At 38.2% G+C, this 246,629-nt stretch overlaps 10 protein-coding genes and 4 long non-coding RNA genes across 34 annotated transcripts; 8 read left to right on the top strand and 6 right to left on the bottom strand.

Annotated features, from left to right (window-relative positions):
* The first annotated feature begins 2,436 nt into the window (after positions 1-2,436).
* Positions 2,437-3,511, top strand: LOC135795061 (uncharacterized). Its single transcript, XR_010549019.1, has 2 exons — positions 2,437-2,750; positions 2,808-3,511. It is a non-coding gene; the product is annotated as an uncharacterized lncRNA (long non-coding RNA).
* Positions 3,512-4,670: 1,159 nt separating this feature from the next.
* Positions 4,671-5,924, bottom strand: LOC135795062 (uncharacterized). The gene is made up of 2 exons (XR_010549020.1): positions 5,426-5,924; positions 4,671-5,294 (listed from the first exon to the last, which is right to left on the bottom strand). It is a non-coding gene; the product is annotated as an uncharacterized lncRNA (long non-coding RNA).
* A 47-nt stretch (positions 5,925-5,971) lies between these two features.
* Positions 5,972-16,975, top strand: MESK2 (misexpression suppressor of KSR 2). Of its 13 annotated transcripts, XR_010549018.1 has the most exons (10): positions 7,439-7,612; positions 8,552-8,913; positions 10,552-10,626; positions 10,943-11,142; positions 11,202-11,322; positions 11,393-11,681; positions 11,862-12,131; positions 12,200-12,284; positions 14,563-14,682; positions 15,138-15,382. XR_010549018.1 is itself a non-coding variant. In XM_065306623.1 (9 exons), the coding sequence occupies exons 2-9, from the start codon at positions 8,687-8,689 to the stop codon at positions 13,378-13,380; spliced, it is 1,278 nt and encodes a 425-aa protein (XP_065162695.1). In that variant the 5' UTR covers positions 7,435-7,612; positions 8,552-8,686; the 3' UTR covers positions 13,381-14,186. The 13 variants fall into 13 exon arrangements, 12 of the variants coding, with proteins under 12 accessions (XP_065162691.1, XP_065162695.1, XP_065162692.1 ...); XM_065306623.1 differs by lacking the exons at positions 14,563-14,682; positions 15,138-15,382 and adding an exon at positions 13,370-14,186 and having other exon boundaries at positions 7,435-7,612; XM_065306618.1 differs by lacking the exon at positions 14,563-14,682 and having other exon boundaries at positions 7,437-7,612; positions 8,682-8,913; positions 15,138-16,975.
* Positions 16,976-18,338: 1,363 nt separating this feature from the next.
* On the top strand, positions 18,339-52,102 carry Egfr (epidermal growth factor receptor). Of its 3 annotated transcripts, XM_065304277.1 has the most exons (5): positions 41,031-41,308; positions 45,233-45,590; positions 47,270-48,806; positions 48,872-50,678; positions 50,738-52,102. In XM_065304277.1, exons 2-5 carry the CDS (start codon positions 45,320-45,322, stop codon positions 51,458-51,460), a joined length of 4,338 nt encoding a protein of 1,445 aa, XP_065160349.1. In that variant the 5' UTR covers positions 41,031-41,308; positions 45,233-45,319; the 3' UTR covers positions 51,461-52,102. The 3 variants fall into 3 exon arrangements, with proteins under 3 accessions (XP_065160351.1, XP_065160350.1, XP_065160349.1); XM_065304279.1 differs by lacking the exons at positions 41,031-41,308; positions 45,233-45,590 and adding an exon at positions 18,339-18,745; XM_065304278.1 differs by lacking the exons at positions 41,031-41,308; positions 45,233-45,590 and adding an exon at positions 38,838-39,250.
* Positions 26,361-27,844, bottom strand: LOC135793895 (uncharacterized). Its single transcript, XR_010548742.1, has 2 exons — positions 27,529-27,844; positions 26,361-26,671 (listed from the first exon to the last, which is right to left on the bottom strand). It is a non-coding gene; the product is annotated as an uncharacterized lncRNA (long non-coding RNA).
* Positions 52,103-55,092: 2,990 nt separating the features above from the next.
* LOC135793984 (LON peptidase N-terminal domain and RING finger protein 3) lies at positions 55,093-67,604 on the top strand. The gene is made up of 5 exons (XM_065305108.1): positions 55,093-56,171; positions 64,727-64,839; positions 64,901-65,006; positions 65,091-65,923; positions 65,977-67,604. Exons 1-5 carry the CDS (start codon positions 55,787-55,789, stop codon positions 66,133-66,135), a joined length of 1,596 nt encoding a protein of 531 aa, XP_065161180.1. The 5' UTR covers positions 55,093-55,786; the 3' UTR covers positions 66,136-67,604.
* LOC135793985 (uncharacterized) lies at positions 62,642-63,125 on the top strand. Its single transcript, XR_010548764.1, has 2 exons — positions 62,642-62,867; positions 62,940-63,125. It is a non-coding gene; the product is annotated as an uncharacterized lncRNA (long non-coding RNA).
* A 4,384-nt stretch (positions 67,605-71,988) lies between the features above and the next one.
* Clk (circadian locomoter output cycles kaput protein Clock) lies at positions 71,989-75,541 on the top strand. Of its 3 annotated transcripts, none has more exons than XM_065306392.1 (11): positions 71,989-72,375; positions 73,050-73,091; positions 73,177-73,325; positions 73,383-73,564; positions 73,630-73,819; positions 73,872-73,944; positions 74,007-74,393; positions 74,446-74,632; positions 74,687-74,842; positions 74,897-75,040; positions 75,115-75,541. In XM_065306392.1, the coding sequence occupies exons 1-11, from the start codon at positions 72,338-72,340 to the stop codon at positions 75,310-75,312; spliced, it is 1,746 nt and encodes a 581-aa protein (XP_065162464.1). In that variant the 5' UTR covers positions 71,989-72,337; the 3' UTR covers positions 75,313-75,541. The 3 variants fall into 3 exon arrangements, with proteins under 3 accessions (XP_065162464.1, XP_065162463.1, XP_065162465.1); XM_065306391.1 differs by having other exon boundaries at positions 73,374-73,564; XM_065306393.1 differs by lacking the exon at positions 73,050-73,091 and having other exon boundaries at positions 73,374-73,564.
* On the bottom strand, positions 75,527-78,224 carry Hn (phenylalanine hydroxylase). 2 transcript variants are annotated; one of them, XM_065306394.1, is made up of 7 exons: positions 78,082-78,224; positions 77,510-77,606; positions 76,853-77,156; positions 76,433-76,792; positions 76,110-76,372; positions 75,816-76,045; positions 75,527-75,753 (listed from the first exon to the last, which is right to left on the bottom strand). In XM_065306394.1, exons 2-7 carry the CDS (start codon positions 77,552-77,554, stop codon positions 75,597-75,599), a joined length of 1,359 nt encoding a protein of 452 aa, XP_065162466.1. In that variant the 5' UTR covers positions 77,555-77,606; positions 78,082-78,224; the 3' UTR covers positions 75,527-75,596. The 2 variants fall into 2 exon arrangements, with proteins under 2 accessions (XP_065162466.1, XP_065162467.1); XM_065306395.1 differs by lacking the exons at positions 77,510-77,606; positions 78,082-78,224 and adding an exon at positions 77,222-77,394.
* A 117-nt stretch (positions 78,225-78,341) lies between these two features.
* LOC135794730 (uncharacterized) lies at positions 78,342-82,260 on the bottom strand. The gene is made up of 12 exons (XM_065306114.1): positions 81,533-82,260; positions 81,258-81,471; positions 81,104-81,203; positions 80,936-81,040; positions 80,704-80,859; positions 80,599-80,641; positions 79,365-80,027; positions 79,106-79,310; positions 78,953-79,052; positions 78,795-78,893; positions 78,583-78,738; positions 78,342-78,529 (listed from the first exon to the last, which is right to left on the bottom strand). Exons 1-12 carry the CDS (start codon positions 82,185-82,187, stop codon positions 78,473-78,475), a joined length of 2,553 nt encoding a protein of 850 aa, XP_065162186.1. The 5' UTR covers positions 82,188-82,260; the 3' UTR covers positions 78,342-78,472.
* Positions 82,261-82,597: 337 nt separating this feature from the next.
* On the bottom strand, positions 82,598-85,078 carry LOC135794910 (MAPK regulated corepressor interacting protein 2). Its single transcript, XM_065306397.1, has 5 exons — positions 84,636-85,078; positions 84,270-84,381; positions 84,081-84,211; positions 83,952-84,020; positions 82,598-83,760 (listed from the first exon to the last, which is right to left on the bottom strand). Exons 1-5 carry the CDS (start codon positions 84,682-84,684, stop codon positions 83,627-83,629), a joined length of 495 nt encoding a protein of 164 aa, XP_065162469.1. The 5' UTR covers positions 84,685-85,078; the 3' UTR covers positions 82,598-83,626.
* A 580-nt stretch (positions 85,079-85,658) lies between these two features.
* On the top strand, positions 85,659-87,052 carry LOC135794909 (leucine-rich repeat-containing protein 59). Its single transcript, XM_065306396.1, has 3 exons — positions 85,659-85,948; positions 86,015-86,074; positions 86,142-87,052. The coding sequence occupies exons 1-3, from the start codon at positions 85,850-85,852 to the stop codon at positions 86,958-86,960; spliced, it is 978 nt and encodes a 325-aa protein (XP_065162468.1). The 5' UTR covers positions 85,659-85,849; the 3' UTR covers positions 86,961-87,052.
* An 11,227-nt stretch (positions 87,053-98,279) lies between these two features.
* Positions 98,280-241,731, top strand: LOC135793685 (cysteine-rich motor neuron 1 protein-like). Of its 4 annotated transcripts, XM_065304746.1 has the most exons (9): positions 98,280-98,337; positions 101,007-101,071; positions 109,592-109,749; positions 121,641-121,665; positions 143,028-143,075; positions 145,213-145,599; positions 170,281-170,330; positions 239,270-240,322; positions 240,380-241,731. In XM_065304746.1, exons 8-9 carry the CDS (start codon positions 239,464-239,466, stop codon positions 240,712-240,714), a joined length of 1,194 nt encoding a protein of 397 aa, XP_065160818.1. In that variant the 5' UTR covers positions 98,280-98,337; positions 101,007-101,071; positions 109,592-109,749; positions 121,641-121,665; positions 143,028-143,075; positions 145,213-145,599; positions 170,281-170,330; positions 239,270-239,463; the 3' UTR covers positions 240,715-241,731. The 4 variants fall into 4 exon arrangements, with proteins under 4 accessions (XP_065160818.1, XP_065160817.1, XP_065160816.1 ...); XM_065304745.1 differs by lacking the exons at positions 98,280-98,337; positions 101,007-101,071; positions 109,592-109,749; ... (2 more) ...; positions 145,213-145,599; positions 170,281-170,330 and adding an exon at positions 173,412-173,812 and having other exon boundaries at positions 240,380-240,460; positions 240,527-241,731; XM_065304744.1 differs by lacking the exons at positions 98,280-98,337; positions 101,007-101,071; positions 109,592-109,749; ... (2 more) ...; positions 145,213-145,599; positions 170,281-170,330 and adding an exon at positions 173,412-173,812 and having other exon boundaries at positions 240,380-240,472; positions 240,527-241,731.
* LOC135793686 (ninjurin-1-like) lies at positions 120,976-122,280 on the bottom strand. Its single transcript, XM_065304747.1, has 3 exons — positions 121,984-122,280; positions 121,693-121,917; positions 120,976-121,600 (listed from the first exon to the last, which is right to left on the bottom strand). Exons 1-3 carry the CDS (start codon positions 121,997-121,999, stop codon positions 121,287-121,289), a joined length of 555 nt encoding a protein of 184 aa, XP_065160819.1. The 5' UTR covers positions 122,000-122,280; the 3' UTR covers positions 120,976-121,286.
* Positions 241,732-246,629: the final 4,898 nt, after the last annotated feature.

The raw sequence follows: 246,629 nt of genomic DNA, 5'->3' as shown, positions 1-246,629 counted from the left end.
TGTGTTGGATTTTTGACTGTGGACTATAAAATTCAACTTTTACTTTCTTTTTTCTTCGGGAAATCGTATTTATAGCTTTAGTAAATTGACCGCTTATTCATTATGAATATTGTGACCTTAACCGAATAACAAAGAAAGCCATCATAAGTATTATTAGTAATTCCTGTCAAAATCCAAGAAATATTTTGTCATCTATCATGACATTTGCCTAAATGACTTTCACTTTCGAAGATGATAATCAAAGTGCTGTTTTAATGACTTTTCATAAGTAAATTTATTGTTCCTGCGAAAACTAGGCAAATATTCTGCGAATATTCAAACATAGCGCAAGTGAAAAGAAAGAAAGTTATTTCCAAATCAATTTTGATTTATCTTTCGTGAAAGTGAGAGCGCTACATCACCACAAAACCACAAACGTCATATATATCAATCTAGGCATGACCATACCCATCAACTTACTCAAGGAGCAACTTATACTTTAATCATATGAAAATTTCTCTTCAAAAATTAAACCGGAACTATTTACTCCAGCATCTCGGCGTCATACAGATTACCAACCATTACTTCATCATTTTATAATTTTATAATGATACCTCTTGGTGATTGACGTCAATCATCACGTCAAATGAAATTTTCGCTCATCTTTTTTTGAAATGTTGTGATGTTTTGTAATTTATCACAAATTTTACCTTTTACGCATATATTGTTAAAATGATTACCGAAACTTTCTCTAATTTTTGTTGCATGAACGCTGAGTTGTTATATTCCGTGGATTGCGTGGCTGTGGATTGTAGGTTGTGAGCGAAAAAGTCGTTTTTAAATAGTTAATGAAGCAAGCTTGCGAGGGTGTGCCACCATAAATCAGGCCAATATTTCGATCCACGTTAACTGCACGTACGTGGCTGGGTACTTCCGATCGCGCGCCGATCTTTCTATCTTTCGATACTTGCGGGTGGATGATCCCGAACATCATCGGTATTCAACGCAGGTGCCTACCGGCGCAAAAAGAACGAAACTCGACTACGCGAACTCCACTCGGACATAATTCACTAATCTGTTTTATAAATTTTCCAACGCACGCCGGATGACTCTCCATCATTATGTTCACTGGGTGCCTGCGTTCGGGAAACTGGAGAGAAAACCCGTAATGATTTTCCAGCGTAGATAATTTACAATAAATATAATAATACCTACAAAAAATATAGAATCAATAAATAAAAATTGACAGATTAAAATATTATAAAGTCGCATGTGAGATGAGAAGATTAATGATGTGAATAGGATGAAGAATTCAAGTCCTGATTGAACTTGAACGCTTGAAGGTATGCAGATGAAGCTGCGTGAAGGAAAACTGGAAAGAGAGCTTTGCGGTTGCTTAAATCTTTGATATTATGCAAAAACTAAAGCCAAAGACTAAAGTCGAAAGATCACCGGATGTTAAGGCCTTATACGCTCATAATACTCTCTTGATGTCTTCATGTTCTTCTTCCCCAATAGTACGCTACTTTAATACACCAGCACGGTGTATGGGTGAGTGCAGGAGTGCATTTTCAATAATTCACGGCGCTCACCTTTTTAACTCGACGCTTTCCCATACATAATTAACGCACTCAAGAGTGGAAAATTCAATTTGTTCACATTAGAACCGCACTGCCTACTGGTACATTAAACTTTTCGACTTTTATTTATTCACACACGGAAATGCAAAATACAATCGTTCATTATTTATTTATATAGGCTATAATTAAAATGCAAGTTTCGTGCGCGTCAATTTAATTTCACCAATTGTGGGTGCTTGGGCGAACGCACAATCGATAAACAGAGTGTAAATTTAATTTCGTAACGCGGGTCAATGCTGAGGCCAGTACAGCGCGCTTTGCTTTTAATCAACAATAAATAATCATGTTCCGCGTAATCGTAAACAAACGGATTTATCAATGCGCCCAATGTGTCCGCACGACGTGTCGCGATGCTTTGTTATTGCAGCCGTGGACGGAGGGGCGATGACAACATAATTTCGGCAGATTGCGTCGACTTTATGACTTTATGTTTTGTTAGCTTCGCGAATATCGAACTAATTATAATCGAAAATTTTAGAGCGCGCCGGCCGTGTTTATCGGCAGAGCCACAATAACAATATGATTATCAATCACGATGCAATTGTACAAGCGATGAATTTGCTTTGCATTAAAATCATTAATTGGAGGCATAACTAGGGAGTTATCTTGAAACACATAAATATTAATGCTTAATGAGTGCATGTTATGCCACTAATTTGATAAATATGTTATAGACTATGATGTAATACGAAAATATCATCAAGTGCTTTAAAATGATTATTTTTATAACATTTTGTAAATATTTCTTCAAAAATAAACTGTTATAAATCCGATTCTGGCAATACATTATCAAACTTATCATTAATATTATCTTATCTTATCTTAAAATAAACACAGTTTGCAAGCGATAATCAACAATTTTTCATTCGGATGCTCAGTCCTCCTGAAATTGCAACTAAACTTACACAAACCGTTGTTGAGCATTGTGTAAAGGCTGTAAACCATCGAGAGCATAATCAACATGAGTGAATTAATGGACACAACACCAATTGAACAAGTCTCGACAAACGCTTCCCAACTCAATTCCAATAACATGCGAATGATGGAAACGGCACAATCAAATTCATCGCCTAAAAGCGCATCATCATCATTAGCAGCGAATCACCCAAATGTAACATTTCGTGACAAAAAGTAGGTTTTAAAATAAATACTCTACTGTATTTTAACAAAATATTACGTTACTTATAGAAATATAGCACAATTAAGTTGCGTGGAAAGAAAACGACGCTCCCGACATAGACTTTCAAGCGGACAAAGTAAAACCATGTTTCACAGCCAAGACGACCTGGATAAAATGCTTCAGAACGAAAATTGATGCACAGTGCAAATAACATTCGCCATTATCTACTAGTCAACGCAATCATTCAATAAACAGTATTGTAATTTTCACCGGTCGTGCAACGCATTGCATCTGTAGTTGACACGATGACACATGGTGAACACATTACACACGCATAAATTCGACAATTTAATAGAAAACAATATTAATTATATATTCGAGTGCGCATATCATGGCACGTTCATTAATTTTCGTAGTTTATTATTACACATGCAACGAGTAAACAGGTGTGCACGTGTCATATCCACGAATTTATGTTTAAATAAATCGGATGAAGTGTACGCCGATTCGTTTGGGTTTTAGTTTTCCACAATTGGGTAATTTTGTGAGATAATACGCAACGTGCTGGCGTATTTGCAGCGGCATGCTATACAAATCATTTCGAATTGAATAATGAATGCGTGTGACGGGTGTGTGCGATGGTTCAACGTGTGTCTCAATATATGAAACGCAAATTAAACTAAACACAAGTTGAGGTTACAATGGTTACAATGAAATGACACATAACTGTAGTGAGATAATGTTAATTATAAATACAAACAAATAAATTACAGCATTGTTAGTTAATTTTAAACAGATTGGAATGTTTTATTAGTTCGTTATTTTAAATTTATAATCCAGCGATTGTCGATATCGTGAATTGTTTACTTATCTGTAACTGGAAAGTTTCAGATGTCATGCTAATTTATGCAATTATATTGGATGAAATGAAGTATTGTGCATAAAACCGAAACAAAAATTGGCTTTTTAAAATTTACGTTTATTGAACACAAAATATTTTGTAACTCACGCACTTTCGGCAATTAAATAGTGTTGCAATTTTATTTGCAACGTTGCATGTAATTAACATACATTTCCTAAAAAGAAATTTTTTCATTCCGTCTCCTCTAATACTAAAAAAAAGTCATCGTGCATTATTAAAATAATAATATACCAAATTACCTACCTAAGTATCCTTTATTTTCGTGTTTTCCTCAAACAATATACTTACAAAGCAAATATCATAGATTATGATTGTATTTCCATCACATTATTTCACACATGTATCTTAAGCGGAGACGGCAACGAAGATATAAGCAATACAAAGAAATTTACACCGACAGGCAAGTGTAAAAAACCGCAATGCATAAATATTAAATATAAACACAAGCGGCGTCGGCGGCATGAGGAACAACAGTCTCGTAGGGTTCGCAGGGCATCGCGGAAAAAGCGCGGGCTATACGTGCGGCGCGGAAATACTCAGGAGCCCCTTCTGCTTCAACATCATTTCGCCTTTGTGTGTGTGTCGGAGTGTCGCATCCGTGTTGTTCTTATTTCGGCGCGCTGTTCCAACTTGCGGTTCACTTATGCTCGCGCCCTCGGAATCGCAGAATGTGTACGCAAATGCGCTTGATTTATTGCGGCACGCTTAGATTATTTTCGCCCTGTTTCCACGCTTTTATTTTTCTTACCTTATGCGGACCTTACACTGCTTATATTTATCCTTACTGCTACTCTAGGGTTTGGTTTTGAGCTTTGCGCCTGCCGCTCGTGGACTGCTTCCGGAATGAGACACGCTTCAGCGGACTTCTTTCAGGTTTAGCGGTTTTTACCTTAAACGTAAATTATTATTATTGTGTGTTTCGCTAAAGCTGCGAAAATCCACTTATAACTTTAAACCTGCACAAAAAGGGAAGGTTACCTACAAATTGAAGCAATATCTACAAGATAAGTACCATAATCAATATACATTTAATATAATTTGTATTTTAACATATAAAATGTGTCAAAACGCAAATATTACTCACTTTAATTCACATAACAGTTAAGGAGTGCTTGCCATAAAAGAAAAATCAATGGATTCACAATGTAAACATTTTCAATGCACAATAAAACATTCAAACGTTTTAATCCTGTTGTGATGCAGTTAGAATTAAATTGATTGCCGCCTCTGAACTCGATTTGAAAGTATTTACTCTGTCAACATTCATAGTGTTCGCACAAGTTCAGAGACGCACGCACGCATCCAAACATTGCATTCACCACTTGTCGTTTATGGAAATTGCGTCGCGCCGTGAAAGGTGTTGAAGAAGTTTAAGGTAAGCAAGCACCAGTTCTCCAAGACAGTCCATAATCTTTGAGTAAACACACAAGAATTCCTCCTTTTTTGGGTTCATCACAAAATTTTCTTTTCGTCATATTTGCAGCGGATGAAAACCTTCAATCGTCAATTAAAACATGCGCTACATTATCATACCTTATAGTTCAGTGAAGTTCTCAGTCGAAAGCACATCATTCATCATTCAGTGAACACTTCGAGAATATTTTAATCAGCACACTTCGAATGTCATTCACAACTGCAACATTGTACGGTAGAATAGACTATTAGATACATAAATTCTCGTCTATTTGCATTCGAATGTGATATTAAAATCAGCATCAACGTCATACGTTAATGCAGTTTCTTCAAGGATTAAAAATAACTCACTATGTTTATTGCTAATTGAACGCGCACATATTCAAAGGAAATTTCAATGTGAACTACTTACTCGGCTTTGTAAGACTAAGAATGTACAGCAGTTGTTAAAATCGAACCTCATACGAATGTCACTCTTTACTGAACTTTGGTGTAATATTCTCGTGCGTAAAACAACGATGATAAAGTTCGTTTATACCGACTGAAGCAATAACCGCGCATATTCACTGTGAAGCGTAGATAATGCCGAAATGTATGAAATAATTGTCGGTTTCGTAATTATTTAAATAATGTCGGTTTTAAAATTGTGCAAAAAAAGGTTTTCGTCGCCAATTACGGATTAATTGATTTGGAGTGAAGTTGATACCAAAATCACCCGTGCATAAACTTCAAAATGTTGGTGTTAAATCCCAACACTTTATTGAAGAACGCTTACTGGTAAGTTTTACTGCCTTTTTTGTTATCTGCAGTGTGGGCAGTAATTTTTTTTTTATTATTTGTAGTAGTGATAACAGTAGAGTTAATTCAGTAGACTCGGAAGTCACTCAAACTGAAGTTGAAAACAGGACGTACCATGGGACAATACCACTGGAAAAACAAAGTGCTGCTAAATCTGTATTGCCAACGAATGTGGCAAGAGTTGTATGGCCGAGACGTGATTTGGGTCATGTGAATTTGGCGTTTGTCGCATGTGATGGGTAAGTGCAATCTCGACTTTTTAATGATTGAATGTGAATTGTTTGTGTGTGAGATTGTAACATACGACTTCAAATTTTTGTATGATACGCCATGTAAGTGTAACTTTTATGTATTTTCGTCTGGTGATCTTCCGCAAGTATAAAATTCTAAAGTAATGAAACTTGCTAAAAATTGGATAGTCATACTCGTACGCGTTCGTTTCGATTACACCTTCGTTTTTACGTTCGTGGATGCTCAGGCATTCTGGGCGAAATAAATCTGGGGTGATCTACTATTTGCCACTATGAACCAGGAAGGTAAGTGCAACCGTGTGCAGCCACGTCGAGAACGCGAAATGTTCGAAAACGCCGAAGAAATGGGCCCCAAATGCACAGTTTTCTCCAACTTTATTACTCTCTCACCACTCGGCAGTCCAAGTGAGTCCAACGTTGGAGCTGATCTTCAGTTATGCATCGAAAGCAATATGTACGCGTTGCAAATCGATTTCCGCTTTTTAATAGGTATGATTTATTTTATTTCATGCAATTATCATTAATTTACCAATTAAATAATACGGTAGGAGGAATATACGACCCAAAGACTCTTTTTTGGCAAGATTATGCATTGTTTAATTTTTGGGAAATATAATACTCTAATTCCCAAAGTAAACACAAAATTAAATCGATTCCAAAAAATTTGGATTATCTAAAAATTAACTACTGCAATACAATGTTGCTAAGCTTTATTTTAACGTTATTGTTTTAAATTTTAGTAATAAAATTAGGAATCTCTAAATTACCGCATTGTTGGTTGTGTTTTTAGTTTTTTTGCATTTTTGTCTACATTGTAATATCAACATTACTAGATCATTTAGCTACTTCCAAATAATATTAATATTTTGCATTTTCGAGTAATTATTAGCAATAAGCAACTACAAAGTTCCATAGAATAAATATTGTACTGCGGAGATTAATACATGCAGCGCCACGTACCAGTGAAACGTAAAAGTAGTACATTCATAACTTGTTGGCGCCTACTAAATATAGATGGCAGAACAATCACCGATCAATACTCAGAGTCAACTCGTTACAACAAAAAGAAATACTTATAGCAACAATTTAAAGACGATTTACACAAAATACTAATTACTTAACTATTCTAGTTTGAATTAAATCTATAAAAAATTTATATACTTCCCAAAAAGTACAATAATTTAATAATTCTAACCAGCATCTTTAAGTGCACGCCCCTGTGGAAACCACCTATATTTCACCACGTGACTACATCTTGACCAATCAAATGCTCAAAAGTATTACAACATTCAGTAGCTCGGGCCTCACGACCGTCGACGATAGCAGGTCCCAGTGACAGGAGGCAGACGTCATTCTGTGCCTTCGGCAGCGAGAGTGTCAGATCGTGCTCGTTGCGTCGTGCGAACATTTTTATCGCGCAGCAATTCTATCAACCAGCGTCGGGGGATAACGCATATCGCAGCACGGATTTACTGGACCGCACGAGACGGTGAGTCAGTTATATTTATTCAGTGTCACACGACCTGCTAAACACACACACGGTCACGCGAAAGTGCAGTGAGCGGCTAAAGGGTGGTGGCGTGAAAGGGTGACGGGGTAGCATACACAGGGAGGTACAAAGCCGCGGCTCGCTTAGACTCCCGCTAGAGACACACAACACACACGAAATGTTACGTTAGAAACGCAGAGGCTATTAGTGGAAACCGCGGAAAAATCAATATCTCGGACCACCGAGTTGCAAAGCCAGCAGGAAACAAATCAATTTCTGTCCGGTTTTTATTCGCTTCGGCAAGGCGCAGGAAAGGTGCGACACGTCTTGGACGTGATAGCAGTAGCAGGATAGCATAGATTCAGGAGAAATTCGTAGGCGGATAAAAAGAGAACATCCTATTCGTAAATTGAACAATTGACACAATTAGGGTCGATTAGAAAAACGCATTTCGTGGATTGCGATCCTAGTCGGACGTCTCTCTAGCAAGTTCTCGCTTTGAGGGAATTTGGGTCAGAATAGGTGCAATCTCTCTCGCATACCGTGACGTAATACGCTTTCCGGGTTTTCCTCCACCTTACACAATTGAAATTGCTTTCTTACTTACAATATCAAACACGAATTCACGAAAATCCATTCGATGATAATTTGCATTAATTAACTTCAAATACTTGACAGCTCCGCACACTGATGTTAGGGCTAAAATAAATTGCATATTATGCAAGCGCATGTGCATGTTAATAGTTGATAACTATTTTAGGTCACAAGTGACACATTTCCTTAATGTTTAGACTCTAAAAATGCTTCCATTTTGAAATTGCATGCATCGCTCCATTTCCGAGTAACCGCTAGTAATTTTGCGTGTGGTATCGATGTTCTTTCGTTTTATTCTGACTTGATTGCAACCTATCCAGCATTTTTTTTGTTTTACATTCCTAGTTGCTTTCTTAGACAACTCGTAACACGCAAATACAAAAAGGGACTTTAAGACACACAGACAAGGCCGGATGTCTCGAGTCCGGTTTCTGTTAATTTGGCAACGCCTGTGTTAAACCGGAAGTCGCTTTAGGCAAAATGCCGGGGAGCATTGGCGGCTCGTACCGGTCGCTGGGCGGCTCTGGATCTGATATTTACCGGTCTACAACAACCGCTGCAAATGGTTCTAATGGCTCTACCACGATGATGGACACGGTGAAGAAGGCTTTCAGCTTTGTCACGGCTACAAATGGCGGCAACGGTTTTCCAAGTGAGCCGCTAATCGCCGAAGACGATGTCAAACAACCGGTCATCATTGCATCCAGGTACTGTACCCGCTTTGTATTTTTTATTTCGTATTATTTTTATCATTCTTATATTAAATTATTACTAAATCGAAATATGCATATCGCAAAAGAATTGTATTGAGAGCAACTTTTTTCGTAAATCACCACAAAAGTCAAAACGGATTGTTTCACAGTTTTGATGCGTTTGTTTTTGTTTGCAAAATTAATTGAGGCACTCGTTTGAATATGGTCTGACTGGTTGTGAATAATTGATTCATGCCCAAAGGTAAGATATGCATGACATAGCATGGACGCACTTTGCATTTGAATCTTTGCAACTAAAGTGCTCTACTTCCATTGCATTTTGTTTACCAAACGTTTATTGTTTCATCTGATTAATTATAATTATAATAAAATACGACACTTTCTTTCTATTTATAAACTAAACGCTGTACACAACAATAAACTGACAAGTGCGTTGTAAAAATGAGCCCTGCAAATACAAATGGGCGACTTTCATTGGATAAACTATGTTTAATTAAGCTAACAACGGAGATGAGGAGTCGGACGCGAGAGACAGTCGACGAAAACGCTGATAAACAAACGAATTAACTGGTTTCGCAAGCGAAAACCAAAACAAAACAATGATACGGAATGTTTAACTCATCAGAATGCAAAAACATAAATAAAAACATTGAAATTAATTGCAATTCTTAGGTCATTGATACAGGAAATTTTATAATATGAAACTAAATGACTAATTTATTATAGTAATTATGAATTGATAAGATTCTAGTTTTCCACTTCATGTTAAACAATCTGTATATTTGTACGAACGCAGTCTGATAATGAAACTTTCAAGAAGCTTATAAAAGGTAACGCGAGTCAAGCGGATCGTGTCAATCCAGTCACAACTGGATCTTTCTGGCGGTAGCTGCACGCGATTATGCGTTTCTTGTCTTACATTGTAATTCAACATATCGGCGAACGAAAATAACTATCAATTTTCAATCGAAGCTGATGTCTCATGTGCAAAACTGTCAACTTTAACTACTTTTATTATGATTGATTCGAATGTTGCGCATTTCGCTTATTGATATCGATTGTTTTCCATTCGTAATTGCGCACACGATACGAACATGGGACATGGTACATATTCGTCGATCGACCGCGCCAATGTCAACGGAGCGCTGTGCATGTGTAAAAATAGTTTTCGTCCGTTTGTGCTTCTTAATGATTTATGCGATTATGACATGCAAAGCAATGATGTGGACAAGAGGACGCATGCGCCGATTGGCCAACGATCGTCAATTTGCTAAATTTTCATTACCGCGCATATTTGAAGCGAATGAATATGGGGCTTGTGGTTTTTAATCGACTGAAAGCCATTTCCAGCTGAATTGCGCATTGGCGATTTGCAAACGTTATTGAAACGTCTCTAAGTTAACACGCAATATTTTGCACACCCGGGCGAAACTTAATAGTGTTTGCGCATCAACAACTCAGAAACTGCATCAGTTTGAAATACATCGCAAGCATATAAGTACGCAGATTATTTACTTTAGAAAAAGTTAGCATTTAAACGTAAGATGTAAGGAATTTTGTTTGATTTTTGTTGTTTTCTTGTGCTCTAGATCTAACAGCAGTTTTTCAGTTATTCGGTTTTGTTTGTTTTAGGACTGACAGTGCTAACACTAACACAATTAGAAAAATGCCTACATCAGGTGTAGCTGAAGAAGCAGCCCTTTTGGGGTAAGCAAAACCGCACACATCACTCTAGGCGACGACGATCACCGGCCGACAAAATGGCACACACATCATCAGCATTTCGTATTATTACCACATTCTCCATTTAGCATACATTTATACACACCGTGCATACACCCGACATTTTTTTGGTGTTATATTTAGTCCATTTTATAATTGTATGTTCCCCATTTCTTGCTAAAATTTTTGAAGTCGTATGGTTGTATGTATGTAGGAATGTGAATGATTAGAATCTAAGAATTTTCTTTTTTCTTAGGCTATTGCCTAAATTGTGTCTAAGTGTCGTAATGAATATTTTTAGCACGATGCCATCGGACAGTATGGACGACATCGAATTGAAGAATATTCAGCTGCAGTTCCCTTCGACCCGGTCGCTCTCGCGGGACGATTCGTCCGCTTGCGAAGAGACGGTTGAAACGGATCGCGGACCGCTTGTTGTTGCTATTCAGGGTTCGCGCAACAAGCCCGCGATTTTGACGTATCACGACTTGGGTCTTAACTGTAAGCCTATTTTTACCTATTTTACCTTTTCATGTCTATAATTATTGTATTTCTTTCAGATATTTCGAATTTTCAAGCTTTCTTTAACTACATTGACATGCGCGCTCTTTTGGAGAACTTTTGCGTGTACCACGTGAACGCACCCGGACAAGAGGAAGGCGCGCAAACACTTCCCGAGGAGTACGCAATATTTCTATATACCTATGATTATTATTATTATGGCTATGTATTTATGTGTGCGATTTTGCAGTTATATTTATCCGACAATCGATGAGCTCGCATCACAACTAACGTTTGTGCTGTCGCACTTTGGGCTGAAGCAGTTCATCGGCTTCGGTGTTGGCGCTGGCGCTAACATCCTTTCGCGTTTCGCCCTTGTCAATCCACACAAGGTGGCGGCGCTTTGTCTCATCAACTGTGTCAGCACGCAGGCTGGCTGGATCGAATGGGGCTACCAGAAGCTAAACGCACGCTACTTGCGCTCGAAAGGCATGACCCAAGGTGTGTTGGATTACCTCATGTGGCATCACTTTGGACGGGTACGTACAAGCCGAAAATACAAATATGACGAAAATTGGATTCGGTGTGGCCTTGTACCTGTTTATTTACTTTCCATTCAGTCCGCCGACGTATCATGTTAAATTTAGTAGCGTTTTTATGAAGTAGATCGATATAATTTGGTGAAGGACGTCGTTGTTTTATTTTGACGGTCATTTTAGAACACCGAGGAGCGAAATCATGACCTGGTCCAGGTGTACAAGTCGTACTTCGAGCGCAATGTAAACGCGACCAATCTGGCGTTGTTTATCGATTCGTACATCAAACGAACCGACCTGAACATTCAACGCGAGATGGATCCCACCAAAAAGAAGGAGGGTATGACGCTGGGCATGCCTGTGATTAACATCACTGGTTCGCACAGTCCGCATATGGACGATACAGTCACGTTGAATGGACGTTTGGATCCCACGAATTCAACATGGATGAAGGTGGGCTTGTATGCAAATTATGTTGAATTCAATGTTAAGTCTTGTTTTTTGTTTTTTATTTCTTATAGATATCTGACTGTGGCATGGTATTGGAGGAGCAGCCAGGGAAGGTGAGCGAAGCGTTCCGTCTCTTCCTGCAGGGCGAAGGCTACGGTAAGTCACCCAAACTTAGCGAATAGACGTTGCTAGCTCCTTAGAAACAGATACCGATTCTCAAAGCAAAATTTTCAACTAAAGAATGTGATGTTGAGAAAGCGGAGCATTAACTGAAGCGACCAGCAAGTGTCGTCTGATCGATGGCTGCTAGTGTGCGATGCAGCCACCTTCGAACACGACACGAAACGCCAACCGCCTAATTGCAAACGCAAATTGTTTGTGCCGGTTCAAAAACGGCCGCCTAAACTGAAGTGATATTTAATGGAAAAAGCGATGTGTAGTGTGTTTCAAAAGTTGTTCTATCTTTCTACGTACATAAATTGGCATTGCGAAAGGGAAACAGTTATGCAAAAAAAAACCTAAATGTCGGTCGCCTGTTAGTAAATGATTCATAAATGTAACATGTGCGTAGTTGTAGATGGAAGTTACGATTAATGAAATTTTACGATTAAGTACAACATCAGACATTGAACACTTACCAAACACAGCAGCAATACCGCAATCGCAGAATGCAACAAACACGCTGACAACATTCGCTGACACACCACGGCTTTCTTCTCGTTTGTTTGGTTATGGCTTTTGTGTTTCCAATAGGTTGGGTGTTTTTCGTTTTCTCGTCACGTGATACAATTTCGTTCGTTTTCCGTTTTCACTTTGATTTTGGGAAAACGAGTAATATGACACTAAGACTTGTTGTTTATTTGTTTCACATTTCTCTCTTCTCTTCTACTTCTCACAACCACCAACACTTAATGGCTACCTCTCGGACTGGTACGTATGCAACCCGCCAATCATCACGCCATGGCTGCCAACCGACGAAACAAAAAATCATTGCGAACACTCAATCGATTCATAAACAATCATCATCAATACAAAACGAATGAAAACGGGCGTTGTTAAATTGTACTAAGCAGCCAGTTCGGTGAAATGCGCGCCGAAGTGCGAACCGGTGCTCGAGAAATACTAATTGCACTTCGATTGAATTTCGAAGAGATTTTTTGAACTTTTCAATTATGTGTATCTTTGCTGTGTGTGTGTATGCTCGTCACACATTTTCACAACGTTCTCTTTCTTGTTTACAGTGCACATTTAAACGAAATGCAAAGCTAATTATTTGATCACCGTTTTCACTCATTGCCATCAGGTCATTTAATTACACGTGCACGCCACGCGCGATCTGCATCCCATCAATCGTTTTTCACATACATAGAGATATAAAATACTAAAAACGAATCGAAAAATCATAACGATGACTACAGAACTCTGCAACACGACCGTTTGTATTTTACTTCCACGGGTAACTTTTGTCAATGTAAATTCTACATGAATTGTTAGTTATCGAATTTCGTTGAAGATATTTTTACAATTTTTACAAAACTTATGTACAATTAATCGAAGGGTTAGTGCTTGCTTGTGTAGTGAACAAGCTTTTAACGAAAGTGACAACAAACGATTCTTATATGTTCAATCATTGAATTACCTTCATGCTCTTACTTTGAATACTCATTTGAATAATATTGGGATGTGATCATTGTTAACTTTTCTCGTTTCGATCTATTTTGTCTATATTTATATTTAATTATGAAATATTTAAGCTATTGACTTAACAAGTAAACAAATGTACGATTAGTGTATAATCAAAGAAAGTGCTTTCTACCATTTGAACGAAAGGCGTAAAAAAGAATATTGAACGAAGTACAGAGTAGGAAGGATTTAGCAGAGCGTCAGAAATTTGCAGCTTGCCTTTATTAAATACAAGTGGGTGTAACTGATTCAATAACAACAATAAGTAAGAAATTATTATTGGAACTTGTTACCGCATATTTAATTGATTGATAAGACGATGATGATAAAGAAGATGATAAACAGAAATAAATTTTATGTTGAAAAGAAAGCAAACATGTTCATAATTGTTATTTAACAACAACTTGAGTTGATACCCAGTTTGAATTGGTTTTGAGTTTATTATTAGCACTGTGTTCGGTTTATTTTCGTTTTCGCATCGCTTTTATCATTACTTTCTTTTATTTATAGTGCTGGATAACAGTTTTACAGTTATTTATAGTTTGTTTGTGTTGTTGACGTTGTAATGTTTTGATTGATCACATTTTTCTCTATTTTTAATTTATTGAGAATCGAATACTATTAATAACATCGTGATATTTGAACGATGCTGGCACCGTTTTAGTTGTATGACAATTATTGTTTGACGTTTTACTTTATTTTTTGTTTTTACTGCACAATTATCACCATTTTGGTCATCCTATTGTTTTAGCAATCCGCGTGGGCCGACGAGCAAGTAGCCTTGCCTCAGTGGAAGGTAAATTGATTAAATAATCTATTGATCAAGCAAGGGCCCTTATTACTATTTTTTTTACCAATACCACAATGCCATGTAAGTTTATTTTTGTAAACATTATTTGTAATCCTGACGAATGTAACTAACAAATCTACTAATTTTATACTGTCTGTATTTGTCGATGGACTGATGCCTCTTAAAACTAACATTTCATGTTAGGATATACATGCCTGCCATATTTTGGTTTCATTGTGCATCTAACATCTTTTGTTTAACGCGCCATTTTGTACCCATACTAATCATGCATTTTCAGCTACCTAGCGAATGGCTTTCACCATAGTTAACTACCCTCACACAATCACACATCTTACTAATATTACTAACAGTATTTATTGCTTCCCCTCAAGGAATTTAACAATCAATTTTTTATTTAGCATAATACCAATGACTTTTAATTTTTTAATTATTCATTTTTAACTTTAATATATTTGTGACAATTGATGATTGTTGATGCTGGCATTGGTGCTTGATGAGTGTGGCGTGTTTTGCAGTGGCACCATTGTCGCCTACTAAGATGGCGGACTTCCGCAAGGCGTCGTTTGAAGAGCTGCTTAAAGCGAAGTACGGCAACTGCGCCGACCACAGCAGCCCCATGCTTGCGCGTAACATCCACATCACTGAAAATCCGATATCGGCCGTCGTCTGCTAATCGCCGGCCGATTATCCGACAAGTCACCCGACGCCCGAAAATAGTCTCGACGAGAGTGCGAAACAACGCTGCTTTACTATAACCAAACATATATACAAAAAAAGGAAACACGTTGGATATCACCACAGGAGTTTGCAACATATTTCACCGACTCACGCGCGTCTCACGTACGTATCGCCTGGCTGTATTGAAATTTACACTAGTAGATGAAACTAGGGAGAAAATAATATAGAGGTGGTGATTAAATGTGTTTAAGAGTTCAATAGATGGAGCTTGAAAGCTTGCGGTGCTTGCTGCTTGCGAGCGAACACAAATTCTAAAGTAGGCCACTATCGTGCATATCATTTTAATTCGACGCGAGGGGAGAAAATGGCGGCTCAAGGTGGCGCCACTTGTAGGGACAAGATGGCGACCGCCGTAAATTTCAATACAGCTGTATCCTACGTAGGTAATAATTTGAAACTGCGTTGGATTTCAATTTTCGGCCACTGCCCTAAGATTATTACATTAGTGTCGCTTCAATGTTTGATATCATTTTCGACATTGTTTCGACCCCCCAACGAATTGCACATATCGTTTCAAAGTCATACCCATAATCACCACACATGATTGGTTTACAGGCGCGGGCACGCTGGCTGTGTTGTTAGCGCAAGCGTATTTGTGGGCAAAACATTAAAAATGAAGCTGAGATAACAAAAGAGACAGATTTTAGTCTAGGAATATTGTTACGAGGGCTTTAGTGCTTTTTCGGTGCAATGATGGACACACAAAAAGTACACTGCAAAGAACTAATAAGGGCCTAATTTACATATTTTACCTTTGTTAACTTAGATTTTACAATAATCTAGAAAAGTATTAATTATTTTCGAATGTTTTAAACGTTTACAAGTTTTACGAAGTGATAGACACGTACGTTCTCGATAGCTTTGTTCCATCTTTGGAAATGCATTCATGTGGACCAAATTTGGAACAAACTAGTTTTATATTGATTGTCGTATTATGAGATGCATTTTATAAGTTTTATTTTTTTGATTAACGCCTGTTGCATAGAGTATTATGTTGCACATTGTTTACCATGTCAATTGGCAGGATATGATAGCAACAATTTTCTCCATAGAATTGTTACAAGCGCAAGGCGGTAGATCGCGAGAAGTGTACGAACACAATATTAACGATTACGATTACCGAAGAAACACCACACTAGTCTCTTAGTTGTAGCTGAAAATTACATTATTATTCATTAGCGTGATATAACAGTACATTTCTTATTGATTGTTGTTGACGGTTACTAACAAAGTGCTGATTTATTCGAGACCTTCGAATTTGTTGTGCATCTATTTAGTGCAGTGCGAAAATACGTAGCTGAAAATAAAAGCAAAAAAGATAAATAAATGCTGTTAAACAAAGCACTTTATTGTATCATCTATTGACGAAATGGTGTTGCTGTGCTTTTTGTCGATGAATTGCGAACGCGCAGTTAGCCATCGATGCACTGTTATAACAATTGATAGGTTGACGAAAAGCAGGCAAGCATCGAGGCATGCACTGATTTTGAGCATGGAGTCTTAAGTATGTGGGAAATGATAACTATATACATAATGAATATATTAATATATTGTGCCTGACTTTGTTAATTTTATGTTTAGCACACTATAATTTTAATAAAAAAGTAAAACGTTACTTCTGTCATTTCAGTCCTAAATTATACAAACTTTCCTTAAAAAACTTTCAAAAAATTAAAAAATCAAATTAAAATATTTGAAGCTGCGTGTCGAAAACAAAACCCCTTTCGGCTATTGTAATCACGTAAATTGTAGCACGCAGCAATTTGGAAATTAACTCACGGCGTCCTCGCCATGATTCAACAAGACGAAGATTCGACAAAGATCTGATGTGTTGCAAATAACCGACATGTGAACACGAACGTGATACATGCTGTAGGAGTACTCAGAACATCATCAACGACGAGATCAACACACGCGCACACGGCACGAAGCTAACATTCGAGCTAATGAATGAAAACAAGAAACAAGATGAGCTGGCCAAGGTAACCGCTCATTTGCTTGTACGATGGACGCTCAAGAAATTCACTTCGAGCGATCCACGCGATGTGGTTTGATCTTGATTGGGCAGCAGGGTTCGACCCGGAGCTGCTACCATGTTACGTAAGGAATTTGAACATTCAAGCACTCTGTGAAACGCGAAGCGAAGCAATGGACCAAATGAATTTATGATGTTGATGCGAGAATTTGATGGATGGAATCAGGGTCCTCCTTAATTTCATCCACAGCATGATTTACCAGTTCAAGATATTATAGGTGTTTCCAATTTATGAAGCAGACATAATATAATAAAGTCCTTAGAGACGATCGAATGCCGATGGAATTCCTGATGTAACAACTTTCAGAATTGCAGAAAATAAACTGATTTGTAGTAACATCTAGTGAGGTTGCAGATACAACTCGAGAAAACGACTTCTATTATATGTACATACTTATACTTATGTAAAATAGAAACTCGCGTTTCCGATGAATCTTGGAATCGCTCATGAAAAAAAAAAGAACTCGTTTACTATGGTGCCGCAGCAAGAAGAAGCTGACGATTTCTATCTTTGTCGCAAACGTGGACGGTCCAGTCATCCTCTACCGTCCATTCTTCGATTTCTTCTGCTTCTGCTTTATACTTATACCCGACGCTCGTGTTTCAAACCGAGCTCTCGATGCTCGGGGCGACGTTCCGTCGCTTTCAATGTGGTTCTGCTTCAGGGTCACAACGTTACTCAAGTTAAGCCGAGTCCTGAGTTACCTGCGTTTCTGCGCCAGCGCTGAGTTGACCGCTCAGTACATTCGTGTGCCTTCGGGCGTGCTCGCCTTTTGTTGACTTCTTATCCTTGTTTTGTACGCTGGCCCAGCATTTGTCTCTCGTTGTCGCATCGTGTTTGAGCATGTTTCATTGCCTACTGTTTGAACATTGAATACGTCCGAGCAGCAAGAACTTTGAGGCGCGCTTCAGCACATAGCTCAGCGAGAAACTGTCGCTCGTCATTCTGTTTAGTGCGCTGGTTGCGTGCGGAGCTCGCTGCGAACTTGCGTGTGTGATTTTTTAATTTCTTACTTCGCGCCTTTTAAAATAGTGCAAAACGAAGTGAAACAATTACCGTGCATGCTTATCAGATAAGGATTATATCATCTATTGTGCATATTTGGATATTATAAAATTTAATCTTTTTGTTCTGACTGTGCAAGTAGGATCTTGCAAATTAGTGCGAGATTTCTCATTGTTTACGCGTATAAACAACGAAAATGAAGTGACGAAATTGAACCAATAGTGTATTTTTATGCTTTCATAAGCAATCAGCAGCCATGGATAACAACGCTTTCATGCGCTTATCACTCTTGATTGTGCTTTGCACATTGTTTGGATCTTCCCTGGCCGTGATTGAAGAACGAGGTGAGTGGCTCATATAAATATGAAATATTTTATTTATTTTTAATGCGTGGTACATAACTATCATTATTAATTAGGACAGAAATATTTATTTATCATTGGCGTTGATGATATCTATTTTGATAACATCATTTATTGCTGATATCAAATTTAAAAATACTTTTTAATTTATTTATTTGGTGATTCAAGTCAGATATATATACTGAGGGGTCATAAAGTGAGTTTTGGTAAGCCTTGGCTGATTTACAACCCTCAATAAAACTGTATTTCATCAAGCCGACATTTCTTCCTAGATAAGATATCTTGACATTTGAAAGATGAAGTGGAGGGTAAAAGTATGTTAATTGTACCTGTGTATATTTTTATATAAATATACGGTATACAATTTGTTTTCATATGTGACATTTTAAATTGGGAAAATGTCGCTAGGTTGAAGCGTGTCACATTACAAAAACAAATTGTAACACCACGCGCTATTAAATGGAAATAAAATTTCAATGCAAAATCTGCATCTGCATTCCTCGAGCCAATAAGCAATCAAGACATGCAACAACACAATAATATAATCAAGAGCGCAACAAAGGTACTCGCCGTACCGTTTGCACAGTTGCGACTTTCAATTAATAAAATTGCTGTTTTCTCGATATCTGCTTACAGCATTGGCAAATACAAAGTGCAACATTAATTACAACCTTAGATTTTTCACGCCACTAAATAAGGAAACGAATTAATTGCTTTACCTTGCTCATAACCTCAATTCTTAACTATTTTATTTGTATCTACGAATAAGTTTTCTACATGAACTTCATTTTTGAGTAAAGTAAAGTGCTGAATATTTTAATACCCTGTGTGATTATTAACCATGCACGAAGCGTGTTCGTAAGAAATTGTTGTTTTTCAAATGAATGATCATTATCCTAGGCTGGTACCGAACAACCTTGTGGCACGAAAGTCACATGCAAACGTCCATCGCGTCGCGCATACGATTTTTCACTTCGTTTGCATATAATTCCGATTCGATTCGATGCCAGTCAGCAGTGAAGAGCACAAAGATCTCGACTTGGTTTTGCGCTTCTTTGGAAATCTCATTGTGCCTGCAGAATATTGTTATTATTCCGATGTATAATTCAGTCAAATTGTGAGAATCTTACGTTCGCACACTGCCTTTCTTGATTTTATTGCACATTTTGCTTAAAACGGATAAAAACGTTTTTGCACGGATTAGGCATTTTTCTACGGTTGCTTTTTTAGCTTAGCCGTTATGTGTATCATTGAGCGCAGTGCGTGTTTCACATGAGACTTCGACGTTAATTTCGAATGGAACCTTTTCAACTTGGTAGACTTTAGATTGGCCGAGTATAAGTTCTGTTTCTGTGCGTTCGTGTGCGCCTTCCTTGCTTGGCATTAATGTGCAATGAGCGTGAAATACATTTTTTTAAATTTCGACTTGTTGCGTGCGTTACGTGTGTGTACTCGCGGCCCGTGCAACTGCTAACAGTATAACGTTCAATCTTCGCTGCTGAGTCAATCTACGGCGCACATTACTGACATGCATTCAAGCAACGAGCATTCAATGCTAATGCCATGTGAACCACGGCGAGATTCGAGGCATGTGTGAAAAAATATTACGAAATATACAAAAAACGAACAGAAGCAGAGTCACGTGAAAATATGTTCATGTTGTAAGCGAAGGTGAAGTTCATTTCGGAGCAGGCAGCAAGTTCAGGTGTGGTAGGCTTGCAGATCCTCAGGTTGCTTTTGAGGGTGGATGTGGAATAGATTTTTCTCGAGCAGGTAGCAGTGGAGGGCCCAGGCACTGATTTCCAATCTTGCTTTCTTTCTTTCCGTACCTTTCAGAACGCACCCCATTTAAGTTGCACCATGCGTTCGATGCGTGGTGAATAAGACTGGTTGGCATTCTGCACTTGACAATACGCGCCAGGCATACCCGAGGCATGTGTGCCTGGATTCCATTCTCCCAAGACGCTATTGATGAGAAGCGGTCGAATAGGTCGGCCCGTCATGCATGTGAAAGATTGTGGACATGGATATGGATGGGTAGGTGTGGATTCAATAAGGGATGCTGCAACAAAACGCGGTTACCTAACATATTTTGGTTGAAAGACTTATTTTTACCAAAAATTTAAAAAACGACTCGCCGATACGAAATGCAGTTACGGAACATTAAATTTAGGGTGTGCATGCACGGTGTCTAAAGCCTACTACTAACTTGTAATCTTCGAAATTGATGATGGGTCTTAATAGGGCCACGTTAAGTACCAGTGGTCGTAATGAGTCGCGTCTTTAATTAAACTTCATCGGAGCGAGCGACTTTTTTATGGTTTTACCGAAGACGCCGCTTACTTTCGATGCAGGGCTTGTGGGTAAAGAGGGAATCAACGGGCGAATGTTAAATGCGTGCGCGCCTCGTCGCGACACATGTCACAAACCATGCGTGCATATTAAAAATAACAAGACGACTCCGTCTGTCGTTAAACATAAGAAAACACTCGTATCGTAAATGAAACATTGTTATTCTATTGGCATTTTCAATTAAATTCGCTTCTACCTGCTGTGCTGAAGATTCACAACATGTTAAAGTCGTGTTGATTTTGAACGTTTGTTTAATTCAATAAGCGAATTAAAAAATTTTACAACAAACGATAAGCGCATATCATTTGATACGCGATAAAACGGCACGCCAACCGCAAACAATGATGATTCAGTATTTATCGCTGTTACTATCGCAGAGGGTTTTCTGTTACACCCGATTAAAATTGCTTATGTTATGCCATTTTATGTTTTGTTGCTATTTTCGCCGCAGTGCAAGTGCATTTTTATTACAAACAACAACGCAATTTGATACTTTTGCGCCAAGCAGAATATAAAGAGCCGTCGACGAATATTTCCACATGCGGACATACACACACACAATTAATTAGAATAAATAATGTGTAAGCTTAAATGTTTAAAATTATTGAAATGCGTGAGTTGGGAATTTTGATAGCAAATAAACGCAATTTAAATACTTTCGAAATGACCAAATCTGCATATATTAAAATTAGTTTTGCCTTATCTTCCGCCAGATCTCAGCTGTGAGTGTTTCTTCGGCTTGGGCATTATTGATATGAATTTCTTTCGTGTTCTGATACTTGCTAGTGTGCCGTATCGTTCCCACGGTGGAACGTCTGGGCAATCTGGGCACCGGCAACAAGTTGTTCGCCAGCAATATGTAAGATGTGGAAGCCGAGAGAGGAGCAGATGTCCAAAGCTTCGAGAGCCTGGAACAAATATACGAACCTTAAGCGGCATGGCAAAAGTACAAGTAAACTAAATTACGAATTATAATATTTATATGAAGTGGCTCATCAAACAACTCGGGGAACTGCTTTCGAGCAAGGAAAACAAATAGACTTTTGTTGCTATTCATGTGTACACATCCACGTCTACAATATTGATAGTTATTAAATGTTGTAACAACATTCCGACGCTGCATCCGTCGAAATTTATGTTTTCGTTCATCATTATTTACAGTTGTTCGTTTTTGTTGGTTTTACTCTAATTTAGGTGCACGTTACGCGTGATGTTTCGTTCAAGTGTAATTGCCGTGTGTATTTTTGTGATACGTCTAATGCACATCGACCAATGAGTAGCATGGCGGAGTGACCAGCATGTCTGTCTAAATAGGTTAACAATTATTGACCCTGCATTCCCGAGCCCGTGCCCGTGCCGGAGAGTCGCCGATGTCGCCGTTGGTTTGGCCCATCTGTGGCGCGCGTAATCACAATACAATGTGGAGACATCAACTAAAAGAGCGAATTGTCCACAAAATTATATACTACGTCGATTCAATTAGCCGTCTACACGACACACATGAACAATATCACATTGAGGGATATGCGACATTTAAATATGAAACCTGCAGTTGAATGTCGTCTTACGTGTTTGATTCGTTGATGATTAAAATTTCAATAAAAACATGTGTTGCGCTTGTCTCGACACTGCGCGCTGATCCGATTTGAATATGCGCCACGTGAATGGTTAAACGTAAAAAACGAGATGGGAGCCTGCTTCACTTCCGTTCTACCTTTCGTGTCTCGGTGTATCCTGTCGCGCTTGATGCTGGAACGCCCGCCGCCTTCATCTCATCTTCGACAGGGCTCCGCACGCTACCTAATCCAACACATGTGCGCAGATTACGACTTCCTGAGTGAAGTAGAGTTCACTCGGATATCGGCACCTTGTGATACCGGATGAAAACAGGCACGCACAATGTGGAAATGTGGCTTGGATCAAATGAAATCCACACAGATAATTATCTATGCAAGAAGGCGAGGACAGATGCAAACAAGTTGGCGATTGCGATTCGCAATCGATGCAAATATTATTTCGTCATTAGGTGACCTGCCATTAAACGTCCTATGATGCAAGAGTTGCTCGTGAGTCTTTGGTTTAATAGAGTTTTCTGCGTCGCAGATATGCAACAGGTTCTTGCAGTGCAGAAAACGCGTATCGACTTGAAAACAAAGATGCAACTCATGCATTTCGCATTGCATCACATCTCGGCGAAGATATTGCATTACTTCGTATACGCTGTACATTGTGTGCGGACGGTGCGTAGTTAGCATCGAGGATCCACACAAGAGGCACAAACAGGTTCGAAGTTAATTCAAGCAGAATGCGTGCGAATCCGAGCAAAACGCTGCGACGTAGAAGATGCGTTGCATGCACGATGCATGCGCTCGCATGCAGCAAATAAGAAAAGGAAGCTTATCGGACGTAATCTACGCAACGTACGGCGACGCAGATTTGCTCTAAGCGGGCGCACACGAAGAGAAACGCAAAAAAGTTAAGAGGGTCTTGGCTGTAACCGTAAGTGATACTTGATACCCAAGGCCCAGAGAGATCCGAAGACCAAACGAGCCTACAAGGCGCGTCTTTTTCTAGACTTTGAATTTTCGTTTTGGTTACGCCCGAAATCGCCTTTTACTTAGGTTGGGGCTGAGCGAAATCACGTGCTCGATGCTGAGCTTCGTAGGTAAGCACTTTCTGTGGCGACTATTGTGCCTTCAGCCCGGATAATGTCTAGTCTCTTTCAGTTTCTGTTTTATTATCTCCTAACAATGGGCTGCTAAATGTCAGGTCAAGGGACGGAGCGGGTGGTTGGACCCACTTCACAATAACTTTTAATAACACCACTCGAGTGGGCAATTCTTGTAATGGACGGACAGGTAGAATCCGGCATCTTAAAAAAAATTACCATTTTTTGCAAGAAATATTTTCGAAATTATTTTATGACTGTCTAGTAAAAGTCGAAGAAGTGCCCTCACTTCCTTAAAAGCAATTTTGAGTGTCGCCAAACGATTTTCCGCACTTGTCGTCTTGACAATAATTTATCTGATGGTTCAAACTACAGTTTCCTATACATTGTTTAGGAAAAATGTCGTTATCTTATGGTGAAATTATAGTTTCTCATAAATTGTTTAGGTAAAATGTATATATACATGGCGTTGGTTTTTGGTCATTCACTTAACGTAAAATCGTGTGGGTTGACTTGCTCATTAATAAGGCTTATGCCGTCCGCTAAAATTAATTAATTACAACTAATGAATAAACTGACGGTCATTCTGGCGGATGTGCTCGAGGTGTGCCTGGCGATATCTGTCTTCTCGAGTCAGATATTTTGTTTTATACCTTCGTTACCAGCGTCGGGCTGGTATTACGAACGTTGTTACCTTGACCATCATCATCATCATCATCATCCTCGACGTCGACAACGCAGAGCATGTTCTTTTTCCTTGGCGTTATTGCGCGCGCTCTCGAATGCGAGGATTTGTTGTTCTTGTAGCGGTGACTTGTTCGGCCAGTCTTCGGAGGTTCTTACACCTTCCCATACATATAAACCTGCAGTTTACATTCACGAATCGGACTGAACGAAATGGGAATCTCAACGTTTTTATGAATGAAATTCTTTCGATTCGAATTGGACCAAATGAAATTCTCTTTAATATTGAGCTATCTTAATCATTTGTACATTTATGTATTTATTCTTTTTTCATGTTGCTTGCAAAGTTTATTTTTATGAGGGATGCAGACTACCACGTTTAAATAAACGTTTTTGACGAGACAGGCTTAGGGTAATATGAGATTGTTTAGACATTTCCGAAATTTTCGGAATGTACCCGTCAGATACCTACCATTCCAAAGCATGTCGGTGGAAATAATATGCAATGGTTGCAATCCCATCCGGATCCGGTCTGGTTCTGCCTTTCGTTGGCAGCAAAAAAATAAAAACGAAAATCTGAAGAGCGCCGCATGGGTGTTTGGATGGCGGGCACCGTTCTTTGGACTTCCGGCCACCACTGCCAACCGCTCTCTTCTGCATATCATTAAAACATAAGCGAACGCGTTTACAAGAAGAGCGAAAAAAACCTAAAAAAGTGTCGCAAGCATTCGATGTATTTATACGACGTGCACGCTGCACGCACACCAAGATGGCGGTGTTAGAAAGGCAGCGATTGCATTAAAAACGAGATTAAAAACTAGTATCTCTTGGTGAGATGACGAAGGTCGCTTAGTACGACGACGGGAGCATAAATTGCATATTTAATGCCAAGCCAGTTATATGCACACACACGGCACAGGAAATTTAGTTCTTCTATTAATAACAAACAAGTTGGGCATCGCTGGCAAATAAGAGCAGCGGAATGTCTGCGCGCTCGAGCTTCTGGCTGAGCGCGACAGCAGTGAGAGTAAAAAGAGACTTATATAAGCAGTAAAATTGGAAAATTATATTTAAGTTTGATTGCAACGTTATAGTACACTAGAATATTTATTGCAAACCTTGTATCGAGCATATAATTATTTGGGTACGTCTAGGAATGTGCTGCAACTTGAAAGGAGGCACGTAAGTGCATGGCGCACCCGAACTTGTTCAATGGAACGTGAAATTTTTACCGTATGCACTCCAAGGCATAGGTTTCTTGCGTTCTTCCCTATTACTTCACATGAAGTATTTTATAAGTACGTTACTGTGGCCAATGCTACCATTGCCATGCTCCACAAGTCAGTAGTCGACATGCCACACTACACTGCGAGACAAAGAATTGTCGTTTCGTCCGTTTTCTAATGGTTTCCAAGTGTCCACCGACGAACGCACTTACGTAAAACGTAAATAAACAACGTCATGCGACGAAGGTATGCGACGCACGCATGATGATACAGATAGTGGCAAAAGTTGTACGATGAAGTTCACTTCCAGGTTGTGGGATGGATGTGTATGGAGGTACTCCGTCATACTATGCCAAAATGAACGTATGTATTGACATTGGTACTGGGTATATCATCGCGTCTAGAATCGTGCGGCCACAGGCGTAATGATACTTGCCCGACAGACCGTGACAATTATTTTAATGCGTCCGTCGAACCATAATTCGAAATTTCACAACATTTTACCATTACGTACATCTCGACGTGTATTGCGTTTTACACGTTTTTGCTCGTTATGATATTTATTTTAGAGCAAACGACTTCATTTCGATGACATAGTGACAATTCCATTTCGATTCAAACCACTAGAAATAATATTCTGGGAAAAGGAATAAAAATAACAGGTGAATGTAATTGAATAAGAATAAACTAGTTTATTATATTGTCATTTGTGTATAGGACGGTGTGAACTTAATTTTTAAATGCATTATCTCCGGTGGTTGAAAATGGGAGGGAAAATATCAAATTTCATTCGTTTTTCATTTGAAATTTCTCACAAGCGATGCCTAGTTTGCACACGCACTGACTTGTTCCCATATCCTCGTATGATATTTATCGGTTCGCTTCCAAGAGCGGATGGCAGATGTTGTACGGATCCGAAGTTTTTTGACATTTTTTCCTGACGGCCGTTCAAAAAAGAGGAAGAGGAGGAGCAAGTGACTAGAAAAAATTAAATTATATGCAACAACAGAAATATAAAATAGAAAAACTTTTTTCTATGCGTGTTTAAAAAATTAATTTACGACGGTGATTAACTTAGTATATAGTCAAAGCTTTTAAAATTTTAAATTACATCTCAGATATGTAAATTTATTTGTTTCGGCCAGAATTTTGTCGCAATATGTACAGCATCCAAAGAATTAACGAGGTAATCGGGAGCAATTTACGATCGATAGTTTAATACGCCAAGATGTTGTTAAAAATTTCCGATACAGTTGAAATTATAGCTTTTCTAAGATGGAATCGTGCGGGACTTCCGTCAGGCGATGGTGGGACGGATGTCCGCTTGTTTTAATACTCTACTATGTTTTAATTAATAGAACATGGAAATTCGTGTTGAACTTATGTTCGAATCTGGATTAAGATATTAAAAATACTCCGTTATAGTGAAGAGTGCATGTACGTGCCGATAACAATGAATTGAGATTTCAATCGAGAGGGAAGATAATGAACCAGCAGGAAATTGATAATCTAGGGGTGCTTCAATATATTATGACGATAAAAGATTGGTAACTCGAGTGTCTCGTGAATTAATTGTATGTGACAAAGGTTAATGCAGTTATAAAAAGGATTTTCTGATTATTCACGCATTTGGTCAATGTGTAAGGTGTACAAAGGTGTGGGTCTGTTACTCATTTCAGTTTGTGTTAATTTCCGATCACACACTTGCTATTTTAGGTCATTTTATGACTTTTAAGACATAAAAGCAAATATGAGGCATGAAAGGGTCAGGTCAGTGTAAAGTACATTGACTCATCAGTAACAAATTCAAAACGTGAAACGTGAAATAATTTTACCTATCAATTCTATTAGATTAGGTCGTAATTACCCCCAGGTTGAAACCGTTGTTTGCAATGTGTGTTGCTTCTTTATGAGATACCATTACACCGTGTGCCAATTCTCAGGAAGCAATATCTTTTCTTTCCGTTGATTACTCTGCAATTACAACGCGCAAACAATAGTTGCTAAAAGTGGTACGCAAACTGCTCCGCGGCATGATCATGAGTTTGTTGGTCAGTGTTCGTGATGTAATAATTGTTTCCAGATGTAACTACTTTTTATTACTAGCCGAATTAATCTGACGTTCGCGCGGAATTTGTCATGATATGCGCCGGCGACTCAGCGCGCGATGATAATAATTCGACGCGTGTGACGTTCGATTCCTAGAGCGAGCGGTCGAAGACGATGCGGCACGGTCAGTGTTCAATTAACGCTCATTCGCGATCGTCTCAGTTTAATAATTTCTGACTCATTTCTCGGCGCTTTATTGATGAACAGTGGCAACACACTTCTGACTACTCGACGCGTTCGCAGTGGTCGACTCGCGTGCCCTATACATGAAATGATTCATTGCTGAGAATCACAAGCATACTTGATATAAATCAAGGCATTTATTTTGTTTTAACAAAAATTTCTGTAAAATGAAACAAAAAAATCCCTTGTTATTCGCTGTTAAACTGGATAAACATAATTTCCCACGAACTATACGCCTTCGAACGATATTTGAAGGATAGCGACATATTATTTATGTGCGTTCCTCTGACGTAAACTCGGAGAATCACAAGAAACGTCCTAATGGCCCACATCACACAGGTTGAAGAAAGATCGCGAAGAAAAACTGTGCGCACCGAGCCCACTGAAGGAAATATGATGAAGCGAGAAAAAGAAGAGAAGCAGTCTATTCAACGCCCTTATGACATTATGATATTCTTCTCACTGGCTGCGTCTCATGTGTTGTTGTACCGAGACCGTTTTTTGGGCACTTTTTGTTTCTTGAGAATATGCACATCGCATATGAATGAGAATAAAATGAGAACAAGAATGACGCTCGCAATGCAAGACGACCTTTTCATGATCATGAGAGAATTCGAGGTCTTCAGATGAAGTTTTTGTACTTTTTTTTTGTTTCTTAGACAGACAGAACAAACGCAAATTATCTTGTGGCAGTAACGTTATGTTGTTTCCAATAATATTTAATTATATTTCTTATCTCAGACATTGCGTGTTTTCCGCTAATTTTGTTCGTTAAAATATTTGCCAATAATAATTAAAGCGTTTGTTGAAATATTTATCGAGTAAATATTTAATAACGAGGCCATCGCATGACAAAATGACGGATGTCAAAAGCCTTTTGCTAGACTCGTAAAACTTTACACTACGAGCAAATTTGTCTTTATTAACATTTTATGTAGCGAGCATAGATATATTCGTTTCTTCTGGTATGAAAATGATCCACATTAGTTCTTGTGAGCGTTTTGGTGTTCAGAAACATGTCGCTTCGAGCTTCTTGCATGCGTTGGCCTTAGATTACGAATCTTCGAAGCATGACGGCCTTTCTTTCATCCGACTTTGTGAGCGATACGTACACTTACGGTGTACGTACGGTGCATGACCATTGTTTGCTTTCATTAATCCATGCATCTTGTCGTCTATTGTCATCCATCTTCTTCGCTCTTAGGCGGAAATCTTGCGCTGTGTTTCAAGCATTCCTGCTTCGAAATGGACATTATACTGCAAAATTATTATATCTTTCTTTAATAACTCAATATGTCAGCCATCAAAATGGTATAGAAATGTTAATGTGATCGTTAAACGTTTGAACGCTGAGTGGAAATGGCGGAAAATTAAAAGTCTTTGTTTTGTTTTGTTTTCAAACGCGCCTCTGTGCCAAAGTGCAGTTAGAGGCAGTAGACGGACATTTAACCAGAAGCCTTTACCGCAGGTGCACGCGCGCATTAATTCCAAAGTGTTACAATTAATTGCGCGTAAAGTTCTTCTGGTAATTTTGTTGTAACTGTTGTTTTGTTCTTGCATCGTATACGAGACCAAAGGATATATCCAATACCCGTACATCATGCGCCATCTAGTGGAAGAAGCTTGGAAGCCATTTGCTACTAAGCTACCTCTGAGTAGTGAGGAGTGGTTGCCCTCAAAAAGCATAGATGGCGCGAACAGTTACTAACTGACTTAAGCAAGAGTATTGCATGTTACTTAGGTGGTTTTACTATGCGATGGTAGTGAAATACGCGAATTTTTATGTCAGTTACAATAATTAAACGCAAATTAAAGATATAATTAATTATAAAATTGTTAATAGGCATATTTGCACATAATTTTCCTAAAATGCATTATTTTATTTATTTTTCCATATCAAGGAATGGTACAAATATAGTTTTAACTAGTTTTTGAAGTTTGTGACTTTGGTGACTTGAAATCGTGGTTATCGAGCCAAAAATGCATTTTTTTTCTTGGTGTTGCATTCCGTTCTTTTGTTTTGAGCGTGTTTTATGGTCATCGTGCACTGGTGCACTTATTCGATCGGTAATGTCGAGATAACGAAGGAAAATCGTGCGTCGGGCCGCGCATCGTCCATCGCCAATCCGCGCGATCAGAGAAGGGAATCTCGCGCGCTCTTCGGGGAGGCGGTCGTCGAGAGACAAAGGCCGGGCGCGTGATGCACGCTCGGCGTGTGCACAACAATGAACATCTTTGCACCGTGCCGCCGGACACAATTAAAACGCAAAGTAAGCGGCGGAGCCGGCGCGGTTCGGCCACAAATCTCGAACTCTTCGATTCCAGCGCGGTCGCGCGCGCGGACCACTCGCAGCGCCTTCATTAGCGCATACTTTCGAGAATTAACGAACGCGGATTGGTGTCTCGACTCCGTGAGTTCGCTTCGCAGCGGTGCTGGCATGAAAATTATAAAGTGGCCGCCAAGCTGGGCAGCGGGCACCAAGCGGCGGTGATTTCATATTTACATGGAATTCACACACCGGCATTACATAATTAAAGCAGCGCGCGCGCGCGCGCCATATTTGCACTCGCGCGCACATTAAATTTCGCTAACGATCGACGTAAATAAGATTTCTCGTGTCTTGTGAGTTTCACATTGTATTGTCACCTCTCTGGCGAGAGAGGTGTGCTGGTGTGGAAATATTCGCGGGTTGCCACTAGACATATAAAGCGTTTGTTTGGCGCTATGCGGGAATGCTAATAAAACGCGCAATTTAAAAACCTTTAGCAAATCTTTTCCCGAATAACATCGTTTTACACTTGTATAATAAATGATTTAATGGTCGGCAATAAGTCCCGAGTGGCTGAGTGTTTCTTGCCCGTAAAGCACCTCGTGCCGTCTTTTTTCCTATCGCTGCGCCCAGACTTGACGTCGTCTTTGTTGGCCGAGGACAAGGCGGAGTGGCGCGTGTGTGCCTATCGACATGAACATCTCGAACTCGAAAAAGCATATAAACGACTACAAAATGCTTCGATGTAGCCAACCGATGTACCGGTCGCGCTCTCCGCGCCACAAGGTAGAAGAAGCAAAGCAAAGGTAAAAGCGAAGGCACCTAATGGCCGGTATGGCAGCATCGAACGGCCCGACCGTCCGTGACCTTCCTGCTTTGCTCAGCGCGAGCGGCCGGCCATCGCGGCGTGCTGGAGAGGCTGGAGATGATGATGCGTTCGTTCTGCCTAGTCGTGCGCGCCGCGCGCAGCACGAGCGCACGAGATGAAGTCCAAAGGTTGTCGTTTCTTCACGCGTACCTTTTACCTTAGAAGAAAATTGAGGCTCTCCTCTAGCCACTCAGCATGCCACTGAGGAGCGCATAACAGATAGATGGATTTCCAAGCGCGGAGTGCGCTCCGCTTACTTTTAATTCCTGGTTGGTGCCCATCAAATTGATGTGCGATGAGTCAAGAGATTTCTGTTCTCGAACGTTTTATGATATGTTAGGGATGATGTTGTGAGCCTTTGCTCTTCAGACAACCCGATTCTTCTAACTTATTATTTCTTTCGGAAAGAAGAACTGAGCCAAAGATTCTACTAAGTCTTTATTTACAAAATATTGACCAAGAGGCGAATTACAAACTCTACTTCTGGCTCATAAGGCTGACCGAACTCCACCGAGGTTGAGCTAAGACTAAATAATTTTAGCACTAATAATCTTAAACTAAACTTATCGTAAAATACACTAGAAAGAAGGACCAAGGGTAGCCGCTCGGGTCATTGACCCTTATAATGTTTATGCTAATGTGCGGTAGGTCTGTACAAACCGTACCCTTCGGCCGGGAAATTTCAATAAAATAATAAATGGTAATAGAATATAAAACTAAAACTAAATACACAATATTTCTAACTCAAAAATCCAAGTAATGTGCAATAAACATAAATAAACCATAAATGATACGCTCATAACATCACTCCATCCTCCCCGGAAAAAAAAATGTATATATATATATATATATATATATATTTTTTTTTTTACGAAACTTAATTTAATCTTAAGCGCTATGGTTCTAAGTTAATCCATTAAACTTCTATTCTTATTATTGTTTCTAGTTTCACTTCCTATTCACATTCTTGTTCATTTTAAAAATTCTGTCCGATCGACACTGCACTATTCGCTTTTGTATTTGTAGTTATCACGAATGCTCCGTTATCTTCTGTTGGGGGTGACGTGTGGATCATTTCCATGTTGTCCGAAGATATGCGTACCTGGCACCAAAGGTCATCTGCTCTAATTGTTCTCCTTCTTCTCCTTTGCTTTATCTTTCGAATGATTTTGAAAATCGTAAAGATTAACATTATAGCAACTATTGTGTAGCCACTGATGGACCATGGATGTTCAAATTTCGAAGGCTTCTTCTGGTTTAATATTTTGTCTAATTCCTCCAGCTTGTGAGATTGTACGTTGAGGTCCTCGATGTGATGGTTGATGCTCGGATCTCGTCAGTAATATCGAATGTTGGTACAAAAGTCTCGGGTAGTGATCCTCCATCGATGTCTTGCCTTGTATTCAAAATAAATAGCCCACCATATGCTTTACATTTCTCATCAATCGTAACTATACCCGAATTTCTTAATTTAATATCTATTGGATTTTTATGTGTGCAAGTTAAAGTTAAGGTTCTTGTTTCGGTATTAAAAATAGCCAAGCATTTTTATTTGTTAGTTGAATAAAGATACTTTCTTCTACTTCTATAAGCCTTTTGTCACAATTATCGGGAATTTTATCATCGTTCTTATTAAATAATGCGATTTCACAATTATTATGATTGTGTGTAAATAGAATGGGATTTGATTGTCTGCAAATTCTGTGAAATTTGGTTGTTTCTATGCACATTGCTAGATCTTCAGCATTAATGTTTAAATATTGTTGTTTAGTGTCATCTATGCGCTGATGGTAATGAATTCCAGAACCGTTATTATTAAAATTGTTAATCTGCAACCTTTGATTTATCTTATATAGTTATCTCATATATAGTCTAAAGGATCTTATATTATTATTATTATTATTATTATTACTATTATTTTTATTATTAGTTTGATATATACTAATTGTTTTTTTTTTCTAGATTCTATACATTTTCAGTCTATTTGCATGCACTTTTTGTGTCCTTTTTCCAACTCGGATCGTGTAGTTTACATCAGAATGTTTTGTCACAATGGTGTACGGCCCATTCCACAATGGATGTAACTTTCTACATAAACCTTGTTTTATTGCCTCAGTTTTCATAAGTACCTGGTCTCCGACACAAAATACTTTGACGTTACTATGTCTGTCATAATTCTGTTTGGCTTTAATTTTAGATTTTCCTATGTTTGATTTTGCAAATTCTCTAATTTCTTGCATTTTTGAACGCAAATTTAGGACATAATCATCATAATTATAAAGAGGTTGGGGTTTCCTCGTTATAGCCGAAGGCAATTTAGCTTCATAACCAAATAGTAAGTTAAATGGTGTGTGTCCCGTTGCTGTGTGTGGGGTGGTATTATACGTAAACATGGCTGTTTGCACAAATTCGTCCCAATCTGTTTGATTTTTTGTACAGAAATGTCTTAAATACTCCGCTAATGTTCGATGTGATCTCTCTAATGCTCCATTTGTCTGCGGGTGGTATGCCGTTGTTTGTAATTTATGTATGTTCAAAAGTTTGCATAATTCTTTAAATAATTTGCTCAAAAAGTTAGTACCTTGATCGGTTAAAACAAAATCTGGAATTCCATATTTACATATTATATTGTTTACTAGTTGCTTTGCAATTGTCTTTGCTTCCTGGTCGGGTATAGTCATTGCTATTGAATACTTTGTTAGATCGTCTTGTGCCGTTAAAATGTATTTATTTCCTGATTGACTACATGTTAATGGTCCTACAATATCCAAATAAATCTTTTCGAATGGCTGCGAAGATGTACTGGTGATTACTAACGGCATCTTGATCGGCTTTGTAGTTATTTTGTTTCTTTGGCAACTATCACATTTCTTGATATATTTTTGGATATCTTCTTTCATGTTTTTCCAACTGTATTTTTGCTTCATGCGTTTATAGGTTCTACTTGCACCTTGGTGTCCTCCAGTGGGTGAATCATGATACTCATGTATTAATTCTAATTTCTGTTCTTCGGTAATACTGTCGGATTCTTCAATTATCGTGTCATAATTTACTACTTTCACATTTTTGATTAAGTATCTAAGAACTGGTCTAATTTTTTCCCATTTGAAATTTCTATTATTCTTTATTGTCATTAAGTTTATTTCTTTTAAATTCATTTCTTGTAAAACGTTTACCAATTTGTTTAATACTATCCATAGTTCTTCGTAATCGTCGGTGTCAACTTCGTATTCCTTGTATATAAGGCATATTAGTTTGTTTTTATATTTACTGCTTATATTATTCAAAACAAGTATGTCATTTAAACTGGGATTCTTTTGTTCGATTTCAAAAAATAAGTTGAATTTTCTGTCTAAAATTTGTAATTCGTTGCTGTTAATGTTCGGTTTCCTAGGTATAAAAATAACGTTTGCATTTCTATCTAATTCATTTTCTGTTATAAGTGCTTGCTCAATTATGTTTGGATTAGTTATGATTTTGTATTTCGTATAATTTTCAAATTCTAGGTAACCGTCTATTTCTCTGGTTTGAGTTGCATAAATTCTGCTTAGTGCATCTGCATTGGTGTTTGCTTTACCTTCTTTGTAAACTATCGTGCAGTCATATTCGGCTAACCTTAATCGGTATTTTAAGAGTCTGGCTCCTGGATCCTTTACTCTGAATACTTGTGATAGAGGCTTATGATCAGTCACAATTGTAAATTTGGTTCCATATATGTATGGCCTAAAATGATTGATTCCGAATAAAATTGCCTTCATCTCTCTTTCAGTAGTAGAGTAATTTATTTCAGCCGTATTTAGTGATCTACTTGCAAATGCTATCGGTTTATCACTTCCAATTTCGCCTTGTGATAATATTACTCCTAGCCCTTTTTTGCTCGCGTCACATGTTATAATAAATGGTTTATCGAATTGTGGATAGATTAAGATTGGCTCTGTAGTTACTGCCTGTTTTAATTCGTTAAATCCTATTTCACATTCAGGGTCCAAACAAATTTGACATTCTTTTTAACAGTGAGTTCAAGGGATACGCTATTTTTGAAAAATTGTTAATAAACTTCCTATAATATCCTACAAGACCAAGGAATGATTTTACGTCTTTAGGCGTTTGTGGTGTTTTAAAGTTTATCACCGCTTTTATTTTATTTGGATCCGGCTTAATGCCATTTTCCGTAATAACATGACCTAAAAATACACATTCCTTCTGCAAGAATTTACATTTTTCTATGTTAATCTTTAATTTACTTTCTCTAAATCTTTGTAGCACTTCTATAATTTTCTTTTCATGATCTACCAGTGTATTTGCATATACAACAATATCATCTACATAAACGAAACACTTTATTCCAATTAAACCTGATAGTATTGAGTTCATTAATCTTTGAAATGTTGCACTCGAGTTCTTAAGTCCTTGTGGCATTCTTTTGTACTGAAAATGTCCTGAGTCGGTACTGAACGCTGTCTTTTCTCTATCATCTACGTGCAAAGGTACTTGATGATATCCGCTTGGTAAATCTAGAGTCGTAAAATATTTTGAACGTCCCAATTGATCCAAAATGTCTGTAATATTCGGTAATGGATAAACATCTGTTGTTGTTTTATCGTTAAGCTTTCTAAAGTCTATCACTACTCTGTATTGAATTTCTCCTGTTTTATTGGACTTCTTTGGTATTAGTAGTAGTGGCGCATTATATGGCGATTGACTGTGTTCTATAATATCGTCATTGAGCATTTCGGTAATTTTGTTATTTATAATTTGCTTTTGCGTATGTGGCAGTCTGTAGGGTTTCACAAATATTGGTGCGTTATCACTTGTTGTTATTCTGTGATTCGTTGCGTCCGTGTGACTGAGCTTGTCACCTGGCAAATGTACTATATCTTCATATTCTATGATTGATTTATAAATAGATTCGATTTCTTCTGAATTTAGTTTGGAAACATCAATAGAATTCTTTATCTGCTCAACTCTTTGTAACACGTTTACCTCGCTATAATTAAAAATATTTAAATTTGTTTCCGTTTCGTCAATATTTACTGGTTCAAATTCAATAGATGGATTTTCTATCATATATTCCTTTTCTGATAAGTTTATGATTGCAATTTTAAATTCATTGTTTTTTATATTTGTCAAACATTCACTGGTTATTACTTCCTCATTAAATCTGAATTTGGGGCAATAAATTGTTTGATCTTGAGAAATACACTTAATTTTAGTTATTATTTCACATCTAGGTGGCACGCAAATCAAATTAGAAGCATCGACTGTATGTAATTTAAATATGTAATCATTTAATTTAAATGTTTGGTCTTGGTATGATATTACACCATTGTATTGTGAGATAATATCCCTTCCAATAATTCCATCAAAGGGAATATTAATTTCGTCTGGAACAACTTGGAACTTAAATGAAAAATTCGTGGAATCTATCTTTGGTGTTAAACAATACGAACCCAGTGTTCTTATTTGAACATTTGCTACTCCTACAATATTAGTTTGCTCTTCTTGCGTTATATTTTGTTTGTCAACTATTTGATTATGTTCCCAATATTATCATTTAAAATACTATCACCCTCAATCTGTGTACTGCCTTTTAATACAGGGTTTATTGGTTGTTCTCCGAACTGACCTGCACAGTTGGAGAGTCCTCGTTTCCCGGATTTGTCAAGCGATTTATTCTGTTGTTTGATGTATTTTGGAGATTCCTTTGATTACTTCCCTGATTATTGTTTTGTCCGACGGTTTGATAATTTCTCTGATAATTATTGTTGTTACTTTGACTGAAGTTGTTTTGGTGTCTAAACGTATTTTGTCTATTTCCATAATTATTTTGGTTACTTGGCCCTTGTCCATAATTAATACTTTGTGTAAAACTTTGATGGTTTCTATTAAACCTACATTGATGGGTTTGGTGGTTATTTCTATTACAAATTTCGCATTTTATGTGATTTCTCTGAAACCTGCATTGGTTTGTACTATGATTATTTCTCCCACAAATATTACAATTTAATTTATTAAAATAATTAATTCTTCCACCTTGTGTAAGACCAATCTCGCAATAAATACAAAATACAAAACGCATTGCTGGTTTTGTATTTTAAAATTTAATAGCCCTCTTTTAAACCCATTTACACAAATCGTTTCTATTGTTTGATCACCTCTTTCGGCAATTCTCAGAAATTGAGTTCTTAGGGATTTTATTCTGCTTGCATACGCGTCAATATTTTCATTACTACGTTGTTTGCAGTTTGATATTTCGTTTATTAGTGTAGGAATTGATTTTGTCACTTGTTTAAAATTTTGAGTCAATTTTAATACTAATTCGTCCCATGTATCAAACTCGAAGGTTCTGACTCTTTCTAATGCGTCGCCTGTGATTTTAAAACCAATTATTATATCGATGAAATTACTTCTTCTATCTTCTGCTAACAAGTTTAAGGCAATATTCACTTGATTAATAAATGTGTCTAATTTTGAGACATCTTTCCCGTCAAATGCATCGATATATCCTAATAAATCTTTTTCACTAAATGCGTTATTGGCCATTTTTGATATTTATTTATTTACTCTTTGATTTTATTATTATTATTATTATTATTATTATTATTATTTTTATTATTATTATATTCGGGGTAGTTCGAATCGATAGAGAAACTCAAACAATGTGAACCACTTACATGAACATTTTAACAACCATCGACCGTTGAACGCTGGATTGAATGGAATTGAAGAGACTTCGTTTCCTCGCTTCAGCTGTTCTTCTTGATTTCTTCTTATGATGATGATACCCTCCGTCAAATGGCTGTTGAATTCGCATGCGTTGTTGTATGCACACGAGATCCGCCGCCGCTGTCACCAAAATGTTAGGGATGATGTTGTGAGCCTTTGCTCTTCAGACAACCCGATTCTTCTAACTTATTATTTCTTTCGGAAAGAAGAACTGAGCCAAAGATTCTACTAAGTCTTTATTTACAAAATATTGACCAAGAGGCGAATTACAAACTCTACTTCTGGCTCATAAGGCTGACCGAACTCCACCGAGGTTGAGCTAAGACTAAATAATTTTAGCACTAATAATCTTAAACTAAACTTATCGTAAAATACACTAGAAAGAAGGACCAAGGGTAGCCGCTCGGGTCATTGACCCTTATAATGTTTATGCTAATGTGCGGTAGGTCTGTACAAACCGTACCCTTCGGCCGGGAAATTTCAATAAAATAATAAATGGTAATAGAATATAAAACTAAAACTAAATACACAATATTTCTAACTCAAAAATCCAAGTAATGTGCAATAAACATAAATAAACCATAAATGATACGCTCATAACACCCTGCGCATAAATTCAAGATCAAACAGGTTCTTATCAATACCAGTCGATAATATCGATCATGTTTAAATATTCAATTCGTCTCGATGCAAACTGAAAGATTGTACAGCGTGTTTCAAATATACAAACAACAAGTAAAAGTGTGCATATTAAAATTGTTAACAATTTTGTGGCCTCAAAAACGACGGAGATGCGCGCATATAATGCGTAAAAAGCAGAAATAAGAAATGTTACTGCTTCTGAATCCATCTTGTTTGTATATTTGAGACACGCTGTAGGTATTACGCACAATATGAGGGATTACAATATGCGTGTGTATTTTTCTTTCCTGAATTTTTGCGATAACATTGTGTATTCATACCGATGAATATCGTTAATATTCTCGATTTTCCTTAAGATGAAGACTCGGCGTTGACAATACCCAGTCGTCTCTTGCATGCTAGCCCTGCAGGTGACTTAACCACGACGGTAAAATATCAACGATTTACAACTTTGCTTTCGGCATGCTGTAATCGTGTCCATCGCCTTGTAAACTCGTCGTTCGAAGCTGAAATTTTCAACTTTGTGAAGATTTTCATGCGTGATAAGTGTAGGCCCGGCGATCGGTTGGGTCATAGCCCGAAACGTTTCAGAAACGTATGAAACTCATGAAGATATTCGCCGTTATCGTCGGTGCCGATCTGTGAGGAGAAAAATGCCTTCGCCGACGGGTGCGTTTGTTTACGTCGTGCTGTTGCTATGGATGGTCGACCACTGCATAGGCACCGAGGTGAAAACCGCCCCGAAACATGTAAGCAAATGTAAGCAAATCATTTCAAAAGTTTAATAGTCATGTAAAAAAAATATTTTCCTGCAATATGCAGTCGAGCATAACTTTCCAGTGGGAACGCAAAGGGTCGTGACTAGGGTTACCAGGTTTAAAATATGATAAATGGGAAGATATTAAGTAAATGTTTTCAGTCTGGCAACCCTAGTCATGCGTATCCTGCAGTAATGGACGGTTGATATGAGCCGATATTGTTAATTGTAAATAACTTTCGAAATATTTTAACGACGCGGACAAAGCGCTGCTTTTTTCTCGACTCGCGGCGCGGTTATCAGACAACGAAAAAAGGGGGAATATTCTGGCAATGTTTGTTATCTTTCCGCGCCGCGCTCGTCGACCAACCGGTCGTATGTCCAAAACTATGCGAGAACCACATTTTTATTATATCTCGCGCTCGTACGGCTGGTCGCCGCGACTCCGGCTTCTTTTTATATTTAATTATACGAAAAATACCTCGTTGACAATTTGACAAAATTATTACATGAATGCGAGGCCCCTGCCGGCACAGACTCCGAAAAGCACGCCGCAGCCGGAGATGAAACGGCCGCGAGAGGATGGAAAAAAACGAACTGACGGGCGAAAAAAAGCGCGAGGAAACGACAAAGAGTAATGTCCATCGCGCGCGCGTTTCCAACGAGCCGGCAACACTCGGTAACAGGGCCGTTAAGTGCGCGACGGTTGCGCATTGCGGCTGAATTCGCGTCGTCCTTATCGCTCGCGTGGACGAGGACCAATGTGGGAGATTGCGTGCGCGTCCTTCGAGCCGGTTCTCCAAAGAAAAGAGCACTTTGGACGCGCGTCGTAAGTAACTGTATGGGGGTTCGGTGGAGAGTTAAAACACGCGCAGCGCGAGCCAGCAACGCGCTCGTATTTTATCGGTGCATTATTGCCATTATTATTTGCGATATGCGCATAAAATGTACATCGCGAACACGCATCCACTATCATAAGTTCGCGTTTATTATAATGTAAAAAGGAATGCTTCTAAGCTTAGCGGGCGTTCGTGACGTGCTCCGTAAAAGATGCTGATGTGTGTTATAGTTACAGTTTTTAGTTACGATATTTCGTGCCTCAGATTCCAAACACAACGACCGTTGGTTGAATGCATGTAATTTCCACACGAAAACCAAACGTGTTATCAGTCACCACATTTATACGCCGCAGTCGCAGCTCCATGCGAAAAACAAATATTAAGTAAGAGAAGTACATATAGTTTTATTCCCTCGCTCAGCGTTTATACGACTTGATACTTGTTGGGACGCGAGATTTTTTCTTGCGCAGCGCTTGGTAAACAAAAACGTTTGTCGTCAAATAGCGTGTTGTTGGAAATTACATTAATTGGAATCGACGAAACAGTAAAAACAAAAGCGGTTAATTAATCGACAAAGGATCATGTGATTCGGATGCGTGCGGAATTCGCGTCGAGCCATACCTCGGATGTGCTTCCTCATAAAATTCCGTTGCTGCCGAAATTGTGCGCGAGCAAGAAGTAGGCCATGATTGTTGTTATTACATTAGACTTGTGGCTTTTGCTTATCCCAGCTCTAACTTTACTCGACTCTCAGTTCGGAGCGTGCGGAGTTTGGAGAGATATTTGACTTTAGTTCTTAGGTTTCTTCGGGCTTGCACACACACACAATCCCGCGCGAGAGTATCTTAAGTCTGTTGTTTATCGTGTGGTTGTAGTGGTGTATCGTGAGCAAGAGAGCCCAGCTCTCCGACGGCGAGTTACCTGCTACGACTCTCCGCGCGGCCAAATGCGCGACGCTGACTTTAGTTACCTGGCTAAAGTCGCATCGCCAAGACGTGTGTGCATGCGCGCTGTGTGCTTGTTTGTTGCCTACACACACTGAGTTGTAAACTCGCGCCATCGCCCTAGCAAACAACTAGTTTTAAAATCAGCGTGCGCATACGCTGTGTGTTTGTGGAATTTGTTGCATCTGTGCATAATATAAATGAAGTGACAGTTCAGGATTTAAAGGATACGCGCGGATATTATCTTTGCAGCTTGCTTGACAGAGGGGAACAGTTGGTATGTGAATGTTTTGAATACAAGTAGAACACTGTTCAGTTCAATATTATCCACATTCTTGTTGTTGATAATAACAATCATGGGAGAAACATATTTCTAAGTGCGAAAACAAAACCGAAATCAGAAGTCATCCATATCCGTGCGAGAGTTCTTCGACTCGCGCGAATCGAGAGAGTTGTTGACGCTTTGAGGCTTGTTGTTGTCTTTGCTTTGGCGAAAAGCAAAAAGGAAGGAACGAATCCCAATGCGACTACTTTCTATTCGCGACCGGCGCTCGAACACTCGGCGGCTCAAACGATAATAATGTGTAATCAAGAAAGAGTTTATAATTGCAGCCTCGATTGTGTTCCCCGCGCACGACTTGCTTGGTGCAATTGAGAATTTCCGTTTTTACGAAACATTTGCTCCAACAACACGCCGCAAAGGCAGACGGTTTACACCAGTTGTTGTTGTTGTTGTTGTTCGCCAGTTGGTCGAAGGTTTCATTCAAAACATCTAACGTCAAATCAAATCAAGTACGTCCAGAGAATGAACGTACGTGGGATAGCTTGTGTGTGCGTTGTTGCTGCACGTAAACTTCCTACAGATTTTTCATTCTTTCTTTCGTTTTTTTGTAGCTCTGCGCTAGCGCTAGATTCATAGAATGGTAATCGTGCGGCGATCACAAGCTCACTCACACGCTTGCATCTCGGACGTGCACTCCCACGTTTGTTTCTGTTTCTCGGTGGTTTTTCTGAGTGCACAGAGAGATGTGTGAGCCGGCGTTGTTTGCTGGAAACAAAACTAGGTGCTGCGCTGCACAATGTTGTTCATGCGCGCGCGTATGTTGCTGAGTAATTATGATTACGCTATTGCTTGTACATCTGTTCGCACAATGCCACCGCACGGATTCAAAACTGCGCAAAAATGTGTGCCACTGTGACTTGACGGAGACTTCAATGCGTGTGTTACTCATCTGAGAACTAAAATTTTCGAATTTTTAACTTTTACGCCGAAAAAAACACAAGATACCTATAATTAAATACTGAACACGCTAAACAAGTGTTTTAGTCGAAAAGGGGGTCGAACACAAATTTACCTGCTTTAACCTGTGAATATACTGAGAGTTTAATGTGGTGTAGGATATATTTGATGAGGGTTTTACGTATACACTTGGTGTTAGGCACCCCTCCCGTTTTTATGATTAGTTGAAGGTCGAGAAGTCAGCATGATTTAAATGGCCGGGCTAACCATGGGTATTGTTGCGCTTTGCCCGTAGTTGGAAGGTAGGAAAAAGGTGCAAGATGTATAATTTGAGCCGAAAGGTGCTCGGAGCAAGCGCCCGGTATGGTCGGACACCACGGGGGTGTACCAGTACGTCAAGGCGATTTAATTGCCAGGTATTGAAAAGTGACTGCAACGCATGGCGCGCGCTTGTCGGCACAATTCACGTGTGTTTACCGATATATGCAAGAAATGCGCGTTCTGAATTTATGCGCACAATAACAATGGACATCCGCACAAATCGCGAGTTCTAGTTTCGATCGTTAAATACGAAAAGAAGTCGCCTTGTTTCGGTTCTTTGTTTCAAAGCGCGTCGCACGGGGTCGCGGAATGCCCGTTGCATTTCTCGAATATTCCTGCGTTCGACCGCTTCGATTTGCGACTCGAAAGCGACGATTATTTATTTTGTTCCTTCGCGGCGCGTATTGCGATCTCGAAGCGCTGGACAATATAATAGCACCGGTATGCCGCGGGTCTTTGTTGAATTCCTTCGGCGCGAAATAGTCAGGAATGTCCCGCATGTCCCGATGTCCTCTCGCTTCCAACAACAACAACAAACGAAGAGATGCAAGCGATAAGCGTTGAACATTACCACGAATCGCAATTTGCGCATTGTTTCGTGCTGCTTCTTCTTTGCCAATGTCCAGCAGGATAATTTGATTATCATGAGTATTCCCTCATTATAAACAGCGTATTTTTCTACTGCAACATTCGCTACTGTCTCAGCCTGGATTATAATTTGACGTTAGTCTTGCGTACGTGCGGCAATTTCGAGCTAAATTAGTACGAATTTAATCGTTGACAACAAAATCATCGTTTTCCGTCCGTGCGACTGCAATTTTCGTACCATGTGCGACGTGTATGCATTCAAATGATTCCAGAACTATCTTGTTGCGGCTGCGCGCGCAGCTGAGTCAAATGGCGTTTCGTCTATTATTTGAGCGGTAATGCAGTAAGAGTAACTCTAGCTGTTTGTCGTGTGGTACCTACTTCTTGCAAGAGAACGTGTAGGTTTGGATAGTAGGAGCGCTAGCGGTGAAATCTACACCTACCACGTTTTGCTTTCTTGCGTCACATACGGACGCGACCAATACACACTTAAGTCACATGCGGCCAACGCGCAAATGCAACGACATAAAAAGAAATTGTAAACAACTCAGTTTTTTGCTTATCCGAAAATTTAAACTCTTATTTTTTATTTTCTGCGACTTCAATTTGGTTGTTTGTTGTTGCTAGGTACCTATGTCTGGAGAGTGTGTTGTGTAGAGTTACATCTTCCAAAGGCGCGGTCCTTCAACCTCAGCGCACGCTCGAGCTCTTCGCTGACTCGACTTTTAACTCTTGGCTAGCTGGCCAGCAGCGTGCTGCTCCACCGTGTTATTACGGCCAGATAATAATGCCGATTCTGTACTTCTCTGCTTGCGCACTGCACGTAGCTCGTGACTCGTGATTATAGATTAAAGTTTGATAATGCGCCTCCGATGTGCTTTGATTCTCCTTGTTCGAGCTCGTGTTCGATTCTCTCTTTCTACATTCTCTACATTGGCGGCCATGTTTTATTTTTAACATTTTGACTCGGGGCATTTTTGGATATAGGTAAGATTAAAAAAATGCAAAATATTGATAAAAAGAAGTTAAAATATAGTTTGATGAGCGGTCAGGAGAGGAGCCCTCCCGAGGTGTGCCCTCTTGCTGGGACGCAAATTACACCGTTCGATATATCTCGATGGGCTGTTTTGTTCCACGTGAAGAGGGTTTTATGCTATCGCTGTTGTGGCCAGAACCACCCTATTCTTTTGACGCCAGCCGCAGCATACCTTCGAACGTCAATCATCTCCGAGTCTGAGAAAAGGTACACACGGCGTCATCCTCCCGACCAATAGGTGTATCCTACATAGTTTTCTTTTTAAAAGCTCTTTTGTTGCAAACGCTCTTGTATCGTCGATAGTAACTTGTGAAGTTAAGTGATGTTTGACTTTTGACACTTCTGCCTTCTGCTTTTTTGATGTTTATTATTGTCCTGAGTGAAAAGCTGAAAAAGTTCGAATATACGAAATTTTCGCGAGTTAGTCGCTTGTGATCGCGTTGAAATTACTCAAGGCATTGTCTTGGCCAATGGCTCGTTTGTTTCCATCACGAGCGGTGTCGTGATCTTCGTGCGCGCCGAGTTCGTGAGCACGCCGCCATTGCGCTGCCATCATTCCGCGGCTCTGCACGACGCACACGCACAGCGTGATAGCGCGCGCTCCGGCTCGTTTTACTTCGCCAGGAATTCTCGGATGAATGCTTCGTGCGGCGAGATTTCGTTATCGCCGGCCCGCAGTAGTTTGAAAACAGAAAATAAAAATAAAAAATAACCGCCAAAGTATCGAATTCTTCGTTACACAGAAAACGCAAAGTGTTTTTTCACCAACGAATAACTTATCACTAAGTTATGGTTGATGTTTTCAACAAGGCCACATTGCTTAGCTCTTAAGAGCACGTATACAACACATTCGATGACGATATGTACGTGCACGAAACGTACACAACTTATGTTGATTTCTATTCGCTTTTGTTTTGTCGCACATGAAAAGAAAAACTCCCAAAATATTTACTGAACAGTGTAACTTGATTCTCTTGGTGTGGATGGTGTGAAAATAAGTCGTAAATAACTTTCAGCACTTACGCAACGCCTAAGAAGACATTATTATTGTTTAAATGACAATATGGCGATCATGTGACGAGAGGCGGCTGTAAATAGTCGCCATGTTGCTGATATGCAACAAAGGTGGACTGTGGGGTTGCTGGGTGGTTATTTTGCTTGTTGTAACGTTGCAAGATGGCGTTGATGCAGCAGGCAAAGGGCGCAAGCCTAATAAACTCGGCCATTCCCATGGCGGCAGAAGTGCGTTGGGTGATACAGCCGCCGCCTTCTACAAACCGCACGGCAATTCATCTCAACTCCAGCTGTATCACAAGGCGGACTCCAAAAATCGAAAAACAAATCATTTGGATGCTGAGTTTATCAGCGGAAAAAGTAAGTGCAAACACAGACAGTACGGAGAAGAATCAACTGCAAACATCGAATATTGATTGTTTAAACAATTAACACAAACACACAAGAAACAAGTTTGACATGGCTTGAAGTTGGGATTTTACCGGCTTCTCAGAATCATGCAACGCTTAAAAAATAACTTAAGCTGTATTAATATTAGAACAAGAGGAGTTTAAATTCTTGAATTTTTGGGCATCCAAAAAGTCGTGTTGGAATTTTAAAACCTAGCAAATTATTCAAAATATTTGATTATCAAAAATATGTATAACTGTGAAGTTTAACTAAGTGACTAAGTTTTGCATACATTACCGCACAACTTGTTAGCGACCAAGGTGTTCTTCGCGGAACACTCAGCGGCGTCATCGCCGAAACAAACAAGTAAAAACCGAACATAAATTAACATAAAAAGTAGTGCCAACTCTCGACAGAGATGAATTTATGTTAATTTATGTTGCGGTCTTCGGAGCGTCTTCGAAAGCATCGCTGGAACGCGTGCGTTCGACAAGAAGTGCCGCAAGTGTTTTTCGTGTGTACCGTTCAACTTCGGGTGTTCGTGAAATTCCTGCAAAGCCGCGCGCGCGCTCAAAACATAGCGTACGCCGTGTGCGCACGCGCGATCTGCTTAGGCAATGTTTAACGCGTTCTCGCTCGTTCTAGAAACGACCGCATGCCGCAATAACATTTCCGAGAACAACTATACCATAAAAGGCGTCATAATATTTGCGATTATTATATTTTTGCAAAGCGTCGGTAAGGTGGTACCAGGTGGTTCGCCTTGAATACCATACCTACGCGTCGCACTTTCGGTTGCCTACGAAATCGGGTATGGCGCGCGCGCAATGTTTAATTCGAGCAGGACTGATGCAAATATGCCAAACAAATATGTACCTGCACTTGTGTACACGAAACGCACATATATATTTCCTCGTCAAGCGGAAAAAAGAAGTAAAATGTGCGTCTTGTTTGTTGTGTTATCGCTAGTTCTCCGGTTGGTGGTACTCTGCTAGGAGTTAAGTGCTTTGGGCACAGCGCGTTTCCAACGAATTAGATTTTAATCCATTACATCGACCTTCCAACGTTTATTCGTTTTATGACGCGTGCTTGGTAATGCTTAGAAACAAAAAGCGATGTCGGTGTAGCTCTCGGAAAGGTACCCAATAAACGTTTACACACTTGTACGCTCTCCGTGTGGTGAACGCGCGCGCGCGCGACACTCGCAGGAGATGCTGTGCGCAAGCAGGATGGTAAATGTAGAAACTCTGATGGAATTCGTCGCCGGCAGCGTGCACGGTGTGCCTGGCATAGGTAGGCTCTTTGGAGATCGCAGAATGTGACCCGACTTTGCTCTCGCTCGCGCTCTCGCCGCGCGCAACAACGAGAGGATTAATAAACGTTATTAGTGAGCGGCCCCGCGAGAGCGCACGGCAAGAGCAAAAGTCGTAAAACAGGATTTCGGCCCGAGGCGCCGTTGTTCATATGCCGTGCCGCACGTATGGTGTACGTGAACATAACGCCGCCATGACATGTATTTTTAGTTTTTCGTATGAAATTTTTAAAAAGAGGTTTTTGCCTGTTTATAATAATGATAGTTATGCGCCGGATTGTTTTTCTTTTGTTCCTGCTATGCAAAACAATGCTCATGTGTGTATTCAACGTTTCAGTATGCATTGGTACGAATGGTCGCATGTCGGTACCCTCCAATCGGGACCACCACTATCGCAACATGAAGGAGCGCTTTACGAACTGCACCTACGTCGACGGCAATCTGGAATTGACATGGCTGCAGGATGAGGATCTCGATCTTAGTTTTCTGCAATATATTCGGGAAGTCACCGGTTATGTCCTCATTTCACACGTGGACATTCGTAAAATTGTACTTCCGCGACTTCAGATCATCCGCGGTCGGACTTTATTCAAGTTACATGTTCATGATAAAGAATTTTCACTGCTTGTGACTCTATCCAAAATGTTTACGTTGGAACTACCCGCATTGAGAGACGTTCTGAGTGGTAGTATTGGCCTCTTCAACAACTACAACTTATGTCACATAAAGACAATTAATTGGGATGAGATCATCAGTGATCCAGCTGGTTCCTACGTATACGTTTACAATTTCACTTCTCCGGAGAGAGAATGCAGTCCGTGTCACAGTGATTGCTCTGTAGGATGTTGGGGTGATGGTCCTGAAAACTGCCAGAAATTCTCAAAGGAGTATTGTAGTCCGCAGTGTTACCAGGGGAGATGTTTTGGATCCGAGCCGCGTCAATGCTGTCATCTCTTCTGTGCTGGTGGATGCACTGGACCTAAACAGAGTGATTGTCTTGCCTGCAAAAACTTCTATGACGAAGGTGTTTGTACGCAGGAATGCCCCCCGATGCAGATTTACAATCCTACCACGTACTCATGGGAGCCGAATCCCAACGGGAAGTATGCCTATGGTGCAACGTGTGTGAAAAAGTGTCCGGAACATTTACTTAAAGACAGTGGCGCTTGTGTACGGACGTGTCCGCCGAACAAAAAGGCGACCAACGGCGAGTGCGTTCCTTGTGACGGGCCCTGTCCGAAAACTTGTCCGATTGTGGGTGATGGCACCATTCATGCACTTAATATTGAATCATTCCGCGGGTGTACAGTCATTGACGGATCCATTCAAATTTTGGATAATTCTTTCTATGGCTATCAGCATATCTTTGCGAACTACACTTTCGGAGACCGCATTCCGGCAATGCATCCCGATCAACTGGAGGTGTTCAGTACGTTAAAAGAAGTGACTGGTTTTATTAATATTCAGGGAAATCATTCCGCCTTCAAAAATTTGTCATATTTTCGCAATTTGGAAATTATAGGCGGGCGACATCTGCACGAATATTTTTCATCATTATTCATAGTAAAGACCTCATTAGAATCTCTAGAACTGAAATCTCTGAGAAGTATTAACTCTGGTACTGTGATTATCTTGGAGAACATGAACTTATGCTACGCGGTGAACATTAACTGGAAGAAAATTGTGCGCTTGAATGATCATGTTTCAATGATCAAGAACAACAAGCAAGATGAAAGTTGCTCTCGGGAAGGTCTTGTTTGCGATAAGGAGTGTAGTTCAGATGGATGCTGGGGTCCTGGACCGACTCAGTGTCTCGCTTGTAAAAATTTCAAATACGGAAGCACCTGTATTCAGAATTGCCATTCTTTGCCAGGGTATGTATAAAACACACACTTTCTCTTAAAAGTGATTTAACTAATGTTTCATTTTGTTCGTGTAGAATCTATAAGGATGAAAACAATATCTGCAAGAAATGTCACGAACAGTGCGGATTTTCATGTACTGGACCAGGCGCTGACAACTGTACTACTTGTAAACACTACAAGGACGGTCCATACTGCGTTTCATCATGCCCGGCCACCAAATATGCTGACGGGGGAGTTTGTCGTCCATGTCACAAAAACTGCGTCGATGGCTGTACTGGTCCCAGCAATGCTCTGGGAACCGGCGGTTGCAAGTCTTGCGATAGAGCAATCATGAATGGGACCACTGTATGTCTTCAACGGGACGAATCTTGCCCAGATGGTTACTATTATGAGACGGTACAGCGTTCTCAACAGAACAGCATGAAAGTCGCTACAATATGTAGAAAGTGTCACCCTCGTTGTAAGAAGTGTAGCGGATACGGTTTCCACGAGTTGGTTTGCCAGGAATGCACAAATTACAAACGTGGTGAACAGTGCGAAGATGATTGTCCGCAAGATCACTATGCCGACGACGAAACGCATATGTGTGTTGAATGTGACAAGGAATGTCGAGGATGTACCGGTCCGGGGCCGGATCACTGCGTAGCATGTCAAACTCTAAAGATATATCCCGATGGTCAGCCGTCCAATACATCCTCGTTTACTTGCGCTGATAAATGCCCACCAAATTTTCCATCCAGAAGTTTCTTGCCTGATCAACTTACCCATTACTGTTCTGCGGAAGAAACTGCCCTCAGAAGCGCGCTAGCCGTTAACAGACTTCCATGGTTCATGGTAGTAGCAGGTTTCATTATAATTCTTGCAAGTTGTGTCGCTATTGGTTATGGTTGTTACTGCTATAAGAAGAATAAAGTAAAGGAAGAAACCATGAAGATTACTATGGCTATGACTGGAATTGAAGATGATTGCTCAAAACCAAGCAATGTTCGTCCAAATTTAGCGCGTTTAAGAATCATCAAAGAGGCAGAAATTCGTCGTGCTGGCATTCTTGGATATGGCGCATTTGGTACTGTGTACAAGGGCGTTTGGGTGCCGGAAGAAGAAAGTAACAAGATCCCAGTTGCTATTAAAGTTCTCCGTGAGAACACTGGTGCCAACTCCAGTAAGGAGCTCCTGGATGAAGCTTACATTATGGCAACCGTCGAACATCCAAATTTGTTGAAATTATTGGCGGTATGCATGACCTCACAGATGATGCTCATTACGCAATTGATGCCTTTGGGCTGCCTACTCGACTTTGTTCGCAAACATAGGGAAAAAGTCGGATCCAAACTACTTTTGTCATATTGCACACAAATTGCAAGAGGCATGGCCTATCTTGAAGATAAACGCCTTGTTCATCGTGATCTTGCCGCAAGAAACGTATTAGTTCAAGCTCCAACAGTGGTTAAAATTACTGATTTCGGACTTGCGAAATTGTTAGACATCAATGAGGAAGAGTACAAAGCAGCAGGAGGCAAGATGCCCATTAAATGGCTTGCATTAGAATGCATTCAACACAGAATATTCACTCACAAGTCAGACGTGTGGGCGTTCGGTGTAACTGTCTGGGAGTTGCTTACTTTCGGTGACAAACCTTATGATAGTGTCCCTGCTAGAGATGTTCCTGACCTTCTTGAAAACGGAGAACGGTTGCCCCAACCCGCCATTTGTAGTATAGATGTGTACATGATTATGATTAAGTGTTGGATGCTGGACGCCGAAAGTAGACCTTGCTTTAGAGAATTGGAGGATGATTTTTCGAGGATGGCGCGCGATCCCCCCCGATATTTGGCCATTGATGGTGATGTTTACCTAGGACGTGGACATGTAGCCCATCAGGTAATTCTATTCCAATCTTGTGATTGTTAACGTATATTAACTTTGATTTTATTTTATAGGATCAACCTGATAGCATATCCAAAACTCTTTCATCGATTTCTAATAATGGGACCTTAGACTATCACGAGAACCAGCCTAAGTCGAGGGCTCCATTCCAGGCTTTGTCATTTTCACCTCCACCCACCCCAGTGAAATGGCCGAATGGCTCACAAACCTCTGATGGCAGCTGTGCGCCACAAAACCAACACAATTGGAATCAAGAACGTTTGAGGTTTGCTCAAGCGATGAGCGTTGCATCAACAATCAAACGGGATACCTCTGATGATTCCAGTATATTATACAGTGGTGACGGTTTGGGATCTTATGAATACGATTCAGCTTCACGCGCCCAAGCGCAAGTTGGCAATGTGAAAGTGGATCTTCCGGTCGACGAGGATGATTATCTCGTGCCTTCTCCACAGCAAGCTCAGCTGCCTTACGTTGAGCTCAAACCTGATTTAAAAGGAGATTCAACCAGTGGTGCCAGCGGAGGTGTGTACTTCAGTACGACAAACATCGACAATCCCGAGTACATTTTCAGCAATGATACCCCATTGGATACGCGCCCTTGTCAAACGTTAGGAATTCCTACGCTATCGGAGTTTGTTGACTCGAATCCTGAAGTGACGAATCCAACACGTGGCTCAGAAGAAGAGTCTGATCACGAGTATTACAACGATTTCGATCGTTTAACGCGAGAACTTCAACCGCTGCAACGAAAGGGTGGTGAAACGACAGTGTGACACGGTGACAATATACAAAACAGACTGAGAACTCGTCTCCTAGTTTTCCTTGCGGAAGCAAAAGCACAGCGCGTGTATCTTAATTAAGTGCCATTTGAACATAAAGTGGCTTTCCAATGTTGTACATAATTAGCAACGTAAGTGGACGTAATGGAGGATGAGGAGGAAAGAACTACGAAGGGCACAACTGCGTACAATATTCTTGCCCGACGCATCTATCTGTGATAAGTTAATGAGCAAATAATTTTTTAAGCCGAGCGTAAGAATACCAAACGGCGCAAGCACAAAATGTATCTTAATTTTTTTGTTAGATGATTGTTTATATTATTTTTCGTGTTTTAAATCGATGTTTATTGAAAATGAAACAAACAAACAAACAAACTTATATGGCGTGATGTTTGCCACAAAATAGAAGATGAAGCGCATCTTTATGGACCGGCAGACGAATGTACTAAACTTGTGTGCCATACGAGTACATACATGAAAATTTAAAAAAGAATATGATGAAAATTGCAGCGGAGGATCAAATAATTTTGTATAGAAATGAACCTTTTATATACTGTCTATATTTGTATATTTATATGATGTTATTACTATTACTGAGCGCCTTAAAATACATACGAATAAAATATTTAAATACAATTTGTAGAGTATTTACAATAAATCGCAGCGTTAAATTTTAATGTGTAATTTAAGCTCAAGGTTGAATGGGAAATGTTTGGGCAACGATTCACCACCAATGGCTGCGCATCAGCGACGATTAATATGGAAATTAATGACATCATAGCGGTATGTATGCGAGCTTAGATATATCTATTAAATTTATCAAGTTATTACATAATTGGTGCTTACTCTCTTACTCGCGCAATAAATCAATCCTTCAAATTATAGAATAACGGCTTCCAGTAACAAAGGGTTCCAGCGGCAATAATTTTACATAATACGCGCGCGAATAACGTGATTTGTATTAGAATTCCAATCATAGTTACTTAATGCACCTAAGTAATCGTGATAAACGCTACAAACACTGTGGCAGGATTAGTTGTACATTTGCTATTACTATACGGTTATGAGTAATTGCATTGTTTCAAGATTAACGATTGAATAATCTCGTAAATAATGCTAATCGTGACTGCTTTTTATTATATGGGGACGGAACATGTGGCTCGCGGTCTTGTGAACAGCAAATGGCCGCTATTTTACAAAATCTAATTTTATTAGATATACCGGTAATAAACCAGAATATTTACGTGTTATTACGATCCCGGATTGCCAAAAAATGACCTTTATGCATAATGGCGTACGCAGCCATTAATAAAATGGCGGCGGAGCAATTTGGTGTGTTTGAAGACCGCTGACGAAAGCCATGCTTGCTGAGTCGTTACAACCGCGAGAAAAAGACGCGGTGAAGAAAGAAATAAATAAAGAAAAACGAGTTGTGCCCGCGCGCGGCCGTGAACTATAATCGTTATGTAACAATGCGCGAGAGTGTGCGCTCAAGACTGCTGAGCAAGTTAAGTACTTCGTACACGAAGCTTGCTTTGCCTGTTGCCTCTTTTAGCTTGAACCAGTGCACCACACTGGTTATTGCACTTACTCAATTCCAGTAAATATAGAAATTATTCTAAATGCAAGTTTTTAGTTAGCTGAACAAAACTGAAATCAATTTATGCGTTTTGTTGAGCAGAACTAAAGTTTTTGTATGTACGTGTGCAATATGATTCTGCAATAGGCTTAATTATTGCAAAACTGAAATCTAAATATGGCCGCATTTCACTGTGAACTCAAAATCTTTCTGTTTCTAGACTTTAATATAAAATTTATTACATTAATTTCGCACCATGGATCTAAACTTCTACACAGATTGTAGCAACACATATTGAGCAAGGCGCCGAAACGTATTGAGAAATGCACATTTACAACATTTGCAAATTGCAAAAAAATTGAAACTTGCAACACACGCGGCGAATAATTGGAGTAAGGAACGGCGCTCGCACAGGCGCAGCTCTACTATTTACAATGTGCCACAATCACTAATTGATTGGTTGAAATTTTGAAATTTCAGACTAATTAAGCAAACAACCAGCCCGCGGGGCAAGTAAGCAGGACAAGAACGTTTGACCTGAACTAACAATCTACTCGGCGTCCGAACGCGTTGTCGTCGATTACCCAACGCGCTGCGGTCGTGTTTTATTGGTTCGAACTACTTCTTAATTCGAAAGAGACGTTCTCTTGCTGCCGAGAGACTTACGTCGCGGATCGTCATTTAAGACGCACGATAATTGTGTTAATTGAGTCTAATCAAGCGATTAATGCACAATAAGCTGTGATGGAAATGTCATGTGACGTATTGCAAGCTTGCATAAACGTGCTTGATAACATAATGTTAACTTTTTCGACAAAAGCATACGTTCCTCATCTTCTGAGGTATGCTCTTCTACAAGAAACAAACACACACACACACACAGAAACACTCATGAACCGTTGCGCAATTCCGTGTCATACATTTAAGCTTTTATACGAGATTGTAGGTTTACGCACGCAGGCTGGGCATTGCGCGGAAAGACGAACGCTCACTAGGAACGTATGTAATACCCTAGTTAATCCAAATACAAAGTGGGCAAGATGGCAAAAACGCCATTCAATTACATTATTTGTACCGGTGCATTGCGAGTGCACTCCGCGCCTTGCTGGCGATTGTGCTACGCAAAGTTACGAAGTTGACGATTGATTTCGAAATTACCATCGGGACACAAATCTCAATTCTCAAACATATATGCCTAAAAGTCTCTTTAACTCTTTACGACTTGGTTACATTTGCTTTTGCTAAAGCAACAGCGAATAGAACGGCGCTGCGTTGAGAAGTTGTTGTCTTAGGTCAAGCCTAATTACGTCGTCGTCGTCGACGACGTTTACACACTCTGCCTCTCGATTATGAAAACTCTTCGATTGCGCCTTCCATAACTTCCATTAAAGTTACAAATTACACTGTTGGGCAATAACTGCGCGCGCGCACCAACAGTGCAAGGTATTGCGATCTCGTTACGTCCTACAAATTTTCATACGCGCGTAATACGAGTACCGCAACTCATTATTAACTCTCGTTTCAGCTGGGAGTTGTGGTGTCATTTATGTTCGTAACATGTTGCAGACGCCTACGACAAATATCTACAAACGATGCAATCGCGAAATTATGAATGCGTGAAATGTTATTCATTTATTCACGCACAGATAATTTGAATAGATAAAGACAATATTAAGATTAGTTTCAATTACATTTTAGTCACATACACTCACATTTTGTTGATAAAATATCATTCCGATAAATTCAAGTACCATGATTTATTTGTTTATTGTTGATTTGGGGCCACAAATCGCATGAAAACAAAGAAAAATTATATTTTATCGTGATATAAGTTATAAAATACACGATTGTATCGATTATAACTTATATTTGCAACAATAGAACTTATTTTGCAATGTTTTCGCGATAATTTTAAATAAATACCAAATTCTGCACATAGAGGGCGCTACGGATGGTTTTGCTTGGTTTACTTCAGCAGGACTGCAGGCTGGTTGCTGCATGAAGCATCAGTTCAGAAGTTCAGCACGTAGTACGTCGGTTTGTAGACTCGAAACCGATTGAACCGTTGGCAACGTGCAGTACAGTGAGTGTTCACAGCGTTTGGCGCTTCGCATGAGGGAGAGTGCGCGTTCGTGGGTTCGCGCACGTTGTGCCGGCACGCTACGAGTCGTGAGTCGCCGCGGTAGTCGTCGGGCGTCCCGCGATCCGTTCGTTCAGCAGCGCGTCTCCGGGCAGTCGCCGCTGTTTTACTCGCGACGCGGGCGAGTCGATACACGTGCGTCCCGAAGTTATTGTTTACGTAACGTCGTACGCGATCACTACGAACGCGCATCGCCACCTGTTATGTAACCGCACGACGCTCGTACTATACGCAGCCCTAAAACAAAGCCGACAGCAACGTGAATCGAACGCACGTCGCAGGACCACCACCAGGAGCGGGTAAACAAAGCCGCGCACGCTTTGCGCCCCCCACAACGAAGATAAAACGCAAGTGCCGCGCAAGTTACACGGGCGCGACATAACTCGATTACATAATTTCCCGCCCTGTGATTTACCGAAATTCGACGCATTTGCGGTGAGTGTTTCCGGAATGTTGGCTGGACGTGGTGCAAACAGACAATGAGCTTGTTACACAATATACACGCGTGGTGCGCGAGTTTACGGGATGAAACGACCGCAGGAACACGTTGATCTGATCCAGTGAGTGCGCATCTGGAGCGCATCGTTGAGCTTACACAACTATGGAATCACACTGTGATAAATTACATAACGCTTCGGCGTTCCCGACGCCGCGGCCCATCCGGACGCGGAGCAAATCTCGCAGGAGTAAAACGAAAGCAACGGATTCTTCAGCAGCAGCCAAGGCGTTCGCCAATTTTGGGCGGGCATTGCACGAAGTGATTGAAAATCGCCGCGCTTTGTTCACCTGCCCAATGTGCAGGCGTATCCTGTCGGTGCCGGTGACGGGCGAATGTGGCCACACGTTTTGCGCCGCCTGCGTCGAAACCACCAGCAGGTGCACGACGTGCAACCACGAAGACACTGCGGAGGCTTCGAGTCGCAGGGTCAACGTGCTCGTGCAGGATATTTGCAACAAATGGAGGGAAACGCATCCGAAGCAATTAGGTTGGTATACATTTATTTAAAATATGATCATCTCTTGATCTCGCCTATTATTTATAATTTATAACTGCGTGACTTCTATTAAGGCGCGACGATACAAAAGTGTCGCGGTGCGTACGTGCGCGGAATGAATAATAAATGAATTATGATTGTATGAGTCAGACGCGGGTACGCGCATTGCAGCCAAGTAAAAATGGCCTAAATTTGCACTCCTGGCGCGTATTCCGTTTGGGTTCCTCCGTCATTGTTGTTATATAAACATCCGAATGAGCGATATATGAGACACGCGTTTGATAACAACTTCCGAGAAGCGATAACACCGAGCATAAGTGCCTACGTATAGGAATTCATTTGCATTAATATGTGGTTCATACTAATTTACACCGAATCTTATCAGTTGTAATGGACCCTCTGAGGGATAGCTAAATTAACTAGATTTTTAGCAATAAATAACCAAATAATCAAGGTCAAATTATTTAAATTAAAACAAAACAACATATTGATTTTTGAAGTGTTTGTATATAAATTATGCGAATTATGCTCATATCGAAATAGTTAATTATTTATATGTATACTATATACCGGTGTTTATTAATTCATTGCAACACTTTTTGATTATGCGCCGCCGCAATGCGTTCACCGCGGATTTAAATGCGCGATATTCATGTCAAGGTGTACACGAAAAGCGTGAATTCGCACGTAAACTTTAAACTCAGTTATAGACGTTCACCTTTCGTTTCGTACTCTTTTACTCTTTTTACACACGATCATGTTCTTTGCTGTAAAGGAACACTTGCAACAAGAGCAAGTTTTATATCATTACAATCATAACACGCTCATTAAAGCGTTAGTTTATTGATATTAATTACAATATATCACGATACCATGAAAGGAAATGATAATTGTTTACTACGTTTGTCTTTTGACATTGTGACGACAATACTTATACTATACGAGGCATATTTAAACGGAAAATTTAACATGAGACGCAATAGTAAACGAAATCCGCAGCGAGCTCGTGACGAAACTGCATTCATTGTTCTCTTTGTAAAAGTATAACGATATTTCGTATTTGGGTCAGCAACGTGCCATACGATGCTAATAAATAAATAGAACGAACGCGAAATATTACCCCGGGAGTGTTCTGGTTAATTATTTCTGAAAGCGAGATGATCAAACGGTTTTATTTAATCAATGAAATTAATTGCAATGAATTAAAATCAAAACAGGCAGCTATCAATCAAAGCTCATTCATGTAATCTCTTATAGTTATACCTAAGTATAGATTTACGCGTGTGTTACATGTGTATCTTTGCTTTGATGTGGTTTGTTGTTTAACGCTACATGCTACATGCAATGTGTGCGAACGGTCAAAAGAAGTTAAGAGCAAGGCACCCGAAGAGCGAAAAGAGCGAGCGATGAAATAATAATAATGCCGTAATACGTTTAACGTTCGAGCTGCGCCGCGCGTTACATCATTGTCTTATGTGCCGTGGCATTACGGCTTTTGCAGACATTACTCTATAACTGTGAATAATATATAATATGAGATTATTAAATGTATGCCTTTGTGTGTGTGTGTATGCGTGCGTGTATGTTGTGATATTCGTTGGTTGCTATCGCTTGGTGTCTCATAGAAAACATAAAATCGATAATTGTTTATTTCGCATTATTAACAAGAAAATCATTCTCACCGGAATGTTTTCTCGCCCATCGCCCACTGCTGCTGCTATCAAGTGCTTTCCTGTCGATTATGACATAAGCCAAGTTGGCAACATTCGTAATCTATGTCAAGGAGACGCGAATTACATAAATTAGACAACAATGAAACTCGTTTTATTTCGTTTGATTGGCATTACATTTATTTTAATAAATTTATCGATCGCTCACTGGTGTACACGATACTCTCAGTGCTTCATGTGTTTCATCATCATTTTTTTTACGCAGACCGCTTAACATTTAAATTCACACATAAGTTACTTGTTTGTACACGTTGAATTTTTACGTAACGATATTTTTTTTTGTCCCGCAGTGTGTGTCTGTAGGTATTTTTCAATACGACCGGCGATTGCATCGATTGTTTACACAATTAGCAAATATCTTTAGAAATATTGCGCGCGCGCGCCGAAAAAACACCGACAAAATGTTAACATTTTAACTTTCAAGGACGGTCTCCAATCATGACACACATATATCGACACAATAAATGCGGCTACTGTCTTATAAGCCTCAGATCCACATATTGGCGACCAGTTAGAAGTAAATCCGAGTTATGTAAACTTTTTACATGTGTTGACGTCGTGCGGGTTGTCTACTAGATGCGTATGTGTGGTGTATTCGCGTAAGTATTGGGGACTCGCGTTATTTAATCAAATAAATAAGCACAAAGGTATCGGCCACGAACAACCACGGTTCGACAGTGAGCGATAATCCATGTTTGAGCGTGATAACCTCGTGTAATTGTTACGTGACGACCCGTTACCTACGTAGACCCGCTGAAAACACACGCGACACGCGCGCACTGCGCGAAAAACAACTGGGAAAATATGTAATAAATAAAAACATCGTATTTTCCGGACGCTTTTCTTGATCTAACCTTTTAGATTTGAATTGGGTGATGGATGGGCAGCATTACGATTACTTCGTAATGCGGATCCGCGAGCGAGCGTTACGTAAAACCGGAATCGCTTAAAATAAGTTTATTATCAGCAATACCAGAGCGGCGAGCGCGCAAGTTGACTGACTTGTGCGTTCGCGTATGTGATTCAAGTGTACACATCCTCTATTTACACTTGCAGTATGCGGCGTTGGTATTGTCGCCTGTGGTAGAGACAACGTTTTCCATCTGTTATATCATCACATGATGATTGTTTTTGCGTTTGATTCTTAATTAACATTTAATTATATTATTTTGTGTTTAGTATGTGTAAGTGGAAACTATGTAAATTGCATTTGAGGTTAATTTTAAAAGAAATTTCTCATTTGTTTAAAATGACAATACTAATGATGCATCATTAACAATAGTTGCATTCTCTCACAAATTATGCCAATTTCTGGCGAATTTTTTATGTATAGTCAGTTCTAGGAAAGTTTAATTTACAGAAATATTTTAGTTTAAATGCAAAAATTAAAATTTATGACATCACTATATGCTTGTAAGATTTCAATTGTTTGAGTCATCAGAAGCTCCATCATCAGTAAATTTTCGTGGACTTTACTATATTATTATCATGTCGTGCATGTTTGCGCGGCCGTTAAAAATAGATCAAACGTTCGCGGGCGGCGGGCGCCCGTCGCATTGTTTTCAAAACACGAGTGTAAACTGTTAGCGCGTACGTGCGCTACAATTTTACTCCTTGGAGCTTTTTCGACGCGTAATGATTTAACCGTCTGCGCACCGCTTCCTTGTGTGCGTATCATCACGTTTATTGTTCCCCGCCGCATCAGACCACCGCACGCTAATCGTGTTCTTTTTTAGTTGTAAGTTTGAAATTTATTAACGCCCGGTCTGATTCCTGGGCGAGCAGAGAATGAGCAGATGCCACATGTCACATCGGGTCGCCCCGTCGCCCGCATTTATGTAATGAATCCTTCGACCGTTTATTGTCTCGCGTGTGCGCGCCTCCTCTCGAAATCGCCGCGCGCGCGCGAGATCGACGCCGTTACACAACCGAAAATTACTAACGCGCCGCATTACGAACACAATGCGTTACAAAAACACATTATTACACATTTTACACAATCGAGAGATATGTTTACTTTAATTCCCGGCTTCTTTGTCAGGGAGGGACCTAGGTAATCGATGTGGCGGCTAAGCGTGACATGTTTAAATTTGGAAGGTACAGTTTTTTTCTTTTCAGAAGGTAACGCGCCGAAATTTATGGCAAGCTTTTTGTTTTCAGACACTTGGGAACAAATGTGTTATTTTTTTTCTCTCTCGCTTGAAATTATACCAACAAAACTATCAACATAAAAAAGTTTCGCATGTAAAAAACGGCGAGCAGGAAGTTTACGATGTTACTTTTTTTTTTTTGGGGACAAGATCAACGAACTAAATCATGTTATTGCGCGGTGTGCCATTAAAACGGCGGCCGCCTCTTATAATATTTTATATAAATATTTTGAATACTGTCTGTATCATATCGCAAATATAAAAATTACATTCAGTTTATTTTTATTTTTATCGCAGACACGAGTGACACTAATATAATTAAGCGAGGAATGTTTTTCAAACAATTTGATTCGTGATATTGGACTTTCCGACAATACCAATGACAATGGCATGATTAAATTAGTTTTGTAGATTTATAAAATTCAACACTGAATACATAATATGTGGTTGTGTGTTGTGCGTTATTAAGAGCAAGAGCATACGTAAGAATATCATTGTATTACGCTTTGTTAACCGGTGTAACGCACTCTGCAACGCAGAGGTGTAATCATGGCAGGTGTCGCAATCCGGATTAACTTATATTTTCGACAAGTGTTGATTCATACCTTTTAGCTCTCGACATGAATTACTCACTCACATCTCAAATTTGTAAGAAGCACAATTATTTAGTGTTAATGTTGTGGTATATTCCAATGTGTATGAAATTGATCATTTTTATTTTCAAAGTGTTTATGGCTGGTAAACTTAACTTTTACGCAATGTAACGACATAATACACGACATAAAAAGAGCCAGCCATAGTAAAACAAAGAAATATTATGAGTGCGTCATCCACTTCGCATTGCATTGAGTCGCTCATCATAATGACCCCGCAACAAATAAAAAATGTGGTAAACAAGAGTGGAGGTCTGGCGATGACACTCGTATGGTGTTTCAGCGACTAACCTATCCAATAGAACTTCGAATATAAAGCGTTTTATTCGCTGAGTCGAGGGAAAGGATGATGATTCATTTGAAAAGGTCTGTCTCTTCTCTTAGGGACGATGACGTGGACGCATGCAAACGCGAGGAATTGCGCACGCCACATGAGACATGAACGAACGCCGGTCGTCGTCGTCATTAATGTTCAATTCTTGTAATACAATAACGCGCGGTGCGACCAGCCGTGCGCTCGCCTCTCTGTTATGCCATCAGATTGCGATTACGTTTTCAGACGTTTTGTAATATCTTGGCAATACACGTTTGCAGCAACCCGACCCGTGCACCACAGACAACAAGAGCTTCTCGCTCGCGAGGTGAGCTAAGGCGTTTCTGTAATCGAATGTGTTTATTGTACAATACCAGTACATTACTCAAATATTTGTAAGAGCACACTAGCATTAAAGAAGTACATACAAGTGTTGCTCAATGAAATATGAAGTAATGAAATATCAATAGCACTTTGCAATATTCAAACACAACGCGATCGTTACCTCAATTCGCTTCTAATGCCGGGGAGTAATTTGTGTAGAAACAATTATATAAAACCGTGAGTGGAGTAAACATAAACATCTTATGCATCATCGGTACGAATAGTTTACAGGCTTCAGTACAATATATCAACAAGACTGAAAGCTTCGCGTAAATTTCCAGGGAACTATTTGTGTGACATTTTGCAAAATTACTAATTCAGGACAAAGATTACAAAAGATTTGTCATTATGCAAGATGTATTACACATAGACTTGAAATATTAGTCAACTATGTTTACCTATAACAAATAATCAATTTTTGAAGTTTCGTAATAATTAAATTACATTCGCGATACATAATAAACTTGCTTGGCATTGTTGGAAGCTGATAAAGGCGACGTAACTTTTTGCGAAGTTAATGCATATTGCATTCATGTGTGCTGAAGTCGTATGGAATTCAGTCTGCATCGATTATAAAAGAATTGCGTAACGACCGGCTGCAGCTTTACTACACACCAGCGAAGTGACGTTGCGCGAGATGCAAGTTTCGCGCGCACAGCTCACACCGGTCCTTGTGCACGTGCAAATCCACGTTCTGACATTAATGTGCGCATTGCACACGCGCAAAAACGAAAACATGCTATAAAATATTGTTTATTACCCGAATGTTTATGTACTGAATCATGGTACATAATGATTTAATTCTTCTTATGTTTTTCAAATTAAGTCGTAGGTATGCACCTAGTCAATGAGTGCCACGCTATGATTTTTATTTTACGAGTTCTTAACAGTTTGTGTATTACAAGTGCAGATAACTTTGTAATTACGAGTATAGACCGTTGTCGTGGATCATAATGAATAATTATAATCGCAATAATATTTATTACGCGAAGCGCATTTGTGAGGTGGATATAATTTGTTATGATGTTTATGTAATTGCAACGCAACGTAATATTGAAGTGTGCGACATAATGTCTGTGAGATGTTCTCCATGAGAAGACAAATTGGAAAAATAGTCTAAAAATAAATTCTACGTTTATGAATGCATCAAAAATATTCTGTGCGCATTGGGAAAATCCGGTCGAATCAGTTTTTGGCCTTTACAATTCGCTTTTCTATGCTTACAAACTTACGTACTGTGTGAATCACTTATATATGTGCCTTGTGTTCGATTTATAGCGATTGGATTGTTACGAAACGACAAATTTGATTGACGCATACAGCGAAAATAACTATAAGTGATCGTTATTCTATAGAAAATTCGATGTCGTCGTAAGTTCCAGAAATAAGTCATCCTTTCAAAATGTCCAGCGGAGAGCTTATTTTAGCTGCATTTTTCGTCACTTTTTCAGCGTAAAGTGAGCCATCATACATTTATAAATAGCGAGCTTAAAATCTACTCTGACAGAATGAAAACAATCCATTTACAGCTGTAAACAAGTTTGGATTTGGTGAGCTGAGCGATGCAAGTGGTTTGCTTTGGCAAATTAATTTCCAACGCTTTTGGCGCGTGGCGCGCTTTTTCTGGAACGTCTCACTCTCAATACGGCGCAAACAGGACGAATCGATTTACTCACAATATTTATTAATAAAACCCCATGTGTGTTTACACCACATCGACCGAGTTGGAAGTTGGTTTTTGTTTCTCGTTTTTCGTGTGCTTCGATGTTTCAAATCGCGAACCTGCCGGCTCGGGAAACTTGGCGCGCTGTCAATTTCTACGATTTCACGCTGTCAATCGTGCCCAATCGATTGACGATTAAGCTTTTTTCCTTCACGCCCGCTTACGTTCTTCACCCGTCAGGCCAGAAATGATTTTTCAATTTACTGATGCGCTGGTTAGTAATTTGCAGGAAAGAATCGAACGCTAGAGGTCACTGCGTGATACACGTGAAGCGATTGCATGACGCGCACAAGTTTCAAAAGCGAGCAAGAATTATATGAAAAGTGTTATGTAATATGTATCAAGTGTGGTGGCGAGTAATAAGAATCGTACAAAAAGTTCAATTGGTCTCTCGGTCGCGGCGCGAGAGACGAGCGCGCCAGCAAGCGGTCGTCAAAGGCTGTCGGAGCCATCGAGCACAGTCGCGCACAGATTGCATTCAATTATTATAATAATTAAGGCGACTCCGCGGTGAACTGGAATTGAATGCGTGTCGCTTGCACGGCGAATGCATGCGAACGCAGTGTGATATGGCGACGCGACATTTAGAACAAATTATATAACACCTTGCGTCGTGCTCGATGCTGTACAATTGCTGTTTGGTGTATTTATTGTAGGATTCGGGAGTTCCCTTATATAGTATCATTTTTTTTATATCTATCCCAACATTTTTTTTATTTTCTCGAAATAAAATAATGGTTTTCATGAACAACAAATGCCTTTTTATTCTAAAAGTTTAACTCTCTGCACTTTGTGTTCATTGCAAAGATCCGCTTTTCGCTGAGGTTTGATTAGGTTGATGACACCGAGAACGAATAAAAACGGTGCACAAAGATCTCTGAACAGCACCACAGTTAGCGCGCCCGCGAGCTAATAGCAATGAGCGTCCGCCGCCCGGCTGTGAATGCCCCACGTTAACGTGGGAATGACCTGATGACATTGAATTGCGGCCTGCTGCTTCGCGCTCGCCGCGAATCACAATCGCTTCGATGAGTGTGTTTGCACTCGTTTGCTTGCAAGCGTCACTACGAGCGGCGAAACTTGCCAGACGCCGGCGCGTAGCGTCTGGGTGTACTGCTTTCACGATACGCGTCGCGACACTTGCGATCGCAAAAAATGCCTTCACCTTTCGGGGGCCAGTCCAGACCGGCAACAAACAAACAGTCAACAGTCTCAATCGATAAACACATACACTTGAGACCGTAAATCAGTCGAGAACGCCAGGACGTCTCGCGAGAATGATATTTGCACGTGAAAAAAAAGTGCAAATATCGCACTCGAATTATTTATGTTATGTTGCGATGCCACTGTGTCTGGTGACGTTCCAGAACTAACAGTAAACAAAATAATTTATTTTTGTTTGGTTGCTATCTTCTGCGCTTATACCGGCGATGATTGGATCGTTGGGGCGGTTGTTTATCGGGCGAATGCAGTTTCTGTTGCCATCCGTCGCCACTGCTTTGTTTATCTTTTTATTTTTACATTTATTGACTTCATGTCTGGGTTTTCGCATAATAAAACCGAGTTTTACGTGTATTTTTATTTACTTTTCAGATTGCAGTAATTCTTCGGCGGATATCTTGGGCTTTGAACCGCGTTACACGCTGCGGTCTCGCCAGGTTGGCCTTCTTGCACGAAACAAAAATCAGGACGCTATCGTAACGCGGGTAAGTGCACTCATCTGGTCGGATTACCGTTGGGTATTTACGATTTTTATTTCCATTTCAGACTGTCAGACTGCTGCTCACCAAGAGCATCAGTGAACGGCGAAGAGACAAACGGATTTCTGAACGTGAACTAGATAGAATCTTACATTGCGTGAACCTGACCAAAGGTAAACCATCAATTTCGGTTTAAGATCGATACTTTTATTCGTAATAAAATCCTAATAGTTTTTTATATTTGTTTTAAATTGTAGAAAGGCATTTAAAAGAATCCTGGAAACATCTAGAAGTCGCAGATCTCGAATGTGTCCTGTGCAGTCGTGTTTTTCACGAACCAGTGACAACCAACTGCGGGCATACTTTCTGTAAATGTTGCCTTGCACGTGTCATTGACCATGGTCTTGGCTGCCCACTGTGCATGTCTCCACTCAACCCTTTCGAGGAATCCAACGGCATTACTAAATGCATCGACGATGCTGTGCGCTTTCTTTATCCGAGAGCGTATGCTGAACGCGTGCGCGCCATGCACAGAGAACTTAAGGCGACCAACTCCCTGCCGGTCTTTGTGTGCACCAACGCTTTCCCGGGCGTTGCTTGTCCTCTCTATGTTTACGAACCTCGCTATCGTCTTTTAGCACGACGTTGTCTGCAAAGTAAGCAGCGACGATTTGCCATGGTGGCACGCATGGAAAACACTCCTGAAAAATTTGCGCCCTATGGAACTATTCTTGAAGTTAAGGATGCCGTTCATTTGCATAATGGCACCTCCATTTTGACCACCATTGGGGTAAGAAGATTCAAAGTCACTTCCAAGGGTGAACAAGACGGCTATGACACCGCAAGGGTTCAATACATTGAAGATATAAAGGTTTCATCAGAGAAGTTGCCTGAAATTTTAGAGTTACATGAAAAAGTATATCAAAAAGCAGCAAGGTGGGTCAAGTCATTGACGCCTAGAGTACTTGCTGAGGTGGAAAACTGTATTGGAGAGATGCCACCTTTAGAACAACAGTGGTTTAATATACCAGATGGTCCAGCTTGGGCGTGGTGGCTTATGCCAATATTACCTCTATCTTCAAAGCTACAAGTAAGATATATAAAAAACTTAAACTTATTACGTACTAATATTTTCTATTGTAGATTGGTTTCCTATGCACTACCAGTTTGGAGAAGCGTCTTCGCGCCATCGACAAGCTCCTGGAACACATGAAGATAAAAATGCGGGCTTTAAAACGAAATACGTTGAAGTGCACTGACACTGTCGAGAACTCAGACTCTTGTCGAATGTGGTTGGTTTGAAGTGTGAATATATACACATGCTTCCACTACCAACAGCAAACTCAATTAAACACAAAAGGATAAATGCCTTAACTTTACCGACAGATAGAAGAGGAAGCTTATGATTCTATTAAAGACTAAAAACGTTAGCCTTACCTGTACACTCTATCGCTCATATTTGTAATCCTACATTCTGTGACTCCGAACAATCATGTAGTTTAGTTTATATGTTGAGCTAGAGTAGTCCTTGTAGTATCTAGCTGAAATGTAGCTTAGTCTTTTCTACTTCTTCAATAGCTACATAAGGGATAACGAAACTTTGACCACTTTTTCACGTTAGATTTCTCGAATCGTAGATTACAGTCGCGTAAATTTGAAAGGTTTGTACGTCAAGATTGGTGGCTTTGCAAAAATTATGCGAAAATAGGATATTGTTTATATACGCATATACATATTCCGCGCCAGACTGACAACACATATTATTTCTATATTAGTGTGTAGTGATCTATTTCCAGAGTGTAATTGTGGGCAAAATGGTAACGGCGACAATCTACTACCAAGCCAAAAACATCATTCTTTTTGCTCACCAGTACCCGGCGATGTTGTAACAACTTCATATCATTCACAAACGTAAAACGTAAACGATGCAAATTACTAAATTGAACTGTTTATAGTTCCACTAGGGTACTGGTTTGTTTTGTATTTAATAATGTTGATATTGTTTGCTTTTCTGATATAATTGCATGTTATTGAGCGACAGCCATCGACATCATAATAAAGCAATAAATTACGAAACAACATCTCAACATATGCAGTGTGTAAATCTACGTAAATGTATTCACTGCACAGTCTAGTAAACAATGAAGCGCGTCGAGTGCGTCGTAATAACCTTTCTACAAATTATTTAAAACAATGTATGGCCGCCAATGTTGACCTGATAATTTACTAATGATGACCAATAACTTTATACTTAATGCAGATACTCATTTTTTTACTTTTTCGAGTATGTTTAAGAATGAAGTTAGAATACAAGTAGCCAAGAAAACGAATTCATTTTTAATATGGGATGATATTTATTTTTTAACTATTTGTATATTGCTATTAAGTGAAACAAAACGGATGGAATCGTAGATTTAGTTTACATATGTAGTAAATTATTTTTATTTATTTGTCAGCCGTTAAGTTAGAATTAACTTTTGTTTTAAATTTATAGATGTATTTGTTTCAAGATGATTTGTTTCACATTCAAGATATTCGAAGGAACACTAAAACGCGGAATGAATATATGTAATGGCGACCTTGAATTTTATCTGCTAATTAACATTTAATTCCTAAAAGCATATAGAAGTATTTACATATGTGTTATTTATTGCAAGAAGGAGTTAGTAAGAGTTAAGACGGCAAACGAGAAGAGTTGAATTTCATATGTTCTTCGATGCTCTTAAGAATCTTGTCATTCCTATGTAAACTTAATAAAACATTAATTTTTATTCATGCCTTGTATGAACAATATAAATCACCTTGCGGAGAAAATCTTGTATGTAAATATTATTTGTTTATGTCACGTTTAATTAGTTACTGACATGATTCGCCGTTTTATTGATATTTATCGCATTTGTTCAAGGTGTTCGCAACATAATGTGCAGCTTGAATTCAATTGGCGTCATAATATAAATGTTTTATTATATTTTTGTGCGCGTGAATTCAAGCTCGACCATTAATCGACGAAACCTTGTTATGTTTTCCCTGACCAGCGTCCATTGACGTTTTTGCAAACTCTGCAAAAGGTGCGATAAAATATGTTTGTGTTGGCAGAAGGTGCGCGAATGTTAAGCCGTGAACATTGCATTTGATATCAGACTGCTGATCAACATTGCTCTACATAGTTTTCGAAAAGACATAAATTAAAAATTGTACACAAGATCACCGTGCGTGGTCCGACCTGTGGAATTAACGTATGTAACACCTTACTTTCATAATTGCGGCGTCTCGCGCACTCAAAGCGCATAACAAACGAAAACGTGTTGCGAAATTTAAATACATACATTAAAAGATTTTCGATCTTTCGGACAGCCACACCAGTGGCTTTACATAACGATTTTAAGGCGCTTTTATGTCACCATGTGATACGCGCGAGTTGTTGACAAAGCACTTTGCTCTTGCAATCGTCAAAGCCAATCGTATATTTCATTCGCGAGCGGGTGATCGTCTGATTGTTTTTTTTTACAGACTTATTAGTCTCGTGCGTCTGTCCTCGCGAGTGCAAAAGGCGCTGTAGGCTTAGCGTTCGCTGAGTGGAAAGTTCAATTCTTTTCGTACGCGAAGTGCAATCTCAGGCCTTGTTTACAGATAGCGAGTGTGTCGTCATTCAGTTGCAGTGCGAATGCAGTGCATGAGCTCTGCTCACTCTGGTAAGCACAAAATTCCTTGATTCTTTCATTGTACAAATGTATTTACTATTCTGAATCAAACAGTAAATAAGCTAATATCAATATTAATATTTGGACAATTTTATGGCAGTCTAACTTGAGCGATTTGAGCAAGTTTGCTCAACATTCACTTAATTAATGTTTAGCAAGAAAGTCACATACGCGTTGCGTGCAACAAATTTAAATATTTTCCTGTCATTATAATCAAGATAACGTCATATTCGACGCTTGCAACAGAAATTAAATTGTTCCCATATTTTTTTACTTTGTTTTTACACTTGAGTGCTATTTTTACCCAATTCTTTCATGGCCGACAGGGACGGTTTGATTTTGCAATTGTATTCGCGAGCGCGAGCACCCAATCGCGACTATTACGGCCTTACCATTTCCAACGAAAACGTAAGTGTAAAATGAATGGAAGTTATTGGAGCAGATAGTATAACAGGTATCATTTCTAGGTGGTACTAAACATATGGAATATCACGCACGGGCCGCACGTATTTCCGAAGAAACAAACGTGTTCGTTAGAGGATCTTCAGATAGCAAAGACGCTCGTGAGTGAAATTCATCGTCTCTTCGGTGCACACGTTGCGGATTATTGTCTTGCACTGGGACGTGGAGATGCGCGCCTTCATTGTTTGCCGACGAAAATATTCTTGAAGATTTTACGTTATTTGTCCGGAAACGATATTCTGAATTTAGGACAAACGTCAAAAATATTTTTTGAGGTATGTGTAATAAGTTGGCATTATGGCCATGGCGTATACTAATTTTTTAAACAAATCTACTTTTACTGTTTATTTAGCTCTGTAATCGCAATGATGTCTGGGGAGTAATCTTCAATAAACGTAACAAAGGCAAAGTGTCACGCGACGAAGTGAAAGCAGCCAACCAGAAAGGTTGGAAGGTTGTACTGAGGAATAAACTTGTTTGGAATGACGGTGTAACTCGCAATCAAAATCAAAAACAATCTACAATAAAATCAAAAACGGATGTTCCTAAATCGACCGTGACTGCGCCTGAAACTACATTGAAGAAACCGGAAGTGAAGGCAAAAGTTGTACCTCAAAAATCCATTAAAGTCCAAAATATATCGAAAGGTGGTTCTTCAGAAACTGCACACGATGTTAAACCAAAAATAATTAATGTTACGAACAAATTGAATGAAATCATTGATATTGATAAAGATGACTTGCCAACTATACCAACGATAGAACCAAAAGGAATTCTTAAGAAAACCGGTAAACCTTTGATTTCCAAAACAACAGCCAAGTTATTAAACTTTTCGGAAAAATTAGAAAAAATACCAGAGTCAAATTTATTGACAACAGTAGAATATAAACCCACCACAACTGACGAGCTTAATTCGATTAGTGGGAAAACTACAAAACTATCTCTTAATTCTTTGTTAAATGGGTTTGTAACGAAAGACATAAAGAGACATGAAAAGGATGCAAAAGATAGACATTTAGATAGATTTCTTGCCGAATTAGACGAAAAAATTGCGAAGAATCCATTTAATTTAGACAAAGAGGTAAAAGACGTTTCTCACAATTTACCAAAAGAAATTGGGGCAACTGTACAACCCCCAAAATATACGAAGGAAGCAAAAATCAATAAAGCATTTGCAAAACTTGAAAGTCAGCCAAAAATATCAGACATTTGTGCAAGTATCTCCTCTTCAAATGAACAAATATCGTCCACTAAGAAGATGACATCGAAGATTGAAAATAATTCCTCACCGTTTAAAGGAAAATCTGTTCATGCGGCAGCTGAATTATCTAAGAAACCACCACCATCAAAAATGGCTAAAACAGCCTTGATTCCAAACATTAGTGAACTAACGCGTTCCATCAATCAAATCCGAGGCAGTTTTTATAATAGTGACAAGCTCAAAATAAAGATCGGTACAAATTTAAACAATTCTAAAGTGGCTAATCGAAATGGCTGTTCGCAACAGCTCAACAACAAATTGAACAATATTGTTCCTTCATCCGCGAGCACTCCAGCATTGGAATTGAAGAAAAACGCGTTGAAATTACACGTTAAATCCGCCATAAGTAACTCAGCATTAACAAAAGTGAAAAATACTAATTGTTCGGCAAACATTCAACATACAGTGAAACCTAAAAGTGCGCTGACGACGAAAAGGACAAACGTGAATGTAAGAAATAAATAAATTGGTGATGATTGTGTAATATATACTACTACTACTAATAATAATTATACAAAATAACGGATTAGCAGGTATGGCTGCAGAGTTTAAAACTAAATAAATATTTGAAATTGAAATGAGTTTGTTCAACTTTGTGGTACATTTATATGCTGATTAAGTTAAATATCATAAACTTTCAAACTTTGGTTGCGCGTCGAAGTCCTAAAAAGTGAAAGAATATTACTAAATGTTCAATCAACAAATTAGGTACTAAAATTTTAGAATGTGTCAGCGAGTAATATGTAATTCGAAATAGTGAAAGAAAGTGTATTTGAACAAAATGGCAATTCTGCTATTATTTTGGATTAATTTGGATTTCACACTACGGAAGTATATTTTATTTTTCATTCACAGTTTGGCTGTGTTTTTATTCAAAAAATTGAAAAGATTGACAAAGTAAGCATTTTTGAAACTCGTGGTTTCTATCTGTTGGTTTAGAAGGCTAAGAAATTATATATTGTAGAAGCCCAACTGATTTTAATTGAATTGAGTATTATGTAAATATTAACTTTTTCCCTCAATGCCATCTATTATCACGCTCATTCGTATTTAAATTATAATTTGCGTTACAAGTTTTTGCAGCTGTATGGTTTTGTAAATCAATATTTACATACGCAGTGGCATGCTAGAAAATTTCGTTTGTTTAGAGCGGAAGAATGAAGCCTACAAAACGTAACTATGTAACATGATTTATTAAGTGAATTAAACACATAATAATAACAACAGGAAATTTGGCAGCGATATTACAGACGTGTGCCTATATGTTTGATTGGGGTGTTTCTCCCCTTATAAATACGGCGCTACTAGGAACAGAGTCAACAAGATACCTGTGCGGCTGCAGTGTGGAGAGTGGAGTGCGATGATGATATTATTACCTCTGCACAGACCACTTCGTTATGGGATACGATTGATTTGTAGTTGTATCTTGGTTGTACAGGGCAACCGATGCTGAAATTCATACTGAGGGGTACATTTTCATATGTTGTTCAAAATGATTGACACATCAAATAAACTCTATCTCGCATTTTTAGCACGCAAAACTGAGCATTTTGACCTATTTAGTGGCGCAAAAATAGAGTAAGAATTGAAATAATCTGGAACATTCTGTAGATCGGTTATCCCCAATCGGAAATGTACTTGGAGCGCAAAATTGATGAAAATGCGCATGCACAACACGCCGTCGGGCATTCGGCGAATGCGTTCTTCTTTGTGGTGCGCTCTCTCAGCGCTCCTTCGCGCCGTCCTGCTGCTCGCTCGCGGCTGCCATCCATTAGCGCACCTGGTTACAAGTTACAAGCTAATTTACCTTCGATCCTGACGCGCGCGCGTGTCCTGCATCTCGTAATTACCCCGTTCGGATGACGCGAATAGATTTTAACTGAAACGTGAACATGTGCGGAGTAAAATCTTAAATTTGATGCCGGGGATAAAGATGGAAGTTTTTCGTGGCGTCCTGCGAGTGCGTACCAAAGTGTCGAGTGGAAAGTTTCGCAATACAATGGAGCTAACTTAGACAGCGTTTTAGTGTGTTTAATTCAGAGACATATTTCTTGCCCACAAGGACTGTGTGAAGGGCACGATGTCGCATATTAAACGGGGTTCGACCAGGTATTCGGAGTAAGTGAATTCTTCCTCAAGCGCATCAAATTTCCTGTCAAAAATGGCAATGTCACATCCTCGTACCCTCACATATGTGTAAATCAAGTGCTCTAATTATTTGCCCTTTAACGAGATTATCTTTATCACATTAACTTCTTCTTGCCTCATAAAAAATTAAAATCGATCTTAGTTTTTATCCAGTCATAGACAATATGAAATGACAATTGCAATGCAATGCAAACAAGCTCATTACAATCATTAGTCCATGCCCATAACAGTACTTTTATTTATTTATTTCTTAACGGTATTCTTAGCAGTGACCGCAGTTAGTAAATTGCAAAGTGCAGTATAATGTTCGTGCCGCGCATGTTGACGTTTTTACCGTCTACTACCACCTTGATTTCTCATTCATTGTAACTATGCTAGTGTTTAATTAGTTTATTTGCTTTGCGCTTGCGGTTCTAGTCAGTAATACTCATAACCGCTTCAACTATTATTTAATGCGAATATGTGAATGCAAATCAGGCTCATTACAATGCAATATTATGCAAACAAGTTGCGTGACCGTTATTACTGTGCATCGTGCATGGGCGTTCATTTCTTCGTCATTGCTGACCGTTATCACTTGCATTTTCTTCTTTGCTGCTGAACACCTTTAACATGACCATGACCTTGACCAATCGTTGTTCTAGTGATATTCTGGATAATGATTCTGATGATAAAGATTCGAAAAGGTAATTTTATTTTGATGTCATATTATTCGATGTCGTAACTTTTTAATATTACAAATTTAATTTAATTTGGTTTTGTATTTTGTAGGAAATCGCGGAATTTAAGTGAAAAAAAGCGCAGAGATCAGTTTAATCTGCTCGTCAATGAGTTAAGTGTTATGGTGTCAACTGGATCAAGAAAAATGGACAAATCGACCGTACTCAAAGCAACTATTGCTTTTCTTAAGAATCACAACGGTTTGTTTGAATATGCATTAACATTCTATTAGTTATAACTATTTCCAGATGTTTTAGAAGTAGCGGTGAGATCTCGAATTCATGAAATTCAAGAAGATTGGAAGCCTACATTTTTGTCGAACGAAGAATTTACTCATCTTATCCTGGAAGCTGTTGATGGTTTTATACTAGTCTTCAGCACAACAGGTCAAATATTCTACGCTTCAGAGAATATGACTTCTCTGTTGGGACACTTGCCAGTAATTTGCTGTAATAAATAATGTTTGATCGGTGCTTTAATTGATTTATACTTGGTTTGTTTAAGAATGATGTTCTGGGGATGACAATTTACGAATTGACCAGTGAGGAAGAACAAAATGATTTATACAACATTTTATTACGAGGACCAAACAACGATGAAGGACAGTTGTCTTTTTCGTGTCATTTACGGCGAGGCACGTCGGATGCATTGCAAACGCCAGACTACGAATTAGTGCATTTTGCAGGATATTTTAGTAAGTTTTATTTTAATATTTATAAAAACTCTAAAACATTTAATGTTTTTAGGGTCAGATTCAGATACAATTCAAACTGATAGTTCTAAATATTCAGGATACTCAGAAACAGAACCAGAAGCAAGGTAATTGATGAATAAAATTTAAAAAATGCAGAATAGTAATTATAATATTATTGTGGTCACAGATTATTATTTGTTGGGACTGGTCGTCTGCAAACCCCACAGCTAATACGAGAAATGCCCTTGGTAGAGTCTTACAAAAGCGAATTTACCTCACGACACAGTCTTGAGTGGAAATTTCTATTTCTCGACCATAGAGCTCCTCCCATCATTGGGTATTTGCCCTTTGAGTTGCTAGGTACCTCTGGCTATGACTATTATCATATTGATGACCTGGAACGTGTACTTGATTGTCACGAAGCTCTTATGAAAAAAGGCGAAGGGACATCTTGCTACTATCGTTTCTTAACGAAAGGTCAACAGTGGATCTGGTTGCAGACACGATTTTATATTACGTATCATCAGTGGAATAGCAAACCTGAATTTGTAGTGTGCACTCATCGACTTATAAAGTAATCTGATACATTAATTAAATTTCAAAGATTGTTAACCTTCTTTTTGTAGCTACGTGGACGTAATGCGACAAGGCATGAAAGAGGAAAGTATTGAGTTTATGGGTGAATCGGTAGATAACAATTCTTCTGTGCCATGGAGTTCACGCAGTAGGATGGAGCCGCCATCTTCAGATTGTACTTCAATGTCAGCAGACTCGCCAACGTCTAGACATTCAGTCATGACTCAACATTCAATGGCAAGATCAAGTTAATAGTTTAATTGATTTGCATGCTTAATAATTGCTTTGTAGAAGTCGAAAGCTAGTGTTAAAAGCAAAAATCTCCCTACGCAATCGTCGCAAATGGCGCTGACGACATTTTTGGAGCCTCCTCAATACGTGGCAGCCATTCCGGTGCAACCTGTTCTTGCAGGTATACCACCCCCTGCTGTGTTATCACCACATCCGGTATGTGATTTGTTAAGAAGTGAAAGTGATTCGTAATAAAACCATTTTTTATAGTCACAAGTTGATTGGCAACGGAAACACGCCGAACTGCAAGCTATTATTGGTCAACAACAAGCTGAGCTGCGACGAGTCTCAGAACAATTACTAATTGCCCGGCATGGAATAATACCCGCGCATGCAGTGCATTCGCAAGCTAATGTAAGAAATTGTGTACAATACATTCTACATAGAGATTTAATAGCTTTTTACTTATTATATACTGAATATTGTAGGACTCATCTCCATATAATTCTGGAGCTGTTAGCAGCACTACAATGCTGACAGGTTTAGCTGGCGGAGTTGTAACCGGCGCCCCTTCGGTTATTGTTCCAGCCGTAACCATGCCAATTACAATACCTATCAGCCAAACCGCCATTACACCTATGGGCGGGGGTTATACGAACACAACGACAACTACGCCAGAACAATAATAATCTCTACAATGGTCAAGCAACCAAATATTACGACAAATTATCATGTGATAATAAATACAAGCTAGGTTCTAGAAGCTAGATGTGTCTATATCTTAATGTAAATATGTATTTCAATTGTTCTCGTTTTAATTTTCTTCTTGGAAATGATGTGATGTATTGTAACGCGATGCTAATTTCAAACCAAATTGATCAAAAAAACAAAAGACCAATAAAAAGTTAGGAAAAATTTATTGTGATCACGTTTTGATGATTGGATGTAATCCAGATTTGACAAGCGTTGTTTATAATTTACGCAGGGCATCTTGCAAAATGCTCATTTCTTGATTCAGATTCGTGATCATAGCGTAGAGTTGCTCCTTGGAATCCAAAACTTCAATGTTCTGCGTGTAAGCATTATAGCGGACTGCAAATGGCCTTGGAATTGTTGCCGCAAATTTACTACAATAATAAAATGTATGTACAGTTATATAATATAGTTACACGATAATATTAACACTTACATCATTTTATTTTTCGCGTCTTCGAAACTCTCAGCAACGAAATAAACTGGTTGATATTCTGTGATTGGATATTTCTGTATAGCCGTTGTGGCGGGATCAAATGGCCTCACTTCCGGTTTATCAGACAGGCAGTACTGTAACTCGCCGAAAGACGAAAGTAGACCAGCTCCAAAAGCCTTCAATGCACCATCTTCACGACACAAACCAAACTCCACAGTGAACCAGAAGCACTAAATCATCCAAATATAAGTAAGAATGTTTAAATTGTTAACTAGCATAAGTTTGATACTCTACCGTTGCAAGTTTCTCAATAAAATCATCTGGGGCACCAAGCGACGCTAATCCAATCTCTTGGGAAAACCGTGCAAACTCTGGATCTGCAAAGAGTGGCACGTGACCAAGGACTTCATGACATACATCCGGTTCCGGAGTGTAGAGTGGGCGACTCGAATGACGAATATACTGCGTACTGTGGAAAACTCTAAACGCCAGACCAGCCAAAAAGTCACGAGATGACAATAAACCAGCAACTGGTCTGAGTGTGAATCCAGTGCAATCTATATACAAGCAAGGTTGGTAAGATTTAATAGTTACAAATTGCAATAATATTTCTTTACCTTTTAAAAAGTTAGAGATGTCTTCAAGTTGTGGAATGTTATCAGCGCGATAACCACAGTTTTCCACCAAAAGTGGAAACACGTGCTTGTGCTCCTTACAGGCATGAGTTGGATACAGTTTAGTTAATTGATTGAAAACTTGTCCCCAAGTTTCAATTTCTTCCTTGCTATATTCCACTCGCGGCAGCGGCTGCCCGTGTTTGTAGTTGTATGCAATATCAGCGAAATATTTTCGGCGTGCACGATAAGCTGGATCTGTAAATCCCGGGTGATCCGAGTCCAGTTCTGCACCGTACGATAAAATTTGGTTTGCAAAGCGATCCAAATCCTTGATGTTACTTGGAAACCATGGGACTGAATCTAATTAATACGAAAGTAGAAATTAATAGCTGTTGATTTTCTAACTTGTTTCATCATTACCTTTATTGTCAGTGTGATTACGTGAAATTATGTTGAAATATTCACTGTTCTTTTTGATTTCATCAATGGCGGCTTGTAAATTTTTTGCATCATCCGTATCGCACTCTACAACGAATTGATACTTGCCCGGAAATCTTTTAGATGGCCGAGACTCAATATACAATAAATTTATTTTGTGACTTTCAAAGATTTTTAAACTGCGAGCCAATGCACCGACCTCTTCTGCATACGGTGAAAAAATCATAAAAGTACTCTTTGAAGAGTTGGACGGTTTGATGTATTGCCCACCGGGCATAAGTGTGGGCTAAAAATGAAATAATAACATATAATAATATTCAAATATTCTTACTATTAATTCTTACAACTTACATCAATAGTTTTCATCATTTTAATTTAAAAGCAAGTTAAATAAATAATACTACAATGACTGATCTGAACTGATCCACCTTAAGATCTTATTTGAGACGTGACATTGACGGCCGCGAATATATAAGTTCCGAACTATGCAATTATATCCCCAACTTATAATGAACTATTAACTGTAGAATTAAAAGTTATATCAAATAATTGACCTAGTTAAGTACCCACCGATGTTTTCGCAAAGTTTGGTAATCTAAATTTTTGTCTAATCTAATAATACAAACAATAATCGCTCACCCCGTTGACGTCTTTGTTTGTTTGCGCATGCTGTGGTCCCATCATCTTGAATTTCCCAAAAATGATTTCACTCGATGATGAAACAATCTCTGGAACACTGAATAAAAATGACCGCAATGATCGTTTTTAACCATCTGACTAAATCTATATTAATATTTTAATCAACTCATAGCTCTTACAAAGAGGGGTCAATTTACTATCGCCACCCATGTGGAAGTTGCGCAATTTCATGGAAATCATGCGACTTGCCAGATTCAATTTGCGCTAACTTCAATCAGAGAAAACAGATGATAATACTTCGTTGTGTGTGTCATAATAAACGATGACCCATGCTAAAGTTAGCATTATTGTGATAAGATATGAGTATTTTTGTTGTCGTATTGATAGTTATTTATTTAATCTTCATTTAGCTTTATTAATGTGACATGTGTTTATAGAGTATTAATCAACTCCAGTTAGTTAAGTTAGTTAGTTAATATTTAAAGTTACTTGTCATGTTGTTGAGAATTTCATTTGTAATTTATTAATGTTTACTCACTATAACTTTTTTAATTGATTTTTTTTGTACTTACGTGTTACTTGTTCTATTAAAGTTTAAAAAATATCAACACATTTCAATCGTCACAGAAATACTGTAATTGCGCGTAATTATAACTAAGTCTACAGCACAAATGCGCAAATACCAAGATGATTATTATTTCTGCGCTCAATCGATCAATGCGCAGCAGATCTAAATTGAAAACAAAATCATATTACTCGTAATTCAAGTCTCCATGTTCCTTGCACCTTGCAAGTGCAAGACGCATTTTACATTAAGTAAAAAAACAAGAAACTGGTTTATCAACATTTTTCCCAAGTCTAAAATTACTCCATATATCTACTTAGTAGTGTTGGTAAACTTTAATCATAACAAGTCAACATCTAAGTATGTAGACATGAGTGAAGATAAATAAAGTAGCTTGTTTAACCAATCGCATCGCTTTTTAAGACAGTGAAGAAACTGTACGCAATACGTGACATCTGCAACAATTCCAAATGAACACAGAGCGTTAGAAAATAATTCAAATGCACACAGATAAAAATGTTGTGAAGGTCAGCGGCGTAAACTTTCCAATAGTCATGTAAATCGGACGCTGCATGCGAATCATTGTGATAAGCATCGATTTTTTAAAACCCGCATTGCTTGATAGCCAATCCCCATCGTAGATACTTGTTGTTATGGCATTACTCTAAAAGTTTATCATTTTAGATGAATACGAGTCGGTATTTTGATAAATATACTAACACTTTCGGTAATTGAGTTTCCAAACCAGCAATACATCAATAACTCAAAGCTAGTTGATATTAAATATGTTAATTCTGCCCCCATGCTTGCATCTAACGACTATAAACAATCAAACATTAATTTACGTTGTAATTAATTATAAATTATTAATATCTTACGCCTGAAAGCAGGTACAAACAGAAACACATCTCAAATAATGAAATCATGGTTTGGAAACATGTTTGAATGTTGTAAATATCTTCAACTTTACTTGATACCCTAAAATTTTATATAATACAATGCCAATTGCAATGGCACCTGATGCAACTTACAATAAAAGCATGTCAAGATGTTTAACACATTTTTTCATTTCCTTCTGCATTTCTTCTTCGAGTTCAGGTGTGTCATGCAAATGTTCTTTTATTGGCATTTGCAAACGCTCCATACATCTAGGACGGATTGTTTTAATGGCTTGCGAAAGAATATCCAAATGTGCACTTATACAACTCACTAAACTCGTAAACATTCCATCTAAACCTGCGGCAATTTATGGTTATTCAATTGTTGTAAACATTTAATTGAATTCTTTACCAACAATCATCCACGCATGTATATCTAATGCAATAATCTCAAAAATAAAGTGAAACATAAATCCAGTTCTGGTGTGTTGCGAAAACGGTGTAATCAAAAGCACAGCTAAAGGTTGATCGTAAATTTTATTTCCGTCCTCGTCAATACGATATTGTTGCCCTGCTTCGAATATAAATATGTATACAATCATCAAAGTCATATTGAAGCAAATCGAATTAACAAAGCCTAAGAATAGCAGCATCCAGCGATCCGCTTCTTTCTTGTTTTTCAAAACAATGGCGTCTACATCGAAGTAATTTTCCACCTGTTCGTAGTTATACTTTGGATCTTGCATTGTTTTTATTAGACCTAGAATAGTTTTTCGATGACGAAACCATACGTACATTTTATAAATGCAACTGAAATGGTTGAATTGATCTCGGAGACTTCGTAGAAAGGTGTCTAGATCAGGAGCCGCAAACATTACGGACGTTTCAGCTGGCTGATATAAAGAAAGATATGATAATATAAGAAAACTGTAGCCATAGCGAAAAAATTTGCGCCAAAATGATTCGTGGTCCAGGGGAAGCCATAAACCACACGTTTTAAAAATCCATATGTTCTTATTAAAGTATTTTTCAAAAGGCTGGTATACAACTACTTGCGACTCCATTTTGTGGTGTCAACATTCAACAAACAAATCGAGCTAAGCCATGTTTGAGATTTTATAAACTTTTGACTGAGATTTGGGCATTCGCTATTCATGTAAAGCAAGGTTTAGTATAGAAACTAATTGCAGTTTATAGACTATAATTTGAAACGATGTAAATTCGAAATGGTGAAGAAATGTGGAAATCACCGTTATTACATAGGTATAAGGTGTTACTACAAGATAAATGGTAATGTCAGGATGATGAAACATAAACTAGATATTATTCTATACATATAACCAGGTGTTTGTATTTTATTTATTTTTATTAAGAAAAGAAATTGTTTAACAATGTTGCACATTTGATAAATTATTTTGTTACGCACTACATTTCAGAAAAGTTGCTTTAATATTAACACAACAAATGTTTGAAGCACATAAATAGATAATTTGAAATACCAATAGAGTATAGGTATAGGTATTTCTAGGAATTTGAATATTTGATATTGATACACATATGCACGTATATTGACATAAATAATAAGTTAAGCGTGTCTCTTTCCTCCCATTTAGCACCGCCACACCAACCGAATTACAGTTATTTACTTTGTTTCAAGAAAGTGAAATATGAATACGATCCTTTCACGATCTGCAATTGTTCATACATAATAATTTTATGAATCTAGAATAGAAGACAAATCAAATGCATACCGATACAAATGTAGATAAAGTCAAAACGGCAAATTTTCCTGTTGTGAATTGAATTGGAACTTGCAGACGCAACATATTTATGAGCATCGTTCGTTTTTCACCTTGCGAAAAATAATACCATTTTGATTCGTATATTCCACCAGCCACAGCACCGCTCTAAACAAATTATTATTTAGTTTTAATATAAGTGTAGTATGAACACTCATATCTCAAATCTCGTTAGACCACTTACAGATTCAGTCATTTCGTTGCCAAAGACGCAATAAACGAATAGTTGTATCATGCCAGCTCCTACATACTCTGCTTCAGCAATAAAGACTGGACTCATAAAGGGTTCCTAGGATATGTAAAACAATAACTTATTAAAGATATAATTTTGTGTTGACTTCACGTTACATACTTCCGAAATCATGTATAAACAGGACACTATTAAAAACATTGATGTCAAGGTTTGGCAAAGTGTTAAAACGTTAACTACATCCTCAAATGTATTGCACACACTAAAATAGCAAAGAGTATGAAGTAACAAACGCTTATAGTGTGGAGTAGTTTACTCAATCATAGTTTGAAGATGTATAGTCATCCGCCTCATTTCCAACTTGATTTCTCTCTGCAATGCAGGATTCTCCTCGACATGCAAAACATCGTAATCTTCAGGCAATCCTAGTCTAGCTGTACACCTTTCTGTAACAGTTAGAAAGGCTCCTCGTAAGTTTACAAAATGTCCCCGAAAAGCGATACAGTAGCATCCAAAAGCACAATCTCCGCCTGAAATATACTGGCATAAAAATGTCCACACACCAACTTCCCTGATTTATTTTAAACTTACTGATAACTGAGTAGACATACCAAATCATTGGAATAGTTTGCAACAAAAACGCTAATTGACATCTTCGTGTAGTTTCAATATAAAATGGGAAATAGCTAAAATATGGTAACATATCTTGACACGTGTAATTTCCAGCGTCAACCATATCTCCTTCGTGGATAAACTTCAATAAACTATCAAACTGTTTACTGACCGGTACCAGAGTTCCAATCCAGAAAAACATAATACAAATATAATTCGAATACTTTCTGCATTGCGCCATTGTTTCTCCAGGTTTGTAATCGCCACTATCTTCATACTTGAACTCTTCTCGATCTAGAATATCAATAACTCCACGCAATTTCTTATAATTATAGAATATAATGTAGTATTTAATAACACCCATCATGTGCGTCGCAATCATGCCCACATGTTCAACCAGCAGATTCAAATCTCTCATTGTATAAGGAATCATAGCAAACTCAGCAGGTTGGTACAAGCAGTGAAGTAAAACAATCATTGATATATTGAAAAGCCACCAGAAGATTTTCGCGTACCAGCGGTCTGTTTTTTCAGGGTGGTAAAGTCCACCCATTTTGAAAATAACAAACATGCCATCGAAGAACTTTTTTGGGTATTTATCAGAACGAGCAACTTGTATAACTTCCGCAGTCATTTTTGGATGCGGAAATTTGTAACAGAAGGAAACGGTTCACAACAAAATATTCCAAGATAAAAGTGCGAAAGAAAAGCAAGTGAAGATGCTTATAATACTTTCGATTTCTAATTATTTATTAGAATGTGTTATTCATAAAAGCATTAGCTGTGATAAATATTGTGGAAATCACAAAGCACAAGCAATATTCATATGTATGCATCAATATTCAATTGGACACCTTATTAATTTTTCTGGATCAAAGCTTTAACAGAATGACTAATATATGTTGTCTAGAATCCTTGGAGTGCATTTAGTAAACACATAATTCAACTAAAGCTAGGCATTTGTTGTAGACAATCCAAAACACATGGAATAGAGATAAACATTTTGAACTGTAAATTAAGATCACAATAAATATTTAGATACCATAAGTAATAATTATATATTTTGTAATTTGTACTTTTCTCATATAAAAACAATCGAAAGCACATAACAAAAATCAATCAATATTAATCATATATACATCAACAATGATATGCAAACATTTAACAAATAACATCCTGTAAGAATAATCATCTTCGCACATGCATACACATTCATACCTCCTATCACTTAATCACAGCAGTAATACACTTCTCAATATGTCTTACACCGTGCGTCAGCCTAATAAGGAAGCGCTCAATTTACATTTGTACTCAATAAACAGTAGATACTATTCGTAAACATACGAACTATAATCTATACGCGCAGAATTAATAAATTAACTTATCCAGCGCGTACAAATGAATTAAAAAATACATGTGCTTTTGTCAAAGAAATACAATAAAAGCACATGCTTCTTAATTGAAAGTATTTCTATGTCTAACATGTTCAAATGAACATACATACTGTTATTTATGCAGATCAACTTTGCAAAACAATCGCTATTCTGTGTGCGAGAGAAATTGTTATAAATAACATAAAAATGGTTCATAAGCAATTTTACAACAATTTGATTGCTTGCAGCTACTTATCTGCTTGTTAACTTATTGTGTTCTCTCTTTTATAGAGAAGTTATTACAGTATAGTTTTTATACAAAGTTATCAGTTGAGATAATATGGCATGTCACGTTAAACACAGCAAGTTGTGTCCAACGAAAGTACTTTACCTAAATCCATCATTTAATTATGTCCAATCACAGTTACGTTTCTCTTTGCTTTGAAGTTATCAAAATAGTTAACTCACTGTATGTTCATTATTCATTTACATTGGCAAAAGTATTGTGCAATAATTACTTAATATTGAAGTCAGCCTTTCGTTCTATTCTACAACATAACAAAAACGGTAATAAATGAAAGAAGTGTTATAGACAAAAGGTAAGAACCAAAAATTGTAATTTTTAAAATATGGGTGGGTGGAATTAAATTTAGACGTTATTTTTCTTGTGATGCTTCTTCAATTGAAGTTTGAGCGACTTTCAACTGGTTGTTGTGTTCACTGAATTCGTGATGTAGGTGTACAGTCGTTTGCCCCACCATGATTCCAAATCGAATGGTTTGAAGTCTGATAGATTTACTTGATCATCTTCATAGTAATACACTGAATTATCGCCTAAAAAATAACATTCCACGATTAGATAAAAATATAACAATGTTTTAAACTCACGACTGATTATTACGTGAAAACATTAAAAATACTCTACTATTTTTGAATGTCACAGGACGATAATAATTATCATAAGACTATGACTCAATTTTTTGGAATTCAGCCAAAATAAACAACTTTTTGAAATAAATACATACTGCGAGGGCTTGAGCTGCCATCGGAAGAATTCGCGTGAAGATCTAGCTCTGAACAAACACAATTCCATGCTAAAACAAAGAATTTATCAATTAACAACCAATTTTTCTCTTTACAATGCAATAACATACAATTGCTAACATAATTTACAATTTCTTCATGCTGCGGCGTCACAACTTGCTGTTCGTCATAGTCGTGATGATGGTGGTACCCATTCTGATGCAATTTCTTATTTACATTTTGAAACACTGGTTTAGGTCCCCTGTAATACCACAATACTTTACAATTATCAGTGGATAACACCTCTAGCTATAACTTACTTTACCATAATTTCTTCATTGTTGTTATTAAGGACGTTGTCGTTGTTATTATTGACGATGTGTCCGTTACTATTTGATTTCTTGTTTTTTACTTCAATATTTTGTACCAGTCCTATAAAAACAAATAAGTACCAATATTAAAATGATACCATAATAACTCTATAATAATAAATAATGTATGTAACATGTAAAACCAACTCAAGCAACTAAAGTAATTTAGTTTGCATGCAACAATGATAATAACAATGCAAATTTTAGAACAATTCAATGACAATTTTGAAAAGCCAGTATTACACAATGAAATCATTTACTTCAAATTGGAAATATTTAAAAATTTCTCTATAAATGATGCTTTTTCAAACTTACCCCTTCGCGTTTTTGCTACAATTTTGCTTGGTCCTTTAACGTTATACATTTTGATCAACAAAATGGTACACCGACAATGATTACACAATGAATAACTTGCAAGACTATGGAGCTGAACAGTATTGCGGATTTGCACAGCTTCCAAACAAAAATTTACGAATGTTTTGCTGTTGTGTAATCATTTAACTCGGCGCACTGTTCAGTCGGCACCATGGATTACCGCACACACATGTGGACTGACATTTCGAACGTCACGAGAACGCGGAGAGAACAGAAATGCGGCTCGCATTCGAATATGTGCTCTGTCTTGACTGTCGCTCCTGACGACACTGTCTATAATCTACATTTCATTTTAGTTTGCCGAGTAGCAACTAGACCAACGCATTGAGCGTTTACAACCAGATATTGGTTGGGAAAGCATGTGACGGGTATTACAGGCGTGACCGGCAACGTCGTTTTGGAATCGAAACCGAAGTTTGGTAAAACAGGATGGAATGTTATCAAATAGATAACAAGGAATTTACAAGGGCAAACAGAAAGGACAAAATAATTCAGAAGTTTGAATGCATGTATCGGATTTTAAAATATTTGCATAAACAGTTAATTTTGAAATGGGTACCATTTTTGGTACAGTATCATTTGGTCACTTTTCTAACCTATAAAACATGAAAAGAAATCTGTCTTTTAATTTTTATAGGATTTCTAAAGAAACTAAGATGTTATACTTATCCCAAAGGTTTTTACAATGTTTTACATTACAATTGGAACTTATTCAATTATTAGTTAAAAATATTATATATTATAAATTTGAAAGTTTGGGAACATTTACTCTAGATTTATAGCAAATAACGTAGAGTATTATTCTGTATATTTAACAATCATTTTAGATAAAAATACAGATTTTAATTATTTTAAAATTGTAATCAGCAAACAAAGAATTCAATGTTAATCATTCGATAATTTTACTGGATCCGTAAAGTATCCATGATCCGGTCCCCACCAAATTTTCAAAACGTCCAACTACAAACAGCTGCGCCTGTTGTGACGTGTCGCCCGTGTTTGTTTTGATCGGTCGCCAAGCCGGCAAACTTTTGTCAATTATTTGAAACAAAAACTGAGTTGCTCTTTAAAGAAAATCAGAGTTTGCTCTCATCGAATGATTTGTCAAAATTGATTGTTATTTGCTCACCGAAATACGAAATAAATCCCGAAGAATGGCGCCGACAACGAAAATCAATCTTGCCGATAAAGTGGACGATGGCGAAATGGACCTCAGCATGTGCGATTTGCAAGAAGTACCTGTGAAGGAAATTGTCAGTATACATTATTATAAAATCCTCCTATAGAATAATTTATCTTGCACTTTACTGCTTTAATAGGCTGCCTATCGGAAGGTCTGGAGTTTGGATCTTTCGAACAACCATCTCACACAATTATCTGTAAGAACTCCTCATTTATATGAAATTTCTGCTGCAAATATTTAATTGTTGTCTTCTTCTGATGTAGAAAGCATTCCCTACTTTGACAAATCTCACAAAATTAGACTTGAGTAAGAACAAGTTGAAGAAATTGCCAGATAACTTTGGTGATCTTCATCGTCTAAAGCATTTGGACCTGTACAAGAATGAGTTACAACATTTGCCATTAAGTTTTGGTCAACTGAAGAGTTTAAAATGGCTTGACTTGAAGGACAATCCTCTGGTGCCTGCAATTCAGGAAGCAGCTGGAGATTGTTTAGACACTGCACAATGTCAGGTTTGTGCATCTAATATCATCTACTTTTTCACAAAACTGCGTGAAAAAGTTGATGAAGAAAGAGAAATTAGAGAAAAACAACGACAAAAAGAAAAGGAGCGTCAGAACGAATTGACAGCTCAGAAGTCCAAGTCAAATATTCCAGAAAAGAAGAAGAAAAAGGAACCTAAACTGAGTACATCACAGACTAAAGTGAAATGTGAAGCAACTACAAGTGATGTACAAGTATCCAAAGGTGAACCCCAGGCACAGAAACCAATCAAGCAGAGCAAACGCTCATTTTTCTTCATTTTTATCACGTCATTGCTGCTAATTCTTAGCACTCTATTTGTACTCACTGCATGTGGCTTTGATATGACTATGTTTATCGAAGATGCAGTGGCAACAACATGGTCGAAATCAATTTCGCATTGTCCACAGGCAGTTCAAAATGTCGGCGAAACATTCGCGGATTATTTTCTGTTTGTGCATCGTAAAGTGGGTTATTATTTAGCGAAATCGGAAAACAAGAGCTACCTGAGCATCTTGAATGAGAAAGTCCATGAAATGTACAGTACATTGATACGTTAAATGTATCTGCTCTAAATTTGAAGGTCGAACTATTTTTCTTACTTTCTGTAAATTTGTATCGCTGCATGAATAAATGAAATTCAATGTTTAAATTTGTATTGTTTTCCTAAAGAAGGTTAATATTGTGGAACAATAAAAACTGATTACATCATAATCACGAAGAATTTAACACAAGCCAAAAAAAATTGCACACGATATTGGTCCTATTGTTCTCGAAACAGAGATCAGAGTTGACCGTTTGTCTGACTAGCGTAGAAGGCGCTAAACTCTTGTTCCGTTGGATAAAGCGGCTGTTGTAGGTTCTCTTGTCTGTTCAAGCTGTTGTATGATGATGGACTTCCAGGTGTGGGGTGTCCACTAGGGGGATATACCGGCATGCATCCCAATGTGTTATTACTTTCCTTGGCTGGACAATTTTGATTCTCACGCCACTGAGGAACCTGCTGCTGATGTTGTGACCAACTTGGTGGGTAAACGATGCCGTTGCCTCCTCCACTCATGTTTCGTCCAACACTGTAATTGGAAGGTTGATTGTAACCATTGCCGCCGCCGTCATTGTATCCTCCATATTGAGATGAGGGACGATTGCATACATAGGATTGCGGATACTGATGAGCTTCGTTCGTGCAACCGCGTTGGTATCTGGGATTGAAATCCATTTTGAACAATTATGAATCAATCTTAAGCTATTAAAACTTGCTGGCTCTAAAATGTTCACGGAGAAATGTACAAAAATTTAGATTTGAGTCAAACTAATAGACAAAAAATTTGATATGTCAATTTGAAACTATTCTTCAAACATTCATGGCAATCTAAGTTTTTGCCATAAGTTGTTCTCATGTTTGTCGTAAAGGATGTTACATAGATCGCTTATTTCTTGGGTAAACGTTTATGGCGCAAACAAGTATCCGCGCCTCTATTCAAAAGGGACATAACTGCTTTCGAAATTGCTCGTTAAAGTGAATTTAAAAGCGACAAACGTGCAAATAAATTAAAATACCACATTTTTAGATAAAAAGTTGTTTAAGAACTGAAATTTAAAATTAAATAATAGAAATTCATTAATAAAGTATGTAATTTTAAAACTCGTTCAGTTCAGTTCAGTTTTAGTGTATTTTTAAATGCATACATTTTAAAAAGTTATATTAGTTATTTGGACTGCCTACCTTCAATGCGTGGTGTGAACGTTGTGAACTAAAAATGTTGTTGACGCCAAAGTTATCGCCACACGTAAAAACATCAAAACAAGTTAGTGTTGTGTTCTTGAAGCGAACTTGATCACAAGATAAGACGTGATAAAATCCAGATATACAACAGACACTTTACATTAAAACGTGCGTTAGTTTCGCGTTCGCGTTGGTCGAAGAATGTGTCGAAATCACATTCTACTCATAAGACTCCATATTGTTGTGAATATTAGTGGACCTGAGAAGTGACTTTTAATTACAGTGCATCGTGTCCATCTTTAAATCGTGCCGAATCTCGTCACCAACAATTGCTGGTAAGAATAACTAAAACCTTACATTAAAATTGTTGCGAACCAAGAGCATTCAGGGCATTTAATTGATTAAATCATACTGAAATGTGTAATCGCGTAAACTCGAATCGAAATTAAATGCCCCGGGGTAATTTGCTGTCGAGACCTACCCCAACCGATTGGACCGCAAGCAAACGCGAGTTTTTCAATAACAACGTTGCGGAAGTTGGGAGCGAACGTCGTGCGATTATACGGCTACCTGAGGAAATATAAAACAATGCGACGCAAGCGCTCATTTCCAGCGCGTTCGCGGGCGCACAAGAGCACGCAGGCGGCGAACGAGCCGCCTCGTTCGCCTCGACCGCCGCCACACTCAGTTCCACCTATATTCTACCCCGAAGCGGACGGATACGCATTCGCGCTCCATCCCTCGACCCTACGAGCTCGACGCGTGCGTGTGCAGTCGCGTGCTCCACCACCACCACTCTCTTCCTGCCCCCGGCATTCAGTGAAACTCAACTAAAGTCTCCGGCACGATTTTGCACTGTTTTGTGCGTGTGAATAAATAAATTACACTAATTTAGGAGTACCTAACTTTCTCTGGTAGTTTGTCTAGTTTTTGATGTGTTTGAAACAATACCCAGCAACGTAAACATTCATAAAATGTTTGTGTAATTTTAAATCATACAATACAAACTAAACCTCCGAATTGCTTGGATTATTCACGACGGTGATGTACGACTTACCACCAGAGGGTAAATTGTATTACCGGTAAACATTTGCGCGGCAGCAATTCGTAACGCTAATTCGGAGTTATTGGCGCTTTGCGATCAAATCGTTAATTGGCGATTTGTCTTCGGGGTGTGTGTCGTTGGTGTCTTCGGAGCGCGCTATCGTGATGTAATTTTCGGCTGATATGAGCGCGTAATGTGATTTGCCCAAGTTTGTGGCGGTGAACAAAATGAGAGGTGCTTTAGTGTTGGCTCTCGTTGCATTCATCGCGTTTTGTGGCGGCTTCACAGCGCCTACTTGCATCTGCGACAAACGTGAATGTGAAATTATCAACGAGGTAGACTGTCCAGGTCTTGGAGTCATCGTTTGGGATCCTTGCGAGTAAGTGAAAAGAAAAAAAACGCGGTATTTTTTCTTTTTATTTGATACAAATACGTTTAATTTAACTTTTATGTGAGCAACGGTTACAAGCTAGGCAGGAGCTCTTATTAACTTTTCATAAGTATTAAACTGTTTGAGCATAGTCATATTGATGTGTTGTTGGCCTACGAGTAAGATAAACCCGCCAATCAAACCAGGATCAACTTGTTCCACAGTTTCAGCTGTTTTGCCTGGTAGAAATTTGGTTAAAATCTGCATCAGTTTTTCTTTCTGTGCGGGTTTCATAGGCCTTGCTGATATGATCGCACACTTTACCACACCTCGATGCACCGTGATCATCTCAATGTATGCAGAAATCACAGCTGGCAATAGTTTTAGACGTTTGTTTTCTGTCATTGTTACCAGAAAATTATAACTTATATCGTTTATTCCTAACTGTTTAAATGCTCCTATTGCTTCCATTTTTAAAGACATCTTTGTATTTGGTGCAAGTAGAAATTCACGCAGTTTGGTATCATTTGCAAATGTATCTCGAATCTTGATCAAATCTTGCTCTACTACTTCCAATTTATTTTGTTTACTGGCAGCCGAATATAAGGCTCCCGCGTAGGCGCCCTTCATGCCTCCGAATTGAATTGGTGGTCTCACCAAAGGAGAAACTGGTGCACCACCAGTGGGTCCTCCCATATCTGGTGGAACAGATGATCCTCCAGGAGCAGCCGGTGGTGTTCCTCCTCCGGTTGGTGGGGGAGCCACTGTTCCCGAAGAGCCTCCTCCTCCAGCTGCTGGGGGTACTCCGGTTGTTCCTGATGAATCCGCGGATTTGTTACCCCCGGTAGTGAATTTTGCCAGATTTGGCGCAATAGGTGATCCTCCTGGGGGTATTGGCGGTTTGTCTCCTCCGGATGATCCTGATGAGTCTCCGGGTTTGTCGTCCGCGGCAGCACGTCTGACAATAATGCGTCTAGCGGCCACAGGGCCGACAATATTCCATTGCTGTCTATCTCGATGCCATTCAAAACTGCTTGGTGGCCAGTATCGAGCAATTCCTGCATAAGTTCGTCTAGGATTGAGAGGAGCTCCTCTAGAATATTCACCGCTGTTGCCGTTGTGGAGTATTGGTATGATGGTTCTAGAAAAGTTTCCATTTGACGTTCTGCGCAATGGCACCTGTCTGTTTGAAATGGCGACAATTTTAACTGTCTGTCTGGATGTTGTTCTGCACCCAAACGTTGTTACTGTAGGTAAACACACACTGGAAGTTGTGGGGCACGCCTGATCTGATGGTGAGGTGGATATTTTGAGGAATTTTAATCCGGTGTAGAAATCACCAGTTGTAATTGATCGTGAAAGGAACAGGCTAATTCGCGTAGTGCATGCCATAACTCTTAAACATATTTTGTTACCGTGTTGATGAGAACGAATGAAATTTTTAAAATTACCTATTCTTGTGACAGAACAATCGATTGTTTCCAAGGTTATATAGAGTTGTTTAGTTAGGTATTATATCGTATAATAAACAAACAAAAGCGTTTGCTGCTTTAATCTAGTAGGCAGAATTTCTAACGTAGTAATGTATGTAGTGAGGGTTCTGCATCTTTTTAAATTGCTTGTAAATAAGGCGCTCGATTTGAACAAACATTAAAATATGTAATTTAATTGCCAATATTTTGCTCAGGATATGAACTAACAACACAAGCACGATCAGCCGTACTCGAGTTCTATACTTTAATGAAATATTGCTCTCGTAAATTGTGTACATGTTGGAGGAATATCACCTTTACACTCGATAGTGCACTTTACAGTACACGAAATATTCGATAGATCACCGCTAAAGTCTCCCTAGATGCCTACCATTATTCGCATTATCAGCAATTTCTAACAAACTTCAGAAGTTAATAAATAGCTATATATTCCTCCATATTTAACTAATATAAACATACTTTAAGTACACCAAATGATAAAAACAAAGATATACATTAAAAATCAATAAAATGAATTTATATTTTTAATATTGCATTTTATTGTTTTAGTGGAAAAGTTTTAAGTATTTAATCGTAATTTTAGCGAGGATAATTGAAAAGTTAAACCAACATTTAAACTTTTATTTAGTAAATATTAAAAACAAATACAAATGTTACAGTTCACATCGTGAAAATTCCGGGTAAAAAATACACATGGGTTTTTACACTCTTGTTATACTTATGTTTTTTGATCGACATTTTAAATATTAAAAGTTAATTGAATTTATATGCGGTTGTTAACTTCATGTACTAAACTAGCTTAAAATAGTAACTCTGTGCTATTAGATTTATTAATTGAATTTGCATATAAAAATAATTTGTAATTATTCGTTTCGAGCTTTTTTGCTAATGCAATTGTAATCTGTCCATTTCCAAAATTGCATATGTTCGTAATCACATTTAAAATTACATTATCTATGAATACACGCGTGATGTTTTCAAAATACTATATAGTATACTCCACTATCAAAATGCAGTGTGAAAACAAGCACAAAATGAATTTTCCGCGTTCGCCGCACGCCCTGCAACCATGCTAATCGCTTGATCCTTTTGTAAATACCGATCTAAATGCATGCGGAGGCGCTGCCGGTACCGCGGCTGCGAACGGCGGCAGATAATAAGTACAGGATTATTAAAGAATATTGCCGAGGTGCACGTGAAATATCTCAACCACCATTAGTGGCGAACGATGCATAGAGTGCAATATCTAATACCGGAATCAAGACTGTCTCAGGTTTCTGTGTTCTGAAAGATGAAGAGTAGAAATGAGCAAACAAGCAAGGTAGACAAAATGTTTTTGATATTGATGTTAAGCTGTTTGTGTGTACCTATCATTATGGTTAGGAGAGTAAGTGCTATTCAAAGTTTAAAATAGTAAAAAACGTTTGTTTACTGTTGTTATGACAACGTTAACCAAACATACTCCCCCTTTTGGTAAAACGTAGTTTTATTACATTAGGATACCATTTATAACTTCAAAAGTAATACTAAAAATTTTAAGAGATGGCGCTTGCATAGAGAAATGAATATAACGCATAATTGAACGCATAAATAACATCCCCACATTTATGTAGTATTTCCACACACACTTTTACGTTGCAGAAATTGATTGATTCTACCCTCTATCAAATTTCCAATCTCTCATCTTCCATCATTGCATCCATTGCAGCAACGTACGATGGAGGTTGTCGTGTAGCGCGGGTGCAAAATGTATTTTGCCCCGGACACAACATCATACCGATGATGCAGTGTGAGTAAAATGCAATATCCGTGCAACGAACATGAATCGAACCCGTTCATAATCATCACCACTCAATATCTCGCACACATCCACGTCGCATTCACATTCAACGTTTTTTTTTTTGGTAGCACCGAAACAAATTGCATGTTTTTCATCCTAATAATAGAACTTTTGTATGTATTCAAGAAGGTTTTATTTTTGTTTACCAACTGTTAATGTCATTTTAGCCAAATTTTATTAGCGCATTGAATTTCGTCCTACTTTCAAGTTTGTGAGACCTGCGAGTTTGCTTGCCTCCCGACTGTCTCTTTCAATTTAACCTCTTGTCAAACCCTTGCGTGCACCGACTTGTTTCTTCAAGAGTATTGTCTGACATAAACTTGTATCTACTGCTACACCTACCTTTTTTTTTATATAACTCCAAGCGACAGGCAAACATTAAATTTAATTTGAAATGTTTTCACTCGATATGCTGTTTCCGTACGGAAGAAAACAAAAAATGAATAATTATTATTATTAAAGCAAGAGATGATGTAATATAAAATAACATCGCATAATTGTACTGTTCCAGGTTGTTAGAATTTGTTTCACGAGAAGACGGAAATGCTAGGAGAATTATTACGCCGTCGAGCGATCATTGTCCGATGCATTTTTAATAATAAAAATGTTTCTTGCGAGTTTCTGCTTTCTGCTACGTGCAACGAGCTTTGCCATGTGTTATGGCAATGGCGACGAGCCAGAACGAGAGTGTAATATGAGAATTGACTTGGAATATCGCGCGCACGTCGACAACGTTGGATTTTTTTTCATTTTCCTCTTGTAGTTTTGCATTTCATTTCAATCTTGAAATAACTTTTTATATATTCATTGAAATTATCTTTAAAGCATCTAATTGCAATGTCGGACTAATTAAAAGTTAGGAAAAAAAATTATAATGAACATTTTGCTAAAATTATGTGCCTTCCGGCAGTCTTGGCGTAAAACACAAAATTAACGAGTTTTCATTGTGATATTTTGTGGTCATTTGTTGGCATTTTCATTGTTGCTTGCCTCTGTTGTCACATTTAACCAAATATGAAACTGACAGGCTTTAAACCTACGTGGGTCAAGGTTATGTTGATGTATGATACAAAGAACATGTTCAAAAAGAAAGATTAAAAGATGGAGGCTATGTGAAATGTTATTTTTTTATTTATGAGGTTGACATTTATGTAGAGAGGTTGATAAAATTGATTGATATATTATTTTTATAATTTAAGAAAAGCAAACAACATTATTCTTGGGGTTTATAAAATTATTTTCGGCAATATACATTATATAAACCGCAATCTTGATATGCTCATCATCGTTAACAACATCATCTGCACAACTTTGCATTACCAGCGTAAAATACTCAGGTGGATGGTGGTTTGTGGGTGGTTGCTTGAGAGATCATCACTGCCGCCTCCATCGCTACGAGACGCTCCTGAGAGATATGTCAGCAAACTCGATCGGGTTTTGTGTTTATAACGGAAATGATTAATCACTCTCCGCAAATCTTTGCTCGCTACAAACCAAACACCGCCTCACTGCTTACTTGCAATGATTGAGTAGAAAACTTATAAATATTTAATGGTGATTTCGGCATTCTTAAATATTTTAAAGCAATTTAAAACTTTGTCAACTGTTGATTATGCTCAGTTAAGTTTTACCAGCTTAGTTAGTTAGGTGTCTAACACTGCTTGTGAATCAATAAGCGTATGATTGGTCTGGTGTTTGATATAATCTGCTTATTACTTCCCCTTCTTCGGCTAGTCACCTGAGTGCGTACGTCTTTCCACCCCCCTTTCACTTACCCCACGAAATTTTCCCGCGTCTACACGTCAATCCGGTGCGGCCGTGAAACATCAATTTTCGGCGACGACAGCGTGTCGTTTTGGCGAAGAGGGTAAATGTTCCTCTCTGCTGATGCTGGCGAAAGCTGCCTGAGCCCGCACGTACGACTTAATTAATTTCTAATGCGCCTATTGGAGACGAAATCTCATTAATAATGTGAAAACTAGTTTTTCATCGAACGACGACATAAACGCGCAGACGATATCTGTCCGTGGAGATACATTTTGCATATTTATTACCCGGTTTATGCGCGCAATTCATTCTTAATGGGAGTTTATTTATTTATTGCACCTGAAAGCGTGTTACATTATTCAACCGAGTGCAAAATAACAACAATGTAACCTAATTCTGTGTGCTTATTAACTTGGAATTAAATCGCAGCTGTTTACCTCCCCTTTTAATTTACTTTAGTAATCTTTAAGAAATGTAGTAAAAATTTTAATCTTGGCTTGGAAAGCAAGTTTTTTGGTGTTGTTTTTTTGTTGAAACCTTCTGGAGCAGACTTCTGTTTTTATTTTAACATTTTTATGGTTGTGGGATTCGGTATCCAAGTATAACGTTTTCTTTAATTTTTTTTTTAATTTTGAAAAATAATGGTCAAACAATAATAATTTATTTTATGATAAAAACTAGATTTGCTATCAATTTTTGAGGTTACATTCAAATTTTAAATTAAAATACCGCAAATTTGTTTTCAAATATGTAAAAGCAATATGATTTTTGAAATGCTTGCGGTTCCTCGTATTATAATAAATAATAAATAAATAATTGCTTTTTATTTATTGAGGTTAAATTGTATTTTCCAGTGAAAAAAAAACGGAATTAAAACATTTATATTAAATTCTATTAATTTAATTAACATGTTTACTTAATTTATCATATTTCTATTTTAAACATCAAAAGGTTTTTTTACCTTTGTTATCATTTTATTTATTAAACATTCCATTAAATCCGGCTGCTGAGTTCTATATTAAAAAATACCCTTTTTTCTACACAATGCAATTCTAAAGATATGACTCTGGTTTTATTGAATATTTCAAAGCAAATTTAGCATATTTATTATTTACTTAGAAAATGAGGTTTATTAAAGGTATGTGTGCGTCTATTCATTTCTTGGCGAGTATACGCTGAGAGCGAAAATAAAGGCGCACATAAAGATGAAATTGGAGTGTATTATTCCAAGATGCAAAACGGGAAAATTTCACCCGCCTTTCGCTGGGGTGTGTTCTGCTTGAGCGGCGTTTACATTAACAACCATGAAGGCACACAGATAGGTACATATATATTAAAATTGCAAATGTTACGTTTTAAGTACGTCATACATTTGGTCTGTCGCGCAAACGCACATCGCACATGGCATATTATTATGCCGGTGTTATAACGAATGCAAATTTACTGTAGATTTTAGAGTACTCGTAGTGCTTATTTTATACGTAAATATCTTTGAGAATTATTAATAACAAGAAATATCAAGTTTTTTAGTGTGGCATCACATTTTTCTGTCATTTATTTATTTTTGACTTAATTAAACATTTTATTGTATTTATTCAATTACTATGTAAATTGTTTTTATTCTCTATGCTTTGAAACTAAAACATCATTATCACGAGTTAATTATCAGGTTGTTAATTACAGCCACAACAATGCAGTTCAATTACAAATGGTGCAGTTTTGCGCAAATGAACACTGAATATCACATCATTTTATTTCAATTTATTTGAGCGCACATATTAAATATTATGCATTTTATATTACGTAAATATCAATTTTAATTTGCATAGTTCATCGCCCTTTGAGTTGAGTAAATTGCATATTTGATAGTCGAAACAATATCCGCTAATTCTCTGGACGCGGAAACGCGACGAACGGTGCAGAAAATAGTGTCGAACAAAAAGTGCTGTCGTAATTGACATTTAATGGACTAAAAATCAATTTTGTCTAATGCACTAACTACGAAACAAAATATAAAAAAAATATTTTATATAAATTTATATTTTGTACTAAAAATATTAAATCGTTTATTATTTTAATGGAATTAGTTTAGATTGAAACTTTCCAGACATACCTATTTATTTTATTAAAATATACATAATGTATGATTCATATTATCTCCACATTTACTACTCAGCGTAATGCAAAACAAGACAAATTGCATTTTAATTCTCGTTTCACCTTCATTACACTAGTATTACGCACACGCCCTCACGCTGCGCTCTCGTGCAATTGCATACTGCATACTGGTTATTATTTCACGTACATTTTCAAAACTATGCGCGTTTGTCGTGCTTTTATTGCTATTATTTCCTCATTTTCCGACTATTAAGAAACATACGCCGCGCGTAACGATGCGCCGCATGCTATGAATGATAAAGAGGTCTTAAAGTGGAGCAGAAGCACTACTATAACCTTTTTTAAACCTTAAAGTAGAAAGAAATTTTCCTGAACCATTAGAAATTAGTTTAGAAAAATAAATTGAATATGCAGACAGCTTACATAAAATGTATGGCACCAAAAAATATAAAATACAAAACGCATTTATTTTAACATAACTAAAACCGGCTTTTCATATGTTTTAATAATTTTCTAGGCTATATTAAGCACGGCGTTTATTAACTTTTCATTTTAACAGTGCAGCCGTTCTATTTTGCAATGGGTTATGATAATCTCTATATAGTATTTGAATATATAAATACAAAGCAAGACTTTCGTGGTTTAATATTTTCCAGAAGGTGAGCTTTACTCGTACATTACATGATATTAAATATACACCCAACTCCAAACCAAAAATAAATATATGCTCGCAATAATTCAGCTATTAACAAGCAGCTAATTTCGAATTTTGCAAAATATATTTGTGTATCTTGAACTTGGATTAAGCATTTATGTAGTGTACAGTAATGTAGTTATTGTGGACTGTTTGTCACGTTCTGTGAAAAGGCGAGGTTTCGTGATTCGAATTGTGCCCGCCGGTGAGACCGTCGGCGAACGATTGAGAAATATCGTGCGGCCATGCTTATGTTCGCTATATCGCAAAACCCTACCAACCTATATACCTAGCATTTACCCTCGAAAGCTTTGCGTTTGCTTGCGTTGTCGATACTCGCATACATTCATTGGCTTTTCGGCTACAGGCAAGCCACACTGTTCTTTGCATACAACGAACGCACCGGTTGGAAATGAGAAAATCTATAGCTGAAAACAAGGTCACGAGACGTTTAGACATTAATCCCATTAAACTTGTTCGAAGAAATATCGCAGCAAATACTAAGTCAGGAAGGCAATAACTTTATTTGTCATTAACATAATAGGAACATTTATTGTTGACACAAAAAGCTCAAGTATTCAGGTCGCTGTTGTTATGGTTGAATTTATATTTTGATGTTGTTACAGATGTTGCCAAGAATGCGCTAGAACGGAGGGCGAGCCGTGTGGCGGCGAGCAAGGATTCAGTGGGACCTGTGAACCAGGATTGTCCTGTCAGCAGCCGGGGCCTACGCCCTCTGAGGGCATCTGCAGGCCTATCAACCTCGACGACTTTCCCGACGACACGTGAAACTTACCGATCGCACTCGCTGCCATCGTTGCACGGTCGCCACGCTTTTGAACCAAGCCAAATAATGAGCGTGCGCGGCCAAAGAACCTCGACAAGTAAGTAAAGCAGGCTTAAGATTAACATAAACATAATCCATCATTGTGTACCGTCATACCGCCAAGTCATCTGCTGTCAATTTCAGGTTGTATGTACAAAATTTACGCTGTTTTTACATGCGCGCATATTTATATTCAAAATTCTAACTTGAAAAGTTTTTTGGAACACTTTTGATACATCAATCATATTTTCCGCTTCAGTTTTGTGTAGCTGCGTAGTGTACTTTTAGATATATTTGCTCTCGGCTTGCCTAAACACATACAAATTGCTTTGAATATTGTACTTTGGGTATTTGCAAACAATATGCGAACACATTGCCGAAATCGTAAAATATTCACAGTCGAGTTTCACTTAAATAAATTTGAATTTGTCGGCTGATACGTCCATTGGGTGGGTTACATGCGTGCTAGGCGAAGACCGAGGAAAAATGGGAATATCAGCGAATTGAATTTGTATCGACAAACATTCATCGTGTTTTTTTCCTGCATGCGACGCGTGTGTTTTGTAAATTTTTCGATTGAATTGAGGGAGGCTGCATTTTGATACGCAATGTGTAGATTGAGGATTACATTATAACAACGTGGATGCTTTTCAAATGCAATTATCTATCCTGTATTCAATTTGATTGAATTTGTATATGTGCTGAGAAATTTTGGTTTCTCAATTTTACATCGTGAATGTATTAAAGATATTCCACATAGCACACATGTTACATATAACTTTTTAACTTTTTATTTAAATAATACTACGGTGGTCTTCAACTTCTTCTTCAAAATTTACTTATATAACTTTCAAATATTAATTTATCACCTGCGACTATGAATATCTACGTTATTTTAAAATTGCACAATCTAAAGTTGAACAAAAAGTAATTTTTTATTTACTTGGAAACCGATATTCAATTAACATTGAAAGCATTCAGCTACCGTCACTAAACTGCTAATAATTGATGAAATTCAGATATCTAGACGTGGTTGTGGTGAAAACTTCAGAGTTCTCGTCGTTCTCACACTCACTGCAATATTTAGCTTTCATTTTCGAAAAGCTCTACATTCAAATTCCACCGATGTTCACCTAAAAAGCCCTTTCAGCGATATTCTAACTGAAATTGTATTCATATTTGATTAAATCGAATTGAATTGATCATTGCAATAAAATGGAATATTATTTAATGAATATTGTGAATATATTCTGTCAATAACCCTTTAAAATTAAGCGTAAAAGCTCTGCTTTTAGTTTCAAATTGATCATTATACCAAGCATTATGAAAGTTGGTATTACAAAGTCGGCAGTGCGTTGATTTACCGAAGATATCTTGATTGTAATTTGTACGAGCTTGTGCATGGTTAGTTCATGACATCGGGTGCAGGTGCATGAGCAAGTGGCAATAATTAATCCATTGTTCTGCCAGTAAACTGCCAAGTTATTCCATATACATGCAACTCAACTTACCATTTACTCATAGATACTAAGTGCTACCTATTACATGCATAAACGTAACATTAATAGCGATATTATTCAAAGAACTCCTTATTTCACTTTGTATACTTGTCTTTGTTTGAAACTTGTCTTCACAAGTGCCCTCTTAAGGCCACACCCTTGCTTTATTTACGATCTGATTAAATAGTAAACATTTAGAAGATACATTAGAAGTGTCTGCGAGATAGTTTCGCAGCGGGCACTCTACGCGTTGGGTCAGGTTATTAACAACTCTATTAGTATCAGATAATATTAGTTAATGGCTGTTTAGGCTTGTATCTACTGCCAACAGATAGAATATATAAATGCACCTCGGTAGTGCCTTGTCTCGCCGTGCTTCGTCGTGCCTACACACACCATGCATTAGATATACTTGCGTTACGACAAACTGCCGCTAGCTAGTCTAATGGCATAATTCTAATGGTTTCGTTGCTGCGAGGGTTCAAGTTGCAAAGGTAGCTCACACTATCACAATCTCACACTCTGGGAAATATAGTATAGGCGCTACGTGCTTGATGCAAGCGGCAGTTTATGCAAATTTCATTCGATACTAATCAACTGTTAATTTATTTGCATATTGATTTTCGGCTATGTTGCGATGGTAATAACCCACGTAGATTATGGGGGTAATCATATATAAATATATTTATATTTAATTTAAATTGTACATAAATTAAATCGTTGATACATTATTGCTAAATGAAACAAAAAATGCTATAAGAAGTTAATAACGTTAACTTTTTTCCAAGTAGAATAAAAATACCACAATAATAATAAATAATAATAGATTCGTTTAATGAGATTTTTAACACGCACGAAACTAATTTGCTCATTTTTTCTGTATTCTGGCGTTTGTATTAAGCTGCACATTGTTGCTCTGATTTTTTTTATTATTAATCGTTCTAGTGGTAAATATGCTTTTAGTCGGTTACAACTCGAATCTAGGGGAGTTATTTGCCTCGTTTCATGACGAATTTGAAACGAATAACTTATACGAATATATAATTTGTAACATTTATATTAACATAATTATTATTTTGATAATCACATAGCTTAAAATTTATTGGCTTTTGTAACAACTAAATTTCGAGTAGTTTCAAATATATTATTATTTTAAACCTGATTAATTGTTAGGAAGAATTATTTTTAAAGATTAAAATTGTTTAATCAATATTTTTGTTTGTTTCAGAATGGGTTCCACAACTTGTATCTATAAATGCTGTAATATATGAACGCTTTTATGCTTTAATCAAAGTAAGTACTATTTTATAATTATTTACGTAGTTAACACAATCAATTAATATATTTTCGAAACATAAAAACAGATAATGCTATGAGTTGTCGTACATAGGGCAAACATACGATATTCATAAAAACTGCAACATTTACGTTGTTTAATGTTGTCATAGTAAACAAACTCATAACACATCATTAATATCTGTTTTCCTACTTACTTAACTACTGATAGTACTGATAACATCGATTAATTGAAGAGAGTTAAAAGCTCATCATCATTTTATGCTCCAACTCAGTTACTTCACTATTAAAACTATTTGGTTGCGTAAAAGATAAGTAGTTTGTTCAACGAGCGTAAACCCTTTTGATCTGTAAACAACCCTTAGTAAATACGAGTAACATAACTTATTAAATAAATATAATACCTACTCGTATCCGAAAACATACGCCAACAATTCTCATTTGGAATCTGAAACATGTCGGCCCTGTCGAGTTCAGCGCGCAATTGTTATAATATGCTTGTGTCTGCATTGTGTATATCATAAAGTAGGATGCGCGTGAATGGCATGTGTGTGCGGCGTCCCGCTCATAATAAAGTCGCGAGCTGAGAGTGCTCGCCCTGCAGCGATCACTTTGTACCGAAACCGGTAAAATTATACAGTGAAACATTATGCGAATAGGAGGAATACAAGGCTTTCTTTAAACTAATGCGTGGGTGCTTCCTACAATAACAAGAGCAGTTAATTAGGTACTTAATCAATATAACGGTAAATTTGTACCAAAATTAAAATTTTGCAATTACGGTTATAATTTATTGTAATTTAGAATAGTTTTGTTACATCCGGTATTATTTTAATGCTTGAAGTAGAAATGTGAAACAAACACTCGAGTGAAACCGATGTAAACGAAGGGGTTCAAAATTTTATAATCATATAACACATCCATCAAGCGACTGCTTTTGTTGTATCTTCATAGGTTGTTGAAATTCGTTTATTACGTTTAGTTGCAATTGAAATTTATAATTTACATTTATATACCATTTAAAATAACGTGAGTTTATATTATGTGGAGGTGCCGGGCTATGTAGATAAAAATGAATATAAGTAGTGAAAAGTGAAGGTTACATTTTATGACTTACAATGCGTCGACAACAATTCTTCTTTTTATAATATTGTCATGCGTTCTTGTATGAAATCGAAGCACACCTAACGGAAGAAGGTTTCATCTCCGGAGTATTGTGTCGCGCATGCAGATGTTGGTGCTGACGTAACCAACCTGGCAACCTGCCGCCTTCAAAAGACGTTGTCGATGGCAGAGAGAGTGGGGTTGGAACAACCCTTCGGCACTGAATTGCGCACAGTGGCGCGTCTTGTGCTTTCCTTTCGTCCTTTCGTCGGGTGCCATCAACCGCGCGCACGCCGTAAGAGATATCTTCTTCTGCTCTGCTTCGGAAAAGCAAGCGAACATGGAATGGGACATCATTATGTCGTTTATTTATGTTTCGGAATGCTGCAGAGAGGCAGCCGGCTAGCCCGCAGCGGATAACACATGGCGGGCATTAAACGATCCTTTGATCGGAACGCCTGAATGAATGAAGGACGCAGAGCAAACGGCAGCGCTAGGCCACACGATCGAGTACATTATCAAAGGAAAGTTAAACAGAGCTGGCCCCAGGACGAAGGAGCCAGGTGTGCATCGCATGACTACGAACAGTATTCCATGATTTTTCGAGCTTTATTCGAATTGTAAAAACACGGAAAATTAGCAATTTATATAAAATCACCGAGGGAAACGTAATTTATAAATGGATGACTTTATATAAAATTCAGATTGAACTACTCGTATGCAAATGGGCGAGCGTTATATTTCGTTTAACTTGACTACTCGCACGTTATCCTTCGTCGATTTAATTTGACATCATTGCTGCAATTTCAGCGACATGGCGCAACGGATTGGAATGAAGGCACTGCTGGGAAATATGTGAAAATATTGCTATTCTTCGTATGCAGAATACTATTCGATTTAATTCAAACTTATTGTAGTGGAATATCTGCAGTTATATTGAAAGTTTACAATACGGATATATGAAAAATTAAAATTGCTCAAAATGCAAGTATTTTTAATATGAGGTATATAAAAGATATGCAAGACTTTTTAATATTCTGCACGCAATAACGTCTAGAGAGCAAGAGAGCTGCGACTGGACTGCTGGACGCGACTGAGCTCGTGGCGTGCTGTGCGCTGGCCTTTTATACCTGTGGATGACCAGCAAAGAGTGGTGGGGGAAGAATGTAGCCTACTTTAGTAGTACCAGCAGCTTGTATGTTTGCTCGTGACTCACCTTCCCCCTCTACTATTTGCCGGTCGTCCGCAGGTAAAAAAGGGCTTGGTCGTCCAGCAGTCCAGAAGCAGGGCTCTAGACTCCTCTTCTGCCTCATTGCGTGTCCTGATTAACTCTTGTTTTACCGCCTATATTTAAATAAATGAAGTAATATAAACGTAGTGAAATACAGCAAGACGTTCATCAACTTCAATTACGCGCGTGTAATAAAGTTTTTGCGTTAGCATTATTAACCAATAATCGTTTATTTAATTACTTAATGTTTTCCGCCCGGGCTCAGCTCTGAGGAGCGCGCGTTGAGAGTTTTGGATGAAATTTTCTGCGTGAGTGCATGCAACATTTACGCTTGTACGGGGGTGGTGATGCTGTGAGTTTATGATCTGAGTATACAAACAGTTTAAAACTCGGTGTTTATCAAAGTTAAAATTATAACTCACTAGCTATAAGTAAATAAGATTCACTAACATCTTAAACAACGGCATGAAAATATTAATTAATTATTGATCCGATAATTAGTTTAGTTTGTTATGATAGAAAATTAGTTACTTAGAACTGTTGGTATGTGACAAAGGAACGTTGACTGCCGCGAAGGTAGCGGCACTTTCGGCTCGATTGCAAATTAGGTTTTCCCTCTCGGATGGATATACGAGGACCAGGACCAGGACGGTACGCCGTACGTCGCGCGTTAAGAGCGCGGGAAAGCGGCCGACTAGCTCGAATCGATATTTAATGATAGGGATATTAAGCCTCCACCAGAGTACCAAAGGCTGCGTCGCGACGCGCACGTCGAGTGTGGGGCAGTGAGTTTTAGTTGAGTAGGGCAAGGTAATCATCAACGGTTTGCACGTCTAGGGGGAAAAGCAACGCTGGTTTTGGTCTGGAAAGTTTTTTCGTTTCGTTTTTGCTATTTTTATTTGCCTCGGCATATCAGCGCACGCTTTCTCGGCAGTAACGCGGGCGAACTAAATCTCGTAAAAACACATTTACTGAGTCATCAGAAATGCTAGATTAAAGATTTTTCATGTGCGAAGCGTGTTCCAACGCTCAAAATGGGAACGTAAAAATGTACTCTGCAGTTAATCGAGTTATTGCTATTTTTGGAATGTTTTCAAAATTGGACAAATTTCGTTTTTGCAATAAACGCGTTTTATAAATTTAAATACATTGAGTACCATTATGATTACAAAGTATAACTCATACTTATATTTTCTGAGCACAAGATGTGTCTAAGACGCAACAAAACCTTTTTTCTTACCTAAAAATATAACAAAAACGAAATATTATTATGGTAACGCAGTAACGAAAAATAAATTAAGAGCTCGACGCCGTTGTCGTAGGGAACGTTCGTTCATCAATTCGTTTTTCTTCGCGTCGTTGCTTCTTTGCGCTTCTTTTTCACGGCGAACGTGAAGCGCGAAGGACATAAAAGCGTCGCTGTCTGGAAAGCCCTTTCGCCATTCTTCTTCATCGCGCGCTGCGGCGCCAACATTAGGACACTTGGAGATACACCGGGAGAGCAATAATAGAAGAAAAAATATCTAATCAAAGTAACTCGCCGCGTCCATGCACTAGAGACGCGCTCGCAGTGAGTTAGCGCAAGAAACGCTCGCGTGAAAATGAAAAGAAAGACGTGAAGGTGACGCGCGACGATGAGAAGCCACGAGGCGATGCTTCACGCTTCGTGCTCGAAATGTTTATTGTGTTTTATTTATTTTTTTCGTCTGCGAATGTTGGTTTTTCGTTTCGTTTCATTTTTGTTTTTGTCAGCGACACAATTCATTCATTTGAAGCTACATCATCGACCTTATCGTCGTTTACTCGCTTATCATTTTTCCATTCAATTAGTACAAAGCACCTGACTTGCGTTTGAAATATAAATTTTCCAATTCACTTCGTCTTTGTCGCTTTGTACCGTCACATGCACACTCCACAAAGGATGCGTCAATTTCCACACAAGTTGAGGTATCACTTTACTCTCGCAAGAAGACCTCGCAATCTTGTTAGGTCTAATTGTTTATTGCATTTCCTTTAGCCGGAGAGTTGATATCGCGGTCGTGCATGGAACGTGCTCATCTAAAGCGGCAACTTTGTGTCGCAGAAGGGATTTTCCTCGCACGCTTTAAACTACTACGAGGAGCACCACATTCGGTTTGATGCAGCTTCGTGAGCACGAAGAGAGGAGTTGGATCTCGCGGTATGGAGTGTGCTCGACAATTCTGGTCTGTCGTCGGTGTGCATCGCGTTTAATGTGTAGTCCATATATTTTATATGGTCTACGCGCACTAGGCGGCTATATTTGCATACCTTTGACACCCTCGAGTGAATATGTTTATAACTTTGTTGTCAGCGACTTTACGCGAGTTTAACATGTCCCGTTGTCTATTTGGCTTTCAAATATGCATAGTGTTCAAAGCACGCCCAAATTATTTGCGAAACTTCTATTTCAAGTTATTAAAATTAATTTATATGAAAATATCTTTAGTTTATAAAGAATATTTTGGCATGTCCTGTATTCTGGAATTTTGAGTAAAACCGTAAACGCGTCACATTACGTACTCACACGGCCGGTGCGGCTGCGGTGTGGCAATGGTCTTGGTACTTTTGAATCGCACCCTGGCGTACACGCCGTCGTCCACAAATCCCATCAAGGCTAACCCGAGGTGTGTATCCCCTCGTCTGGTCGGCGGGGATATTCATGTATACACAAGCAATAAACACGCCGGTTAACAATGTATGCGCAGTACACGTAAAACCCACGCCTTGTTATTTCCACCCGACGATGACGAATGTATGCTTGTAATCGTTGTGCTTTGTGTAAATTAAAGGACAAGCCGTGGAGAAGATGTGGGAGTATCGGGATTAGAAGATTTGAATCGTAGTACAAAGCTTTGGTGGGATAGAATAAATTTGTGAAAATTGTTTGTTTTATCTCTAGTAAACATTACACACTAATATTGTTCTTTTTTAGTGGTTGTTATTATTATTGCAAACATTTGCAATTTTAATAATTATAAATATTAATTAAAAATAATGAATATCGACATGGTAATATGAGGATTTGCTTCATTTCATATTTCAACGTCATAATAAATAATTTTCACGTGAATAACCGAAAATTTGTGCGCTACTTCCGCGGTTCTACCCTAGCGTATTCAGAATTTAGTAAATCCAGCGTACGTGTGTCCTCGATGCGCACTGGCAACATTTTCACGACCTTGTATTTTTATTTCGCCTGCAAAATATTCCAAACACACCTTCGGTCAAATTATGGGCGAAAGCAAGATATATACGTCCGATCCTTACTGTCTGGGTCGTGCTACACGTTTATGCTTTTACTCGTAGCTAAAACCAACCGGTGGTTATCTACGAAGGGTTTGACCTCCTGAACCCCTGCATCCTCTTCCTGCTGGAAACGTCTGCATTAATATTACTTTTGAATAATTGCTTTTATTATTCATTTTTTCTTTTAAAGTTTAAATACTGCAGAAAGCCTATTGAATGCTTGGAATCGTGCAAATTGCTTGCTTTTTACGCGTCATCTATATTCATGTGGTTGTTGCTTCCGGGAAACAGGAAATTCAAACCAAATTAAAAACAACAACAGAGTTGGAAGTAAAATCATCGCATGTTTATACTTATTTCATTTTGGGTCAGAATTTTTATTTAATCTGCGCGTTGTTTGTGCAATGTGTGAAAACAAACAACAGCGAATTTAGGCAGCCAACACATCGGCTCGGATTACATTCGCATTCACCGTTGTCATAAATCACTTTAGAGCTTCTTGTTTTCGATAACGCGATGAGAAGTGCGACCGCACTACTGGGTTTGATATATTAGTTGCTAGCGCATGGGCGACTTGAAATAGGATCAAAATTTCATCTACCGACATCCGATGTGTACTCTTCCGCTCACCAAACGGCGTTTGAGATCCGCAAACAATACTGGTGTGTGCAGAATGTATATGCATAGCATATAAGGGAAGTTTTCGGACATCTCATTACGTTTTACGTTCATATCCTGTCAGCTCAAAATAAACGTCGGTAGCGGGCGCAACCGCGTGTCCGCCGCAAACATTTATAGCATCGGATTTGGCTCTCGTGGATATTACGAAATATTCCCATCTGGGCGGAGAATACCCAGGACGTAGGTGGATGCAATTCGTCCCTTCTCACATCTCTTCTCACATCAGCATCAACCTGGCTTCTATATTGAACCTATTCAGACCGGCGTAGTGTTCAACAGCTCGGCACCTCAATTCACTTTTATCGTGTTATTACCCTATGCTGAATTGGTCTGCTGGATACCCATAGACCGGGAGATAGTAAAACTAGATAATTGGATACTCTCGATGTTCATCACTTTCTTTTTAAATCGAAATATTTTTCTACACTCGGTATTGATACAAAGAAAAGGTCTAGCCAAATGATATTGCAAATCATTCTTTTTTTGTGCCTTTCATTGTACGCATGTTTCCTTTCAATGGCAAGTTTTTGCAAGAGATGAAAACAGAAAAGCTTTTATACATTAGGCAATTTTACAGCGTCTACCTGAGGACCGCAAAAATGGATGAAATGAAAACATATTCGTTAATTAAAAAGTAATACGCAATGGCGAATCCCTTGGGGTGACTCTCGGAATGGCACTCTTTTTTCGGCAATGAACAAAGTTCACGCATTTTGTGCCTTAATTTTCTTCCAGGTCCTAAATCTCTGCTATGAGCGCAATTAAACCAATAGGTTTAATTGTTTTAATTTATGGCCAAATTAGAATTGCCGCATAGGAAACACGCAGGATAATTTATATCTATAAAATGAAAGTGACAAGAAAAAAACTAAAAAAATGACTCAATTAAGCAATGTTCTAGGACAAAAAAATCTGCCTCTGTGCTTTTGAATTTTTATAATGTGTGTTATGCAAGTTTTAAGTTTCTTACTATGTAATTTATCTTTAGAGATTCTGAAGGAATGTACCAAACAATGCGAATCATAGAATGACGATTCGTGGCAAAAGATTTTTCCCCGGTTGGGTTGTCATTTTGTACAATCCGCGCTCGTTGCGCTAAACTAAAGCGAACTACTCATACCCTGCTGTTCTGACTTGGTTCACTTTTGCCGTCGTCCTCGCCGCTGCCGCCAAACATACTTGACAGACAGTCTATCAGTCTATTTCCTCGTGCTTCGAGATTCTCACCGTTCGCGCTGCGCATATTATACTCTACGTTATGAGTAAACCATATTTACATTTATTCCAACTAGGACAAGTGCGAGCTTGAGCTTGAGACGACGAGGGTACTAGATGATAGCGCACAAACAGAATGTTTCGCAAATTTGATGCAAACATTTTCAATAACGATCCAATATTAATATTGGTGTTTGATATCGTCGAGCAAACTGCAATATAGAACATTCTACGTGATTCAAACACATGTATACTAACTACACCGTATGTAATTTGTAGCGATGCAATTAAATTGAAAATTAAAACACTACTGTCGTCAATGTTGCCGCTGCTGTTCTTGTTGACGTCGTTGCGTTAGAGTCCTGCCATCGGTAAACAACCGCCGGCGTCTCCACAAACACTCGCTGCGCACACATTTGACGTTCGATGTACTCCGGTACACTTCCAAGCGTAATAAGATGAAAAGTTTTCTTTAGTCGACTGTTTGCGAGCATGGTGGCGGAATGAGGCATGCGGGATGCGCAGGAAGAATAACTTTTCGCCCTACGAGTTCATTTCGGCGTGGCGTCTGTTTGTATATGCATAAACTCCCGCCTCGACGACGAATTATGCAAATATAATTTGATAAATATACACAATGTACATGGTCGCTAGTCGCACTCTGTGGAATGGATTATACAAATCGAAATTATACGAGAAAGCTATAAATAATTCACTAGTTGCACTATAATGTTAATTCCAATTAATGGCTGATGCTTGACTTGATTTGCGCACACGAATTTAATTATTTCTTGATTATTAACCCAAATTTAGCAAATTTTATGTTTTTATGCTTTCAAAATGTACTGTCATTATGAACCATACTAATACCTTTTCCGTCTATTGTTTTAATCATCCCTTTTGTTGTGGTGTCTTTCTTCTTGGCGAGGATAGCATTCAACAATTGCTCCCTGTCCGAAAGTGTTCGAATATTATGAAATATCGTGACGTGGTGCGCTACAAATTGCTATTGTTTGCAGATTTACGTGTGCGTGTATTGTCGTCGTCGTTGTCCACCGTATCGTCGTTTTTGTTCGTCGATGATTAACAATTCCCGAGCTAGAAATACAGCTGAAGCAGAGGCTGTTCAAGTTTGCAACTAATCAAAAGAAGAGGCTCGGCACAAAGGCGACAACAGGTAGGAATTTAAATTCTGTTTTTCGTATTTTTGGCCTAATTAATTGTTACGCAAGCATGAAAGAATTCGTGGATGGTAATTAATTTATATGCTTTAATGGAACGTGTAGAACGCGGGCTATAAAAAATACGATCGATACATGTTTGCTCAGAAGCGGCAATATTTTCTGTTCTTAAATAAGGATTTAAATATTAATTTACTAAAAAGCGTGTTGATAAATGATTTATTCCATTTTTTTATTTTTGTGCATTATGAACAAAAATAGATAGAGTTTTTTTTTGAATGATTAATTTGTAAGTTGGCAACAACTTGAGATTAATTAAGCGTAAACTGGCAACATCTATATTATTTCCCATTGTGCCATTTTTTATTGTTGTTTATGCTATTCACCGTATAAAACGAGCGCTGTTGCAGAGCCAAACTTTCCACCCCAAAACTTTTCTAAATAATAGCTTATAACACTTAAAAAAAGTATAAAAGTAAAAACGCCTTGACAAATTGCCAAACGAAATTTATATGAAAGCTCAATGGCTCGGAAGAAACTGGAAAATAATAATAGCCGCGCGAAGGAAGCAGCGACGACGACTGAGGTCAATTTACCCCACGCTGTTATAACCCGAATTAAAATGCTCAATTCCTGGGCTCTGAGCGCGCCCAAAAAGAAATTTCGTTACATTGGAGCGAATTATCTCGAAGGTCGCCTGCCGCGTTATTTCTTCGGGGACTTGGCTAGCATCATATCTGCAGATTTTTCTCTCTGTATGTGTCAAGCGCTTGTATGTATTGGGAAGTTGCAAACTTGTGCCTCAACTGGCATTCCAAGGCTTGTTTTTAAATCGATAATCCTAATAAATTTCAACACAAAAATTTAATCAATCAGTTTTATCGGAGCGAACAGCGGCTTATTAGCTCGTTTCGTGTTGTATTACATAAAATCGGGGTAGAGTTTGGATACTCGGTCGTATGCTGCATTTTTAATCTAGAACGCAACAAGAAAAAGTATATATAAAACTCTCGTAAAATAATAAAGAACAAGTCGAAGTATAAATATTCTTGTTATCAATTTTGCTCAGCGATTTTATATTGAAAAATAAAACGTGCATGTAATAAAATTACGTGCGTTATTTTAAAGAATAATATTGGTTCTAATTAATTCCGTAAAAAAAGCATACAATTTTATATTATCGGCCGTTAAAGTGCCCACATTAGAGTACTGGTAACTACCAGTAGAAGCACGCCATTAAATTATGATCGTGCGATTTCAGTTCCTTGCCCTTTTTACTCTTTTGCTTCGCGTTTCGCCTGACCGCCAATAAAGTGCTCAGCGAAAAACGTACCAACGACGATTTATTAATACGTCCTCGATCAATTAGTTACGAGTCCGATAAAGCGTGAAAAATACCTGCCGTGATGGTGCAGAAAGGAAAATTTCTTATACTGGTGCTCGTGGGGCACTGGTCGCTTTTTCTGCTTTTGTTGCACGATCATTATTTCCTCGGCGCTTTTTGCTGTGCGCGCGTTCATGTTCATTACACTTTGCGTTCCATTCTGCTTGCCCGTATTTATGCATACAACAATCACCCACCGGCCGGGTATTATTGTGCACAATTATCAAAGGCCGCACCCAACAACGCCGACGAATACTGTTTTTTAAAGGTGGAGGAGAGAAAAAAAAACATAAATCGCAGTTTTGCACGCGAATTCGTAAATGCTAGCGATACATTAATCGCGAAGGACGAGGCACGAATTGTATTTTTTTTGCACATCTGCGTGGAAAATTAACTTTTCAGTTCCTTTCTCTAACTGAGTGAACAAAAAGTGGTTGAAACTTTCAGAAACAAATATAGCATTCATGTAACTATTTATTTTATTCACGTGTTTTATTTTTGTGTTTTATTGGATGAGTGAAGTTTTCTTCTCTGTGCGAGACTGCGACTCTTTTCAGTTATTCATTTGCTCAATGGTAGCTTTGTGCTTTGGTGCTCACAGAGTGCTCATGTCGTGCAACGCGAAGGTATATCATGTTTGTTTATGAGCGTCTGTTTGTGCTCACAGCCGGCAGGTCCCAATTAAACGAAAAAAGTCGCCGAACGCGTCACGACAAGGACGCTCTTCCCGGAGCAGAGCTGAATTGCTGGCGGCGAACGCGCGCGCGTTCAGTCCAATCACGACGGTGTGGAGGCGCCGGGCGCTCATCTACTTTTTATCCTTTCTTTAATTATACATTGCCACTAAAAGAGGCGGTAGCCGCGGAACAAGAAAGGGAAAACTTGTGGCAAACGCAGTGTTTTTTTTAGGGTGTGACTTAACTCGCTATATATCTAATACAGGGTGTTACAATGTCTTAATACCTAATTTACATTAAATTAGTGGTAATTTTTATTTAAAACGCCCTGTGAAAGTTGAGTACATATAAAAAAAACTTGGAGCAAATAGGAAAACTTTTCATCGTCGCCTTCGTTCTATAAATGAAGACATTCCGCTCATTACTTATTAATTTTCACATGTTCTTTCTTTTACTTTGAACGCACAGGTAGAAAAAAGTTCTTTGAGAATTTCTGTGCAACGCCTGGAAAAATTCGTAATTAACAAAGATCTTCGTCGCAGGTTTCCTTCGAATTCTTGCTGCGTTGTAGGTACATTTGTTACATTTATATAAAAAAGTTTCGCCCTCATTTCCTATGATGACCATTCCGCTGTTAAATGTCTCAAAACGCGCGTGTTTATTTTGTCGTGGCACATAAATTTCCTGTTTTTTTTTTCGTTACTCTGTCAGGATTGTGTGTGTTTGTTCTACTGAAGTCTTGGGGTCCTGGTGTGTTCTTTGTTGTTGTTTTCGTGGAATATAAAAAACTGGTAGTGACGCCAGGTCCCTGATACTCATGAAAACTTCAGCACTGCGTTCGAGTGAGTGGAAGAAGTCGCCCGTCGATGTGCGCGTTATGAATTCATGAGACTTCTCGTAAATGCCCATGTAATATTAATATAATGCCGGTGGTTAGTTTATACGAGGAGATAGAATTTTCCATTGCACTGCAAATTTGTATCCAAGGTTTTCTACGCGCTCTGTCGACCAGCTGGAGCAGTTCCCGACGGTGTTCACATTCGCACATCCGTCCCAAGTGGGCGGCGGCGGCGGTGGCAAAGAAAGGCGACCTCCTGCGTGCCAAATGCGTTTACTCGTACATTTATTCGGCTTCGCTTCCGTGGTCGCTAAACGCAATTTGCGCGCTTGTCGTGACCGTCTTAATGGAACTCTTGTTACGTCTCGGTGCGTGCCTTGTGAATTCCTATATAGGGATACATGTGGGTGGTTGACGCAATCGCAAACTAGAGTCTTGGTTAGCTTCCATATCACGGTGTAACGTGGTGCGGACGAACTGTTAGACTTCAATTACACACTGCGTCGCGGCATGCGCGTATCCGTGAAATTTCCCATTGCGCTATTTGTTCTCATCCGCAGCAGCTACGATTTACAAAACTAACAATACCAGATGTTGGAAGCAACCAACGCGAAATAATTGCCAATTAATTGCACTGAACAAAGATTAATCTTAGTCTTCTTTTTCTAAAAAATAACAACTTCTATAATTAATTGAAACAATAGAGATTTAATAAAAACACGTTTATTTTATTCGTTTTAAGTTTTGTTTTTAAATGGAATAATATTTAATTATTTATAACAAGCGGTATGTGGGGCCTGGTACGTAGTGCTCTGGACCCAAGTTCGATGTTGGTTTCGCGAAAATGGCAACGACTATCGCACATTTAATTCCCGAAAGGTTCGCCTGCCGACGCGCCGTCCCCAATGTAGCGGTTCCGGCGCTTTGCTGCTGCCAGCCAACTGCGGGAACTGGGTTGAAGGCGAATATCCGCAACGATGGGAAATTACCTTTATGCGGTGTGGTCTATGGCGATTTTTATTGTAAACGTGGCGACGCGTGCCGCACCATTGTCGGGCCAAACAAGATTTTATTTTTTTCTTGTTAATAGGCATCCGGGTTAACGACAACCCACACTTCGCCAAACGACCAATGCCGGAAATTAGACGTCATAACAGTTTGTGTTTATTAATTAAAGCCCAATACCGTAAATGCTTGCTACGGTTAGTATTGAAACATGCTTTTCTGATTTTTATTTTTATTTTTTTATCCCTGGAGGGTAAATCTGAAACGTGGCTCAAGGTCTTATCTTATGAACGTCAAGTTAGGTTTGCTCTAAGCAGGCACCTGAAAATACACTAAAATATACCTTATAGTTTTGCATGAAGCGAAGAGAAGAGGAGAGGAGCGGAGAACCCTCTGAACTTTCATTTCAATCTGCATTTGCATCAACTTCCATTTCGGCGCGCACCTCACCGAGATTGTAACTACGGTCGGGAACGGTTTCCGCTTCAGATTTTCATTTTCCTCATTTCATACCAACCCATACTCTGTACCTATCTCATATAGCTATAGCCGCAATAATATGCACACGATCCTCTTCAACCGCTGCTGTCTCTCTAGTCTCCCTTAAACTCAAACAGTATGTAGTAGGCAGATGTTACTGTGTTGTCCTAATGTAAGTCGTCATGTGGCCATCGTACCCATTGCAGGATGACAGTTGCATCAAATTTACATATTCACATGTTTCGCGTTTTTGGCCGAACGCAAATATATATACGGAAGTCCACGCCGGTGAAATTCCGAATACACTTTCGAAATCCAAATATCGCCGGTATCTATTGCTGGATATGAAATACCGGATTTACATAATTTTATTCGTATGCGCGGCCATGCGTGGCCGCTCTTGGATTGCTTCTATTGAAGTTTCGCACAATTGTTGGGAATGTGTCGTCTTGGTATACGATACTCGCATTCAAAGTATTGGTTTCGTTTTTTTGTTTCGCTTACTTTTTGTGAGTTCTGATATATGGAGCAGTAGAACAATCGAGCGTATGGGGGCGTTGAATATTGCCGCATAAGTTATTGCCGTTGAAAGTGGCAAGGGTCGAAAATAAAAATGTCCCACAAACCTGCAAATGGAACAGCAGAGGCTTTCTGACAAATTATAATCGGGGAAACTTTTAGATGGTGGGCGGACAAGCGTGGGATATGTCGAAACTTTCCGTGTGAAATGTGGCTGAATTCAATTATGAATTATGCTTATTAATTCAAATGGCGAAATGTCAATTAGGCCTCGGCAGTGTGCATATGCAATTAGAAATTAAGTAGTGCAGCTTCAAATGTGTCATACCTACTAGATATACTTCAGATCAATATTTGATTTGAATAATGGATTTTTTACTGTTTTTATTAGTTTACTGGAAATTGGTGTCAAATTTATAACTAATTTGATAAAAATTGGAAAAACAATTTGCCGATGAGTTTTTTTATATTTTTTGCATTTAATTGCATTACATTGAAACCGAAATTTTGTTGTTTTTGCGCGCAGATAGATAACTGTTTTTTGCTCTGGTTTATTTATTACCTATTATGTTTCATGTCTTTAATACACGTTAACCACCGTTGTGCATTGAACGAGAACAAGCTCGACGATGTTAATAATTAGCTAGTCAACGGCACGTAGCACTCCCCCCTTTTTGTGCGCATTCCGACGCCGAGAATTAATTATGTACAATAATTATATCGATCACTTAAAGTCTGGTAAGTTAACAAACCGACGAAATTGGGTGCCGACTCTCTGTTTGTACGCCCTGCGAGGGGCAAGTTATAACGCTCTCGGTCGCCTTGTATTATCTTTTGCCCTGAATCAGTCTGGAAGCTAAATTGAATGCGGATGGGGGGAATTAAGTTCAACTTTAACCGAGCCTGAATTTTCCAGAATCATAAGCGTAAGCGAGAGAATGGCATCAATTATATTAAATAGCACGATTCTCTAAATTATTTAAATTTCGAAAATTATGCATGCAAATGTTAGTTAATATTTGAGCGAGTACAACTGTAAAAAGTTTATTTGTCGGAGCGTATCAAGTAACATGCTGCTTAGTTTCCAGTTACATTAAGGCGATGCCAGTTGTACAAGGTTTAGATGTTTTTGTGCTGAATATCTTACAATTATATTCATTTGGGAGCTATATCAAGTCTAGCCAATGTTGTGGTTAGTTTTAGTTTGTATGGAACTAGTTGTTACTTATTCACAGTGGGGTTACGCATTGTCAAGGTCGCAGGGTCATTAAGTTAAGAAACAGTAATGAATTTCGCAGAGTTTTTGATGTGTTAGATGCGAACTCATAAGAATGGATAGCAGGTGTCGGTTGTAAATTATCGTCGGCAGTCGTCCGAGAGCGGCTTGGCAAAGAATCCCACTAAGGTTATTCCTGATTCAGGTCACCGAAAATTCCGCCCGCTTCCTGCGGCAAGCGACGCTCGCTCGCGCATCCGACCGATGCGGTGTGCCCGCGTTTATCGTTTCGCAGGATTCGCAACCGAATCATAATATCGTCGACATAGCCCTCGGATGCGGACGCGTTCGAGACTTGAATGCCTCTCGGCCTAAGCCACCCACTAGAAGCCGACCCCAGCTAACATCGTACGACGCTCATCGTCGTAGATTCTAAACCTTGGGGCTGTTCTACCTAGCTTAGATATATGTTGGTGGATACCTACAAGGAATCTCAAAGATTTCAAACGCTTGAAAAAGTTTTATTTATCTTTGTTGACTATACCTCGAGTGTATGAAAGGATTTTATGCAAGGTTATCATATGATACGTTTTAGATAAGTTTAGATTACAGTGTAATTAGTTATAATAACACTTTCGGAAGATTGTTTGTATTCACTTGGTATATTCAGCGGAATTCATTTCATTCCGGGTCTATTATTAGACGCTCCGACCACGTCACCGGGACCTTGTCCGACAAGCAAAACACCTAGGGGCAAATTATCTATTCCTATCCTGGTCGTAGATTAACATTATGGATGCGCATCTCGGAAGTAAGAATCAAAATGTTGTAACAAACAAAAAATTAAATTGTTATTATATTTAATTCATAGATAATGTCAGAAATAAATTAGGTTTAATTATTTCTTAAATTTCGCTTTGTGCAGATCTTTTAACGTCAGATTTATCGCTTGATTATAAAGGATTTTCCGAAAATTGAATTCCAACTCGATGATGTACGAGATTTTCGACTGGTCGGAGAATTTTTGGAACTTGCACGAGCGGCTGTACGGACAATTAAAGATAATTTAAATGCGAAAAACTGTTTTTGGCCCGGCGTATAAACGCGCCGTCGGTAAGAGAATTGCAAATCCCAGCAGGATTACAAAACGGCAACGCGAACGAATGAGCAAAGCGCGCGACGACGTTTTTCGCCCTGCCACGCAATGCGAGACTTCGGCACGACGCGCGCCGGCTCTACGAAAGCAGCGGAAAAATCTGAATTTTCATTATGAAACTTGGACGAACACTTTCGCTGGGCTTGAGATAAAAAAAAGTACATCCGACGATTCAATTCGCTTGCCTTTCTGCGTTTCCGCGTGCGGGATGGTTAAGCGCATGCAATCAGTGAAAGCAGAAACACGATAGACGCGAATGGCATAAAAGTAAGTCACCTAAGTGTCCATTTCAAACAGTAGAGTAAATTGTTTTAGTCTAAAACAGGGTTTTTTGGAGTGTATTCTACAAAATAGGAAGTTTTTTTTATAAAACTTGTAACAGTATCTGCCAACAATCAAAAAACTTACATATAAAAAAAACAATCGAAGTTTCTTAATTTCGTTTGGATCCACAATAGTCATATACTCGCTGAATTGAGTTTCTGGGTTGTCATTGCGTAAGTAATAAATTAAACTTTACTTCCGGATTTGTAAAATAATCTATTAATTTACATGTCTATAACTGTTGACACGATTGAAAAAATTACAAACTTGTTGTTAGCAAAAATTTGGTCATAAGAGAGACAAAATGCGGGGCGATAAATCTTATCGCCGTTTTTCATTGCGCTGCTATAACGCGCGCCGTGGACGAACAGTGTGGGTAATTAATTAAACAACAAACTCGCAAAGCACCAGCACAACCGATAAGCATCTACAGCATTAACACGTACGTCCGCCTTGGCTTTACGCTTAAACGATGTTTCGATTAAATCAAGCGGTACATTATAACATCCTACTTGGGAATATATGCACAGCACAGCACATGAATAAATGACAATAAGTCCTTTTTTACTCGCGAAGCTTAATAATATCAAATATATAAACAGGTCAACACTTCTTGTAGTGTTAACTGAATCACAACACCACCATATTGCAAATGAAGCTAATAACCACTTTACTGAAACATTGTGCTCGAAAATAACAAAAATAAGAATAATAATAACAACTAAAGTCGTTTAGAAGCGGTTTACAAAGAACAGTTGAAAAAGTATTTCCTTCGTAAGTAGCCATCAAGTAAACGAGGCAAGTATTTCTGTGCCGAGAAAATCATTACGCCAACTTTGCATATAATACACGCGCATACACAGCGTGAAAAGAAGAGAAAAACCCTCTCCACTAACTTCTTAACTCCTCAATAGGTTTGTTGAAAGTGTATGAATGGAAAAGTTTGGCCCCGTCCAAGCTTGAGATGCGAGATAAACCGACGCGACTGGGACTTTTGCGCATCCATTATCTCGAACCATTTATTTCCATTGTTTTTGTGACGCGGGTCGCTCGGACACGCGCCACGTCGCGACGATAACCATGCCATATTGTCCCCGGAGTTGATATGCGGACATGCGGTCCGAGCGCAAAACTGGAAAGTACTTTACTCATAGCTTCTTATATTATTCGAGTGCGTTTGACGGTCTTCTTGGGGTAGACTTTTATACGCGTCAAAGTGGATTGTGTGTGTCGTTGCCTTTCAGGGGATCTTCTTTTGTCGGTGCCACTCTTGGGTGTAGTTAGTTTCAATCTGCGTGGATGCTTCAAATGAATGCCTGGACCATTTTATATTGATTACTATTATGTGTCGCAGCGCTGTCGCTCTTAATACACTCGCTAAGGAGCAACGCCGACATTCTCTCCCTCTGAAACGACGCGGGCGCTCCAAGTAATAAATTATCCACAACGTTTTATTTTGGCGCTCGTTTTCTTTCTCGTTTAGCTGGCACGAAAGTTGTGCGCTAAGTTTTAAATAAATTTTGCGTGATTTTTCACTATTCCAAGTGGACAATGCGGGTGAATTATTTCGCAATGTTGGTTATGGAAATTGAGAAGACAGAAACGCGAATTCACCGGATAGAAAAAGTTCAGTTTACAAAGAATTGTAATTATGCTTTGTAAGCCTCGAGAATTAATATAAGATAAACACGAAAGAAGCGCACTTTGCATTTTATCGCTTCGAGAAGAAACTTCAAACGAATATTCCGCAACAGCGCTGCAATATCTGATTGTAACTTTGTATCTTTGCGTGTTTCTACACAAAAATTACTAATAACAAGTAATTAATTGAATTCTTCGCTTTTTAGCACAGTTTCGTTTGCTTTATTTCCGCAGTATTTTAATTAAATAGACACTTTCAATTTGATTTTGTCTAATTAGACGAAACGTAAATAAGCGGACGTAAATTAATTATTTCGAGGTGTAGAAAATGCAGGAATTCAAATGGAAATAATTGTAAGCAAATTATCTCTTTGTTTCTTTTCTGTGCTCACTTGCACCACCGGCGCAGGAGAGCCGGGCGAATCCTGATGAGAAAACACACAAAGCTGTGCTCGGCTCCTCTCCTACGAGGACCGTTTCGTTGAAGCAAAGCCAGGAAAAGGAACTATTAGGTTGCACAATTTTGTCTTTTGCTATCCGAAGATCAGTTGTTTCAGCTTGCTCTGTAATATTGTATTCCTTTGTTTCTTTGAGAATACTTGACTTGTTCGCTTTTTCTTTAACCCCGATATGAATTTTGTAGCACTTCCAATTTCTTGCGCAATGTAAAATGTGCAAAACTACATAGTTTGCTTAACTCGTTTTTTCCTTCGTGCAAATATTAATATTCTATGACTTTGAACAGTTTCTTCGTCGTATGTATATGTTTATTTTACGTTAAATTGTTCTTCTTTGCGTTAGCCTCGTTAGTAATAGTTTTGCGCAGTTGGAAGTTGTGTGTAGCTTGCCGTTTTTGGTCAGATAATTTAATAAGAAGAAATTTCGGTGTTCAAAGCGAACAAAACTAGCGTTCTAGCGTTCAAAGCGCTGCTCGTCAAGAGATCCGTTTCGGATAGCGCGTGGTTTCGTAATTAGTATTCTGTTATAATTAATTAAGAAAGTTATACGTCGCTCATTGTTGAACATTTGCCAGCGCTTTGGTTTCTATTTCTCTGACACGGATATTAAATATCTACATGTGGCTATACTCGAAAAATAGAACATCCCCAATTTGATGTTAAGCAGATTATTAGATAAAAAAAAGTATACGTTCATCCAAATTAACAAATTACTACGTCTTCCACCATTCAACTCTTCCGCACTGTTACATCTCACCCAAATTGAATAGCTGTTGAGCAATTGAGAATTTATGGCATCCGGAAATCTAGAAACTTGACAGCCGCTTGAAAACTCGCCACCGTTCGCTACTTTGTTTTCGTTCTTTTGTTTCTTATCGCAATCGCACGCCGGCTGCATTGCAGGAATGAGGCTGGCGAAAACCACTCGAAGGTCTGAAACATTGCTTGCTGCTAACGAAGGCGGAGACGACCGAGATGTGGCAATGGCATCGAGAATAATTATCAAATTGGAATTACGCCCGGAATTATAAATCATTTAAGCGAACGCAGAGCGCAGGAAGATGCGGAACGTATTCCGTAGCATTCGGTCTCAATTAGCCGAAACGAGGCGCGACGTTGGGAGCTTGAAGCGTTGCAAGCTGGTTTCCATCCCAGAAGGCAGAGACATTCTCGGTCATGTTAGATGTCTTCAAGGATTCCGGCTAGTTTTATTAACAGCGCCCACTAAGTGTTGCATTTCATTAGAAAAGTATATTTCACATCTGCGAAGAGTGTTTTCAAAAGACGCCCTGTATTTATTTGGAGACATCTCTTGAATGCGGTCGCTAGTCAAATAATCTATCATGATAATATGATTAATTCCAACCAAACTTAATCTACGTTTAAAAGATTGCTAGTAATAAAATTGCTCCAATTTTGTAACACACATTAAACTAAGCTAGAAAAAGTCCTAGAAAGCAAAAATCAAATTGCGAACGATGTGAAAGGTGAATGAATGTTTTTACTATGTGCACCAATAGTCTATTTGTTTTTTGCTTAGATTTTATTTGCGTTTTATGTGAAATAAAAGAGGAAACGCGTTTGGCGAAAATATTGAGAACGGTCTTAACGGGTCTTTTGGTTTTATGGGTCGTTTGCGAAAGAAATTGACCGTTTTGCTTTATGTAAAAACTTGCGGAGATTCCGTCGGACATCGTATAACTCAAATTTAATGTCCGCTTTATTCCTATGTTTAAATGTTTTCAAATCGCAACTATGAGATTATGTCCTACATTACATTTAAAGGACATTTTGTGCACGTGTGGTGATCGTCGGCAATTTGTTTCCAATTAATATCACCCTTGCACATTGTGACCGTTAATTGGGAACGTCGCGATGAAAACGTTGATCACCGTGATGAAGAACACGGCAACGAGCACGAATTTATTGCACAGGTCCGTGTATGGATGCTGCGCGTGGTGATCTTCGATGTGATCGTGATAACCTCTCTTGCCGATCCATATTAGGCTAATGCCGACGATTAGTTGCAGTAGAATCGATATCATTATCATCGCAAAGACAAAGTGATACGTCTTCGAGTTGCTGTTGAACTCGATGATGTATCGTAGTTGATTAGCGTTTGCTGTTATCAGTGCAACATCCATCATTCCTAATAATATAATATTAAACGTTTTTTTTATTTGTTTCAGGTGTCTGAATTTGCTTGTCGAATGGGTGAGTGTTTTTTATTTAATTATTTACCTTGAACTAGTGTTTTCTTGAAAGCAAACGCGTTTTCATTATTATTGCCGTCAACATTATCATCGTCTGATTCGTAATTTGATAAAACATCCATATTGCTTCCCATTTGTGATGGTAGAGCTTGACTATTTCTTGTCACTCGCTTCATCTCAGTGACGTCTATATGAGACACTCTGTGTCCTTCAGTTTCGATACTGTTTGCAGATGCTTCAACACCAATCTCGGCTGTAAAATAAAAAATATGGCTCAATTCTCAAAAGGTTCTTGAACATATTTTCCAAAAACACTCACCGGGAATGCTATCCATGTTGCTTGTACACACCTAGACGACGTCTCAATTGAATTTCAGATAAGCTTGTCTCGATTTTCGCGACTTTTCTAAAGTTTCTAATATATTTTGTTTGTTGGGTTGTTTGTTGTTCGGGTGCTGCACTCCCTCTAGGGATAGAAAGCAACCGTTTGTACATGCAGACGCGAATGAGAATCGAATTCAAATGCGAACTACTTTCTTTCGGATGGAAAACTCCAAAGGCTTGGCTGCGGCTTCCTTTTCCGAATCAGCTGTGTGTGCGTAGATGTTGTTGCTCGTCGATGTTTCGGTAAATATTTACTATGGTTTTACCCTTGGCTTGCTGACAAGCCCGACGATATAAAAAGATAGACGCAACCGCAGATACATTTCGAATACATTTCGATAGGCGTGTTGTACGAGTGCGTTTGGCAATATGTGGTGAAAATCGAGCGGTGGTGAGCAGATAGAACATATCGGCATGGCATGTTTTTGCGGAAGGCGATAAACCATCTGTGGTCCCGTTTCAGTGCGATTTTATCGCCAGAAATATACTGATTGCGACAATATTACAGAAATGCAAAAAAAGTTAAATTAGTATCAAACCTACAAGTGACACAAAACAATGGCTAGTAATGTGAGCAACTTCAAGTGATACATACACGTTAAACTTTAGAAAAAGTAGACGTGGAAACTTGTTATTTCAACATCTTGTATAATGCAATATATTTCTATAGTCATTTTGCTTCTCAAAATGCATTTTAACAAAACAATTGTACTTTTGCCACAGGAAACATTCAACATGATAGTACAACATTTCTATTTGAGTCAATTTAGTACCCGTAAATGTTAATATTGTTTGAGATCTTTAACCAAACGTTTCATCAATTGTTTTTCTTCTTATTTATACTTGAACTTTTAAAATTGAATAATATATTTTTACACTGCATTCAAGGATAAGAATTATCCTTGGCCGTACGTTGATTTAGATTAGTTCAAATAATTCTGAGTTTATAGTTATGGCTCGCGGTCTGTAGTAAAACCCAACTCATCTCGCTGCTGCTCAGATGCTTCGTAAAATGCACTCACTCACTTTCCGCGTCTAGGATACGGATAACGCCGTGGTTGGAATGATAGCACCGCGGGCATACTAAATGCTAATGCATAACCATGCCCTACTAACGAGAGACGGATGGTAAAAAAATAATCGAGGACGCAAAAAAGTGCATAAAGAAGCGAGAAAACACTTGTATTCATTCCTGCTACTTTCGTCGCCGTGTCTTCTTTCATCTCGGCCCGGAAGTGTCACCACGGCACGAAAAAAAGAAAACAGAATGCTCGGAAAAAGTCTCCGGCGAATGGCCGGGGATTTATTAGGGTTAATAAAGAACTTTTGAGCGGGCGCTAGCGTCCCATGCGCAGCACTAGTATAATGAATGTTTCAGGAAGTTTAATAGAAAATAGGAAACATAAAAGCGTCAACCTAGGAAAGTTTAAAATTTTTATAGCGTATAGTTAAATGAATAATATTCCAAGTTTGCAAACTATTATTAAATTATAATTAATACAAACTGTGGCAATTAATGTTGTTGGACAAGATCGTCACTAAGCGTAAATATGAATAACACTTTTTATTGTTTCCGGTATAAATTGAAACGACGACAGGACTAATTTATATAACCGGGATATTTATAAAGATTATGCACTCGTACCGCAATCTTGCAAAAATTTATTTAGCGGAACATAATTTATTAGGGTGTTTTTCATTTTTTCATTTGTATTTATTTTTATACATTACATAAATGTATCTAAAAATATTCTGCAGATTCTTGCAAAATTATTGACCTTTTCGAAGAAATTTGTTGATTTAACAGTAAAATAAGTGATGAGCTTTTCATATTCATCATTAAATGATTAATTAAATTTTGTGTTCCTGCTTTATTTCGTTATGAATGAAAATTAAACTAATATACACGTACGTTTCTCATTACTTCTGTATAATATTAAATTTAGCCGAATTTATTCAACCATGCGAGCACAATGCTTTTCATGCTTAATTACATTCGTTTATCATCTTACATTTGCTCATCGTGATTTTCGTGAATTTGCTTCAACACCAGTAAAAGTTAATTGAAAATTTTTAAAGCTGTTTAGCATGGCATGTTCTTAGCTGCTTATGTACGAGTATTGACGCTGTACGTACTCGTACGAGCGACTCTGACGTGACAAACTAATAGGTCATTTTGTTTAATACCACTTAATTCCGTCTAAATACGACTTAATAAATTTCATTAAAACTTGCCGCCAGTTTTGCGGTTGCGCTTGCGACGCGTTCGCACTTCTATTCTTTGCGTTTCGTCCGGGAAATTTACGTAGACGTCGACGTCGATGTCACCCGAGTTTCCGGCGCGGCAGTCAAGTCGAGTCGTGTTTGAGGTCGGGCCAGTTAAGCGAGTTTAGCTTCGACGTGTATATCCCGGTCGCAGTCGATATGCAAAGAAGTTTGATGTAGTCGCAGATGAAAATGAACGAACAGAGGGGCGCGTCACGGTGGAAAATTCGGGATTCCCAAGCGCGCTCGTTCGCAAAAATTGAGTTCCGAACAACTCCAGTCAGCCAGTTCTTATTCTTGCACGTAGTGTGCCCGAGCTGGGGTCTAACCGGTCGCTAAAGACGATTGAACAACTTTGCTACGTAAAGTGTGATGCAATGCACCAAGCCAAGATGATGGTAGGAGGTTAGAGGGAGAGCTAGTTGTCTGGAAGGATGAACATTGAAGGAGTTGAAGCCGTAGTTAATAATTATGCAAACTGGATAGGGTACGTGCAGCGTACAGACGGAAACAAAACCGTACTAGCAAAATATACAATAGTACAACTTTCTTTTCGGTAAAAATTGCTTAAAATTAAAATTATCTTTATTGATTTTAACAATTTAATTTTTATACTTTTCTGTAGTAAGTACAAAATCTACTTTAAAATTTTAACTCATTTCTTCAAACTTCTCGCAAAACTTTCATTATAATCCTGTGGATACTTCATTCATCGGTTAACCCAGCGCTAATTCAATGGTGATTTTGCTTCGATGGGATTGCGGCGTTTCTCCTTTCTGTATGGAAATTTAAAATATGTAAAATCCCTTTCGCTATTCCCGAATAGAGTAAAAATGTTTCGTCCGAGGATTCCACTTTAAAGTTTCGTCTTACATTTGCACCCAGTTTCATGCTCCTCCCGTTCCATGAACCTTTTACCACGAAACTTTTCGCATAATACCGCCCGAAGTCATATTCATGTTCATTCGTTGTTTTTAGAATAATTAGACCGTTCGCAAAGCTCGGACGGAACTAGATTTTCACCCTAAAATCAACTTACAACCTAACATGCATAATTCGCATGCTGGAGAGTGAAGAGTAAACATTGGAAATTTTGTTTGTAAATTTCCAACTCACGTACTTGATAAATATTAGCCGGTAGTAGCTCCACACACGCGTAGTTGGCGGAAACTGAAGATCGACCTCTGCGTGGGGCCGCGGGTTAAAATGAGTTTTGTATCGTTTAGCGATGCTTCGGCGTCATTGTTTAATGACGGAATTGTTTTTGACGTTAATTGGGGTCCCTTTAGTCCATTGCCGTGTTCCGGTTTTGCGGTTAGCTTATCACATTCGAAATTTACATAAACGCGTTCGGGCGTCCAGCATATCGCGGTAACTTTATTGCGTGCGCATGAAACACGAACGAAAGTGGTGGTTGAACGGCCGAAGCCGTGCGCTTTTTGCATTTTTCCACGGCGAGTTTCAGCGATTGCAAAGGGTGGCAAAAAGGGCGAGCACAACTTTGGGAAACTTCACTTCTGGCATCGGCGGTTTTTTTTGTGACCTCGACGATCGCGCTGGCGAAAAAATACGTCATATGATTATGAATTATGGCGCAAAGTTTTAAACGATTCTAAACGCTTTTTGGAAGTATTAAGTTGCGCATTTTTGCATGCGATTCATTAGCATTGAAATATTAAGTGCGCATTCAGGATTTATTTATTCAGTTAGGAAATGCTCGGAAAATAAAGAAATTAAAGTTGGATTTCTATAAAAGAAAAAAATCGAGTTTTTTGTTTGTTGTAAAAACCAATTCTCGTGATATTAATCTATTTTTTAACATCTGCAATGTATATAACAGGAAACAGACATTTTTGTAAATTAAAACTGTTTGAAACGTTCGTGTCAAAAGTTGTTCGTTTCGAAATTGCTATCATGCGCAACGTCAATAATCGAAAAATAACCGTATTCACTAAAATGGCTTTCCACACCATTTTTTTTGTGCATTTTGACGGCGGCAATTTTGCAAAATACCATGCGCAATTTGCCTATTGATAAACACAACTACACGTATAGATACGAACGATTACCTCGTTTATAGATACAGGTCAACGAATTACAAACATTGCGCACAGCAATCTACCGTTAGGGTGGCACGAAAAAAACAAACAGCAACAACGTTAAACACAGCCCAAACCCTTTCCATGCCTCGTAATCCATTAAATTGCTCTTTTGTCTTCATCGCACGCAAAAAAGCGCAGCGTTTCCGCGCTGCCACTGCGACATAGATACGAATGGGTGTTCATGGCGTCGTTTATATGGTGATTTGCTTTTTTGGTCGGTGCACGCTTGCGATCATCGCGTATTGTTGTAACGAATTTGCGCCCGCCATCCGAATATTGGCAAGCATCGCTCTTTCGGAATGCTGCGACGGTGGCGGTGGGATTTACGACGGATCTGATCTCGATACGTTTTTACATTTTTTTCGGCGCAGTGTTCACGTTTCACAATTTATTTATAAAACACATACGAGCGCTTACACGCATCTAACTCAAAGGCGAAACGAGTGCCGATTCCTTTGTGCCTTTTTTTCGGTACGTACAACAAATGAAAATTTGTGTTTGATCTTTACATGCATGTGCGTGCGGGGTTTTGGCATTTTAAATTGTATTTTTATTGATACTTCACAACTTTGAATCGAAATTAATTTGAAGCCTGGCACTTGCCATTTATTATTTAATTTTTTTGGAGATTTAAAACACTTTGTATATTTATATTCAGTATATGTCTTTTTTCTATAGCGGATATCTTTTTTATAAAGATGAGTATCATATACCAGGAAAAAATGTCTTGAATAAAAGTGATACTTGGCAGGATCAGAATACTTTAGGAAAAAAAAGTTTTTTTTAAGGGAGACATAATATTTTATCAATATTGTGTTTTTTTCTGGATTATAGAAAATATAGTTAGAGAAAAATGATCTGGTTTTGTAATTAGACAATCCATTAAAGCAGAAAAGTAAACAATGCAGAAATTGCTAATATTGAATTGATGTTCGTTGATTTTCCAATTCCATGCGGGTCAGTTTGCATTTAGGAATAACCCCAGAGGTGTCCGTTTGCGCCTATTTCACTACTTTACACTCACACATGCTATTTGTGCAGTTGTTGCAGCCGTCGTGTTTTATGCACATGTGCGAGAACAACCGCTCTGACCGTTCACCGCATCGCATTATGAAATCCCTGCATTCTCCACTATTTGTTGCACACTTTCGTCCCATGAACGTGCATTATGTACTTGTGGCCATGTGCATGGCATCGCGCTTTCGAATTCGGATGTTGGCCCCCGGATGCCGGTCCCGGTCCCATTCGGTGCAAAGCCTGCGCGAATATGCATGACATTAAATTTTACCGAATGCCTAACGGACCGCGTCTGCTACAGTGGCAACGTATGGCACAATAGCACAGGCAGCAATAGTAAACCGTGGAAAAGCTCTATAAAGTGGAGTAGTCGTCCTCGGGAAGGTTCACGGCCGAAATGCGCAACGAATGCATCGCGTTCAGAATCGTTGAGTGTGGCAGGCGGCACCAGAATCCGTACCTACTGCCGCTAGTCGAGAGAAAATAGAAACGTTGTGCTTGACTGGCGCGTGGAACCAAGCGGGGACCAACCACTGGGACGTAGCGAACGTGTCGGGTGTACATGTCGACAAAAGGAGTTTTCTCCGCTGTCGTTGGCGTATTATTTATCTTCAGTGCATGCAAAATCCATTTCGGTTTAAATCCACAGTTTTCTTAATGTGGTTGCGTTACGATGAAAAATTTTATAGTCGAAACCCCATTTGGAACATTTAGTTCAACTTGAACGCAATGTGGTCAGCGATATTTTGTTTTCCCTTTGGAATTCTCATAGTTGTTTGGAAGCAGCCCGCTGCTTGCGGTAGGTCGACGTCCGTGTTGATCCCGGTTTTCGTCGAAGGCTCAAGAAGCGTCCCACCGCCGACCAGCCGTACGCTTCACACGATGCCATTTATATACAAGGCGAAATCCTTGTTTTCACTTAATTTAAAATATACCGCCCGCTTGCCTGGTCACCGCTTCCACTGCTTCTGCTGTTTCTGCTTCGATCCCCCACATCTTGCGTGCGAGATGCTTTCGAACATGGCGACCGAGCTTGCGGTGCGTGCGTGCACCACGTGCGGATAACCCACTTTATATTCCGATTGAATTATTTCGCGTCTGTTGGCTTTGGAGTTTTGGATTATTTGCTCTGCGGATATGTACATTTATCTATCACACACAGCAGTGCTAACGAAAATTTATGTATCTCAATCAGGTGAATACACACGGCACATTTGTAAACTTTTTATCATCGCATTTATTATTAAATTTTAATTTGGTTATATAACAGTATTCATTTAATGCAGCGAGTATAATATAATATTTTGATATATTTAAATTATTCTTTAATTTTTAATGTAAATTATTTACATCAAACATTTATTAATATATAAATGATTTGACGTGATTTGTAGTTGTTGGTTTGCAGTGCAAACATAAATTGACTATTTCATTGCGAGAAACTGCAAATAATATTTTTACGACCCAGCGGCACGTAACGCAAATTATTACAACTAACAACTACGCCCTTTCGAACTACGTGTTTGCGTAACAATGCCATTAAATGCGAGTTTTCATGCACCAATACACCGAATACCACATACGAGAGTGCATAAATTATTTCGAGAACTTAATTATAAATAAAGCATGTGTTTTTTATATAAATGTTTACATAATCTAAATATATACAAACAAGAACATTTCTTAGAATTCAAGAGCTACTTAAATATGCAGTTTTGTCTCCTAGATGTCTCAAATGTAAAGTCAAACGCAATTTGCAAAGGTGCGTGTTTGATATTCAGGTAAAAAGGGTCTGCATGTATGCGTATACGCCGTAGAGGTTGTCGTGATCAACATGGCGGTCCCCCCAAGCGAGGCAGGGTAGATCTGACCCTTGCGATTACCCCTAATGTGGATAACTCGGACGCACAATTTTTGGCAGTCTCCACTGCGTACTCAGTGGCCCGGTTTGTAATTATCCAAACAAGACAGGGCATACATTTACGTAGCAATTCATTTGAGTTAGTATAACCTGCTATGTTGATATAGACTGTCTGACAGTTTTCAGTGTTTTATCCATTACCAAGATGAGTATTTAAATAACAGCATGCGATTTGTCGCTTTAGTGGTAAAGTAAATCTCGAGTAATGGAAATTTATGTTTCGTCATGAAAACGTATGTTGTACTATGTTTGCTGCAATTTATGCAACCTGTACGCGTACACGTTGGTGAAATTCAGGCCGGGCAATAAATTCCAACACTTTTCATTTTTCCGCGCAAGAGTATTCGGCACTATGAATGCAATAAAACGCATTACACCGTGAAGGCATCGTTTCATCCCGTCGCCTTAATATCCTTCCCTTCGCTGTTGCGGCGCGTGGGTATCATCATGCGACGAGAGGTGGTAAACGTGCGAGTGGCGCTAAACATGAGAAAAAACGCCAGCGCGACGCGCAGAGAGTGCATTTTTCATCGTGATTTAAATTCAACGTGACGTGTCTCTTTCCCTACGCGCCCGCGTATAACATCGACGCCCACATGCAAATGCATAATGTGTTTGTATATTTGAAGTTATCATCATGATACGGTTATTCGAGCACTCGGCGCATTTTCGCGTTTGTGCGATGGCTGCCAACGAATGTGACGCGTTCATATCGGCACCGCCGGTAAATGTTACCAGATTTGCTAAATTATGCGCGGCAGCACCGTCAAACTTTCGGCTCGGGGCGTAAATTTCCCCCAGGGAGTATTTATGAGCGTGGGGCAACGTGTGACGCTCGGATTTGTTCCGCTTGCATAATGACGATTTTATTGTCCAACATTTTCTTATCTGCGGGCATCGCCACATTATGACCATTCGTTTGGAAACAACTCGAGTGACATTTATGTTATCTATGTATTTAATAAATCATGTCTTAACGAGGAATAATGAACAAAAAATCGTTGTGATATTTTATTCTAATTTTCGTCAGTCACTGTCAAACAAGTTGAGATTACATACTAAATTGAACAAGCTTGCCAACCGTCTAACTGCGGCTTACTGCTGTATGCTTGAGACGTCTACATTGTGATTCCCTATGCTCATTGTTCGTTAATTCACCACTTCAAACATTCTAACTACACGCACTTCCACTTAATTGCCGCCTTTTCGTCACTTGTTCAATGTTCTTCCAGCAGAACGATATGCAAACACTCGCGCTGCTACCGAACTGCTTTTTGAGGTATTGTTTGCAATTCTACCACGTGGAATTACTTCTAAGTTCATTTAATACTAGGGAAAGTCATATATTTCTGCTTGCTTGAGATCTATTTATAGAACAAGTGATGTAAATATGTAATTTGTTTCTTATTTAATTTTTCATACAATTATTTACATTTTTTTGCTTTTAATGATTCGAAGAAGAGTTGAAACTTTTGTCTATTGTTCTTGCTATAAGAAACCAGCATGCCAAAAACGGATGTGCTCGATGCTGGTGGAATTCCGCTTCAAAACTTCTTAATTAAAGATTCGGCGCTCATTGTTTATTTAAATTTTATTTCGAAAAAGCTGCGAAATGAAAGGAAGGCGTGCGATTCATTTGCGCGCGTCCAAACTAACGCCACAGTTTGCGCTGCTTGGATGCAAACTTTACGGTCATTCAGTGCACAAAATTAGTTTTTAAAAGTTTATTTCTTTCTTGTGCACAAAGAATACGACGAATAAAACTCAAACAGCATTAAGGCTGTATATTGCAAATGACTTTTCAGCTTTTAAGCGAATGTAATCGCCAATATTTGAAAATTTGTTGTGATTTTGATGTATACCGGAATTATTTTATTTGCGTCTTCCTTTCAAAGTAGTCATCCGGCACGCTCGACGCAGCCGTCCCTTCCGGTTTTATACGACGCGGAGAATCCTTCTCCGCTCGCACATCGACGTCGTTTTCGTCCTCGACGTCATCGTCAACGGTTGTGGCGCACTCGTGGCCGTCGCGTTATCTTTATGGACATTAAGATAAAGCCGCGCGCCGACTGTCTTTATGTAAAACTGAAGCATTCCGGATATAAAACATAACGCCGCGCACATCTTGCGCCGCGGGCTGGCTGGCGATGACGCTTTTCCCTAACTCTGCTTCCTTTCCTCTTCGGTCGTTTCCTTCGGTGCGGCAGCGAAGGCTTCGCGTTTTGCAGGAAATGTCCGCTCGCAGCTTGTGCAGCCCTAAAATGCGAACCCTTTTCGACACGGCATCGGGAAGCATTTTCAGCCGGGTGTCCTGATGTGATTGCCGCTGGTATATCTGGATATCTTGGAATATTATACTAAGTGTTGGACAAATTTCGCTTTGTTAAACTGATAACCATGTTTTTACGATGCACTACGTCATTATTATTGGCAACCAAAACCATAAAATAGTTTTCTTTGCTTGTAGATATTTCTGCGCTTTTATGTTATTTTAGGAGTAAAAAAATTAAAAATTACGTTCAATATAAGCGTTTTACATCTCTTTGAAATGAATACAGGTTTCGTTTTATGTTTTATGCAATTTCTACTGCTTCCAATAATGCTTCAGCATTCTGTTTCCTGGTAGCAGCAGTACGTAGAGGTATACCGAAATGGAAAACAGAAAAGGGTCGAAAAAAAGGAACGAATTTACTTAATCCCGTTTCATCACTGCTCTTTGACGATGCACACCCTTCTGCTGGGCTTTGCTGGTGTTTTGTTTTCCTTTCACGAACCTTATTTATATTTTGCTCTGACTTTTTGATTGCATTTGAATTTCATCGTAATTTGCTTCTATAGAGAAAAAAATCTTACAATTTGCCGCAAATTTTATAAACTTATTTGATAAATCTCAAAAACATATTTAATAATAATTGTAAAAAGAGATTTAAAATCATAATACAACCACCAATTGTCGGGTTTGTTAGAAAACAAATGGTTTAGTGGAGAAAACTAAACAGAAGGGTATGTAAACCTGTTAAGCTCCTTTTGATCCTACCAGGACCCTCGAGGATTCGAGTGTTTCAATCGAACAAATAAAACAATGTTCCACCGTCTTAATCCGGGCGACCTGTTTTTGTATGCATATTTGGGGCTGGACTCACGAACGTGCAGAGAGGAAACAAACCAGAATGGAAACAAAACACAAATAAGTCGGAGTTGCCCTCGTGGGATTCGCAACCGGCACGAGAATGGAATATTTAAAAATTTAAATTTCTACGCAAAATATGCAGCAACATTTTATGTCTGCAAGCGGTTCAAAAAGTTTGACGCAGAAATTGAATTTACATTAAACAACGCACACAACAACTTAATATTTGCGATCGAAGCAATTTCGGATGGTGAATGCGCCGGGCGCTCAAGTTCAATTTTGTAATTGAAACTCTTTCAAAACTTATTTCATTTGGAGAAAATTTTTTCTAATTTTTATGGAAAACAAAATGATTTATCGTAAGAAATTTCGTCATTTTGTATGTCAACATTTCTATAAATCCATCAATCCTTTTCGAACATTGCAACAACGAAAATGAATGAAAATACAAATAAATGGAATGGATGATTAATGCGGCGCGCGTTGAAATGAACAAGTTCACGTCTGCAACATGTAATGTTTGACAAGCAAACAAGAAGGCGACAATTATCGGAAACGAATTCGAACTGTTCAAACTTTCCGAACGGCAGCGCCCACGCGAGCAAAAAGCAAACAGCATCGCATCATGTTAAAAAGTAAAACGCACCCAACTTGAATGCGCTTGCCACTAGACAGTTTGGTAATACAGCCGAAAAATAAATATGAAAAAATCCACAACGTAACGGAGTGCGCCGCGCGTCGACAAAAAAAATGAATAAATTTCCGATTTCGTTTCTTGCGCGTTGGTTGTTTGCATTTTGTATTTGACATGCATTTGAGTTTGCGTTTGGGTGAGGGATTTATTTCGATAAATCTGCACGTCTGTCAACGGCCGGTCTGACGAATTTATGACTGACGGAATAATTTTAAAAATTTCAAATAAAGAATGTCCGCACAGCAAGAGAGAAACAATGCATTTTTGATTAAAAAAGTATATTCATATAACCACATGTTTTTAAATCGTAAATCGTAATGGCATTTACGAGAGGTGGCATTGTGTCAAGTGGGTAAATTAAAACAATAAATATTTTGTTAGCGTAATTAAAAGTCGAAAACAGGAAAATCGGATAACCAACAAAACGCAAATATAATCCAATTAATCCTGACGGTGGTTTCCGTATTTTTTTCTCTCTTCTGGCTCTTTTCAACTTTAATTTACCCACGCCTTGGTTATTATTAATTTGCATATAAAATACTTTCGCAGCAATAATTTGAAGTCGTCGTTTTAATCATTGCGCTTCTTTATTACATCTCGTTTTAATTTTTATTCCATTACAACGAAAAAAGGGATTCTTATATCTTTTCCGCGCTGTTTTTTGCTTTCGTTTGATTTTTATCGCGCTACCAATTAAGAAAAGTTCGTGCGGACCGATATGAAACAGCATTGCAAAAAAAACACGCGCCTGGTGAGTTTTCCACGCTCGCGTAGCGCAAAAGCGCAAAAGGTGGGCGGCGACCAAGCGTGGCGCAGGGTAAAAAAAGGGAAAATGTAATGCATAGCATCCAATTTGAAATTAAATTGCAACCCTCATGCCCGACGCGCTCTTTATAGATGCGCTTTTGTGCGAGCTACGGTTTACACCCATCGGTGACTCGCCCGGGCAGCCAAGTCGGAAGTGGACGAGGAAAAGAAGGGCGGAAAAGGTGTTACATTAATTGAGAGATAAAACGGGTTGTAAAAGTTGAACTAATTACAATGGTTAAAACAGTTTCGTTTTACTCTTGTGGGAGAACTTCAGCTTGTACTTTAGCAATGGGTGAATGCCTTCCAAGAGAAATTAGTAAATGTTGGAGCGGAATGAAGACGTCTTAAAGGTTTCTGTTTATAAATATCAACATAAACTTCCTAAGTGCATTGAGAGTGATAAATACGATCATCTAAAAACTTTTTTCTGCTAATTTCGAACTTTATTTAACAAAATTCACTTTTTTTAGAAAAATCATAAAACAAATATTAAAAAAAATTGTTTTTATATAATACTAGCGGCCCGATCGAACGTTGTCCCGACTTATCTTTCACGAATATTTTCGAAATTTCTGAAAGACTTTTTTAGCTATGTGTGCCACATCCATTATTAAAACTCACAGTTTCCATTTCTAAATTTACAAATTCATTCACTTTTATAATTATTGTCAAAATGAGTTTCTATCTGTCAACTAATAATAATAACCGTCGAAAGGTATCGACATCAGTTAAAATCATTTGGAGTTAACAGATAATTGTGACTGTCAAATAATAACAGACAAATAATTAGCAATAAATTAAAATTGCGACTATAATTTGAGATTTAAACTATCCTATCTCTCAAGTTGGATCGAACTGCACATGGTGTGCGAATTTTATTATAATCGGTTAAGTGGTTTAGGAGTCCATTGAGGACAAACATTGTGACACGAGATTTATATATATATTAAGATTATCAATTTTTTTATTAACAATTTAAGGTCGCTTTAACATCTAGGTCATTAGCGACCGCTCGACTCAATTACATACATAATTTTATAATTTATATATTGTTTTTAACATTATCAAATTATTATTCTTGAAATAACATTTTCAATAGATTTTCTGACATTTTACTCGTATAAGCGGATTGCGTGAGTCCTTTACAGTCGCTTTGAGTAACTTTAATGTGCCATTTTCATATGCGCATTTTTCTCAGCGCTTTTAAACAAATTGCTCAAGGCGTTGGTTTCATTCTACACGCTATAACACACGTCCGCCCCACGCACGCATTCCACCTTTTTGCATAAACATTTATTAAAATAAAAATATGCAAAAAGAAAACATAGAAACGCTCAGCGTACATTCTCAAAACCACGTGTATTTTTCGGCACTGGCATGTCACAGTGTACGTATTTACCAAACTGGAGCTCCAGTATAAAATGGTTCGGTAAGTTTTCCCTTATCATCATCCCGAACTGGCTTGCATTGCGCTTCGGTGTCCTTTTACCAAGCAGACAGTAAACACACACTCGAATTTAAAATGCTCGCGCGCGCGAAAGATAAAAAGAGTGAAAAACGTAGCAATTTTAGGAGAGAAAAGAGAAAAGTGCGCGCGCGGTGGAGAAAAGCCAAAGCCAAGAAAAATGTTAAAAAAACACACTCGTCGTGCGAGCACGACATAACCGCAGCGCGTTTGTAGCGAGTTGTGCTTGCGCCCCGCAAGTCGTTTTGGGTTTTTTTAATATGTTTGCATAAATAAAAGCGTTGCCGAAACGATGCGGGAAGCGCGGTTGGATGTAACCCTAACCGGACGAGCTCGAGACATGAAAATAATAAAAATGTATATTAAAAATTCAAGGTTTTTAATGAAAACATAAAAATACGAAAATGCAAAAATATCTGTGGGCCAAATTTTTATTTTTATTAACTCTAGGTAAAATATAACATTACTTTATCATTTTTTTTTATTCTCTTTATTGTATTGAATCAGGAAGCGTACGAAAAACGAAAACTTCATTTTCGTTGCTGTTGTCTTCTTGCGTGGTCGGACTGCTGCTGCAGAGGAGACAGCGTTTTCAAATTAAATTGCAGATTGAATCGTCGACAATCTAGGGCGTTTTGTAGCGTAATGGAACAACATACGTCAGTAACACCCCTTTGTAGAATTCAATGCCCGACATAGACAGTCACGACACGTACAGGCGCGACGCTGCAACGCGCCACTTTGTGCACCCGACGAAATATCAATTGCTGCATAAATAGAGAGAAGGCAAACGATGGCGACGTGCCGGAGCTGGATGCACGTGCAGGATGCATCCAGGCCGCCTCGATCTGAACACAAATCGTCACGATATCGTGTGCAACCTGCGAACTAGATGCCTCGCGCACGCTGCATGGATAATGAACGCAAAGCGGTACGCCACGTGCGTTCTATGTGTTGTGGTCCTGGCAGCAGGACGACCGGACATGAATTTACTACTAAATAACTAAATTTACTTAGTTCCGAAAGGCAATAATAGAAATATTTTAACTTGGACTTTATTCAATTTAATTTGCACACTTGAAGAACTCTTCTCATTAAGATAAATAAATTTAAAACAAAAAGCCGCATAAATTGCGCTCATTAAATTAAAGAATAAATAATACAGATACTAATCATTAATTAAAACTCGACCACAAAGAGTTGGCAAAGTTGGCCGCTTCTAAAACTGGAACTTGGGGACATTCTCCCCCATTTTTCTCGTTGATCTGTGTCTTCGTTTTCCTTCCAAGCCCTTACGACTGCTTCGCCTTCTTATACAAATTGCGCTCTTTCTGCTCGGCGCCCGCCCACGCGCTTTTTTCATCGCACAGCCACTGATGAATGAATAAAAAAGAAGATAAGTGATGATGAAGGCGATATACGTGCGAAAGAAGAATATTACGCACCGTGGGCGCTGCGCGTGTGCGTTTATCGCGCCAAGTGGATTTGCCACTAAAGCTGTGAGAAAGTTTTCCACTATATATGCGGAAGACGAAAAAATCCCAGCGCCATCGTCATCATCTCGCGTTATCATTATTATTATTACGATTATCGTGGGTACCTGAATACTGTGCCAAGAAACAACTGAAAAAGTTTTACATGTGATGTTCTCTGTACTCAGTTCTTATATTTCAGGCACGTTGTCTTGCTAAGTTGAGCTAATAACAGTAATCTCAAATTTTTTTCTTCTTAAAGCGATTTCCGCATTGTGTTTGTTATTCAGATCCTATACGGTTTCGTGCATTCGCCCAGAATGATTGTAAATTTGCGCTAAAGTTTGAACCTTGAAAGTTTGCATCATTTTCTCCACATCTCAGATTTCTTCAGGGCTTTCGAATTCGTTCGCAAATCGTATATTCGAATGCTCTTTCCAATGCGGTTGCGTAAAGTTTTCGAATGAATTATTTCAACGATTTTTCTCTCTGCATAATTGTTCATCTTTTTACGGCTTGCCCTGCAGACAAAACTTTACCAGACCATGAAGGAGCCCAATCATCTCCAGCGTCAAACTTTTTCTTTAAACTCTAGACTATGCCATTCTGAGTAACTGCTCATTATCCTAGCTGGCGAGTTTGACTTCTAGAAGTAAATAATAGAAGCAAAAAAGAGTCTTGTAGATTATTAATTTGATCATCGCAAAGCATGAAGCATTCAAGTTTGTATCTCGTCCCGTGCTTTTTTTCGTTCTATTTTTCTTCTGTTATTACGCGCTCGAATAAGAAGGGAGAAATTCTGAGTCAAACTTGAAGGTAAACAATGAAAACAGCACGCGGTTGAAAAAAGACGACTGTAGAATAGTTGTTGAACAAAGCGCAAAGTTTAAAGTTTTTGTTGAAATACAGCTTTGATCTGAAGTAATATTAAAATATATTCAAAATAAGTTTTACAAGTAATGCCAATATCTAAAGTAGATTTATTGCAACATCATAATTTGTATTTACTTTTGAACGCAAAGTAACATCTGCTTGAAGTTCTCACTGCATTCATTGTACTTGGTAATCCCAACTGCCACTACTAACTGTACATCAATGTGCCAACCGCAGGACTCGCTGCATTCGGATGGTTTTCTCGGCGAGTGTTAGACCAAACTAGAATGTAATAAAACCACCAAAAACTAGAATACTACCAGCTGTGAAATGCAAACGTAAAACCAGTGTACAAATGGCGTTTAAAACTATTCAAAACTTCTAACTCTAGCGTTCCAGCAAGTGCATAATACTCTGATGCAAATTATTTCGATGTTGTCCATGCTCTACAATTGCAGTAGAGTGGTTTTATGTATACAAGAGTGGCAAACACTTAAGTTTCAAGAGTCAAAACTTTAACCTACAAATATATTTTAAACTAAACTCATAAGTTTATTACGTTATGCATATTCTAAATTCAAATTATGTTAAAACGACAAATTTGAAATTACTAGAAATAAAATGAAGCTATTTATGAAGTTTAGGTAATTAAATATAATAATTACTTGAATAAATTATAAAAGCCTTTTTTGTCGTGTATTTGAATCAATCCAGGAATGAAATTTGTATTTATATGTTTAATAATATCTAACAACAGTCATGTCCGTAGTCCGTTGATACACACAACAAGCACCGAGCTCAAATCTCTGTTTCTGACGTTTTAATTAAAACTTTGCCGTGTATTAATATCGTATTGTTAGATTTGCGAAACGTTATCACCAAAACGCAATATCTTCTACGTCTCGCTTTTGACCTCAACTCATAACAACAATTCAGTAATAATTTAAAAAGTAAAACGACGCGGAAAACAATCTTGGAGTAATTTCATCTCTCGTGCATTTGGAATTTCTAATTATAGGAGCATGGAATCAAGGCTTGCATGCGCTATTAATACAACGTAATTTTAATAATCAAAAGTCGGTTAGAACTTTAATGTGTTTGTTTATCTTCGCGGCTGCGAATCGAATCGAATTGCGAAATGCAGACACGAAATCTGTGATTTACGAGCGACCTTTCAACGTCAACGTTGCACATCCTGCACTTTGCAGCACATCTGCACACAAATTCGCTTTTGGGTTTATAAATTGATTTCGGCAATTTGTTAATTAGTTGTTCCAGCATGTACTTCTACAACGTCGGCGGGGTGATAACTTTGCTTCGGGATTTGATTAAAATTCGATTTCGTTGCAAATTCCTTGTCGCACATTCGGTTTTGAATAAATAAATTACCAACTATGCTAAATAGATTTAACGACAAATGTTACTTTAATTACGTTTTGCAACACAATAAAAGCATTGTTTTATTTAGTTCTCAAAATTATTTTATTTTAAAAGGTTAAAATTTATAAATACATTTTTAATTGATTATATTTCATAAATCAATTTACGAGTTCGTAGTCCGAAACGTGCGGTTGAATAAAAATGATTTTAATTGTTACACATAGCAATAAATGATTAATACTGCCAATAATTTTATGCAAAAAGGTAATTTCCGCCGGAAAATGATGTAGCGCACTAAACCCAGCACATTTCTTCTTAAACCACATGTAAACACAATATACAAACATATCAATCATAATCGAACGCAATTTTCAACCGTGGGCGGCAACAATTAATCACGTCGAGTGGCGCGGTGCTGTGTTCGTCAGCGTTCGTTATTAGCAACGCGTAACGCATACCCATTAGCCCATTAGGGGTAGTAACATGCACACACTCGGGGCTGATTCAAGAGCTGTACGCACGCTTACCGCCGATTACCGGGACGAATAAATTAATGATTAATTTAATTGCACTTTAGTGGCCATCGTACTTGCAGCGCGCATCACAACGACTATGTCTTTATTACCAATCAAACACCATAATGTTCATAATTTATCAGGACGATAAACTTTATGACATTTCAATCTAATGGAATAATTATTTAGGACAGATGAATTATATATTATTAGATCTAGAATATAAAATGGATAAATTGCGTTTTACGGAATTTAATTGAATAAATTAATGTTTTTCTATCGTTTGTTTCATTGATTGCACAATACGTTATGTATACACACATCAAATTTTGAACAAACACGGTTTATGCCGTGCACACATACTCGGCTGATTATACAGTGCGCTTGTTTGTTTTTTGCCAATTTGTGTACTGACCGACTTTTTTCAATTTTTTCAAAACAGAGTAAACAAAAACACTATAACATTTTTTCATCGTAAATGAAATTGATTTTAAAGTTCACTGTTATTAGCGGATGTTGTTGGAGTATATACTCATTTTTATACTTCCACAAAATAGCCGCCATGATTATAATTCGTTTAAAACTTTAGTTATTATCATTAAGTGCAACCAAAGTGAAAAATAGCCCGGCGGGCCCAAAATAAACATTAAAATAAAGTGGAGAGTAATTTTGCGTGCTGGAAATTAAAGATCGATAAAATTGAGGGCTGTCGAGCTGGGCTGGGCGGTTGAGGGGCGGCAAACACAGTTGTTGAGTTGCAGCTTACAGCATCAACTGGCGTTGGTGGGTGGAGGTGGTTGCGCTCGCGCGTATTTCGGCTTGTTACATGCCTCTCGGTGCGTTACGGTTAATGAATGTATAATTAGGGGAAAATAGCGTTTCTTGGCGAGGGAGTTTTGCGTTTATTATTAATTTACGAAATGGATATTGTTTGTGTTTACGTTATGGCCGAGAGTTTATTGTGAAATTTCCATGAACATACTGTTTGCTTCTCCGCGAAGGGATACATTCATAAATAACAACCGAAGGGATTTTGCAATTTTGTTTCAAACATGCATTACCTATTGTTTACACGTGTTTTTGTATGTTTTTACAAGTTTTAATTATTTTTTTATATTAAATTAAATCATTTACGAAAACAAACAAAAAAAGCACAAATATTGTATAAGATTACTGAATATGAGAATATAAAAATGAGTGTTTAACTCTCAGATGACCGAAATTTACAGAAATATGACCGCTACTAGGAGCATAGGTAATTCAGCGTTATGAGCTCAACATCTGCTATTTGATATCTTTGCGAGCACTACAAAAGTACTCAACACGTATTCCTGTATTTAATGCATGTGGCAAAATTAAGTTTTCACATTTCCATTTTATGACCATTATTATATTAACGCACCACGACCCAGATCTCTACGTGCCACTGAGAATCGACATTCAGCCACTATTGGCAATAACCCCGTCGGTTGCAGTGACGCCATAACTCAAGAAAGTTTGCAACCAACCGCTGTGCATCTGTGCATCGCCTATTATAGTATGTGATGATACAGATGCATTGCTCGTATAAGCAGCGTTAAATAAATTTATGGCCGGTCGCATTTTACGAGCATTTTTGTGGTTTTCTAACGGACGTGTGCGAAAATATGCGCTCATACCATGCAAGCCCCTTCATCCGGTAGCAAAGAACGCTGAGCATTTTTTCGCAATGGAAAATTCAGCTCTATGTATCCGGTATGCAAGAAAAATCACGCCTGGTTTTGTGTGCCAAACGAGCCGAAGTACAAAAGTTCGATGCACTTACGAATTTATGCCAGTCGGTTGGTCGTAAATTACTTAACGTCCTGAAACATATGCAACGAACGAAATGCTCCGGGTTTTACGCAGATACGCGAACGTTTGCGTAAATTTATGCGCGCCGCAGCGAAAAACTGAAATTCACTTTTTTTAGTAGCGTTTGCAAGTTTCACGCGTGCGACACGGATTTACTAGCTGAAGTAGCAGCAATACGACCAAACCAACCGCATTTAACCCCCTTTTTTGATTATCAAGCCGCCATCGATTGCTACAACCCATAAATTTCGCGCATACCTATGTCTGTTTACGCGTATGCTACATACGACTTCCACTTAATGGGGTGAGCACGCATATTCAAATTCGGTGTTGCCAAATCTGCAGGGGAAATAGAAAAAAGCGAAACGAAAAAGAAAATGGAAATGTGTACATCGGGGGCAATATTTTGTGATGCGAACATATTTGTCTCGGGTTGATGTGCGGGAAAATTATTGCTATAGCAAGGGTTTTTGCAAAAAAAAAACTATACGGGTGCGACAACACCGCGACGGGCGATAAATTGCCCGCTTTCGAACATCTATTTCTGACACAGACTTACTATGAATCTGTCACAATATGTTTCAAACCCGTATAAAAAACATAATTAAATTTTACAAATCAATTGCGCCTCCACCATACCGGCGCCTCCACCATTATTTCAATTTTATAAACTTTTCAATAAAAATAGACATACACGTCTATAAATAAATTATTCTTTTTATTTTCAAACAAGTTTTGTACATTAGTGCAATATGAATATTAAGTCACTCAACTCGAAGAAAATAAATCGAAGCACAGTAATGATTTCAATCGAAGCTCACAACAACAGGCGGAGCGTATGGAAAAAAACAATGAAACATAAAAACATAATGATTTATGACTTTTCGATGCTTTTTGCTTTGTTTTCTGTGCAATCCACCGACGTCGATCAGTGAAAACTTCTATTTTAGTACTAGCGTAATGCGTCAATAACGTCAATGCGATAGAGTGCATTAGGCAATCAATGTGTCAACGTAAATGGATAAAAAATAGGTAGTGATCTACGATATGCCTATAATAATAGATACATTCATTGTAAATTAATTGTGTAAAAAGATATTTATAGAGGCGGTCTTTTGTTTTAATATTACGGGAATATTTAAAAAATGTCGCCATTTTCATTCGTTTGAGAATATAATATTTAGGTCATAGATAGGACTCGAGTGTTTATTGTATTTTAAAAGTATAGCTTTCGAGATAAGAAGTTCGGCGCGTAAGAGCTAACTTTGTCACTTTGTTATGATTACTAAAAGTTTCCGAACGAAGCAATGTGGAAGTAATGTCCAATGGCGAATGGAAAGTTCAAAACCGTAAAAATACAAACGCCGAAATGATATTTACTTTATCGCGATGGGTGAATTTCATTTATCTTCATTTACATTCATATTTACGCATCTCGACCATCACAAGTATATGATAAATTAAAAATAATAAATATATTAAATATTATTTCTTTGTTGCAGGATGTTTGTTTGCACGGCATAATTTTGGACGCTGGCAACTAAAACACGGTGAGTTATTTTATATTATTCAAACTAATTAAACCGCATTGCAATTGGCGATCGTGAAATTTATTGCAATTATCGGCACACGGGGAGGACGCATTGCGACTATTTTATTAAACGGACATAATTTTCGACTTTGCGAGACGTCGAAATGCGCAATTAAAATAAATTCGCTTCGATTAATATATTCACGCGCGCAATTCAAGCTGTCTGGCGTTATTAATGTTGCTTTTTGTGCGCTGTTTGTGTACACGGAATACCAACAACGAACAGCAGAGCGCCTAAACCGAATAAACCAACATGACAACTTGAAAAATGTTCAATTATTACTATTGTTTGATTATTGTATTAATGCAAATTATTGGCGCTTCAAAAATAATATTTAGTATTCGCGAAATGCCGGAATTTATATGTTTGGATAGTTTTACGATGTGTTGGTAGGTTTTGCAGACGAGTAGAGGCATATTGCTTGCTTGGCTTGTTATTACGTAATAAAATGCATTAATTTTTATGCCAACACATAAAATATTATATTTTATTACATTATTTTATAATATCTTATTTATAATTTTAAAAAAAGTCGTAAATTCACGAGATTTTAATATTCTTTGCATCCATTCCGTTGAATTCAGTGGAACATGACACACATCACCTCTGCCTGCTCTGACTGCTCCACAAATACATTCACACACATACACTTACACAACATGCAATCAAATAAACCAGGGAGTTGTTCTCTTCGCCCGCACCAGAGATATGTGAACCATGGTCGGTAGCGCACGCGAAGGTATTTGATGCTCAGCAGGCGTGTACTCGTACGCCACCGACCTCAAGACAGTGGCTAGCAGGATCTAATTTGCTCTGTGGTATGTCTATTCTGCCGACAATATATGTGGCTTGGAGGCGGGGAATGCTGGAGCGGAAGCAAACGCCAGCATTGGAGACGCAGAGCGACCACGTCGAGCGTGTAGGACTGCGGAGATTAGAGTGGAGCACAGGCAGAGGGTTCAGGAGTTATGAAACGAGGCTGACGTCGTGTTCGCTGAAGAAGACCTTGAGAGGTCGAGGAATTTTTATATTACTGTTATTTAATGTAGTGGTAGTGCGGGCTGTGCGAAACCGGAACACAATGGAGCCGAGAACACGTGTAGGAATTCTATTGTTAGGGATGTACACGCTTTTGTTAGTCAAAGTAATTATGCAAATTAAATGGATAGATAACGACAACGTTATAGTGGCTAGACATTAAACAAGACATTTATTCGCTTTATAAAAATTTGTTTTTGTAAACAAAAAGTTCATGTGTGTTCCACCTACTTACGATCAAATCATAATATTTTGTATCGTTCAAAATGTTTGGTACATTTATTTTACAAGTAAGCAAGTTTAAATAATAACTGAAGTTTTAAATGCTCGAATACAAAACACATTAGCTTCGGCAGTCAGGTTCTTTTGAAATCGATGTTTAAAAGTTTGGCGTATGGAAGTTAATCGAACTTTTCACTCCGCTGGAAAATACACACCAAAAATGTGCACATAAGCGACCAGAAGTTTCCGACAGCCGGAAAATGTTGTGAAAAGCCTTGAGACTTAATATTTATTATTTATTATCGTCTCGTAGAACGGAAGCCATCTGAATTTTTAAACTCGTGATAAGTTATTTATTAATGGCGAAAATATCTTAATACTAAAAAATAAAAGTTTGTATTATTTGGTTAATATAGTATGCATCCAGTGTGAAAAATATTATTTTTATAACTTGAGTTTATTGAACTCTGAATACTATTTTACGCGTATCTTTAATACAAGACTTTGGATAAATGAAAAAGATGAAAAAAATATATATAAATCCTATAGTATGATTAGAAAATTGGTAAATATTTAAGGTGTGCAAAGTAAATTTGCAGAGTGTTATTAACGAAGTTCCGAGATTAAAAAAGTTAATGCTAGATTTACAACTTTGAACATTTGGGCAGCGAGAAAGTTACGCTGCGATTAAAAAGTATTTGCGCGCTGATCGTTGGTGAAACAAAGTTTCACGACACTGAATGTAAACATAAATTAATCACATTACTGCCAACATTAGCGAATCAGTTTATCCGATGTTTACATGTTGCACTAATTACGTTTTGTTTGCTTGCAGGGAGTGAAGAGACACTGTATAAATAGTGCAACAAGCGCGCGATCGTCGCGTACAATATTGTAATGCCGTTTTGTCGCCGCCGTCGCCGCCAAGTCCTCGACGTTCGCGCTGCCTTTGCCTCCTCTCGCTATTGACGCCGACGGAAACGTCTCAACGCCGCCGCCTTTGCCGTCGCTTGTGCATTTAATTCTATTAGCCAGTGTAACGCGTGTGCGATGTAAATAGTTCGGGATAATCCGGCTTAGCTCATTTATGACATTGAACACTTTGAACGTCACAATTGGCCGACCAATGATGGATGTACAGGATGGTAATAATTCATTGTCTGCTGTCCGTGGACGGGGAGAAGAAGGCGTCTCTGATGTTTGTTGATGGCGGCGTAAAAAGGTGAGTGGAATATTATATTTTTGCCTGACGGTTCTCGCAATGGGCACTTAACACGTTAGACAAGAGGAGGGATGTAGAAAATGCTTGATGGACTCGCTCGCCTCTCAAAGATGCTCGATTTTTTGCTAGAAACACGCGATATGAGACAACGGAAAGATGAAAACGACACGCGCATAATACGTTGGGTGCGCGCCGCCGCGGCCGAGGGGTGTTTTATGACGGTTATATATTCGCAGCGCACAATCCCCTCGGTAACTGCCTCGTATAATTCGGCGGCGGGCCGTACGTCAAGCTCTACATCCTGAATAAAAATACCGTGCGCGCCATACGCGGCGATGTAAAAGTGTTGAAAGTACGAGCGAATCGGGGGTTCCTGCATGTCCCGCTCGCGCCCACTCATCTGTTAGGACGTGTGTCGAAATTTTCCTTACGGCTTCGCTTTTTTTATTCGCCGGATGAAGCGGACACGTTTCTTATCTCGATGAGCTGCGGACCGGCGTAGTTATAGCCATCCTTCCAATCACATCTGCAGGATACGAAAACGCTTCCAAAGTCGTCTATTCACTCATTGCCACTGATAATAAACTTTAACAGACAAATCCATTCAAGAGAAAGCTTTGAAAAGGTCAGAATTATTATTTGCTACATTTGGTCGGTTTGAAAATCATGATTTATTTATAGAATCAATTTTGGTCGTGACAATGTTTATTCTTGAAGCTTAATCATGTTATGCGTACAATAAGCTCCAAATGGCGTTTTATTGGTCGTTTGCTCGTTTCAGTAGTTCACATGGTGTAATGATTACGCCAAACATTCGGCCTTTTACGGTCGGATAATGCGCGATTCTCTCTTCTCAGTCAATTTTACGACGCCACTTTAACGCTAAACATTAAAAGGACCGCGTTAGTCGCACACGCAGCGTGGCTCGTAATTCCGACGTTAAATATTCAATTTTAGTGTATGATTTAATCAAATATGCCAATTTGCTGAGGTATTTGTATTCGTATTCAAGTTTCAAGTATTGATTGAACAAGTGAGCAGTCGTTTGTGTCACAAATTTCTGCAAGCTGCGCGCGTTTTAATACGGTTTCCTCAGAGGTGTTTCCATTGCGCTGAAATGTACTTTACGTTGATTATTAAAACCGGTATGAAATGGTTGCTGTCGGGTATAAAACATTTTATTAAATGAAAAATGTATTTTTCCAAACATTTGCACACTGCATCTACAAGTGTTGTACGAAAACAGAGCGTGGATTTCCTCGAATCGGAAATCGAAATTGCGCCTGTGAAGCAAGTAATGGTTATGGCGGCGCGGCGTTTAGTAAAAAGCAAAGTAAATCGCTTTTAAATTCGCGCCGATAAAATCTTTCCGTCGTTTCGCCAGCCGAGGCGCTAGTTATAGGAGAACAGAGACACCAGAGTGGAAAACTAGTTGAGAACGGATCAAACGCGCACATAGATGCGTCCTGGCAATGGAAAACCGCACCCGAAAGAAAAACAACAAAAAAGAATTGCAACCCAACCGCTTCGACCGCGTCTCGTTGGTTTTTTCGTTTTTTTCTTTGCAATGCGGAACTATGTGACGCTGGAGAGCAGAACGAGTGTGGGAAATGTGGTAAGTTAGAACCGGAGAAGGTAACGAAAAGGGGAAGAAAATTGTAGGATCTCGATTCGTTTCCAATGACGCTTATTTCGCTATCTAAATTTGATTAAGCAAGAATTTTATACGATCTAATCTAATAAACTTTACGTTTCGAGGTTTCACCTAAAATTCTGTTAGATCATAGCAAAAAAAGTTAATATTTGGTCACCAAAAGATCGTTAAGTAAAGATTAGTGTTAATGTGAGAAGTTATTAAAAGTTTAACGCCTGAATGTGCAATGAAACAAAAATAATTGCTCGAAAAGTGTAGTTAGACTCTCTGGCAACAAGGAAATAACTTAATATTGTTCTACGGTTCTTAATTTACTTAAGAAACGACGCTAAAACATTAACGAGAGCGCACGCCAGACGGCAACTTGCTTGTCGCACTAAATTACAGCCAAGAATTCACCCGGAATTTTCCAAGAAACTTATGCGAAATTTTCCGGTGGTACACTATATGAAAATGTGTAACTTTAAACGCAAGGTAGAGTAAATTAAACAGGAATATTTCGTGCTTTGTGCGTTTTCTGTCATCAATTCTACCACCGACAGTGAAGCGAGTAGTAAGGTGAATAAACGGCAAGAAGAAGTGGTCAATAACTCTCGACCCGAACGAGGAAATTGCGATCGTCGCGGCGATTCTCGAATATTTTTCATTGCCGTGACCTGTGCCCATCATCGGACGCGGGCCGGCGGTTTATCCGCGCCGAGCGGGGATAATTTATGTGCCTCGCATGACATCCTGCGAAAGACCGCCGAAATACCTTTTTCGGGCCAGGACGACGACTTGTTGTCGTTATGACATTATCTCGAAGGGGACGTGTTTGGGTTTTGTGATTTTTCTTATATTCGTTTCGATGGGCTACTTGGGTTTCGGGGTGGTGCTATTTCTGAGTGTGACTTGCAAAATTTCTACATCGGTTCGAACTCGAATTGTTATGGAACTAATATGTTTGCCAAAAGTTTGTTATATGATAAATTGATGGAATAGTTTTGAAAGCTGAAATTTTGGGAATATTTAGTTTCATTATGTGTATTATTTGCAAATTCTTTGAAAGAAAATCAGCTGTTGGTGATTTTATTAATTTTTTGAATTATATTTGTATTGTTTTCTTCGTTTTCTTAAAATATTCAACTTCTGTTGACTAACTTTTCTTTGGAAATGGTAGAAAGTGGAAACTTGGACTGTATTCATTGCGCAAATTCATTTTCGATTTTCATTATGTATATTTATGAACGACTGCGGGTAGACCATTTTTATTTATGCGGAAAATTGGGTCAATTTGATATAAATTTGTTGCCGGGAATCGATAGCGATAGCGTTGAGGCGTGGAAAAAAATAAAAAAAAGCGAAAGGAAAACAGGGTCAACATTTTTTTGACATTTCCAATCGACATTCAGACACCACAGAGCAAAATGTGATGATTTATGCTGGATTGTGTAGGATAGTAGATTTCTGTATTTATTTACTCACTTTAGAATGACAATAAGATTCTACCTTCTGAAAACTAGTAAAATTACATTCTATGCATTGTAATAATAATATATTGATAGAAATAATAGTAGTATTTAGGTAAACCATAATAATACTACAATATAAGTAATCATAACACATATTTTTCCGTACATAGTACTACTAGGTCATATATCGCATAAAATATCTAAATTACTATTATCAATCATTTCTAGGAAGTAGATGATTATTATTCTTCGGTATATGCAGAAAATATTAAATAAATTTTCAAGTGTTTGTTTCCCCTAATCGTGTATTATCCATGGAGACGCACATTCTAATTGATTAACTGCAATTTGATTAGGTTTGCTTCGGTTACACCGCAACGTGTTATCGGAATTGTGTACGCTGTAATCTGAAACGTTGCGGATGTGATTTCAACCCCAATATATTCAAAGCGTAAAGCCATTCTCACGCGTGCGCTTGATGAACACTTCAGGTTGATTACCGAACAATAATTTAGCATTAAACGCATTAGACACATCCTTTAATCATCGCTTCCTTATGAAACTACATATTAATATACTAAAATGTGTTATAAATACTAATAAATTAAATATTTCACGATTATATTGCCCAATGCGGCAATGGGCGACATTTTGGACTTTTATCGATGACATTTGGAACATAAATTACAATCAATTATCTGCACGCACTGACGGGTGCACAATGTGTGCACCGCTTCGAATATCTTGGACGCGTTTGAAATCTAACGGTGAGCGTCATTGGACACAAATGCACGCATGGCGGGTGCAACTGAACCAGCAGCCCGGTCGCAGCCCGACTCGGCTGGCTGATCAATTAGCAATTATCGAACGAACGGCGGACGTATAGTCTGCACCCAGCGCCCAGTGAGCGCACAATGTTTAATCACGTTATATACGATGGATACGACGACGATTGCATTAGCGTCGATGATGTGGCACATAATTGATGGTCGCTTCCAATACCTTACGTGTGAAAATTTCTACTGCATGCCTGCCGAACAAAAAACGATCGAACAGGTTGTTAATTAAATATCGCTGCACAAAGCGGTTTTTTTTCGCTTTATTCTCTTTAATCTCGTCAAGATTTATTAATGTTTACCATTTTATTTCATTATGCTTTGAAGATTTTTTGTTTTTCGATTAATTAAAATGAAATGTGTGTTTATCTATCGACCAAGATGTGATAGCAGGGTAATTTCACATGCATCACTTGTCTAGCTCGAGGTAAATTGACCGACATGGCCATTACATGCACTGGTCATGTCTCGACTAACGTGCGTGATTCACCCTGTACTCATGCGAGCACATCACCGCACAACATCGTTGATGTTGTGAGGGATTATCTATGATTTATTATGTACCGCGTCAGATAGTGTGCGCGACAGTGGATATTCGGTGTGTAGACTTTGCAGACATCCTCGTCCTCGTGTTTCCTTTTTGCGCGCTGTAACTAGACAGATTTACGGGCCATCGAGTTATTTGTTATACCAATACATGAGCGCAAATTATTAACTTCAATTCGTGTAGCATGAATCAATAAAACAACGATTTTCTTTTATTTTTTTGGAAAATTCACGTATAACCTCAATTCCAAATTGAAAATATTTGTTTCTTTTTATAATTGGTAGTGGATGTTGGTTATTTTTGTTTAGTTGTTCATAACTTTTTGGATTTTAAATATTTAGTTTTTTGTAAGTCGATGATGGATCTTACACCATGAACCCGTGTGATATAAAATGATATATCACCAAGAAGTCTGTAAATTTAGGAACAACAAAGCTCCTGAATATCGCAGGAAATATTGAGTTCAGCTCGCGCGCCAACACAATACGAAACTTGATGATTTACGGTGAAAATTTGTCTGTTCGAAATTTATACGGCCCGCGCTTGCTCGCCACCGCTGCCGCATGAAAGACCTATAATATTTTTCAATATTCGATTCATTCCTTCCTGCTTCTTTATTCCCACCGCATGAACCGCAATAAGTTAATACAATAAACAGCATCCGAGCATTCGCGAACAAAAGCGCTCTACGAGTCACCGCAGGAAACTTGTGCACAACTGGTGGTGTTTCATTCACACTGTTAGAAATATATAGAAAAATTAAGAAACAGAACAGGTGTCGGGGACGTGTTAACGTATTCATGCATAGCATAACATAGCATGTTGGTTCGTTTAGTATTTGGAGGTTTGTCGAATGTTTTTATTTATTGTAGAAGGCAACGTCTGGCCGGTGTTGGGGGATGAGAAATCGGTACTTGTAGATTCGCAGCGTACACAAACCGGCTGGCCTGCGGAGGCGGCAGATGGGCGAAAATGTGTAAGGAAATATTTACTCTCCGGGCAAAAAATTTCGTTTTTCCACTCTCTTGAAAACTAACACTAAGATTGCTGCTGGTTCTCATCTGGATATCTGGCGGATATCAGAGTGTATAAAACGCTGTATATGTTGTGTTTATTTCTATTTGTTTGTCGAAGGGGTTGGGGAGTAGGCTATGTTTGTTTTGTTATTCCGGAACCAGTACTACCAAGCTGACATGATTTTCGATCGGATTCGATTCATTGTGGTTGTGATTGTAGTTGTACTCGAATGTTCGATATTGGAAAGAAATAATATAGACCTAGATTCAATGCAAATAAAAAAACATATTACAGAAACAACAAATAAATACGGCTTTATTAATCTTTGTTATAGCGAAATGGATTAAATCTATAAAATAAAACGGCAACAGTAAAAACATTGCTTATTTATTTAGATTTTTACTCGCATGATATTTAAAATAAAATTTATTAGATAATAAATTATTTGTTGTTTTAAATTGCAGAACATTTGCACTAGCAAAACACAGCAGCAGGCTGTTAGCGGAAATATCATATTCTGTATTAATTTCAATGAATTTGCATAGATATCGGTTTTGTGTGATTTATTCGCTCGCTTTGCATAGTTTACATTACTATTAAATTTCCGTAATTGCATAAAGATAAACGGAAATATTTGCCCGATATTGTTATTGGTTCCCATTCGCATTGCAATTCCCGGATGCTTTCGATCGTCACGCTGCCTGCTGTGGTAGTGGTCGCGTTTGCGCCGGCTACGCAAACCAAAATTCAAAGGGCGCTTCACTCAATAATGGCCGCTTGTTTATTTGTCCTTTTAATGGAGGAGGTTCAAATGCCTCTAGACCCCGCCGACGTCTCTCGATTGCTATTATATTAGAGTCCGTTCCGATGTTCCGGCATGTCAATAAGGTAATTTGTGTTATTGTTATGCCGTCCGCAAATACCCCGGCGACAACAAAACGGATTCACCGCAGGGCGCAGGCGGAATGTTTGAGCAGGACCCGGGGCCTGTCGCGTGAATTTATAAACGAGATAAGTGCAATCATTTTTGGAAAAAATGAACAAATGTCTAACGCCAACAAATAATTTTTTTCCTAATATTATTTTAGGACCTGTGAAAACGTTTTTTGTACAAATTTCCTTAAAATGTATTTCTGATTTTTTTCTTGTGTCGAAAACAATCGAAAACCTGAGTTTGCAATTTAGAATTTAACTATTTACTATTACAAGTGACATTTGGGTCAAAGCTATCATCATCCGCTTAGATGTCAATTGCATTACACTGTTATCCTGTTAGAATCCTGTGTTGCTCCTTCTGCATTGCTCCAATATTTCCAATTGCTCTCCACAAATCCACTCGGTTCCGCCTGTCTCTTCAACTGCAAGTTTACGTTAATACATTTTATATTTCCTCCATTCCTCGACCAACCTCGTTGCTACAACTGCGATTTTGCTAGTCTGACGATTGCATAGCTTCAATTGCAGTCATGGACGTTGACGTCTTCTTGTATACCTACTCGTTCAACAAAAGTACGAGTACTCAGTACTGATGCCACCTTAGCGCGCAAAATAAAATAGTTTTGTTAGACTAGAGTGGCTTGGAATGCGCATGAAATGTACTTTACCATCACCTGACTCTTGGAGCTGTTTTCTTGCGCGTGGCTTATTTTCCTTCAGGCAATAGTTTCGGAGAGCTGTGCGCGCTTTGCAAGACTTTAGCAGAGATGTGACACCAGTGCCGGAGGAGCACAACGGAACGAAAGAATAAACGACGCCGGCGACTGTACAAGAAGAAGTCTTGATAAATCCCATCGTAATTTATTATTTAGATACAGGTCGCATTTTCTTGGCGCTTACATAAATGCATAGCAAATGAGTAAACCATGAGTAAACCATTTCCGGAACTTGAGTAGGTAGCTTCTTCCGAATGTGCAACTATAACATTGAAATACGTTAATTTACATAGGGGTAAAATATGACTCGGTTTAAGGAGATTTTATTATCATGTGGAAATGTTTCTTGGGATTTATAAGAGACCATTTGAAAAATGTAAAAATTTCTCATGCCAAAGTTTTTTGTAGATAGATCGGAAACTATAACTTTATAGAACATGAATTTTATGTTTATATTTTATTTATTTTACTTTTATCGCTTTTATAATGGAAGTTTTTTTGGAATTCCAAGTTACTGCATTTTTATGTAAGAAGTAAAGCGGATAAAACTAAAAAATATATATAGTTATTTGTCTTAATTTGCAATACTTCAGCGTGCAACAAAATTTTATTAAGACTTTTAGTGTTTGCTTACCCTACCGTACATAACCTACTTTATCATCTCTTTTATGAAAGTTAATAAACTGGATTGCGTTATAGTTCAGAGTCAAGCGGAAATTGCGAATAAAAGCCAGTCCAGAAGTGTAAAAGTTTCGTTGGAAAGTGATAAAATTTAGCTCAACGACAAATAATAACCAATTTAATAACCCTTCAAATTTTTAATGTATTATTTCGATTATTTTATATTCTGTGGGTTGGTTTTTCTTTAACTAATTAGGGCCGCGTCTGCGGCTTGAGTTGTAGAAGTCCGAAATGAAATCTCAGACGATCCTTAACCGCACACTCTCTAACCCGGCGTCTGAATTCTAATCGATTTTGCTAATTACTCTCTCGATATCCCAACAAAATCACGTATTCTCACTCCCGGCCTCGCTGACGCTTGATGCGGTAGCCTAGCGTAAAATCGAAAACGGGTCAACCGCAGAGTGAATTAACCCGTCCCGCCACCCACCCGGGGCGCTTCGTTTCGCATTCCTCTTTTCTGCAAACCGTCAAATTCCCACCGTATAATGCGCTAATGCGCGCACGTGGACGACGTTTTTGCGCTGCCAAAAAAATCAAATGAAATTTGCGCGTTTCTCTCGATTTATTCTAAGCTCCACCACAGCAGCGAGCGATGATGGTAGACGGCAGACGCAAATTACCAATTTGCAATGAAAATTCGAAATTTGATTGATAAATCGCGCGCGCCAAGTCGAGTGCGAATCCAATAAACATGTTAATAACTCAATCAATATGCTGACAAGGCCGAGATTGAGAGAAGAATGAATTATAGGTGACTTTTTAACGGATGCTACATACCTATGTCGCGCCTGCGAAGAATTCGATATTGATGACTCGCGTTGTGTTAATAAACAATTTCCTTTTGTATTTTGAACATGCTGCGGTATCTATTATACAGGCACTTTAAAATAAGCTTTTAAAAGAAGCACGCAATTATTTTTTATTGTTTATTCGTAATTCTGGCGTAGTTTTACACATGTTTTTATATTTTGCCAAAATTAAAAGGAAAAAAGATTTTTTGCCCTTTGTTTGGGTCTAGAACAATAGAAAACAATACCGCCGGTGGTTGTTTACGGAGGTGACGCAAACAAAAAGAAAATGGAAGCGAAAGGAGCAAAAAAAAAGGTGAAATAAACGGCTACATCCATTACGAATGACGGCAGGAAATTGTGACTCTCTATCAAGCACACGTTCATCTCATAAACAAAACGATGGTGCGATGCGACGTGCAACTAGACAACACCCGCGCCAGAGACAGCTGCGAAAGAAGCGCGGCACAGACGAGGCGCAAAAAAATGCGAAGCAATCGTTTTGTCGTCTCGTTTCGCCAATTCCTTTCTTGATACGCGATGAAAAATCGCTCGCGGTCGAACCTTCAACATTTGAACGTTGAACTTTGCGTTGCATCGTATTGTCGTTCATTGCAAACGTTGGAAGGAACAATTTCAAGCGCATTAAAAGTATTTACGATACACGTAATGCCATTACCTCTTAGAAGTGCGTTATTACCAGCGGGAAATAAAGTGGAATGTGCTTACATTGTATTTTCATTGATACAGTGCAGCCAGATTTATTTTAAAATTGTAAATTACGAGTATACTTTATTATTATTTCATTTGTATTGTTTGTCTTATGGTGTAAGTTTCCATCACGTTATTTTATATTCTAGGAAAATATTTCAAAAATCTTTATATTTAATTAAAATATTTCACTTTGAAGTTCTCTTTTATGTGTGTGGTGTATCGTTTTGCGCGAATAGCGAATGAATTGATTGCAGGCAACGTCTCGCATATGACTCCTCTTTTTTACCGCCATTCGCCGTGTTCTTGTTCTCTTTAAAACTTTTTCTAGTTCCGCTTAAACGAAACATCCCGACTCGAATTTCCCAAGGCAGCTTTCGATTACGCTCGATCGGTTGCAATATTTTTTGCAACACATCAAACTCACAACTTGCGCTTTGCTGTTGGCGTGGAAACAAAAAAACACACCGAAAATAAAAAGAATAAAAAAATCATTCGAGTATCCATAGTTGATCATATATATTTAAATATTTAAATATTTATATTGGCAGTGAGTGATATTTTCGAATTCCGATCGCATTTTATTCGGGCGCGCTGGAAAAATTGATAGCAAAAAACGTCGAAAGCAGTGAGAGAGTAGCCAATAAAAATAAAAAAACGCCATATTCATAATGAATTATTAATTAAAACGCAGCGAAAACATTTTTCTGATATAGTATTTATCAATTTTCAATTTTTAATTGAAAAGATCTTCAGTCTTTAATTATTTAATGCAAATATTTATAAATTTAGTTTATTTCTAAAATTTCGTTGGATATTTTAATAATTTTGGTTTACCGTCACTCACAGCAGCTTTATTTATAACCGGTAGTAGATTTTAATATATTTTGATATCTATTTACGGATTAATTAAGTTTTAAACAAGCGCAAATAAATGACTACGACTACGAAAGAGGTATAAACACTGCTTGGTGTTTATTCAAAACCACACAAGTTGTTTACTAATAAATTCCACGAAAACATCAATAAACAACACTAATTAATAATCCTGCTTTAATCATTGTTGTTATAATTAAATATTACTAGCGTTAATTCACAAAATTTAATTGTGCCTGGTTGTCTGCGAACTTCATGTTATAATGTATTCCCAGTAATACTGTACTGTGCATGCTAATTGCATTTTTGGTAATAAAATTAGAATAAAGTTGGTCTCGCCTTTCTCGCGGCGTAGGGATATCCTGCGTGTTCGCAGGAAGCGAACATGTCGGTCTCGTGCACGACGTGTCGGGGCGATGCTGCCTCCAGGCTATCCACGAAGGATAAAATTTGCATATTCATATGTGAGCACGAGGATCGCACACGACGTTTTGTACGGTTTCGGGTCGTCGAGTGGCGTTAGCCGCCGGTGGCGGCGGTGGCGGTCAGTGCGGATTGGCACTCGGTTAGATTCATTAGCTATTCCATGCATATGCGTGTTGTAAATAAACTAGGAGCAGCTATATTAAAAAGTTTAAATGTATTCGAGCATGTTTTGCGTGCTGTGTTGGATTCCCAACTGTTCTGAGTGAAGAGAAGTGGTTTTCGGATTGTTGAAGGTGCAAACCGAAGTGCTGTTTAATATTTTCTATCCTGGAGAAGTTTAGAAATTCAAATAATAGTTATTTATGCATTAACTCCACTGGCTTAACATTAAAATGCAATTTCATGACAAATGTGTCCAATTTTCTTTTCAATTGAAAAAGTTAATTATTTTCGTTGTTTTGAATCTGACAAATCGAATTTATGCTGCAATATTTATTTACTACTTTTATTTTTGTGCAACAAATAAAGTCGATAAATTCAGTGGTGTTTGCGGTTGAAACATTGTTTTCGTTTTGAATCGAAAATCAAATGTGTAAATTGAATTTATTGTAATATTCTCATATTTGTACTGATTTTTCGCAACCAAACACAATAATTTGTTAGCACACAAAAAAGGCGTCGTACTTAAATACAGAATCTCCGGGCGTGAGGCCAAAGGATGGCGAAGAAAAATAGAAAAAGTTTTCCATGAATAGGAAATAATGAAAAGGATTTGCTCTTCCCGCAGGACGCGCCGGAATGACAATGAATACGCGTCTATATTCATTAGAAAACCCTCCGGGGCAGTGTCTCTATACGGACCCTTGACAGTGCGCCAGCACATTCGCGTTCCTGTTGTCGTTTGCCGTTCCAATTCCCGTTTGAGCATTCTTTTCGCATTTCGAATGTCGCCCGGATGTTGCGAGTTGCGACTACCAACCCGCACTTATTCCAGACGACGATGGCTTTATTTGTGCCCTCAACCCTGCCAAATCGACGTAGGTACTTCAAAAACAAATGAAACATTCATTTTAATTGTTGGTTTTATTAAAATTAGTACACATATTAAGTACTTGATATTATCGATTGTGTAGCGTCGCGAATTTTTGCGCGAGTGTTAATCATGTAAACATTGGAATGAATACATCTTAGCAAACATGTAGCCTTCCATCTTACTATTTATGTGACGTCCATGCCTTTTTATATATTTATTTTATTATTATTATTTTTTATATTTTAGGTGAGTGAAAACTGTAAGTTGTTTGGAAGTGAAGCTGTGCAACATTAATTTGACGCCAACATCACATTTTCGGTGAGTTTTTCTACTTGAATACAAATGGTACTCCCGAAGGAGCTTTTGACACATTAACAACGTTGATTTTTCGAGAGGCAGCGGGGTCGCGCGCGTAATATTACCGAATGGTACGTTGGTTTTTCTTGCGCGAGGAGCGTTGGCACTCGACGCGACCGCATTTGCTGGCACTCGGATGCGGCTACAGCGCACACCGCTCTCTATCATTTGTCATAGTAAGTGCGAGCTGAAGTGTAAGTACTTCGGCTGTTCATGTGCGGAAACCAAAACGTGCTGCGTCGGAATTCGCACATTTTCCAAGCGCGCAAACACTGCCAACAATGTCGTGCAATGGATACTTTACTCATCGAAAACTTTAGCGCTTCTGATAAACTCGTAAAATTACGTAATTATAAACAGGAAATGTTGATTCAATCTAGCAAACTTTTTTTTTACATCAACAACTTTTAGGGTTAGCGAACTTTGTAATCATTTTGCAAGTTTTCTATCACTCAGTTAAATGTGGCCTGTGCGGTTGGATGCAGATTTGTACGTTGACATTTTGTGCTACATTTACTACCTTTGCATACAACGGAAAAGAGGATCCGCGGCGATGAGGCTGACTGTGCGGAATTTATGAGCTTGCGTTCTATGCCGTTTTCATAGATTCATACAGTTCATTTCGCCCGAGATGGATCACAGAGGACAAAGCGGTCGATGCGCTCCATTCATGCGCTTTATTCTTTTCGCGGTTTCCGTGCGTGCAGTTCCGCTAAATGGCGAAATGTTTGCCTTGCAGAAAGAACTCTTACAAACTACGCCTGGTTACATAAAAAGGTATTACATATATTGAAGTGCATACAATCATGACCTATTTACCTACCGGCAACCATAATAAACAGTTTTTCCTCTCAATAAAATTGAGTAACGTAATAGTTTAAACATGAGTATTTAAAAGCAAATAATAAAACTTTTGTTCCATAAGTAAAACGTGCGCCGTCGCTACCACCGCTACGTGGAATTTATGAGCATTAAAAGTTTGTTTGTAGGAATTGAATTGAGTTTTAAAATAGACGATAAATTGAAAGCGACGAGTTCGTTCAAAGCATAATTTTTTCTCCGTGCACGCCCAGGATAATAGATGAGAGGGAAATTGAGAATGAAAAGAAAATAAAACGCGCCCTTAATGCTGTTTCAAACTTTAACGTCGCGCACGCCAAATAACGCGATTTGCTTCAATCCGACAATCGAACAATTCCGTAACTCATGTGATTGTTTCAAATGTTAAATTGTCTCTAAAATTTTTTACTGTCACGATCAAAATCAAAGCTCCGAATTTTATGCACCATTCGCGTAATTAAATCTTGTTTCCTTTCCTTTACACTTTACACTTGTATGGGGAGTATTCTATTTATTAAATGGTTTTACTGTTTGCGAAAGTGCAACGATGAGTTATTTCGTAATTTGGATCTACAAGTGTGCAACATGTAGTGAAATCAAATAAATTGGAGACTTGGAAGCAACATATAGTCAAGTGGTATGCATACGAATGCGTTGACAAACGAAAGCGGTCTCTTTAATGAACACCCCTGCGCATCCAACTACTCGCTCGTGATGGTAGAGGGCTGGCAACGCTGAGGCGGCTGCTCATTAATTAAACTGGTTGGTGACTTTGTCACCCTCCCGGTCGTAAACTTCCACCATTTAGTATCTTGTTTTAGTAAGCAAAAAACAAATAAATGTGTGTGTATGCTTTCTAGATAACCACACCGTTTAATTTTTTTATTATTATTAATTGAAACGAAAAAGTGAAACTTTTTCTTGATTTTTAAATTTTTTTCTTTCAATTTTGACTTGAAATTTTTATGTGTACGTTTTATTTGAACAATATCTACTCAAGTTGAAGATTCTGGTAGAAAATATAGCAATAGCATGTTGCTGGTTTATATAGATTACATTTTTTGCCTCTTTCATTCTATTTCCGGTTCACATAAAATGTTTATTTAGAACGTTCGGATGGTGTTGTTGCACATCTGCCGTGCGGCGGTAATTTGGCGAACCCTAGAGGAAAATTACTCATTGTGCGCGGCTCCCAATCCACCGGCTCCACCACCGCAGCGCTATACTGTTCCGTCTCACACCACCGAACCAACCAACCTGAGCGCGAACTTCTTCACGTTGTTGCTTGCGCTCGGATGCGCCACGCCGCCTGCTAGCGCTGAAAAGCTTTCTAAAACGCAACCTAGAGAAAAGTATAAAATATAAGGTGAAGTAATAGCGAGTGCATTGTAAACAAGAATCTAGGATGCCTTTCAATGGTTTTTCCAAACGAAAAACTTTGCCCGCGCGCGTCGACGTACGAAATTGTTACGCCCGGCGAGCCTAGGAAGCCGAGGAAAGCGCCAAGTGGTACACTTATATGTATTCCGAACGTGTTTCATCTTCACTTCTCGCACATCTCGCACATAGCGGCGGTGGATAGATGCTAGATACAACACAATCTTGCGTTAAGACACCCTGGCGCGCGGACCTGCTCATCAGTCCGCGCACAATGGGGTCGCTCATAACAAAAAGCCAGCTGAAGTAGCTGCCCGTCTTCAATTTTGAGTGGCGGAGTAATGAAATACCTCATTCCTTTAGCAACAGAAAGAAACAAAACTTTCGGAACTTATGTTTTCTAAGCATATCGCACATCGACTGACAACAGAAAATAAATGTATCGGAAAATCAGCAATAAATCAATCAATATCGGGATTAGATATTTAGTAGCTGCGATCATAAAAGTTTTAACTAGGCTTATTATTTTCTGAGAGCGTAGACAGGGTAAAACTTCACCATTCAGCTATAAAATTCATTCGAATAAAAAACACAAGCGGAAGTATTAAAGTCTCCCAGAAGCGTGAATTATGACAACGGGGTGGGGAGTTCTCTTTTTTTTTTTTCAAACAGTGCGTGGCGCGCTTTTTACGACCGAACACACTCGAGCATCCCCATTTATGGCATCTTAGGCGCGTAATAATTTCATGGTAAACGATAACACCCCACTCTCATGCGAAGCGGTAATATAGTCTTTTACGGCCCGACAATAATGGACATAAATAAAACTGGAACGATATTCAAATAAAACATTAAAAAAATACGGGGGGTACAGACGTTATATTAACTTGGATTTATGGGTCTGCGCCAAGGTGGGATTATGTTCACATTTATATTTTATCACTCAAAATTGACCGGTGTTAAAATACGCTTTGGGATTTATTAAGTAAAATGGAAATTTAATCAATTTTCAGGCATTAATGTTTAATCGGTTTTTACAAATGGACTATCATTATAGGTAGTAAAATGCGATTTAAACTCAGTTTTATCAAATCTAAAAATTTATTTCTGTGCGAAAATAATAGAGAAAAAGCTTGCCAAGTTTACAGAAAAATATAAATTATACTAACAAAATAATTGATTACCGTATCATCCCATTCGTGTTTCATTTATCACAGCATTACTAACAACTCATTTAATTTGTTCCGCACGCACTTCCACGCGTGGTTTTTGGGTAACATCTAAAAATAAAGCCATCGATTTAAGCGATTGTGTTTTCGTGATGTTTCATTAGTCCGCTGCCAAAATTCTGGGCTCTACGACTCCGCCGCAGCGCGTAGCTTTTTTAATATTCGACGTAATTAATGAACGGCCTTATCCTTTGCCGTCAGGCCTCATTGTTCCATTCCTCACCTGTCAGATCACACGTAATAATCACGGCGAACACGCCAGCCATGCTTCTGGCACCTGAACGAAGGCAGAAAGGATTTGCGTACATTTATTTTAAATGTCTCCTTGATAAGTAGTCATTTGTACGCGGATTTTTACCGGCGCTTACAACAAACAAACGCATTTTGACTACAACGGAAGGATGGTAGGGAACGGGGCTGGGATTAATTCACGATCGAAATAATCCTGCTACGCCAGCCACCAAACAGAAACAAGGTGAAGGAAATTCAAGTCGAGGGGCAAATGGTGGAGGCGCTGGCAGAAGCTGAGAAAATGCTAAACAATTCGGGGACAAAACGATTATGGAAGCAGAGGCTCGATTACATTGCGAATTGTGACTTTTCCTATTATACCCTCTAACAAAACCTGGTGTTTTCTTGGGTTAGTATAACATAAAGAAAATCACAATAAAAAAACACGCGATTTGCACAGTCAAAAACTGTATAAACCTGATTTTATTAGGATAAACATTTAAATTTAAATCAGCTGTTACGATGACAACCTGTACAATATAAATTTGAATGTAAGCACATGAAGTTCGAAAGGGCAAGCTTGGATGTTCGGATATGCGCATATTCGTTGTATTGGGCTGGTGCGGAAGGATGTGAATATAATAGGCGAGCGGGGCAAACAGACGTGTGTACAAATGGCGAAGGAGCCGGGCGTGCGCGCGCGGCGCGTATTAATTACCGAATAGTTTCCAGCATGTCATAATTAATTGCGCGCCCTTAAGGGATTGCTTCAATTCAGCGCGCTAAATGTGCGCGCTCCTTCGGGGCAAACGAATGAATGCGCCGGCATGCCACGCACACATTGTTATCGTCGATTCGCGGCCTTCTCCGAAATGAATCTTATGGCTGATAGTTTGGGAGTATCATACTCGTATTATGTACTTGACTCGTACACTAGCGGGTAGATTAAAGCGTAAACTAAATATGTTGCGATAAGTAAATATTTATCAGATTTATCTTGAAATTCTACTGTTTTAATTAAATGTTTATATTATAAATTATTTAGAAATACTTAAAATCTTTTTGATGGTTTAGTTTTAGTTTTCAATTAGAATATTAAATATTAGTCGTAGTGGAATTGAATATTTTCCAACTTTCTACATAATAATAGAACGTTAATACTATAGGACAGTTCAGTGTTGGTTGTGTGTCATGATTTCATTCATTTTCCGACTAGCCGGGTCATAGGTTGAATCCATATAGTTTTAAACTACGCCGCACTGGAACTCGAACGAGAGTTTGAAATACATGATTTTCGTTTTGCCAAAATCCAGTCTAGCAGTCCGCGAAGTTTGGCACACGGTCGCGCCTGCTCTCGAATCCTATTTGATCCTGAATGGTGGCGTGTAATTTAGCGACTTTGCGCATTAGCATATCTATTGTCTTGCGGAATAATATAGAAAGCTATTACAAGCGAGGAAGCTGGGTGGCAGGGCATGGGCGGCATGCAGGCGTACAAGCATAGGTCCGGCCACAATTATTTATTTTGTGGTTTTGCACCGACACCGGCAAGCTTTACGAGTTTGGGGAATTGTAGAGGTCTGGAGTTGTGGAGAGTTGTATGCGCGCGTTGCGGTGAGTTTTCGTAAAATTTTCGCACTCTCCGTGTACGCTCGTCAAGTGGCTGAGTGGCCGGTTTTAGTGGATTCAGCGGAAGGTGTGTTTGCTACGCTGCAGAATGCGGTGTCTGGATGGCCAAAGCGGTGTCGCGGTTGAAAGTTCTGCTCGATTTAGGAGTAGGTGTTAAGCGTAAGACACCTAGTTTTAGCTGATTGTGGTTTACAGAATGAATGTAAGTACATTTTAAAGTACTCACTTCAGAATACAAGATAAAACACAGATTTAACAACATTCTGTATTTCTAAAACATGCGTATATTTTTAAGATATAGGAATGAAGGAAAAATTTTGATAGGAAGTTTTTTTATTAAATATATTTTTTGGAAAGATTCTGCGACCATCTACTGTAGTAAATTTAACATTTTACAACAGATAGTTTCATTACATTCTCCACTATCTAAAATAACATTTTCTATCCGTGTATTCTGATTCAATTTATTTAAAATAATGCAAATACAAAAATCTAAATGTAAATTTTTTGATTATGTTCACTTTTTTTTACTTTGTGTAACAAGACGGTACTTTCTTATCCTTAATGAGTAATTAATCACAAAAAGTACCCTCAACCTAACACAATTCTTAGCAGATAATGTTCTTGCAGATTCATGAGAGATACTCCCCCTTCTTTTTTTGTGCGTAATTAAAAACGTTTACATTTAGGCGGTCTTCATAAAAAAACACCATTAAAATCACTCTTAAATGAAAAGAGAAAATAAAAAAGAAACACATTGTACGCAAACTCTGCGCCTAAAGTGCAAACAGTTTTAATCCACTATAAATTATTTCAAGTGCGCTCGCCCATCGCTTAATTATTATTTTAATGAAATGCATGAAAATACTTGAGGAAAATTGTAGGGAAATATTTCGAGCCTGGAGAGTGATTTTGAAAATATGCAGGGGCGTAGATGTATTGCGGATGCTGCTGCTGTTGAAGGGATGTGCGGATGCAAATGAACGCCATGGAAGAAAAATCCCATTTCCCATTTGCATTAGGTCTTTATGAATTTATTGGACCGTGATGTAAATAAATTATGCGAGGGACTGCGTCTTCCTAGCGCATCTAGTATATTTTAGCGGCAACATCTTTTGATATATTTGTTCGAAGCATCTTTCCATTTGTCAGTAATTTACTCTACTGTGGTGAGTTTTTGCATGGTTTGCTCAACAAAAGAGAAGTGAAATGCTAATGTGAAGAGCATAAAACAATAGAATTTATGGATGAAAACAATAAATTCGCTAAGAAACTGGCAAAAACTGTTAAAGAGAATTTTATGTTAATTGGAAAAATATTGCTTTGATATTCGATTCGTATAGTTTTGCACAGCAAAAAAAATTGCAATTACATTTTTCAATTATGCGCAAAGCTTACACATTGCAAACGGATCAATCGAGCAAAAAACACTTCTAAAGAGAAAACGTGCATATAGAAAAAGTAAATAATTTTGTTTCATGCCATTGCAGCGCATGCAAAATACGCTGACACAGCTAGTTGCAACCGCAAGGGCGTTTTTTAATTAAATTTTATTTCGTAATTGAAATATTTCAAAAAGCGCGGATAATGAAATCGCGCAGGAACGCGTGTTTGTGTATGCACGCGCGCGGAAAACCAACGAGGCCGTCGCGTCGGTTTTACCTTTGCCACAGCCGCCCTGACTCTCTCTGCACACAGGTGTATACAATATTTTCTCGCGCCTGCACCTTTCGACCATTGCAATGCCTTTTCAGGCGGCAGTGATAATACACTTGAAATGCGCGCATACTGACAAGCGGCATAACTAGATTCATGTAAATGCGCGGCCTACAAAGAGTCGTACGTGGAAATTTCGTGTGGAATAAAGTGCTGTATGCATAACTACGCCGGCGCATTTTACGCAAAAATTAACGCAAATACGATTTTCCCTTTCGCGTCGTTTGATAAAAGCATTAAGGCGCGCGCGCAAATGTTTTACGTTTTTATCTCCAGTACGCGTTATCATCCGCGGCGATTTCCGGAAATGTTGTGTGCATGCTCTTGGCTTGCCGCTCGGGCACACCGGACGCACGCCGGTGAAGAAGTAAAAGAGGGAAAGTTAAATTAAGTACTTTTGAATTTGTTGTTTTTGGCAAAGGCGGTGCTTAAAATAATAATCTGGAAACGAATCAAACTTTTGATCGAATTTTCAGGCGTGTGCGTAATCATTTCAATGTTTGCGATACGCGTAATCAAAGCTGAGAGACTAAAGAAGAGATCGCGAGACAACATTTTGCGAAAATCTCAACACGTTTTTGCCCACGCAGAACACAAAATTTTGGTTTGGAAATTGGGCTGGGCGGCAAAGTGGGTGAAAATTTGCATACAAATTACACTTTCAGCAAAAAACAAATAAAATTGTTGTCTATTTCATGCACAGCATATTTATTTATTCGCACCATATTGATATTTCAGCAAAAATTGCAATTATTGGCATTTCTTAAATAAATATTTGCGTAATGCATCTGTTGCAATATTAACGATTTTGCAAACATAAATTGATTTTCCGGACGAGTGCAGAAGTGTTGTTTATAATTCGTATCAGGAATGATATTAGTTTTTTTTAATACATGTGCTTCAATTAATTAATTTAGTAAACGAAAAAATTGTTGTTATTAATAGATGCGTAGGAGGTAATTAGAGCAAATGTAATTTTATACATTAAACCGGCAAATTTATAAAATTAGTCTTGCATTGTAATTATCTAATCGATTTTAATTACTTAATTATCAAACTTCGTACGGTCTCAGGATCGGCGTGGGGCGTCACGGTGACTTCGGGTTCCATTTTCTTTAATGGGATATCTAGTAATAGAATAGATACATTAAATTTACTAATAACGTAATTATCGTTGACGTTTCGATCGACTTTCCGTGTAACGGGATTTTCGATTTCAGTCGGGAATGCTATTAGTTGGGATCGAAGGGTTTTCCCATTAAACTAATAAAATTGAATTATCTATTCCATTAAAATTGGACATATTATCTTATCTCGTTAGATATTCCCTTTCTACTAACTTGTCGTTTAAGACAATTTGTTTTCTGTCTTTGTGTGCTATTAAAACGCAATTAAATGCCTTTAAAAAATATATTTAGAGATATTACTGATGATATATTACATGTACATCCAAATGCATTGTGGTTAGGAGACATCTGCTGCAACACATACAAATAGATCATGGCGAAGAACTTGGGTTCAGTAATTCCATAGCACTTTTAGATTAAATTGCGTTTTCTCTGTATAAACTCGTGTAGTAGTTCTGCGCATCGCCAAGTAGTATTTCAGAGAGCACTTTACAAGGCGCCAAACCGATGCCCGCAAACCCGCAAGCGACCCAAAATGTAAATGACATGTAACATGGCGAGCATGCCGTCGCATCGACGATAATTTGTCGACGACAAAGGCGGCTGGAAGTAAATCATTCCCAATAACAAATGTGTTACTACTTCTCACTCATGAGTTCACTACTAGAGGCTCTAAATGGTCCTAAGTGTCCCTAATTGGTTGATATTAATAATCCCGACCACTATCAAATCAATAACAAAATTTTGTTATCATAGGTGGTAAGCTTTATGATTCTCGGCTATGGCAACACGCCGTCTATCTATCTCGGTTCTTTCTTTCTGCGGCAAAGGTTGTCCTTGGAAGTGCTACTACCCTGCCGGTCTTGTTTGGTGGTGCAAGTGTCTAATGTAATTTCCTCGGGACGTGCTCACGTCCGCTTCCTTCGCGCCGCGTCCGCCGATCCGCTCCTCTGCGCGCACGTCCGTGCTGCTTTTCTCGGCCCGGCTGCGCCGCTCACGGCCCTCAAAGAAAACCGCCACGCCGCCAAGATCAACTATATTACATCTTTAAAAGGGGCGACGCACAACTTTACAATTATTAGTTGGAAACGGCGGCTGAGCACCACTCAAATGCTCGTTTGGCGATACGTGCGTCCTTAGACCACTTCGCAAAGCAAATGCAGGCTAACCGGACGGGGTGCATACGCTTTCAAAGTGCTTTGAAGTGTCCGGTGGTGATTTTGGAATAGGAATGCTCAAACGCTGACGGCGAACTGTAATTAAGTGTTCTAATGGTCCTTTACTGGAAGTCCAGTGACATTGACAAGCGTTTAAATAACTGTCCTTTTTAAAAAATTACTGATTAATCAATATTTTCGTCACGGTATTCCCGTGCAGCAACCTGCTATAATTAGACGTGATGTTGTTTGATAATAATTATAAAATTAAATAGCTTTGCGAGGCGCGAGTTGTACGTCCGGGATGACTTTTAATTAGTGAGATGTCTTAATGAAAACAGGAAAGGTCTATAATTAGCTCATTCTGCATCATTCTCGCGTCCTTTTGGCGCCTCCACCAATGGTTTATTCAGTTTATTCACTTTGATGAAGTTTTAAACACAACGAATGTAATTAACATGCAAATATGATACGAAATTAATTCCTGCAATAAAAAATAAACTGGTGGTTCTGTGTAAAATATATTTTTAATTAAAAAAAACATAGCATTGACCTCGTCATATTTTATTTTGTTCGGTTAATATTTTTTAATTTCCTACCCGCCAAGCTAGGTATTACCTTAAGTGCGGCTTGATGAATGTGCCACTATTTGTCTTCGCATGGCCGATGTAGTTTTTGCATGCAATTCACGCCGAAAACGATTTATCAAATTCGATTGCATTCGCAACGCGCGCGCATAGATCCCAGGCAAGGCTCTGCCTTTGCGATTCGAAAGGCGCAAAGATGACCTAGTGCGATCAAGAAAGTCAAGCGACGGTCCGCGGTTCTCGATTGTGCTCTCTCGCCGCAACTTCGGGCCTCATTATTCCCCAACGGCCCCAAACGCACGGATCACACACACCCAGGCGTGATCTTGAGGTTAAACGAAATTAATCTTCATATCTCATGTCGGCTTTAATCGACACACACGCATGCGAACCCGAAAACAAAGTCGCGCGTAATTTATGGGCCAATAATGTGCGCATTTGTGTTTGAGAGTCTATAGAGAGTACACCGTGCGTGGCACTAATAATATATTGGGAAAAATTCGATTTTGATTTGCACGACGCGAGAATAATCCGACGGACAATTTTATTATTGTGCCGGGATTGAAATATAAATCAGCGTGTTTCAATTTGCTCTGATTTTAAAGCGATTTTTCATGTGGAAGCTATTGACGCAATTTGGCATTTAACTTTTGAAATATGCATTTTATATCGGAACATATCATTGCGGCATTGATGTATGTGTTAATCAATATGCAAAAAGAGTAAATTGCTTGCGCTGTATTAATACTTAATATTTAGTTACGTTGGAAATAACAGGCCGTCGTGCTTAGTAATTTCCAACACCAAGTACCTACTTGAAATAGAAAATATGCAATAAACATAAACATTTTACACTTGAATAAAATACAATACAATATTAAATCCTACTTCTCTATAACTTACTTAAGATAATGATAAGGAATAACGCAAAATGAAACAGTAAACTTCAACAATAGATATAAGTTTGATTTAACCTTTGAAGTCGTATGTAGTTGAAAGTACCGGTGATGCTGACAATGCCGTCGCCATAAATAGACAAGTCTGAAGTGCATTAAGTTTAATGAAACTATCGCACTCGAAACTCGCCGCCTTTTGTGATTCTCGCGCAGTACACGCGCGCGCCTCCACCTTTTATTTCCTGCCATTTGCTGCCACTGGCTATACACTCAGACGTCAGTCTGTCTATTGGCGCACGCTGGTGTCTTTGCGGAAAAGCACAGATAGAAAAGATCGACACCGAGATTTATATCAAAATCACGCTTGACCTGCGCCAAGACCTGCGCTAAAGTGCGTTCATTGCTCCATTGGTGGATTGGATCACAGATTCTACGACGGGGAAATGTTCCACAATGAGCGTAAACGAAGTACGAAGTTACGAAGCACATACACTCTAGGTGTACGGGCGTGTACGGAGTTTCAAGTTGCTTATCACCAGACAGACGAGCTACTCACACTTGTGTTTAGCTTGACGTGAATGTGGACAGACCATCGGCATCGGCTTCGCCTCGAGAGACGAAAGCTATGCGCCATGTGTCTGCGAAAACCGTTCGGATTCGACGAGGCACATCGAGACGTGGTTAGTTATTGCAAATAATAAATATAATTTGTTCGTGCGAGCAGTTTAACACTGTCAATATTATCTTAATGAATACTCCGCTGAGAGTAATAATACGTGAGCCTGGTGTAATTTTCCACGTGTAGTTTGAAATGTGATGTAAGAAACTATTTTTGTAGGTATTCAAATATTATTAATAATGTTTACGTAAACTAGGAGAGCTTAAAAATAAATTGTGTTTTTGTTCCGGATTATAAGCATTCTAAGCATCAGTTTTGCCATTTACTGGATGAAAAAAAGATCATTATTAGACATTTTCTACTATGCTGCACAGTTGAGTGTTTGCAGGAACGGAAGGACGAACGCTGCTTCTCGCAGCTTGAGAATGATGATGCTTTCCTTTCCATAACCCGTAGAGATATAATAATACTCCACCTTATTATATACGTTCATAGATATGAAGTGGATTTTGAGAAAGTCGCCCTGCCTGCGTGCATTAGTACATTAGCAGCTGAGCGAGACAACGTAATCAAGCTCTGGTCTTCTGGGCACGTTGATTAAGTTTTTTTCTCAGCGAACCGTGCAGTGGAAGCCGTAAAAAGGCGGAAAATATGGAAAAACGTTTTTGCAACATGTGTATACTAACATTATTTTTTTAATAAACACAACAGGAATAATTTTATAGAATTAATATTTCTTTGGTGTTTATGTTGTGGGAATAAAATAATATCTAATTGTTTGAAACAATTAATTGTTCAAATATCATTAATACTTTATCAATTAACCGCTTGAATAAATTGCTGAACATTAAACGAGCATTGACCACTCGAATGAAATTCATTTTAGAATACAATTTGACATTTACAATTTTATTTTTCGCATTGCAAATTGCATTAATGTCAATCACGTCGCTCGATGAGTTTGATGGAACTCGTCCGTTCTATCAGTCAATGTGGCGTATCACTAATCCAGTACATGCCACCATGATGATTGCTATTTTCATGCTGCACTAATTCAGCAGTTAGATTGATTTGCAATTACATTTTAATAATAGACTATATGATCGATGCATCAGTGATAAATGAATCCTTGCAAATAATTTGATATATTTTTACAAATCGTCATTACATTATTGCTATTGTTTTCACTAATAAAAAGTTGATGTAATAATTGTTTATTAAAATAAATAATTTTGTTGCAGCAACTTTGGCTGAACATCAAGGAATGGCATCGCCTGCAAATTTAATTAAGGTAAGATTAATTCTTATGTAATTAAAATATCTAACAGTAAACTTTATCGGAAAAAATGCGCATTATTAATCCTTCGAACATTTTTTCAACGCTTTTCTTGTCTCTAGAGTCTCTAGAGTTTCCGCTCTTGGTGCGGGTAAAGTTTCATCTGCAACTTTTGGTGGAAACCCTAGAAAACTTCGGTGCAATGTCGGCGTAGCTCTCGATTTTAATCAGTTCCGGCGCGTTTTTCTACAAATTGCATTCATTACGGGAACGACCACCGCAATGACTCTTTTAATTCGTATAACGACGCGGTTTGTGACCACACGGCGTCGTTACGTCGCGCCCGATTTTTATCCGACCTGTTGTTGCCAGTTGGAAATTTTAGCGCCATCGCCTCTACCGTTGCGAGCTTAATCGCATTTTTACCCATTTGTTCCCATTGTATTTGCATCTACCGTTTTTTTGCGTTCTTAATGAAGTCCTCGCGGAAAAATAGTTCTGATAAGATTGCAAAGCTAAATACACGTGACGCCATTATTCTATTAATTGCACTGCCTTAACTGTGTATATTTAACAGAGTTATTTAAAAATCCTTTTAATTACACACATTGTTTACATTGAAATGCAAGTTATGACTAAACAACTATTTTTAGTATGTATAACTTTTAGGACTAATTGTATTTTGGTAAACGTTTCCGTAAACATGAAGTTTTTATTCAATCTGAAACAATTTATGATATTTTAAACAATCGATACGATTCTCTATTTAAAAGTAAAGTGTAAGCCGCAATCGGTTGACTTCTTGCTTTCGTTTCCTGCACTCGGTGATAACTTCACCCGCGCGCCTACAAAAACACCTATAAATAAGACGTTTAAGTAGAAAGTGCATGAAAAAGAATCCTGGAATGAGATTCGAGCTAATTTAAGACTTCGATCCATGGCCAAGAAAAACACGTGGTTACATTGTCGTACACATTTACGTTTTCACCATTTCGACTCGGTTGAATAAGAAAACATTTCAAAATTGTTTTTTGTACAAACTGCATAAAATTAAAAATAACGTAGTACATTTTAATTGGTGCTCGTAAACATTCACAAAATATATTTTCCCCAATATTACCAAACAAACGTTTTAATATTAGTTTTAATTGTTCGCACTCAGTAATATAAAAAAAAACAGTATGCACTTTGAGAGCCGCAATTATTAAATAATATTAAATTTCATGCTTTTATCAATAAACTTTTAACAATTTTGTTATTTTATTGCCATCGTTATTACAAAACGTGCTTTATCATTGTGTAAGTATAAAAAAATGACTCTTTAAATTTTAGTAGTAGATACCAGGGTGTATATGTGCCATTATGCGAATGTAAATAGGTACTTACCTAAATGTTTTTTATGAGTAATTACAAAATGTAATTATTGAGAAATGGCTTCTCATACCGCGGGCCGCGGGTGTTGTTAATTTTTGCGAATAACGTTCCATCCTTACTCACGATAACACATGCGTTACCAATTTCGCGAATAACGGTTCTTTGAATTTTCCGCCGGCTGTCGCGCCGCATAATTACAATGCGCATGTATAATGCCGCCTGCACAAAAGTATTTCCTTATTCAAAGATAAATCCATCACGTTAGTTAAGTGCGAGTACTTCGAGTAAGTCTCAACTCGGATATTGGCACTTGCACAAATAGTAAAATTGACTTCACGCGCTCGCAACCACATTGAAAAAAATATGCAGGGGAATGTGAGTTTGCGTTTGATTATAATTTATGATTCATTTGCATAATTCAGTCGTGAACGTTAATTTATTACACACGGCAAATGAGCAAGAAGGCGATAACATTTTTCCGCCAAACATAAATTAGTTTTAATTAAAAGTTTGCTGCGTTCGGCGTTGAGTGGAGTGGAGCAATGTCGAGATTCATGAGTTTGGCAATTACCGGAGCCATGGCTGCAAATTTAATGTTAGTTTTGTTTTCGCGCAACAAGTCTTAGTTGACAGATATAATCTAAGAATGCGTAATGGTAAAATTTAGATTAAAACTTAATTTTTCATAAATTTGATTAATCAAGCGAAGTACTCCCAAAAATTAACAATTAAGAAATAAGTAACTAATTTTTTAGGTGCAAGTTAAATTATTGCCTTTGAGAAAAATAAATGGAATCCTTAATTTGGATAAAATTGTAAGATAATAAAGGTGGCTCAACATTATAATTCAATTTAATTCAAGCATGGTGCGCTAATAAATCTCCAAATCCGGTAAGATCGGCGAAGATCAGTAATAGTGCTAAAGCCTCGATACCAAGACAAATGGAAATCGCTAACATTCGTTTTGGAATTCACGCGCACAGTATAATTTCCGTGTGCTTCTTTTCGGCGGGACGCTTTTCCAACCGCTCGCTCGCGTTTTCTTTATTGCTTTTTCACGACTATTTTAATTTGAATATAAAAATCGCTGCCGTAAATTTCCGGAAACCACTAATTTTTATTGCGCGTTTACGTGTGCCGAATGTGAAAATGGCCTCCGCTTGCGCAAGGTTAGAAAATCCTTTACTCATGCAACGCGCTGCGCCAGTTTTATCGTGGGTAAGGTCGGATTGCATGAGCTTGTGATATATGCTGCAATGGTAAACACCGCCGGAGGAAATTTGATACAGAGAGTCTAAAATAAAGAAGTTAATAATAGTTAATAAATTAGTATGATAGAATATATTTGATCAATAATAACGTTGAGCAATCACTTGATTAGCTGCTAGGGACAATATTTACTTAACAAACTATCGAATCCAGCTAAAATGTGAATTTTCGATGCTTGTACTGCGATAATTTGATTGATTACCACATCGCAATTACATCCCCAAACTGCAGTGAACACTCAACTGGATTAAAAACATAAATTATATCATCTTTCGTGTTAGCACAACATTACACCGGTCAGGAATATTCGAGAAACTTGATGATGATGATGATTGAGAGTATAAAACCATAGGCAACCTATACACCATCGATAAGCGCATCGTTGCGCGCCTGCGTGTTGGTATAACGCGCTTGCTATAAGTCGCCTTAGCGCGCAAAACGTGCGAGGTGCGTTCAGTCAGTTCATGCTTCGGCTTGGCGCTGTGCGGACGTGTTTTTAAGTCACCCGAGTTAATTCCGGATCACACGTGCGATCACATTCGGTTCGCGAATTGTTCAGTCGTTTTCGGGTTTTCTCTTATCAAATAACCGGCGCTAGTAATTAATTAGACGCTAGAAACTATGAAACACCATCGTGAGGTAATATACCGGTTGCTTCCCAGTTGAAATATTAAGAGTAAAACGCGTCGAAGTAAAAATATTTCAGCGATATCAGGCTGTGATTGTGAAGATAACAAACAATAACAACAAACTGGTTCGCGTTCGCTTGCGCTATCACCTGTGACATTGCTTCAAAGTCAACATGGAATTGCGACTTCTTCTCGTTGTTGTCGCCTCGTTGCCGATAATAACAGGTGAGTGCCGCACGCGGAACCGACAGAATGCAAATTTATAGTCAATAATTTGTTAAGTCATAATGCGCTGTAATTCGCTCTGGCGCTCGTTGTTAATTGCGAGTTAAAAGTGCAAAGCGGGGCATTTTTTACGATTATGGTGTAATCGGAATGCGCGGTGCTGTATTCTATTCCCGAGTGTTGAGATGCAACTTGCACTTAAGTTTTTTATTCTTGAGCCTACGTGCGCATACAGCAGCAAAGCAAGCAGTTCAAAGTTCGTTTTTATTTCATGGCGGCGTTTTGATGATTCACACTGTTTATAAATACCTACATTTGTTCAGTGACACGTTAAATTTACGAGGTATTGTTTTGTTTTATCATAATTACTTTGTAATTTATTCATTTCTGGAAATAGATCGGTGTGCAGTTTTAATATATCATATGTTACGTTCTTAGGAATTATGCGCAAACCAATTAATACAGCAAACGATGCAGTTTAACGTTATATTACATAATAGTCCATAAAATATTATAATTTTTGAAAATGCATGTGATGCTACCATGTTTTATGTGTAATGAGGAAATTAACACACCCGGCAGGCATTATCACAGCCAAAATATGACTGTATAATTCGCCGCGACACATTTATTGATTTAACTGAACCCAAAATGACTATTAATTAAAACAAAACAAAGCAACTAAACTGATTGAAATATTAATTAACGTCGCATAATTATTATCCGTTTGGCGCATAATGGACTATAGAATTATCACAAAACGAGTTATTAGCTGTTAGTGTTATGGTTTTATTTGTTATTGTACTCAGTCACTGAATGTGAATGTTGACGCCATCCTAGAATAGCGAGTTTTCCAAACCGTTCAAAAAATAGGTAGTAAAATTTTACACAAACTGGAATCTCAGGAATGTGGAGATAACGTAAGCAGAAAAAATAACAATATTACGGAGAAACATGTACAATCTCGACTTTGTAATTATTTTGCAATGGAGCACTATAGTTCTCTACTTTTATATTTACCGTTTGATAAGAAATTTTATTACGATAACATTTTTTACAGACCATTAATCGAAGTAATTGTTCACCTCGTGCGTAAGTTTCTCAGGTATTTGTCATTCTCAGCTCAAAAAAACTTGTACTCATTTATCTCAATGATTTCTTATTTTTTATTCCTGGTTTTGCAGCGAAGTCTATTTTTAGCGTGTTATATAGCAATGCTAATATTAATAAGCTTGAATAAACATGTTTGTGGTGTGTCTAGTTAGTAAAGAATTATCCCAGCTTCGCAAGCCGAAAGAGAGTAATTGACGGTCTTTAAAGCTAATTGTCGTAAATTTTAATGAATTAATTTGCGGGCGACTACAAAGGCATTCTACCCGTATATGGGATTCAACTCATTGAGCGGCGCGCGCGCGTGTAACGTGCATGACCTTTACCACGTTGATGCGTGTTCGCGAACGATATGTCATCTGTCACGCGCCATGTGCGAGAATCGGTTATAAATATGGAGCATATTTAGAAATATCGTACGCATGTTATACATATTATATCAAGTACAAGCAGCTTTGTGCAGAAAAGCATATGTGCAATTATTGCGTGGATGGCGGATGTATTTATTGAGTTGACATTGACATTGACAGATATCGTACTTCCGATTGCATAATTCATATCAGCTAATATATATTATATTATACTCGTATATTTTTTATTACATTACATTTAATTTTTACCCAATTCAAATCTTATCTACACATTTTTTAATTGCATTTATCTCTAGTCCTAGAAGCCAACAATGTGTTGCTGTTCTGATACTATATTTAATTTGCGTACGAAAATATTTAAACACGGGCGTCATTTAGGAATGCAATGTTAATAACCTGTGTGAGATAATGAAAAATTTGTTGCGTACGCATTTTATAACTTTTGTTTGCGATACCCAACATAGAAGCATCAGTTTGCCTGGTATTTGAGTTCATACCGGTTCATAGAAGTATAAACTACATAAAAATGTTATCGACATTGCTAGTATAAGTTTAATAAAAAAGATTTACTCATCGTTAATCACTGGAATATTTGATTCATAATGAATTATTTATATTCCCGTTGTATTTTGTAAGCAGTCTAAACATTTCATAACATCAGCTTGGGCCATTTCGTATAATATTAGCATCCATTACAATTTATTATGATTTGATTTTTATTGATTGTATGTGCATACAAGCACTTTAACGTAATTGCAATCATTGTTCGATTTATGTGCATATGTGTGACACAGATTCTTCAAGTACTAGATTATAGTTTTATGAAAAATGATAAATATGAAATTGAAGATGTCGGCATTTGCATTTTTCCAGTTTATTTGACTTGGTTTTCTTATCATGTTTTGTGTTGATACACTATTATTAAGCGTGTAACTTGTAACTAGGTTAATACGCTTGATAAAGGATAATGGAGCATGTCAAAGTATAAGAAACAATTTTTAAATTTTAGATTTATGTTTCTGTAACCTTGTTGGTTGATTGTTATTTTACAGCAGCGCAAATTCATTAGTTTGATGTTATCTGGTGTTTACTAAACTGTTTTACAAAATACGTGTGTAAATCTTTGCTTAAATCAAAATTAACAGACCGCCCACTATAAGTTTATTGAGATTTAATTATTCGTTATAATTAATAGTTTCGGCATGGCGGAATTTTGTATTACGTTATTCCTAACGCTATAAATTCATAGACAAATTACATACTAACAAATTCACGCTTACGTAATTCCAAACGGTAGCAAGTCAACAAACATAAAGACTAAATTCGAATATTGAATGCTAGGTGTAAAGTTCCCAGCATATTAATTTTGCCATTCGAGATCACCAATTTGTCGAAATATTCCTATTGCGTTTTGGTCGGCGTGCGACAAGCGACCGACAAAAAGCGATCCAATTTGAATCCACGACCAGGATTCACCCGACCGCACGCTCTCCGCAGTTTCGTGCGTGTACATAATATCAGCATGCGCTGCCCGCACGGATTGCTTCGGCGGTCGGCGTCTAATTAATTTAGTTTACGCCAACTGGCGCGCTTTTTGTTCATTAACATCAAACAAGCACGGAGTCGCCGCTCACGCGTATACTGTGTATCGAATGACAACAGCAAACAAAAAATGGTTTCAATCAATGCTCAATGCTCAATGTAGTTCATTTAGCGAACACCAGTAGGACGTGAATTTGAACTATGCTGGAGAGTAGAACAATTGCGATAAGTGGAGATGACCAAAAAAATCATCACCACTGGAGCACACTGGAAGTGTAATCGCAGTCGATGCCTACGATTAGATTGAATATCAATGTCGAACAAATGAAATTTATTGACAATCACGTACTGAATATTAAATGCTAGCGGGCTAAATAAAGCTATTTCTACTGAATGTCTCGCAAACCATAACAATCGAGTAAAATGTATCGTATTGCATTATAATGTGAATTTAATTATAGTTAAGTGCAATTAATGCACTACACGTGTAATTGTGGACTTGTGTTACTAATTGGTAGGCGACATCGGATGAAATAACTACAAACACAATTTGCGTCAATCTCCAGTGGCGTAGGTCGTGGGTCGTCTAGTAATGCAGAAAGCCACTAATCGCTTTAAGTAGCGCCTCCATTGAGCACCAAACATTGAATGATGAAGTGCATTAATGTGACCGGAATATACATGCGCGTAATGTAATCTACGTGGTGCCGGTATCGTGGTTTACACATGGACTCGAACGCCCAAAATGCGCCGCGAACGCGAAGATCGGCGGCAGCGGCGCGAATAGATTGCCAATAGATAATGATACCCGAGCGTAATTTATAGGCTTATCGGGGCGAGATCAATAGATGTTAATGTATAAGCAATTGCCGATGGGCCAATAATAAATACATAAAACGCGTCCAGAACTCGAGCGTCATAAGTGATGTATGAAATTATAGGCAACAGCTTACTTTGTTGTATGTTGTATATGTAAGTAACAATTTGTCATGATATCTTTCTGATTCGCGCGTGATTGAAAATTAGTACTGAGTATTTTATGTTTGATGGAACATTCCGATTCGAATTTTATGGGCCTTAATTTACAGGACATTCGGCTCTCGTATAGCTAATAATCGCAAAGTGCAAAGTGGCAATGAATAAATAGAGGTTAGGCGCGTGTGGCGCGTGCAATGTGCACTTAAGCTTGTTGTATTGGCCGCGAGCGCCATTAAGGATACTTAGTGTGGCGTTTACGTTTATGTTATGTCGTATTTCATATTTGCAACATGTGTACAATGATGCAAACGATTTACGTGCACTCGCGCGAAAATGAACAGATCGATTCTTCAGAAGTGTATTTTATGCATAATTTTATTTCGTAACGAATCATAAAACTATTAAATTTTAAATTACATGTAATATAGGTCCAAAGCTTTTTTTAATCCTAATGGCGTCTTAAGAATGTCTAATTGATTCACCATACCATAAGCCACCCAAGGTTTGCCAAGTTTATTGCCTCATTGATAGCACTGACTCATACATTCGCACTTCTAGAGTGTCTTGCGTATCATAAACTGATACGAACATAAATTTAATTGCAAGACGTCTCATCTTCGCGACAGTAAATAAGTTTAATCCGTCTGCGTGTGGTAGGTAAGTAATGCGATGTTGATGAATGCCACCAAGCCCGACACATGACATGTCATGACAGCTTCCATTGGAAAGACAAAAAAAGCGTGTATATACATACACTTGATGAGATGATGTGCCGGCCCCCAGCAATTATGATGATGATGTTTGCAAGCGCAATCAGCATGGCGACACCCGTTCTGACTAAACGTCGTTAATAGACGCTTAATCGACCGCAGGCGCGCATATTAATTGTTTTTAATTGCTAATTAGCATCGGCGTTTCATTATTGTCCGCATACATACTCGCCGCTCTTAGTTTGCATGTTTTAATAATTAATTCTGAGCTTGCGATGACTTTAACATTGCAACAATGCGATTAATTACAACATTGGGAATGCGCGCGTGTTCGAGGCGAGAAAAAAACTTTATTGATGTTGCTAGTTTCGTAAATTATTATAGCTATAAACAAATGGAATTCTTTGAAAAGGGATTTCGTGTTTTCTCGGGGAGGGAAATGAGGTTGTGTTTGTATGCACGGTTTCGAATTAATCTAGATTAAGCTCGGTATATTTTCAGAAATAAGCCTCCACAGTTGTTGGTTTGTACAAAATCGAATAATCCGCGCATTCCAATTTAATTTTTTGCAACCTTTGAACGTGACTCATGCATCGTATATTTGAAATTACAGAACTTGCGTTTTTTTACTTCATCAAAAATTGCGTATAATTTACCAGCTTTCTCATTTTTGCAACATTATTGCAAAACATAAACACGCAAAATCTAAACATATGAAAGTTTATTGGTGTTTAGTTGGATTATTATTATTTTATATTGTTTATAACTTACAACATTCAGTATTATTAATCATCGAAATGTTCCTACGGGCAGAATGAAGGCACATCACGCAATTTGAAACTATTGATCCTGACACTTACATTTCACGTGTTGTAGCGAGCGTTGTATAACAACACAAACAGCCGACGAGCCGATTTGCACAACACGGCAATATAAATTCGCATCAAAAACTAATTCGACATGACACTGTCGATGGAATAACAATTCCTTTTTTCTACTTTTACATGCGTATTTTCTCTGAATGTTTTGTACGTGCGTAAACATTCCGCGTGCATTTCAAATGCACCGCAAACACACATCCGGAATAAAAAATGTTGTTTGGTTATAGTTTGCTACGCACAATATTGTAAATGTGTTTGTAATTTATTTTTAATTAAGTTGGTTTGCCACAAAAATTCATTGGATGTAAAATGTGCAAATATTTATTTATATAATGAAATACAGTGCGAAAAATGTTAATGATGACAACGCTGTCATCGCAAAAACTTAATAAATTAAAAGATGAAACTTGTAGACGTCATACCATGTTTCTCTTATATAACTTAATTTCACAGCAGCAAAAAAAAACTAAAATCACAAAAAATACTAGCTTTGCTTCTAAATTAAAAGGATAAACAAACACGAGACCGCTAATCGACGTTCCACGGCGTATTGCAAGTGTACGTCGCATGTTTACACATATTTTTCTAAAATGTTGACATTCACGTTTCACCTCCTGGCTGGCGATGTTTGCGGCGATGAGCATGAGTTGGTCAATAGGTACACCCGTCGAGCATCTCGATACACACTCGTATGAATATGAAAATAGAGAAATGTTAGTTTGCTCACTGGTCACCGCTGGCTTCGCTGGTTAGTGGTCAGAGTATTTGTACACATCGACTGGCGCCTAGCGATATAATTGCCCCGTTCGCTTCGCCGCGTGCTCGTCGAACCTGTGTGTGCATTGACTTTTATCGATTACGTGTAAACCAGCTATTTATGAGCCTGCCGCGACGGCAGCGTGAATCTTCGCGATTATCCCCGGCTGGAATTCAATACGCGCGAAGCCAGAATTTACAACTTATTGCGGCGATCAATTCATTGAGGAAACGACACGATAAAGTAGCGATATGAAAAGTTAATAAAACGTTGTAAAACGTTACGAAACCCAACACTGCGCGACATTTATATGACTTATGTGAGGTTTTGTATTGGCGCATCTGTAATTTAAGGACGCAATGACCTTCAGCTGGCGCGGACCTTGGCGTAGTTGAGAGATGCATCCGTTGATCGCGCAAATTGAGCAGGCTGCTTGGTTGACGAGCTATTTCTATTCCGCTTTGCTTTCGTTTAATGCGAACATCGAGGCGATTCGGCGTGCTTGGCTGTTTTGTTACCGCGTGTAATCGAGTGAGAGTATATTAATAGCACTGGGCTACGAAATCAGCTGATTCGTGCCAGTTGAATATATAACACGAAGTTTGAAATATGTACAGTTGACTCGTGCAAATATTAAATGCCATCGTATTTTCAAGCAAGTTATGTTACTAAATAAATTGTCACATAGTTGTAAGAATTCCAAAAGGTTCGCGAATTATCTTCAATTATTCGAGTTGCCCATTGATTTATGATTTCAGCACCTGCGCAAAACTAAAAATAAATAATGATGTTGTCATATGTTTTAATATGGTATCGGTAGTAAATTTAATGTTTTATTGATGCGCGTCTAATGATGCAATTTACAAGACGCTAAAAACATTTTTTGTGTTTTATTGAGATAAATTTCTATAACCTGAAAATGATATCGAACAAATCAAATTTGATAGTGTAGTGGTATCTTGGCTGAGAAATAATAGTTTTTATTAAATTTTGTCTGCTACCACGCAATTGAACTTTTCCGAGAGTTTCGCGTGACTTTTCTGATCGAACAACGTGTTATTCGCCCTCCTGACACTTCCGGCAGGCGGCGAGTATACACTCGATCGTGTTTTTCGGTTAATTGTACTTACAACTCGAGATAAATTGATGTAGTCCTCGCAGCGGCGCCATGGGATTGTAAAAGTAAACATCAATTTAACTTTTTCGCCATTGATACGAGGCGTACGTGCGTTCGTAACGCAGTTGCGGGCGAGCAAAACTAACCGAGTTTTCTCCTGGACAAGAAAGCGTCGCCTCGACGTCGCGGCGACGGCGAGTCGAACTTCGCCAAGATTCCATTTCGTTCCAATTTCGTGCGCAATTCTTTCCGCCACGCTCTCCGCACCTACGGCGATGCGACCCCAGACAGTTAACACCAAATTCGAGTTTCGAGTTCTTTATTCTTCTCGAGAGGACGATTCGACCAGGCGTAAATTAAATTAATTTAATTTCGTAATGCCTCTTTGCGCGCCCGCCAGGCACTTACAAGGTGTCGCGCCGTTAACGGTCAAAAGTCAAAACGTCCATATTTGGTATCTCTTGTACTCGTACGGTCATGGCCGACAATATGGGCGAGTTCATTGCAAGTTATGTGTTGTATTATGTGCTTGAAATTGTATTGCGTTTTTTGTCTCATTTGTTGACTGGATTCATTGAGCTATCATATGAAAATTGTTTTTATTTTCGGCATTGCTGCACTCTGAGCCGCATTGTTTGTGTAAAGTTTGTAGGACTAAAAAAAATTCCACGCGCGTATTTATCCCATTGTTATCCCGTGCGCCGTGCCTCGTGCTCGAGCATTTCGAGATCGTTAAATTCTAAAACGCTTCCTGTTGTGGGTTTTTCATTAGTGATTTACGAGATGGCCGGCTTACGCGTGGGCGTCCGTCTGGTCCGGCTCGGCCGTAGTTTTTCTATAGAGGTGCATGTGTCTGAAACTAAATCAGAATGAACGGAACAAAACGGCGCGCGCGTCCGCCACAAAAAAGAAATAAAGAGAAATGAGCGTGTCGCGGTCGCGAACGCCCGAATTTGCGGCACAATGGCGAAAAGAGCGCACGGATTCTATTTTCTTTCGGCATCTGTTACCCCGCCCGAAGTGAAACAATAAGAGAGCACGAGTTTCCTAACTGAAAATTTATTTGTTTCAGGTAAGAATCCACGCCCGCTCAGGAAAAGATCAAAGGGGAAAAGGGAAATTTATATAGAGTTGAAAAAACACATACACGCGACCCTGATGTGGAGTGGGTGGGAAGAATGGAGGGTCTAAATGCCTGCGAGGTAACATTGATTTTGTTAACGTTCTTTATTAAATGTTTCGACGGTGCTGGCCGGGGTTTTTTCTTGAAATGTGCGGTTTTGATTCAATAATTGCTGCCTTTTGGACGATTAAATTAAGGGGTTGTGCTTCAGCACAGTGTGTGGTATAAAGTGACATGTCATGCACAGAACCGTATCAGTACTAATCGTGTTTTAAAAGGTAAAATTACTCTAATATTTTGAGTATTAAAGCCGAAAAGTACAAGTCTGTAGAATTTTTTTGCGTTTCATTTTTCTACGACACGCACATTCCTAATTGGTACGCATATATTTTAGTTGGGCCTAAAATATGTTATAAAAGCATATTTTACTCCCAAGTGAATAATATACTTTATTACATGGTTAAAATATTAATTATTGTAATTTTTAACCAAAAATTCTTTTAGTGAGTTAGGTTTCGTTTTTTTTTACGGACGCTTTTAGTCGGTAGTCCTCCTTCGTGCTGGTTTCCTCCGTGTCTGCCATTAGGCGACGTCTCACGGCTCCAGTTGAGTGGCGCGTAAATCTTATCACGGTCGGATGATTACTTTCAGCACGTTCGCACGACGCAGATTGAAACGCAATGGACATATAAGTACGATTCCGTGCCACCGCGATTTTCAATCGCACTCGGGCTCTCTTCCTGCGGCGGCACGCAGCATGTGCTTGTGGACGGACATTTTCGGCGCGGTCGGCGTGCACGCCGGGGTGTAATTAGCAGAGTCGGGGAGTGCCTTGGCGTTTCGACGTTTTACAATAAACACGCAAACGATTTAAGCGACATTTGCTCGCACCAACATGTCAAAAATCGAAAAAATTGAACAAAAACGTTTTCAACTGGGCCAATAATAATAATTTTTAATATTAAAAATTATGAAAATATTATTTTTGTTAATTATTTCGAAGATTAGTTATACCTACATTATAAATTATTATTTTAGATATTTACCAGCTGAAAATCTTAAACTATTAGTTCTTTTATATTCTGCCATTAAGCAAAGTAATTACTTACTTTGTGTTGATTTTTGAGACATTTTGTACTATGCCTTTATTTTTATGTGTTAAAAATTATGCGCGTTTAAATAATGTCCCCGTTGCGCGAAACAACAAAGCTTATTTTCCATTGCAAGGCACATTTATAATTAAAATCATTAAATTACACTCGGATTACGTTTTTTAAAGATATTACTTTGTGTTAATGTTAAAGCTTAATATTGCTATAATATATTGCTTCTGCTATCAATTTTAATGGCACATTTCTGCTTTTTATTACGAATTATTGATAAATAATTAACTTCTCTTTCACGATTCCACTTTTATCTGCGTTATAATATATTTTTTTCATTCAGATTGTGCTATTAAATAAAAATTACTCTCTCGAACGCAGGTTTTAATGAAAACAGCTTCAAAGTAGATGCCTACCTAACTAGGATTAATATTTATTAACCCTGGTACTCTGATTCCAATATTGATGACTTAATTAAATCGAAATTCGATGGATTTTATTGCGAGCGCCATTCGCGGCACTTTGATTCCGAGCGGAAAAACTTAATGAATCGCATAAAAATTTTTAAATAATTTTTAACGATCGCACGCATTTGCGCAGCGGCCGACAACAGACGTCGAAGATAGGCGCATAAATATTTTTATTGTCCATCGCATAAATCGAAAACATTTAAATGTGTGTCTCTTTGCATTTTAATCGCGCGGCGTTTAAGTGCGTCTCTTTAGATGTAAGGCGCGTTTACGCAATTTATATCATTTATTAATACGCCATAAGGTTATATATCGCAACGTAAAACGCACAAATTCCTGTCGTTGTGCACGCATAAAAGTCTACGCAAATGCGATGGTCATTGCGCAGTAAAAAATATCATGCCATATATGGTCAGCCCATATAAAATCAACTTGAGCGTTGTTAAAATTCAAGTGAATTCAAACCAACGCTTTATGATCACGATTTTTTGTGTTTTTCGGCCACCTGCATTGAAAATCAAACAATTTTCTCGTGAATTTAGTTTTGAATTGATAAAAGAAACAATTTAATGAACTGAATTGGTAGGTATTATTAATTTCACTTTCTATACGTGGTATTTTTCTTGACTTTCTGCTTTCTTTGAACCTGTAAGCTCATTCATTACGATTTATAGAATAAAAAATATTAGACGAGCAGGAGCGAATGCAAAACCGCGATACGTCGTGATAATAAATTATCGCAAAAAGCTCGTCGGGCATTATGCAGAGAGAAGAACTGTTGAGGTCGGTGAAGGCTTTCGAGCTGACTGCGCTCCGCCTCAACTCTCACTCGAGACCATATCCACCGAAAGCTCTCAGAGGCAGCCGACTGTGCTCCTATGCGCGCCTAACTCTTAGATTTATTATTATTCATTTTTCGCGAATCGTTTATATGATAATTGCCGGTTTCGTTATTATGCAAATGCTCACCTTTCGCACCACGTTTCGTTTTTATTTTACGCGGTCTCCGCAAACTTATCTCCAGTCATAAAGCAAAATTCGCGTTCGAAGCCAATTTGCTTCGTTACTTTCGAGAGCTTTCGAGTGTGGCCGATTTGTGCGAGTGGTGGACGCGTTCCAAATCATCAATTTATCGCTGGCGAAAAATTTAAGCGTTTTAAAGCGCTAAACCAATTAAAACCGACAGAGATGTTTTATTTGTTTTCGCAATTCGGACACGGTAAGAGTTCATAAACCGCAAACACGAAAAATGCGCCGTGCAAAAAATGATAAATCTTCAGCGGCGGCGATTGTAAGGCGCTCTCTTGGTGTTTTTTTTTTGGCGGATGTCATTACGAAACGCTTTTAATTAGTCCGGCATTTATAATTGGCGCATAAATTAGACGTTGTTCGCTTGGCCGTTGTGCGTGCAGAATCCTCTCATTCTTCGCTCTCGACGTTTTATTGTGTGCTCTCGCGGCGGCTGCGAGCAATATCGGGTCGAGTCGCCAACGCCGAAGTTAATTTGCTATTTTGCTAGCACCTCCTGTTCTTAATCACTTTTTTTTTCGGGCGGTTTTTGCGCTTCGAATGGCGATCAACTGGAGCTCGGGGCGCAAGTCACATAATATTCCAGGTGTTATTTAAAGGTGTTTCAAAACATAATAAAAATAAATCAAATTTGTCGACGAATTTGTAACAACAATCAACTAATCATATTCCATTTTTTTCTGTTGAGTGGAACGCGCCAAACTTGTTTTTCATAAGATAATTACATTCGGCATAAATTATCTTGAGCATAATTGCGAGTAAAAAGAAGTCTTAAACGTTAAATTTATTTTTTAAGTGCTACTATTATTTCGCTTATTTCTCTTTTTGCGACTATAAAAGTAGTTGTTTTTGTTACGGAATTATTAATAGACGTTTTTAGAAATAATATTGGACGTTGATTTATTGACACCAATTTAGTTTGGCTATTTTTGGCGGTATCTAATAAATACCGAATTACAAAACACATTACATACATAATTTATTAATTTCATGCTAGACGCCGCTATTGAAGTTTTAAAAGTTGAGTAAATTACATTTTGCGTAGATACACTTTTGATATAGAAATTTTCATTAAGTTGAAGTTTTTCATTTAAGTTTTTAACTTTTTATCTTAGTACTCGAGCAGAATGAAATTCATTTCTTCAGTCAAGTGTATCGTCCTTGCACACTGCATTAGTAGATGAGTAAGTTGAAGTGCGAGGATGTGTCGCAAACTTCTGTCAAGAACCGCACACATGCCAAGTCTAGACCTACATTTATTACTTGCTTCGCTACACTTCACTTGTCGATTAATTCATCAATCGAGTAGAATTTAATTACGCAAGATTAATTGATTCCTCTGGTAATTTAGGATCTAACCGCTTTGGATCTCTGTTTTATTTTAAATTATTTTCAAGCCTGTTACTAAAAATTTTAAAATAAAAGGTTTTTTTGACAATTCCCAGGAATTTAACCAGATTACATTCATTATTATTTGGCGTCCACTGTAACTGACACTAGACAAATGTTGCTTTTATAAAAAGTCGAGCTTTTGTTCACTTTGCTTATTAAATGTATTCATATCGAGTTTGAATTTTTATGCTCTATCGAGCTTGAATGTATCCATGTTGACGCTTTTTATGCCATCCAGCAACGACGCGCACGTGAACCTGTTCTCCTGTTCGCTCACCGGCTCGACATTGTTGTTTATTTTATTATTTACGAGGACACGATACGCAAGCTTTACAGCCAATGACGATAGATAGCATTTGCACATAAAATTTTACCACTTTTAATTAAATTCGACGATACTTTGTTATCGCTCGCCATTCATCGATAAATTCAACTAGAATCCGATCGAATTAATTAATATTAAACTAGATTACATTGAAAATGTGTTAGCGCGATATATTTGGCAATATTTTCGTTGAAAAGTCGATTGATGTAAAATTGTGATCTTGATTAGATTTTTGTTTTCGCAAAATATGACACTCTTTCACAATTGCATTGTGATGCTGTAACAAATATGTTTTTTATTGTCACAGCCTAGATTGGATTTATATATATTTTTGTATTTTTTACATACTTTTTTGTCTACATTTCCGTGGCAATATCGTTCGTTGCGTCGCGTCGTATAAATCAATCACCGCATCAATTCTCATGTCGACGAATCAGAGCTCCAGCGCCCAGAGAGCTTGATGCGAATCCGGGCTGACGGCTTGGCGCGATTTGCCAACTTTAATAAAACAAATACGTCCGGAGCATACCTACAGGCATCGAAGTTAGTTAGGAAATCGACACCGGTTGAAGACTTGAAATTAATTAAATCAAACCGCTCGAGTTTTTCGCCGCTCGGGTGCGCCATGATACAATCGATATCTTTGCCGGGCCACGGCTAACCATTCCTAACAAACTGAAATCTATAGCCAATACATACGGATTATAAATTGTTTGCGTTAATTGCTGTCTCGGGGTCATTAATTCAACATTATTATAATTTCGAAATTAATCATTCAACATCAATTTTGATTCGTAATAAAAAAGAAATACGTAGGTTGTTAAAACTCTAAATTTGTCAAATTAATCGACGTAATTAAACATTTGCTTATTTTAATCAGTTTCAAGTGTAAATTTAAGTTATAAATGATATTGTTTATGTAAATATTTGCAGGCATTACTGCGTTTTATCTAAATGTTAACGAACGCGGAACGTCAACAAAAACATCGACATTTAACACACTTAAGTGTGCATGTACATATAATTCTAATGTGGTTTTTGTATGCATTTATAATCATTAAATATATACATAAATTAATTTTAATAGCATTAGGCGCCACACTAGAATTTATTTTTTTGCACGCTGCGTTACCTTGTAAGAAAGTTCAACTGAGGATTGTTATTATACGAGTATGTGTTGGTTTTGTAAAGTTCATCGGCATAGTTTAAGTTTAAGTTGACGAGAAACAAATTTAAATGGTGATCTAATTGTTTATTTGACATGATTTTACGAGTATTGTACATTATCAATTTAATGGACATACTTTGGACGAATGCCAATCTAATTAAATCATCAGCGAGTAATTGGTTATAAATAACATAAATCAGTGATAAATTTAATATAACAATTAAAATTAAACGGTTGGGCCTTAGAATTAATTTAAGTTTGAAAGCACCAGTACCTTAACCTTCCGATCATTTAATTGTTTACTTTGTTCCACAAGTTCTTTGTTTCGTTTTAATTCATTTCTACTGTTTTCGCTGTTTTGTTTCAACTAGATTTCTGTTTGCTTGTTTTTTTTCTTTTCGTTTTGCAGCGCCGGGGAATGTTTTATTTTCGATCGTTCGCGTTCGTCGCGCCGCGCTCCAATTCATTAAGTAGTTTTGAATGAAATTCGCCGGAACGTTTCTCGCAGAAAGCCGCCGGTTTGCGACATGCCGCCGTCCGGCATCCATTATTCGCGACACACATACGTAAATAAACCATTAACTATTATTCATGAATAGAGCGAGTTTGAGCCTACCTGCAGCCATGAAATCGCTGCAGAGAACTGTAACATGTGAAGCAAATTGAAGTTTAAGTTTACGCCGTGCCAAGAGAGTTAATTAAAGTTGGAATTATTGTACTCTTGCGATTTTTGCGATATGTTCTTAAAATAAGACGCAAACAAGTACTAGTAATGTTGGTTTTGTTTCACGTGATTCTGTGAGTTATTCGCAGTTTCTGTCTTTAATCTTGATACTTACTAACGTGTAAATAACACACGATATACTGTGTGTGCGCTTGTAGACATCGAGCGTAAAATGTGCGCATTAAGGTTGATTTATTTACATGTTAAACTGTCCACCAAATATAGAAAATTCACTGCTTTATCTGACAAGGCGTATCTTTTTGGCGCTGGTTTTCGTCCGCGTGTAATTACTAGTTGGCGCCCGCCATGGAAGTCATGACAGAAATTCGGTTTTAATGAATGTGTGCCTGCTGCGAATCAAAACAAACTCACCAGACGCTGAAGTCCAAAGCCCCAATTTGGAAACATTTTATTTTTTTCAAATGACTTCTATGTCATTATCAATTAGTACGCCGTCCGGCTTATACGTACTTGCAATCAATTAAAATTGAAAGCATGAAATGTTTCCTTCGCGTATAAGTAAATACTTGATTATGAAATGGCCGAATTTTTAACTGAATCAAAATTTAATGGGCACATAAAGCTTCAAATGGAAGAATAAACTTGGGTTTGGTGCGGTGAAATTTACATATTCGGTCCTCAAGTTCGACCGGTGAGGCTGCATATGGTTTCGTATTAATTACGAAGCGCAAGATTAACTAAAACCAGTTAATAAATATGTTCGATAAGAGAGCGCGCGGATATTTAATGACCGAACGTAATGGTCAACGGGATCGGGACCTGTTTGCGTTGCTCGGTCGTGCACGAAGACTTGGGGTGATAAAAAGTTTTTTTTATTCGTCTTGCTCTTACGTTAACCGAGGAAGAGAAAAATCTATTTGTAATGTCAGAATCATCTCTTCTGCAACGAATTGAATATCATTAAGCAAAATGTACTTATTTCGTTGAATAAAAATTAATTTTTTCTCCTCTTGAGGGTTTCTACATTTTAACTAAGCATCGTTTATTTAACAAGGTATCCATTACTCGACAGAGTTATTAAATCCAGCCAACTAATTCATAAAATAAACTCGGAGGTACTTGGACGCACGATTGCTACCGTATAATTGTGGAGTTCTTGCATACGAGCGCGTCGGACGCATTGGCGAGCAAATTGAAAGCATGAAAGCGGTCAAGTTTACGCCAATTACACGCCTCCGCGCAGGAATCTTCATCGCCACTCGACGGACGTCGCCTTGGACGTAATGCGCGCTTACATAACGCATTCACTTTGCTCTTTTTCTTCCACCGAGCACGCACTCGACGACCGACATGTCCGACATGAAAAGCACTGCTCTTTTGAACACACATTATTAATATTTATCCGAAGCGGAAAGAGGGAAATATTTAAATATCCTGCATGTTTAAAAGGAATGTGTAACGTGGAATGTTGGCACTTTGTTTGTGTTCATTTCGCAGGCATATAACAAAAGATTATCTATGGTAATTATGCTGAATGTGAACAACATTTTCTTAATTATCTCTGCGCGAGTAAATAAATTTATGATTTCAGTAAAACGCCCGTTTTGTTGTAGCAACAGGCTGGCTGCGTTTCTCCATATAAATCGCATCAAATTATTTCTGACTTTTTATCGCGCAGCTTGACTTGTGCTGAAGACAGTTTGCAGAATACAACAAACAATTTTACTCGTACTCGATGCAGAGTTTTCTGCGCGACATCATGTTTATACTCATTCAAGCAGGAGAAAAATGCGCAAACAATAAGACACCATTCGCGAACGCCATATATGCAAAATGCACGTTTTCCCCAATGCACATTTTATACATTTTTCAATATAATTCACGAGTTTTATTCAAAATCGTGCGTTTTGTGACATTTTGCAAAGCGTGCAGGACGCCACCAGACACCAACCACTCCTAGCAATTGCAAACAATACTCTAAACGAATGAAACTAAATATTCGCATTTACTGCATCATATTTGCTCGTGGACCTGTGGAACCTTCATTCCGATCACAATAAAATTCTACAATTATTACCGCATAGTTATTTTTGGCATAGCATGGAATGCTGTCTGTGTATATGATGTTTTGTTGTTTGTTTTCGTGTGTCTATTTGCGAGGAGAAAAGATTATTTACATAAGACATGTGTTGGTCGTACCCGTATCGTCCGAGCCGGGTTTGGAGTTGGCATCAAATGCTTTTATGGGCAATAAGGGTGTCCGATCGTCGTTTTATTTCGTCTCGCGGCGCAAAATCCCCTTTCGTCCTGTTTTTTACGCCGCTTTAGTGGCGGATTATTCCGGCGCGTACGCTCGCTGGATGGAAAAACGACCAGACGCCAGACTTCAGACTTCGCGCTCGTAATCGCGCTTATGCCGATGATAACAATGGTAACATATGCCAGACACAATATCATATCATATTATTAGTTTTGTGTGTTTGACCCGGTATATCATGTCCCAATACGATCATTTTGTTGCATAGAAAATGAAATAGGATTTTTTTTTTCACACTTTTATTTTACTATTGATTTGTGTGCACTTGCTTTGCTTGCACACCTCGATGGTTCTGCTTGCTTGCACACTGCATTCTAGAAGAGTTATTAAAGTGTAAAGAAGTTGTCGAGGTGCCCATTAAAGTTAATTACTTTCCGATGGAGCGCGGTCGAGCGACGATGCCAAATCGAAGGCGAACGCAGCGCGTAAACTTTTAGGTAATAGGTGAACGCACTTAATGTGCATAGATTTCTTCATTAATTTGCGTCGCTTCCGACGATGAGTTATATTCTCTCGGCGCTGTTTTAATTTATTACTGTTGGTTTTTAGCTTCCTGTGCTAAACTTCTGAACAAAGTTAACCGTACAACAATAATCCAGCATTGCATTAAAATTTAATAAATACCTGATTTTGATAATACGTTTTTGCTTATTTTACGCCGTTGCTTGTGGGTTTTGAAGTTTTTGATTGGTAGTTAATATTGATTAGTTCGGCACTGAATAATGGTATTTGAACAAAAGTGCGTGGAATAACGAGTCTTTGATTTATGATAAATCTGCGTTAGCTCATTTGCTACGCGGCCGCATTCAGTCCACGCATACTTCGACGCGACGCGTTACGGTTTTATGATAATTAAGATAAAAGCTCGCATTGGATCCTGCCATTCGCTAATTGAGAAGCAGTGCTCTCTTCCGTCTCCGACTAATACTTGCGGTGCGTCGAATAGGATTTATTGTCAAACGTGTTACGATCAATAAATCGTGTTTCTAATGCTCACTTTGCAGTTTTTCGCATTCCAACGTCGCCAACTTTACGAGTATAACTTTGTAGTTTTTCTGCTTTTGAGCGCACGAACGCACACGAAATAGTTTCGAACAGATGATTGTGTTGTTGTTATTGCACGTTGCGGCGGTCGCTTAAAAATAATGTAGAACAAAATATTTTGGTCGGTGGTTTCCGTCCTTGAGGACTATTTCGGGAGACTCGCGTCGACGACAACGACACGTTTGTGTGTTCGGATCCAAGTCGCCCGTTTGGTGGTCAGGTAGATTCCTGCAGTGCACTTCGAATTCCCAATCGGATGTTTTGCGTGTCGTTTTTGTTTGCTCGGCGTTGTCGTTGTCCGCTTTTCTCGCTCTATTTTGCCCTGTCAATGGCTTTCGTTTTTTTTTAACCTAGGTGTTTGTTTTTTGGCTGGAGCTCTCTTCATTAGCGACATATCTCCATAAATTATGTGGCTCGTTTGAATGAGTAATTTATGTGCGTGGGTCGAACCGATGAGTTTATGCTGCGGCTTCCAGAGAGTAAATGGTACATTATAGATGAGTACATATTATGCGGCCAATTTCACTTCACGCCTCGCATTATTAAAATGGCATTTTAAAAGTCGAAAAGTGCGTTCGCGCATGAAACGACCGACCGCAGTGAGACGAGTGTATTTCGTACTTTTCCTCCTGCTTTCCGCTTGCTTCCAGCTGCAAAGCTCAAGCTTTTTTTGCGTTCGCGCCATGAGTTTCTGCGCTGTACACTTATAAATACTTTTTCACTCTATTCAACTTCCCGCCGTGCTGAATGTAAAGGACTGAGCGAATGTGTTTTTGGCCGTGCGACTTAAATTCGCATTTGGCATTCGAAATGCGTCGTGTTTTCGGCGTTTTTGATTATTATCTCGGCTCGTAAACAAATTACATGCCACTTAAGGGCCTTAAACGCAAAAATAAAAATGCATCGCGACATGCATCGTACGTTTCGTACTTTAGTGAGTTCGCCGTCGCGTGAATCAGGCTGGGCGATCTCAGTTTCGGCCAAACCCAAAAGGACTTAAGTCGAGTAGAAGGTTTAATCTCGGAGATTTTGCAGACCGCAGCAGGGAAACTCGCCGACATTCGTCTTGGCTGATGTCGCCGCGACGGGACAAACGTGTCCAATTGCATCTTTTCGTTGCGGTGGATTTTCGACGCGAACTTCGAAGAGGAGTGATTTTGCCGTGTGTACCGTTTTGGTTACACTGCTGCACAGGATTTCGGCCGCGCTGTCGCTGTCGGCGCAGATTTGCGGCTCTTCATTTCGAATATTGCATCCCGCTGCACACGAGCGATTCGTGACGATGCCGGTTTCGAGTGCCATTGTCAAGGAAATAAATGACAACGGTCTCAACGCTCTCGCCTCACGGCACTCCAGAAGAGCCTCCAAGGAGCGACGAAAGTTTTAAGCTTCGAAGTGGCTTCGAACTTTATACAAGACGCGCTTAAGTTGCTTAACTTGTGCAGAAATTCATTACTCCGCCAAAAATCAAGTTAAAAGTATTTTCATTAATTATTATTATAACTTTCCGGACTAAAATGTCTTTAAAATAATTTTAACAATTTTTAAAAATTTCCTACGAGTTAGACATGATAAACTCGTGTTTAAGTAAACAATTTATCGATTCATGTAACAAACTAAACAAACAGTATTTATGCACATGCCATTCGATGATTTATTCAAATATTCATATTCGTATTTCATTCTATTGTACTCCAGCAGAAAACTGTACTTCTTCTGTGTATACACTGGACCATCTCGCGTCGCTCTCGCCTTAGCAGCGATTTTCTCGTTTTTATAAAGACATCGGAAACACATTTTTCCCGAAATAAATCACGAGGCGTAGATGATTGATTTATGTTGTTTTGTATTGTGCCGACAACAAAAATTGCCCTCGCCCCATTGTATAAATAATAGACGGATACAAAACGAACCGACAAGACATTCATATAGCGGCGTTTGCTCCGAGGCCTACGTCGACGAGGCAGAAGGAAACAACGATCGTAATTAATTCCACCTTAGTTCGGTATGTCGAAAAACTAATTCGAGCCAACACAACGCAGGATTCTAGATAAGCTATACTTGTGTAGTTGTAGTACATAAGCACGGCACGAGAACACTCGTCGAAATCAAAGGATATTAATATTAAATCATGTTTACGCCCGAAACGAATCAATAAAAAACGTTTTTCCTTTCACAGTCGTTTCAATTGCGGGGACATGGCGTATAATTTAGATAAAAATGCTATACCACAAGAATTTACAAAAGGAATATCACACTTCCTAGTTGTACCAATTGTCATTACTTACTGAGAATTCAATAGATATTTAAAGAAGAGAAAAAAATTAAACGATTTTAATTACCATAATTACGGATAATAAATAATCTAGTGTTTCAACATTAATGCATCTGCGGTGAAATATTCCTTGATCTGATAGTCTTACCTGTCGTGTCGGGCATGAATCCAACGTATTTCTTTTTAACTTCTTTAACTTGATCCTGAAGTTGGTCGTCGACCGTCATTCGGAACACCGCAGAACTACCTTGCTTACACGCTGGCGCGCAAAAAGAGAACCAAAGCAATCGAATAAATCACTGTTCGAAATGAAACAACTGAGGTTTTGATCCAGGGACCGGTTTTGAAACATTATGCCTCAGCTTACATAACAATATGCATTTATTACGCACCGTGAGGTTTGGTTTTGTACTTTTGACATTGCACTGGTTGTACGTCGACTCTCTGCCAAACTATTTACCAAAATTTCCAATGCATGTGTTGTGGTTGTATTGCATTATAAGTTTTGACTCCCCGGGCATCCAACAGCCTGGTCCAAATTAGTTTTCGTACAAGTCACGAAATTCCTAATGGGCCAGACATAACTGACCGAAACTTTTACAACTGCGTATCGATTTTGTTGGGTACTTTCAGCAAACATATGGAGCTGGTCGCCGGATAACTTGAAAGCACAAGTTCGAAGAGGGCACAATTCCGTAAAAATGCACACGCCGATTATGCCAGAGTTTATCAAGTTGCAGGCTTCTTTTTTTGCCCGATATATAACCAGTCATTAAATTCATTAAGATTGTAATTTATTATACTTGTGTGCTATCTCCGCGGGCAGTTCAATACCGCCGACTTTGTTGATTGATTAATTATCATTTGCTTCATAATATCATATTTACCAAAAAGCAATTATATTGCATGTTGACATGAGTATTTATGAGTCTGCTTTTGTTGCAAGTTTTTTGGACCACCACCCGAAAACATGGTCACATATCATCAAATAGTTGTAAATTTGATTAATAAATATTATTTTAATGATGTCGTATATTCTGTTCGGTAGTAAAGAAAATAATAACTATGGTTTATTGTGAGTTTCGCTAAGTATAGACTTGTATAGGCAGAATTTCGAATTCGCAGTCAACAACAAGACATAATAGGATTAGGATAATGCTTTCGACGTTTAATTAGATTTCAAATTGAAAGCAAGATCATTTTGGTTGATACTCTGGAACGGAGGCATCCTGCGGCATGTGGTGTCTATACTGATACTCATTTACTCGTGAGCTTGAGAGGCCGCCTTTCGGCAACATGCGTCTCATGTCTATCGCAAATTTCTATAAAGTTACTAACCGAGAGAGCAATAACATAACAGTCTCGTATAACAAACGCTTTCGTCTCTTGGAAACGCGTCTACCTTCGTCTGCAATCACAATCATCGGAATATTGTATTCAACGATTTGCGAATGTTGAATGTTCGATGGCGGCTTGAGATTTGGCATAATTAATAATATTGTCAAAAAGATTTCAAAGAAACCGCAAGTGGTCGGCTTGATTTAAGGGGCCGGTTATCTGAATGATTAATACGCATTGTATCTACATGTGTGTGTGTGTGTGTATGATTTTTTTTTCTGAGTCATTTGATTGAGTATTGCGGTCCGCTGACGATCGACAATAAGACATTAAATTTTGTGGTCAACCTCACGGCGCGGTTTTGCAATTGGAGCCAGTGTCAATTCGTTGATTTGCTTGAGGCTCGCCGCGAGTCATCAGTTTGGCTGTCAATTTGGATTTGTGAATTTCGGCGCTGGAAAAGGGACATAATAAACGCCTGTAAAGAAATGAACACATCACCGCGAGACAGAAGAATCGAAAGCGTGACCGTCGTAACTTGAAATCGCGAAAAACGTAACGTGAAGGTACGACTGTGCCTGCGCTGAGTTACAACGCACGTGACACACAAATCCAGGTATTTTATGGCAAACGTGAAGGTATTATATTTATGTTGGGCAAGGGCAAACCACCTGGGTATTCCCAATGACTGAGTTAAAGTCCTGTGGAGACAAAAACCAGAGTTGAAAATCTTTAGGCGTAATTACAAAATTTTCATTCAATTTTGATTTGTGTCTCCTGTGTCCTGTACTAAACATTAAATTGAAATACATTGGGATTATATTTTAGATTTTCTGTTCTGCATATGTGCAAAATGTGAAATGACAATACTCAGATTGCAATATAATACGTAGCCCACGTTTTTATTTATATGCGTACGTTTCGAGTGTATGACTTGTTTTACGTTTGCGGTACAACAAAGTCACCGCTGCTAGTTTGGCGAGGCGCAATAATCGTATTCGCGTCGTACTCATTTATAATTATGCTGCAAGCGCAGATGCGGAGCGATACTTTTGAATCTCGACCGCGTCCAGTCGAGTTTACTCATACAGTTTTACATCGTATGACTTTATCCAAATATGGTAGAAATCCTATATAATAAGCTTTACGTCGCATAGGAAAATATTGTTTTGCTCTCGAACTCGTCGTTTTACACCGCGTATATTTGCTTTATATTAGTTGGGTGCAAAAATAATAACGCGTTATTTTAAACTTTAGTGTTATTACTTCATATCCGCAAACCAAAGTCGCGTGGTCTGTAATGTAAGCTAAATTACAGGAGAAAGCAAACACTGAACGCGTTTCTATATTTGTCGGTAAATTACTTAAAATGTGTTTCCGAATGAAACATGACAAGCCAAAAAAATCAAACAACTGTGTTATGAATGTTGCAAGTTACGTGTAGGACGAAATTCTAGACATCCTTTGATCTTTTCTTGTCATTTGACTGCGCTTTTAGAAAATTACAAAGTCGATACTTTGTCGGCGATTTCCATAAAAAATGTTTGTGGAGCGCGACCTAAAAACATTGTCATTCATTGATTTATTTATTGTTGACTGCAGTGTCATGAGATTTAATTAATCTTAAGTAGTATATAACGCAATATTTCAGTACATCTTTCCGGCAAGATAATCTCCTCTGCACTCGTGTGGTCGCGGGGAATTATTCGACGCTCAATAAGTAACAATTAAGCGCACGCAATCGCCGCCCAGCGACCGCATACCGAATGTAAAGTGCAGACAAGAACTAAACGCATAATATGCAAGTAAGACAACCATACGATACAGATTAGCCACGGCTGCCATGGCAATAATTGCTAATGGCTCTAGCGGCAGTAACCATAACAATTACGCCGTAACGGTCGCGCGACAAGTTACGAGTCATATTAAAAACATTATTAGGTAAGTACAACATGCAACGACTTGGCCAGTTGAGTCTGTACAAGCTAATAAAAATTTTGCAAACACATTTCTAAATATCCTGCGTGAATTCATTTTTTTAAGTTTAGGAAATTTACTATTTGAAGATTGAAAGAATAAATTCGAAGAAAATTTCCTTAAATGTCTTTTTATCCTAGAATTTTTAATAAATCATCAAATATTAAGGTACCTATGATGATAGATGTTCAAATATCATTTTAACTGGTGATATTTATCTTAAACCTTGAGTGCCACTACACTTTTAATAATGTTTGGCAATGTTATACTCAGTCGAAAACCAATAACGGCAGACGGGTACAACAATATAACGACCAATAAAGCGCCAATAAATGCGTCGACGCACAATCGCACGCAGTTGCGTACATTATACACACTCATATATATCTACTTGAATCTATCCTCTACGCTTCACTCTGGGCGAAGGAATTTCCAATTCAAATGTCGCCCAGCTGGAGAGACGAAGATGAAAACGCGCGCGGCTCACACATGTGTGCGCATACGCACGACCTGCTGGCCGGTAGTACACAATGCGTTATTACGTCGATAAATATTGATATTTTATTTCATTGCCGTGTGTTGAATGTTACAATCGTTGACGGCTGCGTGGGCGTACGAAAAGAGTTAATAATTTACATATATGCGTTATGCGTTGCCATGCCTCAGTCGCTTTAATATGTAAACGCTTGGAAAATATTCGGCAATGCGTGAATGCGCGTATTACATGAAGCGTAATGCACTTGGTGATTAATAAAATCGAATATTGAAATTTTACATATTGCAAAATTTGAATGGAAAATGCAGGGTACTTCGTTGTGGGCTATTGTACGACACTTGCACCGCAACTCAAGCGTTGGAATAATTAACCGGAAGTAGTAGTTCCAAGGGGATTTTTGTTTGTTTGATGTTGGTATTAGTCTACGTCCTGCAGATTACTAGTACTTGGGTTTAAAACACTTGTTGCAGATGGCGGATTGCGGAATAAACCAACGCCGTGCATTATTCGGTCGCGGTGAATTAACCGTACGCACGCCTACATCTCGCCTCGCATGCACACGCTCGAATCTCACCTCACACTCGCTTCTCGATCGCGATCGGATTACAAACTTGCTCCGCACACCATTGTATTTTATACGTACTCGCATTATAAGTTTCCGAGCTTTACCTTCGCCGCGCTCGACAGACTGCAACTCGCAATTGCGAGTAAAGTTCTGAAGCACATTCGTGTGTTTCCTTCTGAACTAGTCTGGCGTTCACCGGTGGTTTATTAGCGTATTTATAGGAAACGTCACAACTACTTAACGCTGAAAGGCGAGACGGTTTAATCTGATCTGTGGAGCTCGCAATCGAGTTCGGATTTGCGAAACGATAGCGCTCGTTATCAATCAAGGAAATGATATTTTAAACGACGCTTACCTGGACGTTATCGAGCCGTTCAAGTAGCTCCGATCAATTACAACCATCAGGAATGTCACAAACAAAGGATATTGAACTCGGTTTCTAGTCAACATATCTACGTTCTTCACATTTATGAAATTAAATTGCGAGACGGGATTTTCTGTTTGCACGTCGGATATTATTTGTTATCAGAAGTGCCATTATTAGATCTGACATCGTCGTTTTGAAAACATTGTACCCACATTGAGATTTATCTCTTTTCGAGTCGTTTGTAAAGTTTTCATTACAAACAGGTTTAGTTACACACGCCTTGCGTTTGTCTAAAAACTAAAAACCAGTTAAGTAGAGTTCTCAACTAATTTTGAATTCTATGCTGCGGGAGACATGTATTTGTTGTGCTAACACGTTTCCAAAACATTGCACCACTATTTATCTAGACCTAGAGGAGAACAAAGTGTACCAGGATGGCGTAAAACATAAGCCATGCCATGCCACATTTCCGTGGCATGAAAAACTAATTAATCGCCGCCATAAATATTACCCGTTTGTCGTGCGCGTCTTTGTAATAGAGGGTGTTTATGCCGCTTTTTTGTACGTCGACCAGCTCTATTTATGCTCTTGCATTGCTTACTATTATCGCGTAAATAATAAATCCGGTCACCGCCGGCGGACCATAACGAAGAAGATCCGGCGCATAAAAGTGACACCTCGCATGCGGCTGTTGTAGTCGACTACAAGTGGCACTTTATCTCCAGCATAAAATGCAACTATGTGTTCGAAAAACTAGAGATGCAAAGGCAAACCAGTGCATGGGAGATACAGGAATGTGAATTATTTAGTTGTTGCGGAATAATTTACGTCGAATATACTGCTTTCCGTGCATAAAACACGCATCGAGTGACATAATGCGCTCATCGAGGGTCGGGTTGTTGTGCTGCTTTTCCGGAACCGGATGCTATAGTGCGAATCTGGTTTGTCATAGACATAAACGTAGACCAAGTGCCACAAATAAACTTTTGTGTATGTTTGCTAACTTTATGAATATTCATTTGCGCCGTAAAGTTTATTTATATTAGTTGTAAAATATTACTCAGGCGGCTCAATGTTTCCAAGTTTCAAGGTTTGTGTTTCATATGCCGTATCATAATCATAATAGAAAGTTTTGCGAAACTGCAACAAAACTAGCTGCAGATTTAACTGGGGTTAGGTTTCACTGTTTCACAACATAGATAATTTTACTTGTTTGCCGAGGATATTGACTTGAAAACTTGGAAACTTTAATTATTAAGATATTATGCCTTAAGTTGTTATTTTTTAACTTTTGCACATAAAATATTTAGCAAATTTGTCTATTTTAATAATATTCAGCTTAAAGCATGTCGAGAACAAACACTGCGCGTGTTTATGAACGGTGATGTGAATATTGAACGTATGAGAACGTCTCCGCTGTCTCCGGCTTGGAAACGAACAAGACAAATGTTTAAATATTTATTTATTTAACCGAAAACTCTTTCACGTACCGGTACTAATTGCTCGAAGACAGGTCAATCACCCAAGACGCTCTGCATATTAACGCGTTCGCCACGCTCGTAATGCATAATTTTTGTATGGTTTTTTCGGGCTCCTTGGGGGCGCCTACGTAAAAAAAATGAAACATTCCATCGACAGAGCGCTGCGATCATAAAGTTTTATTGATTCTATTCGGTTCTGTGCCTCTTTTATATATTCAATTTTAATTAACAGTGTCTCTACGGGTCCGCAGGTCTTCGAGAATGAGGCAGAAAAGTTATAGTTTTCTTGTTAGCTCAGCGCTGTCGCGTTGTATGTTTTCTTTATGGTTTGCGACTTTGAGTCGCGTCGAAAGTTGTGAATTGCAAGTTTCGATCGAGTTTCGGCTTGAGTTCCAGGGGATTCTCCTGGGGAATTTACATCGAAGGCTGCGTATTCGCGTATCCAATTGACTGTACAGTATCGAGATCTGCGAGATCAAAGTTTTATTTGAAGGTCGATAACAAACTTTCGTTCCGCAAGAAATATCGCCAAAACTGAGCTTTGGAAAAACGCCTCAGGAGTTTTGTTACGATTTAATTAAATATTTTTTTAATTATTTTTTCTTGCAATAAATTAATAAAAATATTTCTTTGTTTCAGGTAAATAAATTGATTCATATGGATTTTTTGCTGCATGAATGAAAGTCAGGCAAGTTTAATTAGAGTTGTTACTCAACATTTATTTCTGATTTATTGCAAAATAAGAAGTGTTAATTCAATTGTCACAAAAAACGTGATTTGAACACATCACGAGTACTGAATTTTAAAATCAAATTTTCTCCAATAAAAGATTAAATCTCGATTTGCGTGAAATGACGTCGCAATTTATGAAAACGACGAAGTAACACGTTCTTATAATGTCATAATGATTGAAACCTGGCGCAACGATAACTTCATTGAAAATCGCTCGTTTTCCATCTTCGTCCATCCATTCCGAAACGTTGCAATGTCTTGGCAGTCTGAGGGCGTTCGGCAGAAACGAGCGACACGCCGGAACGTATCCGCTTACGCGAGCTTCTTTCGCATCATGGTTCGCGATACGATTACGCGCGTTAAGCTGCGAGAAAACAAGGAAACGTTTTTGCTCCTTTCGCGCGCGCACGCCATGCCACCGAGTGCGCGTCGAATCTTGTTGATGATGATTGAAAATGTGAGAATACTACACATTAAGGTTGTGCACGACGCCCGCCGAAACGTACAAAAAGGCACTTGCAAACCAAAAAGCAAAAAGTCTGCGCAGAAAAAGCAGCGGAAACATTCAGCGGCGAAATGTAAAGAAACGCGCCCCGACCAACTTAAACAATTTCGTGTTTGATGTTTTCCCTTGTTCCTGGACGGCGTTTTCCTTTCTAGTGGTCGTACGGTTTTTTTTATTCGCGCGCTGCAAAAAGCGCGTCGAGAATCGTCGAGGGCTTTTGTTTTTTTTTCTGAATGCGTTTTTTCTTCCGCGCTCACTTGCCGCACTAAAAAGAAGCGTAAACGATGCGTATTCTAATAAGATGACTATGTTGTGTGCGTGTGGTGCGGAAAATTCCAGCATCTTCCCTGTTGTGTGTGCACGTTCGCGTTGCTTCAATGTGGCTTTAGAAACTATGAGCAGCACGTGAATTGCGGCGCCGCGATTCCGCGCGTTCCGCTTTATTTAACCCATTTACATGTGCGTTTAACAACGCCACACAAACCGCCGCCAACAACACAGCAAACATGCGTCGTGAATGCGCAGTAGCGGCGCGTACGTAAAAAGTATGTCGAACGCTGTGCAAAATACAAGCATAAATTAAGACGACACATGGAGAGTCTTCACCGCAGAATGTAAACACTGTAACACGAAATCCGAATGTTGTAAAAGCGTGGCAAATGTTGACGTTGCGCGTGCCAAATTGTCTAATAAATTTATTGCATTAATGCGGCGTAAATTTCGTGGGATTAACAATGATGACAATCGGACAATTCAATTTGTTGCGTTATTAGCTGTGATTTACTCGCGCATCTGTTTGACGCGCTTTTATTTTCGCCTGGATGTTGTCTGAGGCGTTCTAGAATGTCGTATGACTCACAATTTTAATGCCTAAATTTAATTTATGACTACATGCAAAGCGCTTAATAAATTACGATTATTATGTTACATTAGAAGGATTTGTTGCTAAAATACTTAATTTTTACTTACTAGACGTCGCTAGTTGTTACTAATATTTGATGAATGAAAATTTAAAATTATATCCTGCGTCAAATGCATTGTTATGTCTGGCTTGATCAGGATCTAGAGAAATGATTATTTTATGAGGTTTTTTCTGGAAAGATTGCCAAATTCCATCGACGCCGACGCTGTTTTTCCGATCGAAAGTAAACAAATAAGTCGTTTAAATCCTTTACAGATTTGACCGGTCAAGCATATCATAAATAAAGCATGTTGGGAAATTAATTCCTCGAAAAGCCATTGCGGAAAATTGCGCGCAATATTTTGCGTGTTGCGCAGCGTCTAGAACATCCGGTATCTTGTCGATTTTTGTGAATGAATTTGTGGTATGCGCCTAAACTCTCTAAACATATCATCAGATGTTCATGCGTTACATCAGCAAGATGCCAAGCGGGGAAGACAGCTAGGATGGAATGTATAGGTCAGTGGTTCTACTATTTTTAGGCGGGTTTCGTTTCGCACTTGGCACACGTTGAGAAAGTTTACACAATATTAGAAATGTGCGTTTTATTTCTATTTCACAATGTGATTTTTTGCAAAAAGTCAATTTAGTTGGTGAAACTTGGGAAATTTATTTATTGAGGTTTATTATCAAATTATAAAAATAAATATTTATTTTAAAGTGTAATCATTCATTGATAAACAAAACATCCTGTATTTTGTGATATCACCACCTACTTCCAAGTCCATTACGCATCGGCCAAAAATACGCGGACCGCCATCGCGACCCGCGCCGCTTAATTTTTGATTCATCTAACTTTTTTTGTTCTAGAATATATCCTTTATTACGCTGCCGCGCCGGTTACACGCATGCCGCTCGGAATTCGATTTAATGGCGCTTACAAAGGGTTTCGGGTGAGCGTAGGCGGGTGGATACGTTCAATTTGAATTCCCAAATCAAACAAAACGAGCAAAAAACAATTGCTTTTCGTGCGTCGGCCGTGCGCGCGCGTTGGTTTCGTGCCGGCCTTTCATCTAAATTAGGCACGCGTTACGGAGTCTATTAAGTATGAAACTATTCGCGATGTCGCTTTCCTCGTCATTTTGTATATACAAATTGCTTTTGTTACCGACTCCCAGTTAAATATGTACAAACATTTCCAATTGCAGTCGTATGCGTTGCATTATTGCAAAGTCTATTTCAAAATTAATTTCAACTCAACGAACTAAATTAAAGATCTGTATAATTAATTGGATTTCAATTTTAATTAACTTGGAAATGATGATTAATTTATACTTCTTGTGAAAAATATGCGGGATATCTTTCCGTATTGATTTCTAGTGTCAAACTTTTTTGGCAAATTGTTTTAAAGGAATATCCTGTATATATTTATATAAAGCAATAAGACCACCATGGTAGCTCTTGCTTTTCATTCTGCTCGCGCCAAAGTGAATTCGCAGCGGCTTGCCGTTGTAATTGCGTAATTTGCATAAACGTCCTTATTCCACTCGGCGAAATAAAGCAATTTTCTTTTTGAATAATATTACGCTAAGCGCAGCGAGACGTTGCACACGCCCAAACCCCGCGGAAATCCGCCCCGACCGAATCAACGCCATATCGTGCGAAAACAATTTAATTAACACCATGGATCTTTTAGGGTTTCACTTTCTTCCAGTCTTGATTATCGCTTCGATAACATTGTAAATACTGTACTACTGTTGTTTCCTTCCTACGTTGTGCGTATGTACAAATTGCGTAGGAAACGCGCCGTTGTTCCGCGTTAAAAACAACAAAGTGTAACAAATTATCATGTCCCACCGGTATGGAGAACGCACCATATTCGGCGATGCCATCTTGTCAATGGTACCACGCTTACAGTGCGTTGGAGACTGAAAAACATTGTTTATCGAGGTGATGCGGTGATGTCCGAATGTTGTGATCTTGTAGCAATGTGTGAAAACGATCATACGTTGAGGAAACGAACATGATTTTGGGCTTTGAACTTCACACTCGTTTTTATACCCTACGCACATTCCGAATATGTGTATCAATGTCAACTTGTACATTGGATTGAATAACATCTGGTTGAACAAGAATAAATTGGAACATAAAATAAATTCTTTAAAAATATTGTTAAACAATTATTTTAAAAATTATGCAAATCACAACATAATTATTTATATACAGAAATAAATTATAATGAGATAATAGGTGTAGGTTTTTTCTATGCTCTCAGTTTACATGTAGGAAAGAAATAAATAAATCTCTAATACATTTTATTGCCACTAACGCACGCACCGTCTACCGTAAGCCGTCTATAAAAATCTCGTTTTCCTCTAAACACTGTTCCCAAATAAATGCGCTAGCGTTTAATAATACGGAAGAACAACATTTTCGATTCTAAATCACCGTCTCACCGGCGACGAGAAATATATAATAAGCTATCTGCTTTATTTACATCACGTGCCATTTAACCGTTTAATTTTCTATAAATTTAGCTCGCCAGCGAACAGCGCCGCATTAATTCATGCATTATTTATGCTCACGTCGTCGAAATACGCAATATATCGTTTTTTATTGCTATTTTTCTTCTAATAGTAAAGTAGTATTTATAATGCGAGTGCTTTCTTGGTGATTGTTTTAATAAAACAAACATCATTTGTGTGTGGGAATTGGTAATTTAATTACTTGGAGTGCCGAACGTGCGCCAGAACAAAAGTAATTCATAAATATTGTAGTTTCTTAGGAGGACGTGCAAATAATTACAAGTGAAACAATAGACATTCCGTAAGATTCTATTACCAAATAATTATTTAGTAGGTTAAAGGTTTGCTTTTTTAATTTATGCCAATTTTATTGATTTAAAAAATATGCAATTTTTTTTTTGTTAAATAAAAAGTTAAAAGAGTTAGGATAAACCTCGATGAAACAAAATGTAAATCACCAGTAAGATAACAGATTTCATGTCAGCTTTAGTGGTTAGATTACTACAGGAAACTTTTCTTATATGTGCTTTACTTGATGTGCATATTTAAAAGTTTTCCTTCAGACGTACGTTGCTCCAATCTCCAATACTTTCTTTTATGCAGGTACCTACAACGCATTTTATTTTAAGGTAGGTTGAGGCAGCTTATATCCAGATATAAAAAATATTCTCCTTTATATTTTTCAACTTTTAATAGTAGTATTTTATATCAAATTTGATAGGTATCCATATTGACAACCGTGACGGTGGTTGAAAAGGCATACGTCTTTTCTGGTTGTTTCCTCGCGAAGTTTGCGTCTAATGGTTTCGCGAAGTTTTAAGACTTTTGAAGCTTACATTGTGTTTTACTGCAAGCGTAGCTTTGCTTGATATTCCAGTCGGTTTCATGATACATGCTAAAAACTTGCATAAATGCAGCAGAATTTTATTCAAAATTTAAGTGACGAATAATCAGCGTGAAATAAGTTAACCTTTGTTTGGCTCGAGTGCTCGAGTTGGCGTCTTGATTTAACAAACATCCAAATTTTGCACGCTCGCCGTTCCCTAATTTAATAACATAATAAAGTTTATATTATATTATAAGAGTTTATTATGTCGCCATGCTTTGCTCTGCGGCGTCGTCTTTATCATCCTCGATGCACATGCACTATAAATTTAAAATTACAGTTTCGTACGTTCGCGGCCATTCTCATAAGAATTGTACCTACATATGTGAAGCGCGAAGCGAGAAGAAAGCGTGGCCAACCGAAACGGTTGTAAAAATAAATTAAAACGACGACGATGGAATGGAAAAGCTGTGCGAAGCGATTGCACCGCGCCGCTTTTTGCGCCCGCGCGCCCAAGATTGAAATGCAAATTTTTAAAATACTCCCTTCTTCTTCTGAGTACGTCAATAAATTAAGAGATAATCGTATTTTGGGTGTTCAAAAAATGCTCCAAAAACTTGGACTCCTACGTTCGCAACAACGTTTTGGGTTAACATCTCAAATAAAACGTCTTGAACGATTTTTTTCGCACTTCGCGCGTGTGAGTTTCGCTTGTGTGGCGTGTGTTTGTGTGAGATTTCATCGGCAAATCATCCCACGCACGCCTGCATTTGGCAATGCGCTGCCAAATGACTGCTACCGAATTGCAACCAGTGTCGGGAATGTCAGGATTTATTTATGCGCGCGGTGTTTATATACACGGGCTACACGATGCGAGCGTGCTTGAAATGCTCGAGATCAAAGAGCACCAAATTGTTGCATTTTGCAACAACATTTGGCAATTCTTTTGCGTGCATACAAATGGAATATATTTATTATATCCTTTATTGCATTCAAGCAAGCTTTATGCTTGTTTTTATATTATATTATCCACTTGGATCAACGAAATCGTAAAAATGCACAGCAGTGAGACGTGTGAAGGGAAAATATTGATATGGATGAGTATTAGGTTTACAATGCGAAAAGCTAACATTGATTTGATACGATTTAATCAAGAAAAACGCATAGACGTATAAATACATTGTTATATTCAAAATGTTCCAGTCAACTTAAAACTATGCCGAGGCCTTCATTTTTTTGTCGGTTTTCCGCCGACAAACACTGATCACAGACATTAGAAAATACCACAAGATGTAAATGTTAATATACTGCAATCCTGTATGCATAGCTCATGCGTGTCGTCAACATAACGAACATGAACATGAGCACTTTATGCAAATATCCTGCGACCTACCCAACTATCGAACTTCACTCGTCGAATAAGAATGACGTGACGGCTTAGTTTCAAAGAGCGTTTGAATGGTGTACCTATATTGGATTATACATGCAGTACATTTCGTATGCACATTCATTGAGAGTTCTTCACGTGTTGAGTAATCGCATGGGGCAAGTTTAATTGCCGACAAACCCTGATTATTTGATGACTAAATTATGAATTTGGTGGTTTTAGTTGACATTCTAATAATATCATTTCAATGAATAACTTTGTCGGCGTTAGATTTGTCAACAATAAATGCGGTTTTGTGGTGTATGTCTAGGCTATGATAAACACAAATAAAATTCCTAACTAAGTGAGTGATTAATAATAAACTGTTGTTATAGAATTAGGAATAATTTAAGGGAAATTTGTTTATTTATTCAATTATAATTATAAAAATGAGAAGATTTCAACTGTAAAATTTGATTTGTATTTTCATTCTAGAATAGTTGTTATTGTCTATTCTATGCGTTGCTGACTTATCGGTGTCGGTGCATAAACAAGTTTTTTTTTATCGCGTAACATTCCAAATTGCGCATTTCTACGATCTTCCTCTTGATTCTATCACTTGTTAGCGCCAGTTGTGATTCGTGCGCGATGCTCTCAACACGTTTCGTATTTTGTGTTTTTAATTCGCTAATTCTCATTATAATTGATCGACCGAAGACGACATTTAGTGTTACTAGACGATAATGGTATTTCACTAACTATTTACGACTTGACAAACGTTTCACGACGCGAATTACGAGTACAATTAGCTTGTGTGAGTGTGGTGGCGATCGACCTCAGTTATCTTCCGAGTAAGTCACATGAATCGAAACATTATTTACTAGTTTGACTATTTATCTTAATATTTACGTTTATTAAAAAGTAGCGTATCTAAATTTTTTCGGTTTCTGCATTTTTATTTTATTATCACTGCCTTGATACCTGGAACTCGAAACCCTTTATCTTACTTACATTTATTTTAACACGCTGTGGCTGCAACGAAAGAACATAAAATAAATCAAATTAATGTACACCAGCACTAATCGCAGCACCGGCATTTCTGTTTGTTCTTCGAGCCCGAAAATTATGATCCTCTCAAAACCCGTAAAAGCACCATTTGCTTTCTTGGTAGAAAAATATCCTTATCAGATATACAGAAGATGTGGAATGTACCCGGAGGACATGAAGATTTTCAAGTATTCGGTGGTTTAATGCATTTTGAAATTCCTGCTACATAATACATAATTAATTTTTTTTTTTTACATTTTTAATAAATGACCACTGATTTTGAATGTTATTTGCGTGGATTTCTGAAAACAACAAACTTAAAAAATAATGTAATAACTTTATTAAGTACATCTAACACATTACGAAAAAAAAAATTAAGTCGTTAACTGCTTGCTAATTTGCATTTTTACAGTTAATTAGAATAATTATACTAATTATGCTGCTAATGCCATAAATTACGGTGTTTATTTTAATTGTGACCTGCATGGAACATGAAAATTCGTGATTTATGCTTTTGATTTATAAATTCGTAAATATTAGTACGCGATATGACAAACATGCAACATTTTAATTTTAAAGCCAGCTGAATAAAAAACAATTCATTTCGAATTCTCCGCCGCGGTAATTGCAGAGTTGATTTCATTATAATTACACTGCCACAATGCACGTTTGATTTATTTCGAATCGTTTTCGATTCTCTCACAGTCCCGCACACGATTGCAGTTGTTTACATGTACGAGTATGTAATGTTGTGTATTCCTTGAGTGTATGCGAAGCATAATGTGAAAATGTTTTTCTGGTTTCTTGTGATTCATGATATGCGTCTGGCCGGAAACTCGGCGTGTTATCATTTCTGAGGTTTATTACGGGGCCAGCGGGACAAGATGAAAAATTGAAAGGGCTTTTAAATTAATTAGCACCAAGTCCGAGCGGGTGATAAATGGCGTTTTAATTATTTTTGCACTGGAAGTTAATAAATTGCTTTTCTGTTTTACGTTTACTTACTTAGTCCGGCTTGTTTTTTTGTTGTTGGGTGTTTCACTTGGCATGATTGGCTAAACATCAATTTAAAGACAAAACAACATTAGAAAAACTTCTCGTTGTTTTTGCATTTCTTTAGCTTTTCTTTGTTTTACAGCTTTCAGTAAAAACATGTTTTATTGAAATGATTTAAAAGGTAGATATAAATTCATCTAGGTTTTTAAAGTAATTGACTTCGAAACCCTTTCGTATTAATCAAAAATAAAAGAAAAGAGGTCGCACTTTTGCGGGCTCGTGCGTATAATCCCACAGCGGTGTTAAGAAAGATATGAGAAGATAGATCTGGAGACACCTGTCACGTTGTTATTAATGTGTCAGTTTGCTTTATTCCCCTCTGGACACCCTCTAGTGCTGTGCTCGCGCTCCGGAGCCGACTTTGTCGCTTGCAAAATCGCCTTCGTTTTGAAGATATAAGTCAAGGAATGCATTCAAGGCGAATTCTACGCCGAAAACGCACAATACTAAATTATATTTCCCATTTTATTCTCTTACCATTTCACAAATATTAAATATTAGTTTAGTAATGGTAAAATTTATCAAAACTGTTTATTACTTTCTCAAAACTCTTAAAGTGATAAATTAAGAATGTTGTTAAGTGCGTTGCATGATCCATGCTGTCTGGCACTCTATTTAAACTGTTTCGCGCTCATACACATTAATGATGTGATATTTAGCGCAATGAATCTTGAGTGTTATAAATTATTAACTCATCATAATCCACCTCGGAGATGCGCGTGCGCTTGCAACTATTCAACGGCAAATCCGAGTGTATCCTTTCCTGCGTCGGCTTTCATTTATTCATTGGGATGATTCCAACTGCCAACCCGCGCCGGCGACTTGTCTGCTACCTTGCCTGCACACCTATGCTTGCAAGCCAGTCTCATGTGCGGGAATCCGAGAGCTTTGCCTAAGGATGCGAGCGCTCGCCAGAGAGCAAACGAATTCGGCTGTCCGGGCATGGAATTTCAGATTTAATGCAATACAGGGTGATTTATAGTCCCGGATGAACCGGGATTTAAACGCTATAAATAAAAATAAGCTTTATTATTACACATATTCACATAATTTATTAATTTCTTCTTTTGTCGTCTATTGTGACTATATTACTTCGAGAATACAGTTAGAAAATATGATAAACTTATTAATAAAGTAGATTTAAGTAGGATCAAGTTACTTATTAAATATTTACGGAATAATTTACTATATTTATCATGTAGTGGTGCAGATGGCCGTTGTCTGTTTTTATTGTCAATATAATTTACCCGCTTGTCGTCTGAACTATTAACACTGCTTGGTTGACGGAGGCGGCAAAAACGTTGATTTTGTGAGCGCAAGCCGTGCTTCTCACCAAACCTCACCAGAAAAAACGGATTTACAAACAGTTTAAATGTGTTTCCTCTGTGATAAGTAATAAGTCAACAAGCACATTTACATTATCGCAAAGTGGGGCAAATATTTTCGCTCGGTTTTTTTTCCATCGCGGCTTCCCTGCGCGCAAGTTCACTTCTTGCATTATTCATGAATATCACGTAAACAAATAAGTCGCGTAGGCCTGATTTTTGTTCCTTCTTTCAGCATCACAAATTCAACAACATGACCGCCGGGGTCCGCAGCATCATGCGTTGTTTAACAATTTTAAGTTTATAAACGTCGATAATGGAAAACTGCTAATGTGGTGGAAAATACATTTTCGATCGTTATTTTATGACCCGTTTAGAAAATGCGCAAACACGCTTTGAAATTAATTGAATACAAACTGTTATCGGAGAATTTTAATTGCTACGCCATTGTCGCTGCGATACAAGAGTTTAATTATTTCCTGATAATTATACTTTCATACGTGTCGGTTGCAATGTGCGCTTAGTTGTGTGTTTGTCTACATTTCTAAGCGATTAAACGAAATATGAACATGTTACATGTTTTAAAATACATCAAATTTATCTGACGTACAATCCTTACATTGTTTTCAAACTAATTTCTTTGCTCGTGTAATTATTTTCTTGAGTGTTGTTAATACAATAGACCACGAAGTGCTCATTGAGATATTACGTGAGTGTAGAATGCTGTTTAAATATAATAGACGAGTGCATTCCCAGGTAACGGTATTTTCATTATTGCCCACTACAAGCTTTAACATTACGTGCCCGGTGCATTGCTGCGCTCGTTTTGCATTTCATTTTTCTTCATCGCATATTTCAACAACCGGCCAGTTGAGATGTGTACAATAGGTCCACATTTTTCTTATATGTGCCAGTAGATGATAATTTCCATAAAAGAACCAATTTTTAAGCAAATTTAACTTAAATTTGTTGGATACATTAAATTTAGTTTAGTAAAGATTATCCTGATAATGTTGCCGGCGAAATAAAAGCAAATCCTTGCCAGGACTTGGAAAACACACTCATGACACGCTTGCCAAGTACGTAGGAAAGTCTTAAGTTGGAAGTTGGAATGTTCTAACGCGCCAACCTGTATTTAACGACGCCGTTGACGCGTACGTTTCGTGGCCAAAAGGGAAGCGCGCCCGGCGAACGGAACCACGAGTCGTCGGAACTGTTAAGAGCATGTTTATGATGAGTTGTACACCCTTGTTAAATGCGCGAGGCATTACGCGCGTCGTAATGACGCCTTGGCCGCTCGCGCATTGCTCAGCTTCGGTCCTGTAACGCAATAAATAATTGTGTAAGGACTTCACGCGCTTGCGATGTGAGTGCTCGCTGGGCGCTGAGCATGTGCGCGAGTGTCGAAGGATCGTTCTTTGTAATGTAGGAGATACTTCAGACTTCGCGTCTTCGCTTTCTTCGCTCACCGTTCACAAGCGCGCATCCGGTGCCGCGTTAATGCAAAAACGCTGTTAAGATTTAATTTATAGCGAATTCTTTTCATCTCTTTTTTAGTCTCTTTATATTTTTTATTGAAAAGTGCATTTTAGACATTGGATGAATGAAAAATGGACATTTCTATTTTTTAGTTTACAATTTTCAGTAGCTATTCTAAATGTTTGTGTGCTTGATGCACTTTTTCTTTTTGGCAATGTCGAATGGATTCAAATTGTCGTTGCCCATATCGTCATTGGCGTATTCACGTATTGTAAATTTTGTGTCAGCAGAATAAAATTCTATCTACCCTAGCATGACTCGGGGCGATCGAATTGACATGTACTCTGTCAGGATGTGCTTTTCCAGCACACTGCTGCTGAACCATCCAACCGGCCAATCGGTGTGCGTAAGTTAGTCGCTGTCACATAATACGCGCGTATCGAACTCAACGACGCATACACATCATAACTGAATAACGTTGCGGATTTTTTATACTGCCAAGTTAAAACAATGCAAATTGGAAATGTTCCGGGGCCGGTGATTTTGTTGTATGAAACCTATCGGTTGAAGCTATAGATGCATCTAGTATAGACCTAGGGCATTTCTATTTAAACTTTTTTACGCTCGTGTGCACGAAACTGCATTCATTGCTAATAGAATGCAACTTGGTTGTTGATTACCTTGTGTGGGCTTATCCACCAATATAAATTCCAAAGTATTTGAGTATAGTTTCGGTTCAAATCATCATTAAAATTTAATTAGTGGCTTGCAAGATTAAAACCAAGATTAGTAATTATACATTTTCATGTTCAGCTGTAATTTATATGCGTTTTGTTTTGTTTCAGGTGAGTGGACAAACCATTAAAGGGGTTTTATGGGTCGGCCGCATAATATTCAACGTGGTTTTTCAAAAGAAAAACCAGAAAGCAAAATTGCAGGTATGGCAGTTTTATAGTTGGTGGAAAATGTTTTCATATATAAATCTACGTACTGATTATAAAAGCAAATCCGTTGCTATCAACCGATTAACATTGCGTTGTGCGAATTTTATCCAGTCATGTTCTTTTTAATTCGAACAATGAGTAATATGGTACGGTTCGTTTGGAAAAGCCTCTCCGATCACAAAACATCGCGGCGCAGCGCGCTTTGTGCATAGTTATCAGAGCAACAATATTCCGACACGAATGCAAAATGCAAATGCGCGCTTTATTGTTGCAAATGGTCGAGAAATGCCGAAAATAATGATTAGTTGTAGGCCGCGCCTGGTTGTGCAAATTTATTTGCAATTGTTATCGATTTATACAAATTCGCGGCTGAGTGTTTTTTTTTTGTTGTTGCATTACATTACTCTGATGAAATTTGTCTTTACGTGAGAAATCACGTTCAAGGCATAACGATTGAAATTTGCATTTAATTTGAAATTCAAATCTTTTGTCATTCAAAGGTTATACGTACTTTACTGGTATATCAAACGAAAAAGTGTAGGTACATTATTTATTAATGTACAATGTTTTGCTATATTATTTCAATAAAATAAAACTAAATAACCAATTAGAATGGTTATAAATTTTAATAAGTGAAAACAATTCGCTTTGATAAATTTTATTAGTTTTACTTCCGAATTTAATAAATAGAAATATCAATATATATCAAGTGTTTTCCAAGTAATTTAATTTTGTCGCGGACACTACCATTTGATGGTTTCAGTAATTTCCAATTTGCATCTAAATATCGCACATAACTTCGCATATTTTTACTTCAAATTTACATTCTCCATAGCACCATACGTACTATTTTATTAAGCGCATAATTTTATACATAATATTATTAAGGCGTTTTGAACACTGTTGAATGCTAACGGTGTTGTTAAGAGGGTATCGATCGCCTTGAATTATTCATACACGCTTCCTATGGTTCGGTTTGTGGTCTAGTTAATACGCCAAGATGTTGTTTAAGCAGTCGTAGTTAAACCAGCCGTAAAGTAAACGAGTCTCACATCTTGTAATGCCTCACGGTGCTACCTTTTCACGTACTCTCAACTTTTCGATGTGTGGAAAAGCGCAATAGCTTTAGCTATATAATAAAAGTTCAGGGATGGGTAGCCCCACTCGTTGCAGGAGCGCAATAACGAATGCCACTTGCAAACTGCCGTGAAGCATTTATTGCCGATTGCGAGTGCTCGCGCTGAAGAAAACTCAACTCGTCTATCGGATGCTGGAGATGCACAGTGGCATCTAAATCTTGACTATATTGAGGATAGTCGCGAAATTTACAAGCAAAAAATACGTGGATAAGCGGCGTGACTCAAATGTCATCGTAATTTGTTAACATTCCACTGATAATACCATCAACACGATACTTGCATTACATTTATTTGTAGCGTGTATATAGAAATAGAAATATTTATTGAATATACGCGTCGGTAATGTGTGGAGTGTGTGGAATGGCAGCAAATTCGATAAACATGTCCTGCTGGTTGGATGCTGAATGCACCACGTGTAAAATGTGAAGGCACTTATAAATGTCAGCTGGACTGCAGCTAATTACGTAATTACGAAGGCATGCATAACGTTGGAGTCATTTTTAAACACATCGCATTTGATTGACAAATATTGCATCAAACTGCACTGCACAGAGATTAAAATTTTAATGTTATAAATATCTGGATTTACAACACGAATTTTCGAATCTTTATGCAAATAACTGCAGATTTATGCAAGATATACTTCATTAAAACGTTTGCTATCGTTTTTATTTCGTATGCAATTTGATGCTCTTTGCATAATAAATCAGGTGGTTAAAACATTCTCGTTGGATATACGCTTTTAATTTGTTTAATCAGAGATGTTCGTTTACTTCACTGAATGCTTCATATTGCAACGATGACGTTCAATACATGAACAAATAAAACTTCATTCGCTGTCCCGCAATAAAACGCATTATATTGCTTTGTTTATGCAACGCGCGATGTTTTCACGCGAATTTTAGGTTAATATCGTTTTCCGAACACACAATTTCGCTTGTTTATCAGGCGCAGAAATCTAAACGACACACATATTCACGTCTCATCGTTTCGCGAATGATGCGCGTCAACGACCAATTTTGCAAACGTATATTCCCGCCCGATTGAAAAGATACCTACCTGCGATGTGCGCACGTAGGTATATACGATTCGCGAGACGACACAAACGAGGAAACGTGCAATTATGTAAATGTCGCAGTCATCGTTTTCCTCCGATCGGGACATTGCTGCGCCTTGGCATGCGTCGATTGTGAACACGTATCTGATGTGTTTCTTCATGCGATATTAACCACTCGATAAACTGACGATAAGGTGGAGCTTGTGATGTCAACGCACTAATGTGATACGATAAGATTGTTGCGAGCACTTTAGAATTTACATTTTTAGTCGCGATTGTGAAACGCAGTGTTGTTTCTATCTGTTCTTGTTATGCTATAATTGCGCATCATGCACCGACATGCGACAAGCGACGCCTTAAGAAAATATTTACATTAAAGGGCTCTGTACCGGGGCGTAGACGTAAGGGTACGTTGCTTCGAGGTCAATGCATTAGAATATGGCGGTTTAATATTTACCTATGCACACAAACACATTCACACAGCACCGAAAATTACACGTGCACTCCAACATTCACCAAAGTTCCGTTTTCAACCCTTCGAGACGAGAAATGTAAACATGAAAACACGAACCGAGGATGCTGCCGGGTCTGCACCGAAGGAGCGAGGCGGATGAACGCATTTTCGCTTTGGAAATTTGGAAATCCTTTTCCCAGACGCCGCGAGCGATGCGAGCAGCGCCCCACAGACAGCCTCATAGTCCGGCCAGGGGTCCGGGACGGAACGTGCCCAGGTCCAGTGTTTAATTAATTGTAGTGTCGCTTCCGTTATGTGCTTATGCGCGTACCGAGCGTGTTGTGTTCTAGTTAAGCGAAATTCAAATGGAGCCGACGCCCTCGTGCTGTGTTTATTTGTTTGGCGAGAGAGGATCCGAGTTTGTTTAACTAAATTTTATAAGTCGCGCGCGTTTTGGCAAGGGACGGATATTCTTTGCATTCATCGTAAATATGTTACTTACTTTGTTTCGGCCTAGAGCGTTTGCATAAATTTTCTAAAGGGAAAGAACCGAAAAGGATTTGGCTTGAAACCGGAAGCACGGAGTTTTGAACACGTACCGAATTTAATGTAGAAAATGGTATAAGTCCTACACTTCAAGGTGATCATGTTGAAACTCGTAAAATGTAATTTTCACAAATATTCATGTACAAATTTAATAAGAGTGCGCTTGAAAATAGGAAAATGGTACGGAAATAACAGTTGCATTTCATTTTCTTTTTGATATTGCCACGTCAAATAACAGAATAACAAAATTATGATATTTTATTTGATTTCGTCAAAAATATCTTCATCGGTTTTTTTTGTTAAAATGTCAGAAATATTGTTTAATTCTAAATATCTGTTTAATCTTTTCGGAATAATAACAAATATTATTACTCACAACATATTATTTAAATTTTCAGATACCTACATTATCGTTTTATGATAATTTAATGTTTATTTTATTGATTTCTGTTGCCATGTTTTACGGTTAATTAATTTATATTCAATTCCATTTCAATAATTTATCCATTTATAACACAAATTATTTAGAAATTTCATAATCCATATCGTATATTCAGCAATAACAATAGCACACTATTCTAGATACGAAAGTGGCAGTTATTTTATTTCTACATATTTTACAAAATCAATTTAAATTCATTGTATCCATAGTTGGTTATTTTCTACGGCGAACAATGTGTCCTCTAACATGAACAAAAGGTAATTTTCTACTATCGCTTCTTACTCTGGTGCTAAAATCGCATCGCGCACTCACAAGCTACTGGAAAAAAGTGTTATTACATCAACGGCCCCATACGCTCATTGTATATTCAATGAGGAATAGTGATTTATGCTTGTCAATGCAACGAATGGCCCTATTCGTGATCATGCGAACGCGTGCACCCCGCGAAATTGTGCTCGTTTGGAAACCGAGACGCGTTGTGGCGAACGCCGACGCGAACTTTTTCTTGCCTTGCTCAATAACGACCGAGACAAGATGGATTTATTGGCAATTCCGAGGAATATTTATTTTGAGTTGGTGTGCATTCTCCAGTAGCGCACGGTAGATGTGCGTATATATTCGCGCAACTTACGTATATTACGTTATTTGATATATAATATACATTCAGTTGCTAGCGCCGCGGGCATAGTTTTCTGACCCACTGGAGGCCGATTAAGAGAAATAAATATGTCTGCTTTTCCACTCTCGATGCAGACGTGTATACGTATGATCTGCATGTTGCAACACATGAGCCATCGTGAAATTGGGTCAAGAGCCTATTTTTCATGGTGTTTGTTATTCATGGCAAGGACAGTGAAGAAAGTTGAAAGAAATGTTACTTGCTTGGAAAACATTAAAAAATAATCTGTACGTTGTGCGGATGAGGTAGTTGTTTTTGTGGTTTATTTTCTTTGTGGGTTGGGATGTTGCGGTTGGTCTGAAACCAGCGAACTTTTGTCTTTTTGAGTTGAAGATTTAATGACTTTCTATATTTGATGCGCAATTGATCGCATTAAGTCAGCAAAATCTACGACTACTTGAAATCCTTCAACAGCACGCGGAATTCGTCCTATTTCCTGGGTGGATTGAAGCACTGACAAACGCTCTGACTCGTCCACTTGGTGCCTTACTCATTTTCCGTCTCGCTAGTTTTGCTCTCCCGATGCATTCCTCACGAGTAGTCCCCGGCGGTGGTCGCGTGCGCTGCGAACTCCTGGGATGATATCTACAGTCGCGACGCAACTCGCGCACGATTTTACCCAGTATTTCATTTCGTCGCTATCGCGGATTCTTCCAACGGGAAACAATAACACAGCAAATGCAATTTTGATGACCTGCACAGGTATACCTCGCTTCTTGCGCTCTTGGTGCCCGCGCGGATATTTCATTTTTATATCCTGCGCGATTCGCACAAAAGCCGGTCGTAATACTCCAGCATTATTCTTTCGGCTGAAAGAATTTACGTTACCATCGAAATAAAATATTATTTTTAACTATATTGCACTAAAAATGACGAGACAATTCAGAGAATGTTTCCAATAAGTAAAGAAATCCTGAAATCGTAAAATAAGTACTTACTCTTGTGTAAACTGCATTTCTAGACATAAAATGCTTTTTTTTATTTTTATTTTTTATACATTTTCTTACTAAACTTTGCAATAACTTTTGTATACTTCCCATTTATCTAACCAAAAGTAGCAAATGATCGAAAAGCAAATCCTGACACACGTGCCACACAAAATATTCAAGTTCGCCGGAATGAAAGGTTAAAAAGGTCACGTACAACGCCGACACATAAAGAATTTCCCGAGCATTTTCCGTTATAAACTATCCAGAGGGGGATTGTTCGAACAAATCGCATCCCATATACGAAATACATTCATTTCCGCCGTCCGTGACTCTACCTGTACCGTACGCTCCACTGTCCGCGGTAGTTGTTAGTGCAGGGCATTGAGATCGATGCGAGGAAACTGGAAACAGTCCCGGCGGGACTTTAAGGCAGTGATACGTCTAAATAAATAACCATCCAACCACCGCCGGCACCAAACTACCATCGTTGGTGGTGATTCTCACAAGCACCAACGATCGTACACTCCGTTTGAGTGAGGTACTCGCGTGCATTTGCACTTGCTGCATGCTGTTTGGATTGTGCATTTGGGAAGTTTGAATATGTTGCTCTGCCGCCAGCAGGAATAGAAACTAGGTTAGGCTGTCATGCGCATGCACCATGCACATGCAACATGCATTGCTCTCCGCCACTGCAAGGTGTCGACTTCATAAAGAGCCAGCTCGTTCATTCGCATGTCAGTTCGAGGGCTTGTTCTCGCATGTGTCATGATCATGGTCGTGTGGACCTTACACATTGAAGTAGTACATGTTGGATGTTTGTTGGTGGAGGGCATGATGTGACGCCAGACGGCGATACATGGTTGTGGATGGTTTGTTTAAATTGTGCGCTGAGGCGTTTGTTGTTTGCCAGTCCATGTTTGACTTTGATGGACACTTTTTTGTTTGTTAGGCCGCGACCAGGCCGGCTTTTTTGGCGGCGTGGTAATCCCTCTAATGTATCAGCATACGGTATACATTTTGTCCTTCGGATCGAGCAAATCGAGCACGTTTCGGGGTGAAATTTGGGATGAAAGGATCAAAGGTTTTTGGGTTTATGTTCGAACGTTTTTACGAGTTTTGACCGTGCGGTTTACATCGTTGATCAAGGACACCTTGCGCAAAAATTCCATACCCTAAATATTGTTATATGTACGACACTAATAGTTTCGCTGCAGTGAATTGATATATCTAACGGTCGCAAGTTGTTTTGCATTACTGTTTTCTTTAATATCTTATTACATTTGTTATCAAACAGTACTTGAAGCCAATAGCCGAGTTACAATTAATTTCTTCTGTCCTTGAGACGTAATATACTATTACAGATTTGAGTCGACAAATACAATTACTCCGAATATAATAACTAACAGGTAGATTTACTCATATTAAATGAACACACACTTCTTACTGAATGCCCAAACGCGCAGACGAACAGTAAACAGTTTTTTTTTTAGTTGGTCTTGTTTTCTTGGCGTTCAGCACTTTGCGATATGTTTGCGATGGTTCTCTACAACGTTGTGCATATTTACACGTTTTTTCCTCCCGGGCTTTTACCGCATAAGCATACACGGTTGTGGTGGTGAAGCACACCAGCAGCTCTGTATGTGAAACTCAATTAAATATGAGTGGAATTATTATTAATAATATTTAATGTTGATGCTGCGTCTTTTCAGTCGTATGGAGACTTTGTACCGAGTGAGCACGAGTTTCAATTAGCGCAATATCCGCCGGGGTATAAACACACGTCAAATGTGATCTTTATAGGTCTAACGCAACGTTGAAATGTTACTTATGTCTATTTGCTCAATGATAGAAATAAACTGGATCGATTTTTAATTATTTTCTTCATTTTTCTTCGTTGTTCAGGTTTTAAAATTTGTTATTGATCAAAATAATAAATATATAATAGGTAAAAATATATTCTAATAATAAATAAATAATTTATAAGTCCGTAAATCATAATATTTTATATTATTATTTGAAATTCGTTATATATTTAAAATAATGAGTGTGCCACTTTGGAGTATCTCGACGCTTTGCTTTCGTGTGAAATAAAATAAAATTCCATATTATTCTATTCAGGAAGCAAAGTTTTCGAACAAATTCTATTAAGTTTTAGTTATTTACAATGATTATCAAACTTTCTGGCGGCCGCATTGCAGGAAATTTTAAAACCAGCGTCATTTTGGCAAAGAAACTTTAATGACACTTCATGTCTTCTAATTGGAGGGAAAAGTTTTGAGCGCGCGCGTTAATTGTCTGGCATTGAAAACGCAATCTTAAAGGACGAACAAATAACATATAATTAGGGATGGCGGTGGATGTGGTGGTGGGATTAAATACGGCTCTAGTTTTTCCGGAGCACTCGAAACGAGGCGTCGAATCATGCACGTTACGTGCACTTTGTCGAATTGAACTTTTGCAATTATACGGAAGCCGAGCAGAAAGGGCGTGCGTTTTCATTAGCTTTGCTTTTGCAAGCATGCAAACCTTGCAGTTTTATCTTTATCCTGGAAATTTCTAGTACAATTCAATAACGTGCGATAACTAATCGATTTCATGACTTTTTACTTGTACCAGAACCACAATTGCATTCAATTTAAAATTCACTCTGGCGATTGAAATTATTTTCCGGGGTAATGAAGATTGCGACCGTGCAGTTTTATTGTGAGACCCACCGCATAATGATAATGATGATAATAATAAGGATAAGAACAAGTAGGGCTTTAATAAAAGGCCCCACTTTCCAGAGGCACTGCAGGTAATTATAGTATTTACGGCGACGCTAAACCAAGAACTGCCGACACGTAATTACTTATTCCAAGTGCAGTGGTTGCAGCGAAACGCATGTCTTAATACAGTTTTAAGTGCAACGGGTGCGCGCACGCCATTTCCACGTTGTTAGGCGGTGGTCGCGTTGCGAGCGTGTGTTCTTCACCGCTGAAGAAGGCTCGCGAGTACCTACACGACGTCGTTGTAAGAGATTAGAGACCACCCTGGTCGATACGGCCACGGGTGTTTCGTGCGCGCAAAACACGAAAAGACGTGTTTTACATTGTCTCGGGCTGGCGGAACCCGCTCGAAATTGATAATGGTGGCATCGTTCAACTGCCGTCAGACACGCATCCTCGAAGCCTGTTTTGCCTGCAATTGATATTAATGACTGTATTTCGTTACATGGCACACAGTGCAAAAATCTACCTGTATTGCGATTGAAAATTACATAATCTGCAGCAAACATTGAAATAAAAACATAGTTTTAATCTAGTAATTAGATACACTGTGAGAATATCGAATGTGGACGAGTTTTCTGTTCAGCTAGGTGTAAGCGGAATGCCAAAACCGCAAATGTTTTAAATACTAAAGAACCGATACTATGACATCGGCATTAGAATATTAGCACCGTTATAATACATTATACTTGTCCACCTTACTCGTAAGTTCAGCTCACCTGTATGCAGTGTTCGAGATGCACTAGCGCGCACAATAGCGCGAACAGTGCTCTCCCTTTCAGGAAATTGGATATTTGTTTACAGGAATGTCACACATAAAGCGCATTGTTTGACTGCACGTCGTTCGTCGTCGTCGGACACAATAACGGCGTGCGCCAACCAGCGACCCAAGTGCTGAACACGCAACACTCGCACGTATCACGTTTTGTCATAAATTTCGCAAAAATCGTAAATATTTCGCGAAGGACTATAACACAATTTAAGCCATACATGTGTATATGTGAAAATCGCAAACTTTCGGACGTGTCAATTTTTTATTCAGTGTCCCTGAAACTCCTCTCCGCGCGTGGAGGTTTATCGATTTGGAAAGTTGCGCAACTTGTTGAGCTACTGACAGTGGCGGATTACGGCCTAGGCGCACTAGGCGCGCGCCTAGGGCCCCGGCTGCCTGGGGTTTCTGCCACGAATTTTGTGACCTTTTCTTGAATATTGCATTAGAAAGTTGTAGCTATAATGCGAGTAGTAGGTATATTGCCATTTTTTAAATTTTTTTTTGAGGAATATTCCATTGAGGTTGTAAAATAGCGGGTAACTCTCTTTTTTGGAATATTAATTATTTCGTCTTTCTATCATTTTTTCACATCTGCGGAACACGTTGTACCAACGTTTATCCTCCTACAATTTTTATCTAGATTTTTGGGGTGGTAGTTGGATTAAAAAAAACAGAGAGTGGTCAGTGAGTCTTGAATCACAACCCCGACAACACTATTTCTACAAAAGTTTTTTCTCGAAGTTTTGTGCATAGACGATTTGGCGTGGGTGATTTTCAAAACTGCAGTCAATAATTAACAAGAGCTTCTATAAAGGCACTGTTAACTATTTTCTGGACCAAACTCCTACAGAGAATCGAAATTACCAGCAAATACTTACAGGAACCAAAGACAAATATTCTTAATAGTGTTAGTTTATTAAAATCATTAAACGAATTTATAATAGAGATCAGAAATAATTTCGAAACTGTTGAAGAGGAGGCTAAATCCCTAACAGCTCATCATTCTTATAAAGAGATGAGACAAAGAAAACGCAAATATCCATATGATGAAACGAACAAAAATGATACAGCATTTTCGTCAAGAAATTTTTTTATTGTCAACATTTTTTTATTGTATGTGATGTATTAACATCAGAAATTACTCGAAGGAGCGATGTCTATATCAATGTGCTTAACGATTTTAAAATTTTCTTTGATTTAAGCCGTGTTGAGACTAATAATTGTGTAGAGCGATTATTGTCTAAGTATGAAAAAGATATTGAGCCAGATTATTTCACTGACGAGTTAACTCATTTTCTAAAATACAGAAGATGGAATCAACATTTATACTCAAACAAAATAAACAAACTTTACATTTAATGCAATTAATCTGTTGTTATTACTTTTTATCCAATAATTTCTTTCAGATTGTTTAACAAAACTGCAGAATACGCACCACAAAGACATTTTGGAGGTATTCCTTGTCACATGCAAACATTCAGGACACCATTCATATCGTTGCCTTCAAGCGTTAATCAACTATTAATTAAATATTTTTATTTTCCAAGCCTGGCGTAATTATCTATGATATACACATTGCATAGGTCGAGTTTGCGTATAATCTCCGGAAGCTAATTGTGTCCCACACAGGCACTCGCCATGCATTTTTTGATGTCTATATCAATGTTCTTAACGATTTTAAAATTTTCTTTGATTTAAAATTAAGCCGTGTTGAGACTAATAATTGTGTAGAGCGATTATTGTCTAAGTATGAAAAAGATATTGAGCCAGAATATTTCACTGATGAGTTAACTCATTTTCTAAAATACATACAAGAAGAAAATATTAGATATCCACATGAAATGTATGCAACATTAAGTAATGGTCTAAAATCAACTTTTCCAAATATACACACAATACTGCAATTTTTTTTTGACCTTGCCCGTTTCTAATGCAAGTGGAGAAAGGACATTTTCAGTTTTAAAACGAGTCAAAAACTATCTGCGCAATTGTCTTTCACAAGAGCACTTAAATGACTTCGCATTAATGTTCATAGAAAATGATATTTTTAAAAACCTAGAGTACGACAAAATTATTGAAATTTTTGCCCAAGAGAAGGCAAGAAAAGTAGATTTGTAATTTGTATTTAAATACGATTACCGTTTTTGAGCACACGTACGATGAACTCGAGAACCAAGATAGCATTGAAAATGATAATCCCATCGAGGATAGTATGGCAGAAAATTTTACCTGTGATATTTCGATCGGTCCTGAAAACAATTTACGCACAATACCTGGTCCATCGCAAAGAGCGAATCGGAAGATAATCCATTAAATTTTGGAATAGTGCGTGTGGATTAGCCTACTGGGGATACCACGATAAAAAAACAAACGCGCCAGGTACTCTACCTCATGGTGGTGTGGAAATGAGTTTTTGGCACAAACGAATGTTGAAGTAGACTTTGCGGCGCCCGTACGCTAAAACTATTAATTTTACTGTTAGGGGCCCCAAACTTGATTTGCGCCTAGGGCCCCACTGAAGTATAATCCGCCACTGTTGGAAGCGTGCCAAAACACCCAAGACACATCTGGGTTGCATTATTTCAACGTTATAACAACTCTTTTCTTTATACAAAACCCATTCATAAGGGAAAATTAAAAGTGCTTTTCTAAATTTATATGTATCAATAAATTGAAATTGCTTTTATCAGACTTTCTTATTGCTTAGGACATGAAATTCTATTTTAAAGCTGATTATATAAACACATCATGCACTGAACATCATCGCGAATTAGACGGGATTGTTATTAAGTCTGGTAGCGCACCAGTAGAAAATTCCATTGAGGTTGTAAAATAGCGGGTAGCTCTCTTTTGGAATATTAACTATTTCGTCTTTCTATCATTTTTCACATCTGCGGAACACGTTGTACCAACGTTTATCCTCCTACAATTTTTATCTAGATTTTGGGGTGGTAGGTAGTTGGATTAAAAGAAAACAGAGAGTGGTCAGTGAGTCTTGAATCACAACCCCGACAACACTAGTTCTACAAAGTTTTTCTCGAAGTTTTATGCATAGACGATTTGGCGTGGGTGATTTTCAAACCTGCAGTCAATAATCAACAAGAGCTTCTATAAAGGCACTGTTAAATATTTTCTGGAACAAACTCCTACAGAGAATCGAAATTACCAGCAAATACTTACAGGAACCAAAGACAAATATTCTTAATAGTGTTAGTTTATTAAAATCATTAAATGAATTTATAACAGAGGTCAGAAATAATTTCGAAACTGTTGAAGAGGAGGCTAAATGAGACAAAGAAAACGCAAATATCCATATGATGAAACGAACAAAAATGATACAGCATTTTCGTCAAGAATTTTTTTTATTGTATGTGATGTATTAACATCAGAAATTACTCTAAGGAGCGATGTCTATATCAATGTTCTTAACGATTTTAAAATTTTCTTTGATTTAAAATTAAGCCGTGTTGAGACTAATGATTGTGTAGAGCGATTATTTGCTAAGTATGAAAAAGATATTGAGCCAGAATATTTCACTGATGAGTTAACTCATTTTCTAAAATACGTACAAGAAGAAAATATTAGAGATCCACATGAAATGTATGCAGCATTAAGAAATGGTCTAAAATCAACTTTTCCAAATATACACACAATACTGCAAATTTTTTTGACCTTGCCCGTTTCTAATGCAAGTGGAGAAAGGACATTTTCAGTTTTAAAACGAGTCAAAAACTATCTGCGCAATAGTCTTTCACAAGAGCACTTAAATGACTTCGCATTAATGTTCATAGAAAATGATATTTTTAAAAAACTAGAGTACGACAAAATTATTGAAATCTTTGCCCAAGAGAAGGCAAGAAAAGTAGATTTGTAATTTATATTTAAATACGATTACCGTTTTTGAGCACACGTACGATGAACTCGAGAACCAAGATAGCATTGAAAACGATAATTCCATCGCGGATAGTATGGCAGAAAATTTAACCTGTGATATTTCGATCGGTCCTATTTATTTATAATTTTTCGTGAATATTGGATTTACAATTTATATTTCATAAACTTATGAAGATGCCCTCTGGGCGAAACATGTCAACTCCAAATATAAATTGTAAATCCAATATTCACGAAAAATTATAAATAAATAAATATTTCAAATCCATTAAATTTTGAAATAGTGCGTGTGGATTAGCCTACTGGGGATACCACGATAAAAAAAACGCGCCAGGTACTCTACCTCATGGTGGTGTGGAAATGAGTTTTTGGCACAAACGAATGTTGAAGTAGACTTTGCGGCGCCCGTACGCTAAAACTATTAATTTTACTGGGCTAATAACCGTTTTTGAAAATTTTCGGATTTAGGGGCCCCAAACTTGATTTGCGCCTAGGGCCCCACTGAAGCATAATCCGCCACTGGCTACTGATGTAACGACAGCCCGGACGCAGTAGAGTAAATATTTTGGCAAATTAATTTTGCACTTAGGCACATTTGTGTGATGACTTAATTTTTTATTTACGCGTGGCTGGCGTAAACTAACTGTGCGCTTTCAATGAAATTCATTTTTAGCACAGGAAAGCGGTGGTTTACGTATGGATTTTTGCCGTTGCATAATTTCCGCGGGACACGCGTATTTCGTGTTTTGAGTTGATGCCAGGGGAATATTTATCAATTTCTATCATGTTGATGTTTGTAACTGTCACGTTCGTCATACTTGTTCAATTTTAGTTTTCACAAATTGCGAATTTCAATTGCTGAAGTATTTTCGTGTCATTATTGTATCTCAAAATTATATTAATACGTTTTATTTTTATGCACAGATACTGTGTGGCCAATTAAATTGACAGCCGAGCAAGAATCGGTGGTTTATTAATGACTCTGTTTTACTTGTTGATTTTCTCGAACGATTTGTCATTTCTCTTGGAAGCGTGCCAAAACACCCAAGACACATCTGGGTTGCATTATTTCAACGTTATAACAACTCTTTTCTTTATACAAAACCCATTCATAAGGGAAAATTAAAAGTGCTTTTCTAAATTTATATGTATCAATAAATTGAAATTGCTTTTATCAGACTTTCTTATTGCTTAGGACATGAAATTCTATTTTAAAGCTGATTATATAAACACATCATGCACTGAACATCATCGCGAATTAGACGGGATTGTTATTAAGTCTGGTAGCGCACCAGTAGAAAATTACGAAATACCAACTCTAATTTAGATAAATAAATAATTGCTTTCTGTGTTCGGTGTGTTTGAAGCCGTTGCGCACTGTGTTATTACACTAGTTCGAATCATTCTGCAACGCGTGGGCATCCGAGGAGGACATTGCGATTCGTTGCGATCCGAACGAAACATCGCGCAATCATTTAATTCTCGATACGGATCGCTATTATTAAGTCTTTTAATGTGCGGCTCGCGCGCGCACGATTCCAGTGCAGATGCAATCTCGACGTTTTCCTCGTGAATTCATTCGTCCGTTCGTCCTTGCATCTGCTGTGACCGGAGAGATGGCTTAATTCGTATAAATGCCCTCTATTACAAGTAGGTACACATTCAGTGTAGCGAATTTGCTGTTCCTGTTCTTTAACCCTACAATACTAAAGCGTGTAATTTTTTTAATTGTTTGCAAGCAAAGCACTTTAATAAGGGAATTAGTATTGCATGGTTAAGAATGCATCCAGATGTGCAATTTTTGTATGACTCTCAACAACGAATATTTTATTCGCTTGCAGTTGTAATTCTTATTTTAATTGTGCCCATGTTGTATACGTTTAAGATCCCATTACGATTACGTCCCCGCATTGCGATTTAATTACATCATGACCTGTAATTTAAGATGGTTATTTTTTGATGTGACGCTATACGCCGCGCACCCGCAAAGAAATGCACCGCTCTTCAAATCATCACTTTTATTTATAGCACCGCCGGCTAGATTACCTTTACTTACACGGCACGTTTAAACATGAAGTCATACCCCACGGGGGAAATGCGATCGTAAAGTTGTTCAACACAGGCGAAGAATAAACAAAATACCCAAAGTGCCAACGTCGGCGAACAATTAAAGCAAACAGCAAGAACAAGCCCACCTGCAATCGTGAACGGACTCAATTAAAATTAGGGCTTCGTGGAAATAACAAGCATGAGTCGCTGATGTCATGACAACTGCCATTGCAAGCAACATTTTATATGACATTTGAACAGCTATCAAAGTATACCTGCAATTTGCAATTGCGTCAGTTGTGTGACATTATATTCTGCGAAAATGTGTATTCGTCTACCTCTGCCGTATTTAAATCATACTCAGCGCGTTCGCAGACTGTACAAACGAGGGTTGCGTAATTTGGAGGCGTTCAAAGATCAGCGCTATGTTTACCGCTATGCCGCGGTGTTGTTCCGGCAGCAATTTGATGCCAACATGGACGTCGACATGTGCCAAGCAAAGAATCTTCTTGAAAAAGGTGAGGCTGAATTAAAAGCCAGAGGCCACTGGGATGTGCGTAAATTTATGCAATCTCCCGGTGGTTGTGATCATGGACGTGAGGTCGTACCCCCCGACTGGGTGCTAGATTATTGGCACCCAATTGAAAAAATGCAATATCCTGATTATTTTGCGAGAAGAGAACATCGTAAAAGCGAATTTATTGAAGCATGGAAGGATAAATATCTCGGGAAGAAAGAAATCTAAAAGATTGATATTCTGTAATTAAATAGGCAACACACCCTTTGTCAGTAAATATTATATAAAACCAAACACCTTCTCTTGTGATTTATACAAATGTCAAATATTGAGTGAACAAACAGTCCGCGATAAGCGTTGAAACTCTTCTAGCGTAAGTCTGAACTAAAAGGCTAACCTAGGAGGTTTCAATGTGGCTGGTGCGTTTGTGTTTGAGTGGAACAAACATGAATGAGCCGAGGGAACTATTATACTTGAGGCATGCAAGTGTAAGTGGCTTTGATTCATATTCAAGCCAATTTCAACATTCATGATTATTACATCTGAATGCATGTACTTGCTCGTAATAGTAAAACCGTAAAATATGATAAATCAAGATATGGTTATTAAACCTACAAATTCAATGTGTGAATATTTTGCGGTGTAACCACACCAATCTGCTCCTTCAGAGAATGTCGTGGTTTGTCGTTTGCGACTTACGAAAACGACTTTTGCGTTTAGACGTCACCAAGATAATGCTCGCACATCGTGACTCGTGGGTGCACACGCGAAGGGCCGACCCGTAGTGAATAATGAGTTTATGTAAGTTGCGCGTTACATAACACGACGACATCCCCCGGGGTGTAGTGACGCACTGGCGATGAGGCACAAAGAAAACGACCGCGATGGAGTGATACGCTCTCGTCTGCAGGTGCGGTGAGGCAACACTTAATTAAAAAAAGTAAACCTCCTGGGAGGAAGCAGCAGCTCGCCGGAACAATATTGTGCGCATCTTTAGATTTGCGCGGTAGCGTTTTACATTTTGGTTGCTTGCGAAGGTGAGTTGGTTGCAGCTGCAAAGTTTGGTGATGCAGATGCGCGGTGCAATTTGAGGTTAAAGTTATGCGCGTAGTTTCGTGATGGTGAAAATTTATTGTATTTGATTGTTTATTTTGCAGTGTGTGAGAGGAATATTTATGTTCGCACTTTCGTGCTAGAGGTGCTAGGGCAATTTCAAAAACGTGACAAATAAATTCCGAGTTGTGTTGTGTTTTCTAAGATGAGATTGTTTCTAACATGGAATTCGGAAATTCCCTTTTTTCTTTTATTTATTTTAAGCGGTATATCTATAATCTTGTCGTATTTAATCTTTTCGAAATGGTGAATAAAGCACTTTGGATCGAGTATTTTAATCGAGTCATAAATTAAAAACGCACTGTAGAAATCGCCCTTGCAATTGACCTGATGCTAATTTACACTCCAAGGACAATTTTATCTCGAAATTCACCTTTTGGTCACCGCCGTGAAAAACATTCAGATATAAAATTAAAATCCCCAGCGTAGATTCGTGCCGCACGCATTATCTCGACTTTTAATAAAAATAACCGTTTGCGGTGCGCGTCGTCGCAGATAGACATCGCGTTGCCGCCCTTTCGGCGCACGGCCGCAACGTTGCGGTCGTACCGTTCCTGGTGGGCGCTTCTCTTTCAAAACTTGGCCTCGCCGCGCTTTGCAATGAAATTTATACGCGTCCCATCGTCCTTTACTTTCGGCTTTAAATTGCACTGCAGTCGCTTGCGAAACTTTTTTTCAACGTGCTCGGTGCGCAACTTTTTTTCCTTTGCGTTTACGCCGCCACCGCCAGTCATTAATCATTGCAGCCGTACGCTCAGCAACAAAACAAACATACAATTGCACTTGCGAAGAGAAAAATTAGTAAAGGTATATTTGGTGCGTAAAATACAATTTTTGGATAAGCATAGTGGCTAAAAGTTATTTTTGCTAGTCATCTAACAAAGTTTTGAGAATAATTCATTGTCAAAAATGTTACGTATTTACTCGTAATTAATATTTAAAAGATACATGTAAGTTTTGGATCCATTCGATACGGATGAATATTATATGAGAAAATTTCACCGGCATCTGTGGTAAAAAAAAAACATTCGCATGGATTAATGACGTAATCCTTTGGTGAGCGCTGCGTGGAAACTGAACTGGACGAGAATGTCAAATCGTTTGTTTCCACTGTGCGTTTTTCCGCGTGGACGTGCAGGATTTACTGCGACAGTCATACATAACAAGTGCACCATTTGCATTTTACACATCCGGGCCGCGACGTTATCCTCTATATTTACAAAACTGTTGTTTATACGCGCAAATAGTGGAAAATCACAAGTTACACTTATCCAACTAAAACGTGTGCAGTGTGTGTGCACGACCATTTCCAGCCCGTTCGACATTTGTTTGCATTTGCTTAATAAAAATATTGCGGAATTGCACGGGGCATTTGTCGTGCGACATTCATCCATTCCGGAAATTATAACAAATTGCGAACACGATAGCAAATTCACCGCACCGCAATCCGCACGCATTTATGCGATAAATAAATGTGGCCTTACATTTTCAAGTCCCGTTCGCGGTTTGTCGTCAATCGAATCCGCGCGTATCAATATCATTGGTGGATTGTTATTTTTAACGAAGGTCCGAATGGCGAAGAATGCCCACAAAGCAACAGGCGAGCGCTTAAAAAATTTAAACCGTCCATCCTGCGCAATTCTAATCAATTATGTTTTCCGCTAACGAGCTGCTCGACGGGGCGTCCGCGTCGAGACGAACGAAACGGCACCATCGAAGGATGCGCCGCGCGACGCGATATCGCAACGTAATATAATAAATCGATAAAAATCTAAATTGAATTGTGATTTATCTCTCCGACGCTGTTACTCCGTCCAATTTGCTTGCGCGGTGTTTTATGTGAAATTGAAACTTACAATGCCGACAAACACGCACTTTGTTTAAAGTTTTACCGCAATTTAACATAATTTTATTCTCAAAATATATTAAACTTTGCAATAATTATTGATGTATATTAATATGTTGTTTTATTTGTTCCAGGTTTGTATAAGAACTTAAACCACAACAAACATTACTACCCTATGAGCTAATCCACGAATCGATTTCGAAATCCAGCACGTATTTCGTAAGTACTCAAAGTATTAACGTCTCAATTTTCTGAGCTTTCGACACAAACCACCAACGCAACCAGAGAGCAGGACATTTGAACATCTATACAGTGAGTTAGTCCAACTACACTGCGGGAGAAAGCATTTTGCTTTAGATGTCGCTTCATCGGTTTTGCTTGTTTATTTGCTCTCGGAAATTGCTTTTCGGTTCCAATGCGACGTGCCCCCGAGTGCTTCCTCTGCGATTGCATCCGTGGTTAATGATAACTTCTGTAATAATTCGAAATTATTATCCGTGTAAGATGTGCTAAGGCCCACCTAGAGTTGTAGAAATTCTATTGACTGTGGAAACAGGTTCGCGACTCCACTCGCCACATCTATTATGCAAGCGGGTATTGTGCTAAATTTGCATAGGAACATAAACCGAAGGTAACAACCACCATCGAGCGTCATATATCAGTGCATGAAATTATTCGCCGGTGCAATATTACGATTATCATAAGGATTGTTATATTATCACTTGCTAGCTAAACTGTCATTTTGCACATTGGAAAGATGAGGAAAATTAACAACAAATCTCACATTGAGGCGTCAAATTTATTTAGTTGAAAATTTGCATCATAAATTATGAATTATTGCATTGAAAGAACACATGCTGCACATATATTTCCGGTCGGTTTATTTCGCTAAATATCAATTTGTCATTAATTTTAATGTGAAGTATTATTTTACTGCCCACTTTAACACTCGTTTACAAACATTTGATGATAATTAGTTTCGAATCATTGCCCGCGTTCCGTTTATTAACCATCGCAGTGATTCCCGTAAAATGCATGTTCATTAATTAACGATGTTTAATTGAAACAGTTATAAAATATTAAACGGGTAATAATTTAAATATGGTGCGGCGCTCATGACTTGGATATTATTCGTTGCTTTGCATGTTCCAGACGTCCGAATGTGATAAACGACGCGTCGTATAGCGATTGTTATTATAATATCCGGTGCTAATTATATTCAATGGTGCACCTACTCAAACTCGCGTATACTAGGTTATTTATTTCGCATAGAGAAATAGTTTGCATAAATCTTGCATACAGGATATCTAAACAATTTTTAATTTAATATATAAAATCTTATCGGAGGTATTTATTAAATTTTATTGAAAATATATTCGTTTAACGCCAATTATTTTTGGATAACTAATTATTAATTTACTATATCATTCTCGAGGCACGTCAGGCCATCACGACTATAGTTACATATTGTTACATACATTGTTTTACCGTGTATCGTTACCGGCTTAATAATTCTAGCTATCTATCATACGAGATTGCTAGTCTCGTCCCGTCCGGCCGTGGGGCATGTATTCGAATCCACCACGCCTCAATAGGACACTTTATCATGTTCATAAATTACGAACGCCAACAAATTATTTATTTTATTTGACACCTTTACGGTCGGTCGAATTAAATCAAAATCGTTTTGGGAATACGATAGTAGAGACACTGGCGTTTTCGAAAAGTCGGTTTATTTACGACGTTTTATTTGTTTAACTCTGCTGCGGTCTTTTGGCCGCTTTTTACGATCCATTCTTTGGCGTTTTAATTCAACGCCCGCAAACATTTATTATAACATAATCAAACAATACGACCGTTATATAAAAAGTCAAGGTAACAGAAAAATAACAACAAAAGATATGTGTTTTACGATGCAATGTCTGGCGGCCGAAATTCCCGTCCAGTATGAGTTTTTTGTTGTTGTTGTTGTTGGGAACTAATTTGACTGCATAATTTATTTGGAATCTCGTCAAATTTTGACAAGTGTTACAAGAATATCTACGTGTGCCCGCGAATGTATGTCGCAGTCTATTTATAAATTCATACCAATATTAAATATTTATTCGTGTATTCGTGCGTCAACGCCGGCTGAAATTGATTAATTTGAGCACAAATTAAACTTTCACAACCGGGTCATTGGATTAATTTTAAATCTTTTGTGATGAAGTTGGTTGTGGCATACGTTTAATTTAAACGTGCGAGTAGAACAGTTCTTTTTGTTTATGCCCGAATATTACAAGCTGTACAACGTCATCGCCACACACGCCCTTAAAATATTCGCCGCCGAGGGTGGTGGCCAATTCGAAAATATGCCAGAGTCAGAGCCTCGTTTGATGTTATGGTCTATTCGCGAAATTGAGTCGCCCCTTTATGAAGTCAACGCCTAAATAGCTTTCTTCCTCAGCGGGACGCGTCTAGTCTGGCTTCACATGCACGTCATTGGAACGAGTTTATGGTTTATGCCTTTACACCACCCAGTCCACGATGGCGCGCCTCAGCTATCACGCTGGATGAGCGTTATGCTTTCTTCGCGCCAGCCTTCGCCCTCGAACCAAAAACCCTTGCCGGCATTCTTCAAGAATCGCCTCGGGGATCTTGGGACCACCTTATCTCTTATAGCGCACTTTCGAACCCTCTTGCAGGCATAGTCTGGACGCCTTTTCGCTTTCCAGCAGTCATAAGACCCGGCATTGCATTTCAGTGAGTGTAACAACCGCACAATCGCGACGCCTCGATCTTTTTTCACCACGCCACGCGGCGCTTATCGCGCTTATACGTTGTTAGCGTCTCACGGTTTAATTATTATCCGCAATCTGGTCTGGTTTATGCCTCCCTTGACCATAAACCATAACCCACAACAAACACCTTTAATTATTTCGCTTCCTTTGTTCAGAGTTCTTCGCCGCACACGACGGCCATCAGTCGGGTGCGCGGCTTGATTCCGGCGCGATCGTTTCGTGCATCTCTTCTGTGACCAATGCGTTCGTGATACGCCTCGTCCGCATTTAATTTTTATCGAGTCGATTGAAGCCAGCCGCTTGTGCACGACCGAATTCGACACATTCATGAGCTCGTCCGGACGATTACATAATTACAATGGAATCGAAAAGAATCGTTGGATTCGGGTTTAATGGAGCGCACGCGGTATTATAACGAGCTCGGAGATTTTTATCGTTTCTGATACCAGTAGAATGTAACTATGGGGAAATCGAGTGAAAATAAACCTAAAAATGTAGCTTGTTCTTTTGTTTCTGCCTAATTTCTCATAAAAGCCCCGGGGCTATGAAATGCTTAGAAAACAATTCTCAAAATTTCATCGCGGTAATTTAAAACATGCCACACACATTTCGTTGATCATTTATTAATACATGCATTTGATGGTGGGCTTAAACTAATAATATTGAATTGATTTTCGAAGCCGAGGATGCTGACAAGCTGCATTAACAATGGTTTAGGATAGATCACTAATTTATTGTATAATTTATGAGGTATTTACGTACATTATTGAGTGACCGCAGGGTCAATTCAATGAATAAATAATTTCTGAAAGGGTCTAATATCTCGTAAGTGTGATTATTCTTTTATCAGATATCCAGAGGCTATGTCTATTGGTTATATTGGAGAGTAAAATTAACTTCACATTTTAAAGAGAATTAAATTATTAACGTTAATAGAAATGAAAATTCTTTCAAAAGATATTGCTAGGCATTTTTCATAGTTGGTCAAAACCCATTTCTCTTCGCTACCCACCATCTTGTTAGATGTCAAGTATGAAATGTACTTACATCTTGTTTTCCAAGGTTCGCGCGGCTAAACCACTAGTACAAGTTAATATATCATAGCCGGCGGAACAAAATATTCCAACTTTAGTAATAATCCTTGTTAAATACTAATGACGTGCAGATTGCCCAAAGCTAGTAATATTACTAGAAGTAATTACCATGTTGCTTGGGCTTCGTTCCTTTGATGCTATCAGAGCCCATTACGTTCCAGAAATGGAGGCAGAAGAGGGACGACGCCTGCCAGGAAGTTCAGGAGCGGTTTCGCCGCACGGGCAGAAATCATGCTTCTCAAATATTTAAATACGCCAAGGCGCATGCATGAGAATGGCGCAATCACCATCACAAATATTATGTCAGAAAATTTCTCACTGCATTCGCGATGACAAAATGAACGTGTAATGCAAATGCGAGCACGCCAAAAAGGAGTTAAACGTTGCAGGAGGAAATTTGCATAAATAAAAATCATAATGCAAAAGAAGCCTTCTGTCTTTGACTGCTAAGTGTTTACTCTTCTTATTTGACAATTGGATGTATTAGGTTAAGTTGAGTCGCATTACTATGCAAATGCACATTCACATTTCGCATGCAGAAAACGAGCAGCCTGGATATAATCGTCGCGGAGATCGGTCGCACGTATTTACCCACCTTCTCGATGCACTTTTATCATCCACCTGCACTCGGAGTCGTCGCGCTTGGCGCTCGCAGTCGGTGCGTTATGGATGAGGCGCACAAAATATGCGCTACGTGAAAGCCTTCCGTAATGAGGTGGGCATCATTCCAAATCCATGATGAACGAGCTCGTGGCATGCATCACGTTCATAGCTTCTTCATTGCATCGCATTGAATACGTGAATACTCGAAAGTGGTAGCAAGTCAAAGCGGCGAGGCACACGCATGAATCTCGCATTGCGCACGGGAATGCGAATAACTCACAGATGGAAAACGATGCCGAACCACTCGCTGACGACAGCAACGCAATTCCACGCCATTTACGGGGGTGTTCAAATGCACAAGTACTAAGTGGTACCTAATTACATTTAGTGCCGCGCGGAGTCGAGTAACATTCCTTTTAATTACGCCAGCTTCGTCGTCTTGATGATTCCCCAAACTGTAACGCATTCAAACAACAAACTCGATATGTAGATACATACCACGTGTGTGCATTTCAGTAATAGATACCTGGAAGTATGTTTCATTTTGATAATTAATTAAGAGGTGGCACAATATTTCTCTTTAATAGGTACTTTCGAAAATAAATTAACAAGTTTCAATTTGATGTGGATTACGTTGATCTTCGTTGAGAAACACAATGTTCGATTTACTGTTTTTCTTTACGCCCAATTCACAACACAGACAGAAATAGTACGAACAGTTGGGTTTGAAGCAATCACAATGAATTCGGCACGATTGCCCCCCTCTGGTGATAGTTGTTGGTACATCTGCATTTGTAATGCATCTACGCAGCACAATGTAACGCATGATAATGATTACCACGACCAGAAGGATGTAAACAATCATTCCCAACAGAATCCATTCTTTGTAGCCAAAATTACTATCAGTCCAGTCCATAATGACGCATTGTACAAAATGTCGATTTACATATTGTCATTTCACACAAACTGCCGTTTGATTTGCACGTATGGAGGTGCCGGGCAACGAGTTGATCAATATTATATTTGTAACCATGTGTATCATGCTCATTTTTCAAGTTTTAGATGGATTGCATTAGATGCAAAGTTGAGATTATTATTTTTATGTTGTGATATAAGGTACTTTGCATGCATGTCGCGATGTGTTAACACGTCATTAACAAATCACACAAGCACGTTGTTAATTAACAAGTTTATGTCAGTCGAATATAAATATGCAAACGTACGCCGAGAAACGCATGCTCATATTAAGTTGATGGTCTCTCGGCATCAGCTAGGTAACGTACAAATGAGTGCATAAAACATAAACATATTCCGTACACATAATAACAGTGTGTAATAAAATTAAATCGTGAATGCATCTCGGCCGGCGATTATCAGTTTGTGTTTGCGTACGCAAGAGAACGTCGAAAGTTAACGCTGCATGCTCGCCGCGGCGGCGCGTAGTTTCCCAGTCGAGTATCGGCCGTTTACGACTGGCCCTACAAGGAAGGGCATGTGTGTGCACGCTATAATCGACTCCACCACCCTCGAAGCGTTTCGGAGATTAAAACAAACACCATAAAGTTTTAAGGGTCGTAAATTACGAGTACGTATACATAACGCGCAAACAATAGTCGAACGAAGTTCAAACAGTTTTGAGTGCATCGTATGCGTCGCATGCTAAAAGGGCACTTTGCGCTTGTCGCATTGCGCATCGTACTCGACCCACACGAGGCACGGTCGTTGTTAGAGGTGTAATTGCTTGCGGATTATGTTTATTATATGTGCAATTTCAATACCAACCACGGGCATAATAAAATCTGTCATGTTTCACACTATAAGTGAATAATTTTTAATTTGTCCATTTTATCATAAATGCGAATATAATTAATGTGGCATAACTTGAACTTTAGAAATGTGTTAAATCTTGATTTAGAGAAGTTTGAGATGAATATATAACCAGCTCAATGACATTCATTGAATATATTGATTCTACTTCAATTACTTTAATTCGATAAAACTTGCCAACTGTAATAGATTTCCATCTATAATAGTTCACGAACTGTAAAGTTTGCAACAACAATAAAGTTATCCCGCATCTTCAGAAGTTGGCGCAACCCTGCAGTTCACTCTCAGAGTCGGAGGCATTAAAGTAATTGCAGGGATGCCAAATGGCTTAGTATATCAGCGAACGCAGATCTGGTCTAAGCTGATAATCGTTGCAAATTGATAATTACAGCACAGTTAATTAAGTTAAATTAATTGTTGATATCAGGTGCATCTGGTATGCGTTGTCGTGTGTTAATAACATAATTAGCATACCGATATGGAGTGTACTAAGTAGGTTAGCTCTTACTCGACAAATGAACTGTCATCAATCCGGTATTTTTAACACTCATCGATTATCCTTTTAGCAAGACGTTTTTCATTCGAGATTATCCTAGAAATTGTTCTAAACGAATGTGTGTCGTTTGTCTGCGTCCACGCAAAATCGCTTTCTGGCGCTGAACAAATGCTCACTTGAAATACTCAAATGGTAGTAGTCTTTCGACTTCTGGCTGAGATTCAGATTTTAAAATTTAAAACGTTCTCGGCTCCTTTCGACAGCAAACGTATAACCGTCTGCTCATTTTCTTGATGTGCCATTCTGGCACGTTAGGTTCTGGTGGCTGCACACCTTAGCTAGCGAGTTATCTCGGCCAGACGCAGCCGAGATAGAGCAGCACGAGGATAACACATTTGGGGAAGCTTTTGTCTGATGCGGACTCTGCGCCGGACAATAATACGAGATGAGGTTGGTTCTTTCCTTTGTTATTGTTGCCGCTTGTTGTTTGCCCAGAACGTTTCCGTTTGCAGCACAGGACTGCTCTTAATTCACTATTTATATACCATTCCCTAGAGAGTGAGTAGTCTACAGATAAGGGGAAGTATTGTTCTGGCAACATTCTTGACATTTGGGCGCATTCAGGGCCAGAGTGTGACCTTAGGACGAAAAGTAATCGTTTGTCGAGAGGTCCTTCTGGAAACTGCAGCGACGAGTCACGTTCGTTCCTCACTTCAACGAATGTGCATCTCGTAAGCATCTAATGGAAACTTAAGGATTGTCTTCTAGCCTTCAGGATGATTAAATTAATGTAGCTTATCATTTGTTTATCCCATTGTTACTTTTGTAACATATTGAACAAGACATTGCATCTACATCCTTGTAGCCATGTAGCATCGTACTAATTAAATGAAAACATGAACATCATCCACTGAGGACAACTTGTTCTTATTCGTATTGCGACTTGTATAATACTGTACAAGAACCTCTTAAGTTTCTGGTTTTTAATGTTGCCTAGAACATAATCTTGAATTCTAGTAAGGAGTACGACTACAATACAATTTGCTAAAATATTTTAAATTCTCCTTGAAAACGTCCCCGACCCATCTTTCAGTATCTTGCTTGTTCTAATTAATTGATTTTTTTTAGTTACAATTGGCCATCCAGTGACGGAAGACAATGCTTTGGTGAATTTGTGCCCTGAAGACAGCGTTTTGGTGAACGGTACCTGCGAATGTGACCATTCGCTCTGCGAAGATCCGCCCCATTGCAACGAAGAGCTAACTCTCATACGCAACAGTTCAGGGACACCTGGCGTATGCTGCGCGGAGTATACCTGCGGCATGTGCACTCGCGAATCGATAGCCGCAGGAGTCTGCATGTGTGCTGTAGGCGCAATACTACGTCCTGATGGCGTTTGCGAGTGTACTGATATAGGAAAGCGGATTGAAGATGGCGTATGCGTGTGTGATTCAACAAAGTGTCCACCGCTGCAGGAATGTGATGACAAGTCCGTGGTAGTTAAACAAAAGGACGAATGTTGCACGACTCATGCGTGCATACGTTGTTCTGAAGACAGTTATCCACGGCGGACCAGGGACAATTTGTCGACAAGTGGTGACGATGAAATTGAAGCCATGTGCGACTGTTTTCCATGTGAACCACTAGTGTGTACAGATGGTATTGTGAAAATAACTCGAATAGGTACAGGTTTCCCAGGAAAATGCTGTGATCACTATGAATGTCAGACAAATTGTACAGTTGATGGCAAAACCTATATTAATGGAGAACTGATTGAAACGAATCACACCACGGGTGTTTGTAAACACGGTGTTATTATATATCAGGAAGCGAATGAAAAGCACATTGAAACGTGCTTGGACAGTAATAATAACATGTACGAAAATGGACAAGAATGGAATGAAGAGGATAACTGCACAAAGTGTATATGCCAAGGAGGTGAAGCAAAATGTATCACTGATTCTTGCATTGAAGAAAAACCGATTATTACAATAAAACCAAAATGCAAATTGTTAACGCATTGCTCGAAAACATGTCCAGGGGGATACAAAATCAACAAAGAAGGATGCCCGGTGTGTAAATGCAAAACACATGAGGTCTTCCAAAATGACCTATTGACGATTAAGAAATTTATGTTTTATGGCAACTTAAGCGAATCTGATCTGATCAATATAATAGAAGGTACAAATATATTATCATAGTTTTTGTAAGAATTATTATATTCTTGTTTTTTTGTAGATCAAGAGAAACTGGTAAATTTGCAAAAATTTATGAGCAAAAACAACTTGAGCGAACATGACGTCATAGTCCAATTGGAAGGCAAGCTTAAAAGTAATTATTGCAAGGCATACAAGCTAAATGATGTTTTGTATTTATTATTTCCAGATGCACAAGCAAAAACTATGTGCATGGGATACACTGCGTGCCTGCCTAGCATTGTAATATCGTGCTTGGTGGTATTGGTGGTAACCGTCATGGTCATGCAATGGCCATTGCTTAAACGCCATATCAGTAAAAAAGTTGATGATAAATGTGATAAATCCTCGTGTAATTTGCTCCCTGAGAAATCGTAGTTAGTGTAATTTTATGATAAAATTGTAAGATATTCATTCATTCTTTGTATTTACTGTTCTCCTGGAATGAACATTTGTAACGTATGTGAGCAAATGACAGAAAAACATTGAGAGCGCAGACAATAATTTTCTAATAGTCTCTAAGAACTCTTTATTTATATTTTTGCACTTTTTGTTATTCTATACGTTTCGGCCGCCAGGGTTAATTTATAATTTACTTTAATGGCAAAAGCCTCGGATTACGTAAAATTAAATTATTTACGGAATTATAATGTATATATACACTTTAACAAAGATCTCGTTTCTATATTATTTGCGACAAGTTAGGAACAAATTTAACACTAACAAATTTTCGAATAAGAACAAGTAATTGATGTTAATTAGAATATAATTAATACTATACAAAAACTAAATGTAGCCGAATAGCATGTATCTAACACTAATAATAAGCGGAATGAATGTTTGTATAATTTATATGTATCAACCATGTGTGCAAGAACTGCTTTAATTAATTTAATTATTAGTTTCTGTTTTCTTCAAGAAAATATGGAAAATTAATTGTGATAAACTGAAAAAATTAATTTCAACGTATTAGGCATTATAATTATTAACGAAATCGAATCAAAGGGAAATAAATTGTAATTACATATTTTGTTTTAGTGTCTTTAGATGAACTGTTCCTATTGTTAAGACTAAAACTAACTTACATTATTTACAGTATTCATGAGAGTATTTTCGGGACAACTGTAATAAGCGAAATGTGTTAGAAATACCTTAGTTTTAAATTTGTAAATATGCATAATACATTAACGTGCATCTTAATTTTATTTTTGCATGTTTGCATTGTATGAAATGTTATTATATTCTTCAAATGCATACTATAACATGAAATACAGTAAACTTTATATTGTATTCATATATTCTAATAATTTATTTACTATGCTTCACAAAATTGAGGCAATAATGTTAATGTTTATATGTATATAAATTAATATCAATAAATATGAATAAAATAAACGCAATAATTACCTATTATTGCGGCTGGGCAAATTATCGATCAACTCGAAATATTGATATGATAATTGTGGGTTTGAATCCCACAGCCGAAAATTATCAACACTATACTGACTCACCAGGACTTGAAATCCTATTATACTTATTTCGAAAAAGTTTAATTTTTATTGCTTGTATTTAGTGGGTAGAGAATCCATATTGTTGAGTTACCAGCTATCAGTTCTCCATCCTGTTTAGTCGGTCGAGCGCTGCGGTCCGGTGAGCGCGTGTTCAACTCGTTACCAGATTTTTGTAGCAACTTTACGCGTTCTTTGAAATTAAATTATAGTGTTATTATTAGCATCGATTGTATTTAATAATAATAAGCGAGTATAGCGTCGGTGCATGATTTATCACGAGTGGTTCCACTTAGAATTGAGTGATTTTATCCTGTGCGCGAGTGAGTGCCGTCAACGACGGCCTTCAGGGATTTTCCAAAAGCAATGTAATTTTGTTGGATGTATTGTTCAAATCTACAATATTTACTTTCATGTTTGTATGAGTTTTAATAAAATATAAATTTAAATTTTAATGACGAGCATATTCCTTTAACAATCTCCTCAGTTGTTTTCAGAATGAGTTTTAAAAATAACTTTTGATTGCATGTGATTGAATCTATGGTTGTATATAAGTGTTGTTATTTTTAAAAACATAAATAAAAGTGCAACATTTATACCTGAAACGAATAGAGTATGATAAGAGAGCTCGATGGCTCAGGTGCATGTGCCTATACTTGCACATTTGAAGTTCATGGTTCGAATCCCAGTAGAGCAAGGATGTTTTCTTAAATATCGAAATAAATCCGAGTAATGTGGGTTGCCTATGCAACAGAATTCGAATTCAAACAATAATAAATTGAACGTCGAAGTGTAGTGGAAGTGGAAGTAAAATAAAGTTACAGTTCAGAGCAGGGAAGAGAAATTAGAATAGAGGAGTAAAGAAGAAGGAGTTGTAGAGAGCTAGAAGAGTAGGGGAGACATAAAGAGCAGGAAAAAGCCACTCTGAAACCAGGGGTGGCCGGATTTTTAATTTTTTTGGCGCGTGTCGTTAGACAGTCAACTGCTTCAATGCGTCCATTGCTCCCGGCCCATCCTACAGCTGCGATGTCTCTGCGCTTCATCCCCGAAATTATCAGGCATATCAACAATTTTTATGGTGGGGGATCACCCCCAGAGAGAGGGAACTCCTTATAAGGACAATTCTTATAAGGTCTTGTTCAAATATTTCTAAGTTTTAAGTAGTCTCAAGGGAGGCGACACTCAAAAATATTCTTACAAGTTCTGACCTGTAGCTGAAATGAAAGAAGGAGTACACAAGTCATACAGGTTACCTTAACAATTTTTATAGTGGGGATCATCCACTGAGAGAGGGAACTGTTTCCTGTAATCATAGAAGGGGTACACACAAATCAAAGAAGTCAATATATATTACTGCTTCTTTATTAACAATAGAATACAAGTTTAGATTTTACAAGTCAACCAAATACGTGCCGCCATGTGGTAAGAGGACTTACGACCTGCATAGCCACGCACATGTAAGCAAGTACCACGTAATAATGTTCTACCGGGATAAAGAAATTAACAAATAGTTCATTTTCTACGTTATTGAAAATGAAAACAAATATACAGGGTGTTACAAAAGGAAAATTTAAAGTGCAAACAATAAACACTATAAATCTTGCTCGTTTTCACTAGACAACCAAGGAAACTAATATACAGGGTGTTACAAAAAGAAAACAACTTCATTTTAGAATATACGTCAACGACAAACTTTCAAACCCTACAAATATGGCTATTTTCTCGTAACATAACGGAAAATTAATATACAGGGTGTTACCAAAAGAGAATCTACAATGTAAAAAAGAAAATGGCTTCAAAGCAATAAAGATTGGCAACTTTTTTGCTGAACAAGAAAAAATTTATATACAGGGTGTTGTCAAAAGAAAATCTTCTATTTATAAAGAAAATCACCACTAAACAATAAAGATTGTTCATTTTCCGCTGAGTATAAAGGAAAATTTATATACAGGGTGATGCAAAAAAGAAAACAAAAATTCAAGTTCTATTACCTGTTTTCACCTGGATATCCAGGAGAAGTGATAGCTGCGGGGATAACACATAATAAATAATACAATTATTATTAATTATAATTACAACTTTTAAAGAAATACTAAATCATGATCTCTTAAACCCGACACAAACAAACACGTGAAGCCGGTTACAAACAGAAATAAGATACAAAAGCAATAATCAGGCACCATAAACGAAACCTAACGGAAGCGAATAGGCAGCCGACGGAACGCGACAATATTACACTACTTGCATTACATCCTGGATTAAATGCAACAATTTTCAAAGCATCTACTAATTTGACTGATCGTGTTTCCTTATCGGGTGATGACTCCACATTTGATTGTATAATTTTTCGAATAATAACAGAATATAATATTTATGTTACGCATTTTCAGGTTTTCGTCGGTAGAATATTCCACAAAAGACACAAATGGTGGTGGTAATTCAAAGTATTAATTAAATGAATACACAAAACAAAACCACTAGGAATTCTTAGCCGACGGGAGATATCCGCCGGCCGACGGCAAACACGTGTGTATCTTGGAAAACCACGCAATTCTGGGTTCCACGCGCGATATCTCAATAACTATACACCGCACTCGTCGAGCACATCTAAATCTTACCTTTGTTGACCGATTTTAATTCAACTACTGACTTAAAATCACAAGAAACGCGATTAGTCGCCACGAAAACCGCCGATGAAGTAAACGCGTCTTTACCACGCGGCAGCACCCGATCGACTAAGTAAGAAATAGAACATACGTTGAGCGAGCCGGACGCGCCGCATCGCGATAACAAAAAGTTGTTTATGCACAAACACCAATAAAGATCAAGAGTGAGAACTATAAACAATTCATGTTGTGGATGCAGTCCAATGCAATGAAAAGATTGTATATTGTGAACGTACTCTCCTATTGGTATACACAATATATCCTAAAATCCAGAATTGAATGCAGTCCATATAAAAAGGCAGTCACGGAGATAATCTGATGAAAAATCTGAGACAAACACGAAAACTCTGTGCCCTTAGCACTTAGCACAGGGTACCGTACGAAAGTAGCGGTTGAAGTGACTCCAATTCCTTATTAGCTAAGCCCGTTAAATTAGAAATCTAAAAGATGAAAAAATAATACATGAAAAAAAGTGGGCAAAGGGAGGTGCTACATCACGTTCTTTTAGAATATCCGGTACCGAATATATTTTTAACTAATAACGCTAGCAACTTGCCGAAAGTTTGGAAAATTCTATATAAGGTAAAACAAGATAGTATATATTATTCGGGGCGTAAGAAAGGCGGTTAATTTATAAATTTAATTAATTTGAAACAAATCATGCAAAGAGCGGGCAAAGAGAGGATCGAATGGCTAGTTAAATTAAAGATTTAGTCAATTTTAAAAAATAGGGCTAAAAAATCATGCAAAGAGGTCTTCTCATTGTATCGAAACGTGTTCATTAGCGATATCTTCTAAACTAATAGAGATAGAGAGGATCAAATGGCATATCATTCACCTACAAAAGATTCTATATAAGATAAGCTAGTTAAATTAGAGATTAAGTCAATTTTAAAAAATAGGGTTTAAGAAAAAATCATGAGAGGATCGAATGGCATATCCTTAACCTACGAAAAATTCTCTATAAGATAAGCTAGTTAAATTAGAGATTAAATCAATTTAAAAAAATAGGGTTAAAGAAAAAATCATGCAAAGTGGGGGTCTTCTTATTGTATCGAAACATGTTCGCTAGCGATATCTTCTAAACTAATATAGATAGAGGATCGAATGGCATATTCTTAACCTACGAAAAATTCTCTATAAGATAAGCTAGTTAAATTAGAGATTAAATCAATTTTAAAAAATAGGGTTTAAGAAAAAATCATGAGAGGATCGAATGGCATATCATTCTCCTACAAAAAATTCTCTATGAGATAGGCTAGTTAAATTAGAGATTTAGTCAATTTTAAAAAAATATGGTTAAAGAAAAAATCATGCAAAGAGAGGGGGCCTTCTCATTGTATCGAAACATGTTCGCTAGCGATATCATCTAAACTATGAGAGATAGAGAGGATAAATTTAGACTAAATTACAGATTTAGTCAATTTTAAAAAAATACGGTTAAAGAAAAAATCAAATATAAAAGAGATAGAAAGGAACGAATCGCTTATCCTTAACTTAACATTAACATTTTTTTTATAGGAAATCAAAGAATTAAAGTGTCACTCTTTAAAAAATATCACATTAAAGATGAAACTTTTCCACCTCTGTTAACAAGGAAAATTATTAGGTAGATTATGTCGAAAATAGAACACAAATGTAAATTGTATTTTGATTTTATCATGTAAACAACCGACGACCAACACAAAACAGCCCACGGCCTGCAGCGAGAGACGAGAACGCAATCACTCACGCGCGACAATTTTGAATTATTGTAATACGTTCAATAAACAAGATTAAAGACAAAATTGCGATCATTCAATGAATTGAAAAATGCCGATAAGAGTATGTGCCGGATACTGCTTGTCATTGAAAAATATTGAAAGGGAGAAAAAAAATTGTGTACTTTAAAACCACGCGGCTGAAATATGCTTGAAGAAAAGAAAGATTATACCTTGATACAAAATAAAATTTCCGCCTTTGATGTCCAGCGATGGTTGTTACCCGTAGTTGATACCGATTGTTCGCGGGAAGAGTATGGAAGAGCATCCGACGGACGATGGTACATCACTCACAATTCACCTCGGCGTATGTTCATCCCGGGTTTAACAAACTCCGCACCCACATCCATTACAATAAA

The sequence above is a fragment of the Atheta coriaria genome, unplaced genomic scaffold, assembly GCF_025399875.1.
Source record: "Atheta coriaria isolate IRGN ID8LTWV9N9 unplaced genomic scaffold, Caltech_Dcor_3.1 hic_scaffold_6_pilon, whole genome shotgun sequence".
NCBI lineage: Eukaryota > Metazoa > Arthropoda > Insecta > Coleoptera > Staphylinidae > Dalotia > Dalotia coriaria.
Note: the sequence above shows the minus strand (reverse complement) of the source record. Positions and strands in the feature narration are given on the sequence as shown.

What these genes read in the sequence shown, in the direction of transcription:
- LOC135794910 (XM_065306397.1), bottom strand. Translation starts at nt 84,684, where the DNA reads ATGTATAACGTTAAAGGACCAAGCAAAATTGTAGCAAAAACGCGAAGG. An exon ending in AATGAAGAAATTATGGTAAA is followed by an intron (nt 84,212 to 84,269) that starts GTAAGTTATAGC and finishes GTGGTATTACAG; the next exon opens with GGGACCTAAACCAGTGTTTC. An exon ending in TGGCAGCTCAAGCCCTCGCA is followed by an intron (nt 83,761 to 83,951) that starts GTATGTATTTAT and finishes GTTATTTTTTAG; the next exon opens with GCGATAATTCAGTGTATTAC.
- Clk (XM_065306391.1), top strand. Translation starts at nt 72,338, where the DNA reads ATGTCGCATATTAAACGGGGTTCGACCAGGTATTCGGA. An exon ending in GAAACAGAACCAGAAGCAAG is followed by an intron (nt 73,945 to 74,006) that starts GTAATTGATGAA and finishes TTGTGGTCACAG; the next exon opens with ATTATTATTTGTTGGGACTG. An exon ending in TCATGACTCAACATTCAATG is followed by an intron (nt 74,633 to 74,686) that starts GCAAGATCAAGT and finishes ATTGCTTTGTAG; the next exon opens with AAGTCGAAAGCTAGTGTTAA.
- LOC135794730 (XM_065306114.1), bottom strand. Translation starts at nt 82,187, where the DNA reads ATGACTGCGGAAGTTATACAAGTTGCTCGTTCTGATAAATACCCAAAA. An exon ending in CATCTTCAAACTATGATTGA is followed by an intron (nt 81,204 to 81,257) that starts GTAAACTACTCC and finishes TTGCTATTTTAG; the next exon opens with TGTGTGCAATACATTTGAGG. An exon ending in GAAACTCAATTACCGAAAGT is followed by an intron (nt 78,739 to 78,794) that starts GTTAGTATATTT and finishes ATAAACTTTTAG; the next exon opens with AGTAATGCCATAACAACAAG.
- Hn (XM_065306394.1), bottom strand. Translation starts at nt 77,554, where the DNA reads ATGATGGGACCACAGCATGCGCAAACAAACAAAGACGTCAACGGG. An exon ending in CATCTCTAACTTTTTAAAAG is followed by an intron (nt 76,373 to 76,432) that starts GTAAAGAAATAT and finishes GCTTGTATATAG; the next exon opens with ATTGCACTGGATTCACACTC. An exon ending in GACGCGAAAAATAAAATGAT is followed by an intron (nt 75,754 to 75,815) that starts GTAAGTGTTAAT and finishes TTATTATTGTAG; the next exon opens with TAAATTTGCGGCAACAATTC.
- LOC135793685 (XM_065304743.1), top strand. Translation starts at nt 173,761, where the DNA reads ATGGAATTGCGACTTCTTCTCGTTGTTGTCGCCTCGTTGCCGATAATA. An exon ending in CTCGTTGCCGATAATAACAG is followed by an intron (nt 173,813 to 239,269) that starts GTGAGTGCCGCA and finishes GATTTTTTTTAG; the next exon opens with TTACAATTGGCCATCCAGTG. An exon ending in TCTGATCAATATAATAGAAG is followed by an intron (nt 240,323 to 240,379) that starts GTACAAATATAT and finishes GTTTTTTTGTAG; the next exon opens with ATCAAGAGAAACTGGTAAAT.
- LOC135793686 (XM_065304747.1), bottom strand. An exon ending in CAAGAAAACACTAGTTCAAG is followed by an intron (nt 121,601 to 121,692) that starts GTAAATAATTAA and finishes TTATATTATTAG; the next exon opens with GAATGATGGATGTTGCACTG.
- MESK2 (XM_065306618.1), top strand. Translation starts at nt 8,687, where the DNA reads ATGCCGGGGAGCATTGGCGGCTCGTACCGGTCGCTGGGCGGCTCTGGA. An exon ending in TCACGACTTGGGTCTTAACT is followed by an intron (nt 11,143 to 11,201) that starts GTAAGCCTATTT and finishes TATTTCTTTCAG; the next exon opens with ATATTTCGAATTTTCAAGCT. An exon ending in GCGCAAACACTTCCCGAGGA is followed by an intron (nt 11,323 to 11,392) that starts GTACGCAATATT and finishes GCGATTTTGCAG; the next exon opens with TTATATTTATCCGACAATCG.
- LOC135794909 (XM_065306396.1), top strand. Translation starts at nt 85,850, where the DNA reads ATGGCGCCGACAACGAAAATCAATCTTGCCGATAAAGTGGACGATGGC. An exon ending in AAGTACCTGTGAAGGAAATT is followed by an intron (nt 85,949 to 86,014) that starts GTCAGTATACAT and finishes CTGCTTTAATAG; the next exon opens with GCTGCCTATCGGAAGGTCTG. An exon ending in ACCATCTCACACAATTATCT is followed by an intron (nt 86,075 to 86,141) that starts GTAAGAACTCCT and finishes CTTCTGATGTAG; the next exon opens with AAAGCATTCCCTACTTTGAC.
- LOC135793984 (XM_065305108.1), top strand. Translation starts at nt 55,787, where the DNA reads ATGGAATCACACTGTGATAAATTACATAACGCTTCGGCGTTCCCGACG. An exon ending in TTGCGTGAACCTGACCAAAG is followed by an intron (nt 65,007 to 65,090) that starts GTAAACCATCAA and finishes TTTAAATTGTAG; the next exon opens with AAAGGCATTTAAAAGAATCC. An exon ending in CTCTATCTTCAAAGCTACAA is followed by an intron (nt 65,924 to 65,976) that starts GTAAGATATATA and finishes TTTCTATTGTAG; the next exon opens with ATTGGTTTCCTATGCACTAC.
- Egfr (XM_065304277.1), top strand. Translation starts at nt 45,320, where the DNA reads ATGTTGCTGATATGCAACAAAGGTGGACTGTGGGGTTGCTGGGTGGTT. An exon ending in TGAGTTTATCAGCGGAAAAA is followed by an intron (nt 45,591 to 47,269) that starts GTAAGTGCAAAC and finishes TCAACGTTTCAG; the next exon opens with TATGCATTGGTACGAATGGT. An exon ending in AATTGCCATTCTTTGCCAGG is followed by an intron (nt 48,807 to 48,871) that starts GTATGTATAAAA and finishes TTGTTCGTGTAG; the next exon opens with AATCTATAAGGATGAAAACA.